General features: G+C 38.8%; 10 protein-coding genes across 19 annotated transcripts; 8 read left to right on the top strand and 2 right to left on the bottom strand.

The window, feature by feature from the left end:
- The first annotated feature begins 7163 nt into the window (after positions 1–7163).
- LOC121510056 (kazal-type serine protease inhibitor domain-containing protein 1-like) lies at positions 7164–17982 on the top strand. The gene is made up of 4 exons (XM_041787943.1): positions 7164–8027; positions 16551–16711; positions 17272–17419; positions 17501–17982. Exons 1-4 carry the CDS (start codon positions 7478–7480, stop codon positions 17584–17586), a joined length of 945 nt encoding a protein of 314 aa, XP_041643877.1. The 5' UTR covers positions 7164–7477; the 3' UTR covers positions 17587–17982.
- A 5717-nt stretch (positions 17983–23699) lies between these two features.
- On the top strand, positions 23700–33911 carry ciz1b (cdkn1a interacting zinc finger protein 1b). Of its 2 annotated transcripts, XM_041786800.1 has the most exons (15): positions 23700–23782; positions 24540–24596; positions 25624–25711; positions 25794–25942; positions 26360–26445; positions 26574–26650; positions 27761–27901; positions 28203–28297; positions 28377–28467; positions 29715–29819; positions 30087–30275; positions 30709–30763; positions 31550–31671; positions 33212–33270; positions 33425–33911. In XM_041786800.1, exons 2-14 carry the CDS (start codon positions 24577–24579, stop codon positions 33239–33241), a joined length of 1248 nt encoding a protein of 415 aa, XP_041642734.1. In that variant the 5' UTR covers positions 23700–23782; positions 24540–24576; the 3' UTR covers positions 33242–33270; positions 33425–33911. The 2 variants fall into 2 exon arrangements, with proteins under 2 accessions (XP_041642734.1, XP_041642733.1); XM_041786799.1 differs by lacking the exon at positions 33212–33270.
- Positions 33912–35045: 1134 nt separating this feature from the next.
- surf4l (surfeit 4, like) lies at positions 35046–45238 on the top strand. Of its 2 annotated transcripts, none has more exons than XM_041787683.1 (6): positions 35046–35220; positions 41548–41734; positions 41831–41907; positions 43072–43115; positions 43285–43474; positions 44131–45238. In XM_041787683.1, the coding sequence occupies exons 1-6, from the start codon at positions 35173–35175 to the stop codon at positions 44395–44397; spliced, it is 813 nt and encodes a 270-aa protein (XP_041643617.1). In that variant the 5' UTR covers positions 35046–35172; the 3' UTR covers positions 44398–45238. The 2 variants fall into 2 exon arrangements, with proteins under 2 accessions (XP_041643617.1, XP_041643618.1); XM_041787684.1 differs by lacking the exon at positions 35046–35220 and adding an exon at positions 36415–36495.
- Positions 45239–99969: 54731 nt separating this feature from the next.
- LOC121509675 (far upstream element-binding protein 3-like) lies at positions 99970–142974 on the top strand. Its single transcript, XM_041787244.1, has 18 exons — positions 99970–100121; positions 117855–117963; positions 122205–122238; positions 122526–122575; positions 125908–125979; positions 126339–126396; positions 126490–126652; positions 126747–126845; positions 129331–129432; positions 129532–129634; positions 131255–131355; positions 131450–131588; positions 135784–135944; positions 136504–136574; positions 136704–136789; positions 139341–139412; positions 139554–139651; positions 139813–142974. The coding sequence occupies exons 1-18, from the start codon at positions 100029–100031 to the stop codon at positions 139819–139821; spliced, it is 1620 nt and encodes a 539-aa protein (XP_041643178.1). The 5' UTR covers positions 99970–100028; the 3' UTR covers positions 139822–142974.
- Positions 142975–157697: 14723 nt separating this feature from the next.
- Positions 157698–163652, top strand: prdm12b (PR domain containing 12b). The gene is made up of 6 exons (XM_041788507.1): positions 157698–157959; positions 159792–159857; positions 160400–160524; positions 161926–162081; positions 162693–162807; positions 163204–163652. The coding sequence occupies exons 1-6, from the start codon at positions 157698–157700 to the stop codon at positions 163650–163652; spliced, it is 1173 nt and encodes a 390-aa protein (XP_041644441.1).
- A 3265-nt stretch (positions 163653–166917) lies between these two features.
- On the top strand, positions 166918–200143 carry c5 (complement component 5). Of its 2 annotated transcripts, none has more exons than XM_041787824.1 (42): positions 166918–167072; positions 169316–169511; positions 169594–169747; positions 170134–170204; positions 170281–170378; positions 171108–171190; positions 171301–171391; positions 171475–171583; positions 171663–171795; positions 171897–172012; positions 172825–173013; positions 173928–174131; positions 174217–174429; positions 175858–176007; positions 176115–176241; positions 176349–176414; positions 180329–180520; positions 181202–181286; positions 182300–182382; positions 183755–183894; positions 184357–184590; positions 185343–185403; positions 185517–185606; positions 187223–187435; positions 187514–187589; positions 188224–188383; positions 188500–188604; positions 188930–189101; positions 189957–190081; positions 191024–191104; positions 192470–192622; positions 192736–192798; positions 192879–192969; positions 193162–193201; positions 194992–195094; positions 196423–196497; positions 197122–197227; positions 197906–197989; positions 198159–198248; positions 198485–198577; positions 199582–199720; positions 199834–200143. In XM_041787824.1, the coding sequence occupies exons 1-42, from the start codon at positions 167005–167007 to the stop codon at positions 199970–199972; spliced, it is 5061 nt and encodes a 1686-aa protein (XP_041643758.1). In that variant the 5' UTR covers positions 166918–167004; the 3' UTR covers positions 199973–200143. The 2 variants fall into 2 exon arrangements, with proteins under 2 accessions (XP_041643758.1, XP_041643759.1); XM_041787825.1 differs by having other exon boundaries at positions 166939–167072; positions 169351–169511.
- Positions 200144–201630: 1487 nt separating this feature from the next.
- On the top strand, positions 201631–203632 carry gatc (glutamyl-tRNA amidotransferase subunit C). Of its 2 annotated transcripts, XM_041787992.1 has the most exons (6): positions 201631–201685; positions 202008–202164; positions 202244–202294; positions 202836–203005; positions 203144–203247; positions 203377–203632. In XM_041787992.1, exons 1-6 carry the CDS (start codon positions 201660–201662, stop codon positions 203436–203438), a joined length of 570 nt encoding a protein of 189 aa, XP_041643926.1. In that variant the 5' UTR covers positions 201631–201659; the 3' UTR covers positions 203439–203632. The 2 variants fall into 2 exon arrangements, with proteins under 2 accessions (XP_041643926.1, XP_041643927.1); XM_041787993.1 differs by lacking the exon at positions 201631–201685 and having other exon boundaries at positions 201854–202164.
- Positions 203633–205573: 1941 nt separating this feature from the next.
- Positions 205574–209459, top strand: isg15 (ISG15 ubiquitin like modifier). The gene is made up of 2 exons (XM_041788401.1): positions 205574–207136; positions 207244–209459. The coding sequence occupies exon 2, from the start codon at positions 207256–207258 to the stop codon at positions 207721–207723; it is 468 nt and encodes a 155-aa protein (XP_041644335.1). The 5' UTR covers positions 205574–207136; positions 207244–207255; the 3' UTR covers positions 207724–209459.
- Positions 209460–209567: 108 nt separating this feature from the next.
- Positions 209568–212873, bottom strand: pxmp2 (peroxisomal membrane protein 2). The gene is made up of 5 exons (XM_041788400.1): positions 212697–212873; positions 212169–212291; positions 211770–211932; positions 210049–210168; positions 209568–209954 (listed from the first exon to the last, which is right to left on the bottom strand). The coding sequence occupies exons 1-5, from the start codon at positions 212804–212806 to the stop codon at positions 209886–209888; spliced, it is 585 nt and encodes a 194-aa protein (XP_041644334.1). The 5' UTR covers positions 212807–212873; the 3' UTR covers positions 209568–209885.
- A 3286-nt stretch (positions 212874–216159) lies between these two features.
- sgsm1a (small G protein signaling modulator 1a) lies at positions 216160–266811 on the bottom strand. Of its 6 annotated transcripts, none has more exons than XM_041787646.1 (26): positions 266732–266811; positions 266578–266621; positions 256863–256938; positions 239612–239774; positions 239181–239333; positions 239016–239083; positions 238235–238380; positions 234078–234215; positions 233400–233524; positions 232789–232856; positions 232522–232685; positions 231961–232096; positions 231728–231877; positions 231037–231166; positions 230525–230589; positions 230228–230373; positions 226755–226883; positions 226490–226672; positions 225999–226070; positions 224587–225786; positions 224374–224498; positions 223593–223675; positions 223339–223448; positions 223125–223221; positions 222512–222679; positions 216160–217820 (listed from the first exon to the last, which is right to left on the bottom strand). In XM_041787646.1, exons 1-26 carry the CDS (start codon positions 266748–266750, stop codon positions 217732–217734), a joined length of 4047 nt encoding a protein of 1348 aa, XP_041643580.1. In that variant the 5' UTR covers positions 266751–266811; the 3' UTR covers positions 216160–217731. The 6 variants fall into 6 exon arrangements, with proteins under 6 accessions (XP_041643580.1, XP_041643582.1, XP_041643585.1 ...); XM_041787648.1 differs by having other exon boundaries at positions 224587–225723; XM_041787651.1 differs by lacking the exon at positions 224587–225786.
- Positions 266812–277903: the final 11092 nt, after the last annotated feature.

The raw sequence follows: 277903 nt of genomic DNA, 5'->3' as shown, positions 1-277903 counted from the left end.
AAAAACAACTGCATTACAATATGGTATTCGGCAATTTGGTTTATCACCATCAGCTGAACACTCTGAATTACTTTTAAAAGTGAGACAGTCAGGAGCAAAGTGGCTCAAGCTTTTGAGTCGTCCTGATTTATACTAACAAGTAGCTCTTCTAATCCCCTTACATTTACGACCACCTTCTATAGAACAATTAACAAACATTAATGCTGCAGAGGACACAGCAGTACTTTGAGCTTCATGTTAGCATCTGCATGCAAAAAGGTTTATAATCCAGATGCAAACCCACGTCACAGCTGAGATGAAAATGTCTCTGGCTCGGAACATTTTTGGAATCGAATATTCCTTACAGATAAAAAAAAAGTCTTACTTGTGTCTGACATCATCACTGATTCTCAAGAGGTCTGATTACTGCAGAACTTGACAGATAAAAAACTGAAAAATTAAAGCAAAATTTGCCCAAAAGAAGTTATCTGACTTTCATAGAAATGCTTCAAGCTATAACATGACCTTCTTCAGCTGGTGGTGTTCCACCTTTAATAATCGAACATTTACTAAATCATGGGTGAAAAAGTGCAATTTTGTAACCCTGGGGTTAATTTCACCTCTTAGAATAAGAAGCACTGATCACTGGAACAGGGCTTCAGATTTATATTTTTAAGCTTTTCCTGTTTTAATCACCAGGGACCAGCTGAGTTTCACTTGAACAGTCAACACCTCCAGGATCTCCAGGACCATGCCTCCATCCCAGCACACATCTGACTTAAAACCATCCGGACTCAAACGGCTCTGTTTCTGGCTCCACCACTACCCCTCACCCCCTCCTCCTCTCTCCTCTCTTCCTCTCCCTGCCAGCTGTGGTGTCTCCCCTCCTCCCCGTGCGTCTCATCGCCTCCCCCTAGTGGTTATTCTGCTGGTCTGCAGTCTGCTGCTGATGGTGGCACTGTTGCTGTGGAACTACCACTGTCTGTTTGTGTCCAACCTCTGCTCCACCTTAGATGTGGAGGGGGAAGCAGGGAGTGGTGGGTCATGACCCTGTTTATGAAGATGTGACAATTTCAGAGTTTTTTGCCTTATATTGTCAGAAAATATTTCCAACTGCTTCTATGGAAAGAAATAGAAATACAATTTTCAATATGTGTCCATGTTTCCACTTTATTCTGTGAAAGTGGACAAGGAAATTCTGAGTTATATCTACTTTAGAAGATCAGTATTTTTAGTTACTCACAATGCCACTCATAAATTAATTACTATAATGTTGTTTTTTTGTTTTGTTTTGTTTTGTTTTTGTTTTTGTTTTTGTTTTTTAATGCAGACTGACAGAATTTCATTACTTCTCCCTGCTTTTTCAACATTCAAAAAGTAGTAAAAAACAGATTTTTGAATATTTTTTGCAATTTTATTAGAAATAAAAAAACTGAAATATCACATTGAAATAAGTAATCAGACGCTTTATTCACTTATTAGTTAAGGCACCTTTGGCAGCAGTTACAGTCACTCCTGTGTCGTCTTGGCTGTGTGCTTAGGGTTGTTGGCGGTTTGGAAGGGAAACCATCAGCCCAGTCTGAGGTCCTGAGCGCTGTGGGACAGGTTTTCATTGAGGATGTCTCTGTACTTTGCTCCATTCAACCCTGCTGTTGAAATACATCCCCACAGCATGATGCTTCCACCACTATGCTGTGTTGTAAAGGCATTGGGCAGGTGATGAGTGGTGCCTGGTTTACTCCGAACAAAATTTTTAGAACTGAGGCCAGACAGTTGAGTCGTGTTTTCACCGGGTATATTTCTAACAGTCTGATAATCTTTTAGGTGTTTATTGCAAACTCTAAGCAGGCTTTCAAGTGTAAGGCCCAGATCGGTGGAGGTTTGCAGTGATTGTTGCCCTTCTGGAACTTTGTCCCATCCCCACACAGAATCTCTGGAGCAACTCAGTCAGAGTGACCATCTGGTTCTTGGTCACCTTTCTTAGGGCCCTTCTTCCCCGATTTCTTGGTTTGGCTGGGTGACCAGCTCTTGGAAGAGTCCTGGTTGTGCCAAACTTCATCTATATGGAGACCACTGTGCTCTTGGAAACCTTTATGCAGCAGAATTTTTTGTAGCCGTCCCCAGATCTGTGCTTTACAACAATCCTACCTCTGAGCTCTGCATGCCCTTTGACCTCATGGCTCGTTTTTTTTTTTTTTTTGCTCTGACATGCATTGAGCTGTGAGGCCTTCTATATAGAGGCGCATGCCTTTCTAAATCACATCCAATCAATTCAATTTACCACAGGTGGACTCTAATCAAGATGTAGAAATTTTATGTAGGGTGGTTTAGCATGGTGAAAGAGATCACACATGAAAAATTAGAGCTAAAATCTAGATACTTCTTGTATACCACTGTATACGAATAAAAAATACACTAGGTACCCAGTGTGATGTCTTACTTAGTTTGAATAGAATGAAGACATTCAGTTTCAGGAAATGAATACTTACATGTTCCTTTAAAGTTTTGGGACTTTCAGAATAAAAGCTCTCTGATTGCTTTGCCTGTCTGTTGATTTGTTGGTTTTCAGATGTAAGATGCAACTTAGCCCATGACAGCATTTTTCAGTGTAATAATGTTGTCCTGCAAAAGTGTAGATAATAATATTATATAGTATTTTTATGAATTTTACACAAAAACACATTTTTCAAGTTTATGGTTACATAAAAATGAAAATGAAAATGACACCCCCAGTTTGGCGCACCTACATACTGTGATGCTCGTTGGTTGCAGGGAGTTAAAATTAGTTAAGAATTAATCTGCCACACACTAAAAATGACTTTACTATGACTCCATTGTGAGCAAACTACAGGTTTTGTCTGTGGCTTCAGACCCCCCACCCCCCACTGTGCAGTCCTGTGGATTTCTGCATGTTTATGGTTCTCTTCAGGCTGTAATTACCTATATGTGCAGACCAAAAGCTGCTGTTAGCCTACACAGGTAAAGACCAGGTTCAACTAAAAACAAGTTTTGACTTGTTTCAAACACAATTTGAAGGAAAACTCTATAATAATAACAGTGTTGAAGTGTGTGACTGTGGCTGACTGTGTCTATAACAGCAGACTGAGGGTAAAATACAGTCCTGCATGCTAAATAACGCAGTGAGCAGACTGAAGTATAACATCAGCAGCCACAAACCCTCCATCATAGCTCTATTTCTGTCTGACAAATGACTGTCACTCTGCCCTACTGCTTTATTTTCAGTGTTTTACTCTGAAGTGGTTAAGCTATAAAAGTGACAAACCAGCATATCTAGACTAGGCCTACAGAAAAACAATCTTAAATCAGTGTGTGTTCAAAGTCTGAGGAGAAAGTGACATGGTTGGATTTAAAGTGTTTATGAGGATCAGAAACCAGGAGCCAAAGAATTTCTGTTTTGATTCTGAAGACTTCAAACATCGTTTCCCAAACCTAAAACATAGATCTGGTCATGCTGGCAGAACAGTAGAGGCCCTAAAAAGGGGTTGCCAAGAGAAAACAGCAGGGGCTTTGGAGAGGGGTTACCAAGGCGTGACAGCAGGGACAGAGGACACACCACAGATACACATTTAGAATTAGTCATATCTTTACCTTTTAAGCTTGTGATTTTTACTTTCTATCTCAGGTATTAGACTTTTAAAACATTATTTTGCCTTTAAATGTCATGTTTTGACCTTTTGTACTAATAAGTTGGACTTCTGATCTCAGACTTTGAGCCTTTAAACTTATTATTTTGACTTTTTTCATCACAGAATGATTTATTATCAGTGTTATTTATATTGTTTTCATATTTCACTAATGGTGAAAATGAGGTTGACAGTTTATGTGTAAATGTTGACCATGTTAGACTCTTAGGTTAGGACTAAATTCCAAATCCACGATTGACTTTCACACTCCTGGCCTAAATATTCCGGCCCTCAGGAAGTCTCATTGGAGCAAATCTGGCCCGGACTAAATATGAGTTTGACATCCCTGGTGTTTACTGTATTAAATTTCTGCTAACAACTTTCCCAACTAGCTCACCAATCACATACAGGACCTTTAAAAATGTATAGATCCCATTAGGTCTTCAATGAACCCTAAAGAGCTTAAAATCTTTCCAAGTACAAATAGGATCTCTCATCAAAACTGAGGAAAAACATTTTATAGATACAGAATAGAGAAACTGAAATGTTGTAGTGTCTGCTATAACTATAGACTGTAGAAAGAATTGGACCAAGCCTGTGTGACGTCAGCCGTCTACTTACAATAGGTGGACTCAAACTGCTTTTGAAGCCAATCTGTCTCCATATTGAAATCACTGTCTCAACTGAACTTCGTATCAACTTAATGCCCCACCCACTAAGCTCGACTTCCTGTCAGCTAGCTGGCTAGCTAGCATTCAGTTGACAGAAATGCTTCTGCCTGTCAAACTATTTGTCATTAAAATGAGATGCAACAATCAGTACGCAGTAAGGTTTTCCCCTCAATATAATCTAAAGGATTGTGGAACAAAAAAGTTCAACCCCCATACAGTGAGAGGACATGAAGACTTTTGCTAATGAGACATGTTTAATTTTTTGAATCAGGCTGTAAAACCAGTTTATTTCTTATGTAAAAAATGACTTTTTAACATGCATTGTGTGCTGGACTTCCGGTGTTCCTGCAGCCAGCCTCAAGTGGACACTCACCATATTGCAATTTTTTGCACTTCCACACTGGCTTCATTTTTCAGGACTGGAGGTTGCCGCTTGGCTATGACATGCCATGCCTAACCATGTCATGCAATACAGTACAATATAAATCATATCAGCCATACCATACTATGCAATGTGATACAATGCAGTAAGATATATATCTATACAAAAAGGTGCAATGTGATTGGATGTGATACAATGCAATTTAAGACATTACAATAAAATATAAAATATAAGAGAATAGGATGCAGTAATATATGCTACGGTACAATACAATATGATAAGATATGATGTGACACAATATGATACAGTACAGTACAGTTCCATACAATATGATACGATGGAATATGATGCCATACCATGCCTTACGATATAATATGATGCAATATGATGCACTGTGATACTATACTAAACAATACCATGCAGTACGGTACAGTATGGTATGGTATGCTGAGATATGATACGATGTAATACAATACAACATGATACTATAGGATAGGATAAGACAGTACGATGCAATAGTATGATACAAAATGATGCAATGGTACAGAAGAATGGGATGCAATGCAATATGATACTATAGGATATTATATGGTACGATGTGATATGATGCAATGGTTCATCACAATGCAATGCAATGAAATATAATACAATACAATACCACACAATATGATATGGCACGGTACGATACAGTATGATACGATATAATATAATATGATACGATATTATAGGATAGCATACAGTACGATGCGATATGACGCAATGGGATGAGGCAATGCAATACAATACCATTAACTTCGATACAATACAGTACAATATTATAGTATGGGATATGTTATAATGCAATATTGCACAATTTGATATTATACAGTATGCTATGATACTATATGAAACAATATGATACATACACTTTGTTGTCTATGTTTGGATGCTGTCTTAGATTCAGATGTTGATTAGTAATTTCAGTGCCACCCAAATAAAAACAAGGACAGAGCCATTTCAGGCACAATCAGAACCCCTCAAAAGGCCTTATGGGCCCTGAGAAACTCTAAAGGAACCAAGAAAAGAACCTTTATAACTTCTACTGTAACACCTGGAACCTTTTCAAGACATCTGAACTATTACCTTGGCTATGTTTGGAGAATCTAATGAGATTAAAATTAAAGGAAGAATGCATCATGAAGAACATATTTTCCTCACTGTTGTGGAACCCAGTGGTCAGAGAGTGCTTCATAAATACCAACCTCTTCACAGATTCATAGTCCTCTTCAGTTTTTCCAGGGACTCAAGCAGTCAAAATCAAGAGTTCATTCAAGCACTATCAAGATCCAACAATATAACAGCACTTTAAATATTCTGTAGATCCTGAAACGTCGTGGACTGGACCCTAAAATGTAAACCAACTCAAGCAAAGAACTTGAGAGAAAGTGAGAGAGACGAAGAGAGAGTGAGAGAGAGAGAACCCGAGAAAATATTCTTGAAATCTGGGGTCATTTTGGACACTAAGACTTCAAAATTCCCAGATCTCTAAAAATTCTTTCTAAACACCTAAACTTCTCCTCTAACCTTCCTAAAAAGAAGCGTGAAACCTCCTGGAGAACCCGGGGAACCTCTCAAGGCTTTAAAACTCGTCTCCTTGTCTAAAAATGAGGATAACAGATGTCAGGTCTTGCGGGGGAAGGGAGCACGAGCCGCACAACTGAAAGCATCAAACCAGCAGCTGGGTAAAACCGTGAGATCTTAAAGACCTCGTTAAGCAAGACAGAACGACACAGGAAATGAGAATCCTCTTCCTTCAAAATAAGAGACAGTATTGTAAAATTTTCATTGGATTTATGGCTGTAGAGACTCTGAGATTAGTGTAGCCTCTCTAGAGTGTATGTTCTTGATCAGATTTATTGTCCTTTTCCTATTACCTTTCTCCGACTGTGCCTCTCTCTCCTCACTCTTCCTGTTATGCCCCTGCCTGCTCTCTCCCTGCTCTATCCTTACTTATTCTGTCTGCACTGGAATTGATTCCTGAACTTTCACATTTTAAGGCCGCAGTCATCCATTTTCCTTTCACCTCTTTATTGACTCTCGCTTTTAAAATGTATTTATTTACTTTTATTTTCGGGTCTTCTGCCCTTTTAATTACTTTACTTTGATTCCTGAGAAAGCCAAATCACTCCCTGCAGGGGGCCCCAGCCAAGATTGTACCTTTGCACGGTCAATTGACAGTCTTGACTACTTGGTCACTGTTCTGCCTGTCTGATACTTTTTTGTTTGTTCGTTTTTTTCTGTTGATTGTGGGGGCTGTTTGAACCGCTATAACAAAGAACTTACCTCCACTATTTTCATTGCATTTAGGCGGATTTATAAAGATTACTAAGTACTTTAAGCAGACTTTATTGATATTTTTAGGGTTTTATTTTGAAGGAGTAAACCGGAAAAGTGCGTTTTGTTGTTACGTTTGCGAGTCTACTTGACTGTGGGGTCTCGTGCCTGACAGAAAAGCAGCGCGAGCAGCTGAACTGTTTAAACCCCAGGCTGTGTGCAGAAACGACGCTGAAACTTTAAACGGAACTCCCATTTTTATGTTTCTTTTTAGCAAATGTTTAATGTGATGTACTGGTGCTCTTTTTACACTATCTCGTCTTCTTGTTTTTCAAGTGTTTCATTCGGACAGGAATGTGACTTTTAACGGGTTTAAACTTGGCTCTTGTTGAGGTTTTTTGTCGCGTTAAGAACCGGACTGACCTGGTATCACCTGCCCGGTCCGGTGAATGTGTTTGGACCCAAAGTGAACCCAAAGTCGGGTTAAAATGTCGGGGATGACAGGACTAATCGCCCTCAGTCTCTGTTTTTACCTCCAAACATGCCGAGCTCTCCCCAGCCAGCTGCCCGACCTCAGTTTCGAGTCACCTGGTCAGTTCCCCCTCACCGACCCTCTGTTGGACTATGACCTGTTGGATGAGGAGCTCGGAGGCGGTGGTGGTCGGGGCGTGACAGAAGGGGCGGAGGGCTGCGGGCTGTGTGACCCGGAGCTGTGCCCGGAGACCCGGGGCTGCCGGGCCGGGCTGGTGCTGGACTCCTGTGGTTGTTGTAAGGAGTGCGGCAACCTGGAGGGACAAGCTTGCGACCCAGGGGACCGCAGCGTCTACTACGGGCTGTGTGGGACCGGACTTCGGTGTCAGGCGGACCCGCAGCCAGAAAGAGGAGAGGAGGGGGATGAAGAGGAGGTTTGTGTGTGTGAGGAGCAGGAGGTGGTGTGTGGCACTGATGGAGTCTCATATATTAACATTTGCCAGTTCAGAGAGGCTGCTTTCTCCAAACCAGGACTCAAGACCAAAGGAAAGGGGCCGTGCAAAACCGGTATGTCACCTGATGGTAGTCTGTGCACCGAATGCTTGTTTGTGTGTCTGGCGTGTCCATCTGCAGGGCTTTATATCCAGATGTGTTTCTAGACATTTATCATCATCATTCATGTTTTAATGTTTATACTGCTTACTCTTGGACCAAAACTGGGGCCATCCAACTCTGTTGGCAGTTTCCCCTAAGGTCCCATTTTGGTCAGCCTAGATGAGTTCAAGAAAGGCCCTCAGTGGCTGGAAAAGCCTCCCCTGGAGCCCATTCAGTGCCCATAAAGATTCTATAACAGTTAAAACCATTTTTCCAATGTTTGTTTTTGGTCATGAGCTGAAACCAAGACCCACATGGGAATGCAGGTGTTACACTAATGCTATACTTTTAGATATTTAGGTGTGTAAAGACCAAAAAAATCGCTCCAGTGGATCATCTTAAGTGTGATTTAGAGTTTTGTAAATGCAGATGAACTGATTGTAAAATTCAGGCCTGACGCTGTTACCAGTCTTTTAAGATTACACATTATTGCAGGTGTTTTTTTCACTGCTTCTTTTGGTGCAAAACTCCCACAATGCCAACATTTTCTCTCATGTTTGACCTCAAAAACTGGTCAGTTTGTCCAACCTCTGACATCTTCTGCTTGGTGTGCCAAATATCAGCAGATCTGATAGACATCGGTTCATGCCCACATCATCTGCCAGTGGCTGATGTTTGACAAAATGGCTGATATTGACCGATAGCGATGATAAACCAATGGATCTTGGCATTCTTAGTGTCAGATCTACATTGTAGCATATGCCTCATGCCTCCTACAGACTGTGGGCACTATGTATGCCAGTATGCAAGAAATAAACCCCATCAGTGTGAGTCATCCATCTACTCTACTAGTGCTGTGGTAAATAATCAAGCAAAGCAACAACAAAGCTGTTGTAATTGTTTATCATTACGTCATTTCTTCCTGCATTCCTATTGGTTGGTTACTCCATACTGTAGGTCGTTGCAGCAGTCACATTGTGAGATCCATCCATCCAACCATTTTCAATACCACTTATCCTGTTGGGGGTCGTGGGGGGGCAGGAGCCTATCCCAGCTGTCATTTGGCGAGAGGGGGGTACACCCTGGACTGGTCGGCAGTCAGTCGCAGGGCTACATTGTGAGATGGTCCTCCTGAATTTATGACACTGTCAGAATTTTATCCCAGGCTGTCTTTGGTGGTAAGACCATGACGACAGCCATCTGTCAACCTGTCTCACAATGTGTCGCATGTCCACTGCTTTAGAGCCACGACCAGAGATATCACCATGATTGGTCATTTTCCATCAGGGGCAGCCCAAAGTCACACATTGTATACCAGGCTTTAGGTTTGTGTAGCCCTGTAACTACACAGAAGCCTAGTTTTATAGTCTGATATACGCCTCTTCAAAAATGTAACTAGGCAACAAAATGATGCAGGCTGGAAGCCCTGTGATTGGTCCACTGGGCAGCAAAGTATGTCCTGCATTTATAAAAAATGTCCTCAACCTTTGCTTCGTCTCATCTGATGGTTCATCACTTTTCTTCTGCGCACTAACTGCTGTTTAATATGATCACTTTCATCAACATACTCAGTGGCACTGTGGCTCAGTGCTAGAGTCGGTCATTTCTCAACTGGACAGACGGGTTTGATCCCCTGCTTCTGCAGCCACATGTCAGTGTGTCCTTGGAGAAGTCACTTCAGCCCAAATATCTCCCACTGCTGCGTCAGTTACATGTGACTGTGTATGAGCGGGGTTTACACTCATGGTTACTTTGCGTGGCAGTAGCAGCCTCTGCCATCAGTGTGTGAATGAGCATGAATGGGTAAGAATGACCTGTTGTGTAAAAGTGCCCTTGAGTAGTCAAATGACTGTAAGTACTGTGAAGTCCAGGAATTAAAATGATAGGGAATTTTTCGATAAAAGCATGACTTTGAGTTAGGACAAAAATTGTGAATACAGATGCACTGTTGGGAAAAAGCTTTTAAGAATGATATGGTTGAAGATGATCACATTAAAGATAGTAATTTTATAGCTAGATTAGATTAACCATTCTGCAAGTTAGCTCTGTAAATCACTTGTCAATTAAAAACCTTAAACAGATGGCTTTATCTGCTCTATAGACTCAAACTGGATTTTTTGGTTCTGACGCCTGAAGATGCCAGGCTAGAGTCCAAGAGAATGCGATGCATATTTCCTTTTGTTTGAGAAAACAAAAGACAGATGGTAGATTTACAGCGAAGAACCAGCCTCATGTGTTTCTCTGCTGGTCCTCCCTCCAGCTGCGACAAACATTCACATTCTCTGCTGCTGCCGAGGAAATGCCTCTTTTCTCTCTTTTACTACTGTCCCTTTGCTGTCTGAGCTTCTCTTTTCATTCAGATCAGCTCAGCCTGGTTACAAAAATGTGTGCTGGGAAGGAAAATGGCAGAATGGAGTATCTCACCTTTTTTCAGAGTACTACTAAACTGAATTTGGAGTGGTAGGAAGTAAATTAGATCTTAAATACAAAATCAGATGACCTACTTTTAAAACAAAGCTTTTCCTTTCTTTTTGTTTCTTTCAAAAACTTTAATATCTGCCTTTTAAAATCTATTTCAACAAAACATATACCACCAAAGGTACAAGCTGATATAATAATAGAATCAAATGTTTAGTATATATGATATGAAAAGGTGGAGGACTTAACAGCTTCCTAAAAGTGAAGTCATACTTCCCTACCAGGGGCTGCAGTATAGGTCAGAAGCTCCTCCATGTTAACAGATGGGTTAAGGGTCAAAATTTACAATCGAAATACACATCTTTTTTTGTGTAATGATAATGTTTTCTGTCATCATAAGTAGCTTTCATCATGCTGATTCATGCCAGAGTGTGCGTGTCTTAATGTTTAGTTTGCATGAATTATTTTCTGCTTAACGCAGGAGTATAACACCATGAATACCAGCTCTGTTGACAAAAAGGGGCTCCTGTGCTACTCTGTGCCTTGGATTAGCCCAGTATAGGAGGAAAGGTAAGAGGAAACACAACAACTAAAAAACACAAGAGCCTTTAAACTTCCAGAAATGTGATTCTGTTTCAACAGACTCCCACAACTCACCAGTGCAGACCCGTGGGCAGCAGTAAGCAACACAGAGACAGTCTCTACCGTACGTACCCTACCACATGGCCATCACAGCCCAAACAGCACTGCTACCTTTAACAGAACCAGGGTCCGTACATGCAAGCTCCAGGTAGCGACAATGCTGATACTCCCTACCCTAACGTGATAGGTCTAGCTGCAATCAAAGCACACAAGAGAAAGACAGAGAAAAGTGTGAAGTGAAAAAGCTTAGCAAGAGGGTAAGGGCCCTGGTTGGGCTAGCACTCAAGCCCACTTTACTGGACATGAGGCTCCAACTCCTTCTACTCCCTCATTTAAATAAGGGTAGAGAGAAAAGAAAATAACAGAGAGAGAGGAATTAAGGAGTTGAGGGGTATTCGTCAAACTTTTTATGCAGATTTTTTTTTCAACAAGTACCTGTCCCCTGTGGACAGAGGGTGAGGAAGTATTTTATTCATTTATAAATTAAACTCTTGTTTAATCAAAACAGATGACAAATTCTCTGCCACCATAAAATGAGTGCTGATGGATGCATGCTGCTCATATCAAAACTGTTCCCTAAAGCAGACTATAAGCATGTTTATTTCTGCTGTAAAATCTGCATTATATCATGGGTGTGTATGGGACTTCTTATGCTTTTGCAGCCAGCCTCAAATGGACACTGAAGGAACTACAGCTAGCCCAACCTTGTCCGTTACCAAACTGTCAGGAAGATTTACAAAACTCCATTTCTGATGTTTCAAATAAGGACTAAAAAATATGTTATTCTCTGAAGCTAAAAAAGAGCTGTTTTCCTCAGCTCATAAAAAGTACATTTAGGTGGTTCATGTATTTGTAGTAAGACTATAAAATAAGAATGACTCTTGGTGGATTGTTCAAGATAAAACTTGCAACTGCTAGGGTTATAATAAGCTCTGTCCTACAAACTTATGGTGGCTAAAGCAGAAGTGATTTTAATCCACAACTATGTCGGTAGAAGGAAAATACAAGTAAATCCTGACAAGGATTGTTTCTGTGCTTTTCCTACTTTACATTCTTATGATAACGCTGCATTCTTTAACAGTGTGCTTTTACTACTGTTGCTACAAATTATGTAAACACTTTTTCCATCACTGCTTAACTGCCTCAGCGCCCTTCACTTTCAGGTGTGTAGTTCAGGTAAACTGGGAGACCAAAGTGCTCACAGTAATTACACAGTGGTAGGTGTAGTCAGGTAACAAAGCAGTATCTGACCCTGAATCAGTTCTAGTCATTTTTCAATAAACAGTGGGAGCTTTAACTCCAGCTGAGAGAAGAAATCTGATCCTCAGGAGGTCTGCAGGCCTGATGGAGGTGATCAGGTCCAACTGAGACCCTCGTGTTCAGACTGAGGACTCCACCCGTCTCTGTGCTCTGTTCTAACAAACAGCCAGTGTCTGATGAGAAACACTCACACACTGTTATTCTCCTCCTCCTCCTCCCTGCTGCTGCAGTTAAACAGTAAACCCTGTTTGACCTCCACCCTCTACATCTGTACTGGCTTGTGTCGCCTTTGTCCACACACAAAAAAAAATCTGTACTTACAGCAAAGATCAGACTATATTCTATATTCTTTAGACTATATTCAGTAGCCATGTCCATGTGGTGGTGTTTGTCAAATGTTGCTGTACTGCTGCATAGAGAATCTGACAAATTATTATAATGTCGCCACTTCCTGTTTGCTTAGAAACTATGACAGCAATTGTGTTGTTTGTATTGCCAAGTCAAGATGCAGCATTTATGCCCGTGTAATGTCTGTCTTTAAATTTAAATGTCCCAGAACCATAATGAGAGGATAAAGAGGTTCCACCGTAGTTTTGCCATCTGATAATGTAAGAGAGATGGAACAGGGCCGAGACTGGACCATAGTAAATGTTAGCAATGACTAAGTTTGTGTCTGAGTCACTCTCCTGCTGTGTCTATGCTTCCTGCAAAGCTCAAATGCAGTCTTAAATAACACACTAGGAAGCCAATATTACACTGTTGTTGATTCAGTTTACCGTAAATCTTCAAATATAAGCCCATCCCAAACAGTCGTTTTTACTAGCCTGGTGTTTCTGCATGTTTTGACAAATAAGAAGGAAACAAACAAGAAAGATGCACTTATGCCAGCTTTTTAAATGTTGAAATTATAATAACATTTTCTGCAGCTCTTAGGTGAAATTTTTACTGTACATCTGCTTAAAACAACTGCAGACGTTCTGATTACACAGCTCCTTAACCCAGCAGAGCACTCATTGGAAAAATGATCATTTTAACAGACATGCTGGATAAGGTACCAGGAAGGATGAAATGATTCCCGAACATCTCTAAATAAGAGTATCTGATTTGATAAATAAACTAGCTGTGTGGTTCTAATTCTAATTTATAATCAGAAGGAGCAAGATGTAACTTAAATAAGGCCTTTTATATGATCAGTACTTGGCTGTTTTAACAGTGTTAACTGCTTTTTAGCTGTTCACATCAACCTGCGGCTTGGTTCATTTTCATCACCATCAGTTCCAGTGTGAAGCTAGCTCTGCTCTGCTTTTTTAGTATGTAGAAAAGGAGGAAACTTTTAAAATGTAGCTGCAGTGTGTAGAGTACAAAGAAATACATGGCAAATTCAAGCACAGTTACTGTTAAAAGCTAGTTTTATTTCTCCTCTCTTCTCCCTCTCACCTTCACATTACTCTGAATTTTGTTCATGAAGCTTCTGTGTTAATGAGGGGTCTCCATCAAGAGTTATAATCAAATCAGATTACAGCTGACTATATATTACTTAACAGGTAATCTCATATATTAACATAATACCAGGTTTTCTCTCAGAGGCAGCCAATGTTTGTCACATGTATTTAAGGGGCTGGCTCATAAATACAGTCATTATAGAAAAACAGAGAGTCGAATCTCAGTTGTGGAATAGTTGAATATTGTTTGATTAAAAAAAACCTTTCTTACAAAGCTCTGAGAGCTTTCACCTTTAAAGCATTTTCTCTCTAAATATTACCACAGCATCGCAGGGATTATATTGAACCTGCGTTGCTTATTTCACTTCTTCCTCAGATAATATCACACACACACACAGATCTTGGAAGTCAAGGTAATTCTTCACTCAAAACTTCTTCTCACCAAATTCCTCAGATTCAGCGGAGAACTGAACAGAGTGCAGTGAGACCTTGAGACTCTGATTTCCTTAGTGATAAAAGAAATATTCAGATATTTGACAAACGTCAAAGAGCACTGTGAAAACAATGAGCCCAAAAAAGCACTGAAATTAACACCTTTACACTGAGGAGTCTTCTGTATGGCGTACCAGCTAGACTAGTTGTTCTCAACTGGTGGATCAGGACCCAAAAGTGGGTCCCAGATCTGTCTCCAGTGGGTCGTGAATGTGTGCTTTGGGAAAAAAAATGTGTGGAAAAAAACAGTCTATAATGTATGGAAGCCCTTCGTGGACAAACATCCATACATTTCAGTTTGCTCAGTTTTCCTGTGGTAATGTGTACGTTTTGGTTCTTTTCGCAGGATTTCAACTTAATTATCTCCTTTTCTTGGATTTCTTGGGTTTCTTGTTTTTCCCAAAATAATGAGGTTATTTCTTGTGAAATTACCAAAAATTCCCTGTGATTTTGGAAAAATGTAAGAAAATATAATGTAAGCATGTATCCTCTTCTGTAGCAATGTGCATTTCTAACATTTTTATGTCTTCTCTCTTTGTTTCGTCATGTTGCATCCAAGTTTCGAATTGCAACATATTTAATTGAATGAACTGAAGGTTTTAGTTTTTAAATTTGGGTCGCAACTTCTCACTTAGAGGTGGTGGTGGGTCCTGATGCCCAACCAGCTGTGAACCACTGAGCTAGAGGATGACCGGATCCTTGTTGAGCGTTTTTTGTTTTGTTTTGTTTTGTTTTTTTAGATCCACAACAGGAAAAGATAAAAGTATTGTGAAGCTTATTTTTGGCAAAGGATTAGATATTTCCTCAGAAAATAGTTCACACTCATGTTAGGGTAGAATCAGGGAAGAGATGTGGTGCGTCGCCCACCGGGGCCAAAAAACTCTTTAAGGCTGATACCAGCCTTAAAGATCTCACAGGAAAGGCAGTAAACAAAGCAGATTCTGACACAACCTTCCGTGACGATACTCTAAATGTCTGAACTGGAAAAAGTCCAGCTTAATGCAGTGAACATGGCTTGTCATTTCTTCAGAGGGAATTAAAGTTGAGGTCAGTTTCCTCCTACAAAGGAACCAGCCTTGTCAGATGCCTAACTGTAGTAAGACAGCCCAGTCTACAAAAGATTTCCTATTTCTGTCAGAAACTGTTTTTCCCTTTTCACTGCCATTTCTGAGCGGTCTCACAACTGCAGCTGACCTGGCGCTGGCTAAAAAAACTGTCACATAACATGTGTTCAACTTCTGTTTTTAAGATGATTTGAAGTTTCCTTGCTCCTTTCATTTCTCTTAATCATTGCTTTTTGATTGAGATGGAACAGAGTACTGGTTAGTGTATAACTTGTGGTCCTACTCGGCTGCTTTAGAGGCTGCGTCCTTGTTTGGATTAGCACAATGAACCCTGGGATATATTAGGCCCAAAAGGCACACCAGATGGATCATTCAGAGCTGGCCCTAGCTTTTTTTCTTGGTGAAATTTTGATTTACAGCAATCTGAATTCTGCAACAGAGTTCAACTTTTCATATTTCACATGGTGGTACATCACAAATGAGTTTTTGTGAAGGGTCCTGATTTGATTATTTTCAAGCTTCTACAACGTGCAAAGGTAAGAGGAGGTAATTATAAGGTCTAAGGTCTCTTTAGGGGGTCTGGGCTGGTTTTTTTTTTTTTTTTAAATCATAAACAGCTCTATTTTTTGCTATTTCATGCACTTTTAACACTTTACCATGAAAGTGATCTCTGAAAATGTGAAATATTTATTTTCAATGTAATTTACAGTCATTTCTTGTTTGAATCTGAATTTTTTGTGCATTTAAAAATCTGTGTCAATCATCATCACTGACTGGCTTCTGTGCAGTTTGCAGTAATATTCAAAGTTAATCAAGAGTTAGAACAGGTTGCAATAAATCAGTTCATAGGTCAAAAACTTCCGGTCCTCCATGATCACATGTCTGATTCATACAGTGGCTTCCTTACTTTAACTCACCTGTAGGCATACAGTAACACCCGGTCAACACAAACTGCATTTTAATAGTTATATGGGAGACCTATATTTTGGTGACGAAGAGCCAAACCAGATTCCCTCCCCATTGTCTGAAAAAAGTTTAAGCCGGTTAAGTCCCAAGATGTCTCTATTCTGAGCCAAACTATCATTTGATAATTGTAGTTAGAGAAACACAATTAAGAGTTTTTAAATATAATGACTGAAATAACAGACTGACTTTTGTCTCATGTATGTGTCTTTCAGTTCCCATCATCAAGGTCCCCCCTCACAGTCAGGTGAACGGGACAGGCAGCAGTCTGGTTTTCCTCTGTGAGGTCTTTGCTTTCCCGATGGCGTTGGTGGAGTGGAGAAAAGAAGGCAATGACGTGATCCTGCCCGGAGACGACCCCCACATCTCTGTTCAGGTGCAGTACATTCAAAGCCCACTGACCCTCCAACAGCTCAAAGCAGAGATGCACTGATTTTGGAAATTAAGGTTGATGCTGATACAATGTTTTGAATAACATTTTTTGCCAATACTGATGTTTTTTTTTTTTTAAGATTAATTTTTGGCCTTTTTGCCTTTATTTGATAGAACAGTGGATAGAGTCGGAAACAGGGGAGAGCCCGGGTTGCCTGCGTATATGGCGTGCGCCTTAACCACTCGACTACTGGCACACCAATACTGATGTTTTTTTAATGACAACACTTCCACTCTACCAACATTGTCTCTCATGTTTGATAATAAGAACAGATCAGAGTTGGCTTTCTTCTGACCCATGAATAACCCCTCATATTCTTCAGCATTTTGGAAAACCAGAAGGACAACCATTGGCTACTGATATCGGTTCATGCCACATTATTTGCAGATGGTTGCTGTTTGCCCACATGGCAGATAACAGCTGGTCCTGATGTTAAACTGATGCCTCAGTCCATCCCTATAGCACAAAGTCATCTCATATCCTTCCCCTGTCTTTATTTACAGTCCCGGGGCGGTCCTCTGAAATTTGAACTCTCCAGTTGGCTGCAGATTGAGGGGGCGGGGCCTGAGGACTCTGGAACCTATCGCTGCATCGCTCGCAACAGTCTGGGATCTGTGTCGGCGTCTGCTGTGCTGGGTGTCCTGGGAGCAGGTGAGGCAGAAAGCATTAAAAAGTCTTCTTTTTTTGTGTTTTTACCCAACCCTTATTAAATATTATTTTTGTTTCTTGTAGAGGAGCTGTCTTCCTACCTGGCCAACAGTGTGTCAGAAATGAAGCAGCTGATGGACGCAACAGATTACGACCAGGACTTTTACTGATCCACATATGATGTCACTTCCTGTGATCAGACGCCATTTGTTTTTTCATCCTCAGTGAGAGATAAAACAGTTGTCGAGTTTGTTGAATTTGGCTGATGCATCATTGAATAACACTTGGGCGGTGCTCCAAACAGACTGTTTTCTAGTTTTTGGTGACATCAGGACAGGTCACACGATCAGGTGCACACTTTTTATTAGGCAGTTTGTTTTTATTGATGTATGTAAGAATTTGACAGAATTGCTCATACTCCCTTCACTGTATCCTCACGTTACTCTGACATCAAACCAATCTGTGACACAGAGTTTCAGCATGTTGAACATGTAGACACCCCAGGTTTGAGACCAAGACTTAAGTCAGTACTGTCTGTGTGAAATAAGCTTTATATTAAAAACAAGAGTTTCAGTAACAAACCTATGTTGGTTTGCTTTTTCTGTGGCATCATGTTGGAACAATACATTTTAAACTATATCAGTACTTATAAGACAACAGCAGTTACTCCAGCAAAATTTCTATCCTCATGTGTTTTTTAAATTACTATGACTGACTGTTAACCGTAATGTATAAAGATGCTTAAATGGGTAAAGTGCCATATTTCATTCCGATATTGCTACACTGGAAAAAAACTGTTGACATTTTTTTAGATCAAGAAGTCTCTAGCGTTATCTTTCCCGGGTAGAGCCCCATCTAACCCCAACAAACACTAACAGCTATAACAGAGGCAGTTTGATAAGTTTTATAAATATACCTGTTGGCATTGCTAGTCCCTACATTATATGGACAAAAGTATTCAGCTGCATGACCTTTACACCAACAGGGATTGTAATTACATTGTATTACTTTAATATGGAGCTGGTCCCTCTTTTGCAGCCTCCACTCTTCTTAAAAGATTTTTGAGTGTTTTTTGTGTGAATTTGTGCCCATTCATTCTGCAGAACATTTATGAGGTCAGGCACTGATGTTGGACATGAAGGCCTGTCTTGCAACCTCCATTCCAGCTCCTCCTAAAGGTACTATTAAGGTTGAGGTCAGGACCATGAAGGCCGGTCAAGTTCTTCCCCACTGAACTCATCAATCCATGTCTTTATGGTCCTTGCTTTGTGCACTGGAGCACAGTCATGTTGGAATAGAAAAGGGCCTTCCTCACACTGTTGCCACAAAGTTGGAAGCATAGCATTGTCAAAAATATCTTGGTATGCTGAAGCATTAAGATTGTCCTTCACTGGAGATAAGGGGCCTAGACCACACCCTGAAAAACAGCTCCATACCATTATCCCTCCTCCACCAAACTTCACAGTTGGCAAAATGCAGTCAGGCAGGTAATGATCTCCCAGCATCCACCAAACCCAGACTCACCTATCTGACTGCCAAACATACAGAAAAGCGAGATTTAGAACACGCTTCCACTGCTCCACAGTCGAGTTTCAGTGTGCCTTACACCACTCCATCTGATGCTTGGCATTAGACTTGGTGATGTGAGGCTTTCATACAGCTGCTTGGCCATGAAAACTCTTGCTGCAGTTTTTTGTTCTTACATTAATTCCAGTGGAAGTTTAGAACCCTTCAGACATGGAATCAGCAGAGCATTGTCGACTTTTATGCACCATGCGCATTAGCAACGGTGGACCTTACTCTGTGATTTTACATGGTCTTCCTCTGAGATGAGTTGTTGATGTTCCTAAATCCCTCTACTTTCTAATAATATCACTTACAGTTGACTGTAGAATATTCAGCAGGGATGACAGTTCTTAAACAGTCTTATTGGAAAGGTGGCATCCATCACAGTGCCTCACTTGAAGTCACTGAGCTCTTCAGAACAAATCATTTTGTATCACAAATGTTTGCAGATAGAGACTGAATGGCTAGGTGCTTGATTTATACACTTTTAGCGACAAGTCTGATTGAAACACCTGAATTCAATAATTAACAGGTGTGACCAAATACTTTTGTCCATATAATGTATCTGACACTTCAAGCTAAGTATTGACAACTAAGGCTAACATCCTCATGAAGATCATGAATAACATGTTTATGCTAATGGAGTGTGATTTTTAACATCCTCATCATCTTGGTTTGGCTTGTAACTTTGACAGCAGCAGCTTTTTGGCAGGTTTCATTGGTACTGCTGAGGCTGAAAGGATTATCATTAGTTCTGCAGACATTTGGCTACAAACAAAAATATTCAGTATTGGAACTGCCTTTACTTTTCTGTGCCTATCACCACCAGCACCTCCATGACAGGACTCTGTGCTGATAAAGATCCTGACCTCACAAAGACCCTCACACTGCTGACTTGAACACAAGCACACAGCCTAAATCACACCAAGAACCATAGAAATATGATCTGAGACCAAGGCGAGCAGACAGCAGGACTTCCTGAGGTGGATTCAGACCACAGAAAGTTCAAACACTCTGAATGGAAACGCAGTGGGACAGACAGAGAGTATTTCATTTCAGCTGCTGGTCTCAGAGGAAACTCAACAAATGTGGTGAATCTATTAACGCACAGAAACAGCAGCTGAGCTCTTAATGCTTCAAAACAGACTGATAAATCATCTGATAGGTTATCTAGACATTTTTACCTCTGTTCTGTGTCAGTCAAGGATGTAAAGACTTAACTGGATTCAAAGCAGTTCATGCTGGTGTGGTGAGAATTTTCTGCCCAAGAATCAGATAAAAACATTGTAACTGTATTTCTGAAGGATTTGAGAGCTTGTTCCCCAGGGCTCTTTTTGATTCTCTAATACTGAAGCAGATTCATGAATGTTTTTTCTGGATGAGGATCAGAGATGAAGACGTCCGTGGGAAGAGGAAGTCACACTGTGTCATCAATATGTATTCATGTTTGTGTGTTCAGTTTGATTGAGGAGAAGAGCCATGTTTGATGCAGACCGAAGACCTCAGGCAATGAACATGAAGCCACAGTCACATTTAATTTTCAGTCGTCCACATTTCAGCCATGTGCTGTTTTGTTATTATCTGGACAAATAGAACTGTCTCTTCGGAGGGAACTTTTCCATCCACAATGAAAAACACATTTTATTGTAAAAATATGATGGAGACTCAAATTAATAACAGATATAGTGAGTGAGAGTGAGAGTGAGAGAGAGAGAGAGTGATCCTTGGTGCCTGGAGACAGAGTTTACTGTACAAACAGTGACAGAGAAGATCAGTGAAGATCTCTTCATCTCAAGAGCAGTTGGGTGGAAATATGTAAACGAGTAGTTTTTTTAGTATACTTGTACTTTTTTGAGTATATTTTGAAATCAGTACTTTTACTTAAGTTAGGTTCAACCAGAATGACTGAACTTTTACTTGAATGAAATACTGTTGACTACACTGTAGCACAACTGAGAGAATGAGTCCTCATCACATCTTAAAACAGCTGCTGGACACAATAAAACTGGAGTATTTATATCTCAGGGTTTGAATTTTAACTCCTAAAGTGTAATTTTAACTCTATTCTGAGTGAAATTGTCTTTAGTGTTGTCTTTAATCTTTGGGGATATATAAGCGTAGTTCCCCACCATGCCCCATGCTCATGAGGCACATTTGCACCACGAGTGAAGTTATCCACTGAGAGACTGTGACTTTAGGTGCTCCTTAAGGATGCATAGTGTGTCAGAATGCATTGTCTTGTTAAAGTGTTGGTACTCTGCTTTGTGCTTACCACAAATCTAATTTCCACAGCTCATTCATATTTAATATTTTACACTTTCGACGGTTACTACATGTAGTGTGGACCTATATAGACACTTATTTCGTGTTAAATCTAACTCCTGAGTTTTTTTTTTTTTTTTTTTTTTACTTTATTATAGAGATGTGACTTTACCTGAACAACCTGGTTGGCGATATATTCTCTTGTTGTTCTTGCCAACAAAGAAAAATCATATTTTACTGTACAACTCCTCAGTAGAAACTCAGAACTTAAAGTAAACTTTAAATCAAATTCTTCTCACTTTTACTTAATAATAATAATAATAATAATAATAATACATTTTATTTATAAAGGCCACAATATTTATCAAGGTCACAATACAATAAAAACAAATACAATAAAAACAACAGATAAAAGCAAATACAGTATAAAATGGGACAAAGTAATTACAGAGAACAGGCTACTTAAGTAGATTTATTGACCAGTACTTTTACTTTCATAGATTTTAACCAGAGTAACTGTACTTACCTTTAGCACAATAGTTGTATGCTTTTTTCCACCTCTGATTGTATGTTTTTCGTGATTATTGCCAGATGTAGGTAAGGACACTATGGAACAGCTAGTTCTAAGTATTCTGATTGTACAAGAGGTGGTGAGTGCTGATAGTAAAGTTTAGTAAGTAAAGTTTATTTATATAGATATAGATACAACATCACTGAAACTCTCCACAGTGTTTATCACACTGAAAATGAACTTAATACAAAGAAGCTAAAGGCACTTTATAGCATTTTCCCCACGACTGAACATGTATGCTCTACAGCCTTGGTTCTCAACTGGTGGGTCAGGACCTAAAGGTGTATTACAGAGCCATTTTGCAGAGGGTGGCAGTTGTGTACCTGTAAAAAAAATATGTGGCAAAAGGTTTATGATGTGCTTTTATTTTGAAGGAAATGTCTTCAACTCTGTTCCGTTACGCTTTTTGTTCCATTTCATGTGCAAACTGACACATTTTTTTATTTGTAAACATTGGTTATGATTGAGAAATCTAAGAAATTTGGGTCTCAGTTTGTCATTGAGGAGGTTGTGGTGGGTCCTGATGCTAAACCAGTTGAGAACCACTAGTCTAGAGGGTGCTTGACCATGTTTTGTCTACTTGGAGCACCTTAGAGCAGTGGTTCTCAACTTCAAATAAAAGCACACCATAGACTTTTTTTCCCATTGGTGTTTTTTTTTTTTTGTTTGTTTGTTTTGTTTTTTTGGAGGTAATCTGTAAACAACAAAATGTCAGTTTTTTTTTTCAAGAATGGACATCAGAGGCAGCATGAACAAAGAAAAGAGATTGGGAACTACTAAGGAAGGGATCTGTCCATCTGTCTTTTTCTTATCTTTAAGTAGGTATTAGCTTTTGCCACTGCAGCTCATATCATGACATTTCTATAATTCATGTTGTCACTTAATTCTTTGTTTCCACGTGTTTTTAGTATTCATTCCACAGTTTCCTAGTTGGTGACAAGTAAAATATGTATGGTTTTGAGGTGAATTTGATGGGTGTCCCTCCACCAGGATGAAAACAGCACTTCCAGAGGCAGACAGTCATTGTACATATAAGTTTCAAGTGAAAATAATAACAAACCCTCTTCCCCTTGTAGGGCCCTTATACTTACCACCCACTGTGCTGTTGGGGCTGTAAAGTCCTGCTGAACCCACACTAGTTAGACTGAAGAGTTTAATGACTTCAAATATTTGTCCACAGTAAATCACACATTTCCTATATGCTGGCCTCTACAGAACAGGGCAGGGTTTAACCCACAAAGCTGCAGCTCCTCCGTCTGCTGAGCCAATCCAGGAAATACCAGCAGCTTCAAATAACTTCCAGACCTCTTCGGCCAATCACAGCTCTGCCCTGGAGCCTGGAAACACACAGTATATTTGGAGCTTATGTCTTTATTTATTTACCTACAGATAAATCCACAGAGAGGATCTGATGCAGATCAGCATCACTGTAAGTGGTCTTTATTTTCATCTGTATTCCTCCCTTTAGTTGTTGGAGTAGTGATTAAAACAACAGATAGGCCAAAACATATGAGTTAGAGTAGAAGCTGGAAAAAGTGATGAGTTTGACAGTTTTTAAAAAAAGTAAAAGCAGCAGGATCTGAAAATAGAGTTAATGCAGAACAACATCACAGTGAAAATATGTCAAATAAAAAGTGCATCTGTCATCTGACTGTGCAGATCAACTAGTCCTTTTCAACGTCAGCCAAGCCATATTTTACCTCAGCACAGACATCCTGGCGGTGAAATTTATAAATCATCACTGAAATATGTCCACTGAATGATGAACTTAATTATAAACGGTGTACGTCCAATGAGCTGTTGAGAATTGTGATGGTTCAGGTTTTCAAAAAGACGCTGCAGTTCCTCAAATGGACATGGTTCTTACTCCAGGCCGCCAGAGGGCGACAGAGCAACTCAGGGTCTGTGTTTACATTTGGCTGAGTATGCTATTAGCGGAGTCAGCTGGAGCACCTTTGAGTGAAAGGGTGAGTTAACTTTACCTTTAATCAGATTGAAGGATGTAAACTAACTACAACATATGCTCTACCAAAACCAAAACTAAAGATAAATCGTAGAGGTCAGGCTTTGGTTAAGTCTGTACAGCTGCTATCCCCTGTTAACGCTAGCCAAACCACGGTGCCAGGCTTCACTCAAATAACTGCGAATTTAAACTTTACCTGCACTTAACTGAGTATAACTGGTAGTTGATCAATACATTTAGATATATGAATGATCTATACATGTCAGGTAATAATTCGGCTGTCTTCATATGTACGAACAATTTATTTCCAAACTTTCATTTATTTTCGTTGCAGTTCACGTTTAAGAATACAATGCTCCTCTGAAGCTTCTCCTGCGCACCAGTGAGATAGACGCTCTGGCTTCCAGCTTTAAAATTGAAGTCGATATTTATAGACAGTTTAAACATTTTTAGAAGGTAGGCTTGAGTATCTGAATCCATTAAGTTCAGAAAAATAAACTTTAAATACTGACATGGCTAAGAAGGAAAAGCCACTAGTGTACTCAATTAGACAGTCTGTGGTCTGTTTCTCAGTCACGCTCTTCAGTGAAAGTTTCAGCTGAAATAATCTAATTTGTAATACTTTAAATTTATTTTTAGGGACTGGAGTTACTTTTTAGGCTCTAGTACCTGTAGCTTTTACTTTAACATCTGATATGGTTTTGTTTCTTTTCTCCAAATCTTAAATAAACTAAGAAAATCATATTCTACCACCTTTACAGGTGTGTTTGATTGCGGCCAACATATCCAGCCTTCATCATGGTCAAACAGCAGCGGAGGTAAGAAGTTGCATGAAGCAGGGACATGTGGCTACAGCTGTTGGGTTATATTACAGTAATAAAATATAAAAAGGTACACTGATCATGACACTGATAGTCAAGGACGTTGGTTCCCAGTCTGGGGTCCTGGACCCCCGGGGGCACCAGAGATTTCAGGAGTGTGCAAGAGTCTGTCTGCTCTGAGGTTATTAAAATTAGGCTCAGGGCTAAATGGAAAAAAGTAATGGTCAAGGAAAGCAAGTGGAAAATCATTATTTTAACTTGTGTTATAAATACAGGTGTTTAAAAACAGAATATTTTCAGTTATTAAATGATGATCTGTTACAGTGTAAACTACCCAGATGTGCATAAGCTTTGACTCTACCAGCTGCATCATTAAAGTGATGTCCACATAGCGAGCTGACCGAGCAGTGAGCTTGGGCTATTGCTAGAGCCTCTTCTGCAGCCACTGCCAATATTTAACAATCCTTGAACACTTTATTAAACGTATGCGCTAAAACTGAGAAATCAGCACTCAAAAATTTTCTTTTAGGCAGATTTATTGAGGCAACGCAGTCATCACAATGGATGCATTTCAACTATGATTCAAAACGTGTCCGTTTTGACAATTGCTTTGCATAAGTAAAACTGCCTGAAAGGACATTTGTTTGAGTGCTGACTTCTCAGCTTTAGTAAGTCTTTTTTTTGTGCACCTTAAGAAGTTTATTGTTTGGAGTGTGCTTCTTTTTTGCCTTCTTTTGTGAAATGTCTGTGCCATCACTGAGAAAATTCTTTGTTCTTTACTCTTCCATCAGTGGGTCACTTTGTTTGTTGCAATATAAAACCTCAACTTGAACCTTTCTCTGTAGACTGGAAATTGTGTCTTTGTTTGAGATGACTTTTAGCAAAAAATGTTTAAAGACTAGATCCAACTGGTACAGCAATGGCTATAAATTTAGAAAAGTTAAAATGACTAACTTTTGATAAGTGCTCCATAAAACCCCTCTTTTAAAAGGTCAAACTATCCCTTTACTGTTTTTCCCTGCAGGTGTCTCACACCTGCTACTATGAGCAATGTGACACAGGTTCGATTCCCTGTTGGCCATGTGCAGAGGAGACAGGCTACAGCTCAGCAGGTAAACTTCATCAACTTCCCATCCTCCTTTTCTGCACATCTAAAAAAACACTGTTTCACTTTTTAAATTTTTAAAAAATCAGGTTTCGGGCAGAAAGTCAGGAAGTTCAGGGACGGGAAGCTCTGACAGTGGGCTGTGCTGTAGCTCTGCCTCCACAGAAGAAGAGAATGGAGAAAAGGGACCAGACAGAAATTCAGGAGAGCTTGAGACAAAGAGGGCGAGACTGGAAAGGTCAGTGACATGATGAGGTGACATATGAATCTTCAGCCACAGCTGACAGAGGCAGCTCTGTGATTGTGTCTGTTTCTAAAGAGTTAACAACAGATCACCACTGATTAATCTAGTATGCAAACAACCCACTGTTACTATTTACTGTCAAAATCAATCAACTAACATCACAGTAGTTAAATTTCACACAGTACTCATCATGCAGAATGATATATATAACACTACTGGACCAGGATTACAGCTGCCTTTATTAGATCTTTAATATTGCCACCGGCCATTTTAATAACTGTGAATATTCTTCTATCACTATCCCATCATCATTTAGCTTCCTAACATTCATTAGAAGTGAAATCAGACTATGAACACACTCAGCAACAAATCTATGAAGATTTCATATTCACAGACTTCGTATTTTTACAGACCTGAGGAGGCTGCAGCTGGGATCAATGAAGAGAAAGCTCCAGTGTTATATGGGGAACCAGGAAGGGAGAGCTGCTACACTAAAGGTAATCGATGATTGTGAACTCAGGATGCAGTCCCTCAGTCCCTCCAAATATGAAGCTAATGAGACTGAAATACATTATATGCTGGAGATTCAAAGGCTTAAAATGTGTTTGATTTTTGTGTTTTATAGATGGTGTTTCACTAAGACTTGCTCATTCAGACCAGCAGGGGTCAGCAGAGCTCAGTGAGGACAGCAGAGCAGCTGAGGTGACAGGACATGCCCAACAACTGGGGGTGTCAAACTCAGTAACAGCAGGGGCCGGATTCTGAATTTAGGTCCAACCTGAGGACCTAATAGGGGCAACATTGAACCATAGACTGTCAACCTCGTTTTAAACAGTACTGAATTATGGAAAAATAAAAAACTTAGCTCAAAAAGGAGTTTGAGATTATAAAAAAGTAAAAATGCTAAGTATATGGGCTAAATATCTGAGATAAAAGGTCAGTTTCTTAGTACAAAAGGTCAAATCATGAAATTTAAAGTCACAATAAGGTTTTTAAAAGGCAAATATATGAGATAGAGGGTAAAACATTACTTTAAATTGAAATCATGAGTTTAAAGGTCAAAATATGAGATAAAATTCAAAATCATGACTTTTAAAGGTCAAAATATGAGATAAAATTCAGAATCATGACTTTAAAAGTCAAAATAATTTGATAGAATTGGAAATCATAGGTTTTTAAAGGTCAAAACAGAATATTTAAGTCAAAATCACGAGTTTTGAAGGTCAAAATATGAGATACAATTCAAAATTATGAGTTTTAAAGGTCAAAATATGAGATTAAATTAAAAATGATGAGTTTTAAAGGTTGAAATATGAGTGTACATTTCAAATTTTTAGTCAAAAATTCAAAGTTAGAAGCTGGATAGGTGAAAACATGATATAAAACTCAAAGTCATTAGTTTAAAAGGCTGAAAAATGACTGAAAAATCAAATTTGTGAATGTAAAAAGTCAAAATATGAGATAATGTAAATATCATAAGTTTAGGACTGAATTGTGTTATGCAAAATTGGACATATGAAATGAAAACACAAATTAATTTTCTCCTCCACATTCCTGACTTTTTATCTATTTATTTTTACTCTTTATCCTTAAAGTTTTATGATTTATCAAGGATATTTTAAATCATAAAAGTCAAGTACCGTAAGTTATACTGCTTGGCTAGTTATAATAAAATTATTATATGATCTGGGTGTAATTGTGCCACAGGCCGGATTTGGCCCCTGGGCCTTGAATTTGACACCCTGCCCCAACACTGTACTGATTTCCATCTTAATCACTTTGTTACCTCACTCATGACTCTGTGTGTATCAGCTGCAGAGTGTCGCATCCCTAAAGGTCACCATCCAGCAGAGCAGTGAGAGCAGAGAGTTTGGTCAGACAGACAGAACGGCTGACAGACTGACAGGTGGACTCCACTGTCACGTGTGCAACATCACCTGTCGCTCTGTGCAGGTGAGAACACACCTGAGGCCTGTCCTGCAAAACAAGTTATGGGTTTTATCCTGTTTTATCCTGGGTTTACAGCGTTAAGTTACCATGGTTATCTACCCCGTTAAGAAGTGAACAGCTAAGTACTAAACTGAACTATTGTTGTACTGAAAATCAGAAGTTACCTTGCTAAGTAGAGATCCAGCTTCATCCATAACCCAGTACAATAAAGTTAAATCACCCTAAATCTGCTGTGGCTTCTTACATGCATGGAAGTGTTTCTGCTCAAGGGTGACGTTATTGAACATGTTTGTGTTTTTCTTAGGTATTTCAGGAACACATGGCAGCATCAGAACACCTGAGGAAAATGAAGGAGATCACTCAATCCATCCGCCTCAACACACACTCACTCCAGGACAGGTAAGCACACACTAAATCATACACATGCAAGCACAATCTGTAAACAAACTCAGTGTGTTGTTCCACCTTTGTCCTTCAGCTGTCGGCCTGACTCACGAAGATGGTGCGACACCTGTCAGACTCACTTCAGAGGGGATGTCATCGTCCACAGGCGGACAAAACAACACAAGGTAGGAAAATCAAAAGTGACAGTAAAGAAGTTCGTGTAAAGCAATGATAAATGGACTTACGTGCTGTGATACAGCAGAAGATAATGTTTTTAATCAAGGCCACATTTCAGGAAACAAATCGCTTTGTACGAGAAATTAAAGATGCGCTACGCTTAACTGTCAAAAAGCTGTAAAGCCAAATGTAATGGCATCCAGGGAAGATGCAGATGTAGAATGAAAACATGCCTAGCTAACAAAATTGGAGATGGTAATGATGAAAGTGTTTTAAGATGTGATTAAGCAGGAAAGCTTAATATGCCAAATACTCACACTGCTTTCACATCATTGTACTGATAGAAGAGTGAGATTATTCCGAGAAACCCAAGTGTATCTTTGAGCCACTAATTTGAACCCACCCAGGAGTGTAAAGTAAGAAATTGCTAAGCCTATAAACAATTCACCCTGTTGGATGTTTTACCCATTTACGGATTTTTAAAATGAGTCGTGGTCAATATAGTTTGGCATTTTTGACCAAAATCGACCAATTTGATAAAAACATGTAATGTAAAACAAGTGACTGCATAAATATTCACCCCCTTCAAGTCAATATTCAGTAGATGCACCTTTGGCTGCAATCATAGCACTGAGTGTGTGTGGATAGGTCTCAATCAGGCTTGCACATCTGGACGCCGCAACGTTACTCCATTCCTCTTTACAAAACTGCTATGCTCTGTCAGGTTGCACAGAGATCAACGTGAAGCCACAAATCAGCTATTGCATTGAGGTCTGAGCTTTGACTCAGCCACTCCAGAATATTCACCTTGTTTTCTTTAAACTATTTCTGTGAAGCTTTCTCTGTATGCTTCAGGTCAGTGTCTTGCTGGAACATAAATACTAAGCCACAGTTCTGTTGCAGGATGAGTAAGATTGTCCTCCAGGATTTTCCTATATTTTGCTACATTCATTTTACCCTCCACCTTTACAAGCCTTCCGGGACCGACAGCTAAGAAGCATCCCCACAGCATGATGCTGCCATCACCGTGCTTCACACTGGTGTGTTTGTGGTGATGTGCAGTGTTTGGTGTTTGCCAAATGTAGCATTTGTCTGATAAAGAGAGAATTTGTCAAAAAAGGGTTTAAAAAAAAGCTTGTTATGAGTAAAACTCAGTCCTGCACCAGAAGAAGAACTTCAAGCAAAATAAAAAAACATGAATGAGCAAGTGTATGAATGACTGAATACCCACCCTCAAACCTTCCCCTCTCTCCAGATGTGTAAGCAGCTGTGTCGTCCCTTCTGTCCGGTGTGCAAATGTCACTTCAGGACTCCCAGGAAGTTTGTGGAGCACATGAAGTCAGCAGAGCACAAACAGAAGGTGAGCTAGGGGTGTCATAATTGATCTATAATCCAACTGTGAAGGGCTGGCATTCCTGAGTGTGACATTGTGCAATTTAATTGTAAATATTCAGGGTTAAAAATATTAATTTTTCCTTTTTACGGATCCAATTTTCAGCATTAACAGTGCATATGTTGTAGTAAATTATAAATGTTTTTAGATATAAGTTTTTAATATTTTTTCCACATATTTTTTCCGTTTTATTTGTGATTGAATGTATCGGCTTTGTTTTCTGTGTCCTTCCAGGTGCAGCCGGAGGAGGCTCAGGAGGAGGAGCTAATCATAGTGGATGCCGTTGGCTGCTTTGAGGGAGAAGAAGAAGAAGACGAAGAGGAGGAGGAAGTGGAGGAGGAGGAAGTGGAAGCAGAAGCAGCTGATGTAGGGGAAGAGGAGGAAGGGGTAGGAAAAGAAAAAGCAAAGGAAGAAGGCTGGGAGGTAAATGCCTTTTATCTGCTGAGTGGTTAAGGGTTGTGTTTGTGTCTGCTTGATAAAAGTATCCTGGAAAGGATACATCCAACCAAGACAAGCGGACAGCTCTGCATGTTGTCCATTTTACCATTTAACTATTCAGTTGTTGAGTCAAAATAACCTCTAAAAAAGGATGGTATTCAAAGTGGTATTGCACAGCTGTAATTTTATCCGTCAAATGTTCTGAAAAGGTCCCTGAACTCAGTTGTTCTCCTTCAAAGAAACAAGCTACGTCTCATCGGGAATAGCTGATGTTATTCATTGAATTTGATGAACTCCTGTGACTTTATTACACCAGCTGTATCCTACCCAAAGAAAACATATGAAACACTCAGAAAGTGTTACAATTTCTGTTGTCAGAACATTTTTAAGGATCTTTATGTGTTCTTTTATGTATCAGGAAGCAGACCCACAGGAAACAGAAGAGGAGGAATATGATCCCCACACTACCTATGGTATGTACCTTTAGTTACAACAGTATGCTCACTGTCACTGCTATATGATGGCCCTTGGCTGCCCCTGTATGGATGTCACTCTGCTCTGAAAGGGTCACTCAGAAACAGACTTAACATACACTTTGCTGAAGCTCTGTACCAGCAGTCAAGAGTGGTCTTAATTCAATATTAATTCAGCGCTAAGGAAAAAAATGTGTCAGTGTTTGATGCTGTGCATTTGCATGGGATAAGCAAAGTCTGTAATGTATTAGAATTTACAGACCTTTTTAAATGAAAACATGGAGTTGCTGCAATGACGAAATGTTGGACCTTGATTTGTATAACTCTAACAGTCTGTCATTCTGCACTCCAGACTTAGTGACAACAGTCTGCAGTTTTTAGCTTACACATTCAAGTCCAGACAGAGCTCTGTTGAGCTGTTGGTGAATGAAGGAAATGTCTGTAAAATTTTAAAATTTGGAAATTAAACCAAGGGGCCTGAGAGGATGCTTTAAGTTTTGTGTTTTCCTTGAAAGCTGACAAACTGTTTAAAACAAAAAGAGGCTCAGATCTACAAAACAAGTCATCCATCAAGATGCAGATTTTGTCTGTTTTGGTTACATCTTCAAAATGTACGTTGCACTTTTCAAAGTTTTTGCTTCACATTTTCTTTTTTATCTACATTCTCTTGATGAACTTTGGCTTTGTAAATGTTGCTTTAAACTTTATTTGGAATTATTTTCTATTTCTATCTAAAAAAAAAAGAAAATAAGTTTTCAAAAATAATGCATCTTTTTATCTCTTCAGGAAGTAGTTTTGTGGTTCCTGTTTCTGGCTTCCTTTGTCGACTTTGCAACAAGTTCTTCTACAGAGAGACAACAGCCCGACACACACACTGCAGGACACACACACACTACCTCAACCTGAAGGTAAAACACAGACTTACCTGGTGCTAACCCTCAACCATCTCAGCTAATAGCTGGGGTCTGTTAGCTGTAAATTATTCATGTCAGCATTAACTAAAGAATTATGACCTTCACAAATCAGGTTATAGCCCACAAACGAATTATTTATAGAGATAAATTATGAATGTTTACAGCCACAGTCAGATGTTACTGTTGTGTAGCTAAATGAAGAAACTATTATCAGCAGGCTGATATCTGCTTTAAAAGAAATGTATGGAGGTTTAAGAGAGATTTATGAAGTATTATTCAAAAATCAGACCCAGAACTTGATAGATTATCTTTAACACTGACATTAATATGGAGATTTGAAATAAAACTTCACTGAAATAAAAGAAAAAGAACTCAAATGACAAGAAATTACACTAAAGGGATAATTAAAGACCCTGTAAAGTGAAATCCAAAATTTTTGTCTTAACACACCCAATATGTTGGATTTGGTTGCTGTAAACATTTGAAAACACTGAAAACACCATCTATATGATATTGATTTTTGGATTGAAGGTTTTTACACACTAAATCTGTTATTTTCAGATGCGTTTTTTTTTTTTCGGATCCTAAATCAAAAAAACGTCAAGCACTCAGCCCTTACACACTGAGTCTGTTGCGTTTTAATTTGCCTTCTCTGCCAAACTTCGTAGAATGTGGCAAATTGTTTCCTACTGTGAGCCTGTGGCTCTGCCACTCCTTTAAAATTCTGCTGGATCCATCCATCCTGACAGAGAGCTTCATACAGCTCCTGCTCATGCGTCATAGTACTGAGCTGTCATGGCTTATATCCACATAACACACTAAACCAAACTACGGTGCTTAATGTGAGGTTTTTGTGTGAGAGGGGGAGAGAGAAAGGGAGGGGTTTGGGGGGGGTGGGCTGGGGTGAGCAAGCAAAAGAGGATAAAGCAACAAGCGTTGATCTGAATCATCGTCATTCACCTAGCTATCTGTTATATTTCCATGGCTGATATCCACATAATAAATGAGCAAACGTTGTTTTTTAAAGCGAGGTTTCAGTGAGAAAGAGAGAGAAGAGGGGTCTGACGGAGGTGAACAAGAAAGGAGGAAGTGACGAACGAAAATTTCTGTGGCAGTGTTCAAACATGATTTGAACAGAATGAGATTGATTTTATTTTTTTTAACGTGCAAAAAATTTGGACGACAAACACAGACTCAGTTAATGTGATGCCATGATTACTTTTATCTCAAAATTACAGACTGTTGTTTTTAAACAGTGCATTGACTGGACAAAATATATTTAGCATGTTTCTTTTGAATTTTGTACATGAACCTGTAATTTTTGAGGTTGCTGGACTAATTTTGTAATATACACTCAATATTGTAATTTGTCTTCCCTGACACCAGTTTTGTCTGGATTGTTAATCTGCAGGGAAGCAACTTCAGATCACTAGTTGTAGAAAAGTAAGGGATTTTCCAGCTATATGAGGTTATGTCTGAGTGAATTGATATCTCAAAATTATTTATCTGTCACTTTATCTGTCACTATCTCAAGGCTGATCACAGAGGAACCAGCACAAAGTAGATTCTAGTCCTTGGTGCTCATCCCTTATGGTGAGGATAGATGGAAAAAATTCCCTATGTGTAATTTAGATGTAAAATTTAACATTTGCACTCCTAACATTATAAGGGATCAACCACTGAAAAACCCTCTCACAGACTGAAGAAAAACTAATGTGTTTTTAATATTTTTATTTTATTTCTTTAGAATCACAGAGCTCAGAGGAAACATGAAGACAAGGACAGATCTGCTCTGACCTGACCTACTCACCTTGTCTCCCACAATGCATCTGTGTATCCAGGATGATGGACCAATAATGTCATCATCCTGCTTGTGTGTTAACATGCACCTAAACTGCAAAGAACTCTAACACATTGAGTCCCTTTACCAAGAGTTTTGATAAAGATCAATAGCTGGGTGAATATGCACCCAGCTTACAGCAGCTAGGTGTTTTCATACTGCTTCATCACTGACATCTAGTGGCTGTTAGTGGAACTGCAGCATATACTCATAAGTCACGGCAGTGGAATTTTGCTGGAGAGATATTTATACAGATAAAGATTTTCATTTTATTTTAGCATGAATCCCAGTAGTGAATTTGACTAACAACATATTTTAACAGAGGAACTACTCAATTGTAAATGACCCTTTATTGTTAATGTTATAAATGTATGTCTTGTTGGACAAATGTGAATGCTGCCTTTGCTTAATCATTTCTTGACTCATGATCAAAACTACAACTACCTTAAGGTTCTATTCTTTAATTTATATATAGAAAATATGATAAAGAAACATACAAAGTAAAAAAGTGAAGTCTTCAACATATCAGTTTGGAGAAATAGAGAACTCTATAAACTCTATATCTGGTGCCCTGAAATGGTTTTTAAAAATTGTTAGATTGTCTGGATCAGCTATTCCCAAACTTGTGCTGAGGGCCAATTTGACACCTGAAAATCTTCTGGGGCCTACCAAAACCCTTTTACAACCATAACATGAGACTCAGGTGGGACGTGTTTCATAAACAGGGAATTTCAGTGCAAATGCTGTGCATGCCAGATACTTTAACATTACTCAGAATGTGTTTGTGAGGTCACATAGTACAATTAATGAGCCTTTGCCATTTTATCAGGGCACCTGCAAAGTCACTTGAATTTTCTTTTTTTATCTTTATCTTTATCTCTGCAAATGTACTTTGTTGCCCAGCAAACTCCTCCCAAGTCACACTAATGTCTCAAAATACAATGATACATTTTTTAATTTGGGAAGTGAGCAGCATAGTAGCATGTTTAATGGAGTGTCACCAGTTAATCCACCACTAAGTAAACCGCAACACCGGTTGTATATCTCTGGGGCCCTTACTTTGAGCACTGCTGTAATAAATCCTGGTCTCACTTCTGCTGATTTATTTATCAATAAAGTGTTTAATATCTGTATAACCATGGGGTCATGGCACGTGTAAAAAAAAAACAACTATAAAAGAATGAAAGACGCTAAAAGAAGATAACTTGAATGACAAAATACCAAAAATGAAAAATATATTTTTTTTTATTTCCTATGTATTTCATGTATTCCTCTTTGTATTTTTTGATGAATGTCTTTTTCTTCATCCTCTGTTTGTTTAAATACCTTATTTCCTTCATATTATTCTGCAGTTGATTTTTTTTTCTCTGCAGTGTCCCTGGTAGAGATAATAGTGGTGGTATCCTGTATTATCTATTAAAAAGACGCATGTACGTAGCATAGACACTCTTAGTCCACGTGGCATGTGTCACCCTATCTGCTCCACAGGGGGCGCTGTGCTGCTCAGCGCAGAGGATTGTGGGTCGGAGGAGGCAACGTCTGAGCATCATCATCGTTACGGACTGACGGCGGGCCGAACCAGGGATACTACTGAAATTTATCCCGAACTACGAGCCTTTTCTCCGCACTGAAGTGCCTTAACAGCGGAGGGAGAAATGGCACACGGAAACTTGATGAGCCAGGCGGAGGACGTGGCCGACCAGGTGAGGTCCTGAGCCGGCTACAGTCTGGGCTGTGACCCGGGCACACAGCTGTCGTCAGGATTTCTTCCGCTGTTCCTGAATTCCACTAAAAAGCCGATAATTTATTAAGTTGAATACAACATACAAGCTTCACTGAATCAGTATTCACTGAAGTCAAATTCGGCATACTAAAAGAGACATTATTTTTGTGAAGTTTGTTGTAGTAAGGATATACTTTTGATAACTTCCACCAAACCACTTACTATTACAATATAGTTTGATGGAGGTATTTTGGGCGTATCTCTAGTCGCTCGTAGAGGTTGTGTTTAAATGAAATAACCAACATCACAATAACTTCCTGGTGGAGTTAACTTTATGTACAAGTGAAGACAGTTCCTAAGTTATACATCTGCATTTAACTGTCTTCTTTAACAATGAAAGATGCATGAGTTTTAATTCTCTCTTTCTACATGGAGTATGTGGCTTCGTTCAGTGCTTTAGAAAAAAGTTGAATTCTTACGGATTTTAGCATTAAAATGAAACAAATCTTAAACCTGATAGTTAAAAACAGTTAAGGCTCGTTTTGACGCCAGTCTCTACGCAAACATCTGGATCATGAAAAAAGGATGGGGGACAACTCAAACATTAGATTTGTGATTATTAAAACCAGTCCTAGTCAGTCACGTGTATGCCGATTAGAAGACTGAACCTTACTTGTGAAACTCAGAGCTTTTCTTGTTTTTGTTCTGTTGTGGTTTTAAGCTAAATCTAAGGAAAAGTAAAATAGATAGATTTCGAAACGGAGTCCGCTATAATATTTTTCTAATCTAGAAGGAACCAAAGTCAGCGAATCCAAACGTGATCTTATATCATAACGACAAAGACAGGACACGTCATGAAATAATGTATTAGGTAATTTCATTAATGGGGTTTTGAACCTCGTCGTAAATCACTTCCTAGTATTGCAACAGGTAGTATTTGTATAACAGCATTGTCTCATACTGCGGAAATGAAGAACATTGAGCAATGCTGCTTTACAAGTAACATCCTTGTTTGATCCATCTTGACTATGATTAATACTCCTGCGAAACAAACTTCAGAGTTTTTCCCGGTTTAATTTAAGGAGCTTCACACCGGAAGTAGCCCGATGAAACTGACTGGCTGCCACATACACAGTCTGATGATGCTGCTGGTAGCCTCCTGCTAGTCTCTTCAGCTCAGACAACCGCACTGAGAGTATGGTATTTTAATACAAAGGGTTTCAACTGGCAGACAAGAAACAACAATTAGATTCCAGTTAAGTTACGTTTAAATCATTTTAAGAAAAAACATTTCTGTGATAATACTTAAGACGTGTTTTACAGTAACATATAAGGCATGATGACATTATCATCACTTGTATGTTGATGTAAAACTTTTTTTTTTTTTTTGCTGTTGGAGGTGCTAGTTTGGATTTGTGTTTTTACTACTGCAGCTTGTGATTATTTTACTTGAGCCCAAATATTCATAGTGCTTGCTGTGTTTAACCAGCATTAAGAACCAGTAAGACAATGAATATTTAAATTATCATAGGACAGCAACAAAATCTTTCATCTCACAAGATAAATCATGAACTTACATTGAAATATTCCCGTTGGTCACAATATTTATTAATCAAGTAGCTAATATACACTATATTACCAAAAATATTCACTCACCCATCCAAATAATTGAAATCAGGTGTTTCAATCACTTCCATGGCCACAGGTGTATAAAATCAAGCACCTAGGCATGCAGACTGTTTCTACAAACATTTGTGAAAAAATGGGTCACTCTCAGGAGCTCAGTGAATTCCAGTATGGTACTGTGATAGGATGCCACCTGTAGGCCGGGGCGATATGGCCTAAAAATCATATCACAGTATTTTTCTTGCCATTGATGATACGGTATTATATCACGGTATTACAAAATTAAAAAGAGATAATGCTTTTTAATCCAAATTCAAGTGTTATTAACCCCCTTCTCCCCTTAAAACAAGCCTTTGATTGCATACTCAATTTATTTCTAAGTATAGGAACACAGAAAAAATGATTTTTTTTTTTTAAGTCTCTCTAGGTTTACTTCTGTCTAACTGCTCTCCAGGTTGTGCATTTCATCTCTAACCTGATGAGATGTGTTAAGCTGCTAATGACTTGAACACGTTTCCTAGTGAATGCGTTCACAATAAAAGCGTTTCAGAAAAATAACAGCCGCAGACTTTTATTTTAAAGAGCTTGACAGAAGTATTGTGTTTAGCATTGAGTTAGCTTAGCTTTGGCTGCCGTTTGGAGAATACGGCTAGTTTACAGCAGGTTTTCTGACCTCATTTAACATCGCAGCCTGAATCTTTGACTCACTGCGGACTTAAAAAAGAAAGTCATAAGTTAAAATAGACTCTTAAACGGTTGTTTATGCCGTTGTCAGAGGAAGAGCTGCAGCACTGGCCTCTGCAACCAGCCAAAGCAGCACTTAGCTTGTGTTAGCCCCAGGCAGACTGACAGAGACAGCACACTGACTTAGTTGCAGTACAGCCGTCAGACTTTGAGAGGAAAATGGACGTGTTTTTTCCTGCTAACTCACACTGAGGCAGATATGATGACGTCAGTAACAAGTTTTGTCGCAATTGGTCAGTAGAGTCCAAATCTCTACCGTATGCCAGATTTATACCATTTATACCGTCTACCGCATATACCACTCACCCCTAGCCACCTGTGGAGCAAGTCCAGTCATAAAATTTCATCACTCCTAAATATTTCACAGTCAGCTGTCAGTGGTATTATAACAAAGTGGAAGTGATTGGGAACGACAGCAACTCAGCCACAAAGTGGTAGGCCATGTAAAATCACAGAGTGGGGTCAGCGGATAGTGTCCAGAGGTCACCAACTTTCTACAGAGTCAGTTACTACTGACCTCCAAACTTCATGTGGCTATCAGATTAGCTCTATAACAGTGCATAGAGAGCTTCATGGAATGGGTTTCCATGGCCGAGCAGCAGCATCCAAGCCGTACATCACCAAGTGCAATGCAAAGCATCGTATGCAATGGTGTAAAGCACACTGCCACTGGACTCTAGAGCAGTCGAGACGCGTTCTCTGGAGTGACAAATCGTGCCTCTCCATCTGGCAATCTGATGGACGAGTCTGGGTTTGGCGGTTGTCAGGAGAGTGGTACTTGTCTGACTGCTAGGTGCCAAGTGTAAAGTTTGGTGGAGGGGGGATTATGGTGTGGGGTTGTTTTTCAGGAGCTGGGCTTGGCCCCTTAGTTCCAGTGAAAAGAACTCTAAATGCTTCAGCATACCAAGAGATTCTGGACAATTCCATGCTCCCAACTTTGTGGGAACAGTTTGGGGATGGCCCCTTCCTGTTCCCACATGACTGTGCACCAGTGCACAAAGCAAAGTCCATAAAGACATGGATGAGAGAGTTTGATGTGGATGAACTTGACTGGCCTGCACAGAGTCCTTACCTTAACCCGATAGAACACCTTTGGGATAAATTGGAGCAGAGACTGAGAGCCAGGCCTTCTTGTCCAACATCAGTGTGTGACCTCACAAATGCGCTTCTGGAAGAATGGTCAAAAATTCCCATAAAAACACTCCTAAACCTTGTGGAAAGCCATCCCAGAAGAGTTGAAGCTGTTACAGCTGCAAAGGGTGGGCTGACTTCATATTAAACCCTATGGATTAAGAATGGGATGTCACTTAAGTTCATATGCGAGTCAAGGCAGGTGAGCGAATACTTTTGGCAATATAGTGTAGCTTAAACAGAGATCCCTGTGCACAGCCTAGGTTATCAGGCGCCAGTCGGTTGCAGAAGCAAAGTAAACCAAAAAGAGAAATAATCTGCCACGTACAGAAATATACTTTATTTTCAGTGGATTAATTCTCTCTTTAGCTAATATACAGTGGCTGTCCAGATGTAATTTGTTCCAAATATTAAAAAAGGCAGTTAATTAGGATGTTTCTGCCTGATGGCATATTTAATAGTTTTGATGCTTTCAGGCATGAACCCATAGTGGATATTTGCTCTTTAGAAAAACAAACTTGTTTAGCTTCACTTTTTTAGGTAAAAATGTGTCTCCAACATCTTTTGAAATTAGTCAGACTGATGTAATATCATTGATTAATTTGAATAGCCTTTAAATTGATATTTCAGTATTTTTGAAGTTGGGTTTATTTATTTATTTCTTTGTTTTATTAGGGATGCACAATATTATCGGCCTGATATCAGTATCAGCAGATATTAGCCAAAAAAGGCAAATATCAAAATTTCTGCCGATATTTTGGCCATGGATATCAGCATATATTAACTATAAATTTTGGCCATATATACTAATAAATTGGTGGAGTTTTAGGCTGGACCAACAGACCGATGTAATTTGAGATTTTTTTTCTGTATATCCTCATTCTTTAAACTTAAGTGTGTGCTAAGAAAAACAGTTTGTTTCTTTTTTCATCCTCAAATCTTAAATTATGATCTAAGGACTAAATTTTTGGTTATGTCAAACATATTTAAATATCAGTATCAATATTGGTATCGACTATCATGAATCTGTAAATATCGGCATATTGGATATTTGCAAAAATTCAATATTGTGCTTCCCTAGTTTTTAGGACTTTTTGCATTCATTAACATATCCACAATATAAATCAATGTAAATATGCCGGATTTAGCAAAATAGCTAAATTTCATCTGATATCCTAGGATAGGTAATTACAATAAAGTTTGGTTGTATAAGCTACTTGGTGATAGTAGTGACATTAACCTCCATTGTTTACAGCGAGTGTTGACCCTTTAAATGGGATGTGCTTGGAGAAGGAAGGCTGTATAGCGTAGCAGATGGGTATAGTTTCTTTACACAATTTAGTGAGTTTAAGGTAAAAATGGGCCAAACAAACAATTTTGGCTCAATTATATGCAATATCAAAAATTTTTGAAGCGTTTTAATTTTCACCCAGAAAGCCCCTGTGTTTGGCACTATTTTGCAGTGTGTGCTTTGGCTACCAGCTCTTCCGCTGTTTGGCTCTATAGGCTTCATCAGAGTAAAGGACAAATTACTAAACTATAAATAGTTATTTCATCTCAGTTTTCCACTTCAACAGCTGACACATTGTTTTCATAAAGTAGCTAAACATATCTTACCAACTGTAGCTTGTTTAATTGTCAGCCATTTGAAGAATAAAGCAACAGCTATTAACTTACCTGGATTACGAATTTCCATTCAGATTCTTCTGGTCAGAGCCAGTTTCTCCACTTTATCTTCAGCAAGGCAGGGAACTCTGGATGGGGAGTGATGCAGACTGCAGGCTTCTGTGGGCCGCTATCCTCAAACAGAAATGTCCTAAAGAAGTGTTGATAAGTCGCACTCATTACAGCAGTAGCACTTGCGGACATGGGCTCACAGTTTCCACACTTAAAACAGCAGGTAAGCCAGGATCTTTCCTGCTAACAAGTCTCCATTAAAGTTTCTCCATCTGTGGAACTTGAAGCCCACAAAGCCAAACAGCTGGCCGGATATGCTGAGGTGGAGGAGCACATAGCTGGTAAAGCTTGCATTGCAAAATAAACAGAGGATTTCTGGGTGAAAAAATGCTTTCGATTATTTTGATAGTTTATAATTGAGCCAGAAATGTTTTTTGGCCCCTTTTTTACCTAAAACTTGCTCAAGTACACGAAGAAACTATACCCATCTGCCACGCTGTTTAGCCTAAATTCTCCAAGTGCCACCTGTTTGAAGGGGCAATGCTCACTGAAATCACTGGAGGCTAATGGCACAACTATTGCCAAAATGCAACCCAACTTCAATCCCCATACATCTGATTGTAACATGATACTGTGCTATCAAGCTAAGGCTAACAGGTGTCAAGTCTTAATGATAACAGACAGGCTAAAATTAGCGAGATTGTTCTTATGCTTAATCTAAGATATTAGTTCTCAGGTCATGGTGTTGAGATTTCAAGCTGTGGCTAAAGCTAGCAAATGTCAGTTCATTGCATAATGCTAAAGCTCAATATAAAATGTTTCAGATCATCATATGCTAACTAGTTTTAGATAACCATTCAAAGGATAACACTAACATGTCCCAGGAAAATGATACAACACTGGCATGTAGTACTTTATATCAGAAAAACTTACTGAAACAGAAGCAAACAGACCTTGAGTCATGATATAAGCCTAGGCTAAAGTTAACAGGTCCCTGATGGTGCTGTGCTTTGATTGTTGGAATTTCATCATAGCAGAACTCATCCATGTAACTGAATAGTCATGAACTAGAACACGGAGCTAAAAGAGGCCTAACAGCTCTTGATAAATTGTCCCTTCTCTGTTGTAGTTCTTGCGGGTCACCAAACACTATCTCCCCCACGTGGCCCGGCTCTGCCTGGTCAGCACCTTCCTGGAGGACGGGGTCCGCATGTGGTTCCAGTGGGGGGAGCAGAGCGAGTACATCGACTCTGTCTGGGGCTGTGGAGCCTTTCTGGCAAACTTCTTCGTCCTACTCAACCTGCTGGTTCAACTGGGTAATAAACAAAGACATAGTTTTATAGAATGATTTATTTTTCAATAATGGAAACTTTTCCTGACATAATGCATTCATCTAAATTGTCTGTCTTCAGGTGGCTGTCTGTTGGTCCTCAGTAGAAACTTTGTTCAGTACGCCTGCTTCGCTCTGTTTGGGATAATCGCTCTGCAGGTAAGCACAAACAAACAAATACAGATGAACACACAGCCATTTAAACTGTTCAGACTCTGTAATTAACTTTTCACAATTTAAAGCAACTCTTTTTCTTGTTAGTTTGATTAAATTTGATTTCTTTAAAGTGTCTTGTAAACACTGAAAATATAACATGGAACAAATAATATGAAGCATGAACAAAGTAGAAGAAGTGAATGTCAGCTCTTGGTTTTAACTGCTTTAATGCTGTCTCTTTAACTACTAACAAGGGTATACAGCAGCTTCCAAAGATGTTTGATTGTGCAGAAGACTATGAGCAAATTATACTTACCAAGGAGTTTGTTTTCTTCATTACAAGACAAGTCTTTTTCAGTACAGCGTGATGTTTGTTTTGTAAATTACGGCCCTAAAACTGTTGATACAGCAGGGAGGGTCTGGGGTATGACTTCATGTCATTAACTAGTTTGGATCATAGACTGTAGAAATATTGGACTAAGCCTGAGTGATGCCAGCCTTTGGTTTTTGAATGAAGCTTGCCTCAAACTGACTTTAGATCAACATAGTAGCAGACGAGTAAGTGGAGCTGAGGCAGGTCTTTAGGCTCCTGACAAACAGCTACAACATGTTGGCTTGTTGCCCTATCAGCCATGCCCCTAATTATGGATAACTCGTATCCTTCTTGAATCTGAAACAGACTCATTATAAAAGAAATGCACCCCGGTGTGTGCTCTCATACAGATATAAACTATTCTGACCATAGAGGTTGCAGTTTTGTTGAGATCTGTGAACCAGGATAGGGATAGAGGATTTCCACCATTTTACTTCTACTTGCAAAACTCTAGTGCTTAAAAAATAAGCTCACAAGCAGATGACTGACATCCCAATAACAACCCCCACTTATTGTTTGCAGATGTGGTTCTAGTGGCACATCAGAAAACAAAGTGTTAGCACTATGTGAGATCAATAGTAAATTTGATAATTAATAAAATTGATAATTAAGTTAATAAAGGGGATGTATTTCATCGCTCACAACTTATATGAATATTGTTATTATTTCCTGTTAGTTCTACCCAGTAGTGCTTTTCTGTGTTTTGTTTCATCTGAACTGCCTAAACACAGAATATTTTATGTGTGCTGCTAAACGTGTATATTATATATGTTTATACTATATTTTTTCTGCAGACGTTGGCTTACAGCATCCTGTGGGACCCAAAGTTCCTCATGAGGTCAGTCTCTGACTTTTGATCATGTCCAGGCTGCATGCATGCAACTTAGTTGTGTTATAGGTTTGATTTTATGGAGATTCACTTTCTAAATTGAAAGAAAAACAGAGAGAAAAAATAAAACCAATAGAAGATACACTATTAATATTCAGACATTTCTTCCTCTCTGCAGGAACATGGCGTTGAGCGGAGGCCTCCTTCTCCTTCTGGCCGAGTGCAGAGGGGAGGCACGCAGTGTGTTCGCAGGCGTTCCTTCTCTCGGTCATCAGAGTTCTCCAAAGAACCTCCTGCAGCTCGGAGGTCGAGTTCTCCTCGTCCTCATGTTCATGACGCTGCTGCACTTTGACCTCAGCCTGATCAGTGTGAGTGTGACACACAAACACTGATGATTAAACATGGACTCCATACTGATGTCCTGGAGAATGAAGTTATGCTCAGCAAAGACTTAATTACAAATTAAGTAATGCTATCTAGATGGTAGCTGGTATCAAGTTCTGTCCTCAACATGTTTGCGCTCTTGAATACCAGAAAAATAGACTAGGGCCAAAATACTAAACCAACTCAAAGCTGCTATTTTTGGAGTTGGAAAGACCCTACTAGTACAAAAAGTCATAGAGTTTCTCCACTAAATCTCCTCAGCTAGCAGCCTTCAATTGAGCTGCAATGGCACCGTAGAATCCCTTTGGCCCAGTGAGTCATGACAGACTGGATCCAATCAAAGTGTTTGTTTTACACTTACAGACTCAGACTCTTATTTTACGTTTCTGGCAGTAGTGTTTAAATATTTGTAGAGATAAACCTTTGGTTCAAAGAATTCTAGGCTTTTTGAAAATGAATCTTTTAAGTTCACATGAACACATAGAGGGGAACATTGTCATCTAATGAAGATTTCATTGACCAGCAGCAGATTTTGAGAACTCAGAGAATCTTTGACTGACTACATATTTATATATTTTTATAACAAGCTTAAGACTGCAGCTCAGCTCCTGATTCTGTCCTGTGCTGCCCTTGTTTCCAGGTCCTTCAGAACCTGGTGGGCACAGCGCTCATTGTGCTTGTGGCGGTGGGCTTTAAGACCAAGCTGGCGGCTCTAACTCTGTCCATCTGGCTGCTCTGCATCAACTTCACCTTCAACGCCTTCTGGAGCATTCCATCAGAAAAGCCCATGCACGACTTCCTCAAATACGACTTCTTCCAGACCACATCGGTGATCGGAGGCCTGCTGCTGGTGGTAGCAATGGGGCCTGGGGGGGTCAGCATGGACGAGAAGAAGAAGGAGTGGTGAGGAAGCCGAGGGGGCGGTGTAGAAAGGAGGAGTTTATTCACAATGAACAAAGAACTAATGCTAAAAGAGGAGAGGAAGAGGAAGAAGAAAAGATGGATCACATATTTAATTTGTCAGAAATGATCAGATATAAGCACATTTAGACACATATATCTACGATTCATTCACTAATAGAGCGGATGCTTTTACTTTATTGGAGCATCAATACTCTAATGGTTATAAACAACACTGCCCTAAAGCAAAAGTGGATGATAGGGTCTAAGTTTACATTTGCCAGCTGATCACAGAAAACTAAATTTTGAACTTTATTCAGGACCAGCTTCTTATTTATGTTCTGAGTGTCTGTCAGAGCTACCTGTAGTGTTACTGTTCGAGTCTGCCCCTTTAAGACAGCTGAACTTAAGGGTGACGCATGCATTTGATGTTGTCTGAGAGGTTTGTTATGTGAAGTTAGTCTCATGTGTCTGAGTCAAACAAAGTGAATGTTCAGCAGAAACAGTAAAACTCGTGTTGGTTCTTCAGTTACGGCAGAAAGTATCAAAAGAAACTCAGGTTCCAGTTCAGTGGATGTGCTGAGGGTTTGCAAATGAGTGAATCAAGTGCACTCGTTTCATGTAAATGTACAGAAGCTGGTTGTTAGAGGAGAAAAACATCAGGATCAGGCATTTGGTACAAATAATTGATTTGGCAAAACTGTATTGATTTGAAACAGCGTTTTTTTTGTGCATGTAAAATAAAAGTCTAAACTAGAAAAGCACTCACAGAGCGAAGACCTGTGCCATTAGCCCTATCTCCCAATAGTGAAGAATCCTTTAAAAATATTCCTGGATCGATGGTGATCCAGATCACTCCCAAAATCTAATTTGCCAATTACTCCCTCCCTGGTGGGGTGGAGACAAAGGCAAAGCATTGGCTTCGCTACATGTGGAAGTCATGGCAGAGGGTGAATATTCCTCTATTCCTCCCAACATTGTGAGTATTCTCGTTACAATTTGCTGTCTTTCTCTCTGTCACGCTCCGACTTGTCTCCTCGACCCAGCACGCGTCGTTCAAACTCTATAAACTCCAAAACTTTGAATAAGTTACTTATGTCTGCTATCTCCTGGTGTAAAGTGGTAACAGTGTGGACCTCTGCCATTAGCTCTAACTCCCAATAGTACCGAATCCTTCAAAAAATTCCTGGATCCAGACAGTGATCCGGATCACTCCCAAAATCAGTTCTTCCTTATGCCATTTCTGACATTTCCTGAAAATTTTCTGCAAATCCATCCATGACTTTTTGAGTTATGTTGCTAACAAACAAACAAACAAACAAACAAACCCACCCAATCACATAACCTCCTTGGCGGAGGTAATAATTAGGTTCTGTACATCTGAATCAGTCAATGGGTACAGGAAGCTCTGTAGCATTATTTTTTAGATTGGCCTGGTGTTCTGGCATAACTTACATTGATCTTCCAGCCTTGTCTCTGCTGAGTACTGTCACAGTCTGCCAGAATCTATGATCAGAACTGTTTCTTTAATAACTTTATATTGTTCTCAGAAGATCATAAAATGCTGAAATTGAACCATCTAAGCATCTAAGCATCTCTCTATAGTTAGTGTTAACTGCTACAGTGTAGATAAAAGCTTATTTATTGTCCTAAAATAAATGCCCTATGGTTCAAAGGTAATATAATTTAGATTTAATTTGTTTTTATTGGATCAAATATTGAAATAATGCCATAAGATCAACACTTTTAAATGAAATTACTTTTATTATCTACATAATACAGTCCTGTTTTTTACAGAAAAAAGATCAGTTTGTATTTTTTTTTTCAAATGTTTTTTTAGTGGGATTGGTATTAATTAGAACCAAAATTCAGGATTATCTTAATGTCATTGAATGTTTGTCTCAGGCTGGAAAAGAGGAATAATTTAATCCAGAATCTCTGTATTGATCTTGTGACACTGCAGAAAAGTAGACTTTTCAGTTGTCATAACATATTTTTTTGCCTGCGCAATACTAATATATACCACCAGTAGCAATTAATGGAAAAAAAATATTTTATTCAAAACATCTGCAGGAACATTTTTGTGGATTTTGGTGCTCTTTGCTTACAAAGCATGGAGTATATAATTCCATTTAAAGCTCTGCTAATACAGATTTGTTCAACTTTAAAGTCCCTGTAAAGTGTAATCAAAGTTGTGTCTAAACACACAAGATATACTGGAATAAAGTTACTGTAAACATGTGATGGAATTTTTTATTTAGACCATTGGAAAGTTGTTCACCTCTTTCCTGGCTTGGTTTAATTTTGATTGACACCCCCCCCCCCCCACACACACACACACACACACACTACAATGATATAAAATGCCATTTCACTTCCTTCTTTGCTACTTTTTTGCTCAATGTGAGGTAAATTTCCCAAATCTATCAGCCACAGTGGCCTACAGGTCAATAAAAGTATTGAGATTTGTGCCAGAAAACAGTAAATTTAATCCCCAACTTCTGTCTCTCTGCTCTGGCAAAGAGCCAGACAGCTGCACTCTGCTCAGAAACATTTTTCTTAAATTTGAGAGGATTGTATTTCTCATGAGTGGGCGTGGCTTCAGCTTATTCAACTGACACACCCACATCATCCTTGAGCAGATTTTACTGCCTCATTTTCATGATTTAAAGCTTGATTTTATAAACTTAGGGATGTTTTTTTTTTCCTGAAATTTGGTCTGGTGGTTCATAACACAGTGGCCTGTTGTACAGCAAAACTAAAATGCATTTTTTTCACTTTATAGGGACTTTAAAAGTCTGTATGTGAATCAAGTTGATCCTTTGCCGTTTTTTGCGAACATAAAAGGGAAAAAAAGTGATTCACTGATCCTGGAGAAAAGAAAGTCATTTTCAAAGTAGAGATCATTCTTATCCAGATTAAACCATTTTCCAAGCTACAGTTCAGGGTCATCATCTGTAAAGGCACTAATTGTCTTAAGTATGACTAAAGGTTGAACTCGCCTGACTTTGGTGCTACAGATTCTGCAGATTTTTCTACATCTAATGCAAACTCAGCTAGCAATCACACACAGCCTTTACTATTTATCTCCATTTATCCTTTCTTCTTCCTCCCCTCAGGCTTCTGAGCCACCATTCAGAGATTCATGAGAGGTGTGTGTTGAATGAATGTTGCTGTCCTTGTGTTTTTGCTGCCAGCTGAGATTTAACACAGAAACTGTTTCTGGTTCTCTGCTCGAGCTGCCTTCCTCACCTCAAATGATTTAGCTGCAATCTCTATCTTTAGATATTATTTTTGGGTCATTGAATATTGTTTTTTAAGACTGTGTAATGCCTGGAACTGTCCAGCAGGTGGAGCTGTTCACCTGCAGCACAAACGGTCTCATCAATGCTGTCTGAAACATGATTTGATATTCACTTATTTTGTTTTCTCAGTGTGAAGAGCAGGGCAGCATTTCTATGTGTGTTTGTGTGTCTTTCATCTGAGTATTGATAAAGTTGTGACAAAGTGAAATATTTTTTATTGTGTTTTTGTAGAAGATGTTGAATAAATGACTCCAGCATTGTGACGCTTTTTGTGTCCTTTTTTATAGATGTGCAGGCTACATTTACTTGACTCCTCCCCTGTGTCTTGATCACATACCAATAGTTACTCTTTCATTTGATCATTTTGTTCAAGTTACAGACAAGCAAACGTGCAGCCCTGGCTTTTTTCCAGTTCAGTTGTTCGTGCTGATCGACACCTCACAGACAAATTCCAGACTGTCTTCATTTCACATCACAGCAGCAGGTGAAAGATATCAGAACCTCCTGCAGAGACAGGCTCAGACTTCAGCTCACCTAAAGAGTGAAAAGAAGAAATCATGAAGCTTCTGTTAGCCTCGACCCTCACAAAGATTGCAGCTGGTGCAATTCTGCAGGACACTCAACACAAAAACACTCCCACAGTGACCGGTGTGTTTGTCCAGCTCCTCTAATAACCTGCAGACTGCAGCCAAGGGCAGCACCTGAACACCACACAGACACACACTCACACTCTATAAAACATACCAATTCCAATTATGACTTATTGATTTCTCCAAAAAGCATCAGCTGTAACTGTCTGACGGTGTGGTTCTGAGTCTGTGTGTGAAGGTCTGGCTGCTGTCTGACCTCTCTTCCTCCTCTGAGTGAATGTTGAACTCTTCCAGCTAAATGCACTTTTGGTTTCCTATCTCTGCTGTCTGACCTTAAATGCTGCTCCACACTAGAGGAAAAACAGGGGTACTTTCATATACTCCAGCATATTTGCTATAATTGAATCACTTATCATCATGACTGCTGCTTTACCTGCTCACATAATGGAGGGATGCTGCAGTAAAACCAGTCTAGACTTCTAAATACAGTCGGTATTTTCTGGATTAGTTGTTTTGAACACCTATCAGGACATGCTGATATAATTTGTGGGTTTGCTGTGCTCCAAAAAATGTAACCTGTGTTACAAAATTATGAAGCTGTTTGTAGGATAAAGCTTGAGGTGTTATTTTTTTCAACTGGTGGAGAAAATGCTGGATTTCAGATATCTGGAATAGAAGAATTCTTTTGTGTATAACTAGAGTGCTCTTACAGACAGGAATAATGATGTTGTGACGATATATGACAGTGAAAGCCCAGTAAACATGGAAATTAATAGGGATACTATTTGATCCAAGAAAAATAAAGTTACGATATTTGAAATGCAGTTGCATGTAGGTAGAATGTCTGTGAATATATGAAATGCTCATTTTGACCATTTTGAAGAATTAAATAATGTGTATCTGTAATATGAATCCACTATTTAGTGGATAAATGGCCAAGTTAAAGTATTTCTAAAATACCTTCAAACAAAATTTTAATACGGTTTGAATGGGAGAAATTCTATGATTTCGATTTCATGTTTAAAAAGTTCAACCACGCACACACACACGTACACACACAAACACACACAAGGCTACAAATAAAGCTTTCACTATCTAGTAATGATTTTCTAGAGATGTAAGTGGGGATGGCCATGAACCTTTGCTTGTGTGGTTTAATTGGTGTTTTATTATTGCTGCTAGAATGTTGAACTTCAGAGAGAACAAACATTGGATTTAGTTACTCCAGCTTCTTTTTGAATATCTATTTTGTGGGGGCTGTTATGCCTCTATTCAGAAAAAACAGTGGGTGGTGACAAAAACACCCCAGTATTGAATTTTTGTGTGTCTAAAATCCCCTCTGTTTCAGCGGTGCTCAGAATGAGTTGTTTATGTGTCTGTGGCTTTAAATGTTAATGAGCTGTCTGACTCCGCCCCTCTCAGGAAATGTGGCTTAATGTATGAGGGCTGAACTTTCTTCCCTGTGGGAAGGGCCAACAGAACCTAGGTGCAGTGCTAATTCCCTGAACGACATCTGAGAATGGCTTGTTTCAGCATATATTTTCTTAACGGTGGAGAAATTGTGAGGGGTGTGTCTGATTCTTGGGGGGACTGTGGACAGGCCAGAGGCACATGTTTTTGCTAGAAAAGCCTGAAAAAGTGTATTTTGCATAATGTGTGACCTTAGGTCACAGGAGAGCTACATCAATTTCCTGATAGGGGCGTGGTCAAGCGTGGAGTCAGACAGCTAATTACCATTTAAAGCCACAGACATGCAAAAATCCAATACTGGAGTGTTTTTTTAACAACACACTTTACAGGCATGTTTTGGGGACCTCTGAGACCAATATATAAACCTGTCTTAAAGGGGTAAAATATGTGACCTTTGAACTTGGGCTACCTCCTTCAGGACAACAACCTCTTTTAAATGGTGCATGCAACATCACTAGGCAAAGGTGGATTCAGCATTTTTGGGGCCCAGGCACCCATGCATGGTGTGCATGTTGTATATTTTGATACTTTGCTTTCATTTGTGCACTGAGTCTTATTTAACATTGTTTTAAAAATGCAGTTTCAGTGTTCAGTGTTATGAACCCCCAGATCAAATTTCAGTCAAATAAAACATCTCAGAGTTTATAAAATTAAGCTTCAGAATCATGAAAAATTAAGCAGTAAAATCTGCTCCAGGATGGTATGGTTGTGTCAGTTGAATGAGCTGGAGCCACGCCCACTCAGGAGAAATACAAAATTAATAAAATGCTAGAATCTGAATTGAGGAAAGCACTCACACCATTAGCCTGCCTCCTGACCTTTCGTTGACCTTATGAGACAAAGTCCGTATTCTGGCTCAAATCGCTGTGTTGATACTTTAAATGATCCATAGACCACTGTGGCTGATGGATTTGGCAAATTTACCTCACAATGAACAAAAACAGCATTTAACTGACTGTTAACTTTCAATAAAGGCAGTAACATCAGCTAACAACAGACTGTACCGAGATGAACTTTTCTGTGATTTTTATAATGTAGTGTCAGAGGGGCGGGGTCATTCCCCACTATGGGCTTGTGACATCACCAGTCCACATATTGGCCCCGCCCAAATTAGACCCAACCAGGGAAGAGGTGAATAACTTTCCAACGGTCTCAATCCAAAATTCAGCCACATGTAGATCTCAGTGTTTTCACATGTTTACAGCAAACGTATTCCAACATATCTCATGTGTTAAGACACAAAATTTAGATTTCACTTTACAGGGTCTTTAACCTTTGAATCCGATGACTTTTCACTGAGTTTTAACCTTTTCTAACTCCACTTTGTCCTCTTATTTATGCATTTGATTGTCATTTACTACTACAAAATAATTACTTTTCAGTAATATTAGACTATTTTCAGTGACTTTATTCAAAATTGTAAACCAGGGATAACTAGACCTTTTGTTGTTTTTTTTCTTGTAACATATATATATATATATATATATTATGCTATATGTATAAATATTAACCCGCTGTGAACAACTTCCCTTACTAACAAACAACTTCACTGATGTTGCTGCGTCTAACATTTTATTTAAAAGCAGTATTCCAATCACAGTGTCGGAGCAAACATTTAAAGATACCAAAAGAATCATCACACCACCTAATTAATATTTAGGTATATAGATTTTAAGTTACAATGCTGGCAAGTAACAGTCAAAATGACCTTAGATAGGGAGCTGCTTTCAATATCAACTTAGAACTGAATATGACATTTTGAATACTACACACAGAAATAAGAAATACTGCATGCTAACACATATATGTTACCACATGTTAAATAGACAGATTAGCAATCTAAGGCTAGAATTAACTAAATACATGTGATAACATCAGAGAGAAAAAGCAGTACACCATGGAAATAAAAATGATGATGATAAATGCTCCTCTGGGTGCTCACTAGATGGCGTTCATGTTGTTTCTCTTTCAGTGACACCTTCACTCAGACTGATCAGTATTTAGATCTCATTGCACATTAAATCTTCTGTGTGAAGGACACCAAAAAAATGAGGGAGAAAAAAGGTTAGGCCGCCATTAAAAAAAAAAAAGGTTTTTCAACATTTGTGTGAACATGTAAGAATAACTCATCATAAACGAAGAACATCAACCATGCTGTAGTCAAAGCTCTTTGATTTGTTTCTTCCTCTTATGAAATGATGCTGTTAAATCTTTAAGATTTACAAGACGCCACTTTGATTCAACTCTTGTGTTTATGTTTGGACTAAAGAACTGGTTAAATAACCAGATATAACGTGCTGAACTCTACATTTTAAATTCTACATGATTTTTCACTTTTTTAGTTTTAAATAAACAGCAGAAATTAATTTTAAATCACAGTTATGATTATTTGATGTCAGTCACATTTTAAACGTGTTTAAACGCTTGGTACAATCATCATTATTATTATTATTATTAGCATTATTATTGTTATTTCTATCATTTTTTTAGCTAATGAAAAAATGATTTAAAAAATGCATTATAAATATGTCACATTGCTGTTTTGATATTTCTCTATAATATTTAGCATTGATTTTTGTTTTGCTGACCTTATTTTCGATTATTTACTGAATTGAATAGAAGGTGTTTAGTCTCAGTCGAAGATGAACCTAACCATTCTGGCTTAAATGAGAAATATTTTTCATACAAGGTATTAAAATATTGACTGTGTTCCTGTTTGATTATTTCATGTTTGTCTGTCTTGTTGCCTCTTTTTCTCCACTGCTGTTAAACTGATGCTTTTCTCTAAAAGCATGTATCCTAGTTGTTTTGTAATCATTGTGTGTTTTGTCTTCAATGTCTGTATTTCTGTGTTTGAAGCTCTGAGAGTTGTTTTAACTGAAGGAGGGAGCTTTACAGATGAAATCACTGTCATCTTTCTAATGTCTACAGAGACCTTAGACCTTAGTGTGTATGTAGTTTTTAAACTAAAATGTGAAACACCGACAAATCCAATAACGTCATCCAGTAGGTGGGAAAACATTGCCTCATGTTTTTCCCCGTTGGATGTTAATGGACAAACAGACGCTGTGATGACTGTGATTGATTTAAATTAAAGTGAAAATATCCTTAAAGAGATTTGAAATTACAGAGAAACAAAGAGTGTGGGAGAGACGGTTCAGGGACAAACCTGCTTTAATTCATCTGAATTATTATGTGTGTGTTTTATAGGAGAAATCAGAGGTTAAAGGTTAAAAGCTTCAGAGCATTTTCAGAATCTACTGTGAGCTTTTCACTCTGATATGTTCCCTGAAGTCTTTCTATTTTCTAGAAACTATACATTAATAAAAGAGTTCATGAGTGATACATGATGAAGATGAGTTTGTGATGTCAGCTCAGTCACTGTGGATTTTCTGTGAATAATGCTGCGTGGTCAGACACAGAGAAGAAAAACAACATATTTTTGTGTTGCTACTTCATTCTTTTAAATTTTTTTCTATTAATTATTGATTATTGTTATTAATGATAAATAATAATTACAATATTTTATTATCATATAATAATTGTCACTATAATATCATAGTAATTATCATGATATTATAAGTATAATATATTATTATATTATTAATATAAAATGTCATAATATAATAATAATACTAATAATAATATATTCTTCTTCTTATTATTATTAATATTATAATATTTTAATTAATTATTAATATTGATTAATTAAACATACAGCTTTAGAAGCACAACTTTCTCAAAGCCATCCATTTGAAATATATTTTATGTTTCTCCAAAACGTAAACATTTATTTACGTACAGCAACTGTCACACCCACAGGTGTTGTGGAAAAGCTGATGAAAGCCTCAGGCTGAAATGTGTTCATTTGCTGCTCTTCTTCAAATGAAAAAAAGTGTCAAACTTTATGACTAGTGCCAATCAGTTTGTTTTTTGCTTCTCAAGCATAAAACAGGATTCCTGAGGATCCTTGAAAATTCTTATAATGGACTTTTGAAATTTAAGGCAAAACAAAAAATCCTTGAAAAGCCTTTATTTCTACTTGTGAGAAGTCTTACATTTTATATGACACTTTGACTAAGACATGTCTTAAGATTTTTACATTTATTTTTGTCAATGTTGCAGCAGTGCTGTAAATATCATTGGTGTAAGCCTACCCTCATTTTGACAGGCCTTCTCTGACAACAAGTGTTATCCTGCTTTTAAATAATAAAACTGGTCATGATCAGCTTAGCACACCTGCTAAAATATGTTCTAATAAATATCACTATACAGTAAACAGACAGAAGAGAATCCTTTACCATCTGGTGTTTCATAAACAATATATTAAATTTAGAAGATTCAGCCCTGATCCAGATACAGACAGACAGACAAACAAAGATAGATAGATTGATAGATAGATAGATAGATAGATAGATAGATAGATAGATAGATAGATAGATAGATAGTCATTTATTGTCATTGCATTGTAAAAACACAATGAAATTACGTTTGGCAGTCTCCTCTGTAGCAACAAACACAGTGGTTAAAAAGCAAGCAGCCTCATGTCGTCCATCCTGCTGGCGAGGGAGTGGGCACCCGAGAGAAAGGTGCTTGGTAGGACACGTTTGTGTGGGGCCACTCTTAGCCTAGCCTTCAGCCCAGCTTGTTTCGTACGTGCTGCCCCATGCTATCTCAGTAGGTAGCATTCAGTAGTCTCCTGTTGGTCAGGCCGTGTTCTGTGGCAGTTACTGGCAGTTGTTAGCTTTTAAGCTAGCCACGAGTTATAGTTGAGACTGAGGTCTTCTTTTTCATCTTTTTTGGGTTTGTCTTGATGGAAATTTCCCATTCTTTCTCTCAAAGGTGTCCTGGACCATCCATCTTCTTTGTTTTTATAGGTTTCAACATATATTGTCAACTTAATCGTGAAAAACACTACAAGTCCAAGATATAACTCAAGAGTGCATCTTTCTTGCTGCAAACTGCTCTTGTTGCCCTAAATCCTATCTGCCCTTCATTTTTGACTGCTTGCATCACAAAAATGGTAATCATTTTCCCAGTGAAGGTCTTAAAAAGTCTTAAATTTGATTTAAAGGTGTGTAGGAATCCTGATAAAAGTAGCCTAGCTTGTGTTTCTACCATAAAGTAAAGAGTGACTCACTACGCTGTTTGATGCTTTAATTAGACTTTTTTTTAGCCAGTATTATAAACATATTTATAACAGGGATGGTTTACTGTTATACTTACCACACAGGAATATGTTTTATGTGTATTTTCATTAAAAAGTGACCCGTGAAGCTGTTTCCAGCAGGTCTGTGGCACCTGAAAAAAAAATTTAAATTTTTTTTTAAAAAGTCAAATGATGATATACAGAAGTCCAAAGCAGATATGCAAACATAAACTATTTTACCCCATTTTTCTGTGGTAACAAGTAAACTTTGGTTATTTTCTTGAGACCATAATTATGTGTTCATCTTTAGAAAAAGAACCAAAACTGATACATAAGCCCCCCCCCCCTTTTTGTCTTTATGTTCAGTCATATTTTTTATTCCATCTGTAATCCAAACTGCAACTTTTGACATTTGTCAACAGTTAATTTTTCCCCCCATAAATCTGGGACATAATTTCCTATTTAGAAGATGGTAGTGAGTCCTGAGGTTAGACAGCTGAGAACCACAAAAGCTCACTTGCATAAAAAAATATCCCATCCAGTATACTTTTTTTTATAAAGACATTGGCTATTCTATAGCAGGCTCTTATGTTCATTCTGCTGTAAATTTGGAGATTTTAACATAAGGTCGCATGGGGTTCGACTTACTGTTGTTGTCAGCCTCAAGTGGCCATTTGAGAAACTGCAGCTTTTTATCCATTTTGCAATGCCATCTGTTTTTCAGTCTGTTCCACCATCTGATATTCATTGACACGCAGCAAATATAACTATGAAGTCTTCATTCTAGCCATTTTGCAGACAGTTGTTGTTTTTATCCTAAATACACACTAAATACTAAATACACTTTTTAATGTTCCTTTTGCCTGCTACATCTTTCATTCTATGGTGTGTATTTTAAATCTGCTGATGAAAGTGGGAGCTCAGAGTGTCTTGTTTTGTACTCAGAGATAATCATGATGCTTCATTAAAGCCTAATCTCTCTCTGATGCTGTTATTGATCTCTGATTGATTCTACACTCTGCTGCTCTGATGAAATAACACAATCTGTGCTCCCACTCATTTCACTGAAATGATCTTAAAGCTGAAGCGAAGCATGGTAGAGACCAGAGACCTGTAGAGGTGCAGTGAGTCATCAAGTAACCTCAACCACCTCTTCAGTAAGAGGAAAAATGTTGGGCAAAATGTCAAAACTTTTATCTTCTAAAAACCCAACTACAGCGCTGTGAAAGAGGTTTTTTTCCTGTTCCTGATTTCGTTTTTTGATTGTTTGTTTTTTGCATATTTGTCACAGTTAAATGTTTCACATCATCTAAAATAGTCAGGAACAGGTGATAAACTAAGTCATTGACATTTATTATTCTGGAAAAGGTTACAATGCCACTTCCAAGGCTTTGGGATTCCAGCAAACCACAGTGAGAGCCATTATCCACAAACAGAGAAAACTTGTAACAGTGTTGAACCTTCCTAGGAGTTGCCGACTGACCAAAATTACTCCAAGAGTGCATCGACGACTCATCCAGGAGGTCACCAAAGAACAAAGAACAACATGTAAAGACCTGCCGGCCTCATTTGACTCAGTCAAGATCATTGTTCATAGTTCAATGATAAAAAAAGACACTGGTCAACAATGACATCAATGGAAGAGTTCCAAGGCCAAAACCACTGCTGACCAAAAGGAACACAAAGACTAGTCTCACATTTGCTTTAAAACAAACAAACAAAACAAAACAATAAAAAAAAACATCTTGATGATCCTCGAGACTTTTGGGAAAACACTGTGTGGACTGACAAGACAAAAGTCAGACTCTTTTGAAGGTGTGCATCCTGATATATCCGTCCTAAAACTAACACAGCATTCCATTAAAACATTATACCTACACAGAGTACTGAGAGAGAACATGACAGAGCAGGAAAACAACTGGACTTTGTTGAAACATGCCCACAAGGAAACTTATTTGGCACAACCGCGGATTGCTCTCTTTCAAGCACATCTTCATGCTCATATTAAACAAGGTTATACAGAAGCTGTGTCAAAAGTTGGTGTTAGAAATCGCACTTTAATAGCTGTTATTTGTCTGCTGTAATTGGAGGTGCTGCGTAAACATGTTTGAATATGTGTCTGTCTCTGTGCAGCCAAACAAGGCTTGTTCCGATACCATTTTTTTTCTTCCCGATATGATTCCAATACCAAGGTGTTAGGTCACTCAGGAAAAGGAGAGATGTACTGTGTGCTCTCGTTGTGTGGTAAACTCCAGGAAAAAGCCAGGTGCTCTTGAAGAGTGAAGCGTCAATTGTCGACAAAAAGGAGAAGCCACCAAGGCTATCTTCAGGGCACACTTGCTCGAGCCAAGGATTAAGTTAAAATGCCTTTAATATCTCAGGGCGCATCTAACAAAAGACCATGATGCCGATGCCCTGGTGAAGACCCTTTGTTGGTCAAAACCAGTCGGCATTCTTGGTGATTTTATTGGCTTTATTAGATATGCCCTGAGATATCAAAGGTATTTAACTTTATATCCTTGACTCGAGCGAGTGTGCCTGAAGATAGCCTTGGTGGCTTCTCTTTTTTTCCAACCAAGGTGTTACTGACGATACTGAGTACTAATCTGATACCAGTATGAACTTTCTGGACTGACTGTGACTAGCAAATTATTTTAGACCTATATCTGATGCAGAACATGGCTCAAAAAAACAGAATTATTCATGCACAGCATCTCTGTGACCCTTAAGCTGCTGATTTTTGAGTTTTACTCCAAAATATTAAAATAAGAATAATACAGGGGGCTGCATCACAGGCTCTCTACACCTCTCTTTTATGCTCTATTCAGGCAGCATGACATGATGATGGAACAGCCTGCCATTGGCTGACAGACCCTCACAAAGGGAAAACAATGTGGCGGTCAGCATCCAAGTTAGCATTCGAGCTAGTGGTAATAAATGACCATAATTTGATTAAAATGGATAAAAAAGATGTTCAATATTGGGTTTACTGGTGTGGATTTAATCATTAAATCATTAAAGTCCCCCACACCAGTTTCAGGTTTGCTGAAAATGCTGCCCACAGGATGCAAAGGCATCAATAGTGTCAATGGGAAGGCACAACGGCTAGCTCCAAGAGGAAAAACAAGTAAGAGGCAATGATTTATGGTTAAAAAGTTATTTAACTTTAGATAAACTGTGTCACTTCTTGGCATGTACAACAGCATTTTAACGATCAAATTCAGAGAAAAACTGTCACGCAGTCACCTTTCTTTGCTGCTGCAGTGGGTCCTTTGGTTCTTCTTTGGTGCTCTAAAAATGGTAGCCCATGCATGCTGTGTTTTTTGACAGTGAAAGGAATTGATTTCTGGTTTATAGTGATAATATCTAGCATGGCTCAACAAAGCAAAATATAAAGCTTTACCAACAGTATCAGTTTGGAGCATAAACTCGCTGATACCAGTACCTGCATTTTAAGCAGTATCAGATGTATTTCCAATTCTGGTATCAAAATTAGAACAACCCAAAGCCAAATGTCATGATGCTTTGTTAAAGTTCCACAATAAAGAGTACTCTCTGAAACTTTGTGAATAAGTCAAAAGGCACTGCTTTAATGCTCCCCTTATTATGTTGTAGGCCAATCTCTGCAAACACGCACTGGCAAGCAGAGATACTGTGCCATTATGCAGTTATCTGGGGAAGAACACCTTTTCATAAAAATTGGCTGTATTGTATTGAGCATCTAATGAGGAAGACGGTAACAGCAGGCATAAATAGCGGAACGATTAGTCTACTGTCTGTGAGAGCTGGTGGAAGTGCTGCAGTTTTTATGAAGCACAAACTTTCCAGAGATCAGGAAAAAATTCCACCTCTGTATGACTTAAAAATAAATGATGTGTAAATGTGGTCAGTAAATACTACTTTGACGTTTCTATTACTAAGCCATAACCAGGAGTTGAATCAGTCTGGGGCTCCCAGCTGCTTTTTCTCTCCATGTGTGGCACTGTTATTCATGATGTTTCCTTCATTCAGGGAGGAAACTTTGCCAAGCTGGTGCTTGAGTAACATATTAATACTGCCATATTAAGTGATGTGAAAGACTCATCACCAGTCATCAAAAATGCTTGCCTGCAGTTGTTGCCTCTAAGGGTGGAACAACCAGTTATTAGGTTAAGAGGGAAGAACTTTTTCACATACGGCCAGGTGGGTTTGGATGGCTTTTCCCTGATCTGAAACATTTAAGTGTGACAAATATGAAAAAAGAAAGGGGTCAAATGCTGTTTTACAGCACTGTATGAGAAGTAGATGGTGAAATACTCAAAAGTAGAGGGATTTTTATTTGTAGCATGCTGGTTTTTTTCTGATATTCATTCTTTTACAGCAGAAAATGATCTGAGTACTTGCTCTGTTAGTGACTTCTGTCGACCTGAATCTATTTCTGCTTCTATTTTTCAAATCTAAAAGGGCAAAGAGAATTTTTCTTTTCAATCTTTCTTTTCTTTCATTCCCCCACTTCTATTCTCTCTCTCCTCCTCCACCTCGTTGACTCCTCTTGACCTCCTACGACTCCTCTATAGAAATGGAGAAAAGAGGAATGTGGAGAGGGTGAAGGACTAGAAAAGGCGAAAAATGTTTTCACTGTGACAGCAGCATGAACAGGTCACACTCCATTAGAGTGTTCAAACAGGAAAACAGATGATATTGGAGGATAAAGGAGCAGTGAATGTGGTGAGCAGTGACTGCTGCTAAGGAAATAAATCAATAATACAGGAAGCCGCTTACTTCATTGCTTACTGTGACCATTCATTTTGTTATTCAGAGCAATAATCTTTCCTTGATAAAACTTACAGGGATACATTTAAAGACTGTTTTTATTCATTATTGTTCTGAATGAGTCATTGAGTCTGTGAACCGAAAGCCATCTTCTAAAAAATCTTCTCTAAGCCTTGATTTTATCAAAACAAATGTATTCTTTAAAAAAAAAATACCATTTGACTCAGTTCAGTTTTACCATTAAATAAATGAGCTTTAGAGACCAAATTCCTTTTTCTTTGAACCAGGCTATAAACATTCTGATATGGGACTTTATGTAGGCTCCTGAGCTTTTGCAGCTAGCCCCAAGTGGTCATCAGTGGAACTGCAGGGCTTTTTTTTTTTTGGCAATTCAGCATTAGCTTAATTTTTCCTTACCACACTTTGCTGCTTGTGGGGGAATGATGCAGGGGGTCAGAGGTCATGGGAAAGTAGTGAGTTGACCTTTGACCACTCGCTGGTGTTCAGGTGAGTTACCTGATGATGGCACAGGTGGGAGGGGTGAGGACTGAGGTCAAAAACTGAAACCCAGGTAAAATAATACACACCTGTGAGTTAGCAGAGTGTGTATCAGATAAGCAGAGCTCTTTATTCATTACTATGTAGCGTAACAGCTAATGTTACTAATAAGGTGAACTCTGTCCAAGTCACTTTTTAACAGCAAGATAAATACACTGTGTATCAGTCATTCCCCTAAAGGCAGGGTGTTATTTTTTATCACAGATCAAGACATTTTTAGGCTGCTGTGGTGGTGAGTTATTGGCCACAGTTAAACCCACCCCAAAGCAGGCCCTGATTTAACATTTTAACTGTTTCAAAGCAGACGAGACTGTAATCTACTGACTGAACATGATGTAGTATTAAAGGAGAATTAAAAACAGCTACTTATTAATTGGGATTATAATTCTGATGTGACAAAAAAACAGGCTTTAATCATACATAAATGCAGTTCAACTATTTCCAGGTCACTGTAGCAGCTACATTTTTAACTAAGTGCTATTTTCCTTTTTTATATTCTTATTCTGATGTCTTTTCGCTGTCTTTTAATAAGCTGAATGTTATAGCTAAGCAAGCGCTTTGAATGACTTAGTGTATAAATGGTACTCAATCAATAAGCTTGCATTGCCCTAACATGTGAACGTCACACTGTGTTGAAGACTTCAAACAAACAATTGAGACTGCAAACTCATTAAGACAAATTTGAGTGAAACAAAAAGAAAAAAAAAAAAACAATGAGAAGTAGGTGCATACCCTTACTGACATATTTCCAGTCAGGCTTTTTTGATCCAGTGGAGTTGCCCTATATTTCTTCCTTCAATACAATCAGAACCTTACACCTTTTCATCACGCTGTACAGAAAACTCTCTCACCCCCTGTTGCTCTTTCTATAAAAACATTTAGCTCTGTTTTTTTTTTTTTTTTTTGGCTATTGTCCAGAAGAACAGAGCTCTGTTTCGTCTCTGATGCTCTCATTGTTTCCGGCTCAATGAGAAGATTAAATATCGACTGCCGCTGACCCCGCACCAGCATGCTCTGCCCTCCTGTAGAGGTAACTACGGCCAAGTTGGAGGTCCTGACCTCAGTCAACAGCTGACTGTGTATATATCTTATTAGGGAATGCCACCTTTGTGAAAATGTGATGAAGATCATTTTTATTCATTAGTCAGACTAGATCTGATACTTGATATGTGCTGATGACATGAATGAGATCCATGTAATATTATCTAATATTCATATGAATCTAAAATTCAATAATAAGTGTCTCTCTATATACACACACCCAACCACACCCACCTCCACACATACCCCCACACACCCCCACGCACACATTATATAATATACAGTATGTACCTCAGGCTCCAGGAGGCCCTTGAAAATAATTTCACCATGGGTACATGTTAAACTTAGGTGTGGTCTCCAATTAGCATCACATGTGTCTTCAAACTTGTAATCAGTCAGTCTGCCTACTACGGTCAGGTAAAATACAACAGCACAGTGAGGAATGGTATATCCTCACCTCACACCCCAGATAGATGGTTTTACATACCCATTACATGGGCTATGTCTTATGTCCATCTGGGCAACAGCCCATTGAAAGTGTTTGGGGAGAGCAGAACCTTTGAAAAAAATCTGGAGGCTGAAGTCCTTACATTTCTTATTTTATATTGACTGATTATGAGCCATTATTCAAAGTTCTGAGAGCTTTGAATAATGACATGGCTCCCCATGTCTCTTTTTTCATGAGCCACTCTGGCCTTCTCCTTCAGCTTCTACGTGTATACATGTGCTGTTTGGCAAAGCGTGATGTGATGACGGACCATTGGTCATTGAAGGCCATGTGACATCTGTTTTTGGAACTAAAGATGGTGGCTAATGCTAAGCTAATAGACGCAATTAAAAAAAATTGATTCAAAGTTTGATAAAAAGAAGTTTGATATCAGAGTTACTGGAGTGGAAAGTCCCCAAAGTTCTAGTCTCACTAGAAAAACTTCCCCAAGAGCTACAAATGCATGGATCACATCAATGGAACAGCAAACAGAGCGCGTCCTGAGGACATAAAAGTATGTGACTACAATTTATGGTTAAAAAGTTACTGAACTTTTAATAACCTGTGCCTCCTCATGTCGTATACGATGATATTGATCCCAGAGAGTTGATAAAGAAATGTTGTCTAGTTCTGATGAAGCTGCTGCTATACTATAGCTGTATCCAAGCCTATAACTATACTGGCTACTATTGTTTACTGGCTTGCACTAAAACTTAACCCCACATACAGTTACAGCCTCGTCCCCTTAAGATGGCACTGATTGGTCAGGCCCGTTCTCAGATTGGGACCATTTTTTTTTCAGATTGGAGGATTGCAAGATGGATCTACCTGATTTCAGACATTGAATCTGGCCAATCCATTGGCTTTGCAAGGTAAGGCATCTCTGCAATGTGTAACCATTTTCAATACAAGCACATGGATACACACCTGGGAGAAGACTGAGGGCTTCTGATGCTAGCAATGCTAACATATTCCACACCCTGCAAACATTTTTGAAATTGTTGCTATGATCCCCCATTTAACTGTGTTTTTCTGATACATCCCACTACATTCAACAATCAACAATACTTAGCTTTTTGGTGCACATCACTTATTTGGCTCTCACTAATGGCAAACTGAACTCACTTGGACAGAGGTCCCCGTTTTTAAGTGGACCAGTCTGGTCAGCACCAGGGTTTCTTTAACTCATGCCAACTCAAAAAAACATCCAGCAAAGTGCACCAGAGTTCATTGCAACAGAACAAAAAACTCAGGTATAAAAGATTTTGCATTTGCTTTTCTGTATTTCTCCTGCAGAACTAGTCAACTGTCAAGCTTATACAATGCTAATAATCAATCTCTGTAGCATTGATTCATAACAAATATTATCTCAAGATAAGCAGGTCTTACAAAAAAAAGCAGGTCTAGGACATTCTCTTGAGTATATTAAAGATTCAGGGTTGATCATCCATGAGTTTAACACTAACCTTACTATGAAACCTTGAGCAGAACCAGACTATCAAGTCTAACATTTCTTAGACAAGTGCAGAAAATATGAACAAATCATCTTTTAGAAGTGCGATGGGAATGAAATGACCATCTGAAAAAGAATGATCAGATCCTGTGTTGATGATGTTATTGTAAGAAAATCTTTGCTGATATTCATGTTTTTTTCCCCTGTGAATGGAAGTGTCTAATCCTGAATTGTGCAAAGGCAGCGCTGGAGATAAAAGCTCGACTGCATTTCTCCACCTGCTGCTGAAGCTCCAACACAAGGCCAGCGGGAGCTGAGACTCTCAATGATGCTTTTAATTTGCTTTATCTGCATTTGAATACCTGTCAGGTACAACACAACATGCATGTGCGTTTGTGTGCATGTTTGTTTGTGTCTAAATGAAGAGCTCAATCATGAGAGAAAGTCATTATAAGTGACAAACAATGATGTCCAAGGCCACAGGTGCTGGCCTTGTGAGGCACGATGGTCCTTTTAGTTCCCACACACGCTCAGGGGCCTGTCCTTCAAAGTCACTTTGCTTCATAAAAGAGAACAAACTGTCAGCCTCTAATGCTAATAGCAAACCTCAATAGAACATCATACATCGCTTAGCCTTCTCTACCGTTCTCTCCTCCTGACTCCCCCTAGCCCTCCCCCTCCCTTAATGCCAGCTTTCTATCTCTAATTGCAGTTGCTGATCTTCTTTCATCTTTTCTTTTTGTTTCTGTTAATAACATCTGAGCACTAAAAGCTTCCAGTATCATCTGCAAACATTCAAGTTCACCTTAAAGTTGTACGTTTACTGTTTTAGTCTCTGTGCAACACTTTCAAATCAGTAATACTGTAAAGGTTTGGTAGAACCAAAATTAAACACTTTTCTCACACATGCAGGGATGTAAATGGACTGAGGTTTATGTTGTCTGAACCAAATCTGACTAAAGGAAGACAGCTGTTTAACTACAGTGTGCAGCATGGAACAATAAAGTAAATGTAATTAAAATGAACAAATTATGGACCAGAATCTGTAGAAAGATAATAGAGGCAGAGAATCCAATGTACATGAAGTCCAGTGTTTTCAGTTTCCACAGTCAGTGATGGTTTGAGATGCCATGTCACCTGCTGCTGTCGATCCACTCTGCTTTATCAAGTCAAGAGTCAACGCTGTCAGCCATCTACCAGGAGATTTTAGAGCACTTCATGCTTCCATCGTCTGAGAAGCTTTATGGAGAGACTGATTTCCTTTTTCAGCAGGACTTGGCACCTGCCCACCATGCAGCCAAAACTACCAGGTTCGCTGACCATGGTGTTACTGTGTTTGATCGGTCAGCCAACTGGTCTGACCTGAACCCCATAGAGAGTGTCTGGAGTATGGTCAAGAGGAGGATGAGAGACACTAGACTCAACATATTGAAACTGGGCAGCAGTACCATGGACTGATTGGCTCCATGTCACATTGCGTAGTAGTAATGTGTGCAAAAAGAGCTCCAACCAGATACTGAGTGCATAAATAAGCAGAATTTTCCTGAAGATCAACATTTCTTTATTATAAATCTTTTTTTGACTGGTGTTTTGTGATATTCTAATATTTTGAGATAATGGATTTTAGATTTTGTGACTTGTAAGCCCTAATCATCACCATTAAAACAAAAAAAGTCTTTAAATATTTCACTTTGTAATAATGAATGTAGATCAGGGATGTCAAAGTCATTTTGGGTCAGGGGCCAGATTTGCTCCATGGAGAAGTTCTGCGGGGCTGGGCTATTTTTTTTAACTATACATATATATATATATATATATATATATATATATATATATATATATATATATAAACACACACACACAAGGGTATATGAGCTACTTTAGACAGCTTCTTGCAAGTAATCTAAACAGGTTAGGCATAAATATGTTGTCCTTGTTTCATATGGCAATTTTCTTTCAGATTTTTAACATTTTAAGACCCACTGATGCTAAATCTACAAGACTGGAATATTCATTATAAATATACATTCAGCATGACCGTTTATGGCTTTAAAACAGGCAACCTGTTCACAAAATCTGATCTGATCCTTATTTCACCTGGCCTGGGATCAGTTGACAGAGTCCAGAGAGGAGATGAGTGAGAGAAAATAGGGTAGAGATGGGATAGAGAGAGAGAGTGAGAAAGAGAGAGAGAGCGAGAAGAGAGAGAGAGAGAGAGAGGAGGATCCTGCAGAGATTTATTCTAGACTGCAGCGCTATTACTGCTCAAACTGCTATAAACCCTCACCTGCTGAGTGAAAACTTGACTTTTGAGCACATGCCTGATTTCGAACAGTAGTTCTTCTGCATGTCCGTTCTCTCTGAATCCCCACGACATCCGTACACGTGTCATGAACGGGGCCATCTCTGTGTGGAAGTCTGATGCCTTTTAGTGCTGCACCAAGACTAAAAATGCCAACCTCTCATGTCATAGGACACCCTGTGTCCAGAATAGGATTAAATGTTCAATTATAAAGAATCTGTTTTATCATTATGAGAGGAATTTTTACCATTTAAGAAGACCTGGAGCTAAATATGCTACAGGATTTATAAACAATGTCCTGTTTAAACGTAAGTGATCAAGACCATAACTGCACTTCTTGTTGACATAAAATTAAATCGTATGTAAGCAAATTTAGTTGATATTAGTTTGGCATCATACATGTTTATAATGAGGGATTAAATCATGGTGGAGATTGAACTGGGGCACTCACCAGAACAGATACGATGTCTGTTTGTAGCTGACGGACAATTACGCAGGGAAAGTATTGGCTATGAGAGCAAGAGAGAGCAGCTTTAATCCCCCACAGGGATAGATGTTTGGTTTTACAATTAAAAAAACCCTCTGACATTCATTAAAGCCAGAGGAAGGAAACAGGAAACTGAAATGCAGACAGGACCGGACTCTATGAGAGAGTGAGGTGCAGCTGTGCACGGTGCTATGTTCCTCATCTTAATCGATAAATAAATGAATAAATAAATAAAAAGACACAATAAATCCTTCTCCTTCAGTCTCAAAAATCTTGCAGTCTGTATCTGCATCTCTTTTGGACAGCGTGTTTGTAGAGCTGAGTTGAAACAGATGTGCTGCTGTGCACTCTGCCGTGCATCTTTTTCATGTTCCTCTCTGCTCTAGGGTACAATGTACCATATTTACTCATTTATTGCATCATATTATGATCTTTCGTTTCTATGTTACAGTTAGATCATGAAAAATGAGTGAAAATTTGTATTTCACACATTTGTATTTCTTGAAAAATGTCCATCTTTTTACCTAAACGTCTTGCGACTGTATGGCACCCGCTGGCAGGCCGTAAGTGGCCCATGGGCCGTAAGTTTGACACCCCTGATCTAGAATATATGGAAGTTTCCCTTCTTGAATTAAATCACTTTTTATGATAGAGATCAGCTGTATATAACTACACCTTCATCTCAGCCAGGATTTCACCCACTTTTTCCTTTTTTTTCCACACAACAACTATAACACACGCCAGGGCAGCTAGTTGATAATCCCCATCATCCTCCATGTTTGTTTCTTCATTTCTTCCTTTTTATCCTGTTTCAAACCATCTCCTTGGGCAAAATTTGAAGCATCCCTTTCATCGTTTCCTTACCTTCCATTTTTTCTTACCTTATTTCTTTTCCTTTTCCACTTTCCTTTTGTCATTTTCTGCAATCAAGCCTCCGTTTTTCATCCTCCTTTCTTCCCTCCTGCTTATTTCTTTAAATACATTAGTGCTCTGATCTCCATCTAAGGCTTTTATTCTGATACCTGATAGGTGTGTGTGGTGTGGTTCTGCATGTGTAATTAGCCTGTAGTTTCTACCCACTGAGTGTCTAACTGCTACATAATGTCAGTGTGTCACTCAGAGAGTGTCAGTGAAGCAGAGAGGAGGAGAGGAGGAAAAAGAGGAAAAGAAGAGTTTCAGGAGGAGGGAGGAGAAGGTAAGTGACAGTCGGATAGATGCTGACATCTAACAGACACATAATAGAGACGATAAACTCCTTTGTCTCTGAGTGTTTAATGATGGCGGGCTGACAGTTCAGTGTCACCTGTGATTTCCTCGCCCATTATCCTGTCTGAGTTTCTTTACATAGACCCCACACATAGACATCGAGGTATTTGGGATTTATTTACCAGGATTCCTTTCATTTGCTCCATCAGCATTCATTTTATTTATCCTACCCTAGGCAAACATCTTCACCTGATGGTACACTTGTACATTTTGTTGATATTGAAGTTTGATATATGATTCATACAGCTGAGATGAACGGCTGAAATATTAGCAGAAATTTTCATATCTGCCAATATCGATGTCATGCACATAACACCTTGAAACCCTAATGACAATTGCAGGAAGTCTGAGAATGGCATTGTTTCTTTGGGACTTTGGAGAAATGAAAGCTTTGGTAGAAATCTGAGACTGTAACTGTGATGTGAGGATTCAGTTGAAGATGAGAGACAGCATCACAAACCAGCGTAAGCTGCATAAGGAGGATGTCAACAGGGTAACAGATCGGACACAGTAAGCTGTGAATTCTGGTTAATAATGTAAATACCAGAGAGAAATGTTGGCTACAAATAATCATATTTACATGAATTTAAATATATAACCAATTATAAACATGGTTATCTGCCTGTGATGCAGCCCTGCTCATGTGATAATCATATGCTGATTAACAAGTCTGTAATTAGTTAGATTAATTTTTGTAATTACTTGACAGCACTACTTAAAAGTCAAGACCCTGATTGGCAAAACCTAAATACAAAACCTTTAATAAAAACCCCTTAAAAAGACTGCTTACAGGAAAAAACCTTGTCCTCCAATCTAATACAGCTAATGTAGCTAAGACTAAAGCTAATGAAGATAATGGCCCTACATTAGCATTATAAGCTAATGTAGCTCTGTCCCTAAAGGTAACAAAGCTACATTAGTTATGTTAGCTAATGCTACGTTTGCTTAAGTTAAGATAGTTACAGTTGCTTTAGCTAGCTACATAACCTACATAGCTAGCATATATAATAGAATAGAATATCTTTATTGTCATTGTACAAGTAAAATTAAATTAAAATAGCTGTTCTTAGGTGCTTCATTCATTCAATCAATCTAGCAAATTAAAGAACATTTAAATAACTAGAACACAACGTTTTCATATTCATCTTCCCTCAGCTGTATTAAGTGTGTTTATTACAGTGGGATAGAAGCTGTTTTTTAGCCTGTTTGTCCCAGATTTAACATTTCTGAACTGTCTGCCTGATGGCAGTAGTTTGTGACCAGGATGTGATGTGTCTTTGAGAACATCCTGGGCTCTTCTGAGGCTGTGCAGTCGCTCCAGTGTGGGGAGAGGGCAGCCGATGATTTTCTGAGCCGACTTGATGACCCTCTGGATGTCCTTCCTCTGGACCACTGGGCTGCTGCTGTACCACACACAAGTACAATGAATAAGTGTGCTCTCAATGGAGCAACTATAAAAGGACACCAGTAGTCTCTCTCTTTTGACCAGCACAGAGGTGTTCATGCCCCAGGTCATGCCCTCCTCAATGTGGACTCCCAGAAGCAGAAGTCCGCCACCCTCTGCACACTGTCCCCGCCAATAAGTGGTGACACGTTAGTTTTCTTCCACCTGTACTACATCTTGGTCAGCACTGGCTACATCTGCTAAAGCTCACATTGCTGAAACTAACGTAGCTACATTTGTTTACTTACTAACGTTTACTGTGTAGCTAGCATAGCTCTGTTAGCCTAAAACTAACTAAGATTAAGCAAGCCACTCTTTGTGTAACTACTTCCAAAATGGATCTATACATAATTTAACCCTGGGTTAGATCTCTGACCTTTGTCTCTGTGTTATTACCTCCGCCAAGGAGGTTATGTGATGGGCAGGGTTTGTTAGTTTGTTTGTTGGTTTGTTTGTTAGTTTGTTTGTTGGTTTGTTAGTTAGTAACATAACTCAAAAAGTTATGGACGGATTTTGATGAAAGTTTCAGGAAATGTCAGAAACGGCATAAGGAAGAACTGATTAGATTTTGGGAGGGATCTGGATCACCGTCTGGATCCAGGAATTTTTTAAAGGATTCTTTACTATTGGGAGATAGGGCTAATGGCGGGGGTCTGAACTCTCTGAATGCTTTTCTAGTTTATGAAATGTTGTTAAGTCTTTCATGTTGGCAGTGCATTTTTATCATGAATGTAACAGCCAGACTTCGTTTCTGAACCCCTTTAAAATGGGAAACATGTTGTACTAGCAAATTACGCCACTTTCATCCTGACAGAGGTTGCATCTCACTGTAGTGGTCTGCAAGAAGGGGCGTCTGAGAGATGCAGTCTGCAGGCAGCTCCTTCTAAATAGGGATATCTGTCCATAAACATAGCAATGAAAAACTAAAACACTTCATCATCAGAGGGAAGACTGTGGGCAGTCGGCACATCCATGCCATTAACAGACCAAATATTACTGAGCACTGGGACAAGGTGCAACTTATGGCGGGAAATCACTCACTTAAGATCGGCCTCACTTAAATGAGTGACATGACTGTATACCTGTGACCACAGCAGCTTCACCTGTAGCCTCATCATACCTGCAGGAGACACACACACACACTCTGCAGGCGCTGACTGCTGGCTGAGATATCAGGCAGCTTGGATGTAGATTAATCATGAAAATAAGAAATGTTGCAGTTTTGAAGTTTGAGGATGTAGAAGGGGCAGCATAACATTTTTTGGGTTATGAGACTGACACGGTATGTCCTGCACGCCGACATTGCCATTTTGAAACAACATTGTCAGGCCCTAGAACAGATCAGTGGCTGGTTTTGCTATGATGCCATTCTTCTGCTTAGTTTTGTAAATTGGAGCCATCCTTAATATTTCACTGGACTGTCTCCAGTACAGCTCCTGTGGCTCCTCAGGTGTTGCCACCTCCTTTTACCAGCCCTGAACACCAACACATGAAAAACTACAAAATTTATTTTGCTTATTTTTTTAAAAATAAGCTGAATTTCTGTACACAGAACTAAAGAGGCCCTTTAGAGAACTTCAAGCACTATTAGATGTCAACTCCTTGTAGTAAACCCTCCATATTAGAGCGATGCTGTGCAGTAATTTTGAGCATGTTCAGTCCACTGTTAAGTGGCAGCAGCAGCAGCAGGTTGATTTCTTTTGCTCCGCTGTATGAAAAATGTGTAATTCACTTTCTCTGAGTGTTTCCTCTAAAACGAGAGCTGTCAGGTTACAACCTGCGGCTCAAATGAAGCACAAAGAATTCATTCACATAGAGAGAGAAAGCAGCAACAAAATGATCCCCCTTCAGGCTGACAAGTACCCCTGTGGTTCTCTCACACGCACAGACTTACATACACAAAGGTAACCTCCCCTCTCAGTGCAGCATTAAAAGGCAGCTGTCATTAAGGCCCTCTGCAGTGTGTAACTGTGTGTGTGAGCTGCCATTAGGCACCCACCGCAGTGCGTCTCGGTCCACTCTGGCCCATGGCATGCTGGGAAAATCTTCAGCTTCCCTGCCGGTCTGAGCCCAGAGCCAGAGAGCTAAATGACAGGGTTGACTCCTCCTGGACGCCCTGCACCGTGAATCCAGCGCTCCCTCCACCTCAACTGCTACCCTGCAATTAACACACTGCTGAGAGGAGAGGGGAGGAAAGGAGTGAGAATTGAAGAGGGTGAGGGAGAGGAGAAGAAATGAGATGTGCTTGGTTTGTATTTAAAGTCTGTCTAATGTCTTCTTGGTGTACAAGTGATGCTTACCTGCTGTCTTACTAAATGTCAGTATAATACATCTGTTCTTGTTACTTGGTGTAACAAACATGTACCTGACATATCAACACGCCCCCAACATGTGCCTGATGTGAGCCTAACCTGTTCACCATCTTGTATGTACCTGGTATGTATCTGACATGTACTCAACAGTTATATCATCATGCACCTACATGCTCCAGGAATTTCACCTAAATATACTCAGAAATTAGCTTATTTGAATGCTTAATGTAAGTGGTGCACCCTCGATGTACTTGGCTGGCATACAAGGCAAATCTGCCTGAAACAAACCCAACCTGTACAATTAACAGATAAGGCAAATGCATAATGTATACATACCTGGGCTGTATCTAGGTTGCACCTTAAATGTTTGTGTGTACCCTGTGGTTTTATCAACTTCTTTCTAACTGGACAGTAGCTATCATGTATCCTACATAAACCTAGGCTTTGAACTCCACCTTACCAGGTAAAGCCCTATGGTTCACCTGGTATGTGCTCTTTACATACCTGACATGTACCCTACCTGTACTTGGTATTTATTCAATGTGCACGCTACATGTACCTGGCATGTAATCAATATTTACCCTTATGTAACCAGTTTGTTTTTATATATCCTTCAGGTATCTGGTATCTGGTCCAGTTTGCCCTCTACATAACTTTGTACATAACCAGGGAGAATCTCACATGCCCTTACCTGACATAAAGAAACATTCCTAAAGTCTATATACAGTACCCGATATAGGTATGTAACTGTCACATACCCAGAATGCATCTGGTGTGTACCTAAAGAGTTCACTGCATGAACTTGATATTTCCCAAATGTGTACCCTACATTTACCTTTAAGTGAACTAATTTTTAAAGAGTGTACAGTGGTAATCATGCAAACCTGTAACCCTTTAAGTTCCTGATATGTCACTAAAGTGGACTCTTTATCAGGGCCGCAATTACTCACACTTATCATGAAAAATGTAGAATTTTCCTACATAAAAGTTACAGAACAGTCTTCTGATAATTGATTTATGGGTGTCTAGGATAGCAGAAAATGAACACAGTAATATTTTTGGATTGGGCAGTAAGCCATTGGTTCCCAACCTGGGGTCCATGACCCCCCAGGGGGCCGCTGAAGACCTTGGGGGCGGGGGGTGCAAGGCTTTGTCTGCTCTGAAGCTGCCAAAATTAAACTTGCAAATTTTGACTAAAACCATGATAAAGCAGTTATTAAGTAGTTTACACGCATGCATACGTCTGTTTTTAGGGTTTTATAAGTGAAACAGTCAAAATCTGTGTTGATTTTTGGCAGCAATGTGTCACTTTTTCTTCTCTCTTGGGTCCCAGGGGGGCCTCCGCTTTTCTCAGGTACATGCAGGGGGTGCTTCCAGGAAAAATGTTTGGGAAAAACTGCAGTAAGATCATGCTTTACTAGCTCCAACTAACTTATTTGTTACATAGGAAGGATTGTCTCGGTCTCAGGCTAAATGTTTTAAATATCTCCAGCATTCTATTTTTAAAAAGTCTAGACTTTATTTGTATATTGGGAGAGGGAAATGGTTAAACTTTTATAAGTAAGCATGGACAAAGTTGTATTCCTGACCCTGGGCCTAGTCCTTTCCTATGTTTCCACTCCTTAGTGTGAGAACTCAGACCATGCGCAACTATCGAACTGTAGTACAAGCGCATAAATCTCAGGTTTTGGTCATGTGTCATAAACGTTTCAGTCACACAGTTAACACTGACATTAGACCACAACTGCTCCAGAGCTGTAGTCAGTCTGAGCAGAGGCAGGGATGAAATGTATCTCCCCATGGGCTGGAAATGTACCATCAGAGGGGGGTATCTGAAGCGGGGGGGGGGGGGGGGGTCCCACCCACAAATTGTACCCTGACATCAGCAGGGTGTGCTTGGAGGTGGGGCTGGCTTGCTTTGGCCCTGCACTAGAGCAGAACCCTTCTCAGCACAGCTTATCATGGCTAAACTGGTAGTGGGAAAGTAAATCAACACGGCTTGGTTTGGCTCAGCAAGGCCAATACCCAATGGAAAACCCCCTATATTGCACCAGGAGTGTACCCAATGTGAATCCACCACTTGCTTGGCTTGCAACCTTTGTACACTGTTAAAAAAACAACTTAGCTGTTTGCCACATTTACAAGATGGTATCATGTTGTTTCTAATTAATTCACTTTTTTAAGGTTGAATGTGATTATATGTTGATTTAGCATAAAATGCAAATTTTTTAATTTATGCATTAATTTATGATGAGTCAGCTTAAAACATGCACATGCATGTGGAAATTTTTTTGTGTGCTTTCTCAAGTAAAAGCTTCTAGTTTTTGTCAAGCTGTGGTAGACACAGCCATGTTTTCTACTAAAATATGATTGGCTGTGGTGATACTCCTCCTCCCTTATGATTTGATGTTATGAATTGTTGAATTCTGTGACATACTGAATTGGTTAGGTTTACTTTAAATTTACTATTTCTATCACGTTCTTTAAGAGTACCTAACATGGGCCTGTTGTGTTGTCTGTGATTTTCATATTTTCCTTTAGGATGTTTTTTCCCTCAAGGGTCATCATCCATTTCTGCCTTCACAGCTCTGATTAATCATTAAAAAATTATCCATTCAAACATGAGTGCTTGTCCACCGATTAGCTGCTAATTGAGCCAAGAGCCGAACACATCCACACCCACTTCTCTACCAGTGTATGTGTGTGCACGCGCCTCAGTAGGGGTCGCTAATGGAGCAGGTAGGCTGTGAATTCATTACTGTGTCATTTATAAAGGGGCCGATTAAGCGACCGAGCCCCACAGGGCAAAATTACTGCTCTCTCTCTCTCTCTCTCTCTCTCAGGCTGTCTATGTTTAGTATTTATATCTGCAGTCAGAATAAGCAGAAATATTCATGTAGACTTATAACACTGAAGCATAGAGAAAAATGAGAAGACAGAGAAAAGCATAAAATACACTGAGGAGCATAGACAATGATAGTTAATAATGTTAGCACTGATTTAGTACTAAAACTTGAAGTGTTTGTTTTTGTCATTTACTATGTGCAGAAAAGAAGACTGACGTCTAACCCTCTTTATTTAAAGACACATTTAATATCTCACACAGTGAGAGTCTATCTGTCTCTGCTGCTGTGTATCATTACCCTCTGCTGGAGGTACAATCTTTATCAGAGCAACACTTCATGAGGCCAGACCACAAAAACAAACTCTGGTCAGACAGGAAGTGGGCTTAGGTGTGAGCCAATGGTATTAGAGCATTATTTAACAGTGTCATGATTATGCAGATAAAATAATCAAGGTGTTGAATCATAAACATTTAAAATTCTGAGACAGCCAGGGGCTGACAGTGTCATTATTAGGGTTAAAGTTTTCATACTCCTGGTCAAAAATTACTTCAATACCACTGAAAGTTGCTCAGTCAAATTATGACAGAGGTTAAAAAACTAGAAGACATCCTTCAACAAATACTTAAGTATTTATTTTTTCATAAATCCAACCATGCATGTCCCATTAACTGTGTTTATAGACCTGAGCCCAATCAATTCAAACTTAACATTTTTTAATAAGTTAGCTTTAAAAATTAAAAATTTAAACTAAAATTCATAGCTGATTATAATGATGGAAATCTTCTCAGATGAGATCTTAATAAGTGAAAAATAAAAGCATGTAACGCCAACATGGCCTACATAAAGGGTTTATTGGTTTTGATAATGGGTTTGAGGGTGATGAGAAGACAAACTGAATGACTGCTAAATGCAAAATGGAGCTTTTTAAGAGTATCAGCCTGTTAACAGAGACTACAGCCCTCCCAGTTATTCACACCCTTTATGGGAAACTGACAGATGGTCTGAAAACCTACTGAAAATTGTATTTGTCCCCTCTTTCTCACTGTTCATCTGCATGGTATCACCAGCCAGTGCTTGTGTGCTTGTTGAGTGGACCAGGCTGGCATTTTTTCTTTTTCTTTACATCTTTTTTTCCTTTATGTTGAGTTCACACCAGACACAAACTATCACCTATTTGCTCATATCTGAATAAGCAAATTAAAGGAAGTTTACTCACTTCATTTTTAAAAAAATTTGCGCTGATAACTTGCTCCACTCACGCATCAAATTGCAAGTGCGCCAGTGCCCAAAAGATGTGAGAGGGGAGGGGCTTCCTCTTCCCACATCCGGCTTTTCAGCCAGTTGTCAACAAACATGGCTGAGCTTGACTACATTGGGAGGATTGCTGCTTTGTATCTGCTTGGTAAGCCCAAAACCATAGTGCTAATGTGGTAGTACATGGCTAAAATCTAATGAAAGACAAATGATTACAATACTTGCCAGGCAATCCGACCTCCTCACTCGCTTTGCTCCAATCAAGCTCCTTTTTGTTTTTGTGTCGTATAGCTTGGGATAGCCACAGACAGACACAACAAGTTTCTCCTTTATTTTCTGGTTGAAAATAGAGGAGAAACTCTATCAAAGGCTGGTCTTTCAGAGATCAACCAGAGGATCTCCATGCTGGGTTGGCCATCGTGGTGTGGATTTGCCTGAGTTCAGATGTTTTGACTCTCCAGACTAAGCAAATGACGCAAATGGCAATTGAATGTGGCATGAGTTTGCCTCATTTACACAATTTGCCCTCTCAAATTGCACTTTTTGCACCTCATATTCACAGCGTTCCAGCAAACGCGTCTGCTGAAGACTTTACATGCAGTTAACTCGTGCAAAAGATTTTTCCTATGTCTGGTGCTGACACAACATAAGAGAGACAGGAAAATAGGGGGACATGGTGGGGCAGGCCACGCACCAAACATGTGCCACTTTTTAACAGCTTTTCTCACTTTTTCTGTCAAAAACATAAAAAGGTTATATAATCCCCACTTGTTAAACAGTTAATGTATGCATAAAATAAGAAAAATAGTTTAATACATATAAATCTTTATCTGGCTGCCCTCTGAACAGCCTAAGAGCATGTAAGACTCTTTCAGTTTCATGCTTTTCCATTTGCTGTCTTATTACAATGACAGCACAGACAGAACAAAAGCATTGGGTTTACAAGAAAAAACATCTTTTCATCAGCAGTAATCAACAGCACAAACTGGATTTATCCATTAAAACAGACAAATGATGTCGCAGAGACAGACAATAAGAGAGAGGCAGTGTGAATGTTGGTGACAGCAGCTGTGAAGGTGTGATGAAGAGGAGAACACATGTAGAAGAGTCTGTTTGTGTTCAGGGTCCTCAACAAAAAGGAAGAGCAACACAATAGAAGAAATTATTTTGAAATCAACTGAGGCTCAGACAAAAGATACGAAACACAAAGAAATGCTCCCAGCTCAGGTGTGTTTGGGTGTTTTTCCTAAAAATACAAATTAAGATGCAAACAAAACAAAGAAGAACAAAACAAACTACGCTGACTTTGAATAGGAAGTCAACTTTTCCTTTTATTTAAACCAAAGCGGCCTAAATAAAGGGTAAGTTAACCTAAAATTTACTTACTTTTCTGACCTTTCCAATCGTTTATTCTGACTCAACAGATTTTTTTTCCTATATAGGATTTATACTGTTGACATGTACGGCTGCTATATTGGCTGGAAATGTCAGTAGTAATGTTCATGAACAAAACCCAAAGAAAATAGGTCTACATATGTTTAATATATCAAAAGATGCTTATATAAACTATTTAAGGAAAGTTTTGCCATGATCTTAGTTGATACATACCAAATTAATTTTGACAACCACAGACCAGACAAAGCCAAAGATATCTGTAATGGGTTGGGCACCAATGCTCTATCCTACAGCCTTTGAAATTACATATCTTTCGAAAAGCTGTTATTTTTTTTTAGAAAAGTAATGGGTGTTATTGTCAGCCAGATCAGGGGTTAACTGAAAGAGCCTTCCTTCATTTAGTTTAAACCAAAGTCACATAGTTAGTGGCTCAATGGTTGTTTTCATGCTGAAAATCAGCTAACACACCGTGACTCTTAATAGATATCAACACAATACACACTCATTAGTCAACACTAACACACACTCCTCCCCTCTAAAGGACACAGCTGGTGGAATACCGCAAACAGATGGACACACACTGTCACACACATACAGCGTCTGTATTGTAGCAGCACAAAGAGCAGCTGGTATTTAGTACCTGCTGTAGTGATGTTAGACACCTCCTGATTAAAGAGTCTCACACTGATGGAGAGGAGGAAGAGGAGAAGGAGAAGAAGTTAGAACAACAGGGAGGAGGAGGAGGTCACTGTGAAGTGTTAATCTATTGACTCTCACACTGACTCACAGAATAGAAGAATAAACACCTGTTTGTCAGAGAGTAAAAAGACGTCAGATTCAATCCAAATATTTCTATTTACATTCTCGATTTACTCTTGAAAAAAAAAATGAAATGCACATGCAGAGAGTTGATCTCCTTTGAGGTTTAAAGTGACTGATTGATATCTTTCTTTCAAATACTGTATGTAAAATAACAATTTTGAAAAAACAGTTAAAAAAATTAACCTCACAAAAAAGATAACTTCACAGCAAATACTTAAGCATCTTAGCTCATATTTTCTACTTAAATCTAATCAATAACTACTTAACTGGTTGGTGAGATTATCTTTATTTCTACGCGAATGATGACTTGCTTTAGCTTTGCTAGCATTAGCTAAAGCTAACAAAGCTACACTGGCTAAATTAACATTACTACGGATGCCAACGTAGCTAAGCTATCCTTAGCAACATGAGCTTTAGCATATGTAGCTAAAGCTAACTTAGCTATGAAATAACAGATATGTAGCTTCTTTAGTTATGTAGCACTGTTAGCTACATAGCCCATTAGCTATGTAGCTACATTAGCGTCATAGCTCTTTTATTCATGTAGCTTACATAGCTAACAAAACTATGTAGTCTACACTGGCTGTGTTGGAATGTTTTCATAGAGGATGAGCTGTTATCCTGTAAGCAGACTATTTACTCCACTTCATTAAATGTTTTATCAGGTTTTGCAGGTCAGATTTTTGACTTTAACTGTGGGTATCTTAACCATTACCTTTACCCTTACTCTAACCCTAAATGGAAGTTTAATCTGGTATTATTTCAAAAGTTTTAGCATGTAGTCTTGTTCTGAGATAGACAGCGTCTCAGATGCACAGTCATGAAAGTGGCTGTCAGAAATGAATGGGCTGCAGCCAGAGTGTCTTGGGATCAGTAGAAGTGGGAGTCATCTGTGTAGCAGAGAAAGATGATGTTGAATTTATGAGAGACAAGACCAAAGTAAATAGATAATGAACAGAACGGGGCCCAGGACAGAACCCTGGAGAGTGCCCTCGGACTGGAAAAAGGGATTTCACTGATTTGAACTGTAATAACTGTGAGTTCATACAGTAGATTAACAACCAATAATTTACATAACAATTTGTTTTTTCGATTCTTTTTCTCCTTCTTTTCCCTTTTTTAAAATCGGTAAAAAAATAAGTGTTTATATTATTTTGCATGACTTATGACTGGCGCTCTTTTTAAACATTTGAAATCAATGTATGTGTTTATGTTTTTTCATATCTGTTAGATTATCACTTATATGCTACTGTCCGCTGACACAGGGACAAAAGGCTTGTTATGCAGATATTTTTATGGTGTTTCAAGGTTTGTACATTTTTTGAAAATATGTTTTCCATCCGTCTATCCATTTATCTATTCACCTATCCTTCTATTGATCCAAGTATCCACCCATTTATCAGTCCATCTATTCGTTCTGACTTCATTCCTCTATTAATCCATCTATCTGTTGAGCCATCCATCCATATATCCCTCCAGACAATTAAAAATGAACACTTATAGTCAACATTTCCATGTTTTGGGGCTTTCCAAGCCTCAAACACCCTGACGGGTGTTTTTACTAATCTGGCTGATTAGACCATGAGAGGTTGAGAATAGGAGCTATGATGAGAATTGATGAGGTATTAAATTCAAATGAAAGCAGGTCAAAAAGTCCTCCTGTAAAACCACAAAATTAACAGGCTAGAGGAGCTGTCAGTCAAAAAACAATCCTGAGAAGAGGTCCATCATGATCTCAATAAATGGTCTCATTGGAGACATCTCTCCCTATGCTCAGACTGACATTTTTAATAGCCCTGCCTCCCACAGTAAGAATCCTGATGTTTATTTGTATCTCATTTTCAGCCTCGCTTACGTCTTTAAGTGACGCTATTGAACTGCCTGACTTTGTCCCTGGCGAGCAAGTGCTAACATTTATTCTGAAAGGTTCTTTTCTTTCCAGGAAGTGGATTTTCTCCTCCATCTGAAACCATTATCGTTATCATTATTATCATTCAAAAGAATCAGTAGGTCAACACGTCTCCAACCAGGTCAGCGGCAGAGAAAAGCTGGCCCATTAGCACACACATGACAGCTGATGTGAGGCGGGTAAAGAGAGAAGTGATCCAGACCTGCTGAGAGCTCGCATGCACAGGCACAGAAATACTCAGATTCAAAACTGCTAATTGAATTTCATGGCCTGTCTTTGTCACCAGCTTGCCACCTTCTGTTACTTTTGTAATGCTGTGTAACTCTGTGTGTGACTGAAAGTGTGTTTATAAGGGGGGTCTCTATGAAATGGCTCTTTTGCAACAAATGGCTCTTTTGAGCGACAGTGTGTGTGAGTGTGTGTAGGTAATAGACAAGCCTATATACTCCTGAACAATGGTGCTCCTCCCCCAGTGGTGGTGGTGGGGCGTTGGAGGATCAAGGTCTTTACAGCCCATGAATTCATTATGGCTGCTTTCTGGCAAGAGGCGCATTGCCTAGTCTTTATTGCGCTGAAATGAGCAATAAAAGAGGCTTAGGGTGATGACGGGGGGGGGGGGGGGTGATGACGGGGGGGGGGGGGTGCCAGGGTGGGCAAGGGGTGACAGGAGTCCAGGGAGTTTGAGGGTGGATTTATGGAGACAAGAGAGAAACTTTTGTGGAGGAGGAGGAGAAGAAGAAAGGAGGAGAGTGTGGAAAATGGAGAGTGACGGGTGGGCTAATCTGGTATCCATCTGCTGCTGCTTGTATTCATGACCCCCCCCCCACACACACACTCCCCAAACAGAACCTTTAAATGACACCACAACATTGGACTAAATGTTTTTGGACAGGGGGCTTTGTCAGCAACACCCTCACAGCACCCAGCCTGCTGCGACACAAAGACCCTGCTCCTCAAAATAGTTAATAATTAGATTAAAACTTCAAATAAATGAAGTGTGTGAGTGAAAGGAGGCTGTATGCTGCCTGTCTGTCTGCCTGCTGCCTGTCTGCCAGTCTGCCTCAGGTCACAGCTGACGGGACACTCAAAAGAGTTTGGATTGTTACATAAACACCCCAAAGCTTGATCGAGTCCCTGATAACGATCTACGGATCTTTAAAGACACAGTTTTCATACCAAGGTAGTCTCTGATACCGATGTCATCAGCTGGACATCATAATCACATATCATATATCACATGTCATGTAAAACTGCCACTAATCTCTAGTTTCCACATACAACGGCTCCGACAGTGAAACATACAGCAGAGCAAGTCTCTCCCTCTCCAGCCAATTGGAGCAGTTCCCGGTCAGTGGGTCACAGAGCTATTACAGAACCAATGACAAGAAAAAGTTAACTTTTGAGGTGAGAAACCACCAAATTTTACATAATATTTGACAACATTTTTTGTAGCAAAGATTAACCATTTTACTTCATAATGTACTCACCCATGTCTAAAGCAATAAAATAATGGAATCATGTAGGAATGAATGGCAAATCAACCCCCCAAAAGGCAAATTAACAGACTGTTGTTGTCAAATCATGAATAACATTACAACACAAAGTTAGCTTTCAAAGTTAGCTTGGTAGATAGCTAACAGGTTTGCTGTCCTACAGCGTGAGCTTCCAGCCTGTAAAAATGTGCTACTGAATCACAGCCAATCACAATGTGTTACATAATTAGAAGGCAGACAGATTTGTCAGCCCGGACTCATCTGGTACCTACACTGGCTATGGAAACAGACCCTAAAGCATGTGTTCTTTCCTCTCCAAGTTTGACTTCTATGACAGCAGCAACATGTGCTGACTTTGTAGATCATCTCTGTCGACCTGTCTGGAGATTTAAAAAGTTGTGTGCTGCATTGCATCGACTCAGTCTGTCTTTATCCCAGCACTACAGCGATTCATCTTCTAATGCTTAAAACAACTGTTTATAGGTGAAGTTTTAACTGATTATCAAAGAAAGAGTCGTTTTGGTCAGGCGCAGCTCTCTAAGATGATGGTAGTTCTCTTTTATGCAAGGCAGCGTATTGTTTGATTTTGAATAACCGTCATGTAGACTCTGAGTATCTGTTCTTGTGCATGAAAAACCACCTCATGCCAGGGCCAAGGGAACAGACCACTCACATTGGACAAAAGAAACTGGATTTTTGATACAGATGATGATACAGATTGCCTATTGTGAATTCACCCCAAGCAACAGAGCAAGGTTTAAGGGGCAGGATGTCCTGAAAGTATCCTGGAATTTTCCAGAAAAGTTCATGTGTGAAAATGTATTTGAAAGGCAGATACTGGTAAACATGGCGGAGCACTTAGCAGCTAAAGAGACCAAGCCTTTCTTGGAGATGTGGTAGAAACCAAATACAGAGTATCCACCTGGTTGATCAGGCTTTTCAGGAAGTGCTGGATGTAAATAGAACAATTGCCTGATCATAAGTGCAGTCCAGTATGCTTTTCTAGGAGACAATTTGCAAGAGCTTTGAGTTCAGTAGGATGTATTTCTGCTCCCTTCATGCAAAATAAAACTGGCATTTTTCAGCTTCAGCTAAGAAATCAATCACATTTGAAACATTTATAGTATAAATAAGTCTAATAGAGATAAACTGATTTGTTTGTCTTATGCATTTGGGAGAATGGACCAAACAGGCTGGACAAAAATAAAATAAAAGCACTAAAAGGACAAAAACTGAAGGGCACAGACAGAGAGGAGGGTGCGGATGCTGTAATGATGTTTTTTTCTTGTTGTTTTGGTGTCAGAAGCTTTGACTTGATCTGAAGTGGAGGAGATTGAAAAAGAGAGCAGACAGATGACAGTTTGTGTTTTCACAGCAGGAGGAAAATACTTTACTGCACTTTAATATCACTTACAGAGATGGTGTGCTGCAGACGGAGTCAATGGTGTGATCTGTGTGAAATCAGGCTGTTTGTATTCAGTTTGACTTCCATGAGATAAACATGACTCCTCTTCACCTCCTCCTCCTCCTCTACTCTTATTCTGCCTCCATCTTCTGCAGTTTTTTTGTTCTCCCACTCACAACATTTATACACAGTAATGATGACAACTTTATCATATTTGGTTAAAATATAGTAATATAACTAAGGTAAAGATACTGACCCTGTTGTCAAACATCGATGTGTTGTATAATGCTGCATTAACTGGTGCGCATCTGCACATCTGTCAGCTAGTAGATTTAACTGTTGGGTCAGAGAGGAAATTTTTCCTGTTTTCTTGTTGTTACAGAATGATTGGAAACTTGAGTAGCAAGAATGAACTGGTATTAAATTATCATTCTTATCTAACATTACTTTTATAAAACATAAGGCCAAAGTTGTCTATTTAAAGGCTCATCAAATCATCGAATGATCACTGATGGTTACAGATCACATCTGTGATGTGAGCCAAATCTGCTTAACATTGCAAAGCAGATGAATTGGCCAGATTCCATGTCTGTCATCAGGCAAATCCATCTTGCAAATATCCAATCTGAAACATTTCTGCCAAGGTTGAAGACAGATCTGACCAATGAGCATCATTTGAGGAGAAGGAGGCAGTAGGTACGGGCGGGGTTTAGTTGTACTGTAAGCCAGTATACACAATACCTGCTGTAGAAATTAGCTTTGATATAACTATATAATAGCTGCAATTTTATCTAATCTGGTACACATTTCGTGATTAACACAAAAGCAAAACGTGACAAGATCTCGTGCCACAATATCTCACATGAGATTTCTCATCAAGATGAAAAATGTTTGTGATGTAAAAGGCTGCACAGAACAGTAGCTCCCATGAAGTAGTCAACTTGAACAGGAACTAACCTGTGCCTCCGACACTCATGTTCATGTGCACAACCCACATACTCAGCTCTGCTGCTCATCCCACAAATGCATGTTCTTTACAAATGTGGCACCATGTAAAAGGGAAACAGGCTTTCCCTGACGTGTTTGAATCATCACTAAACACTGCTGTAACTTGTCTCTGGTCATCAAATCATGTCTGTGATTGTCGCACATCTATCAGCTGTTTGCTGCACGTAACATCAGTCAGAAACATAATGAAGTTAAGTAAGAACCTGTTATATACTGCAGCAGTAATCTTAGCAAAACAAACTCCACCATAGAGCACTCCGTGTGCTCCAAAAGCAGCTGACATAGTTGCTAATAAGCACCATGTTTGTTGTCTGACACAAACATGGAGTAAGCAGAGCGCATGCACACACACACACACACACACTGCTAAATGAATGAGATGTGTTTTATGTCCAACACTGTCAAAGCCCATGAGGAAAAAGGCTCAAGGTTCACTTTATTATCCCTGTGAAGGGTGAGTTGTCTTGCAGTCATCAGTCAAACAAACATCCAGACCAATCCAAAATACAGCATAAAGACACAATGAGTAGAGGCTGGAATAGTGACACGCAGCAGCAGTGTTGTATGAGCAGTTTGCACTTTATGGGGATAATAAAGCGAACCTTGAAAACTAGCTAAAGGAACCCAAAAGCTACACTGAAAAATCATCAGTGCCAATTCTCACTGGTTCCAAGTTAAATTTACATTTCGGAAAGTGTTTATATTTTTACTATCTCGTAGTTTTTTAACACTCAAATTGTTTTCTTACACATTGAAGTGTAATTAAACACATCAATGTGTTATTTCCTTTCACTGTTGGTGTAGAATTGAAGTATTTGTAATTTAATTAATGAAACATTGCTATGCACATTTAATTCTTTAAGAGTGGCACATGTTTTGAACACCAAAGTCAGGCGTCAGTGTACCATAAGTCCCCCCTTGCAACAGATGGGAAGTGTCTAACTCAGTGGAGAAGTTCACTCATGGTGCAGAAGTGTCTAACATCAAAAACAACAATAATCCACAAGAAACAAGACCAACAGAATCCCAGCAGTGATCAATGAAAAACAGGCAACATCTAAACACGTCTGAACACTCTGCCCAAAGACATGCTGGGCAAACCCCACCTACTGATGAATAACACTGGCCATTTCACTCAGAATGGTGTTAAATTACATTTCAACACTCCAGTTTTTGCTGAGTAGCTTACTAAGACAGGTAGAGTGCAGATTTTGCGGTTGGGAAAGAAACTCCTGGTCTGATGGCTTCTGTAGGAAAACTGAGACGATCAGCATGTCAATCTGCACTGCAAAACCATGCTTAATTTAAGTTAGGTAAAAAGTAAAACTGTCAAATAAAATAATTATTGGACTTAGTTATCAGTTAAGTTGTTTATGGCATTTTTTAAAATAATAAATTAACATGTTTTTACCTGCAAGGTAGTGTCAAAAAGATTTAGGTGGCACAGGCATGTGTCAGTTGTCAACTCTTTAAAGGCCACTGTTTATTTGAAAGACAACTTTTAATGTTTTTGCAATAGTGATACCTTGACCATCCCTCCTTTATAAGAGTTATTTTGATCTCAGTGGGAAGTCTTGGTTGAAAAACTGTATGTAAAATGTTTACATTTTTGAATTTTGTGAGATGCATCATTGCATCAGTCAAAGAAAGTGTGCCTTCCATAACTAAAACCAACTTTGAAACATGTTTCTACAGATGCGTCTAAATTTAGATGCTTAAAACAAACAGAGTCAAGTCAGAACACTACTTGGAATTCATGATGATCAATAAATATGGATCAGTATCTTGACGATGACATGGAGCAGAAATAGTTCCCCCTCATAACCATCATTTCGATGCAGTGCTGTATTTCCTGTGTTTGAACATGCAGTATGTTCTGAGCACGCTCAGTGGGCTGAATGAGGAAAGTTTAGCTCCATACATTTAGATGTGCTGGGATGAGAGTGGGCGTGTCTCCTCCGTCTCTGTAATGTGTAATGGATTCAGTCCACAGGAGGTCACAGTAATGAGTTGTCTAAAAGCAGCAGCCGCCAGTAATACACACTCAGACCGCAGAATGTCACCCTTCTGTCTGTGTCGTCTTCATCCGTCTGTTCCTCTGTTGATGGGCACACACTTCTGAGTGCTTCAGGTCATGGGCAGTCTGTCTGGATTTGGTTCTTTTAGTTTGAATTCAGAGAGATCTTCATGCTGTCGAGAAGAAGACGTTTTTTCAGGATTGATTTAAATAAAGCAAGAGAAGAAAGACCAATGACTTCATGCATTTCGTTCACTTTTTGCATGTGAATGTGGAGAGAACATCGAGAGTTTCATGACCTTTTCAGGAAAAAATGAATCTCTTCAATTACTATTCTTGGGTGAATTATACAAATCCTTTTCTTGTTATTCAAATGCCATTTTCTAGTAAATAAAATGGCCAAAAGGAATTTATATCTGACTACTAGTCTGCCTTTTGTGTTAATATTTGTTTTTCTGTCATTAAGGCAGCTACCTATTTTCACAAAATTCTTGGAAGGTAATTAAACAAATGTTCTGTCTTTCATTCTGGGCCAATCAGAGTGACAGGACATTATGAGGAAGTATGCACAGTTTGGAGCTCAACAGGCTGGCACTGCCGTAGTTTAGAAACAGTGGAGCTTGTCCTTGAATAAAACAAATGCAGAGGCTGGTAGGAAGAAGTGCCAAAGCATCTTCATGACAGGAGAAGCTTACTGTGTTGCTCTTTGCTCTTGCAGCTAAACCCCGCCCGATTGCAAACTAGTGCAGAAGCAGGTCAGGAGAAGAGCAAAAACATTTTTTCCATTATGAAAAGCTTTCAGTGCTGATCTTTGCCTTTTATCTAACAAAGAAATGTGGCCCAGTTCTGATAAAACTCTCGCTATGCTACAGCTACATTCGAGCTAACCGCGACACTTGTGGCAGCCACTGCTACCAGCTTCCAGAACCTAATCTCTGCCTGTAGCTACTGCCTCCTTCTCCTCAAATGATGCTGATTGGCCAGGTCTGTTCTCAGACCTGGCACAATTGTTTCAGATTGGAGCTTTGCAAGATGGATTTGTCTGATGACAGACATGGAATCTGACCAAGCCTTCTGCTTTGCAGGGTTACTTCAGCACACTATATTGGTCTAAAATCTCTTCTGGTGAGAAGAGAGGGGCCTGACTGTAAACTCCTCAATTTAAATATGCAGTAACAGCTAAGCGTTTTTCCTTTGCAGTGCAGTTATGAGTGCATTTAATCCTATGTGTATGCATTTTGAGTTAGACAAGGTCTTTTTGGCTCATTCCCACAGCTTATCTGGTACAAAAGCCTTTTCTGAATCAGGCCTTCAGCTTTTATCAACGCACACTGCAGATTAGAAAGTAAGAACAATATAGTGAAGCAGTCAAAATAGAACAGACAAGACAGAGAGCTAGGAGTGGAGGCTGATTAGATCAACCACATATGATAAACTTCTTAAAAATTCACTGTGATTGAGTTTGGAGGACTTGTTTTGGATGTATCACAATCACATTCCTTTTTATTTGGCCGTGTTTCTGTCTTAAGTAAGCAGCAGCAGCTGTAGCTCAGACAGTGTGTCAATGCATCTTATTGCAGAGCTCAGCGGGGGAACGGGGGCACGCTCAGGGGTTAAAGATAAAGCGGAGCGAGTATTAGAGTCAAATGGTCCGTGAACTGAAAGACCCTATGTCTGTGTGTTTGACAGGTTTGTCATCTGATCATGTGTATAAGTTCAGTTTTTCTTGTTTCTACTGAACCAAGCTAGAATGAACAGGGTTGAAGTATAATTCTGCTCATTAATGCTCATATACTGCTGTTCTCACTGAGCTAATATCAGCATGGGAAACCACATTTGTAAACACATAAAGCAAAGAAATGTTTTAACTTTGACACCACACTTAGTAAGAATAATGTCAAAAGTCTGAGAACATCACACCATCCATTTTTCTGACTCACTCAGTATGTTGTAAATGTAAATTTGAATCTTTTGGACCATCACTTTCCATATGAGAGGATCTGAGGTGTCCTTAATACAGACTCTGTGGTCTGTTGGCTGATTAGGAAGGAAGTGCATACACAGTAGTAGGTTTATTCACACTAAGATAAATTCCAGTAATGCCGATTAGGGCAGTTGCCACCTGCTATTACAATAATAAAAGAAGATGAAAAATACCTTTATGCTGCCAGTGGAACATAGACGTAGCTCTTATAGCAACAAAATATGAGTATTCTCACATTAACAAATTTAAATAAAATCTCAGCGTTGTGTGTGTAGCAAAGTGCTGGCACATTCAAACTCTGCTTTTCTGAGTTTATGAGAAAGAATAGCCCCATATGGTCCAACAAACAGGACCCCCATTATTATCAACAGACACACACTCATAGACACACACCCACTGCAGCAGGTCTTAATGCTACTTAAGGCTGTTAGTGTTTCCTGTTGATGTCCAACAACAGGCTCTTCAAAGGCCATCATTTTCCACTCTGCAGAGCTCTTTATACACACAAAAATCAAAACCTAAACACACACACAACACTGACAGACAGACAAGATAGGTGGAGCACTCAGCCTCGAGGAGGAATCACAGGTGGGTTTTAAAAAGAGATTTTAACTCACGGAAAACTCAAATGACATTCCCAAAACAAAGTGTATTATTTCTGTGAACTAACACTAAAAAGACTCATTCATCAACTCATCAACTCAAAGAGGGGAGAAAATGTTAAATGCACCAACAATGAGACACTTGTAAGGGAAAAGAGAAGTCGAATACTCTATCATCTTATGGGGGCAGAAACATAATCCTCTTTCTACTCAAAGTTCCTCTGAAGAAATTTTGGTTTGTTTCAATGTGAAAAATGGAGCACCTCTTAACTTTTTAATATTTGCTGTAGAAAATGTGAGAATTAAAGGCTATGTCTTCAGTGTGATGTTAATTGTGTTATACAGAGGCATAATTACTCATTCTAGTCTGTTGCATTACCAGTTAAAAATCCCCAACACAAGAATATTAATATGATTTGTTTAAAGGTCACATATTTTACCCCTTTAAGACAAGTTTATATTGGTCTCAGAGGTCCCCAAGACATGCCTGTGAAGTTTGTTGTTGAAAAAACCCTCCAGTATTAGATTTTTGTATGTCTAAAAAAAACCCCCTCTGTTTCAGCCCTGCTCAGAACGAGCTGTTTCTGTGTCTATGGTTTTAAATGTTAATGAGCTGTCTGACTCTGCCCCTGACTATGCCCCTCTCAGGAAATGGGTGTGGCTTAATGGGTGTGGCTCCATGCAGGGAGGGTCAACTGAACCTCGGGGCGGTGCCAACTCCCCACGTGACATCATGAGGGGAAAATCTGAGAATAGATTGTTTTAGCACACATTTTCTGAAAGGTGGAGAAAGGGGTGGTGGATTTTTCTGGTACTTGAGGGAATTTTGGACAGGCCAGGGGCACATATTTTTGTTATAAAAGCATGAAAAAGTGATTGTTGCATAACATGTCCCCTTTAATACATGCACCCGAGTTACCGCCAATTTACACGTCATTGTGTGAATTCAATCAAGTCAATCTTTGAGTTTCTTCAGTTCACGCTTGGTTGTTTTACACTTTCATTGATTCTATAAATCAATCATGGTCCATATAATTTGGCTTTTTGACAAAAATAAAACAAAACCTCTTTAATGTCAAAGTGAAAACAAATTTCTACACAATTAAATAAAAATACATAAGGTAAAATAATTGACTCCAAAAATATCTATCCCCCTAAACACAGAACATCGCCACAAACACACAATCCCCACTGTGAGGCATGGTGGTGACAGTGTCATGCTGTGGGGATGCCTCTCACCAGCAGGCCCTGGAAGGTTTGTAAAGATAGAGGGTAAAATGTATGTGGAAAAATACTGAAAAATCCTGGGGGACAAATAATGTTAACTGTGGGAGTCAGAATCTTTCCAGTAAGAAGCACTTGAAAGCATTTTTGTAGTTTAATCAGCAAAATTGTAAATTATAATATTCACATTAAATCATTTCCTTATTTCTTAATTTTTCTTGGTTGATTCTCCAGTACTTTTTTTATATCAACATTTGATCCATATTCAGTTCTAACACACTGGTATGCTGTGAGCCTTGCTGTGAGAAGAGTCCTATATCATTACCTGATTGTGAGGAGATTTACTGAGTCTGCACTGATAATCTGACAGGTCTCTCACAGCAGACTCACACACTGGGCAGAGTATTACTTCCAGTTCAGAGAACTGCTGCTGCAGCACTCTCAGACAGTCCAGTGAGCTGTCTGTAAGCACTATGATTGTTTTTCACCAGATTTTTATGATCAAACTTCAATTAAAATGCCAACAATTATTCTGACCTCTAAATATGTATCCAAATACCACTAAGGGTTGTTTTAGCAAGATTTATGTGGCAGTTATCTATGCTGAGTCCTGAATCTGAGTTTTCAGAGCCATGGACCAGGCCTTCTCTTTAAACCTGGCTTATTGCAATCTTCTAAGGTTGTGTTCAAAGTTACAGATTGAAATTGCCTGAAAAGCATATAACTTTCACAGATTTTTTCAGGGCAGAACCTTCATAAGTAACACAGTTTTTCATCTCAGGAATTGCATTTTATTTGCAAACAAAATGAACCCCAACATAGCGTTAGAAAAGCCACAGAATGGAGCTTTGTTGTAATAGAAATGCAGAATAAAGATTTTCCTAGGTGTCTATTTTCCTATTTAGTTACACACCCATTTACACTGTGGTTAACTGACTTGACTATCTGGTGTATGGCTCTAGCCCCGCCAGTCTTTGTTCCTCTGTGCAGATTAATTTTGTGCTTTGATATGTGGCCTTTTAACTTGGGTTGAGTAGTTATATGTGAGTACAACCCTAAACAGCCTACATACCACTTTATTTCTATTTTCTACTTAAAAAAAAAAAACGCCATACAGCTCTGTTCGTACTACATGCTAATTGCTAATCTTCTCATATTTATGCTCGGCAAAGTGCTGGAGGAAAGCTCTGACAGGATGGCAGCAGCCATTAACTAAAGCTACAGCAGCTTCTAGTGGCAGGAGGCTTCATTACAGTTTAAAAGAGCATTAGACTGGGATTTTAAGCCTGCGTTTATAAAAAATGATAGGCATGTGCAGGGGCGTGGCCCATTATAAATGAACTGTGCCCCAGTATCAGGGGTGGACTGGCCATAGGCCATTCTGGGCATAGGCGATATAGGCGGTTGCCGAGGGTGCCACGCTGAGGGGGGCGCCATCATGAGCCCTGAACATTTTGAATAGTTCCACCAATGTACAAGATCATCAACTCCTGCACTCCTGTAACCTCTGTGCCTCTTGTTCGTGAAATGGTCCAGCCTCACCTCACTGCTCTCTCTGTATCTCCACGCACGCCCCCAGCAAGCACACACTGGGAGCCCAGCAAGACGTTTAGAGAATAAAGTTTGCTTTTTCCTTGTTCTCACAGTGCTGAACGGGCAGGATGTAGAGATAGAATTCTGCATCAGACAGCTAACACTAGTGATGTTACGTGCTGTGCCGATGCTTCGAAGCATGTGTCCAGTAATATAGGAAGTGTTTCCACGAAGCATGTACCGAGGCTTGTATCGTTTCACATGAGTGAAGTCATTGGTGACATCTGAAGCCTCGCTGCCCGGTTGTACCACGTGACTGGTTCGGCAAGTGGTTCAGATCTTTGCACTGAGGTTTGACAGCAATATAAATCCCATGGGTTCCATCCAAAATGTATGGTTATGAGAGGAGATTTCTGGGTAGTTTTGAGTGGTATATTTTGGATAGTTTGATGAGTTAGACAGTAAAACCAATGCCATTTACCAAAAGTGACACAAAACACGAATATTACCCTTACTGCCTTCAATATATATTATATGAAGCCCATGTTTATTATGATAATACATGCATATAATATGGCACAGTCATTGTAAACTCCCTAAAAAATACACTTTATTGATATAAACAAATTATAGTCATACATCTTTTTCATTATTCAAAGTAATTCCCAAACAACTGATACTGACACATAATACGGTGTATCACAGAACACGTGGTAAAGATCACAGCTGCCTGTTTTACACATTTTGACCTGCAGGTGGTTTCGTGTGCACATGAAGCCTCCAGAAATGAACCCTTTTCTGAACTGATTTGCTGGAAAGCTTCAAAGCTTCATGAAGCTTCATCTCACCATCACTAGCTAACATCCTACCTGCCCATTCCTCCTGATTTCCTGACCATAAACACCTGCTTGTGCAGTGTGTGTCATCCCTCTCTCCCACCTGCACCCGCAACATGCGCGTCCAATTCCTCCTAAAGTCTGATCATCCACGTAATACATTGAATGACAGAAACTATGTTCAGTTTAAGAAATTATAATATTGCGTTCACTTAAGCACTGTCCTTGAAAAATAAGATTTTCACTGTTCTAATCAAAGTTTTCGCAATGAATGGAGCATGAAAGAAAACACTCACACCCTCATCAGCCATAATGCTCCAAAAACATCGACTATAACAGCTGGCAGCCTGGACTAATTTAACCCTTGTTATATTAATGAGAGTAACATCAGGGTCAAATTTACAGACTTTATGTACACATCCTTTGTTTTTTAAGGCTGTGTGTCAAATTATTTTCCTGATCATTGTTTGCGAGTGCCAAAAAGTGCAGCGCACTCCAGTCAGCTCCTACAGAGTTTGTTTTTACACTCTATGTCCCTTCCTGTCCTTGTCATAGTCCATAAATTAAACGCTTTATGAAAAGAGGCCAATTTTTATGGATAGAAGGGATTTCCCCTCAAATAACAGAATGTTGACTCAGTATCTCTGTGCAAGTCCTTTCCTGTGCGTCATGAGGCGCATCAGAGCAGTGGAGACGCTCATACTGTATTTCTGCAGCGCTATGAGGAGCGTTAAAGCTTCTGTGTGCATTTCAGGAATTAGACTGTGCCTTGTTTACAAACTTAAACAGTTTTAGTGCAAGAAAAAATTTAATTCAGACCTGACCCCAATGCAGCCCTCTAACTTGGTTCTTTTAGTGGAGCTAACAGGATAATTCTCGTTAAAAACTGCTGCAGGTGCTCTTGAAGTATGTCTGTAATTTATTGTTTCCTAATGTGTTTATAACTCTACGTTTCTGACACTGTGCTGATATGATGAGTAAATCCTGTGTGGCGGATGAGTTTATCTGTCAGAGGTGGAGCCATGGGGGGCTTGCAGGGTCTATGCCCCTAAAGTTTTCTCGAAAGCCCTGAATCTTTAACTTTGGTAAAAGTACGTTATCTCTGATTACTGATGAATGTAAAAAGTACTATCTTGAATTTTGATGAACAGATTGACAGCTCTGATCACAAAAGATGTTGTGATCATTGCTGATCACAACATGGAAATCTCATTCTTGTTGCGAAATTGAAAAAAAACCCAAATCAGATATTTTTTTACTTTGAAAAAATTTAAAAGCACATGCTATAGAATGAATAAAAACCTTACTATTAATATTTCTGCATCTTTTAAAAGGAACACTGCATGATCAGACAAGTTCATCTTGTTGGATAGATATTTGTATCTCTCATATACATATTGAACTAAAAAACTCAAAAGATATCTGCATTTTGAGTCTTTTGAGTTTGTAAATTCACCAAGAAACTGCCAGTTTTGGTCCCGTTTGGTCCGCCCTGGTGCCGTGACGTCACAGTTCCGTGGTGATCCTATGCAGTAACCTGTTTCAGACTGGCAGCCAGTGTTAGGGTGCATCTCAGAAACTTAGCACATCTCACGCACAGAGAATTCTAAAATTAGAGGTCTCTTCTATATTATATTTTCACTACAAGCAGTTATCTGTCTATCTAGACAGGAAAATGATAAATGCAGAGCCATATTTACCTTGTTGTGGCAAATATGTAAGTCCACACAGGTAGGACATGTTTGAAATCTGTTTCTTGATGAACCAGATGAAGGCCACAAGCTAAAATGCGTCTGTTTAATACAGTTGTTCCCGGAACTTCTCTTCTTTATGAGGCTTTCTGTTTTCACACGGTTCAGCTAAAGATAACACAATATGAACGGACTTCCGGTTTGTGCCTTTCACAGTGGACATAGAAATACAAAAAAGAAAAGAAAAAAATAGATCAGGCATTTCCTCCACTGGCCACAAGAGGCTGGCCCCAAAGTAAGTCAGTCAGTGAGTAAGTCAGTCAGTCAGTCAGCCAGCAAGTAAGTCAGCAAGTCAGTAAGTCAGCAAGTCAGTAAGTAAGTCAGTAAGTAGGTCAGTAATTCAGTAAGTCAGCAAGTCAGTCAGTAAGTCGGTAAGTTAGTCAGTAAGTCAGTAAGTCAGTAAGTCAGTAAGTCAGTCAGTAAGTCAGTAAGCCAACCAGCAAGTCGGTTAGTAAGTCAGTAAGTAAGTCAGTAAGTCGGTAAGTCAGTCAGTAAGTCAGCAAGTAAGTCAGTCAGTAAGTCGGTAAGTCAGTCAGTAAGTCAGTAAGTAAGTCAGTAAGTCAGTATGTAAGTCAGTAAGTGAGCGAGTGAGTGAGTGAGTGGGTGTTTGAGTGAGTGAGTGAGTTCGTAAGTGAGTGAATGAGTGAGTGTGTGAGTGAGTGAGTGAGTGTGTGAGTGTGTGAGTGAGTGAGTGAGTGAGTGAGTGAGTGAATGAGTGAGTGTGTGAGTGAGTGAGTGAGTGAGTGTGTGAGTGAGTGAGTGTGTGAGTGAGTGAGTGAGTGTGTGAGTGTGTGAGTGAGTGAGTGTGTGAGTGAGTGAGTGAGTGAGTGTGTGAGTGAGTGAGTGAGTGAGTGTGTGAGTGAGTGAGTGAGTGAGTGAGTGAGTGTGTGTGTGAGTGTGTGAGTGGGTGAGTGTGTGAGTGAGTGAGAGAGTGAGTGAGTGAGTGTGTGAGTGTGTGAGTGAGTGAGTGTGTGAGTGAGTGAGAGAGTGAGTGAGTGTGTCTGTCAGTCTATCAGGTTTTATTTTAGAAGCTCTGCAATGTCCATTTGTCTTATCAGAAACTAAACTGACAGCATACCTTTATACATTTTTGCAGAGTAAATAATATTCAGCAGCATTCCACTAATGCACTGGTTCCCAGCCTGGGGTTCGGTACCTCCTGGGGGGACCACCACAGATTTCAGCAGGAGGGTCTGTCTGCTTTGAAGTTGTCAAAAGTAGATTTACTCCCATTGACTAAAATCAGAATGAAACACTTACGAAAAATGTATGCAAAGTGGGAGAGAAAACTTTCAATGGGGCTTTTCCGTTTGGATTTGAAAAAAAAAAAACTATTACATTTAAAGTTCATTTTTAACAGCACTGTATTACTTTGTGTTTGTGTGGGTCCTGGGGGGCCAGCTCCTTTATGATAAGGAGCCTTTAAAGGAAAAATGGTAGGGAACTGCTGCTCTAATGCATCGCAAACTGGCTTTCCTCATTGCTAGTTTGTGTACTTTTCACTACTGCATATTAAAACAGCCTGACTGAAATAGGTGGCTCTTCATAGCTACATTTGGGGCAGAAAATCATTCAAGAGATATTCTGACAGTCAGGGCTTCACATTAACTTTTTTGCTCACCAGCCATGGTGGCTAATGGTTTTGCAAACTTACTAGCCACTCAGTATTTCCACTAGCCACAATTTTGGTGTTTGGAAATTATGAGCTATATGCTAAATTTGGTACAAAGGGTACGATATGACACACATGCTCTACTTTCCCTCTTCAATATGATCAATATCAGCTCTCCTCTTAATAAAGCACCTCTCCCTGTACACAGCACACTACAGAGATATGTCAAATTTCACTGTTAGAGACAGTCATACAGGGGCAAGACTGTTAGATTTTTATTTTCTTCTATGGATATTAACTTTATGCTATTAATAAAATATTGTTAATTTACTTTATTGTCTAATTTTCACTCTGACACATCTCCACCAGAGAATGTTGGCTGTCAAACTTCTCCTGTCCCCTGCTCTATTCTCATTTAAACTGTAAGGTAGAAATGTCTTCATATGTGTGTCTAAAATTAATTAAAATATCTGTTAAAATAATACATGTCTTACATTTTGTGCATGAAGGTCACGTTTGGAGAACATTAAACAACTGGACTATCTTTTTTTTAATATTAGAAGCAAAAAAAGCAAAAAAGCAAAATCCCTGTTTAGCTGAATTCTGTTTGACTCCTAAGTGAACAGTTACAGACTTTTATCCTTCTGCCTCTGTTTCTCTCTGCCTCAGTGTACTGATTTAAAGTTTCGGAGTTTCTCTCGTCTTTTATATCTGTTAATTATCGATATATGGCAAACCATTATACAAACGTATCAAAGGTTTTAAAAATGTTTAAATTATGCTCATATTTGCAGAGGTTTTATCATTTAAATTGCCCTCAACAAACAAAGAATAGAAATGGAGTATTAATCAAACAATGTTCAGACACACTACACACCCTCGCTCGCATGAGCGACAGAGACACACAGCTGGAGCGCACACACACAAATGGCGCTGACGCGCTGATCCTCCATGGATAGAGAGAAGCTTTAAAGCAGAAGGAGAAAGTTCAGGTCTGAGCTTATCCTCCAACACTCTGAAACATTTTCCCTAAACAGATAGAAGCCTTCAGTCCACATTACCAACACGTCAGTGTGAATGTATATCAGTATATATTTGTCATGCAGCATCAAAGCCCTTGGCGCTGTGTAAAAACACACAAATGGATGAAGAGACCAGCCTTTTCAGTTATTTTGGAGGGAAATTTGAGCAATTGTGGGCCGAACGGCCTCTCTGTAAGCCTAAATCATAACGGCTAACAGACAAGCATGGTCAGAGTGAAGCATTAGTTGTGACACTGATAAATTCAACCCGCCATCAAGGCTAGTTAGAGCCATGCTGCTACCCGCCATGGCCGAAATCCACCCGCATTTGGCTAGTTTGCGGGTGTAAATGTCAAGCTCTGCTGACAGCCGTAGCTGTTCCTTTGACTGAGCAGCAGTCAGTTCACAGTCGTAGAATCCAGTGAATGTAGTGTCAGATTGACAAGGAGGAGTGGAAGAAGCACTTGATGAAGTGAGTTTGAGCTGTGTTTTGTTGTCGGAAGGTCAGTCCACTCTGCACAAGAAGATGGAGGGCCTTTTGTAAACTCAAAAGAGGCATAAAACATGAACTGATGAGTCAGAGATAAAAGCAAACTGTGGTCTTACTTAAATGTTATCCAAATAATCACTCTTTCATCTTATATGCACAGAGCTGGATTCTCAGCAGGAGTCAGGTTTTCTTTCCTTCTTTCCCCACTGAATCAGGGCCATGGTGCTGAGAATCCCCATGTCTGCATTCACTTCACTATTCTTGGTAATGGGGCAGAGTTATACAGTATTTCACTGGTTGTGATGGGCTAGTTTGAGCCAGAAATGCCAACGTCAGAGTTTCTTCTCAGTCCTCCATTGCCTATCGAGATTTGGTTGAGCAGATTTTTAATGTCCTCTCTCATTTTATTCTGATAATAAGTAAATGCCCCAAGCTTCCATCACAAACGGAATCAGTGAATCAGAAGGAGAAACCCATCAGAATTTCAGCTGCTCACAGAAAGTTTTTACCTAAAACCAAGATCACTCAAAGATCAACTTTCAGTTTCTTTGAGCACTATCAGGTAGGCCTGATCACCTGACACCACCTGCCAGGTGTGTGCGTGTTCTAAGACGGGTCATCTTATGTCATTAGAGGTCACAGTGAGATCACAGGGTCACTGCAGGTTATCAGTGTTCCTTGTGTTAAACTAAGAGACTTTCTTCCTTATTGTAGGAGCCGTACTGTTTAATTCATGATCTTTGTTCAAGTTTTCCTTCAAGGAAATGCTTCTGTGGAAAAAACAATTGTAATTCATAAGTAAAAAAATTGATTGTAAATACTCATCAGAAAGCAAACAAAGAGCTCTGATCCACTTGTTGTTTTGAAGATCCCTCTGCAATACTTCTATTTGATGATGTTAGCAGCATTGTTCAAGTGTCAGACAGCAGCCTTGGGACACAGACTCTTTCATGGTTTAGTGTGTGCAGACGTTTCTTTGATTGCATTTCAACCAGAAATTGAGAACTTGATTAGACCCTTTAAAATGTTCCGTGTTTGTCCCTTAATTAAGGTCTTCATAAAGGCGTTATAAAAAGCACATGTCGCAGTGTGGGCTCAGTCACATTGACTGAGACATAAAGGACTGAAATACATTAAAGAACTAATAAAAGTAAAATCACCCTGAAATCCTCATCAGAAATATTTAAAAAATTAAATGCTTGGTTTTTGATCATTTTTAGAATTTAGTTGTAAGGACTTTAGTGATCAAAGTTGTATTCTTTTGGATTGGCCCTTGGTAATATAAATCTGTAGCGGATGTTCAGGATACTGTATGATGTCTGTGGCCTTAGCGGTTGCTCGTCTAATAAAGGTTTGAGAAACCAGGTAATCTAATGCCATTGATTCTACCAGCAGCCTTGATTATGTGTTCTAACTTCTTTTGATCTCCTAAGAAAAGGTTAGAAAACCATGTGCTGATAGCAGGTCCATATTGTCATTTCTCTTTTGCCTCTGTTGTTTATTGAAAGGCCAAGTTGTTGGTTTTTGTGCAATTTTTCCTGTCCTGCAGGCAGATGTTCTAAAGTATTTTTACTCACTTTATCATACACTTTTTCCCCCGTTCTGATAAAGACGTGTCTTTTTTATAGTTTTCCTGTGGATTTACAGTCATTCAAACTTTCTACACTCAGACCACAGGTAAAGATTACTTTCTTTGGGAAAGCCATGCAAAATTTCATGCCCAAATCCATCAGACTCATAAACAACCAATCCAAGTATTTATTTAATTTAATGCTACTCTCTTTAACAACAAATATAAATGAATTGTATATATATATATTTCTAGGTTTGTTTGTTTGTTTTTTGTTTTATTTATTTATTTATTTTTTGTTTTTTACCATTTTTAGCATGACTTATCTGTCTCGCAGTATTATTATGGCTTACAAGCCATAACAAATTAATGTTATTTGAAGTTAAAATGAGGTTTGAAGTTCATCCTTCCATTTGACAAAAATGTCGTTCATTTTAGAGATTCAATTATATGACGACCAAACCACAGTTGGAAATGTATTTTTCCCCTACCTGCCACTTTGATTGGTGGGTTCATAAAATCTACTAGGTACAGACATTTTTACCTGTCCCTTTATTTTAAAAAGAAGCAAAACGAGATGAAGTATGGTATAAAAATCAAGAATAATAGTATTCAAGTTATAGGCTGTTTAATGATTTTTAAAGAGAAATGTTCCAGCTATTAAAGAAAATACTTAGATGTGCTATATCTTGTTTATATTTTGAGGCTCTTTAAGTCCATTGCAGCTTTATAAAAAATTAGGGTATAACTGCACGTAAAACTCAACTGAGAGGTAAGACGATCAGTTTGTTGTTATGAGGTCAAATTCGAAGAGTTATCACAATCATTAAGGTTATGCTGGAAAGTGTGAATGGTTTCTGCCTTTTTAAATCATGTTTTCAACAAGTTTATCCTGTGCCTGACCATGCAAATGTGTGCTTTGTGACGTACAGGACCACTGGGAATTTATGATGCATTTTCTTCCATTATGAGTGTCAGGCTTGTGATTATTAAACATTTTGCACACGATCCCTGCAAGTTCAAGTAATCCAATGAATCAATCCTGACTATTAGATCAATATATTGTATTTTTTAACCTAATCATAGCAAACATTAATGTTGGATGAATGGACAATAAAAATACTTTTTATACTTTCTTAAACACAAAAACGTACAATAGTGCTCAATTTACCTGGTACAGTGTACTGCTTTATTTTATATATATTAGCCAAGCACAGAGGTCACTGAAACAAATACCAGCGAGAACAAAGCAATTTCTTTCTGATATCAGCTGATTAAAACTCTAATAATTTATTTTATTCAAGCTCTTCACCTTCTTCTTCAACTTTACTCTGCTCTCCACCTGTGGAGCTGGTTGAAGCACGTGACAGAACGCGGAAGCGGAAACAGAGCAACAAGATGCCAACAGCTGAGCAGCTACAGAGATCCTGTAAAAACAAGATGTACCACTCTGTAGTTAAAAAATAAAGCGCAAGACGTGCGGTATGCTAACCTTTCACTTGATTTGTAATATAGAAGGATGAACGTACTATCGATGATTATGCTAGAATAATTAAGCGTCTTTTGGAGTTTTCATGATGTAGGCATATGTAGTAGGGCTATGGCTTAACTTTGACATGGTTAATAATATGCAACCCCCTTTAAAGTCGGCATTAATCATATAGTTGTACATTTATATAAACCGATACAAGTAGATTGGGCCAAAATTACAAGTTTTATTTTGGGTTGGCCGTAGAGCTTTTATATCATTATCATTTTGGATGATCTACGGTTGATTGTTTAATACAGGTTTGTCTCTCAGAGTTAACATTATCTTACTAAATTTCCTTTCTTTTTCCCTGTCATTGTAAAAATGTGAGGCCTGGTATGCTACTTTCTTGTTCCATGAGTTATGATCATTTTTAATTACCACAATTGGATATACAATAGCTTTTTAATAGAAACACAGAATTTGATTATGAAACAATTTACTCTTTAAAAGTTAAAGTATTTACCTAAGGACCTTAAGAATGTCCCAATTTTGTTTGTAGTCCGTATAGACGCCGCCTCTTTCCCTTTCTACCTCTGTTTTTTTTTTTTTTTTTACGAAATCGTTGTACTCCCAGACTTCCATTTTCGTTGGGTTCCTGAAAATGCATTCTAAGTGAGACATCTTGCTTCCAAGCACTCTTTGACAGCAGCTTCAGCTCAGCTAGCAGTCCGAGCTAATCCGGCTAACTGCTAACAGCTAACGGTTAGCTAGTGGCGCTATGATGGCGGAGCTGGTGCAGGGACAGGCCTCGATGAACCAGCCGGGGCTGAAGTCAGACGGCCTAGCCGATGTTTTACAGAGGGCCCGGCAGGTAACAACTCCACTGGGGCTCAGCACACATCTGTTCGGGGCCGAACCGGGCCGTTTACTTCGAGCCAAAGCACTTTTATTCGAATTCACCCGTGTTGTGCTGCTGCTATCCTAACTTATGCGCTCGTCAACACACACTCACACACACACTTACACAGAATCACACTAGCATGCTAACTAGCTCGGAAAGCAGTTCGGAGTTGGACTTGTGGCCGGTTTTGCACACTTTATCTGAGCTGACACGGTTCGGAAGTTAGTTTATGGGAAGTTTGTGGAGCTGTCACTCGGAGGGGAGCGCAGTGGGACTAGGGGGGAGTAGGACAGAAGTTTGGCCACACGTGTCACTGAGGCAGACAACCTGTTGGGCTGGAAGGCAGAAACACGGTCAAAAAAACACGAAGGGGGAACACAACTCAACACTTTTTACGTTGCCTTAATGACCCACAAAGTGCCCTTAACGGGCCGGGGAAGAACAGCGAATTGAGTAGGTTCATACTGTGTTAAAGCCTCATCCGCTTTCCAGCAGTTATTATGAGTTGTACCCCCCTCCCCTCCCCTTATAGGCTGCTGTTTACTGTAAGTTGGTTAGAAACTAGGCTGGCGTTATGCAACAGCCTCAGAGCCATATACAGCCGAGTGGAGGTGTGTCTGCCTCCTATACAGAGACAGACAGGTAGTCAGACACACAGACAGCACATTTGTTCACCTCTGACTGTGTTTTAGTGGGAACCAGCAGGGTGTTTGTGTGTGCAGGTTCTTTCTGATAACTTACTAAGTTTGGTACATTCAAGTGTTACAGTTCCTCTGTGACCTCTGACTAAGTTATTTTGTAAGGAAACATTTCTGCTGGCCCTCACAGCCTTGCAGCCTACCTCTGATGAACCAGGTTCTGCAACTCGTTTATTTCTCTATACTCAGAATAGTCAGCTCACAGCAAATGTTTGCTTGGCCTTCACTAACAAACAAATCATACCTTTTCAGAACTAGCATGGCAGGTGTCAGACTACTTCCCTCCCTGTGTCAAAATAATGCAGAGGACAGGGTGTGAGGAAGGAAAAATTGATAAAACAAGTCCATTTGAGGGACGGATATTTGACTTCAAAGGTTTATCAAACACTGAAAGTCTGCATAAAAGTATGCAAAACTGCAACACAGAACATTACAACACTGGGACAGTGTTACTCTGTTGATTATTTTGTATTCCTGACCCCACTTATGATGCAAACAGCAGAATTGTAGCATTAGACATCATGGGCCAGGAACTATTGTTCACACTGCTTTTCCTTTTGACTTCAAGGGGCTGCAAGGTTTGAATGTTTAACCATGCCTTTATTTACAGTTCGGATATGGTGGCAGGATGTGGTTAGCCTAGCTTAGCATGTGGACTAAAAGCAAAGGAAAATGGCTAACAGAGACCTGTTTAAACTTCAAATGCATCTCTGAAACTATGCTAACTATTTGAGGGACTTCATGTTTTGATTGGCATAAATAAGACACATAAACAGGCCTTATTGACAAACTGCTTTGAAGAGGTAATGTTTCATGAAAAACAATTTTATAAGTAGATTTTTACATTCAAGTTTTCCTATTAGAGGTTTGGAACAAAATGTCTTTAGTTCTTATAGACATATTCGTTGCTGATCCAACAGGGTAAAATTGTTAATTTTGCACTTACCAGCCCTCAGATATGCTAATTTAAGAAATACACATGATTTCAAATTATATTTAGCTGCATTTTTTATTATAAAATTACATGCACAAATAGATGAGTTAAAGATTGTCAACTTTTATTTCAGTCATTTAGTGTTTGGTTTTAACTGCAGAATGTTAAATCATTATTATAAACTTTGCACTTTACAAACACTTATTCAGACAATTAAAAACTACATTAAACACAGATGTTTTATTGGATTTTATTTGTAAAGGGACCTTGTGCCGTATCAAACATAAAAGTTGCCAATTGTTGCATTGTACCAGAGTTTGCTTATAGCTAAATTACAGTCCCATAGCTGGTCATAATTGAATTGGTTGGCTTTTAGAATAAATGTTGGTTTCCCTCAAAATGTATTCATTTTGAAAAAATTTGAGATCTGTAAGTGTATTTTAGAGTCTTTTTAAGATATCAAATTTATTGTTTATGTAGGAGTACTGTGATGCCGTTGCATAGTTGTTAGTAAGCAGGATTTAAAGGCCGTATGTGGACATGTAGAGATAAAGAACTCTGGCTAAAGAGTTTTTTTACTTGTGCAAAATCATGACGTGTCCGTCTGTGAAGGGCTACAGATTGGCTCATTTAAACGCAGGATGGGAGGTTCAATGATGTCTCAGCAGAGCGCCTACAAACACTTCTCTACTTCAGCATATGGCTTTTCATATGTATTAGCTTAAAGTAGGTACTTCGGAGGAGTATATAGCTGGAGCCTCATCTGATTGGCAAATTCATCCAGGGCTAAATCTGATTGGTCAAATGATGTATGCTGATTAAGTATTAGTATTGAAACTGTACCAACACATCCAATACCTGCTGGATTTAATTACAACCCAGATATTAATATTTCATTTCTGCCACCCCAGATGAAAGGCAAGAAATACAGTGCTTAACAAATTTATTAGACCACCACCCAAAGTAAGGTTTATGCCAAATCTTTCCTAAATTAACAGCATTGGTAATTACCAAAATCATTTTTTATGTTTCTGCAATGGTTAATACACCAATATGTAGAAGCTCCTTAACCGAAATACTTTTAATGCTAAAATATTATTGTTATCCATGAATTTTCCAATTTACTGATTTACAAAAAACTGAAAAAATAGTAAAGCACATTATTAGTTCTTGATTAACATGTCAAATTATAGTTATTTACTTGCATTCCTGAACAGAAAAATTTGTTTTAGGGGTTCAGTGTTATGCTTGATTCATTTCTGACTTCTCAGAGAAGCCCAGCCCAGCTCAAATTTGGGTATAAAAAGGTGAATTCCATTTGAAATCCCTCATTCCTGTTCAAAATGGTAAAACGTGGAGAGCTCACTGAAAATGAAAGAGTCCGCATTAAAGCACTTCATGATGTTGGATGGTCTCTGAGACAAATATGACAGGTGGTCTAATAAATTTGTTAAGCACTGTACATATGTGTGATCCATGTTGTTAAGTAGAGGTGTCTTCAACTAAGGATTTTCATAGTCAAATCTGATTTGTCAGATTTTGCCTTTAGTCGACTAATAGTCGAACAGCGTTTCCGCTAGACTTTTTTGTCCCCGGTCAAAATGACCGGCAGTCCTCAAGAATTCTGGCCATTTAGAACAACTACTGGACATTTGCTTAAACATTATTTTGCTGCATTAACAGCAGCAAAATGCATAAATCTGATATTCTGAAATGACTGCACAAAGACTTTCTCTTATTTTTCTTTGTGTAAGTGGTTTGAAGTATCAAAATGAAGGCTGCGCGCTTTTCCTTACACACGCAGTCAGTTACACAATATACGCCCACGTTAAACTCATGAACAACAACAGTTAGCTTCACATTAGCACCGTTAGCTTGTTAGCACTTTGGTCGCTATCATAACTTTGCAGCTTATGACAGCCAAATACCATCCTCCACAGCTCTGTTTTACTGGACACTGCGTTAGAACTTTACATTTCAATCGAAAAATGAGTCTTAGAGTCAGTCGTCTAATATCAGTCCCCATGATGATATAACTGTAACCTCTGCTAAAGCTGGAAATCCAACCATCCTGGTTTATTTGGACTAGTCCCGAAAAGACAAAAGCTCCACAGCAGATAGTCCGGTCCAGTCTTCCTCTCATTAACAGCTTATCCAAGACTACTTCTGCTGATTAGCCAGGACATCCCGAGCATTAACAATCAGCTACGTTGAAGAGAGACAGAGCCTTCGTTATCAGCTCTAAGTGGTCTATGCTATTCTGCACGATGTGATTCTGTGTTGACTACAATCCAACTTTATATGAGGATTGGTCATAGGTAGTTTATCGAAGTTGGCTACAACTCTGCTCGGTGTAGGCCTCTCTCTCTCTGCTGCTGCATCGGTGTTTACGACGCTCAGGTATATAGTTCCCTTTGTTTCAGCCTCTTCATTACTCGCAGCAATGACATACTCAAAATCCCTCCATACCGCTGATGATATTAAGCCTTTGGTTAACCAGGAAAACCTCACTTAGATTAAAATTCTGCTTCACAAGAAAGTTCTGGTCAGACTTTCCCTGCACAGTCCCCAGCAGTACTGAGCACGTGCAGAGAGATAGATTTGCTTTGACGTCATGGTGCATACCTAATTAGAGTGAATCCCATTTCTACCCCTTAACCCTTCCCCTTAGCCCTTCCCCTTCGTGTACCCCTTCCCCTTCCCCCTTGAAACAGAGTGGTAAGGGAAGGGGTAAAAACCTTTCCTTAACAAACAAGACGCCACTTGATTGCAGTTCATCATCACACATTGCTGATAAACAGCTGCGTCATCAGAGGTGACTATAAAGCTTCGACCATTTCGTTCATACTGCGTTGATCTTCTCCACTTATTTATAGAATAAATAACCCTCGTTTACACGTGTAGACACCAAAAATACAATAAACTTTAATCCTCAGTGGCTAAAGATTGAATATATGAGAAAATACAACTGTTATATTTTCTATAATCATTATGCTGAAAATATTTTTCCATTTATGTGCCTCCTTTGTAGTCTGTTGTACCATTTCGCAACTGAACGCAGTGCATGGAGGGGAAATTCATCATACCCCTTGGTTTCCAGTGTGGTCCTGAAAAATCTTCGTTTCAAGGGCTACGTAGCCCTTGGCCCTTAGCCCTACCCCTCGATTCAAAAGAGAACTGGGACACCACTTCACCTGACATGAACGTGCAAAACAGAGGGGTAGGGCTAAGATTAGGGCTAAGGGGTAGAAATGGGATTCACCCTTAGCCTTGTGCTTTCCATCTGAGGAGATAAACAACCCCAGCACTGCAGGACAGTAGATGTAGTAAGATTAGGCAACTTGTAGTTTATATTAACGCATTCTCGCAATATATCTTATAGGTTACACAAAATATATAATATGCAAGTATTCAGTATTTACTTTTCTGGTCGTTTGCATGTTTTCTGCTGGATATTTTGACTGTTTATATTTTTATCTGCCGGACTTCCCCTCTTTTTACCGGCCAATGACCGGCAAATGCCGGCTAATGGAAACTCAGGCTTAGCAGCCGTGGGCACCCCCATGTAGTCAGAATGGTATGATCTTGGTTACATAACAACATTCGACTATGAGGTTCATAGTCAAATCAGACTCTTCTGAATCAAATCGTTGAATCGCCGACTATTCTGGGTCACCCCGAGTGTTAAGTTACACTGGTTTCCTCTTCTTATCCCATGTTTGACTGGCATCTCTTAAAGATATAACTGCAAATTATTTAAGATACCAAGATAGCTTTTATTCTCCCACTGACTTTAACCAGAGGTTACGCTGAAGTTTTTTGTTGTCTGTCATTTTGACGAAAAGGTCGTAAAAATTCCGTCATGCCATTTTACAATCCGTCGTTATAATTTTCTCTTTAATATTTGTAATATAATGTAAATCAATATGACTTAATTAGTAGCGTTTAATTAATGAAGCACCCTATCCCATCTTATATTTAAAGAACAATCTTTGAAGTTATGCATTTTAATGGCATTGAGCGAAAGATGAACACAGGAGCACAGCCTTTACTACTTGTCATTTTTACGCAGTGATGTGGAGCACAATCCCAGTCTTCAAGCAAGCAACTATGAACTGTGCCACTTAAGATATCACATACAGTTTTAAGGATATTTTTAATGTCAAGATGTTGTAGTTTGATGACCATAGCTGATAACAAGTTGTTAAAAGGCTTCACTGTGGAGCCGTGCGCATTTTTGTCTGCTCCGCAAGATGCGTACTTCGAAAAAATGTCAGATCTTGCACTCTGATTCAGGTGCGTTTGTATTTGGCAAATTGTAGCAAACTGTTTTGTACTGCGAGCCTGTGTCTCTGTCAAATCCCGCTGGATCCATCCATCCTGACAGAGAGCTTCATACAGCACACACTCATGCATCATAGCACTGAGACAAGTTGGGGAGATGGAGAGCAACTTTTTAATTCTGTCTCTGTTATGACCTGTGAGTAAGCTACAAACATATGCCTTTATCTGTTATATTTCTATGACTGATATCACATAATACACAGGCAAACTACAGTGTTTAAAGTGAGGTTTCGGTGCAAAGGAGGGAGAGAGATGGGGAGTGGTTGGATGGGGGTGAGTGAGCAAGAGAGAATAAAGCTACAGGCGCTGATCTGAATCATCATTCACCCATATCTCTGTGATATTTCCATGGTTGATATCCACATAATAAATTAGCAGACTTTGGTGTTTAAAGTGAGGTTTTGGTGCGAGAGAGGGGAGGGTCAGGCGATGATGAGCAAGCGAGATGGAAGCAGCAGTAACTGTTTTGAATCATCATTCACCCATTTAAATGACTTGGACTGATGTGAAATTTTGCAGACACGATTAGAACAACATGAAACAGACTCATTGTACAAAGGCCTTAACACTCTGCATGCTGACCTGTATCCCTCTGTGATGTACTGAGACACCTTCAGTAGCCTCTCAGTGAGCTGTCAGCATGGAGACTGATACGCTTTCAGGGTTGCCAGGTACACGGTTTGAACATGGAATTGGGCTACTTTTAATGTACTGCCTCGGGTAGATTTTTTTTTTGTCAGAGGTTTGAGCAGACCCATTTCTATGTGTTGTACATGAGTATTTAATTTCTATAGCAGAACAAACTACTCTATTTACACTCAAGTACAACTAAAAACCAGCAGAGAGGCAAAAAAAACATTGAACATGGCACACAGACAAACACACCACCCACAGAGAAGCAGAATGTCTGCTGGCAAGCAAGCAATGTGGCAGAGATTTTACTGTATTATTATGATTTTCAGCATTGAGCTTGCTTTTGGGCTAGTTTTTATCGGCCATTGGGCTTGTTTTGTCACACAGACCTGGCAACCCTGCATGCTTTCACTAATCTACGGTGTCGAGGTCAGTAAGAGAGCCCTCTGGCTACAAGATTTTTTAACAGATTAAATAACCTCCTTGATAGTCCATTTGTGCAAAATGGAAAAGGCCTATGCATCTGTCTCTATGGTTGTGCTAAAATACAGGCTCATCCTCATCATTTTAATCTGTAAAAATGACGGACAGCCTTCAAAATTCTCCGGCATCCTTCAAAAAAATCCGTCAATGACAGAAAATATTTGGTTTACGCAGCCTCTGCTTTCAACAGACTTTTTCTCTGAAAAGTATTGATTCAGGCACGGTTTAGTCACTGGCACAGTATAAAAAGTGTTTATTTAGCACCGGTATCTGAAAAAAACAAACGATACCCAACACTAATGCTTATTGAATGTATGGTTTATGTATGTAAAATATGCGTTTTTTTTTAATTAATTAATTTCCTCTCAGGCCTCTAATGCAATGAATACACCACACATTTTCATATTGCAGTGATTGCATTTAACTGTTCAGCCCCAGTGTTAACTATGGTTGTCTTTTATTTTGGCTGTTGGAGTTTAGTTTAATTGGTGGTTGATCTATTTTAGATTTAAAGTGTTCAGTCTTGGCCAGTGGAGGCACTAGCTACTGTTTAGCAGCCATTATTTAGCACTGCCGTAATTGCTTTTAGAATACACATATATTTTCTAACTACTTTGTGGCCTTTAAATGCCCTTTTCTCGTAGCTCTGAACGTTTGTAACTCTGATATTGTTGATACTTAATGATATTCTCAGCCTTCTTAGCATGTATGTTAACTACCAGCAGGCCAGACATGATGTAAAAGATTGACCCAAAAGTGGCACATCAGACTCTGCTATATGATGTATCAGTTGTTCACTGTATCATCTATGGTTGTGTACCAGTCACAGGACATTAGTGCCTCCACCACTTGATCAAACTGACTTTTCCAGAAAAATGTTCTGCTGTATTGCTGCTGCATCAGCTCACCTTCATGCAGACAATTTACAGGGGGGTTAGTAGTGGTGTAACGATTCATCGATGTATATCGATATATCGATTGGTTGATTGATGATCCAATCAGATCAATGGAAGGTCAAAACATCGATCTAAATGGATGCTTCAAGCTATGCTGTTATTTTGAAATTCCCCCCGCACGCCCGTTGACAGTTTCCACCCCAGGCAGCGTCCTTAACAAGCTAGCCGCAAGCTAACTAAGTAGCAGCTGGGGCTTAAAGTTTCGCGGCTGAGGGAAAGAGGATATCCTCTCCTCTCTGCTGTGTGGATATATTTCAGACAGACGCTACTGCAGGACGGAGCTCTCCCCTTAGTTTGCCGACTACATCTACGTTTTTATCTGTATATAACCATAGATAAAAGCACTCCACCCGTTATGGCTGAGGAAGTGAGTGCTGTCTGTAGCAGACTGCAGATACACAGAGAGGAAAAAGTCCACTGCTGCTTACCTCCTTTGATAAACTTATTTTACATCGCCGTCATACGTTAGATTATAGTGAAAATATAAGCTGTCCAAATGTTTTAACACAAATGTGTATAGTTGTGTTCCTAATTTAAAGGTAATCAGAGGTAATCAGGTCTTTGTTGTTTTTGTTAAAGACATATTTTTATTAAATACAGAGACCTGTAGACCAATAATTTAATTGCAGAAACTGTTTTTTTTTCTATAACTGTGTGAAATTTTTGCACAAAATCGCCTGATATCGATCCTGGGCACCATATCGAATCGAATCAAAATCATATCTTGGCAGATTTTGTGATATCGGAAAAATCGTATTGTTGTCCAAAATATCAAAATCGTATTGTATCGGGATGAAACTGGTGATTTACACCCCTAGGGGTTAGTCAAGTCAAAGGGAAAAAAATCAGCTGTTTTTACTCGCACATGCAGGTTATTCAGACAATTTCAGGATGTTTTGTGGATGTTTGAATTGGACTGTTACAAGATGGATGATTGATGGTTTGGATAATTACTCAAGTGTTTAGAAGCCATGAACCTGAACACATGATGACAAGGAGTTTGTTGCAGACGTTGCTTAGAGAGTAACAGTTTGAGTAAAGATAAGGCTGTTCTGTCCAGCATATGCCTGGGAGGAAGGTCTGAATAACAAAATTACAAACAAACAAATGTATGACAAGATGCTGAAATCTTTAGTAGTGGTAAGGGCAGAAACTTTGTCCACACCTTTGTGCATAGTCAGATTCAGATTTTGAGCTCTTTTTTGTTTCAGACATAGGGCTGGACCATTATGGCAAAATCATAATAACCGTTAATTAAACTTTTTCCTCAATTTTGGTTAATGAAAGGTTATTCCACCTCCAACTCAGTTTGTGCTGTAAATATCAAATTTTAAAACAAATAACTGAAATTTTGCATAATTTTAAGTCTAATGCATCAATCTTGTGTACTTCCAGAACAAAATTATGTGGCTTAATCTATAAAATGCTGTTGTCTTTAAACGGTTTGTGCCCTCATAGTAATTAAACCAGAGTGGGGCTGATTCCAGTTTGACTGGCCATTTTCAAATGGATTTTTCTGGTCTGAACCACTGATAAAAATTAAAGATAAAACAGATTTTCATTCCTTGAAAACTGTCACTGAGATTAGTTACTGATATTGACATGAGCTACAATTACGCTAAGCTTCAAAAAGGATAATAAACCAAAAACTACCACAGACCATCTTTTTTTTTTTCTTTCTAAAAACTAACGTTTATCTGAAAAGGTCAAAAAAATGATCAGTCCATTTAGCGATCATATTACTTGTTTCAATGATAAAGGTAGTAGTAATTTTCATCTATTATTGAAAAACCTCCATCACCGAGGGTTGATTATTCTAATCATAGAATAATTTATGCTATCTGCTTTATTGGTGTTTTCCACAAAATTAAACCATCAAACTCGTTTTGCCTCCTCCCTCCCTCCTTTCTTCATTTTTTTATATTAAATCACCTTTAAACGTACATCCATTTAAAACAGCTGATCTGCGCGAGGAAGTTTGATGTTTACTAATTCACGATCAGAACCATCGCGGTAACTTGACGGACTTTCTTCATACATTCACAAACTAAACAACAGCAGAAGTTTAACAGGAGAGGATGCATTTACAGGAGACACCCGATGAGAAAGTCTCTGTGCAGAGAGAGATGCAGAACGAGTGACCACTGCTCACTTTTTGATTGATCACGGATGGCACTGATCTCCATAACTAGATATCTTTGGGGTTAATTTACTAATGTGTGATGCCCAGATAAGATTATGTTTGGTCAACACTGTATGCGTATTACCTCGATCATATGTATCATACAAACATCGGCCTGATGTGCAGAGAGAGAAACGCACAAAGCGAGCCCCCCCCCCTCGCTGCCCTGCAGTTTGAGTTTTACTCCGTAGCCCTTCTGTGTAGTATTGGATGGGGCGGTGTCACGTGACTGCCTCTCACGTTGTGTGCTTCTGTGGTGCATTAATAGAGAGATTTACAAGGGGACAAAACCGAAATAACCAACACAGCAGGTTTGTGTTGGTTATTGGCTCTAAGTGTCGGTTTCAGTTATTTTTCAAGCACTATTCAGACATAAGACTGCTGTGTAAAAAAAAAAAATATGAATCAGTAATTTATCCTTTTTGTTGATTTTTTTCCTCCAGCGTGACTTAAATCTGATTTGTTATGACTGTGTGAACAGCAGAAGTTGCATTGAATCTGATCTTTTCAAATCAGATTAGGTTTACTTTATATGTGGATCCACACTGGGTACAAGTTGAAACTTCAGTGTGACCTCGGTGTGATTAGATAGGTTTGAATGCTTGTGAAGTTGACATAACTAGTCACAGTTGGCAGGACGAGAGGGAGTGGTGGCTGACATGACAAACTGTGTTCAACACACCCAGCTTTTAGTATGTGGTAAGTCTGACAGTATAAGATGTAATATAGCAGCTGCAGCTTTGACAGTATGCAGAGCTGTATGAGGCTTATAAAATAAATATGAAAGTCAAAAAACTAAAAGCAGCAGAAGCGTTCAGTGCTTTGGTTAGCCTCTGCTAACTGTCAAACATTGAGAATATTATTCACTATACATATGTTAATATGGGACAAAGTGTTTGTCTCTCTCTCTCTGTTTTCATTTGCACATTGTCCTGAACGTAGCCTGCTCTGGAGCGGGTCAGGTGTTCAGTATAAGTTGACATTGCTATCTACTCAAATAGGAAGTGAACCACCTTTGTGGTTCTACCTAAAGGATGGCACTTAGGTTTTCTGCAGAGGTTTGTAGATCATCTCGCTTTACACCGTGCTGTGGGTGATGTCGTTGTTGTAGATGCATTACAAACAGATATACGTGGACTTTATAGATGTTTCTATGATATTATCTGCCCACGAGCAAGTGTTTGTCAACAGGGATGATATTGAGTGATACATATGTTACAGTGATTAATCAGTGTATGCCCACTTTTTGCTCATTTTGGTGCCAGAATAACTTACAAGCACAAGTAGACCATTAAACCAATGGTCTGAGTCATGTTTTCAGAGTGAGTCAGCAGAGTAAACTGGTGTGAACAGTCGAGGAATGATTCAAATTGCAGGTTTGTCTGTTTGAGTGTTTGGTTTGTCTTTTGGGTAGAGATTTTCTCAGGTCATTCTGCTGCACCTCAGGATGTACAAGATCCCATCATTGTGTCCGTTTGTCATCTGATATGCCGATATTTACAAATGAATTTTAGCCAATACTGATATTGATAATGAATGGAGTTGTCCCAATTCCTATACCAGTATCTGAAATACATCTGATTAGGGCTGGGCGATATGGCCTAAAATTGCACCCGATATACATATTTTTGCCATATCCCGATACATGATATATATCGCGACATTTTGAAATGGCCTCTCAGCAGCTGTATAATGTTTAATTCAGCCCCAAATGACACTAGTTTGGTGATAAAAATAGACTGTTCTATAGGATTTTAAATAAAATTTATTGCAGAAAGTAAAAATCAATATAAAGTCAAATTTATCAGTTCCATTTTGAAAAGGACTTCATTCAGTCTTTTACTAAAAAATTAAAAAAACATAAATCATGAAATATTTGAATATATGAAATATATGAATATTTTACAGTGTATGGAAACTCCTGAAATGTTTTTTATGTTATGTTTACTATTACTGACTATAAAATGATTATTTTTCTCTTTAAGAGTGAAGCAAACCTACACAAAACTCACCAATCCTGCTTGCAGTAAATGGCCAAAACCCCCACAGCTGTGATTATATTAGTCCGTTATCTGTGCCGATGAACGCTGGACATGAGAGCGTCTTTAGACCTTATTCAAGAAACTGTCCTGTGTGATCATGGGGGAAAAAGCTTGTCTGGAGACGGGAACATTTTAACTACTTGTTGGCAGTGTTTTGAACTGTAAGGCTGAGATAAGTCTCCGTTGTTGTGGAGATGTGGATCACATTTGTCCGTTGCTGGGCCGTCTTCTCTCTGACCTGTACGACACTGGCAGGGAGTTTTCAGAAAAATGCTTGCGCCCAGGCAAATCTTGTATTCTGGGTTAAGTGTCTTTTCATCAACACTGGGCTCATGTCTTTAGCGACGTATTGTGATACTGGCGCCGTTATCTCAGCGTAATCTTGCGGCGTATTTTAACGAATACCGCATGAGTTCCACTCCTTCCTTTCCAAAGTTGAACGACTGCTCAACGCTGCAGATCCAGCGCTGTTTCTGTCTCTAAAGTCAGCTAACTCCCCGCAAACTAGCCACGCTGCTCTGTTTACCTTCCTCTTCCTTGCTTCTTGCCGCTGATGCGCATGTGCAGAGGAGTTTTCTGGATTGGTGCAGGAGAGAGAGTGAGCTCGCTGCTGTGAGAGATGCATTCAGGGACAATGGGAGAAGCGAACTGCAGATGACTGCACCAGAAGCTCAGCATAATATCGATATTAACAGAAATCAGCTTGGCAAATTTCATGAGGAAGTTTGTGCAGTTTAAATCAGAATCGATGGGCCTACCTCAGCTGAAGGTTTTGTTTTTTCATCCTCATTCCTTCAACCTTAGAGTGTGTTCTTAGGACTGAAGTTTTAGGTCTGAATTACATCTAGTTAAATTTGTTTTGCACTTGAGAAGATTGTGGTTTTGTTGTGTCATTTTAAGACCTTTGTCAGGATTTTCTCATGGAAACACCATGAAAACCTGCTGGTTGAGTTGGAGACTTAATTTCAACATGCCAATTCTAGTACAGTTAAGATTTAGTGTTTTTACAATGAAAAAGTTGTGTACATATTGGTAGCTATCTGCACCAATAACGGTATCAGTATCACTATTGACTAACATGAGTTTGGAAATACCAGCATATTGGATATCTGAAAAGTGCATCCCTACTATTGTATCCTATTTTTCATCTTCATAATCAAGTAATTGCTGTTCCCCAAATCCCTAAATACCAATGCATCTGCATTAGAGATATTAATTAGACTAGTGGACAGTAGGCTTGGGCAGTATCCACTTTCTAACACCGTCATACCATCCCCAAATTTTACTGGGGTATACGGTATTACCGCCACCCAGACACGTCAGCAGAGCGACAGCGTGCACCTCTACATTGCTTTATTTATTCTTTTATCAAAATGCTTCAATTAAAAAAAAGGATTGGGTTGACATCATTAACAGAAATTCTTTTATCACCTCTGAAGCATCTTTACACAGACACAGTGGTACTACAGTTGCAATGGACACAGACTCTCAAGGCATTTTTTTTTACAGACTTGCACTTTTTTAAGCAGTACTGTCTACATGACAGTGACTAAAGCAATGGCAGGGCTATTTATTAATACCCCGGCATATGATATCACTCATTTCTAGCTGGAAGTGACTTTAAGTTGAAGTCTTTGTTTTCACATCTTACAGGCAAGAAGAGATAAGGTAGAATGAACTCATCCTTCGTCTCTTTTTTTCTCTCTCTCCCTCGCTCTCTTTCTCTCAGTGTCTCTGTGCGTAATACCTTAAATATATGACATCTTTACCCTATTGTATGAGGAAAAATTAAAATTAAAATCCTCAACTGTTATAATTACAGCATCTATGAGTGTGAAGCAATGTCCCGTGTGTTTCTAAACAGATAAAGATCTGCCTTAATTATTTATATTCGCGTTGTGCAGCGCGGGAGAACTCTGTTGCCACGAGTTTAAAACTCTGGTATAGCTCTGAGCGCCTTCATCATTTGCCAAATTGAAATGAAATCATAAGCAGGATTTCATTTATCATGTTAAAGCATCTTCACATACTGGCAGTGGTGCTGCTGGTGGAGAGAGACACATGTTTTCAAGGCATTTGTTTAAAAACCTGCACTCATCACATGGTCCCGTCTTAATGACGGTAATTGAGACAATACCGTGGCTATTTTTAAATACCCCTGTATATGGTATTGCCGTATTACAGCCCATTCCTAGTGCACAGTACAGTTATGTGATATAGTGCAAGAAAGAAAACCAGCATAGAACAGTGACAAAAAAGTTGTTTGTTACAGGAAATAAACAAAAAAGAGTGACAGTAAGATTCAGGAAAGACAATCAGAGTGCAGAAAATAATCTCAGCAGGGTGCTATAAAGCACCTCAGTGTAGTATGGAAAGGCAAGGGATCAGCTTTTTAATAGCTTTATCTAAGCTTTCGCTGATCGATTAAAAGCTGCTAAGATTCATCTTATATTGGTAGGGAGGATCTGATCAAGACGTTTATTTTGTTCTTCTCTTAAAAGGAACCCTGCATGATCAGACAAGTTCATGTTGTTGGATAGGTATTTGTATTTCTTGTATGTATATTGAACTAAAAAACTCACTCGATATCTGCATTTTGAGTACATTTGAGTTTATAAACTCACCAGGATAAAGAGGAAAGAGAAACGTATATTTGGGGAATGTTCCAGGGGATCACTAAAGCGTGGCACAACTTGTGCCTCACTTCACAAACACTCATCCCACCCCCCAAACAATACAAAGCATGTTAAAGCAGCTGCACAAAACACCAGTAAACATCCCGTAGCTCAACATGGGGCAGTACAGTGCGACATAGTGTTGCACCTTCCAGAAAAGTCATCCGTGCTACACGTTATTTTACCTCACCACACCGGAGAGTCACGGAGAGAGAGAGGTATGTCTGTGCGCGAGGCACACAGCTGAAGTTACAACTAGAAGACCTGCTCGGCCCTTGAAGGCTTTAATCTTGAGTCTGATGGACTTGAGATTTTACGAAGTAGTGAACCAACCTATATGAAACTGGTATGAAAGCTGTTATAGCAGCAAAAGCTGCAAGCAGAAAAAATGTCTGAAAAAGTTTACTGCATAGCAACGGCGAGGAGCCCTGTGACATTGTGACATCACACTACCAGCGCGGACCAAATCATGGCGTCCCCTGGTGAGTTTCTGAGCACAAATTAACCAAAATACAGATATCGAGTGAGTTTTTAGTTCAGTATACATTTGAGAGATACAAATATCTATCCAACAAGGTGAACTTGTCTGATCATGCAGGGTTCCTTTTAAAGGTGACAGAAATAATGTACAGCATGTTCACTGTAATACAATGTGGAGGAACTTTTGTGTGCAAACAGTCTTATTAGAGTTGTATTAGGAAGGAGGAAAACTGATGGCTGCTTCAGTTCATTCAGATTTTTCACAAATTCTTCTCAAACATCAACAACACGACTTAACATTGACCAGTGAAGTTTTGATAAATCAGAGGGAAGGCAGTTTAATCACTTCATTTTATTTCATTAGGTTCAAATGGCTGATTTTTCATTCAAGAACACAGAATAATGGTTTCTACTTGTTTATAAAAAATATATAAAGTAGTATAAAATAATATTGAGGCCTTTTCAGCCGTCACTAAGAGGGGTGTTGACTATGGTAACTTAGACAAAGTACAGTGTTAAAGGAACACTTACAGAGTACCGTCCAGAACTGCCCTCTTTGTAAAGTGTCTTCACATAACTTAGGTTATGAATTATGGATACAAACATTGATTGATTGCTTGATTGATTGATTAGCTTTGAAATTAAGAACTGGCTTATTTTGTTCTGTCTGTTGCTCTCTCAAAGACAGTGATGGCTTTTTAGGATTTGTCAGAGGACATGGTGTTCTTGATATGGGATTTGTCCACCTCAACTCAGGCAGGACTTGTTTCAGACCACTGGCCTTAACTAAAGACTTGTTCGCCGTAAGCTGAGACTTTGTGGTCATTGCAAAGGACTTTGAGGGCACACTCACACTAGGAAATCCTACCATGCCTGGGCACTTTTAAGCCTAAAGTCCAGTACATTTGACCAGTGCTAGTATGCTCTTCTGCGCTTGGTCGTGGCACGCTTCCCCGGCCTTGGCACGAAAGGACAAGGTGGGCAAAAGCATGGCATGAATGCAAATGAAGAAGCACCAGCTTGGAAATATGACATAACATGACATGGACCTGCCATTTACGCAAGAGATTATTTGGAAAATAATGATTTGCATTATTTACAAATTTAAATATATCTAATACACATTTTTTGCCCTTTTTTTACTATTTGTAATTAAAGTAAAGGAAAAGGTTAGTATAATGCAATAAATTATTTGAATGAGGCACATTGAACAAGTAACATCATACAAAGGGTGCACGGGGTTATTATTGCTCTCGTCATGGTAAAAACGTATTTATGGTAAAAAGTATAAAAAGTATGTATTTAGAACTTAACAATTAATTTCAGTCCAGACATAGGCTGTCCTATGCCATAAGAGACGTGTTTGGTGTGGGAGCAGCACCAAAGGGCTCCAAAATCATGCACAGAGATGGCCCTGTTCATGGCGCATGTAGGATGTCAGTGGGATTTATAGTATACTGACAGGCACAAGAGCGACTGTAGGATTCGTAAGAGTTCAAAAGTTGGGGTTTCATTCAGCAGGGGAAGGGCTCTGAACTTTATGAGCTGATCAGGCTCCAGATTAGGCGCTCTGTTGAGGAATAAATCTCCTCTCCTCATTGGACTCTGTGTTAACGCACTGATCCCAGGTCAGGTAAAATACCCCGGTGTCAAATCAGATATATAAATGGGTTGCTTTTTTACAGCCTTAAATAAAAACAACTTAATATATATCTATGGTGAGTCTTTAAGACTTAGAAATTCATCATCAGTGGATGCTCCATGTGATGTTGCGAGGCGTGACGTATCTGTGCTCAGGCCTAGATGTGTCGGGCTGTGTGGGTGCAGGCCAGAAGGGGGACTGGGAAGGGGGGTCAAATGCCTTTAGCACTGTACGAGTACAGATTGCCTCATGTTAGTGCACCCTGACACTTCTCTTCACCATAGACTCTTCACCATAGACTCTTCACCTAGACAACAACACTTCAGTGTTGTTGTCTAGGAAATCTTTTTGATCAGCTTTTTCTCTGACAGTTGATTTCAGATTTGCCCTTCTCAATTGAAGAGCTTTTTTGCCATCAATCAAGATTTTATTTAGGACTTCTTTATGGTTTGAAACTTGTCTTAACTTGAAACTTAAACCATGATGTGGTCTAACTTGCAGGTCTTGACACTAACTTCTAATCTCTTCTGATATGGACTGTGATTTAAGATTAATCGGGCTACTTATTGATCAAGAAACTAGTCTGCTATCATGTCATATATTACAGCTGTTTCTCTGTTTGTTTTTTGGTCAGATGGTGGGAAAGATGGGTGGAGAGGCCATGTCCCACCTCAACAGCTCCTCAGGAAGTGTTGAGCCTTCATTGTACTACCCCGGCCAGAAACGACCAGGAGAGGATGGAGGTGAGGAGGACAATATAAGAATAATGCAAATCAATGTACACTTTCACAGTAAAGACACTCATTATTTCCTATGGTTATTTTACATTTCAAACTAGCTTTGCGAGTTAATGGAAACATGAATTTTCTGATGACATTCGCTCTGCCTCCTAAAGAACAAAAATGTATTATTTAGGCACAAAGCAGAAACTATTTTAAACAAGAAAGAAATTACTTGAACATTGAATACAGGCTGTATCCTATCAATATGCAGTGCTGAAATTGTTCTTTTGGCCTTTGTTTAGTCAGACCGCAAAAAGAAAAACATCCCGAATGTAGAACCTTCTGCCAGATATCAGCCCTTTATCTTTAACCTGAGCTCTACCCTTGCACCTCATCAGGATTCTGCTGTCTGAAAATAACAATTACTCTAGATAAAAAAGCTTTTTTTCCCTTCAGCAAGGGCCACAGCCCTTATCATATTATAATCTTTTTTACCCACCTGAACCCTTTCACTCCTCCGTGTTCTCTCTATAACCATTGCCCTGTACTGAAACCCTTCACCCTACCTGCAACAATTAACCCTTCCGAGAGCTTTTCACCCAGGTAACACTCTGAACTTCATCTACAACTAAAGCCTGATTTATGTTGCTACATCAGAGATATACTGTAACATTCACCGTAGGTCCACAAAGCCCTGAACCCTATGCAGAGGCTTATGCATGTAGCCAACATGCTCTGTCTAAAATGTGGCACACATCAGCACAGGACAGACTGCAAACCCTGTGATTGGTCTGCTGGGTAGCACTGTGTACTTGCTGGTCCCTTGACTTATTTCTTACAGGCATATTGTACTCTAGACTACGCATTCCCAAAGGCTCGCGGGAGATTTTTTGGGGAGACCAAATAAGTCAGAACATGTTTCCTACAGTATTTAATGCAGCATTTCTGTCTGCAGCACACCTTATAGCCACACGTTGGGCTGTAAGGTGTGCTGTTCAAGTAGGGCTGGGCAATTAATCGCAAATTAGATTAAATCACAATATATGGGGAAAAAATTGCAATTTGATTATTTTTGCAAATCGCTCAGCCCTATGCTTAAGTCACAGTTTTTGATGCTTGGTTAATAAAAAAAAAGAAATGCATTGTTCAAGAACAGGTACACTGAAAGCCCAAGGGGTTGAACATGTGAAGAAAGTCTATGACAGAGGTGAAGTGGTCTTTTCCAAGCTTGTGAAACAGAAAGCACCAGGTCAGGACCAGACTGAGTCTGGAATTAACGTTAAGCAAGCTACCACCAGTCATCGGCTCAACCTACTAGCTGGTGCAGAAGGCAGACTTTATAAGCACTAATGTACAGAAAACAAAGTTGTTAAGTCGCAATGGCTTTTTTGGGCAACACTGCTCTAGACTGACATAAATGGCTACAGATAAAGATACACTTTATCTAAACTACTTGCAAGAATTTGAAAATATTCAACCTGCATTTCTTCATCCATGGCACTCTCAGTGGCTGAACAAGTGCAAAAAATGCCCCATCCTCTGCATCATCTGATTCAGCTGCTGTATTCTCCATTTCCTCTGATGCTTCCTCTCTTTTCCTCTTTGCAACAACTGCAGTATAATCAAATGCTCAAAATTTATCAGCACCATATTCAACTTAATATGCTCTATTTCGCGTTCAATAATTTTTTTCATACACAAACGAGCAGAAAATAAGGCGGCGGTCCTGGAACTGCCATTTATGTGGAGCAGAGGTGTCTTTGACTAAGGATTTTCAGTCAAATCTGATTTGTCAGATTTTGCCTTTAGTCGACTAATAGTCGAACAGTGTTTCTGCTAGACTTTTTTGTCCCCTTTCAAAATGACCAGCAGTCCTGAAGAATTCTGGCCATGTAGAACAACTACTGGACATTTGTTTAAACATTATTTTGCTGCATTAACAGCAGCAAAACGCATAAATCTCTCTCTTATTTTTCTTTGTGTAAGTGGTTTAAAGTATCAAAATGAAGGCTGCGCGCTTTTCCCTCCACACGCAGTCAGTAACACAATACACGCCCACGTCAAACTCATAAACAACAGTTAACTTCACATTAGCACCGTTAGCCTGTTAGCACTTCGACCGCTATCATAACTTTGCAGCTTACAACAGCCAAATACCATCCTCCACCGACAACAACGAAACATCCAAACATAACTCCCCAGTGCTCTATTAACTGGACACTGCGTTAGAACTCTACATTTCAAACAAAAAATGAGTCTTACTGTCAGTCGTCTAATATCAGTCCCCATGATGATATAACTGCAACCTCTGCTAAAGCTGGAAATCCAACCATCCTGGTTTATTTGGACTAGTCCCAAACAGACAAAAGCTCCACAGCAGATAGTCCAGTCCAGTCCTCCCCTCATTAATGGCTTATCCAAGACTACTTCTGCTGATTAGCCAGGACATCCCGAGCATTAACAACCAGCTACGTTGAAGAGAGACAGAGCCTTCGTTATCAGCTCCAAGTGGTCCATGCTGTTCTGCGCGATGTGATTCTATGTTAACTACAATCCAACTTTATATGAGGATTGGTCATAGGTAGTTTATCGAAGTCCACTACAACTCTGCTCGGCGTAGGCCTCTCTCTCTCTGCTGCTGCATCGGTGTTTACGACGCTCAGCTATACAGTTCCCTTTGTTTCAGCCTCTTCATTACTCGCAGCAATGACGTACTCAAAATCCCTCCATACCGCTGATGATATTAAGCCTTTGGTTAACCAGGAAAACCTCACTTAGATTAAAATTCTGCTTTACAAGAAAGTTCTGGTCAGACTTTCCCTGCACAGTCCCCAGCAGTACTGAGCATGCGCGGAGAGACAGATTTGCTTTGACGTCATCGTGCATACATAATTAGCCATGTGCTTGCCGTCTGAAGAGATAAACAACCCCAGCACCGCAGGACAGTAGATGTAGTGAGATTTGGCAACTTTTAGTTTATATTAACGCATTCTTGCAACGTATCTTCTAGGTTACACAAAATATAATATGCGAGTATTCAGTATTTACTTATCTGGTTATTGGCATGTTTTCTGCCGGATATTTTGACCAGTTATATTTTTATCTGCCGGACTTCTGCCCTTTTTACCGGCCAATGACCGGCAAATGCCGGCTAACAGAAACCCAGGCTTTGCAGCCATGGGCACCCCCATGGAGTCAGAATGGTACGATCTTGGTTACATAACAACATTCAACTATGAGGTTCATAGTTGAATCAGACTCCTCCGAATCAAATTGTCGAATCGCAGACTATTCTGGATCACCCCTGATGTGGAGTATCGCATAGCAACACAGATGTGCCAATGGATGAATATGTAGTGCTCCCCATGTTGTAGGGCACTCCACAGATGCATTAAATAGTTTTTATTACTTAGAACCTTGAAATCTGAACATGTTTCACTCCTTGGTAACTTTTCAGTGTGATCTAGAAACTTCTACCTGAGCTGGACCACCTACCCTAATGATGACAATTAACAAGAGCCAACACCTATAAGCAAAACTATAACCTTTTCACTTCTGCTTGACTCTTTGACTTTGCTTATAACATTGCCTTGACCGAAACCCTATACTTTTTTGAAACCTTAACAATAGCAGAACCTTTCTCTGTATCTAGATCTTTCAAGACTCACATAACCAAGAACCTTTCGGCTCCTGCATTACTCTTCCAATAGACTCAGAATCTTGTATGTGACTGTAAAATATCTATATATAGAAGAAAAACGTAAGATGAATACTCACATTCGACCCTCTATAAACTGACTGTGATAGCTTTTTACCTGAGGTTTATTCCTTCTCCTGACCAAAATCTTGTTGGGGGCCTAAAATTGCTTAAAAGATTGAATCTAATTAATAACCTAAAATAATTGAATCTAATTAAGAACCAGTCTCATCTTAAGGCTTTTGTTTGAAACCTGCTTTTTCCTCACCAGACCTTGAGCTTTCCAAATTGAGTAATTCATTATAAGATCTGTCTGCTGAGCTAGAATGTTTTTTCACCTGCCCAGAAACAACCCACCATACCAGAAACCTTTCACCTGAGCAAGAGTGTATCATTTTTAATGATTGTGTCAACGAGTCAAGAACTTCTTTCAGCAATTCTTCTTTTGTGTTTCAAGAACATTATTTTTCATCCATAATCACTGCCAGTGTTGTCCACAGCTCCATCATGTTACTTACACTAGACCAGACAGTGTTCATGTCTAATCTCTACCTCTTTCTCTCAGTAGGTAACCAGCTAGCAGCCATGGGGCATCAAAGGTACGACCAGCAGTTCATATTGATTAAACACACACTCATACACACACAGAGCACAGCGGCACATATAATGACGTGTGTTCAGCATCATAGTCTTGTTTGCAAATAGACATGAGTGTGTGGGGGCTGTGGTGTAACAGCAGATAAATGTTTATAGATTTGTCCTCCTACAGTCATAATCATAAACATAATAACTTATTGACACATGCACACATATATAAAACACTCTTAGTTTGGCTGTGGGTTTATTGTGTGAACAGGATGTTAATGTGAATTTGTGTGTGTTACAGCAGGGTAATCACAGAGGATTACAAGGTCCCTGACAGAATGGTGGGCTTCAGTAAGTATGACACCCAACCCTTCAGTCCCTCCTGCTGAGAAGTTGTGTAAAGACTCCTTTGTTGAACCAACATTTTGTTTTTACACATTTCTATTTATCTTTAAAAATATATCTATAATTTCTTTAGTGTCAGTTCTGCTCCTTATCCAGAAACTTCAATGAACATATTCAGTTGGATGTAAAACAGAGGCTCTTACTCTTGACCAGAGCTAGAAATCCTCCGTGTTGGCTAAAGTTTAATTTTACCTAACCATGATTTTTTTTTTAACCTTTGAGTGTTCGACTGTGGAGTATTCAAGCCAGGAATCCCTGTTAGATTCTATATTATGCCATTTTACACCAGAAACAAACACTTACAGCCTGGTTGAAAGATAAAGGTTCTGGTCTGATAAGCTCTCTTTGCAAGAGGGGTGAAGTTGTACATGGCTCATCTATTTTGTTATTATGAAGCATAATACTTCTGAATATCTTTGCATATATTTTGGCCTGGCCATGTTGACTGATAGTTGGGTATGTAGCAGTCATTTGTCAGATGGCTTAAGGTTGCCTCAACTCTCTGATTGTAAGCTAGCTTTTCCTAAATAACAACCGCCAGCATTGGACTTTCATCATGTTTCTTTAGAAACCAATGGATGACCTCACTAACCTTTCATTCGTTTTTTATGCAGTCTGTAGTTTATACATAAGAGTCCTTTTAACTGGCTAAATCCATTTTCATATGACGTACAGTGCCTATAAAAAGTATTCACCTCCTTAGATGTTTTATCCTTTAATTAATTTTATAAATAAATCATGGTCAAAATGATTTGGCTTTTTTGATGAAAGAAAATACAAAAAAACGCTCTAATGTCAAAGTGCAAACAGGTGAAGTCTGGAGTAAAGTCAGTTAAATAGGAATATGTGTTGTAAGATTAGTGACCTCATAAATATTCACCCTTCAAGTCGGTATTTGGTAGATGCACCTTTGGTTGCAATCACAGCACTGAGTCTGTGTGGATAGGTCTCAGTCAGGCTTGCACATCTGAAATTTTGCTCCATTCTTCTTTCCAAAACTGCTCAGGCTCTGTTACGTTGCACGGGTATCCAGCATGAACAGCCCTTTTTAGTTCAGCCACACATTCTCTATTGTATTGAGGTCTGGGCTTTGACACTGCCACTCCAGAACATTCACCTTGTTGTCTTAATACCATTTCCATGTAGCCTTCGCTGCATGCTTCAGTTCATTATCTTGATGGATAATGATTCTCCCAAGCCATAGTTCTTTTGTAGACTGAATACGAAAATCCTCCAGGATTTTACTGTTTTGTTGCATTCATTTTACCCTCTACCTTTACAAGTCTTCCAGGGCAGACTGCCGAGAAGCATCCCCATGGCTTAATGCTGCCACCACCGTGCTTCACAGTGGGGATAGTGTGTTTGTGGTGATGTGCGGTGTTTGGTTTCCACCAAACATAGCATCTTGTCTGATTTCCAAAAGCACCATTTTGGTGTCATTAGACCAAAGAACTTAATTCTACTTGACTATGGAGTCTCCAACATGTTTTCTCTTTGCCACTTTCCCATAAAGCTTTGAAGAACCCAGGTAACAGTTGTTGTATGAGTATCTCCCATCTCAGCTGCTGAAGCTAGTAACTCCTTCAGAGTAGTCATAGGTGTCTTGTAGGGCTGGGTATTGCTAAGAACCTCACGATTCAATTCGATTCCAATTCTTTAGGTTGCGATTCAATTCGATATCGATTCGATATTGATTTAAATACTTTGATGTTGATTCAGTAAGCAGTAGAAATACACAAATGACCTGTTGACAATTTTTTATAATTATTTTTGTGAACATATGTGGTAGGTCACCTCAAATTTTTTAGCAATAAAAAATCTGAAAATAAAAATTTGCACAATAATAACTTATTGTGCATAAGGAGTACAAAAGTAAAAAAACATGCCACTTCTGTATAAACACTGAAAAAGTAAAGTGCATGTAAACTTCAAAGGGATACTTCAACATTTTGGCAAATTTGCCCATTGCCCTTATTCCTTTAGTCTCGGTAATAGGTTTGTTACCTTTAGTTGTCAGTGCAAGTTGTTTCTAGATCGGCGCTGCCGAGTTTGGACCTGCTGTGCCAACTCAATGTACGCAGACGGTATTCCGGCTTTCCCTCATCAAACTCATCAAATACACAATCCAACAACTCCAAAACTCTCACGTGAACAAGTTGTGACCTGCACATTCATGACGCTATGAAATAATAATGGAACAATACGATAAGGAGATGTTTTAAAGATAAATGCAAAGCCAGAACTACAATCCAGACATGGTTGCTGCACTGTGTCACTCCGGCCAGTGGTTTACTCAAGAAATAGTTCCGAGCATTTGCTTCATGTGTCGTAATGTTACAAAATTATACGTTATTATTTCATAGCGTGGTGAATGTGTAGGTCACAACTTGTCCACATGAGTGTTTTGGAGGAACTCGGCTGTGGCGATCTAGAAACAGCTTGCACCGACAACTAAAGGTAACAAACCTATTACCAAGACTATAGGAATTATGGCAATGGGTGAATTTGCCAAAATGTTGAAGTATCCCTTTAATAATATTTCTTTCTTCTTGGAAATTGTGATAAACCTCACATAACATGGTTATGGTTGTTTGTTTTTTGGTCGAGTGCGGCCTCCGTCCATACAACGCGAATCACACGCACAGTGACCCCACTGGCCAGGAGGTGAATCTATTCAGAGGATTTGCTGACTCGATATTGAATTGAGGGGGGAAATATTGCGATGCATTGATTAATCAATATTTTTACCCACCCCTAGTGCCTTGGTGGCCTCTCTCACGAGTCTCCTTCTTGTACGGTCTCTCAGTTTCTGAGGACGGCCTGATCTAGGCAGATTTGAACACACACCATAATTCATTCATTTCTTGATGATGGGTTTAGCTCAGCTGTGGGGGATGTTCAGTGCCTTGGAAATTTCTTTTGTATCCACGACCTGATATATGCTGACGAACTGGAAATCTTTAGGAGTTTTATGTATTGGTTAAAATACCATTACACTGTCTGCCTGGCCTGTAGGCTTTATAGCTCACTGAAGATACAACAACATGCGTCCTTTTACCTCACCCATAAATAGTAACCTCAGCCTAAATTTTTCATTTAGTCCAGACCAGTTAACTCATCAGCTGATCTGAACTCTTACACTGATCCAGAATCTGAGACCATTCAAACTTGAACAACTCTTTTTTCCATTACATTAAAAAAACAACCAACCAATGTTACGACTACAACCTTTTTGTCTTTCCTAGATGTTGTATTAAAAGTGTTCTTCTCTCTTACAGTTATCGGTAGAGGAGGTGAACAGATCACCAGGATCCAGTTGGAATCTGGCTGTAAAATCCAGATAGCTGCTGGTAAGGATATTGATTTTTTATGCTATTCTTAACAGGGCTTTCTTGAGTACAAATTCAAATTTTAAACTGTGTTTTTTTTTTTGTCAAATTGGAGGTGTGAATCATTGAGAGCCTGCATGTGAAGACTTTATGCATAGTTTTGACTCACTGCTTTTTATCTCATAGTTATTTCAAATGGTTAAATCAGAGTTCTGAAGTTTCTCGGTTCTGAAGTTGGAAGCTTTACAGAAGCAACAGGCTTGGTGCCTTTTGAGGAAAAATAAAGCAAAAAATGTAAACATTTACATAGACAGTTGAAATCTTTGTGTTTAACTGAACTGCAGTACATAAATATCACTGTTGTGTATCTGCTTGCACAGACAGTGGAGGTCTAATGGAGCGGCCTTGTTCCTTGACTGGAACTCCAGAGAGCATCGAGTGAGTTTCCAAATGTCCACCACTCACTAAAATGAAAAAAGCCACCTTCACATCTCCTTCTGTTTCTCACTTCCTTTTTGTGTGGGTTTTCAGGCAGGCAAAGAGGCTGCTGGTTCAGATAGTGGACCGCTGCAGAAATGGTCCTGGTTTCCATGGCGACGGGGAAGGTGGGCCCTCAGTGCAGGAGATGCTGATCCCGGCGAGTAAGGTGGGGCTGGTGATTGGCCGAGGAGGCGACACCATCAAGCAGTTGCAGGTAAGATCAGTGCACTTACTGCTGGGTCATGAGAGTACAAACCACTGAGGTGGCTACCAGTTCATCTCTTACCTATGCTGTGTTTTTGTGTCAGGAGCGTGCTGGGGTGAAGATGATGATGATCCAGGACGGTCCAATGCCAACAGGAGCTGACAAACCTCTCCGCATCTCTGGAGATCCATACAAAGTGCAGGTAAAAACACATTTAGGCCCTCGAACCCTTAATTGCCTGGTGAAACTTTATATAATGTGCATCAGCAGAAATATTTGTTCATAAAGAAAGCACATTTTCACTGACAAAAGTTTGACCCCAAGATCATTCATGTTTACCGTGGTTAGTGAAACACTAATCTGGGTAGTTATTGCACTTCCAGTATATCAGAGACAACAAAAACAGTTTTGAAAACATCTCCAAGAGGGCTACTTAATAATCGCTTCAATTCAAGCCCACTTCAGTCCAGTTTTCACTTCATTACCTGTCAGCTTAGTCACATTGGCAGCCAAGGTTTGTGCCATTATTTATCAGATGCACTCCAACATGAGCTTTACCAGAAGTAAAGCGTAATTTTTAACTGTTAGGTCTGTACTGTTATAAGCAGTCGTACTTTATCTTTACTCTGAATAACTAAGTTGGTATGAACCCTCTATCAGACATTTTAGTGGGATTTTAATCCAGTAAACAGGGCCGTTGCAGCCCCATAAACAACTGTTTTCTTTTTGTGACTTTACAGGAAAAGAATGCTCACTGTGTAAGAAAAGCTTTATCAGTCAAAGTTCAAAGCTCAGTTCGAGTACCTCTACCAGAAAACATGACAAATGACAAGAAGACCCCAGGCTCCTAACCTGCACCTATGGTTATTCCATCTAAAACCAAGTCTGAAAATATCAACAAGCTGATTAGAACAACAAACAAAAGCATGACAGCTGATATCTACCTTAAGATGTGGTTTATACATCTCACTTTTAATAATTAACCTTTTACAAAGGGTAGACCGTATCCCATATAATGGTGAGACCAGTGTACTAACCAATACAGCCTCCACTATCACACATTGCATGTGACTTTGCAACTGATAATACGCCCCCATTTAAGCCTTGTTTCCATCAAGGGGTCCGATTTGATTCAGTATGGTTTGGTACGCTAAACCCCAAAATAGTTTGCGTTTCCACAGACACCCGTGCCCTCAGTTGGTGGGCGGGCTGTAAAAGCTATGCATGTGAAGTCACAGACAGTGCGAGTCTGCTGGTTCAGTCTCAGAGTTGTAGGAGAGAATGAGTGACAGAAATCTGTAAGGAATACGCATTAAAGCATTAAACAGTTTTATTTCAGCTGAAAGTGCTTTAAAAAAAAACTAATTATGTTAACCGCTGTCAGTACAGATCCTCAGCTGATGGAATACGTGTACAGAAATGTTTAGAGTCGTAACTGTAGTTAATACGTGAATATATTTATTCTAGAACGGTTTATACAACAAAATATGAAAGTTTAGAGCTGTATTGTGAGAATTCGCCACATTAAAAATAAGGTAAAAGTTCAGCTGGTGTTAAAATCAAACTAGATTATGTCAGAAATCCTGGGTGCTCTGATCTCATTTAAAATGGGCTGCAGCCCAAAGTTTAACGAGTACGTTCAACAACCACAGAGCTATCTTTTTACAATTTACCTAAAGTAAGAAGTAGATGAATAACTAATTACAGTACAGAGAATGAACTGATCTTAGGCTTCGTATTCACAAAATTTCCGCATTAGTTTAGTTTCACATCCATCATGGACAGACCAAGCTGCTGTGAGCCTCCTGCCTCTGCTTTGTGTTCTTAAGATCAGGTCAAGATAAATGTCAGGAAACTTGATTTGTGGCCAGATATCAATTTCCACAGACTAGGAAACAGTGTGGATCTCTGTGGAGTCCAAATATACCTGGTTAATGCAGACATTAGTCCTTTTTTCTCCCGTTTTCGCTGCTCCTCACAGAGACTTCCGTGTTTTGAAGCCTGGAGGCAAGCAGCTGTGTGCTGACGTGACGTCAGTGCAAACCCCTATTGTTGTGTGTGTAGCTCCACCTTTTTGGGACGGATATGTAAGATTGGTACCCCTGTGGAAGGGTGCTGAAAAGTGGGATGGTGTGGGTCGGTTTCTTGTGACCCTTTCCAACTTTTGCTCTGTGGAAACACAAAAACAAGCGTGCCGTTCTGCACCGAACAGAGCCAGACTGCTTGGTGGAAATGACCTATTAGTGTATCTGGCATGCACTTACGGCTCAAACGTGCCGAAATATATTGCAATGCAAACTTGGCTGTCAATGCCACTTTAACCAGGATTTTCCTCCTTAGGTCATGATCCTGCTGTAGTAAAACGCTGTGGTGTACGGTTAAGTTAATAAAGTTTGTGGAGCATTGATTTTAACAAAATGACAAAATTCAAGAAGGCAAGTGACCAGTGCAGAAACGCGGCACAACTCTGGGCAATTGGGTCACAGTCTTTGCTGCAGCACTTAACTGTCAATGTTACCGTAGACTGAGTCCTCAACTTTGTACTGGTAACTAGCGCGGGTAAAAACCCCACAAATTGAAAACAGACTGTTTTGTGCTAACTGCGTCTTATATCATGACTCAACTTTGAATCTGGACATTCCAAATGTAAATATTCACAACTTCTTATGCCTCTTCTCGTCCTGCAGGCGGCAAGAGAGTTGGTGTTGGAGGTGATCAGGGAGAAGGATGGAGACTTCAGGTCAGGGCGCAATGACTTCAGCGCTCGACTTGGAGGAACCAATTTGGATGTATGACAAACACTATTAGCGTTTTTGCATTTGTCACGAAAACACTGTCCATTAAGTCTTGTTTTAAGAGACATTTATAAGTAGTCTGTCCCTCTGCAGGTTCCAGTTCCCCGGTTTGCTGTGGGAATTGTGATTGGCAGGAATGGAGAAATGATAAAGAAGATCCAAAATGACGCTGGGGTCCGAATCCAGTTTAAAGCAGGTCTCTCTATACCACTGAATCCACATCATGCAGATTTGTTTACAGTAGTGAAATCCCTTTATTTCGTATTGAATTTATGATTTAACCCCTGTGCACCTTGTAATTTTGGCTTTTTGATGCATATTAGCCCAACTCTACTCTATTTGTAATTCTGTCTCTCTTTATCTTTTCTAATAAAAGGTGAAAAGCCAAAAAATAACTTAAACAGATGATAACCTCTGGTCTAATAACACGAAAAGACATCATTTGGATTAATTCAGTTAAAAAGTTGGGTGTTTTAACTAAAACAATCAAATGAAATAGTTATCTTTTAGCTTATGCTTTGATACAGTGCTAATTTTGTTGACTGAAACTATAACTAAAAATGTTCGTCGACAGCCTTTTTTTTCCAGGACAAAAACTAGACTAAGACTAACAAAAATAGATCTATGATAACTAAAACTGACAAAAACTAAGTTTAGTTTTATCAAGATGACTAAAACTAGACTAAAATGTAATGTAGTTTTTATCGGACATTCAGAATCCGGGATATTTCTCCACTGTGGTTAAATCTGTCAAAAAACAATGCATCAGTAGCTTTTCTGCCTCTCAGCTATAGAAAGCAGGGACCCCAGGTTTAGCAGAGTGCCTAGAACCTACTACCATGATTTGGTATGAGATTTAGGCAAGAAAATAAATGCTTGGACTAAAAGTGAAGACTAAAATGTTGAGACTTTTTATAGACCAAACTAGGCTAAAATGTTTTTGAGTTTTGTCGACTAAAACTATAAAGGGTAGAAATGACTAAAACGTGACTAAAACAACAAAAAAAAATCATCTAAAGACTACGACTGAAATTAAAAATAGCTGCCAAAATTAACACTGCTTTGATAATAAAGTGATCATAGACTAATACAAAACAGCCTGGCAGCAACCCAGCCCACCCAAGCCTGTGCATGTTCACTCCAAGATGGCCAGCCAAACCCAGCCCTGGCTACAGACCTGTTCAGATCACTCTCAGACACCGGCAGAGAATCTTCTCTCTAAACTCTGTTAGTTACACTGATGAGTTTTTTTCTATGTTAAACAGACTTATGACTGTAGTACATATCTTAGATTTTACTGACAGTCCACAGGAGTTCAGAGGGTTACACGAGCAGACTTCATGATAAAGAAAGGTTGACATCACATCTCTAATGACCTTCTTGGTTGCTTCTGCTGCTGGATAAAATGAGAGCATACCTATTTTTCTCTATGTTGAATCAACACCATGTTCTATTGTCATTTATTGTTTTAATGTATTAAGTGAAATGAGACTCCATAGTTTATGGTGATAATCAAAGGCAGACAACAATGGGACTTCTTGCTTTATTACCCATCTATGCTCTTCTGCATCAAAGTTTAGCACATGAACACCTAGTCCAGTTTGGGTTCTGTTAAGGTGCACTCATGCAAGAGTGACTTTATCTCTCACTACTTCTGTAGATGTGCTTGGCTGACTTCAAGCTGATTTAGTACGACTCTAGTTGAACTAGCATTTTTACATGCATCATAAAAGTTGGACTAAAACAGTTACTCATATTTATTTATTTAGGATTAATCCAGATTACAGAATCTTAACCCATCTATTGACCTCTGCAGATGATGGTATCAGCCCAGAACGTGTTGCCATGGTTATGGGTCAGCCAGACCGCTGTCAGCATGCTGTCCACCTCATCAATGAGCTCATTCAGACCGCGCAGGTAACAAACACACACACTTAGACACACAAACATTGATAGCGAATTGACACTGAACTCTACTCACTGTATATGTGGGTTTTTTTTTTTTTTGCAGGAGCGTGACGGTTTCGGCTCAGCCATGCGTGGTGGGAGGGTCAGAGGGCGTAGTGACTGGACTATGGGCTCACCTGGTCCTCTACAGGAAGTGACCTACACCATCCCAGCTGACAAGTGTGGCCTGGTAATCGGCAAAGGTATGAGTGAGATCTGTTTCTGACTGATAATTTAATCGTTTGTTTGTTTATTGATTTAATTATAGATTTATTTATTTAATGGGCTTATTTACATGTGTGTGTGTTTTGTACTATCATATGGATATTGTTCAAATGAAGCTCATTTTACACAACAAATGTTGTTTAATTGTGTTTTTTTGGTTGTTTTGTAAAATATTCCATGTTAGCATATACGGCAGCTAACCTGACGTGCCAGCTAGACTGTTTTGGTTACGGAAAACTTTGAAAAAATCTCAGAAGGCAATTGGACAAACATTCTGTCTGTCACATTTAGTACAGGCCAATCAGAGCGACCAAAAGGAAGTCGTTGGCATGGAATAAACACAACAACGTGAGTTTTACAGGCAGCCGCTATCACTCATTATCAGTAGGGATGAGGATCGAAATCCGGTACCGACTGGTTGTCGCTACCAACACATTTGATACCAACTAGACCGAATTCTAACGCAGATATTGATACTTCATTTCAAAACCCTGCTAACCCAGGGTATCCCCTTTCCAGCCCAAATGTAAGGCAGGAAGCACGTAATGGATTTTGTGATTTATGTGTCAAGTCACACCATCTTCCTTTCTTATCCTGTATTTGACTGTCATCTTATAAACATATTTACAATATGAAGACAGCTTTTATTCTCCTGCTGACTTTCAACACACTTTTTTCTCTCAAAAGTATCAATTCATCCACCGTTTAGGCACTGGCACCAAATAATAAGTATCAACATAACACCAGTATCAGAAAAAACCCAAACGATACCCAACCCTAGTTATCATGGGAGCCAGTTATTGAATCAAACTTGTGCTGAAGGCTGTCAGGAGAAGAGCAAAGACATTTTTAACACCAGCACCAGCTTTCAGTGCAGCTCTGTACGCTTCTTTTGATAAAGAAGTGGTCCATTTCTAATAAAAACTGCTGCTGTAGCTACAGCTTGTCACTGGTTTCCATTGTTTACTGGCTTGTGGTACAACCGAACCCTTCTTGTAGCTACCGCCTTCTTCTCTTCAAATGACGCTGATTGGTCCGCTCATTCTCAGACTGAGCACAAACATTTCAGATTGATGCGGACAGGTGTGGAATCAGTCGGTCCTTCAGCTTTGCCAGGTTATGTGGCAGCTGCCTGATAAACAAATCTGATAACAAACAACATTTAATTGGAGGGTTTGCAATGTGAGCATCAGGTGGTAAAAGGTTGTGTTGCAGTTTTAAAGAGTCTGTGTTGTGATGGTGTGAACAGAAAAATCTGCACATAAAATCACCTGTAACACAAAAGGTTTCACATTCACCAACTGAAAATGCATTAGAGCTCATTTAATGTAGAAGGGTGAAGAACCTCAATGTATTACAGTACATTACAGACACTGCAGGGTACAGCAAAGAAATGCAAACGCTAACAGTAGAGTAGACTGTGGCAAATTGTAGCACAGTACTTTGAAGAAACAGTTAAAACACTGAAATAAATTAATAGTACCATAGTGCAGAAATTTAACAGAGTGTAGCAGAATCTATGTACATTAAATCAAAGCAGTGAAGTTCAGTATGGAAGCAAAGAAGATTGCAACTAAAAAACAAAGCAAAGTAAAGCACAGTAAAACATCAGTCTGGGAACAAAGCAGCAAAATGTATTAATGACTGCAGTAGAGTAAGGTGAAAAACTGAGAGTTCAACAAAAAGTGCAGAGGAGTGCTATACTGAAACACAGTGAAGAAACGCAGCTGAAAGAGTATATTAATGACTGAAGGAGTGTCACTGACGAACGGAGTTAAGATTAGCAGAGAATTGAAGAACAGAAAGTAAAAAGAAGATGACATGTACTAATCCCTCAAGGGGAAATTAAATTTAACACCTCGTTTTCAAACCTGCTGTACACTCAGGCTGAAATACATGCACATGTACTAACAGGATCATATGGACATGCACTAACAGAAAAGTAAGGGTCTGCACATGCAGAACTTACATTCAATAAAGCAGTAAAGTGTGGTACAAAAATGCTGCTGGCCACATTTCAGTTTAATTGTTAAAAGCAGCGCAGCAAAGTATGAAAATACAAGACTTTGTAGCAAAGGAGTCTAGCAAAGTATTCAAATGAAGAGAAAGCAATGATGTGATTTAGCAACAACAGTAGGGTACTGAAGGAAATGATAAACATCAGATTGACTTTATTCTCTAAAATCATCATGTGTCAACATCTTAACTTAAGATTTTCAAATATCAGAAAAAAAAAAACATAAAATTTAGAACATTTGAAGTCTAGCATTTATTTTTTCCTGCTACTTTTTATTGCCAGTTTGACGGTCATCAATATTTCTGTGCAGCTGAGATATCCTGTGTGTTCATTTATGCCAAAATGGTTTGAAAAAAAAAGTAAGAACTGAGGATAAAATGTTTTTATTGGGTCTTCATTTTGACTCTTTGTAATGTCAGCCCTTTTGTTTGAAGCTTGAGTCCCAAAAGAAGCAAATACGGTGAACAGCACTAAAGTAAAGACTGAGGATGATGGCTCCAGCAGTGCCCTTTATTATTCTCTATTTAAAACCTCTTAAAGACAGCAACCATTCACCAGCCTGGGTGTGTGTGCGTGAGAGTGCGTCTGTGAGTGTGTATGTGGGGGTCAAGAGGGTTGAGCAGCAGCTTCCAAAATAAAATCAGCAGAAAAGAAATGTCAAGTACCCGATGTTTAGGCACCATATGGTGTGTTTGTGTCTGTGAATGCATGTCTGGTGGTCTATTGTTTGTTGGAACTTTCTATTGGACAATACTGACTTGATGAATGTCCTACTGTCAGCTCACATGCTGAAATGGACTGTTCATATCAGTGTCTGAAACAAATGGTTTTTAATTTGAAAAAAAAAGTAAATGTAGTCGGTGAAAATACAATAGAGTACATTTTAGATAAAAGTGTTATTTTACTACAAACATTAGAGTGTTATATATTGTTCTGTTAGATAACATTTTACAATACAGCAGCGTTTGTAGTTACTAGCATAAGATTTGATAACATTTACATTTGTACTATTATTAGAATATTTGAAAACAAAAAATGTCATTATCATACAAATATTTCAATCTAAAATAAGGTGTGCAGTCCTTTCTTTGATATTTAAATAAATCACATCACTCTTACACAAAAACCTGCCAAGACCAAAGAAAACACAATAAACAAATGCATTTCATTCTCCTTGAGGTAAGAAAATGTCAGATATTAGATATTTTACAGTCTTGATTTAAATGAATATAATGCTTCAATGCAACTGAGACAAAAATATTTGACTCTAAAACACAGACGGCTGATTAGATTTGATTTTAAGCACAGTTTGTGTTGGATAAAGCCCGAACAAATGGATATTTATTCAAAGATTTATTCACTCCCTCCCCTTCCTTTCACCTCATAAAAGGTCCATTAATGGCCTCCTCATTTGGATAACAAAGAGTTAATGACCTCAGGATATTCTGCTGACCTGCAGCAGCGGAGGAGAGGAATATTTGTACGAGATCCACACTCTTGAGCTTTTTTCACCCGTGAATTCCTGATATCTTTCTAGATAATTTCAGACCATTCAGGACTTGGATTGTTCAGAATTGCCTGCCCTTCACAGCGTGAAGTTGTCAGTGTCACATGCTTTCTGACAACTGGAATGACTCTGGAAATACTCAGGAACACCTGCATACATTTTCCTCTCAGCATTTATGCAGTTCTTTAACAATATTAACATAAGAGTGGGAGATAAATGGAGTAGTATAAAGCTGAAAAAATCTGTTTTGTATTAACTGTGTTGTACGCTAGGATTGTTCCAGACTGATATACTGTGTTGTGTTCACTCATACATTCATCCTGACTGAATGCAGAATTCTTACTGTGGATCTGGCAGAAAAAAAGTAAAGTTAAAATCAGGTTGTACAGATGTTTTAGTTCATGTTCACACAAGCGCTCCTCACAGACAATGTTGGGAGATCTTTAGGATTGGTGATGACCGTGTCCAGACCCTGACAGACCAATATTACGCCGTCGAGGATGCAATGTGTACATTCAAAGGCTCAGTTGTGGCAGTACTTTGTGACAGCACTGTTGAGTGAAATTGGTTAAAAAGAAAGTTAACACAATTTTAAATGCAGTGTGTAAAAATCTGAGCCATGTTTTAAGATAAAAAAATGTATTTGTAGGTGGAGAAACCATCAAGAGTATTAACCAACAGTCTGGAGCTCACGTTGAACTGCAGAGAAACCCTCCCCCCTCCACCGATCCCAACACCCGAGTCTTCACCATCAGAGGCACTGCCCAGCAGATGGAACTGGCCCGCCAGCTCATAGATGACAAGATTGGGGTATGCAGACCAAATGTATATAGAAAACAAACCGGGGTTATTCTCTCTACAGACTAATCTAAAATATCATTACACTGTCTCAAAAAATTATTGGCAGATCTTTTATTGTCATCGATGTTTTCCAAATTAAGAAGCTTACCTTCAAACAACAGAACATTTGCACAGAGATTCATAAATGGTTTACCTGATCAAAAGACAGATACTCACTGTAATTAAATAAGTAGTGATCACCAAACTCCCCTTAAGAAACAGCAAGGACAAATTTAAACCACCACAAGTTTAAGTCATTATGCTGAGATAATTTTATTTTCTGTTAGCTGTGATGAAAAGACTTTTTTCCCAAAAACGTTATTGATGCTTCAACCTACAGAGTCCTACTTTTTTGATCTGATTACCTTTGTGATGTACTCTGCTAAGTTGAATCTGAACAATGTTTAATGATTAAGAATATTGTTATGTAAAATGAAGTCATGAAATGGTACATACAGAATTGTCTTTTTAAATGTCAGAACTGAATGAAACAAATTAAATTCTGCTTTCTCTGTCCTCTCCTGTGTAGGGTTCAGGTATTATGAGTAACGGAGGTTTTGGCTTCAGTCCTTTCACCCAGGGCCCTGCTACACACCAGAAGTAAGTCACATAAACATTAAAATGTTCTTTCCACTCTTTCATTGATACTTTAGACATGTCTAATATTCTTTATGTCATGTTTTGACTCCTGTTGTGAGAAATGTATTCATAAAACATTTTTGTGTTCAGCTGTGGTAGCGGGCAAACCTTCCTGACTGGTGTTTGGGGGAACACCTACCAGACCAGTTGGCAAAACCCTGGACAACAAGACCCCGGTAACACACATTTAACATACATTTCACCCACATGCACATTTGCACAAATTGGAGCCAACGGCTGTCACTGTTAGCATGAGTTGTCAGGTCTTGCAGAAACGGATAAACAAAATGAAACATCCTTCTTAATCCATCGTCTGATGAACTGCAATACTTAAAGGTGGGACAAACAAAGTGGGAAAATGGACTTTATCTCTTCTTCAAAGGTCAACAAAAGGTCAAAAGGCAGTGCTTTCCTCAATTCAGATTGTATTTTTGCATTTTTTTTGAGAGGAATGTATTTCTCCTGAGTGGGCGTGGCTTCAGCTCATTCAACAGACACGCCCACACCACCCTGGAGCAGATTTTACTGCCTCATTTTTCATGATTTTTCAGCTTAATTTTATAAACTTAGAGATGTTTTATTTGACTGAAATTTGACCTGGGGGTTCATAACAAAACCACCTGTCATACAAAGAAGTGTCTACAGTGTCTTTAATAAAAAAAAAAAAAAAAAAAAAAAAAAAGAAAAACTATATACTTGGATGATCTTTTAACGCAAGTAGCATACTTTCAGGGACACATGGTTTGGGTCGAGGGGCAGGGGGGGCGCTGATCTGGCTCCAGGGCCTCAAATTGAATAGTCTGTGTTTAGAGTGTTAATTGTGTAATTTATCTTATCCCTGTAGTAGCACTGTTCATATGGCCCTCAGTAGATATGTAAGAGAGTGCAGCTTTCCTTGTGTCCACTTCAAAAATATGACCCCCCCCCCAATAAAATAATATTTTTATCAAGGGGAATTTAACCTTGCTAAATTACCTCGATTTTGTATTTATAAGTCTTTTATTGTTGTGTGTACCTCAGCATCATTGCAAATGAGGATTCTTTCTCTATGTTTCAGAAGATTTAAATAAATAAATACATTAATGAAATATACCCCAACCTTTTTTCAGTAGAAGTTGTGTAGAACCTGAAGAAAACTTTTTCAATTTTCTAAAAAGTTGTGTGAAAGTGTTTGTTACTCAACTAGTGGATTGTAACAAATAACCATTGTCAATTTTCTAATTCTCATTTTGGCAAGGTTTTCATAGTTTAAATGACTTCCACCATACACATGGAATTTAACAGGGTTGTTACAATACCAGAATTTTAAACTTTGCTATCAAACTATTAAACTCTAGATAGCAAGCAGTAAATTTTATCAAGACCTACTGTGATGCGACACCAAGTCCTGCCACCCTATATTGGGTAATTTCTTGTTTTCAGTTAACAGAAAGTATAGCAATACCAACTCCTGCACACTGTCAAAATTGGCAAACGTCTTGGCATACTTGCATAGGTCTGCCTGTGATTTTGAGTAGATTTCTCCTCTCCAAAGCAGCTTTCTTACTGAAGAGAATTTTTAAGTTTGAATAATTTTCTGTATTACTAATCTTTGAATAATACATATTTCAATACAGAAATATTTTTCCCAACTTTAAACAATAAATTCTCATCTCCTTTACCTCTGCCCTAAAGAAAAAACCTGATACTTAGACCACAGTATTCTTGTCCGGTTTATTAAATTGATCCTGTTAGAAATATCCCATCCTTCACACATCCTCTAGTCTTCAATATAAGCTTTTTCATTCACATTCACATTAAAGAGGTAGGGAACACTTTAACATTTTTTTTCATCTGCACACTGAGGTAATGTACTGAAGTATAACAAAACACATTAGTGTTGGTTTTATAGCTGAAATTTGCACCAAACTGATAAAAATCTGGATTTTACGGCTTTTAATTAGCTCAAACAGACATCTGCCTTGAAAAATCTTTTCTGAAAAGGTGTGGCTTGTGTGACGTAGAAACTGACCATCGGAGGTTTCTACGTCACAAACTCTATCTAAAAGATAGAGCGTTACCACCTCTAGCTGACTTTACCATTCAGAGACCACTCCCATCCTTTCTTGCACTGCTTCGGCTCTGAGAACTCTGTATTAACGGCGCTGCTGGAGCTAACAACCCAAACAGGTAGTGCTCAGAACCATCACAGTCCACCACCACACTATAGCCTGCGTCAGGAGACTCTACAGGCAAAAACTCCTCCACTTTAAAAGATCGCTATGAGGCAGCAGTGTTATGGGACTCTTGTCTGTGTCTCTCTCTGACAAGGAGACATCACTGTCACTCCCGCCTCAACTGGAAAACTCCATCCTTTTCCCTTCCCTCTTCTCAGAACCAAACCGCTCACTTCCTGTGCATTTTTGAATTACGGAGGTGGGCAGAGTTAGCTCTGAGCCGGGGGTTCACTTACACTTTAAGGTACAAAGTTAAACAGAAGTAACAGCTATGTTTTGTGTCAGGCTGTGATATTTAGAAAAATCAATAAGGCAAATAGATTTAAGTTGTTTGTTTACCTTGCAGTTCTACCAGTAAGCCCATTAAAAAACATACTGACTAAATCCATGTAGCTGAAATGAATGTAACACTAATAAAATAAGGATGAACTTTCTGTGTGATGCTCATGTGGCAGAGATAATCCAGTTCAGTGAGTTAAGTATGAAGTCTTTTTGTTTTTGTGTGTTTTAGGTCAGCAGAACCAGCCTCAGAGCTTGATGACAGACTACAGTAAGGCCTGGGAGGACTACTACAAGAAACAGAGTAATTTTTTATTACTGACTGCTTTTTCACATTTAGTGTAATCAAATGTAAAATAAAAGGAATCACAAAGACTCGAGAACTTAACAAAACTGTATTAAATCTGTACTAGAGCTGTGGTTGTGTTCTCATGTGTTTCTGTAGGTCAGTCGTCTCAGCAGAGTTCGGTGCCAGACTACACTGCAGTGTTAGCAGAATACTACAGACAGCAGCCCTACCTGTGGAACCCTGCCCAGATACAGGTAAGACACAGAGCAGTAACAAAGCAGATCAAGAACCTGCTCTGGTCTTGAAATCAAAATGTTCCTGAGACAGGTTTTCTGTTCGACCAGGAACCATCAGAGAGGCACTGCTATTTCCTGTTATTAAACTCTGCAAATGATGGAATTTCCTGTGTCTTTAGGATCACTAGAGGCTCCCCCCTCACTGGTGAAGGCCTCGGATGGTCGTCGAAGGCAACCGAATCGGGGTTTCCTTGCAACGCTCTGCCGCTTCCTCCTTCCTTTTGTAGAGAAAACTAAGGATTAACTGAAAAATCACGAACTCTTTTCTTTCTGTTTTTTAACCTTACAAAGTCGATATTTTGTCAGGCAGATTTTTTTGGACTAGCCTTCGGTCTCTCCACCGTGTAGACCTGGTTTTTCTTTTTTTTTTTTTTTTTTTTTTATCAAACTTGAACTTAAAGATGTATCAGTGTGGCTTTGAACAAAAAAATCAAGTTTAATCTATATTTTGTCTAGTTTTATTTTCCAATAAGAAAACGGTGTAAGGCTTAGCAGTCTTGAGTAAGAAAATCAGATATTATTATTATTATTTTGTTTATGATAATGTTTTAAAGCATGCGTCAGATTGTGTGTGTTGACTCTCAGTTATTTTTTTTTTATTTTTGGCATAGAAATATTTTAATAGCATCAGATGGAAATTTAATGTTTTACCGTCAGAGACAAAACTGTTTTTTGTACTAAATTTGTGCTCGCTGGGTCTGTTTGTTCTCGATCTAATTTTACCTGTTAAGTCGCCATCTTGGAGGTGCAATGATGCGTTTATTGTTTTCTTTTGGTTTGATGATAGTTCTTATTCCTGTATCTCTTTAGTGATTCTTTAGTTTTTATGATGTAATGATGAATAAATGCCGATTTATATTGCGTTGTCTAAAGCCAGATCTCTCTGTGGTCAAACACTTTGTGTCCTCCACAGGGTTAAACCTCCAGACGACACCATGTTTCCCTGCCTCAACTTTCATTACAAAAGGGGGAAATTTACTATTTTCTTACAGAATGAAACTTTATTATTATTGTTGTTGTATCTTAGTTCTGCATTTCTATTTTGCCGATTTGTTAATAGAAGAAGTGTTAGGAACTGAACAATGAAGTTATCGATTCTATAAGCAATGTGTTAGCTTGAACAAGCGCATTGGCTAAATGCGCAAGTGAGCTAAACGTGTGTTAGTAAAAAGATGTGTGTTACCTCAACTGTGTGTTAGCTGAATGAATGTGGTTGACTTGATTCTGTTAGCTGTCTTGTATTAGCTGAATGTACAAATTGATTGAAAGACATGTTGTCTGTTTGTTGAAGCCGTTTGTGTTAGCGCTGAAATATGGCTATTACTGAACATGCACATTGGCAGTTTTTGTCAGCTGATTGGGTGTGGGGGGCTGAACTGTTTGTTGTCTACTGTGTGCGAGCAGAATGTGTGGGTCTGCCGGGCTAAATTTTTTTTGCTAGGCTAACTTTAAATGTGCCGCATTCACAACACATAGTTTAGACAGGAAGTTTGATGAATGAGAAAGCAAACAGCCTCTAAATTGTAAATATTGTGAGTTTCTTACAGCTTAGGTATTCCCCTTTTTAAGAAAGAAGCTAGATTATCCAGAAAATCTTCAGTAGCATTAGTATCAAGTTAAACTGTGTTTATAATCCATTTTGTAAACTGAAAAAAGACGCACACTGTGAATTCTACATTTACTTGTGCTTATGAACTGCCATTAAAATTAGAAGAAACACCTGAAGTAGGCTTCATACCTGTTCAGTAAAACTAACAAAGTCAGCAGCATGTAGCCAATGTGACAAAATCATCCCAAACCCTCCCGTTATGGTTTGAAGCATTAGCCGATTAGCATTTGCTGGTGGTGAGAGTGTATGAGCTTTACTTTGTACATTAGCAAAACGGCACATTTTAGCTAAAGTTGCAGACTATGCTTACACCATACTGTTGATTCATTAGCTATACTTTGGGTTGTATGTACATGTTAGTTTGTGTGCGGTGTGTGTGTTTTGTGTCTGCTAAGGCTGGGTTATGGCTCTCCAACTTGTCATTTCTGAAAGTTTGTGTGGCAATTTTATAAATGTATGAATAATATTTTTGCTTTACCTTTTCAAACCACCTTCCAGACAGGAATTTAGATGTATGAATAAGCTTGTTGGACACATTGCTAGATTTTTACAATTTGTAAGTTAGCCTTCTGATAGCCGTCATGGGAAATGTTTGTGTGGCAGATATTTAATTCCAGCTAAGCGAAAGGTTCGTTAGCATTGTGCGTTATGTCTGGTGTGCGTTTCTGTGCGTTAGCTGAACTTTGTTGTGTGTGTCGGACCACAGAGAGGTTTGTCTTGTCGAGGGAGATCTGGCTGTTGTTGAGTTGAATATTGAATCAGTGGTTCTGTTTCTTGTATATGTGACGATGATGATGACGATAATAATAATTAATGACGACGATAATAATGAGTTCTCCTGTACAGGGGCCTATTTAAATCTGTTCATCCAGATATGAATATTCAGTTTGTCGATAAGATAATATGGTTTGTGTAAATTTCCACTCTCTGGCAGGTGCTCTCCAGTTAAAAATGTACTTTGTTATCCTGTTAAATTTGAGATTGTTTAATTCACGTTGTGTCTAACCGATTTACAAAGAGAAGTATGTGTTATATATAGTCTCAAGACTGCTAGGCTAACTGTCTCTATCTCTTCTCCTTGTCTTTCTGTCTGTCTGGACGGCGTCACGTTAAAAAGTTGATTGGATTTGAATTCTTCAACGCGTCTGTAATCGGACCATGTGATTACAGCTGAGTGTTATCGTCACAGGCGTGTTGAACAGTCCTGCAGCTGGTTAGCGTGGCGGCTCCGAGGCAAGGAGAGCTGTAGTCAATGGGGGTTTTACATCCCAAATAATAATTGAAAAACACAGGAGTGGACAGTGTTCTGGTGTCCTGCCCCAGTTCAAGGCTCGTTGCTGGCTAGAACCTGCACTGGGTCTTACCCGGATCACCCCAATATCCCAGAACCAGGACTGGACACGACATCACCCATCCACTCCAGTTTAGATCTTCCTAGTCCTAAGCCCTTGTCCTGAAGGGGTGATGGGAAGCTTTTTGGTTTCATGGTTTCTGTTGTTTTTCTAATGGGCAGATGTCCTAACTGTAACCTGCAGATTTTTCTATTAGATTGTATTGACAGATAGAGTTGTGTATGAACCCGAGCCACGAGACTGTCGATGGCCAAGAAAGAGGCAGATGGATGATTATGATGTTTAACATGAGGGCTAATAAACAGGCTCATTCTTTCTGACTGACTGTGTTTTTATCTCCGTGTACAAAATCTTTTTTTTACTGTTTTCATTACAGCAAGCCAGAAGAAAATATTCAGTTTAAAAAAATAATAATTATTTCATTAAGTTAGGATCCAAAAAAATCTAAAATATCTGGCCAATATTTTAACCAAATTAGGGATTTTTTTCTGTTTTTTTAATAGCTGATTTTAAAGCACTTTATGAGCACAAGTTGAACCTGAAATCTCACCAAGTTCACCTTCAAATTTCCGACCAGTGCTTTTTTTTTAATGACAATTTGAACATCTAAAGTCACATGGAAATTGGGTGAATGGAACAGTCTGATACACTCAAACATGCAAAAATATCTGAACTGAGAACTAAAGCCTGCAATGTGAATGCAACAAAACTGATCATGTTTTGATCAAAGTGCAATGTTTTACATGTTTATTGGTAATGGTATATGATTTGCTTAAGTAAGGCTCTGATTTCGATTTACTCTGGGCTCTGAGCCATAACTTCTGCAAAATATTAGGGTCAACAACCACCAACAAAGAAATAGTTCAGTAAATAACCAAAAATAAATCAGAATGCTGAGAAAAAAGTCAGAATTCTGAGGTAAAAGTCTTCTAATTTTAATCACAGAATTAGGACTTTTTTGTCAGAATTAGCACTTTTTTGTCACAAATTTAAAAAAAAATTGTATCTCAATTTTTGCCTGTGATGTATCTGCATACCCCTCAGAAAGTAGGTAGTTGCACCCCTGGTCGTGGCACCACCCACTGGTTAAAAATTTCTGTCCCTTACTTGCTTGTGAGGAAGTTGGCAACCCTACCCACAACATATTACTTACATTGCCCCATAGCCACCATTCTAGAAAAAGGTTGCTTGCTTTGCTATTCTGGCTAATCTTTAGCCAAATGATTCACATGGTTTTATATACTGGTAAATGCTGAATATAATACACCATTTTAGACCTGGATAAATTTGCTTCGATACAAAGCTTATGAAAAGCATGAAAAACGCACCTTAAATGCAAGAATACCAAGATTTTTTTTCTTTTTTTTTTGTCCTGTAAAAAGTACTAACCACTTATGCCATGTGCTTCGCCTCATCAGAGGCAGAGAGAAACTCTTAAGTGCTTCCTAAATTTAGGGTCACATTACATCAGTTTTTTTACTGTTGACCAGACACGGGCTGGGTCATCTTACCCCATTCTCCCCTACCCTTTTAACCAAAATGCATGATTTGAGTTTTACCCTGATTTATTGATACTGCCATCTTTAACTGCTTCTGAGCTTACAGTTCGTAACTTACGAATTTGGACCCTCAAAGAACTTAAAATGATGTGAAGTTTATGCTAACCACAGTGGCTAGCTTTGCCTATAAAAAGCTTCCTCTGATGCTAACGTATTCATCAAGCTAACATCAACAAAAGAAACAGAGCAGGCACCACCAGCATGTAAGTACAGTTTCTTTTAAAGTATGCAGTGAAGCCTAAATGTGCGATTAACATGTCACTGGGGTGCTGGGGTAAACACAGACATATTTTTGATACAATTTACAAAGCACTATTATATTTTTTACTCCTCTTAAGTTAGAGTGCTAACAAAGAAAAAGTTGTCTTAATCGATTCAGCTGGTGATCTAGCTCTGTCACCTCACTCTGAGTTTTACAGTCACAGAATGTCAGAGAATATAACTTTAATCTCACAAGCACCTTAGCCCTGTTTAATGGCAAAGTCCTACACTGCCTTTACTATTTAACTGCAACTACATGTACCTCATGTAAATCTTCCAACAATCTTGTATATATACAGTGCTTCACAAATTAATTAGACCATCTGTCATATTTGTCTCAAACACCATCCAGCATCATGAAGTGTTTTAATGCGGGCTCTTTCATTTTCACTGAGCTCTCCACGTTTTACCATTTTGAACAGGAATGAGAAATTTCAAACTGAATTCACCCAAATTTGAGCCGGCTCACTGGGCTTCTCTGAGAAGTCAGAAATGAATCAAGCATAACATTCAACCACTAAAACTCATTTTTCTGTTCAGGAATGCAAGTAAATAACTATAATTTGACATATTAATCAAGAAATATTGATGTGCTTTACTATTTTTTCTGTTTTTTTTGTAAATCAGTAAATTGAAAAATTCATGGATAACAATAATAATTATATTTTAGCATTAAAAATATCATTTGGGTTAAAGAGCTTCTACATATGGATGTATAAATCATTGCAGAAACATAAAAAATATTTTGGTAATTACCAATGCTGTTAATTTAGGGCAGCTGTGGCATAAACCTTACTTTGGTTAGGATTAGGGTGGTATAATAAATTTGTTAAGCACTGTATTTCTGATGATGTCTGTTAAGCATTTTTTGCATGCCTTTCAACCACACCATTAATGTACACAGGTTTGTATACACTAGAAAAAATACCTACAAGGGCTTGTACACATTTAAATCAAAGTGAAATTCCTTGTTGCATAGCTAAGTATTTTTGACAAGTAAAGCTGATCCTGATTCTGAACCTCTGTTACCCTCATTCAGGTCAGACGTCATTGAGCTGAGGAGTCATTTAATGGTGATTAGGTGAGTCAAACTGGCAGGAAAGTCTTTAGTCTCTTTTTAAAATTGAAATATTCAATTTTATAACCACCATTGAACATACCATAATGACATTCTGGAAGACAAGAAACTGTAGGCCTACATGTTTTACAGGGAATTCATAACTCTAAGTGATGTGCCTACAAAAGTTTTTTTTTTTTTTTTTTTTTTTTTTTTATACATTTTCCTGCAGTAGGCTAAATGTCAAAGTCAATGCAATACATTTATTTACAAATGCAGAAATCTAAGGTGGCCCTGGAGGTCAAGAATGAAATATTTAACCCTCTGCGAAACAGCTGCCATGAAATATTTCAGCATAAAAAAGTAACACCATAAAAGTAATAAGTCACCTGCAGCTAAATATTACACCCGCTGCAAATTATTATAGTGGCTGTGAATTATTTCATAACAGCTTTAATATTTTGCTTCTTTTATTGCACAGAGGGTGAAATATTTAGTAGTTTACCTGCAGGCCCACAGTAAAAAACATTTATTTTGATTAACAGAAACTTAAAAGTAAACATGATATCCGTGGCTGTGTTTGATGAAACACTCAGGGTCAGTTTTGCTCTGAGCTGCCGTCACAGCAAGTCTTTATGTCCTGACATGAAAAGTGGGATTTATTATTTATTCATGTTCCCAGAGCGGAGACAGATGGTCTGTTAGCGTGATGTCATCTGTCATTAAGACATTACTGTAATCACACTCTCACACTCACCTACTGACCTGCAGGGATGAATGAAGCAGCACTGAGGGAGGAACACAGGGATCGAAGAAATAAAATGTTTTTATAGCTGTTTTATCCTTTTAAAGATTGCAAAGTTTTTGTGACAGCAAACAGCACACTGAACCAAGCTGAAAGTCAAAAATGAAAAACACATCTATTGTCAAAATTTCTCAAATTTACACCCTGGTAAAAGAAACTGACCAATAAACAAGTAGTCTCTTGATATTATTTAAGCACATGAAAAATTATAATTTTAGCCCTTAAAATATGTTGAAATTCTTATTAGTCTTTTTCCTGTTGTTTTATTCATGTTTATGTGCTCTGATTCTCTTCCTAGTAATGCCGCTGTTTTAGAGTTGGATTTGAAAAGGAACTTAAACTATCAAGTTTAGTCTGTGAAATGTAAAGAATCATCATACAGAAAATTGTCTAGCCCAAGTCCTTAGTGTTTCACTGATTTCTCCTGCTGACAGCCTTAGAAAAGCACAGTTTCTGTCAGATTTGAAGTTGAGCTGGCCAAAACTTCTGCTCTTAAAACTTTAAACTCAGGTTGTTTGGTCCATTAGATCCACAATAATTCACGCACAAAGCATCAGAATCCAAATCAACATTTCAGAGCCGATGAAGAGATGATAAGGCATTGTAGCTGTGTGAAAAACTTTTCTATTTCAAGCAAGATGCTCTCTCTGTCCTGGAAATAATGCTCAAATGATCTGATTTGTACTCATTCACGGAAATTGTAAAAAGTCTGTTTTTGATAGCTTACACATGGAATAAATAGGGGTGGGTAGATAAGGAAAGGGTTCACTTATGAGAAGGGCATTTGCCCAAAGAATGTGTTAAACACGCTGAACTAATTGTTATAAATGCCACCCAGAACTTCTTGTTCCAGGTGGGATTTTAGCTCCTGAAGCACCTTGCCTCTTGTGTTAATCTGCTGTTTACTGTGGATACAAAAGGATACTTTTATGAGCCGGAGTACACAGTGGAACAACTTCTGCAGATGGAGACCTGGTGGTGTAAGAGTGGAAACCGTAAGCCCATGCCCACGAGAGCTATTGCTGTCACGAGTATGCCTTCAAGACCCCTCTTAAGGACATTTCTGCGCATCACTCCATCCAGAGTTCCCTGCCTTACTGAACTCTGGTGTTTTATGGACCTTTTTCAACTTTACAAAGATAAGCTGGAGAAACAGACCAGAAATTTGTCATCCAAGTAAGTTTATGGCTTCTTCTAATGGCTGATAACTAGACTACTAGTTTACTTTATGGATAAAATGAATCAGCTGTTCAAACTGAGCTGAAATAACTAGTTTATAGCTGATCAGATCAAAGAGGTGGAAGAGCACGTAGCTGGTAGTCGAAGCTCACATTGCAAAATAAACTAGAAAAGCATTCATAGAGCATGGACCTCCGCCATTAGCCCTATCTCCCAGTAGTGAAGAATCCTTTAAAAAATACTTGGATCAATCCCCATGTGCCCCCCCACCATGGCATTCGCCGATTACTCCCACCCTGGTGGGGTGGAAACACGGTGAGGCAAAGCATTGGTTTCGCGACTTGTGGTCAATCACAGCAGAAGCATTGCCTGCAGGTGCCAACAGATGCACTGACAGTCTCACTGATGGTCTCACTGGACAACTGGAAGTCATGGCAGAGGGTGAATATTCCTCTAGTCCTCCCAGCATTGTGAGTATTCTCGCTACAATTCGCTGTCTTTCTCTCTGTTACGCTCTAACTCGTCTCCTCGACTTGGCATGCGTCTTTCAAACTCTATGAATTCCAAAACTTTGAATAGAAACACACCCAAAGTGCTGCTGGGACTGAAGTTACTCATGTCCACCATCTCCTGGTGTAAAGTAGTCCTCTGCCATTAGTCCTATCTCCCAATAGTACAGAATCCTTAAAAACATTTTGGCCCATTTTAACATAAGTCTCGTTAAATTATTCAGTGAAATTGCACCCATCTGCTGTGCTGTATAGTCTAGCTTCTAATGGGCAATGCTTACTGAACTCATTAGAGGGAATGTCCCTTTTCAAAAATACCAAAATGTCCCTTTAACATGAGTTTTTCCATCTTCTTAGTAAGTAGCAGGGACACAGGCTTTGTCTGCTCTGAGGTTGTCAGAATTAGGTTTGCATATATTAACTAAAATCAAAGTAACACACTTAGTAGAGGGTTCATCAAAAGGTCTTTGGTAGTGACAAATGTGTATGGGCCTGTTCTGTTGGGATTTTAACACTGAAAACAAAGTTGATGCAAATCTTTGACAGTAATGCATTATTTTCTTTTTGTATTGGACCTGGAGGGGCTCACCATTTTTTTACAATACAAGAAGGAGATGCTCCAAATGAAAAGGCTGGGAACCACTGGTGTAGAAATCTAAAAGAAAAGTAAGTTACTCCTCACTTGATTTTTTTTATTCGTAGTTTTTTTTTTTTTATATGTCAGTTAAAATTAACATTCAGATTAACATAGCTGTTGGATATGGATATACCTTGCTAACCAACCCAAGGGCATATCCAGGTAGAGGCCAGGGGCGGCCACCCTAGAAGTCTGATTGGCCAGCCCATAACTAAATTATGATTGGCTTTGTGCTTTGTTGTTACTTTAATAGATTTTTCGGGCTGTGCTGCAGGCTGCTCAATGCTCTCTTTGCATGGAATGTCTGCTCTTGTCAGTGCTTGAAACTGTGAGCTCTGACATCTTTTAAGTCTTTAAAATGAAACATCTGTCTACTAGGGCTGGGCAATTAATCACAAATTAGATTAAATCGCAATTTACAAATCACAGAAGTAGCAATATTTAACTTGAAATGTGTCAAAATAGCAGTTTAGTACATTATTTTTTGCTGCAGGAGGAGACATTTTATGCACATTATGCAAACATTCAAGTGTCAATTTTTTCTAGAATGGTTTACAAAAAATCTCCTTTTCATGTTTTATGCATGTTTTTCTTGATCAAAACAAGTAACATAAAAATGATAATCCCCTTCAATAAAGCAGTTGTGAACAAATTTGCATTATAAGCAAAAATAATTGCAATCACATTATTTTTTTTAATTGTTCTACCCTAGCTCACATCTCCAGCCACGATCAGCTGACAGCCAGATAATAATGAATTATTGCGTACCAGCTCCCACAGCCAATTGCAACTCCTTCTCTCAAAACATTTAGATATAATGTATTCCTCACTAATCCCCACTTGCATTTATGCTGAAACGCCACACTGCTGCTGGCAGAGCCTCACCTTCCCCACCCCAGCTGCCTCCTTTATAGCTAAAAGCTTGTTACACCCTCGTATTCAGATTCATGCTACTATAGATTATTTCCTTCTGAAATGATTTCATTTTTTTCAATATACATTGTCATTGGTTTAAATATAGGATAATTTATTGCTTGGATATTTTAATAAAATACATAAGATGAGGAACCCAGAAAGTATCACATATTAGATCACAATCCCAATATTTGGAAAAAAAATGCATTTATATTGTTTTTGCAATTTTTCGTTCAGCCCTACTGTGTACTACTTTTAAAGGTAAAAATGTTTATATTAAAACAGGAAAGATACCTGTGTACTACTTGAATGCAGGATGTATAATTGTATATATCTAAGGTAAAATCAGACAGGTGAAATAAATTTCAGTGTTGTATCTGTGCACTTTTACTTCAGACCACAAGTCATTGCTACACTTGGACCTCTGTAACTCCTAAAATAGATTAACTCTACTCAATAAATTAAAAAACAACAACACAGATTTAAAATTAAAGCTCATAGACCAATGGCATCATAGTTACATCCACTTTTCACTGTCAGTATTTTTTGAAACTGCAGCATTAATCCACTAGTCATAGTTTTTACTTTTTTTACAGGAGACTCGGGTAGCTGAAGATAATTAAAGTCAAAACAAGAAATCCTAAAATTTCATTACCCTCATTAGTATAACACTTATTTTGACCAAATCACAAATTATAATGAAAGCATAGGGACAAAAAAGGAAGGGTGAAGGACTTTTATTGTGAAGGGGAGAGGGGATAAAATGTTGAAGATGGAGATGATGGAGCGATAATGATTGATGGAGGAATCAGACAGGAAATAACGAGAACTAAAGACTCCACTGTTACTGGCACTGTGTGTGTGCGTGTGTGTGCATATGTGTGTGTTTTTGTGTGGTTTTGTTGCAGTGTAGTGTGTCAGTGGTCATAAAGTACAGGAAAGAGCTCGGTAAGTACAGATGAACTGTGTGCATCGACCTGATTAAACATTAAAGTAATGGTGATCTGGATCGAGTCCAAATGTTTCCCATGATGCTCAGGGACCAACAGGAGCAATAAACTGCCCGTCTCAGCTGACCGCACTGCACGGCAAAAAGTATGTGGATAGCCGAGCACAGAGTAACGTGTGGTAGTGATACTGTGTTCAACAGCACTCTCTGTGTGTTCCTCCATGTTTAGATGCTGCACCGCTGGAGAGATGTTCTGATATTTTTGTGCTGTATCCCCTCAGACTGGACTTAAGTTTCACAAGACACCAAGTTCCCCTCCAACACATGGTATGATACAATTATTATTTATACATTTTCAACACCAACACACAATGCACTCATGCTATAGTGGTGCCCATAGCTTTGATTGTAATATGGACCTGCTGGCTAAGAAGAAAAGGAACACAAACCCCCCAAAACCAGCTAGCTCATGTTAGCAGCATCTCATGCTCCCTTCCTGTGTCCACCAGAAAAACACAGAGTTTTGTTATCATACAGTGGCTAAACTTTGTATTTCTTACCAAGCTGCAGCTTTTGGTGTTGAAAAAAGTGGATGCTACAGTATAGCTCTTGTTTTAATCAGAACTTGAACGCATTTATTCATTAAAACAAGAGCAGTGAGCCACACTGAAAGCTTGGCATGGAAGAGAAGATGTTTTTGCACATCTCCTGACCAGCTTTGGCATGAATTTTATCAACCAACCAGGTCCGCAGGTCAAAAACTACAGCAGCGCTAGCCTGTCGAGCTCAGGTTACAGCTGAAGCTGGGCATGTCTACTACCTCATTCTGTCTTGTCGCTCTGATTTGCCCGTAATGAGTGTGACAGACAGAATGTTGGTCCAATCACCTGAGATTTTTATTTCAAAGTCCTGCACTTCCCAAATACTACATAGGGGAGGTTTGCCATATGAATGTGAATATATCTACGCATTGGAAAACATATATTTGAACCAGTCTCTCTGGCTTGTCAGGCTAATTTAATCACTCATTTGTGATTATATAAAAGCTAAGAGTTATTGGTAGGCACCTAGCAGGTAGCCGAATCTTGCATTGTAAACCAGAATCAAACACAGAGGCTTTCTGGGTGAAAAATTGAACACTTCAAAACATTATCTATACTGCGTACAGTTGAGCCAGCATTGTTTTTTGGCCCATTTTTACCCTAAACTTGTTTAGTCACACAGAGAAACTATACCCATCTGCTACACAGTAGATTCTCCAAGTGTGTCCTGTTTGGAGGGCTTTAAGCAACTTTTTCACACCAATTATTGGCCCACAGTCCTTCTAGTTACACTGATAAAAGGATCTAAACTTGACATATCCTTTTTAAAGATAAACACGACTTTCTTTTATAGTGACAGTACCAGATCATGTTTTCCCATACATCAGTAAAAAAAACACACTGAGCTTTTGCACAAACACACAAATAATAATCGAAATAAAATGGTTATTTTCTACATTTTTGTGCTTCTGATTTTTCCTGATTATTTAAATATACCTTCGATTAACGCTGAACTTTAGGTTTAACAGAATAAATGTGACTGTAAGGTACTTTTCTTCAAGTAAAGGCCTCTGAGTACTTCCCTCATCACTGATCAGCTGTAGTCTCCAGCTCCTCAGACATTTAATGAAGCTGTCAGTCAGACTCAGAGCTGATTGGTTATCCCAAGAGAACAGATCGTTAACATTAGTCAAAGTTTATCTGAAGGTTTAACTAACATTTATGGGTGATAAACTAACAACATAATGCTTGTTTCATGTTTTAATGTCACATAAACATGTGCTGCCTTTGCTAAATGTCTAACCAAGAATAAATATTTTAGTATACATCCTGATATTATTGTAGACGCTTTAACGAACCTCTGGTGATGATGATGATGAAGAGTGGTGAGAAAACTGCGACAAGCTGCTGAAAAAAAAAGAGAACCCCTGAACAACAAGAGGGAGCGTTTGATTTTGATCCCAGAGCAGCTGACAGCTTGTCTCCTCTCAGCCGCTGATGATCATTAAAAGGCTTTTTAAAGGAGGATTATTAACGTCTGTCCGGCCGGCATGAATACTGATGAGGCTGCAGCACAGCGCTAATCACGTTAACGGAACAATATTAGTGCGCCATTTGGGCTCATTCCCACCACCTCCTCCTCCTCCCTTACTGCTTTTCTTCTCCTTTCACCTCCCTCCATCCTCAGCTCACCCGCAGGACTCTCTCTCCTCCTTTCTTTCCGTCTGTCTCCTCCTCTCCTCGCTCCTCTCTCCTCTTGTCCTCTTGTATTTACGCGTGCCAGTCACCTGCCGCTCCCTCCGCCTCCTGACTTCCCGTCGTCTTTTCGGGGCTAAAGTGGTTTCTTATTGGCCGTATGAAGCGAGTATAAAGGCGAAGAGGACACCGGGACACACTCACTCAGGAGCTTTTTGTTGTAAAAAGCTCATTAAAGCGTGTCCTCCTTCAATAAAGACGCGCCTCTCCATTAATAAACTCCCGCTCGGCCCGCGTGCGTAGCGGCTGCAGCCAAACTCTCCTCCACTCTTCCAAAAGAAAGAAAGACACAGAAAAAAAAAAAAGAAAATCCAGCGTTCATTGAGTCAAATCAATTGAAAAACATTTGCAAATCTGCTATTATTCCAGGATTTTCTCTCCTTTTCTTCTCTCCTGTCTCTCGGGACAAAAGCGCGCAGCCTCCGTGTTTGACACGGAGCCGTTACGCACGGTGCTCCAGGGGGCGCGACGGGGAATAGCCGGGGTTGAACCCCGGGGGAAAGAGCGGAGAGCCGGCCAAGAGACGCACAGAGCCGCTGGAAACTTAAATGGGGCGCTGAAAGACAAAAAAAGCGATATTTTACATTCCTTATGTGTTAGAAAACGAGAAATAGGAGGGAGAGGTTTCTTTTTTTCTTCTAACGTTTGTCATACAGGGCTTGACTTTATTTTATAGTCTCATTTAAACTTTTATTTTACTTCATATATGTGGTTAAAAAGTTTGAAAGTGAATAGAGTCTAAAATATGGCATATAAAACATTCAAAGACTGAAACACATTCATGTGATATCAAATAAAATAATTCTACTGGTTAATTTTACATGACATTTTTTAGCTGAAAAATCCACTTTTACATGTTTCTGGATAAAGCAGGATAAAGTCTGTTTTTTTACATCAGTCTAACATCAACAGGTTGAATTAGTTTGAAACTGCAGCCTTCAAATCCTCAAAACCACTCCAACCATGAAATCCCCCTTAAAGGTAACACCGCTTTGGTCTATTTTGTATAAAACCAGCCTTTATGATAGACAGGCTCTAAAACATATAAGGCTTAAAAGAACAGTCCATTTTGCATATATGGACAGATTGGATGCTTCTTATTTCCCCCCAAAAAACGTAAATCAATGGCAAACAATTTTAATATATTCAAACAGCATTCCCCAGAGAGCTGATAGATATCAGAAATTATTTTTCATTCAAAAAAACAAGGGGGAGCACCCTGTACCTAAATAGACACAATAATTTATATAAAGAGATAAAAAGTGTAACGATAAAATGCATGCATATGTGTAGGCTATTTACATGCTTTAGAGCTGTTATAATGTCATATAGTCCAGTCTCAGCCATGTGATCATTTTTCTCTCCACTTCTTAACAATAGCCACATTTTTTTTGTCAGATTTGAGTGAAATCAAACTGCAAAAAATGTAAATCTGATTTTATTTTATTTTGTAGTCATTTATTTTTAAGTTCACTTCATTTTGTGTTAAAAACATTTTTAAAAAGTCATTGTTTTCTATTTAAAATCAAATTAAATTCAATCTAATGTTTCAACTGAAAGGCTGCTGACAATGGGGACTGCATGTGTGTGTGTGTGTGTGTGTGTGTGTGTGTGTGTGTGTGTGTGTGTCGTGCTCATGAGTGTCAACAATAAATGTTTAAAAGCTCATAAATACAGATCAGAGTGAAGGAGAGAATAATGATCGTGTGGAGAGACGACGGGAGGGGAGGAGGAGACGGAGGGTGCATGGAGGGATGAAGAAAGCAGCTGTTGTCTTGGTAATCTCTCCTCTAATCTGTTTTCCTGCTCTGTCACTCACACTACTGCACTCCTCCTCCTCCTCCTGCTGCTGCTCCTCTCAGCTCACATTCCACCAATGCAGACCTGAATTTTAACTCTTTTTAATATTGTACAAAAACAGACCAACAACCTCTGCTACACTGCAGCAAAACACTTTGAGAAGTTCTCCACTTAAAGTTAAAAACCTCAGCTTTTTTCAGTAAATATCCAGCAGCCGTATGGACAGTTAAATGGACCTGTGAGTGTTTGCTAATGTCTGATGGTTTATCAGGTTTTTCTTCAGTAGATTAATGAAACTATGCTGACCTCACAGATGACATGAGTAAAAGGCAAAGAAGACTCTTAATGCTTAATCTTTGTAGAAGGAAAAAATATAGTTTTGAAGGAAAACATCAGCTTATTTATGCAAGTGTCTGGTCATAACACATTTACTTTCATCCATCCTTGTAAAATTAATTTACTTAAACTTTTCAAGCTTTTACACCATTAAAGGTAATTTTAAGGCTTCTATGCTTGACTGTTTTCACATTTCTAAAGTTATCCTTACATCTCAAACTTGATTTGTACTTTTTACTGAAATTCATTGATCTCACAGCTTTAGAACGATGCGATGCAATATGATACCATATGCTACAGTATGTAATGACATGACGCAGTAAACCCTATTGTTCCTTATGGGAAATCTGTCCTGGTGCTGCATGCATTAAGCTGCCTCTGAAATATAATCAACATAATTAAAAGCAAGCAATCCACATGTAAACATACACATTAATGAAAAATACAACCAGAGTCTATATTGCACATTAGTCATCCTGCAAAGGACTCACATATAAATAAACATCATCAGTAAAATGAAGTTTTAACCCATTTCCTTTGCACTTTTTTATCTGTGGAGTGCCCAGACTGGCTAAAGAACAATTTTCCAACTTTGGAAGTGCACCTTCATCACCAACATGTTTCAAACTGATCGTGTGACCTGCCTCACCTGTTGGACACCTGACTTAAATTTGTCGTTTTGGAGGGTGGTCTTAAACTCACCAACCAACCATTATTCTCCTCCAGGTCCAATCAGGGGCTCAATTCAGAGACACTTAAGACCAGCAGTTCTCAGCTGGTCTAGCTTTGGGTACCACCACATGTTCCATATTAAAAATGGTGACCCAATTCTGATGAATTTGTCAATCATTCAGATTTGTTTAAACATAGATGATGCTGTTTGAACCCCATGTAGAGTATGACAGAACAAAGACACTGGGGGAAATAAAACAAAAAAGAATAAAGAATGCTTGAAAGGGAAGATTGATGAAAGTTTCTGGGAAAAGTCCTGGAAGTTTCATTCCTTGTGAAATTTTCTTAAAATTAGGAGGACAAGTCTCAGAGAAGATTGGAAAAAGTTCAGGGGAAATGCACAAAGAAAACTCCCTCAAAAATATTTAAGAAAAGTTATTAACCTTTTAGGGAAAATTAAAAAAAAATCCAATCAGTTTGGGTAAGTTTACAATAAAAATTATTTGATAATTTAGGGTTGAAAAGACTAATTATATCCTTTGCTGTCAAAAGCTTTAAAAATAGGACAAAAGCTCTTCAAAGACCCTTAGACAAAATCGCGACCACTGAAAACAGCTCCGCGACCTATTTTTGGGTCCTGACCCACCAGTTGAGAACCACTGCTTAAGACCATACCTGTCACAGTGGCTCATTACAAAGACACTGACACTGACAAAAACCCTTCACATGGACATCATACTGTTGATGGATGTTACATTTATTATCTTGTTTATTTTGTCATGTTAGTCCATATCCTCTCTTAAGTTTTGATTATTACTCAATTTAGTCTTGTACGTGTATTTGGTGGTTTGTAAGTGCAATATGTTGTTTTCTTTTTGCTGTAGGAAGCCCTTAATGTGGCAGTGAAATGGTAGCACTGAGATTTGAATGTCAAGAAAATGGAGCGAAGGAAACACTTTAAAGCTCCAATGCAGAACTTTTTGTTATGTTGCTTTTGGCACCCCCTGTGGACAAAGTATAAATCTCACGTCTTTGCTGTTCTTTCATCCTTTCAAAGATAAAATTAAATGTCTCAGATGAGCTCATAATTAGTCTTTGAGGTTATAAAAAGGCTGCTTTGGCATGTTAATTGTTGACACCTACCCCACAGCAGTGATTTCAGTCTGATGAAATAAAATGACTATATAGATTTTAGACTATATAGATTTATAATTATCAGTCCTTTTCTTGATGGTCTCTGTTGTTTTTGGAGGCCAAAAAAAGGTATCAGTATTAGTTTCAGTTTGCTTTGGAACAGGTACAAATATCCTCACAGGAGCTTTAAGCTGAGCACCAAAATCCTGCTCTGAGATGGTTTTATGGTTTACCATTCATCTAGTCTGTACTAGCCTACATCTGATTATTTTGATTTTTTTGCAGGTTATACAGAAAGCCACAAACCTAATTATAGTCTGCCCAATAATAACTTCAAGTCATGATGCTTTAAACATAAATATAATTTCTTCTGTGCTTTTTAAAGAGAATTTCTACTTCTGGTTGATTCCTGACCCACACTAGAATATTTGCTCTCATTCTCTTTATGAGTTTTCAGAGAAAATCAGGAACGAAAGGAAAGAATCCTTAACAACGAACCACGCAGAGCGGGGTCTGTATCTGCTCCGAGGTCTGTTTTTGTTTTCTCATTAAGTCCTAATTGAGTGTCTCTACGGTGTCACGAGCCCGAGCTAAACGGAGCCAACAGCGCGTGCAGCACGCTCACACTGCTCCTCCTCTCTTTATAGAGATGTAGGAGGAGGTGATCACAGAGTCTATATAGACCCCTTTCGCCCTCTCTCGGCTTTATTTGAGCTCCTCTGAACTTCTGTTAACACTCTATCCTTTATTAAAACTTTATTTAAACATTAGCTAGAGAAATCAGTCTGTAGCCACATTAAGCTCAGATTGTTTTATTAACTTTTTAAAAAGAACAACAAGTGGAGACAGCAAGAAGCCTTCATTTTAGGACCATTTTAGGATTTAGGATCTTCAGGTTCCCTTTACCCCGGCTCTCCTCCCTCCGGCCCCGCCATGGGCTCCGTGCTGCCCGGCTCGTCTTTGGGCCTGAAGCCGGGCTTTAAGCCGCAGCAGCAGCCGCTCTCTCTGGCGGACATCATCACCTCGGACATCCTGCACAGCTTCCTGTACGGTCGCTGGAGGCACGTGCTGGGCGAGCAGCACCATCACCACGCGCCCCACCAGCATCACCTGCAGCACGAGGACCGCACCGCTCCGAGCGCGAGCCCCAAGACTGCGTTCACTGCAGAGGTCCTCGCGCAGTCCTTCTCCGGAGGTGAGTGACGCAGTTTAGAAACGAACTCTTTGATCTTTCCGTTTGTTCATAACTTCAAGAAGTTACCAAAGAGTTCAAAGGCTCATTTCATTTAAACATATTAAGTATAGCCTAGTTTTATTTCATATTAGTTTTAAACTTTACCACTTTTAAGGTTTAAAATTGTATTTTTCTTATCTCAGGAGTATCTGAATAACTTGAACAAACTTAAACTGAATGTAGAGATCATCTTTAAATCTTAATCAACTCCAACATTTAATTTCTAGTAAAATATTTAGAGCATTATACATAATTTTCACGACAAATGTGGGCAGGCCTATATTCTTAAATGCTGCTATTTTTTCATTACGCTATTTGGGTTTGAGTTATGTTGAATTACGAGATCAGTATAAATTATCCTATTTTCCTCTCCATCAAGACACTTTCGGGGTTCCCTTTGAGCGAGAAACTTTAAATTTTCACCATTTATTTAGTGAAGATATTAGCCTGCGTATTTTATGCTTTAGCAAGGAAACAATTATTTAACGTGCGGCATTTAACTTTCTAATTTAACTAATTCAAGCCGATTATTTTGCGTCATTGTAAAAATGTCTCTCAGATAACTTTAAAATGGGTTAAAGAGGGTCATGCAGCTAATTTACACATAAAAGTAAATTGTGCATTTATTGGGTTGGAGTCGGCCTCATCAGTAACTGATCAAACAGCCTTTCCGTCATCGTGACGCTGAGGGCCAGATTCTTCCCACCTGCGCGCGCGGCCCAAACCTCGCGCAGTCGTTCCATTTCCCCAATTAAAACCAAACTCAAGATGGTTATTCCTTGAAAATGTTTATCTCGCGGCTGTGGAAAATTTACGCCATATCTGCTTTTTATTCGGAGCTTAAATACAATCGAAATTTCACGCCTTTTAAAAAAAGTTTCTCCCTTCCTTAACTTTATTTTAATGTGAAATTCGTTTCCGCTTTGGGTAAATTTCGTTTGAAACAATTTCTGAGAGTCAGTACGAGCTCGAACCCACCGCTCCTCTGATCCTCCCGCTTCATTTTAAACGGATTATTTCTGCTGGAATTTAAATCCGGTTTTCTGCGTCGTGTGAACACAATCCGCTGCACGTTTCTCCGCATGGCATTTATGAGTTTTTTCTTTTCTTCTTCTGTGGTTTTTAATACGGATCATCTTGCAGCACTTTTATCTCCATTGAAATCTCCTTTCTCCTAAATGTCACGAGCTGTTTCACGCTTTATCGTGAGCGTGAAACACCTTCTGACATCGCTCACTTTGTACTTTATTTGAAACCTTTATTGCGTTTTCTCCTCTGTGTTTGTCTAGTCTGCAGTGTAGTCTTTCATGCTGGGTGGGGATTTTCTTCCGGATAGCCTTAAATGATTCTCCGTCTAAACTTTGAGTTTCTTAAATTTAAAAAAAAAGAACATCATGAATGAAGATTTCTATTCGTTGACTCAGACGACAGCAGGAGGGAGATGTGCGGACATAAAGCGTCCATTCAAGGAGAATAGAGAGCATTTAACCTCTTTCTCTTTATCAAGGCTGTATTTTCTGCTCATTTTTGTTAAATTCACTGTGTATGAGAGCCTTCCACACTGAAGCATCCTGATTATCCTGTAATTTTTCAATAACCCAGAAAAGTGGGCTGAAATATTCCTATCCAGCTTTTATGACGCTGTATTAAAATACCACATACTCAAACTGGATTCAATATGCACTCCTATTTTTCTAATGTAAGAGGTTTTGATCACCAAATTGTTTTTTTAGACAGAAAAATGATGAGAATTTTTCAACAAGTAGAAACTAACCAACTTATTTTGTGTTTAGAGGTGCAGAAGTTGTCCAGTTTGGTTTTACCCAGCGAGGTGATCATCGCCCAGAGTTCAGTACCAGGTAAACTCTCCTTATTTATTTTGATTGAAATGTGGTTGTGTGTTTTATAATGTCTATTTTCATCACTGAGCAAGCTTGAATTAATTATTAATTATTAAACTTATTTTTTAAGTATAATAAAGCGCAGTAGGTTTTATTTGGTGTTTACTGTAAAAACAAAAAAAAAAATGAAAGAAAAAAGAAATGTGAATGTTTAGCACAATCTCAGCCTTTAATAATCAGGTTTGGAGGTTCACTGATAAGCTTGTCCGATCTAAGGTAAAACTGATCTGGCCTGGATTCAGCTGACATTACCCACCATTTTCTCCTCCAACACAATATTGAACTGAAGAAGACAGAGATGAACACTGAACTTTTGAATCAAACCTGGAATAAAGTTAATTCATGTCATATGCAGCCTATTGCAGTGTGTGTGATCTTAACTGTGCTTTTGATTCTCCCTTTTCCCAGCTTGTGTATTGTGCACTTACTTGAGCAGCATGTGGTAGCGATGCCCCTGCAGGACTCATATTCTGTGTCTTAATTGCTCTGTTGTGTTGCAGGTGAAGGTTTGGGGATTTTCTCTAAAACATGGATCAAAGCAGGAACAGAGATGGGACCATTCACCGGGCGCCTCATCTCTCCTGAACACATCGATCTCTACAAGAACAACAACCTCATGTGGGAGGTAAACAGAGTTTAATGTGATTTACAATCACCACATTTAAATTAACATGCTCTAATCCAGGATCAATATCTCTAACTTCAAGCCAAAAAAGAATCGCCAAAGTGGGGTTCAGGACCCTTAGGGGTCGCAAGGCTCTAAAGAGGGGTCCTGAGATGCTTGCCAAAAATACAAAAGACATTTGAAATGTTACAAAGTGGTATGTTTTACCCAATATTGTAGAAATATCCTTTAAATGCATTCAGCTTACTAGCTAGCCTACTGTTAGCTGTGTAGCTTCAAAGCTACCTAGACTAACCAACAACTTGCAGAATCATTACTTGTTAGCCACCTGACTAGCAGAATTACTGAGAGCTTTAACTAGTTCAAAATACTTAATAGCCAGTTAGCTTGCTCTATTTTATAACTTAAAGCTTGTAAACTAATTAAATGGTAAAGTGCTAATTAGCATGCTATACTAACGTGACCACCTAGCTAACTGTCTGATTGCCAGATGGCTACAGACTTTGTTGCCAACCAACTGAAATTCATAATTTTCTCCTGTGTGCACATTAGAAGTTACCCAGCTAGATAGCTAATGAAAAAGTAACTTCTGTCACTGACAGTTTACTAGATTTTTTTCCTGAAAATGTATTAGCCAGTCCTAACTAATAACTAACTAACTAGCATATTAGGTAATACATTAGCTGACTACTCTGGTAGAGGACATTTCAAGGTATATGCTGTAAACCAGAGCTTCAATGAACTAGCTTATTAATCATTCTGTTTATTAATTAGGCAGTCTCTAGGCTGGCTAGCAGCTGGGCCAGAATGAAACTAAATGTAGCTACAATGGTGTCAGTGCTTTTGCTACTTATTTGACACTTACAAATAAGATAGTCAGGTCGCCTACTTGTTTGGTCACTGAGGTAAATTCAAGTAGTAGTAGTAGTAGTAGTAGTAGTAGTAGTAATAGTAATAGTAGTAATAGTAGTAGTAGTAATAGTAGTAATAGTAGTAGTAGTAATAGTAGTAATAGTAGTAGTAGTAATAGTAGTAATAGTAAGTCACATGAGATTTGATAATTATCTTGAGTTCTGGTCAACTGACCAGCTAACAGGTAGACTCATGTCCTCTACTTAACTAAATCAATGAAACTTTAAATTGTAGTGCTATCCAGATTTATACTAGCTACAGGATCAAACAACTGATTGACTGATTGAGTTCCTAACAAACAACAAAAACTAAACCAGTAACTTCTGAACTACTTTGTAACTTCATCTTATATTATTTCTTAGTTCTGACATGCTCACTGTGTCATTATTGCTCTTTGCTTGTAGTTATTGTTTGTTTATTAACTACCCATGGACTGAAATTGAATGCTTGATACGATGTATGATATGATTTGTTTTGTTCCCCCCTCAGGTGTTTAATGAGGATGGCACAGTCAGGTACTTCATCGATGCCAGTCAGGAGGATCAGAGGAGCTGGATGACATACATAAAGTGTGCAAGGAATGAGCAGGAGCAGAACCTGGAGGTGGTTCAGATTGGCAGCAGCATCTTCTACAAGGCTGTAGAGGTCAGTGACTGTATAATATCTATTTGCAGAGACAGCATTTATTATATCATCCCCGCTTCCACGGTTTTAACTTTGTACATGCTACATTTTCCATTTTAAAATTAAGTTGGAAAAAAAATAGAAAAGATGGTTATCAACAGTTGAGTAACCAGGCCACAGACCGATATTCCTGCTCGACAGGCCTTTCAGAGGATGAACATCAGATTTATGTTCTTTTGTGTTACTGAATTATCATCAGCATTTTCAAGAAATTATTTCAGCATGCTAAATTTGGCCAATTTATTTAAAAAATTACAATGATGATGTATGCATTTGGTCAAAAAGGGAATAGTAAGAGATCATCAGCGCTCCAGCAGCCAAAAAATACGAAAAGTTGAGGTGTTTGCTGCCCTCTGCTGGTGGAAGGATCCACCATTCAAAATGCAGCTTTACTCTTCTTCTGTCTACCTGCATTAAACCTAAACTCAACTGAAATAGAAATTACTCTCTGGGATGTTCATACAGAGAGTTCATTTTCCAAATATTTCTGATGTGTGTAATGCTTGTTTATGTAGTTGATAAAAAGAAGTTTATCTGAGACAACTGATTCACATTCACATTGTTCTCCTCAGACGATCCCCCCAGATCAGGAGCTGCTGGTCTGGTACGGAAACTCCCACAACACCTTTCTAGGAATTCCTGGAATACCTGGAGGAGATGAAGAACAGACAAAGAAGAGTAAAAGCGGTAATTAATATCAGTTATTGATGTGTAATTTTAGTTCTTGACAAGTTCTTAAATCATGAAAAGGGCAAAAGGAAAAGACGAATCATTTATTTTCCAAATGAAAAAAATACAGAATTAAAACGTAAAAAACTGGTTTAAGAATTTTTATTTTCAGGTTTTAATTCCAGCTTCAGTGTTGGAACTATGACAATATAAAAAAGAAAAAAAAAGCTGTAGTGTTAGAGTTGAAAAATGAATGCTTATTTAAAAAAAGTTGAAGATCCAAGGTCACAACTTGTAATTAAATGTGAGATTTATTACTTTACATCAAGTTCAAGTTTTCTATCAAAGTTCTCCAACAATTATGGATGACCTTTAGTACACTGTGACATATTTTTCTCCTCATCCTCCTCCCAGATGAGTTCCACCCCTGTGAAAGCTCCTCCTCCACCACCTCTTCCTCTTCCTCTAGTTTGGGTCGTATGCGCTGCGTGATCTGCCACCGTGGATTCAATTCCCGCAGCAACCTGCGCTCCCACATGCGCATCCACACACTGGACAAACCGTTCGTCTGCCGATTCTGCAACCGCCGCTTCAGCCAGTCGTCCACACTGAGGAACCACGTGAGGCTGCACACCGGCGAGCGTCCTTACAAGTGCCACGTCTGCCAGTCGGCGTACTCACAGCTGGCTGGGCTAAGGGCGCACCAGAAGAGCGCCCGGCACCGGCCTGCTGCAGAAGTAGAGGCTGCAGGAGGGAGTGTGGTGGTCCACTCGGCCCACTCTCCTCCTCCTCACCCACCACAGCTAACAGCCATGCCTCACCCTGCATCACTGGTTCACCATATCCCAACCATGGTGCTGTGAGACAGACAGATGCTTAAAACACTGACAAGACAGGCACTTCTTTTAATTTATCTAATATAGGTTTTAAAAAGAAGTAGCTCCCATCATGGAGGAGCACATCATATGGTCTGCTAATCACAGGTAGTGGGAAACATCTGTGCTTTCATACTTAATGCATGCACTCACAAACGTATTTAACGAAAACACACTGGTAATCATTAAACATTTAACTGTTGCATGATGGGACATTTTAGTCTGTGACTCCATCTTATTTAAAACAAGTCGACTATCTTTGAGGTGATGTTGTCCATTGATTTGCATGCTGATTGCTCTTTGTAAAAGGCTCTAATGTGTGTGGTTCAAACTAGGAGCCGCTACACTTGTGGGCAGTTATGAGGCTCCTACAGAGTAAGCTCCTGAGGTTCATGCTATCTCATGATTCTGACAGATTAGCCTACATGATGCTGAATGATGTGGGCTCCAAATGACACTTCTGTTCTGATAGCGTGATAATACAGTAGCAGCCATACCATGCACACACAGTAGCATTAACATCTGTAGCATATGTATAAAGCTGCATGGACCACAGGTCTGGAGAGAGATATTTTGCACAGCATTAGCTCTGTTTGAGCCTGTTAGCAGGAGAGATCAAATTTACTGATGGAACAGTAAATAGGGTTAAACAACCCTCACCACATTTCTGTTTAAAAGGCTCATTGCTAACTAAAAGCAGAGCCTAATGTTCAAGATTTTTAATGTTATTATTGATACCAATTTGTGTCTGTTGTGCTTGAACTGTACGTTGAAACCCAAATTGGGTCTTTGACAGGTTACTTTTATGTCTGTTGTAAAATAGAATAATTTTAAAGTTTTGTCAATGTTTTCACCAGTTTTTGTGTAAAAAAATATTGCTAAATAATCAAAGTTATGAGAGTAGAACAGAAAAACGGATGAGTCCCTTTAGCTGGCAGATGTTTGTCAGCCTTTATGTAAATAAGTTTCAAACTGTTAAAGAAAAGAATGTGAATATAAACGTAAAATATGCCCAGAATTTAATCCAACCGTCACTTTATCTCTGTAAAATGTATGTACAAGGTCATATATGATACATGTATCAGTTTATGAAGTATGTTGACTTTAATAAAGGACATTGTATTTGAGCCTATGTTCTCTTAATAAAGTATTACTATACACTCTGCTCGTGCTCACCCAACACTATCATTTACAAACTGTACAAAATTAAAACTTTAGGAGCAAGTTCACAAGTCCTTTTATTTCATGCTGAATTCTACTGCATCTCATGCACCCAGGCTATCTAAATAACATAAATAGGTGTTAAAAACCAACATAATGATCACTTAAAATAGAGGGCACTGATATAAAGTGAACCAGCTAATAGGAGATAAAATTTACCCTGATACAGATACACATTAATCAAGTTTACTTCATTTTAGTGGAAGATTTACTCAGAATCCTGACCTTATTTTGAAAAGTTTGAGTTTTGACTTTAAACCAGTCATTCTGACTTTCAGCTCAGAATTCAGAGCTTTAGTCCTCAGAAATGTCTGCCCTAACTTCATGTTCAGACCTTTAACATCCTCATGAAAAAGCAAGTCTTTTTAGACTTTCTATTCCTTCTTAAAATACTGTTTTTATAGGCAGAATTTTACACTTATTGTCAGAATTTTGAAAAAAAAGTCTTTTTTTCACTTTGAATGTGACAAGCTTAAGCTTGGGTTAACTTTGCTTTAGGGAAGAATTAAGCAGAAGCATTGCTTGTCAACAGGAAAGGCACGTGCTTGAAGACCCTGGCTGGTAAGGAGGCCCCACAAGGTCGACTAATTTTGAACCACAGCGGGGCCTCAAAATGTTGAAAGTTTGCAAGTTTGCGATGACTGCAGGGAACAACTCACTCTCCTAACACTGCTAAACAGTTTATGCATTAGCCATCCATACATTTTTTCTACTGCTTGTTCTGTTTGGGGTCACGGGGAGCTGCAGCCATTCCCAGCTGGTACTATAATAGGAGAGAAGCAGGGTTACACCCTGGGGTTGGGATTAACGGAGATGCTAAATGTCCAGTGTTGAAGAGTTTGTAAAAACACGGTCTGCGCACAAAGCTTACATCCAGGATGTTTATAATTTGGTCATTTATTTATACATATCAAATTTTTCACTCATTTATTTTCATGTAATCATATTTTTCACGGTGTTAAGAGCATCAATGTACAAGAAATGCATGATGCAGATCTTGTAAAGGCAATTGTGTTTAATGACCATGATCCCAATACCAATCAGAAGTATTGTGATTTTGATTTTTGCCATAATCAGTCAGCTCTAATTCCTACTATAAACTCACACTCAGGATTCTTATTTCATTATATTGTCCATTTTTAAATACCACCATCTTTTAAGTTCAAACACTACTAGAATAGCACAACCAGAACATTTCACACCAGCAGCCATCATGGCTGTTAAAATGCCTAAAACACACTTTTATTTTGATCTATTTAAATCTATTTAACCAGGAAAGCCTCATCAAGATCAAGAATCTCATTTACAAGAGAGTCCTGGTCAAGATGGGCAGCAGCACCATTAGCAGAATTGCATACATGACACATAGCAGTTACAAACACAGATCACCCAATCCTGAGTCAGAAAGCACAAATTCAACAGTCAAAACATCTACAACCTGATGCATCATCCTCCAACACCTTAATTCTACTTTTACAAGAAATAAAACGTAGGCTGGATTGATGCACAGTGAAAATTACATTTGCCAGAACTTAAAAAAACAAGTTTCCAGATTTGACATGCATAATCTTTTGGCTTGCCTAAACCAATTTTTTCAGTATATTTGTTTTGTTTTTTAATAATCCTCTGGTGCCCCCCTGAGGATAAAGTTAGATTTCTTGCTTTACTTCTGTTCCTCCCTGATGTTGATTTTGCTTTGCTTTTGCTTTTGGCTGGAAAGAGCTTGGCACCCCCTAGGCGTCTCTACCTGAACCTCACACTCTGGCCAATAATCTGTTCTGACTTGAATGTGACTCATTTTTATGTTTGTGTTTTTACAGCAAATTGCAAATAATACAACCAAAACCCCAAATGAGAACTTTCTGATGTGATGACTAACAAGGTGATAACAGGAGACCTCAGAGTCCAAACTGTTAGGTAAGATTAGAAAACACAAGCTAAGTAAACTCACCTTTGGGACGCACACTCACACAAACATACACAGTGGAAATTCCCGCTCCTGTTGTCTGATGAGTCAGATGTATTTGCCAACACTTGAGTTTATCAATAACTAATAAAATGTAACGTTCTGTCACTGTCAGTCAGTATTCAGAGTTTATGTGCATTTGCTTCTTACAGGATGAAGGTATGTGCCCTCCTGATGTGTGTCTTCCCCCTTTATTGGGGGACACAGGCCGACCCCAGATCGTAAGTCAACTTTGCATCTTTTCTCTTGCAGATAGTCCTGTTAACAACGTACTCTAACTCATATGCTGCTCTTACCGAAACCTAATGCTAATCTGAATCTCAATTCAGTTATGTCTGCATTCTTTTGATTTACATAGAGATTAAATCGCTGCACAATCAGATCATTTTGGTTTTATTGGCCAGCTTTTAAGACAGATATCAGATGGAGTTTAATTTTAATTTCAACTGAATTAGACTTTTAAAATCCAGCATCCCACTCAACTTTTTCCATTATATTCCTGGGTTTATGTTATGCTGTGTTTTTTTCATAGTAATTTATGCACTCAAAATAGAAAGTAACCTAAAGAGGAATGCCAGTTGTGACAGTCATGCTTAATGCTAACTGTAGTATGCCAACATGCTCAAACTGCAAATACTGTTTTTTACAGGTATAATGTTTGCGCATTTGTTTTGCAATAGTAGCATGCTCTAATTAGCAGTTAGCATGAAGTTTGGTTCTTGCTTATGGGCTTTCATTTAGCCCTGTAGGTAAACTTAGCACTATAAGAAGGGAAATTTTTGTGTGGTAGAGTATTTCTTTGTTTTAACAATGCTTCTTTGCAATAAGAATATACTGTTGAAAAGCATCTTTATTTTCCTTTTAAATTGTGCCACATTTGTAAGGAAAATGTGTTTGTGGGATGAGCAGCAAAGCTGAGTATGTGGCTTGTGCCCTTGAAAAATTTGTCAGATTTTCTCTGCCAATACCAAACAGCTTATTTTGCTGTTCCTATTGACTCTTGTTTTGAGCTTCTGGTACCCTCAGGTGCCTGATTGCCATCATTGGGGTAAATCTCAATGCAGAGAGATGTTGAAATGAGATTCTGCAACCAGTGGTAATCCCATATCTCCACAGTCTGGGACTGAACTCTATCCTCCAAGATGATAACACTTGGTTTTTCCACATGCTACTGAGGCTCCTGTTTGTTAAATGAATAAATTGTTATATTGCCAATATGTCTTGTTTCTTCAGACTTCAAATCCACCAAACAACACCAAACAGGAGTCGATGGCAGAATCAGCTGTTTAGCAATGGTAGAAAAGATTTGGCAGATTTTCATGGGTGCAACCCATATACTCAGCTCTGCTGCTCATCCCACAAATGCATGTTTCTTACCAATGTGGCACCATGCAAAATCGAAATAAACAGACTTTCCAGTGGTACAGATTTATTGCCAAGGAGCATTTTTACAATAAAGAAATAATCTACCAAACACATATTTATAAATGACCATTAACATAGGAGCTGGACACATTCAAATGTTCACCTTGACGATGACGCTAGATGAAAAATCACAACTCATTCAACTTTTGTTGAAATATTCGGTAAGTGGGGGTGGAAGATCATCCCTTTCTTGTTAATAGTCTAAATAATGTCATTGTAAAATGTTCTGCCATGAAAAAAGACATGACATCATGCTATTTGACCAACCTTTGAACTAAGACTCAGATGAGCTTTTTTAAGTTTCTGGTACCTTAATCTTTTTCTTTATTGTAAATATGCTTTGTTTTGTGGTGATCTTTGTTTTTACAAGCTGTTAGTTGAAAATTGTTAGAAAAGCATGCAAACGTGAAACAAGAACAAAAATGCATGGGTATTTTGATGGAGACATATGCCTTCGGAACATTAAACATACAATTAAATGGCTCCTATTTTCAGTGTGGGAATTTAAACAAAATATTTGTATTCATTGGATTAATTTCCAAAAATAATGGTCAGATAGAGATTTTAAAATTGTGGATTTGTGATTTTACAGGTAACAGAATCAGCTTGATGACTTAGTATTGATTTGCTTATGAAGATAGGCCTAAATAAAAAAGAAGTCTAAACATTTCCGCAAGAAAAAAATCAGAATTAATATTTTGACACATAAGAGCACAAACTTTGGCCAAAAGATCCAGGGTTGGGACATGTCCAAAATAAGTAATTTACCAGCTGTTTCTGGTAACTGTAAAAGCTGGTAACCATTCCAATATTCTTTTTGAGTCTTTTATGGAATAATTTTAGGGATTAAACTATGGGCTGTTATTAAAGACACTTATTTGATCTTATCTTATTTTGAAGGTAGGTATCAGATTTTTACCTGTTTAAGGTGATATCATGACTACAGGAAACACAATTTGAGATGTTTTTACTGCTCCTGTTAAGGGACACAGGTATGGAGTGTTATTCCAGTTTGATCACAAAACTTGTTCTCCTTTAGGTATCTGATCACAGCTCCTCTCTCACTGCGTCTAGACGCTACAGAGACGGTGCTGCTGCAGTTGTTTGGTTTCACACAGGAGGTTAGGGTCTACGTTTACTTGAAGACCTCTATGGCTCCAGAACAAGTGGTTCTAGCTCAAGAAGTAGTGACCCTCAACAACCAAAACAACCACCAGGCTGCTGCCAGAGTCCGGGTCAGTCTTCATACACAAAGTGAAACAGAAAGTTATAACATTTTATCCTATGAGGTTATTTTAAACATGTTTCCTTCCACAGCTGCACCCAAGTCAGATAGATAAGACTGTGAATCATGTGATTCTCCACGTCCAGTCATCAGCGATCAACCAGCACCTGTCCATCCCTGTCAGCCGCACAAATGGCTTCCTGTTCATCCAGACTGACAAACCGCTCTACACACCACACCAGAGTGGTGAGAACAAGCCCACAACTACATATAACACATCCTCACTGTCCCAAAAGCATCACACACCCTAAATTAACAGGCATGCTCAGGTACTCTTCACATCCCATCAGGATTAGTCATTCAGGCTCAGGTATACAATGATTATTAATAAGCTATTTTATAACATTTGTGCCTCACTGACAAGATTAGAAACTCTAAACAATGACAGAGACAAACAGCCAAAATAATCTATCTTCAGTCCATTCTCCTTTATTTCGAGTCTTTTGTAATGTCAAATTTTCTACCTCTTTTGTTTGTGCTGTTTCTAGCCTTGAGACATGTGTCTCCTATGACAACTTAAAAGTTCAAACGTGATTTTGCATGTTCATATTTGTGTGTGTATGTGTGTGCAGTCAAGGTGCGGGCATTTTCTCTGAACCAGGAGTTAAGACCGGCTAATCGCAGCGTCTTCCTGACCTTTAAGGTGAGTGCTATACTTCTGCATTACCGCCAGGGTGCAGCAGGTCGAAGAATTAATGTATGTCCTCTTTCCTCCACAGGATCCAGATCAGACCACAGTAGATATTGTGGAGATCTTTGATATCAATAATGGAATCCCATCCATGCAGAACCCCTTCAAGATCCCTATCAAACCAAAGTAAGGCCCTTTGATAATAAGGTTTCATTCAACAGTTTAAATGTTGTCAGTAAATCAGTTGGTATTGCAGGTTATTTATTTTGTTAGAAAGACAACTGCAGAGTGGGTGTTATTTACTTTGGACTGTAAGGCTGTCAGAAGTGTCCTTCAATAGCACTGGCTGTTTAAAGTGTTGTAAAGGTTATTCCACTGGCTGAAATGATGCTGAAGAGGGATTCAGCTATATAAACCTTTCTTTCTTGTGTTGTTTCTTAATTCAAGGCTCTTTATATTGATGTTTTGGTTTGCCTGTATTCTTTTTGTGTTTTGGGTAATGTATTATTCCAGACAGCTTTTAATATGGTTGAGGCTTGAGCTTGTTTAGCCCTTCTATTTGTGTCTAACTTTTCAAAGTGTTTTTAAACCACAGTTTGCATTTAGCCATTGACACACTGATGATAAAGGCTGCTGTTTAGAGTGGCCATCAGTATTCATACAGTACAATTTTGATGTTATTGAGCAGATGGCTTAGTCTAAAGCGACGTACATACTACATCAACATACATTCGCACTTCACTGATGCAGCAGGTTGTGGGGTAAAGTGTTTTGTCCACAGACACATTGGTATTTGAAAGTGGCAGCTGGGGATCCAACCTGCAACTTTCTGGTTGCAAGACAACCGACTCTACCTACTGAGCCGCAGTTGCCCCTAAGAATGATATTTTTTCATAATGTGTTTTGTGATTTTAGGACCGGGATCTGGACCATCGAAGCCTCTTACTCCGAGGATTTCACCACAATAGCCAGAACAGACTTTGAAGTGAAGGAATATGGTAACTTGATCAGATTATGAGACAGTCATGTAAACTGTTCGTTTTATAATGGTGTCATGCCCATTATAGTAATGAAGTCTGAAATTTGTAATGTCACCTGTTTTTATCAGTTCTTCCCAGTTTCTCCATCCTCATTAATCCTGAAGTAAACTACATTAGCTATGCACAATTCACCACCTTTGACTTCAAGGTGTCTGCAAGGTGAATGAATACGCTTGGATCAGAATAAAAGAGTCTTTAATGCATATCCAGCTGTGAATTAAATGGCTGTGGGTCTTTCTTAGGTATCTGCATGGAGCTCCGGTGGCTAGTGGCGAGGCCTTTCTGCGTTACGGCTACGTTAGTGGGAAGAATGATCCTGTTATTATTCCAAGCTCTATTTCCAGAGAGAGAGTAAGGAACTAAGATTAACTGATAACATGTAAGAGACATAAAACACAGCTCAGAGATGTTCAACTTTTTTCTTCTTCAGCTGTCCTTGACAGGTGAGGTTGATGTGACGGTCAACATGGAGAGGGTCCTTTCCAAACACAGTGGACCAAAAGACCTGGACAGTATGGTGGGAAAATACCTGTACATTGCTGTCCTGGTGCACGAGGATACAGGTACACAAATGCTAATGCTAACCATAAACCTAACCCATGTGGTTAACATGAGATATATGAGCATAGTAAAGTTAACTTGTCCTCTTGTCTCTGTCCCTCAGGTGGTATCACTCAGGAGGCAGAGTTTGCTGTGGTGAAGTTTGTTAAATCTCCTTACAGACTGAGTCTGGTGTCCACACCCCCATTCATCAAACCTGGACTTCCTTACAACATTCAGGTGTGTCACAAACAATGGAAGGTGTAAAAACCATTTCATACAAATTAGATAGCAAAATGGCTGCCAGCCTTGAGATTTTACTTTGCAGTTTGCTAAAACCATCTTCGGGCCAACTTGTAGCTTGACAGCATCGATGCATCATATCGTTGTGTCTAAAAATACTCACGTTCCTTTGCACCACACTGTATTCCCTTGGTCTCTCTTCTTTAAGTGTCAACAAGTGTGAACATGTAGGCCTTGAGCTAGCTAGCCTCAGTGTTTACTCATTACTTTCAGGAAAATAAAACTTAGTAGAAACACTGAAGAGAATCTCTTGTTCTGTTGTCTGTATAAACTTTATGTTTGTCCTCTTAAATTCTTTCTATGTCAGTTTATCTTATTATTTTTGTGTAAAAAACTGTATGTGTGCACTGGGCACACTGAAGAGAAATAAATGTTGCAGCTGGAATGATAAGATAAAAAGGACCATGTCTTAAGGATCTATTGTTAAAAAGATAAGCATGTGAATATGGCATTTTTATGTTGTGTTTGTTGTGTTCAAATAAAAATTAAGTTAAAAAAATATCTCTGTTACATAAGAAATACAGTATATTTCTTTATTTATTTTACTTTTGCTGCAGTCATTTTAAACCCAACAATCCATGACTGAGCTAAAAAAAAAATCAGCAGGTTCCTGTGTGCATTGGTCTGGGATGCTAGCTGTTATACTAGCTCATTCTACATCACCACACTGTTACATTTGTGATAGATTCACTGAGAGTTCTGGTGAACTTGAACTTTGATCACTCATTTTATGATTTTTTTTCATGCAGGTGTTGGTAAAGGATCACCTGGACAAACCTGTGAACCATGTTCAAGTCCGTCTGGTGGAGCGACAATTGTTCAGACAGGGTAGAGGGATTGAGGAGCTCCCCTGCCCTGACAGCGCTCACAGTCACTCAGATGGCCTTGCTGTCTTCATCTGCAACACGCCGAGCGGAGCAAACAGAGCCGTGCTAAGGGTGAGTTCGCTAACAAAGACCATCCTCGTCAGATATTAGTTTGAATAGTTTAATATGGAAATGATGAAATGGCAGAGAAATGGAGGAATGAGGTTAAGGGTCAACGAGCAAAGGGATGAGATTGAGGGTCAAGGGAAAAGGATGAAGGTAGAGGGTCGAAGGGAAGAGAATTAAGGTCGAGGGATGAGGGGATAAAAGGTTGAAGTTTTGAGGAACCAAGCGGATGACTGTAGAGATGATGTGGGCTATCTTGAGCTGAGCTGAAGGTTTGGGACTTTCGTTAGTAGTGAAGGTTTATCTAACACAGATGATCGAATGGCTTAAGCTGGTAATGGCGTAGCCGAAGGGAGTTTGAGAACTTGAGACCTGGACGGAGGTGTCTGATGACTTGCTGGTATCTGCAGCTGTTGGTACAACATCCAGGAACCATAGGGCCAGAGATTCTGGGTGGGGGGACATCTCTTTGTCACTCTCAGTAAGGAGTCCCCAGTGGAGGGATGTGAAAGCAGAGTCAGAGGCATATGATTGAGTGAGGCGTGCAATTATACACTGGGCAGTGGAAATGGGATAAGGCAGAGGCGTGGTCTTTGTTCCTGAATTTAGTTTTTTAAAGCAAAAACTAAATAAAGAGGCAGAGGAGGATAATGTGGTGTTTTATTTTTATTTTTTTTACTTTTGTCATCTCTTTTTTTTCTGCAAGTGTAGTTCTTCTATTTTGTGTATATGTGGTTAACTTCTTTATGTTTAAATGTTGTTGTTTAACCTGATGTTTCTGTGTTGTCTGAGATGATGAAGATAGATAGATAGATAGATAGATAGAATTTTACATTTTGTTTATTTACATCAATGTTTTTAATATTGATCGAATGTTTTAATTTTCTGTTAATTGTTTATGCTCACTTTTGTTGACACAGTTTGAGACTGCAGACCCCTCTCTCCCAGCAGCCAGCCAGGCCAGTCTGACACTGGAGGCAGCGGCCTATCACTCCCCAAACAGCCGTTACCTTTACATCGACCCACCACTGCCTGGCCGTGGCCTGGAGGTGGGACAATTTGCAAACATCAAGGTGTACTCAGCCGCGCCCTCCTACATCCCCCTCAGAGCCCTCAGCTACCTGGTCAGAAACAGAGCTGGTGATGCACATTACCGAAACTTATCCTGTTTCCATGGTTTGATAACATCACACTTGCATTTTCCCTCAGGCGCTATCTAAAGGTAAAGTGGTGACGTTTGGCACTAAGGAGGTCGTCTCCAGCAGGGACAACAAACAGACACTGAGTTTCCAGGTGACATCCTCCATGGTCCCGTCTATCAGGCTGCTGGTCTACTACATCCTGTTTGGAGAGGGGACGTCTGAGCTGGTGGCCGACTCCGTCTGGCTGGATGTCAAAAGCAAGTGTGTCAACGGACTCCAGGTAAAACAACAGAATTTCCCAAGTGACAATAAAACCCCACAAATCTATTTAGCTTAGAATAAAAGGTCATACTTTATGATATAAAGTAAGTGATTGAGGAAGTAAAACGTGATTTATATCACACTTTTAAACGCTCGGTTCAAAGTGCTCCACAAGCACAGAAATGAAAAAATACTGACAACCTTTTAATCAGAAAAAATGCATACAGAGAAAAGTCACAACATCAACAGAGATGTAAATACTGAAACAGCTTAACACACAAGACAACGACTGAAACTTACATGAAAGCTTGTCTGCACAGCGAAGGTTTCAGATGCTTCCTGAAACAGTTTACAGATTCAGCAGATTTGATGGTCACATATGCGAAATACACTTTCTCAGGCTTTTCTAACAAAAATATGTGTCCCTGGCCTGTCGTTCTCAGATTTTCCCCTCATGATGTCATGTTGGGAGTTAGCCCCACCCCCAGGTTCGGTTGGCCCTTCGCGCTTGGAAGAAAGTTCAGCCCTCCTTTCCTGATCCTCCTCTCAGCTGGCAGCTGAGAGGAGGATCAGGAGAGCCACAACCTTTAAGCCACATCCATTTCCTAAGAGGGGCGTGGTCAGGGGTGATCATTAACATTTAAAGCCACAGACATAGAAACAGCTCGTTCTGAACAGGGCTGAAACAGAGGGGTTTTTAGACATGCAAAAATCCAATACTGGAGTGTTTTTTCAGCAACAAACTTCACAGGTGTGTTTTGGGGACCTCTGAGACCACTATAAACCTGTCTTAAAGGGGTAAAATATGTGACCTTTAAATGATTGGTGGAGCTGTCTCCATGGGCTGGGTGCTTATACAACAACGGCACAATCACCTGTGGTCAAGGCCACACAGAGCTTTCTATGTTATGAGCAGGACCTTTTTATGGTGGATTCTTCATTTTAAAGAAAGTCAGTTGAGGGATGCAAGAATGAAGGAGATTGTGAGCTTGATGGCTGATTCTTAGTGTCAGACACTAAGAAAATCAATTTCAGCAAGCTCTAACAGTGGCTGTACTTCAGGGGCCACTTAGGGCTTATGTAGTCTGACAACTAATGCTAGCTGAACCAGTCATAATGCAATAACTTGAAATCTTTCTGTACCTATTAGTTTTGCATGCAAATATGTAAACAATATGAGTCATTTTTAAATACGTCATTGTTCCCCCGTTGAAAGGGATCTCCTTGTAGATATCTGATATTTGTCCTGCCTAAGATTACTCCTTTCAAAATAAGACTTAAAATAAATGAATAGATGCATAATACATGATCAGGCTATATCTTGCTTTCATAACATTTACATGCTCCATTTAAATCAATTCAATCCTTTTGTAAAAATCATTATATTATTAGTAGGTGTATCTGCATGTACACTGTGTAATATCTGTATGGGTATGTGTGGGTTCAGACTGATCTTTCATTTAGACGGCGGGACCACAAACCAAAGGGGCAACTACAGCTAGAAATCGAGACCAATCAGGATGGTCTGGTGGCTCTGTCTGCGCTGGACTCTGCCCTCTTCACGCTACGACCCAACTTCAGAGACCCTGTCTCCATGGTAATTTCCATGTGTTAACTATTCCTCTATTAGTTAAAAAATATGTCTGTAAAGTTTTCTTATACTGCAATAAAAGGATTAGTAATTGGAAGTACGGTGGCGTACAGGTTCTGCGTCACATAGAGGAGAGTGACCAGGGCTGTGGAGGAGGCGGGGGCATCGACAGCGCAGACGTCTTCAGATTGGCCGGCCTCACCTTCATCACTAATGCCAATGCTAGACCATCATCCAACAGTATGTTAATCCTTCGTTAATAATCAATGGATGTTCATACTCTGACAGTTTTGAAGAGATAAAAAGTATTTCAGTTGGTGAACCTTAGCATGTTTGTCTGTGTGCAGATGCAGCGTGCACAGCAGCAGTGAGACCAAAGCGAGCTCTGACTGATGAGGAGAAGATAGAGAAAGGTATGGGCCCCACCCGTCAGCCATTTCTTTTGGGTTAAGGTTCATCTAGAATTTTCTTCCTGTTTCTTTTTTTTAAATTTCAGTCGCACAGGCTAATCTTTATAAAGATGCAAAACAAGTCCACCCTGTTCCTTAATGTCACATTTCACTTTAAACAAGTTGAGGTTAAAACCTTGTATATGGCTGACTGCGACTATCTAGGATGCCTGTTGAAATGCCTGACTCATTTGTGTGTTCTGGCAGAGTGATTGGTTTTTGGGGTGTATAATTGTGCTGTCCCTTATGTCTTTGGGTTGAGAATTGAAGGATCCCAAAAGTTTAAAACATAAGGCCCTGTCGACAGTAAACAGCTATCCTGACAGATAGACTGTTTCATATATCCATTGTATGAATATGTTTTGCATTCATATGGGAAAGCTCCCATAGAAAGTGTTTAGAAAGGGCAGGAGTTTTAAAAAAAAATCTCCAAAGGAGACTGGAGGAACGTTCTGTCCGTCACATTCATGGTGGGCAATCCAATCAACAAATGATGTTGTGTGCATGTGCTATCTTGTGCTGACAGGCTACCGCTGCCATAGATTGTTAATGGCGGAGCTTCTCTGTGAATCTAATTAATGTCAAACAAGCTTTCGGCGTTCCTCTTTGCTCTTGTTCTAAAAAGAAATGTAGTCCTGTTCTGATTAAACTGCTGCTTTCCTACAGCTGCATCCGAGCTAATTGACAGCTCTAAAAGTTTTATACTTAATTTTTTCTCCTGAGCCCAGTTTTTTTTTTTAAGTGAACTCCTGCTAACATACTCATATTTAGGAGCCTGCATGTTATTACCCATCCTTCTCTCTTTTGTTCCAGTAATTTAAACACAAACTTGACTGGATCAGTATTATCCAGATGTATATACAGTGCTTAACAAATTTATTAGACCACCACCCAAAGTAAGGTTCATGCCACAGCTGCCCTGAATTAACACCATTAGTAATTACCAAAATCATTTTTTTATGTTTCTGCAATGGTTAATACACCAATATGTATAAGCTCTTTAACCCAAATGATATTTTTAATGCTAAAATATAATTATTATTGTTATCCATGAATTTTCCAATTTACTGATTTGCAAAAAAATGGAAAAAATAGTAAAGCACATTATTATTTCTTGATTAATATGTCAAATTATAGTTATTTACTTGCATTCCTGAATAGAAAAATGAGTTTTAGTGGTTGAATGTTATGCTTGATTTATTTCTGACTTCTCAGAGAAGTCCAGTGAGCCGGCTCAAATTTGGGTATATAAAGGTGAATTCAGTTTGAAATTCCTCATTCTTGTTCAAAATGGTAAAATGTGGAGAGCTCACTGAAAATGAAAGAGTCCGCATTAAAGCACTTCATAATGCTGGATGGTCTCTGAGACAAATAGGGAAAGACATAAAGTGTTCTCACTGTGTGGTCAAGTATGCTTTGGATTCAATTGCCGAGACTGGTACTTACAAAATGCGCCAAGGAAGAGGCAGGAAACCAAAGTTAACTGAAGCAGATGTCAGATACCTCAAGATCTGAAGTACTAGAGACAGAAGGAAGACCACTGCTGATCTTCAGGCAGAGATGAATGCTTCTAGATCAGAGTCTGAGAAAGCCTCCAGAATGACCATAAGCAGATAACTGATGGAGCAAGGCTTAAAGGGAAGAATAGCTGCTAAGAAGCCATTATTGAGGCCTGCAAACATCCAGAAACACCTCAGATTTGTCAGGGAGCACAAACACTGGACTGTTGATGACTGGAAGAGGGTACTCTGGACGGACGAGTCTAAGTTTGAACTCTTCTGTCAGCATCATCGTGTTTATGTCTGCAGAAAAGCTGGAAAACATTTTGATGCCAGATGCATTGCACCCACAGTGAAACACGGTGGAGATTCCATTATGGTATGGGGTTCCATTTGTGGATATGGCGTCGGCATATTAGTGAAAATGGATGGTATCATGAACAAGAACGTCTACCACAACATCTTTGTGCATCATGGAATCCTTTCTGGACTGAATCTGATTGGTCGTAGGTTCATATACCAACAAGACAATGACCCCGAGCATACTTCAAAGCTGAGCAGAGACTATTTGAGCAACAAAAAGGAATCTGGAGTACTGGAACTGATGGACTGGCCAAGTCAAAGTCTGGATTTGAATCCTATTGAACAAATCTGGTATTTAGTAGATTCAAAGATTGATTGCACAAAAGTTTCATCTAAAGCAAGTCTGTGGGAACAGCTAGAAACTATTTGGAACTCAGTAACAAAAGAGACTGTGGAAAAACAATGCCAGCAAGAATGCAAGCTGTTATCAAGGCCAAAGGAGGCCATACAAAATATGAAGTTTTTTGGTTATTATGTGTGAAAAAGGACTATTTAGTTGTTTCAGTTTGTTATTTGCCAAATAAGTAACAATACCATTTTTAGTTCTAAACAAGTTTTTGAAAAATTTCTAAAATATTTATGTTTTCTCGTTTTTATGACAGGTGGTCTAATAAATTTGTTAAGCACTGTATGTGTAAAAATGACCAAATCTGGATCACCAACATTGTGCTGGTTTTCTCATGAAAATCATTTGATTTCTTAAAATCTCTACAAACAACCAAAATATTCATATTGTCAATGGATACAGAGTAAAATAAAAAGCTTTCAATTCAATTCAGTTCAACTTTATTTATATAGCTCATTTAAAACAACCACGGCTGACCAAAGTGCTTACAGTATAAGAGCAAAACATGAAACAAGAATACCTCACTATTAAATAGTAAAATGGATCAAAATAGAACGTTACACAGTAATGATAAAAGTAACAGTAACATCTAAAATCTGTTGGAATAAAATAATCTCATCCTGAGTTGAAAGCCAATGAGAAGAGATGAGTTTTTAACAATGATTTAAAATGTTCTGGAGTTTGATCAGATCTTACATGAAAGGGTAAGCTATTCCACCGTTTTGGGGCAGCTACAGCAAAAGCTCCATCTCCCCTTGTTTTTAGCCTTGTTTTAGCCGCATCCATGAGCAGCTGATTGGCAGACCCCAGGGCTCTGGCTGGGGTGTGATCATGAAGAAGTTCAAATAAATATGATGGTGCCAGACCACGAAGAGCTTTATAAGCTAATAGAAGAATCTTAAATTCAATCCTGTAGTAGACAGGAAGCCAATGCAGAGAGAGTAACACTGAGGTAATGTGGTCCCTCTTCTTTTTGCCTGTTAGGAGGTGAGCAGCCACGTTTTGGACCAGCTGCAATCGCTGGACTGAGGAGTGGTTGAAACCCACATATAAAGAGTCACAATAGTCTAATCTTGATGAAATAAAAGCATGTATCAGCCTTTCTAGGTCTTTGAGAGGGAGATATGACTTTACTTTGGCAATTAGCCTGAGTTGAAGTCTTATTACTGTCTTATTGTCATTCAAATTTAGAAAGTTCAAGGTCATCCATGTTTTAACATCTTTAAGACAGTCAGATAAGGGCTGTAGGCTCCCCTTATTTTTAAATTTAAGAACATTGTCAGCAAAGCAAAGCTTGCATGTTTGTCTTTCAGTGACTCTAATGATACACTCCAAAGTCCCACTAAGGTCCAAACTGCAACATTTTGCATTGAATGTGTTTGAGTGATTGAAAATACTCCTAAATTTGGGTTGTGATTTCTCATGAAGGCAGTACTGGTGTGTCCTGAGGTCAGACCAGTTGAGAGCCACTGATTTAAGACAATGACCTTGCATTTCTTGTGCATGAATTTTATGGTTGTTTATGTGAAATAGTGTGATACAGAAATTAAAGTCAGTTTTTGTTCCTAGTTTTTGCTGCAGACACATTTTTTCTGCTTTTTTTACCTTCACATTCATGTAAATAACAGTTGGCAGCAGGCAGATAACAGTCTGTGTTGTTGTATGTTCAGCACAGAGTTTCGGCCCTCTGAAGGCGTGCTGTGAGCATGGGATGAGGTACATCCCAAAGAGTTTGACCTGCCAACAGTTTGCTGAGCAGACGATTCGGAAACACCTTCGCTGCAGACAGGTCTTCAAATCCTGCTGTGATTTCATCCAACAGAACCTGGACCAGGACCAGAACCTAATCTTGGGACGCAACGGTCAGTCTTGACTCATCAAAGCACACACAATTGATAACTTTATGATTTTGTAGCAGAGGTTGTCTACATACAGAAACATGTTAATCAATCTCAGAATCAGCCCTTCATGTGCTCGAAAGGTTTTACCCTGGCCTGCAGGAGCAACACTAACTACTTTAAAAGGACGTGTTGTATTTTAAGGGAAACTCATGTCACTGTACTTGGATGGTAGCTAACAGCTACAGCCTAATATCTAGCTATAACTCACAAATGATCAATACATTTCCTCCCCAAATCTATAGTCACTAATGGTGATTAGTGTCCTATTGATGACTGTCTTCAGTATAGTCAGTAGTCAGTATTTACTGATCTGCCATAACACTGTATCAAATGATGCCAAATTTGTCAGCTTAGCACCCGTACCAAAATTTTTCCATCTGTTGATTTTGGGCCCTATTGTGTATTTTCGTTGTTTTGCCCTCTCTTGGAAGAAGGAGAACAATTACTGACTTTGCATCCTCTCTTCCTTTAAAACTCTGAAGTGTGCTGACTTAAAATGTCCTAAATGATGAGTCAAATGACTAAGGAGCATAGAAAGAATAAGGCCCTCAGTAATGTCGGGTTTATCCTGTCAAAATGGATCTTATATATAGAAAAATGTAGATTGATTGAAGTTGATTTTACATGCATTTGTGTGCACAGAAATGGGTGCCAACTTTGACCTGGCTCCTTCTCTGGTGAGGAGCTATTTCCCAGAGAGCTGGATGTGGGAGGTGCAGCCTGCCAGGTGAATGAAACACACATCTGAATGTCTTTCCATCTTTTTGGACCCAAGTATAAATAGCAAAACCAGCTGAGTACTCAGGTACTTGACAGTTTGTTGAACAATGTTGAGATTGTTACATCACAAGAGTGTTTCCCTTTTTAAAGAAACTTTTCTTTGTGTTGATTTTTGTATCCCCTGTGGACAGAAAGTGGGTGTCTGGTGTTATAAGGATCTTGATCTTATATCCATATTTTGAGTGCAGAAGAGACGCACCTTGTTTTTATCGCTGTTGCTTATTCACTTTTTAGACATGACTGCAGGATTGGTAGATGAGATTGGTGATGCGTCCATTTACAACTCTTTAAGTTTCATGAATCAGAGTTATCTCAGGATGATTTACAAAAAGAGCAGGCCTAGTACTCTTTATGTTGTTGTTCTGCAACCAAGAAAATGAGATAAAGGGAGGAATGGATAGAGAGAGACAGTCAGGAAGTCGACAAAAACAACAGATGATACTAAATCAATGTGTAATGCAAGTGGAAATGAAGTGGTGACATGATTTAACACTGCAGTAAGAACAATTATAATTTAATACAATATGCAGTATTAATGATGTAAGATGATGGTGGAACTTCGTTAACTTTATTTCACCTACAACTACACACTGAGTTGATTAAGTTACACTTCAGAACAGTCTTTGTAATGTTTGTCTTGAAACCAACAAAGATGTATTAAGACCTTTATTAATTCTAAGGATGTTATGTTGTTAGAAGGAGCTTGGTGAAAAGAAACTGATACAAACAATGTCAACTGAACATTTTTCTAACTGAAAATAAATTAATTCCAATTCTGTAAAATCTTTTAAAGCAAAGGTAAAGCATCCATGTCCAGCAAACAAGAGCTGTACTCATTTTGGCTTGTTAAGTTTAAATTACAACCTAGTACTGTTCCATTAAGTTTAGGCTTTTTAAGGTTTTATTTTCATATTTTGGTTAATAAAGAGACTTCTTTTTGATTTATTTGGTTTATTTTAGCCCGGGCACTTTGTCTATTACAAGAGCTCTTCCAGACACTCTAACCACCTGGGAGATCAGGGCCATCGGCATGTTCAAGAATGGTGAGAAAACCTTTCTGTAAAGTTTGATCCATTCCTTCTTTCTTTATTTCTTCTGCACATTGTTTAATCAGTTTGAATTAACCTTAAAGTGTTGAAATGGTTACATTTCTAGTTAGGTATTAAAAAGCTCTGATTTTTACCAAATTGAGTTTTAATTTTTATTATACTGACTTTGAAAAAAATGTGGTTCCTTACATACCCACTGTTTTTGTTTACTGAGAAGTTTGAGGTTCATTGTGTATTTATTTACTTTGCTGTAGACACCAATGACTTTATTGGGCTGATTTTTAAAATCTGGTCAAATTTTGATGTTGATTCACTGGGAAAATATACCTTAACCTCAGTGAGGTAGTTAAGTAAAACAGAAACTATAAGGTACTAAAACTGGAATTCATTATGGCTGTCTACTTTTACAGTTTATATTTTATATACAAAAAAGCAATGTACTGTTATTTGTAAAGATAATGTTTGTTAAACAGTGATTTAACAAAATCAAGTGACTCTTAACCTGATCCATCAGGAATTTTCTAATTAACACAATTAAAAGATAAGTAACAGAGCTGGGAAGGGTTCTGTTTTCGGAGTGGGTTTGTGCGACAAACTTGGCTGTAAGTATATTAGCCACATGAGGAGCCAGTTAGCATGTCTCCTTTAGGAAGACACTGGCATGAGGGACAAGCACAGTAGTTAGGCCATACACCGCTGAATATGGAGACTTCTTTATCTTATATTTAAGCGTATTCTAAGAAAAGCTGACAAAACAATTTTCAAAGGAAGTGTGCACTATTATAGAGAAAATTCTAAGTGCTATGTGTTTCTCTTGGCAGGGCACTTTGTTCTAGCACTATTTCATAACCACAACATCTAGTTGTTAGCTTGCTGAGTGAGGTTTGAATTTGATCTCCTTGAATAGCTCTTTCTCATGGCCAGAAGGGGCTGACTGCACTGTTTGTTAAAGGAATTCTAATAGTAAAGAAGTATACAAGGAAATCAACGGATATCTGATATAAATTAATTTTTACAACTCATTTTCCAAATGGGTTTGTTGTATCTAGTTTTGAGTATTCTTATATTAAGCATTATGTTTGATAAAAAAACACTTTTTGATTTAGAGAGACACAGGAAATAAAGCAGGCTAGGTGTGGTTACCTGTGACTGAAAAGGTGCTACAAGATCTGTGAAACAGGATAGAGGCATATGTGTACATCTGTGCATCTGTCCTCTTCGCCTAGTGTTCTAACTTTTAGCTCAAAATAAAAACAAAAACAAAAGAACAACAAGATGACAACAGCCAAAGTGTCAACCTGGAGGCTGGAGTTTACTTCTTGTACATTTCATTTGAATCTTATTTAATGGTGTGTGTGTCCTCCAGGTATGTGTGTTGCAGAGCCCGCTCACGTGCCGGTCAGTCTTCCACTCAGCGTGGATGTCCCGCTGCCTTACCAGGTGGTCAGAGGAGAACAAGTGGAGCTGAAAGGCTCGGTGTACAACCGGCAGCCTGAAAACATCGAGGTATGAATAACAGACCCATAAGAAGATCTATGATGTGAGATGTCCCCCGCCTCCTCCTTGTTCACAGATATGACCTGGATCTAACTATAATATCCAAATACAAATAAACCAATTTTTTTTTTTTTTTAAGTCATATGATTCTGTATAAAATGTTGCTATGCCTTGATTGACAGCTCTCTTGACAAATAAGGTTTCTTCAAGATAAGTAGTTGAGCAAAGGCTTCATCGCGGAGGGTATTTTAGCTTCACTTTTGTACAGTTGGAGGAAGTGAAGACAAGCCATACATTTTTATATAGAAAAATGTATGACATTTTTTTGGCTGATGATAACAGCCATGAATTATATTTCCCATCATTCTCTGCCAGTCTCTTTTTGCCTAAGCCCACTTCTGGCTGTGTAGAAAATAATGACTGTTGGATTTTTTGTTGAGTGACAGTGTTGATGCTTTCTTTAATTCTCAGTACTGTGTGACGCTGACAGCTGGCCCTGCGCTGTGCCTCCTGCAGTCCCAGCCAGCTTCTGGAGGGGCGGGGCTACACTCAACGGCCTGCACCTGGAGCCGCCTCTCTGCAGGGGACATCAGGACAGTGGTCTTCACTGTGCTGGGCCTGGAGCCAGGAGAGCACACCCTGACCTTCACCCTGAAGACACGTGGAGGACCAAGAGACATCGTGGAGAAGAAGCTTCGAGTGGTGGTGAGTGCAAGGATGGATGGAGAGAAGACTGTAGATTCAAACACGGACACGTAGTTATAAAACTAGTTTTAAACTATACATACTATACATGATAAATAATTTCATTCAGGAGCACTTGTCATACATCGAACCATTTTATTGCAGAATGGGTACTACTTTTTATGCATCTTTGCTTGTTGTTTCCTGTCATCTCCGTATCATCGGATCTGCAATACAAAGGATTTTAAGGCAAAAATAAAACTCATCCACTTGGTAATGCGATTAGCTATCTATATGTGTATGCCAGCATGTTAGCTGTATGATGTCATGGTTTGCCATAGTGCTTTGTTCCTCTTATTTTATTAAATGTCTCTAGAATTTTAGATCAATATGATATAGTATTTTAATGTCATGTATTTCCTTACAGAGCAGTATATTGTATACCCTTGTTTGACCTTGTTTTTTTCAATGTTTTTCTTTCAAAAGTAATTTCTTGTCTTGTTAAAGTTTTATTTCACACTTTAACAAAACACTTCAGTGATTTTTTCAAATTCAAATTGACCAAATTTTTTATCTTTACTGCTCACCTCAGTTGTGGAAATTATCTGTAAATGGCTAAATTGGTACTTACTGGGACCTCACTAAATAATTCAGTTTAATAATAAGTTTCATAAGTGTTTGTAGAGACACTGAAAGGGATTGCAGGGAGGTTTGAAATATTTTGCAACCATAAACAAGGAAAATTCACTTATCATGTTGGCCATGTTTTTCAGCCTGAAGGTCTAAAGAAAGAGCAGTTTTCTGGCGGGAGACTGGACCCACAGGGACTTTACGGTAGTCTACTGATACAATTAATTGACATTAATTAACTGAACTTTGAGTGCTGTGATGAGTGTAAGGCTGCTCTGCTCTTGAAGACCACTCACTCTGCTCTGCTGCTTTCTTAGGTTCAGAGAAAAGGGTTGTGGAGCTGAAGAACAGGGTGCCAGAAAATGTAGTTCCCAAAACAGCCGTAGAGAGGCTACTGACCATCAATGGTAAGAGTTCCAAATTAAATTTGAGTTAGCTTAGGCATAGCTCAAGTTAAAGAGACAGAGAAATACAGTACTGTGAAAAAGTATTTACCTCCTTTCTGATTCCTGTTTTGTTTTGTTTTTTTGCATATTTATCACACTCAAATGCTTTGGATCATCAAACCAATTTTTATTATCTCACAAAGACAACCCAAGTAGATACAAAATTCAGTTTCTAAATGATGGTTTTATTTATTAAAGGGAAAAAAATCCAAACCTATCTGGCCCTGTGTGAAAAAGTAATTGCCCCCCTGAACCTAATAACTGGTTGTGCCACCCTTGGCAGCAATAACTGAAATCAAGCGGTTTTGCTAACTGGTGATGAGTCTTTCAAATCACTGTGGAGTCATTTTGGCCCACTCTTCTTTGCAAAATTGTCCAGATGTTGACTTAGGCACTCCAAAACCTTAATTTTGTGTGTTTTGAAGCCATTCAGAGGTGGACTTGCTGGTATTTTTCAGGTGTTGTCCTGCTGCATAATCCAGGAGCGCTTGAGCTTGAAGGCACGAACTGATGGCCAGATGTTCGCCTTCAGGATTTTCTGGTAGACAGCAGAATTAATTGTTCGATCAGTCACAGCAAGTTGTCCAGGTCCTGATGTAGCAAAGCAGCCCCAGACCATTGCACTCTCACCACCATGTTTGACTGTTGGCATGATGTTCTTTTTTATCAAATGCTGTGTTATTTTTACACCAGATGTAACGGGCCCCATCTCTTCCAGAAAGTTCAACTTTTGCCTCATCAGTCCACAGAATATTTCTCCAAAAGTCTTGGGGATCATCAAGATGTCTCTTGGTAAATGTGAGATAAGCATTTGTGTTCTTTTTTGTCAGCAGTGGTTTTGGCCTTGGAACTCTCCCATGATGCCACTTTTTCCATCTTTGTCTTTCTTATGGTTGAGTCATGAACTCTGACCTTAACTGAGGCCAGTGAGGCCTACAGGTCTTTGGATGTTGTTCTGGGTTCTTTTTGTGACCTCCTGGATGAGTTGTAGTCACACTCTTGGAGTTATTTTTTGTTGGCCAACCACTCCTGGGAAGGTTCCCCACTATTCTCCATTTATGGATAATGGCTCTGACCGTGGTTCGCTGGAGACCCAAAGCCTTGGAAATGGCTTTGTAACCTTTTCCAGACTGATAGATTTCAGCCACTTTGTATCTCATTTGTTCTTGAATTTCTTTGGATCGTGGCATGATGCTTTGCTCTTTGAGATCTTGTAGCCTACTACACTTTGTCTAACAGCTTCGATTTAAGTGATTTCTTGATTCAACAAATCTGGCGGTAATCAGGCCTGGTTGTGGCCAGTGAAATTAAATTCAACTTTCCAAGAACTGTGGTTAATCGCAGTTAACTATTTTTACCCTTAATAAATAAAATCATCATTTACAAACTGTATTTTTGGGTTGTCTTTGTGAGATATTAAAATTTAAGTGTGATAAATATGTAACAAAAAAATCCATTTGTTTCTTTCTTTTGTTCTTTCTTTCTTTTTTTAGGAGAGGAGAACACAAAACATTTTCTTGGTTTTAAAACCAGTGCTGTCAGTGTCTAAATTCACTTTTGTTTGTGTTATGGACCAGGTGAAGTTCTCGGCGACATCATAACAGTGGTACACAGTCCCGAAGGTCTTCGACAGCTTGTCAACCTGCCAGCAGGCTCAGCAGAGGCAGAGCTCGGTGGACTTCTCACCCTGATTCAGGTATATCAGTACCTGGAGACAACAAGGACCTGGGACATCTTGGGAGCAGACATCCAGAAGAACTCTGCAGATCTCAGGCACAGGATCAAAGAGGGTGAGGAGACGAGGAGGACTCAGTTTACCTAAGGAAAGAAATTTATTGGTCATTGATTCTGTGTTTATGTTTGTGTAGGACTGGTCAGTATCAGTTCATTCAGAGGTGGAGATTCCAGTTACAGCGTGTGGAGGAAGAGAGAGCCCAGCACCTGGTCAGAAAACACACACAAAAGTTAAAAACTTACTTTGGCAAATTAGTTCCACTTCTTTGGCGCCATCTAGTGGTACACTTGATTGACAGGCAGCTGCACCCTGACACCGGAGAGTGGTCCACTGAGTGTGTGTTTTAATCTTTTTTGTCTTCGTGAGCATTTCTTTGTGTTATTTTTTTCCTTTATTTATTTTTAGATGGGCGAGTTTCTGCTGCATGAGCTGCCGCTTCTTTATTTCTGTTCTTAATATCAAAAAATAGGATCATTTTCCATTGTATGAGCAGAAGGAGATAAAACTGATTTTTAGTGTTCATTCATCTAGCTTTGTTTGTTTTACTAGAGAAGATTCTTTACTACTTTAAAATAGGTATTTAATAAACAAGTTTTGTTTTGTTTTTTGCGATTTTGACTTAACTCTTCTCCAAAAGCACCACTGTCAGTTTTTTAAACTCCCTCTTAAGACAGGCAAAGATACCTGTGGGTATGAGCTGAAAGAATGATGGAGTTCCTTTATTTCAGTATGAACTTTACAGAATACTCTGCTCTTTAGAGAATCATCTCATTTATAGAGATGAGCTGAGAAGTTCTTAGTAAAGCTCTGTTCAGAAATCTAAAATCCCTTTCTGTGTCTCAGGCTTACAGCTCTGGTGGTGAAGACTCTGTCCATGATGGACCCGCTGGTTCCAGTGGAACATCAGTCTCTGTCAGACTCCGTGTCATGGTTGATCCGCAGCACGCAGCAGTCGGATGGATCCTTTACTGACACATCCTCCTTCAGGCCCAACAAAATCCTGGTCTGCAGTGCTCCAACTCCTCCTTTTCTACTTCTTCTTCTTTGTCAATCAATCTTTCATCTTAATCTTAAATCTTAGGGTTAGTCTAACATTTTTTATGTTCTGATTGGCTGCAGGCTGAAGGGACCAATGCTGTTGACCAGTCAGTGTATCTGACTTCCTTTGTGTTGATTGCACTGAGCAAAGTGACGAGGATCCAAGACCCGATTCTGCAGCTACGAGTGAGAACACACCTTCTCCTCTTCCTCACCTTCTCACCTCCTCTTCCTGCCGTCATCTCAATACTTTCATGAAAAAAACAATCTCCTCTTTCTTCCCACTTAATTAATCTTATCTTCTTTCTCATTCCACCTCCTGCTTTTACTTTTTCTCCTGTCGACCCTTCCCCTCATCTCTTTCTGCTGTTTCTCCTCTTTCCCTCATCTTCCACTGCTGCTCTCTTTCACTGTGCACATTTCCCTCTTTAATCTTCACCCTGTTGTTGGTAATCATAATTCTAAAGTTTTAATTGATTTTCTCCTTCTTTCCCCTCTCCTTTCCTTTCAGTTCCACGATGATAGCATGAGATCTGCTGCCAACTACATTTCTCAGCATGCCCCAGGAGTAAGGAGTGTTTATGTGCGTGCAGTGGCCACTTATGCACTGACCCTTCATGACCCCAACAGCATGTCAGCATCCACCCTGCTCAGCAGCTTGGAGAACCTGGCCCGACAGAAAGGTACACTAGTTTTATATACAGTGAGATCTAAATATAATCTTCTGTACCAGTCATGGTAAAATCTATTTAACTGTAAGCTTTAGAAATATGTGTATCCTGTTTTACAAATAATCAGTCCCACAGCACTGCTGCCTCAGAGCGATCTTTTGAGGTAGAGGATTTTTCCTCTCCAGAGTCCCCTGAAGCAGGCTATAGTGCGGTGGTGGACCGTGGTGGTCCTGAGCACAACCTGTTCGGGCTGTTGGTTCCTGCACTGGCGTTACTAAAGCTGGAGCTCTTGGAGCCGAGGCGGTGCAGGCGCAGGAGAGGATCAGGGTAGTCTCTGAATGGTAAAGTTGGTTAGAGGTGATAACGTTCTACCTGTTATATAGAGTTTGTCATCACGTAAGTTGCGACTTTTCAGAAAAGATTTATCAAAGCAGATGTCTGAGCTAATTAAAAGCCATATAATACAGATTTTTATCATTTTGGTGCAAATGTCAGAAATAACACCAGCACTGATGTGTTTTATCATAGTTCAGTCAGATACTTCAGTGTACAGATGAAAAAAATGATAAAGTGTTCAATACCTCTTTAATGATCTTTAAAAGATACCCAATAATCAAATAATCAAGCCTAAAGTGAGGCTATTGCATTCAGTTACAGTTGTTTTTTTAACTTTTCCAAATCATTTATGACAAACTGATGTAACTTGATTGACTGTAGCTTGAAAAGAGTGCACGAAGTCAGACCGGATTTTCCCTGATATTTAACAGAAAATCAACCTGAAGCCTTGGACAGAGGATACTGTCTTTGACCTTAGAAATAAAAGTAAAAGTGTGTGTGTGTTTTTTTTTTTCTTTTGTGTGTGTGCAGGTAACCCCGCTGAGCTGAGGTACTGGCAGGAGCCCAGTGTGACAGCTGACTGGCTGAAACCTGACCAATCAAGCAGTCTTACAGTGGAGACCACAGCGTATGTCCTGCTGACTGTGCTGCTCAAGGTGCTGTTGTGTCCTCTTTAGGATTCTTCATTTATTCTATTTTCAACTTTGATTGATTGTTTGTACATCCAGCGCTAGGTGCAGAGCAATACTAGAGCAGTCATAGTAAAAACAGAGACAAGGGACTCTCAGAGCATTATACACAAGAGCTACCCTTTTCTACTTTTAACACAGGAACTAAGATTTTGTGAGTAAACTTTCACACGTGTCAATTTGATTTGTTACAATTTTAGTTTTGTGTATAGGTGAAAAAATTAGTATTGTGGTAAAGGATCTGAATACTTCTTGCAACACTGCCGCAGTTTTTTGTAATTATTTTTCAGCAGCCAAAAAGAAAATAATGCAATGACTGAAACATGTTTTGTTGTAATTGTACTTTTAAATGCATTACTATAAAACACTGTGGTGACACTTTGCAATAACTACACACTTTAAGCATGAATAAAGCATTAGTAAAGCATTTGCAAAAACGTAACTTACAATAAATAAAGCATAAACAGTTATAAGTGATATAATCAAAGTTATAAACTGAGCTATAAAATGCATTATTGGTCCATTAGTGTTTATTAAGCAAAGCTTAGGTCATCATCTACAAAGGATTATTTATTAATATATATGCCATTTATAAACACAGTTATAAATGCTTTATTGCTCACCATACCCTTTTATCAATGCATCAATTAAGCATTATTGGTGAGAAAATTTGAGGTCTATCGCCTCTGTTAGTCCGTCCAGTGATCCCAATGAGTCGAAACCATCACTTCACACGGTTTAATATGGGGGTTGTTAATAAGAGCTCAGGAAGATTTCAGGGTGACTATAAACTTTCATGAGTGCATTTCAGAAAACGGCTGATTTTAGTGGTGATGAGAAACTGTTAGGTGATTTATAAGTGCAAAGGGATTGATTGGCTGAAATAACTTGTGTTGTTTTATATAAAAGGGGAGAATTCCATATGCCAACCCCATCCTGACCTGGCTGACCCAAGATCAGCACTACGGAGAGGGCTTCTTCTCTGTACAGGTACACTCACAAATACGCACACACCCTCACTCACATAGAAACACACACAGGTACTTTTTGGCACTTCAAGATGTGACATTTACGCTCCTCTCATCTTCAGTATAGATGTCACAGAGCAATGAAAGAGTCAAAGTGATCCCACCTCTATGCTGGCATCAGGGGCTGGCATCTGCCTCAATATTCAATTCAAGTTTAATTCAATACATTTTATTGGCATGGAAAGCATATTTTGCATTGCCAACGGAATGTACAAAAACAACACAAAATTATATACAATAACAGAGATATAAAAGTTAAATATTTAATAAAAACAAACAGATTAAGGCTCATTTATGCTCTACTTTTGAACCACGTACGAAAACGGATGGAAATTCTGTTTGTACTCTGCGTTTATTTTGTCCATTTTTCATCTGTTCTCTCAAAGCTTACGGATACATATCAAACGTTGCAATACCCCCTCCAATCGTGGGGGAGTGTTGAGCCATGCAGCCAACAGTTCAACCCGGAGTAGCACACAGAAGAAAGAGGAAACATCTGAAAGAACTTGATCAAATTTTTTGAGGATATAGAAACAAATAATGAGTGAGTTAGAAAATACAAAGTAATCAATGATGTTAGCACAGCTGAGCAGAGGATGGACTGTTCTTTCTTCACTCTGTGGGACCGATGGTCGGTTTCTACATAACAAACTCTTTATAAAAGAAAGAACGTTACCACCTCTAGCTCACTTTACCATCAGAGACCACATCCATCCTCTTCTGCACCTCAGTGCTTCGGCTCCAAGAGCTCTGGCCTTAGTAACACCAGTACTGGAGCCAACAGCCTGAACAGGTAATGCTCAGGACCACCACGGTCCACCACCACTCCACAGCCTGCTTCAGGGAACTCTGGAGAGGAAAAATCCTCCACCTCAAAAGATCGCTCTGAGGCAGCAGTGAGGGACTCTGTGTCACTTTCTGGAAATGGGAGTGACTATCACTCCCACTTCATCTAGAAAACCCCATCCCTTAAAAAAATAAATAAATAAAAGTCCTTTTCCTCTCCCTCCTCTCAGTGCCAAACTGCTCACTTTCTGCGCATCTTTTGAAATCCTGAAGTGGGCAGAGTTAGCTCTGAGCTGGGGGTTCACTTACACTTTAAGGGCAATGACGGTTTTAAAGTTCAAAACGCATAGATCTATTTTCATGCGTGCATAGACCATAATGAGCCTTTACAGTGTTGTAAATTCATACTTATGTGCATCAGAAATCTTTATTGAACTTTACAAATTACAAATTGAAATGAAAAATACATTTATAAAATAGAAGATAAAAATACATAATTACAAAAGTAGAAACTCGCTCTCTCTGCCTGTCTGTCTCTTAGGACACAGTCATGACTCTAGAGGCAGTCACCGAATACAGCAGAATTGTTCCTCGAGCCGTCCTCAGTCAGGACATCAACATTCGTTTTGGCAGGACTGGAGAGCTAAAGAGAGTCCAGCTCACCCAGAGCCGTCCTGTAGCCACGCCCATTCAGGTGAGAGAAACAGGTGCTTTGGGACTGAGCCTCAGACAGATATGGAGGAGGGAAACAGATCTGGTTGCTACTCTGCTCTTACTTAACTTATACCTGATTGTTTTACCTTCCAGGTGACGAAGGATGATGTCATCACAGTGTCAACAGGATATGGGAGAGGCGTGTCGAATGTGAAGGTGGGTGTGGTTTAGTCCTACAGCAGGTTTACAGTCTATGGTTTAAATTCAACATACCTTAAAGTTTTCTGTGCTTTCAGCTGAAGACAGTTTACTATGAGACCACAGCATCCTCAGAGAAATGTAACTTTGACCTTACGATAGAAGTGGCTGGCCCAGGCAGCACCAACAGTAAGCGTTCAAACGGAACTTCATTGTCACAGCACTTTGTGAACAGTGAAAGTCTTATCCTTTGAATGAGTATTCATTGCAACACAACTTACATCATTACGACACTAACTTTTTTTTTGTAAAATAACTATTCATCTGTCTCTCCGTCTACATGTCTTCCCAGTAATGTAAATTTCTTCTTTTCCTCCTTAGATCCCAGCTCAAGTTCCACTAATCTGGTTGCCTGTGCAAAGTGAGAAAAATGACCCCAAACAAGCTGTATATTTTTTTAAAATGCTATACCTTTTAAAAACCCTTTAAACAATTCCTGCCACCAAGGGGCTCTCAATCAAAAGGATAACAAAAGATGACAAGAAGAGATGCAGTGCTCAGCCAAGCCCAGCTCTATTGCTTACATCTTGTTGAGGCCAACTTTTGAGGGACAACTTTTCAGCAAGGACCCAATGGGGGCTTATTATTATTTTATACATTTTGCTTGAGTTCTCACTATGTGAGTGTGAAGCAAAACTCACAAAATTTGGTATGTGCATCAAGCCTGGTGAAAAATTTTATATAAATCTGAGAAATGGGCATGACCAATTGGCTCAAAAGTGCCCCTTTGCAGTCTGGGGGAGTTAAAATTCTGTAGGCTTATCCAGCTGCTCAAGAGGCACAAAAATGTTTCTTATAGTCACGGTGAATTCCCAGTATTAACTCTGCCACTTTGGCTCAAACGTTGAAAATCTGTCTATTTTGGTCATATCTAGGGCTCCTTCTAGGATTTATTTTGAGTTGAGGACTCTGTTAAAAAGACAATGCCACTCCAAAGGTGGTAGACTTGTGCCTCGTTTCCACATACATATGGTTATGGAGGTAAGTCATGGGAAGTCCATTCATTTCCATGGAAATTTTCGTGATGTCCAACGTGCCTGTGAAACTCCCCCCCTCCGTGATATATTTGACCATAATGTGCCTCTTATATGTTTAAAAATTTTACTTTTGCCGTAGATTTCAGAGAGACCAAGATGCTAACTGGATTACCAGAATACAACAAGTCATATTTATCAGCTGATATGCAGTCAGATTAATCACTTTGATATTAAATATATCATAATTTATCAGTCGTTGTAAGATTGTTTTGGCATGTTAACATATGAATGAACATGAAACTTTTTCACGATTTCTTGAAATGCAATAAAAAACTGTCAGAAGTTGTCCTCCTGATTAATGCTGCACAAAGCAGTGTGGGATTGCTCACAGCAAGTCCCAGGGAGGCCACTTTTGACAGCTTTTCTCCCTCATTATGTACAATTCATCCATCAAATGAAAGCAGTGCTTGACTGTTTACTAAGTATACCTTTTGGAGTGTATTTTTCTTTGAACAAAGTCCGGATTTCAGAAAGTAACAGAGGTGGCCAGTGCCTCTCTACATTTCTTGTAAATTTGTCATGGGACAGCAACAGGATATGGGGTGGGGGGTGAGGTGCATTAAGCAGGAGTTGGGCGATAGAACATGCAGTACAAAACATGAATGAGATACAGCAACAGAGCGGCAGGTTCTAGTCGCAGTTATTTGGCAGTATTTGATACAATATCCAGCATTACATGGCAAAAATAAACATTTTTTTTAATCTTTAAATTTACTGTGTTGCTTTAAACATGAAGTACTTGTATTAAAACTGAGTACCCTTTGAAAAAATATTAATCAAATTAAGTAAACACTTCTGTAAATACTGAAATGTCATCATTTAAGGAAACACTGAGAAAATTTTAAAGTTTAAACAAAACTCTGGGAACAAAATATCAAGATTTTTTTTAAATATCAGATTTCAGTCTTTAAAGCCTCTTAAATTGTATTACCTATTGCCATAATCCTCCACATTAAAAACCTGCACAGGGGCCATGACTAGAACTGATAACTGAACAACACAGTCACATCATGTTATTAAAGACAATCATAACATTTTAAAATAAACGTAGGAAATTTCAAAATGTTGTATATCTGATATGAGCTTGTGTTTATGCGCTGTGTGTGTGTTACAGGTATAAACCGCCTCCTAATGAGGTGTTCACTGAGTCTACTCTGACAGTGATGAAGATTCAGCTGCCAACAGGTGTGGAGGCCTACCTGGAGGACCTGAGACCGGTAAAATAAAACATTGTTTTTTATTAAGAACTCAATTATGACTTTAATCCACAAGCTTCAAAGCATCAGATTTGTTTGGAGCAACAAGAAGCCCGTACCCTTTCTCTCATTAATGCATGAAAAATTTGCCAAATTTTCTCTGCCATGGACTCACATGGACCATATCCAGATCAGTGATACCTAACCCCCTAAAATACACTAGATACATCCGTCTGCGCTCCAGCATGGCAACAGAGCAGAAAGGTTTTAGTTTAAGTCATTGAGAGAGCTTCCACCACCTCCGCTGCACTGCATCTCTGCTCCGTCAGAGCTCCTACAGTCCAGGGCCCTCTGCAGCAGACACCCAGGAGGACTTCTATTTCTGCCGGATGCCAGAGACCTTCGTATAATTTCAGCATGGAGCAGATCGAACAGGGCAGGAAGTATCATCGAAACCAAATTAAAATATCAGAAAAATTTTCAGAAAAAAATACTCTGGTTTGTCACCAGTCAAATACTGGACAGTATTTCCTTTCACTATATCAACAAAAATACATAATGGGGCTTGCAGAGCCCAGCAGGTCAGAGAAGCAAAAAGAAGTGCATTTATTTATAAAGGGTTACTGACCCAAGGTAGGAGCACAGAAATCTACGTGTAAGAACAAAGGACATTCAGAACAATAGCTTCATGTGAGTTTGTTTTATAGCACTTCAGAAGTTTCTACTCTCACGGTCAGGAGTGATTCTGTAACAACCGCGAAACTCTTCAGCCTCACAGGTCTAGAAGTCCAGCGGTGCTGCTCTGTGCTGCACTGCGAACGCAGTCAGTGGGTGTTGATGGAAGGCGGGGCATGCAGTCAAACTACAGCGTAGACGCGCTGAAGCAGAGACGTGTCTAGTGTATTTCAGGGGTAAATGACCACTGCGTCAAGGCCCATGCTCACAGGTGCTGACAATCAGGTGCTAATCAGACACCTGATTGTCAGCTCCTGGGGGTACCAGAAGCTCAAAGTAGCAACAGCAGAATATGATGTTCGGTAATGGCAGAGAAGATTTGGCAAATTTTCCATGGGAGCAACCCACATACTCAGCTCTGCTGCTCATCCCACAAATGCATGTTCCTTACAAATATGGCGCCATTTAAAAGGAAATAAACAGACTCTCCAACAGTATAAGATTTATTGCTAAGAGGCATTGCTACAACAAAGAAATAATCTACCAAACACAATTTCCTTCATTTTTGTGCCAAGTTTAGATGAATGTTGTCTGACCTTGCGTCATTTTTTACCTCTGTGGTACATTTAGGTGGTATTTATGTGTTCATGTTGTACAAAACTGTTGTTTTGCAGTTCAGAGATGCAGATGAGCCGGTCATCTCACACTATGAGCTCCAAGGAAACACCGTGGTCATTCAGATTGAAGCTGTGAGTAACAAATGTACAAGAAAACAACCATTATACCACTTCTTACCCAGAAATCTACCAGCTTAATGCAAAAAGGATCTATATTCTCTTCTTCTGTGGCTTCTTCCTTTTTGATTTTGACCTTTTTTGGTTAAAGTAGAGTTCATGCCACAGTTGTTAGAGAAGAGTTTTCTTCTTAGTTAAGGAGAATCAAAACTTCTCTGAGCTGACTGTCACATACAAATGCACAACAAATTTAGGAACGCTTCTTTTTTTAATCTACAAAATAATGAAACATTTACATTAGAGACAGAATAAGATACACTTTATTTCTCTCTCACTGGTTTTCCAAACTGCTTTAAGTTTTTCATGTACTAGTTAAAGGCAGTAATACTGTTTATAAAATAACACAACAAGGAGAAGTAATTTTTCAGTGACAATTTTTTCCCTATCGCTTTGTGTTGTGATACGATTTTGATTGCTTGCTCCCTTTTGATAATGTCACTTTTTGGTCTGAGGTTCCTTGTGATAACTCTGTTCTGTCTCTAACCTCTGTGTTTGAACTTCCTCCGTTCATTTTTGTAACCCGTGATCACTGGTTTTGGCCACCATGCTCCCTGTGATAACTTCCTGTCTGGTTGCTAGGTACCCTCAGACATCTTCTTGTGCGTTGGTTTCCGAACCAGGATCGGGTTCACAGTGTTGGGCGTCAGTGAGTCGTGGTTTAGCGTCTATGAGCCTCAAGATAAAGGTAAAAAGAGGTCAAGACCTGGTATTTATGCTGGGATTTGTAGTCTTTAAAGAGCAACTTCATCAGTCTGTCAGTGGGATGAATTAAAACTGTCTTTGAATTCAACTCTGACATTTTTTCATTAGCGATGCACGATAGTAACAGTCTGATATCAGTATCGGCAGATATGAACATGAACATTTCTACCGATATATTGGCTGTAGACAGTCTAATCTAGGTGTTTACTTAGATAACTGATTTAACTGGGAAATCCAAGCTCCTAATTTGTGTTCTTGTTTGCAGCAAAGGCTGTATATTTTAAGTTAACTCGGGGTGTTTGGCATTGATCAGAAGATCATGTTTTTATTCTATGTGGCCGTTATGGAGAGCATAATCAGGAATGGGATATCAGCCTGGTGCAATAATCTCTTTGTTCAGTTAAAATTTAAACAAGCTCAAAGAAAATATCTGTCAGGTATCATATAGTTAACTACTTTAATGATAATATAAGTAAGGAAAGCCAAGTTTGAGTCATAATAAGAAGTCATAGTGGCAGTACTCTGTCCCACTATGTAAAGTTTCTTTGAAACTGTTGACCTTTTCCACAGATCTGTCTGATTTACGTCTGACTCTAAAGAAGAGAAACTGTTGGATTGTTACCTTCAATAAAGATGAATTAACACATCTTTTGTTTTTCAGGCAGTATGTGTGTCAAACCTTTCACCTACCAGCAGCAGAAGCTGCAGCGCCTCTGTGTGGCAGAACAGTGTCAGTGTATGACAGGTAACCTCTGCTTGTTTGTTGACTGAAGCCCTCCTCAATCATGATCTGCTGCTTGTTGCCAGATGAGGTTTAAATGTAGCTGTTCAGCATATATTTGATGGGTTATTGGTGGTTATTTGTGTTATTAAATTCAACCATACACTAACCTTCTGTTTTTGTTATCATTTAGCTGCTTGTGCTGCCTACAGAGCAAAGATTGATGCCACTCTGACAGTAGCCAAACGACTAGAGGAAACCTGCCGGCCTCATATCAAATATGGTGAGCATGTGTTTAATGATGAGTGCTATTAACAACTTCATCAACAAAACCTTCAGCTGAACCGAAACCTTTTGAAATGATGGTGCACAAAACAACCAACCAAAGAGAAGTTCTGATAGTACTCTTTCTTTAAGGAAAGAGAAAACGTGCAGAAGCGACTGTGTGTTTGTTAATCACACACCGTATTTCATGTTTATTTGTCTTTTTTTGCTGGTTTTTTCTCTCTGTCATTGCAGCCTACAGGGTTACTGTGAGATCTGCAGCAGCAGAAGGAGACTTTATGACCTACTCAGCCAATGTGAATGAAGTCCTGAAGAGCACAGATAAAGGTGGAAAACATTTTAATCTGATGTACACAAATACATTTAAAACAGTGTCATCCTGTCAGTGTATTTCTTATAGACTGGTTGTTTGGTTTGGCATTGTCACCAGTTTTTCATGAATGCTTATATGTTACACTATGCTATGGAAGTACAAGATTCAAGGTATACATTATGTTTTAAATTACTTCAGTAATTTTGAGGCTGGGCCTTGTTTTATTTGACTAAAAGCTTTCACAGTTGCACCAGTAAATGCCTCAGCCAGCAGCCACGAAACAAGTCAAGATAATCTTTGAAAATGCATCCAATCCAAGTTCACCAGAAGTGTTCCTTTTTGCCACTGAAAAGCGTGCTGTTAATTAACTTGCTTGAAGACATAACAGAAATAGTCTTACAGAGAAAGACACTTACTGCCGAGAGTAAGATGCTTCATTTAAGCATAGACCCTTCTTTACAGGTAAAAGGCCACTTTTAAGCCACTACCTTAGTTGCTGAGGTTATTTGATGGTGTTGAATCATGACCTATTAAAAGTCTCATAAATCTTGATTCAGTGATTGAGACTAACTGTATTCAGCATGTTAAAATTATTGTTTTTAATGATGTCTGCTGGTTTTAGGGGAACACTTTCCCCATTGCCCGTTTTTTAAAAATATGACAGTGTGTGTTAATAAAAAAGGTTTATATTTGCAACAAAGAAAGACATCCTTTTTGTGATGGTTTTTCAACAGTTTTAAAATTAAGCTAAACCTCACACTCTTCAAGTTGATGTACTACTCTGATAATCTCTCTTTACCCCTATAGTAACATTCCTGCCATTGCAGAATGTTTCTTTACTGCAAGCTGAAGAAATGAACAGAAAAAAATTGTGCCAAGTAGTTGTTAAGGTCAAAGATTTTAAAACACCAGAAGGCCCTTTAGAAAATGTTACCTTGATAATTATCAGGTCATGCTGCCCTGTTTTTCTGGTGCATCACTTTTGGTTTCATGACCTTCTTTTTTTGGTCTGTTGTAGATTTTGAAGCGCTGAGTTCAGGGACGGAGGTAGACCTGATTATAAAGGTCACCTGTGGTGCTGTTGATATCCAGAAAAACAAACAGTACCTCGTGATGGGAGCCAGTGGATCAGAGGTCATGTTGGATCAAGGCTTCAAGTCAGTGTCTCTGCACCACTCTCTCACTGTAGTTCCTCCTCTCTGTCCACTTTGATGCGAGTCTGACCCACTTCTTCTCTGGCCTGTTGTATTTTGTTTTATACTTGCTGCAGGTATCGTCTCGCTCTGGACACAGATGCACTGGTGGAGCTCTGGCCAACAGAGTGCAGTTCTCCTGAGTGTTCGGACTACATTGCCAACCTGGAGGAGTACGCTCTGGAACTGCAGTTAACAAGCTGTACAGACTTATAGCTCAGAGTTAGATTCAGTACTGAGAAGGACTCTATGAAGACTTATGAAAAGGAATAAGAAGGAGAAAAGATTAAACCTGTGAAGTATATTTAGTTCAGGAAATGTTAGCTCAAATGTATTTAATTGTCCTTTTCCAAAGTATGCTATGCCAATAAAATGGTTTGACTGTGATGTCTCTGTTGTTTTATCCCATCAGAACACCCTTCATTCAGATCAATAAATCCAGGAAGATGGCATAAAGAAGCATTTTCTGTTATGTTAGTATGAAATAAATTAAAACTGATCCAAATCAATGTAACATCATTACTGAGGGGGAAACTTTAGGAAAAGTTTACTGCTGTTCACTGGTTTGACTCTACTTTGAATCTGTAGTTCTCCTTATTTCAGATGATTTCATACTTTGTAAATCCCTGTTTATCTGCTTTAATAGTTACTTTTTATATGTTCAATAAAAAAAATCACCTTCTAAAGTAGGGCACTTTGTTTAATAGTTATACAGTATGCTCCCAAGACATACCAGTTTTTATGAGTAAAATTTCTAAAAATATCAAATGTACATGAAAATTTCCAAAAGAATACCCTGAATTTTTCAGAAAACTACAAAAAATTGAAAAAAGAAAATGACAGTTAAAATTTTGGGCATGTAGCTCAGCTAGTGGAGCAGGCAGCTGCATGAGAGGGCAGAGGCTATAGTCCTCGAGGCACTGGTCATGAGCTTGATTCCCAGACTTGGTGCATGTTCGGTTCATGTATTCACCTGCTCTCTTTCCCATATTTCCTGTCTCTGTCAGTTATCCTATGAAAATAAAGGCAAAATGCCTAAAGCATAATCTTTAAAAAATCCCAAAGTTCCTGGAATTTTCCATTAAGGTTTCCCAAAAAAGCCTGAAAATTCAAAATAAATTTCCTAAAGAATGTCTCAAAAAATCCCCATGAACTCTGAAGCTTTCTTAAAATTTCTCTCAGAAACTCCCAACATTCAATTCTTTAAACACTCCAAACATTTGTGGAAAAAAATCCTAAGAGTTTATGAAAATTAGAAAACAAAATTGTGAGACTTTTTAAGGTCCAGAAACTACCATAAAGTCCTGAAAATTTCTGGAAAATCCAGAAAAAAATCAATCAAAGCTTTTTGATCATTCCTTAAAACTTCTGCTGTTAATATATATATATCCTTATATTTTCTGGGGAAATTCCTGAAACTGATTAAAATCCTAAACTTTCCAAAACACCCAATTTTAACAACATGATTTAAAAACATTGTAACAATTCAGTTAACAATAATTTGTTTAACAGAACCTTTGCATGAAAGGCCACTCAAAGAAAAATCAAGCTCAGACATGAAAGGCTTTCATAAGGTCATAAAATTTAAAAGGGGTTAAAGACAAATAACCATAAATGCTGTCTATATTCATTGCAACTCAATTGAAGTTGATCTCTGTTAAGAGTTTTTTTTTTTTTTTTTACATAAATTGTTGTGGCATTCTTGATTAAAAAATGAAGTGGGTCCATTCAGACCTGGAACTCTAGCTGAGTAAAAAATAAATACACATATGAACCACACGAGGGTTAAAAGGAACAGGCCTCATACGCAGAAAATGCATGAGCTCCTTTATAAAGACATGGTGTTGCTCCACCGATACAGTAGGTGGCAGACGGCATCTTTACCGTTGGTTGGTGGTCCGCGATGGAAAAAAGAAGAAGAAGGACGAGGTACAAGCATACTAAAAAGAAGCTATTTTGAAACTCGACAGTAAATGTAATGCTTTTTACCTGACAAAGTATATCCTGAGGAACGTGAAATGTTTTAAACAACAATGTTCTACATCAACCAAACCACTCTGTCTGCTATGAAGAACACGAGCGAAGCAGGAAGTAGGTGGAGGAAAACATCCTGTCTGAGCTAGCTACGGCAAGCCGCTAGTGACTTTACATGTGCTTCATCAGTTAGCGACGATTTAGAGTATGTTAAAACCTGTAATTCTGTTTACAACGTGGCTTGTTAACCAATTGTGCTGAAAATGTCATTATTTAGCCTCTCTGCCAAACGAACGGGCTTCGGCGTGTCGTCGAAAATTAGCTGGCTGTCGTCAAACTTAGCAAACAATAATAACTCAGCTTTCAGTCACAAGCGAAGAACCTACATCACAGAAGTAAAGCGACATTTGAGCTCCAAACCACACAACGCCAAGGTGATTTTTTATAATCTATATTACAGTTTGATTCTTTGGTAAAAGCTCAGTTTTGTTAATCGGATGTCACTTCACATAGGTACCAAAGACTGCAACATGGGATCCAGTGAGAGAGGACCAACTTCCTCCGGTAATATTAACAGAATGGAAGTCAACATAATTCAGTTTCTGCATCGTGTGACAAGCGGGTCTCCCAGTGCTTAGATGTGCCTCTTGGATTTAAATATTTGGTTGAAGCTCATCTTAATTGCAATTCAGCTTTTACTGAAACACCAGCTCAATCCCCTCTTGTAACCTGAAACAGCATTTGTGTACTGTAATATTCTTTCGTCCATTTGCCAATTAAAAAAAGTTTTCTAATTAATTAGCAACGAGTTTTGGCTGTAGTCTAAGGCTTGCTTTTTACTACTGTGAGAGTTAAATTTTGTTGAATTCGACAGATGAGGTGGCTATTTGCGTTCCCTTGATTTGCACATTTTTAACTTGTTAAGTAGAGCAGTATTAACTCAAAAATAATCTTTCCAGACAAAAGTTTTCATGAAAAAAAAACAGCAATGACATAAAAAAACATTTCAATTCAAATCAGTGAGGATGACTAAAGGTCAAAGATGACTGGGCATGAGTTATGGCAGTGCAGATGATTTTATGACTTATTTACATATTTTCAACAGCCCTCCCTAATCCCTGCGGACCTGGTTGATAAACTGGAGCGACTGGCCTTGGTTGATTTCCGCACCAAACAGGGACTAGAATGTTTGGAGAAAGCGATACGATTCGCTGATCAGCTTCATTTAGTCGACACGACCGGGGTTGAACCAATGGATTCAGTATTGGAAGACAGGTGTGTACAGTTATACTAAAACAGGGGTCCTTGTTTGCACATTTTCATCACTGTTGAAATTAAATTACGAAGCATGTGATATACAGCTTTTGTTAAGTAGACTGTAAGCATATAAGATGTCTATTCATCCACGTTAAGGGCCTTACACCTGAGGGACGATGCAGTGACAGATGGGGACAGTGCAGAAGAACTGCTTCAGCTTTCCAAAAACACAGTTGAAGAATATTTTGTGGCACCACCAGGTAAGGAAGAAACATCAATATGTTTTAAAATGTGTGTTCAGTTTATGCTAAGCTGCACAGTATTTAATTAATAAAAGGAAAGAATATTATGTTGTACTGGTTAAACTAATATATCTCATGTCCCCACAGGGAATATTCCTCTACCTACGAGGGAGGAGAGGACTGCCTTGCTCAAACACTCAGAGTTCTGATGTTCATTCATTTATCTTTTATATTTATTCATCACTTTTTATTCAAGATGTAATTTGAAATAAAAAAAAGACACTTGTGTCCTAATGCAATGATAGGGACTCAGTTAAGAGACTGCTAATCTCAAGTACTGATGAGCTACATAACCTATTATATACATGTACATCTTAAAAAATTAAAATATAAAAAAGTTCAATTTTTTTTGTCACTCATTTCAGAAAGTTAAAACCATATATTATATAGACTCAACACACATGGAGTGAAATATTTCAAGCCTTTAGTTCTTGAAATATTGATGATTATGCCTTACAGATAATGAAAACCCAAAATTCAGTGTCTCAGAAAATTAGAATATTACATAAGATCAATTTAAAAAAGGATATTTTAAACAGAAATGTCAGGCTTCTGAAAAGTGTGGTTATTTCTATGGACTCAGTACTTGGTTGGGCCTCCTTTTGCATGAATTACTGCATCAATGCAGCGTGGCATGGAGGCGATCAGCCTGTGGCACTACTCAGGTGTAATGGAAGCCCAGGTTGCTTGACAGTGGCCTCCAGGTCATCTGCATTGTTGGGTTTGGTGTCTCTCATCTTCCTCTTGACAATACCTCATAGATTCTCTATGGGGTTAGGCCAGGCCAGTTTGCTGGTCAATCAATCACAGAAACACCATGGTCACTGAACCAGCTTTTGGTACCTTTGGCAGTGTGGGCAGGTGCCAAGTCCTGCTGAAATGAAATCAGCATCTCCATAAAGCTTGTCAGCAGAAGGAAGCATGAAGTGCTTTAAAATTTCCTGGGAGATGGCTGCGTTGACTGTGGACTTAAGAAAACACAGTGGACCAGCACCAGCAGATGCCATGGCAGCCCAAATCATCGCTGTGGAAACTTCACACTGGACTTCAAGCAACGTGGATTCTGTGTCTCTCCACTCTTCTCCAGACTCTGGGACCTTGATTTCCAAATGATATGCAAAATTTACTTTCATCTGAAAACAGGACTTTGAACCGCTGTGCAACAGTCCAGTTCTTTTTCTCCACAGCCCAGGTAAGACACTTCTGACGTTGTCTCTGGTTCATGAGTGGATTGACACGAGGAATGCGACATTTGTAGCCCATGTCTAGGATTCGTTTTGGATTAGGATTTGCTTGACAATCCTTTCAAGGCTGTGGTTATCCGTTATGCTGGTGCACCTTTTCCTACCACATGTTTTCCTTCCACTCAACTTTCTATGAATATGCTTGGATACAGCACTCTGTGAACAACCAGCTTCTTTAGCAATTACCTTTTGTGGCTTACCCTCCTTGTGGAGGGTGTCAGTGACTGTCCTCTGGACATCTGTCCAGTCTGTAGTCTTCCCCATGCTTGGGTAGTCTACTGACCCAGACTGAGAGACCATTTAAATGCCTAGGAAACCTTTGCAGATGTTTTAAGTTAATTAGCTGAATTGGGTTTGACACCATGACTTTCCAATATTTAACTTTCTCACAATATTAAAATTTTCTGACACTGAATTTTGGGTTTTCATTTCTGTAAGCCATAGTCATCAACATTTCAAGAAATAAGGGCTTGAAATATTTCACCATGTGTAATGAGCAAGGTTATAACAGTTTTGGATTTTTCATTAGTTTATGATTTTTTTTCGTTTTCACTTTTTTGTGTTCAATTTCAGTTTAGTTTTTATTAGTTTTGACTGCTGGTTTGTCAGTTTAGTTTTTATTTTGCAAAAATGCTTTGTTTTAGTTTTTAATAGTTTTAGTTTTTTACTGATAGATGTCAGGGCTGAGTAAGCATCATACATTTTAAAAAACATATTAAAACAGGATACTCTTCACTCATTTTATTTATTTAATGATGATGTTTGAATACAACTCCAGACATAAAATTACCTCTATGTAAAGTCTTAACCAATCAGATCAGGCAATTTTACACTCCCAGACTCTGGTGTAGGTGCCAGTCAATATGGTTGTATCAAAGACTACAACTAATGATATTTTGTCTCCATTTTTATTTTATTTAGTTAGTTTTGTAAGCGCACTATACAGTTTTAGTTAGTTTTCGTTTTTTTGGTAAAGTTTTTATTTAGTTTCAGTTTACTAAATTGATATTTGAATTTTAGTTTTAGTTAGTTAGTTTTAGTTAACTATAACAACCTTGGTAAAGAGTCTATATAATATATGGGTTTCACCTTCTAAAATGAGTGACAAAAAATATTGAACTTTTTCCATGATATTGTAATTTTTTGAGATGTACCTGTAAGCCTTAGTAGCCACAGCATCACCCCTTTCAACAAACTCGTACATGCACATGTACATGTACATGCAAGCTCCAGTCAGTGACAGCACAGTTACTATAAACTCTACCACTAGTGATGTTTCGCTTGTGAATGAGCCAATATCAATTGTTTTTAGGGTTGATTTAATAGCTATAGGGATATAAAGAAAACGGATACCCTTAAAAACATATGTTTTCTGAATTCAATAGTCTTTTGGGGCCGGATGAGAAGCCTGATATGTCCTCCGGGCCGCCAGTTAATGATCACTGATGTAGACTGATGGGCAGCAAGAGCCTGGATATATCACTGGTGTTTTTAAGTGGAGACCTACTTACACTGGTGTGTCCACTTCGTCCCATGACACCTTGGAGATGTCGTACAGCAAAGACACTAATTGCTTTTACTGAAATTACCATAATTGAGTAGCTTTTTGTGTACTCGTACTGTTCTTAGTGTAAATGTTCTTTTACTTGAGCACAATAATCTTGTACTTTTTGTATCTTGTACTTACCTGATAAACCTGGTTGGAGATCTATTCTCATGTTATTATTGCCAATAAGGAAAGATCATATTTTACTGTAGAACACCTCAGCATCTCAGTGCTTCAAGTAAACTTTAAATTAGATGCTTTTAACTTTTACTTGAGTAGATTTATAAGCCTGTACTTTTACTTCTACATCAGTAAATGTTAACCAGAGTTGCTGTACTTTTACTTGAGTAGAGTAGTTCTCTACTTTTTCCACCTCTGACTTGCACTTTTACTTCTATTTGCTCCCTACCAACTTTACCAACACCAGGCAGACCTTTATTAGCCATAAAATAGAAGTTGCTGATTGTGCACACAGTGTTTTTATCCCGTAGTTTCGGTTTCATTTCACTTAAAATGTGAGTGATCTGTTTTAGCAACCTGTGGAATGAGGGGCTTCATTACAGTTGCAAACTTATTTGTTGTTTACATGTTGTTCCTTATATGAGCTGCTTTCACACCAACTTTAATAGTACTAAATGTATTCTATCTTTTTAATTTATAATGAGTGATATTACTTATTTGACTTTACATCAGCCTGTAAGTCCATGTGGTAATTCCCTTAAAATCCTGCAGTCAGACATTCAGTTTTTGTTGAACTCGTCAAGTGTTAAAACACGTGTTACTTCCTGCAGTTGTTATGATGTAAGTTCATTGGCTGCATAGTTATGAAGATGCAGTGTCACGTAAGGAGAGGGAAATAGAAACTTATAAAGTCAGAGAAGAGAAAACGAATGTGAGGAGTAGGAGGAGGGGGGCGGGGCTATCAGCTGCTGCAGTTTATAAACAGAGCAGCGCTCAAACCTCTGTCCCAGCTGCTGATCTGCACCGACTACACACCTGTTATCATCTCAACACTTCTAGAAGTTTCCCTGAGGAGTTTAATACGCTAAAACTAAAGGTAAGAAGCTCAACTCCGGAATAGGAGCCACTTTTTTCATTGATGTTTTCTTTTTGTAATTGTTCATGTATGAATACTGATGTTTGTTCATTTGAATTTCACTGTAGGCTTTTTGAGTCATGGAGATAACAATCGTAATGCTGGGTGAGTCCCACAGCCTCACGGTGACCCCTGGCGCCACTGTGGGCTCCCTGAAGATCATGATCCAGGACAGACTCGGAGTCTCCGTGGCCAGGCAGAGGCTGGTCTACGATAACGGACACAGGACTGCCCTCACCGATGATTCCAGGACCGTCAGCTCTTACGGCCTGCAGCAGGGCTCCCGGGTGTCTCTGCTGGTCACCCAGGAGCCGCCGACTTTCCAGGTGTTCCTAAAAAACGAGAAGGGAAAGACGAACACCTATGACATCTCATCGGAGGAGACAGTGAACGACTTCAAGAAGAAGGTGGAGCAGTGGGAGGGCGTCGCAGCGAGTCAGCAGAGGTTGGTTTTCCAGGGCAGAGAGATGACAAGCGGGAGACTGACGGACTATAAGGTGACAGAGCACAGCACCATCGAGCTGATGCTCCGCCTGAGAGGAGGCTGAACACACCCCTGCTCCGTTTAGCTTTAATTCATAAACTGTTTAGATTATTATTTATCATTTGAGTTTCAATGTTGTAGCACAGAGACACAGTAGCAAATACAAATCAAACAAGAAGTGTTGATGGATCTGTAATAGCTCATTTAAGTGACAGTAACAATCAGTGCTGTTGCCTTCATGGTTTTCTCACAGATTTTATTTTAGATAATGCATTCCTCACCCCCTGTGTCATTTATTTAAAACCTGTTTTTTTTTCTTAATTTTGCAAATATGTTGATGGCAAAGTATCATGTTAATGTTGTATTTTCACAAATACATGTTATTTTGTTAATCTGACAATAAAAAGGTACAATTTCCATGTGTCCTTATGTTTCATGCAGGAAGTAATGCTCAAAACTGGAAAAAGTACCAGACTATTATACTCAAGTAAAAGTTTTACTTTGGTGAAGGCCGCCCCTGAGGGGGAATAAAGGGGAGAGCTTTTGGGGTCCCATTTCATAGTTAAGCTGTGATAACCATATTTCATGTTTTGACTTGATAATAACTACACTTGTCAAAGCAGCTATTTAAAAAAAAATAAAACATTTTAGCCGTTCTTCAGAATGTAATCTCCCCGTTTTTAAGCGTTTTTTTAAAACTAAACCCTTTGGAAAGTAACAACAGACTTCAAGGCCTATCCATAATGTGCACAAATGTCAGGGAACCAGAAAATTAAGACAACAAAGGGAAAAATATTAAATAATTGTGACAAAAATGGTTTAAAAGTAGCAACGAAAATAAAAAAAAAATTGGCTTAAAAAGTGAGGATGGGTTACAAGTGGTCGATATTATTTGAAATGACAAAAAATGGGAATAAAAGGTGTGAAAAGGGATTACAAGTGGCAAAAATGGGTTATCAGAAGTTAAATGTGCAGAAAACAATCAGTGAAGAGGTAAAAAGAAGGCCAAAGGGGTTGAATGTGGCAAACAATGGGTGAAAAGATTTTTTAAATAGCAAAAATGGGTTAAAAGTGGCAAAAATTGGTAAAAGAGGTAACAGTGACAAATTGACTAAAGGTAGCAATTAAAAGTAGCAGAAATGGCACAAACAAATCATTTCTATTCTTGGCCCCATTCTTTTTTCATTATACAGTATATGCTGCCACCTGTATAGCCTAGCACAATTTATCTTTCGTTTTTATGTGGGTGATTTGCAAATTGATCTGCCAAAGAAGCCAAAAGGAAGTTTTGCCCAAAATTCTTTGCTCAAATGCATTTCTGATATCAAGCAGTTGTTAGGCCAAGTTTTTGTACTGATCTATAAGTCTACTGAAGTAAAAGTAAAAAGTAGATTATTCAAAGTTTACCGAAGCACTGAGTGGCTTCTTTTGATAGCCCAAAGGGATTTCACAGGGGGATAAGGTCTTTCCTTAATGTGATATAACTACAAGATAATATAAATAATATCAGGTTGTTCATTATAAGGTGTCACCTAAAGTAAATGCAACAGCTGATTTGGGATTAAATGTGTTGACATTTTCTCCTTATGAGCTACTGACCATCACTACTACTAATTACTTTCCATTTTCTTGCTGTTGGCAGACAGCTTGGCCCTCCTTGTTTTGGCTTTTAGTGTTTATGTTTTAACTCAGTACTTGATGTTTTTTAAAATGTAATGAGGCACAATACTTCCCCCAAAATATACTTAAGTAAAAGTGGTGATTTTTAAAAGTACTCAAAAGTATACCAAAAAGCTACTCGATTACAGTAATTTATGTTAATGTCGTTAGTAACTTTTCACCTGTTGTAATGTTGAACTACATAAAAAGCAAACTTAACAATAAAAGATAAAAAATATTGATAGAAAATAGACTTAATTATTTAATTTCAAGTTACATTTTTACAAATTTATCCAGTGCTGTGTAAAAATACATCCTTTTTAATAACTACATGTACTTTTTTCTGGTATATCAAAGGCAGTTAGGTGTTAAGAACATTATAGCAGCATGTTTACTGAGCTCATTCCTGCTGTTAGGTTTTTGTTGGCAGACGATTATCAGAGCTACTGAGTATTGCTGACATGATAAAGAACAGGTGCAAAGTGGTTCAGTAGACAAACAAATCATATTAAAGCCACTGTGAAGAAGCTGATTCTTCAAGGTCAATCTTCTGCAAGTCGGGACGCTTCACTTCCTCACAGATGCTAGGTAGGCGTACCAAAATAAGGCAACCATGTTGGCAAACAGCACCCTAAACTGAAAGCACAAACAGACACAGAGACATATTATCAGTGGTGTCAATATGTGAATCATCATCCATTCAGTGTCAGGGTGCCGTTAAAATGCTTACCTGTACAGGTACGAAGTTGATGTTGATGAACTGGAAGGGAGTCCACACTTTCCAGTTCATCTTTAAAGCTGTCCAGTAACTCGCTCTCATCTTCTTTTCAAAGTCTCCCCAGCCTTTTGCCTAAAACAACACTGCACTTATTATACATTCATTTAATCCCATACATGTGTTTAATGATGAACACAAACAAGTAAGACAGAGGACTTAATACTAAAATAGGAAGAAAAATATTAAATTATTTTGACAGAGGGGTAGCCCACCAATTAACAAATTAGTAACTGGTCAAAGGGAATCTAAAAAAACAGCAATAACAACAAAATCAGCAGTTAAACTGGATTCATGGAGAGTAATGTGTCACACAGGTAAACTCAGTTCATACCAAAAACTCGCAGAGTAACAAACTATTTTAAAACTTCACAGGGGGCAGACGCAGCTATGTAAACTGAGATGTTTCAGATTGAATTGCATGAAAATGTGTGCAGTGAGCCAGCTTAAAGGTCAGATCCCTTTACTTGGCACCAGAATAAGATTTTGTTAAACTAATTAAACTAATTATTTCCATATTTTACTAATCCTTCCAGGTCCACACTTCCAGTCAAATGACCAAATAAACTGCCACCCACCTCTAGTAGCCACTGTAGTTGTCCTAGCACAATCTAATCTGATGTAAACAAGGGTGAATTGATAGCACCGACAGCACTTTTTAGATCTAGAAAAAAGATTAGTCATCCATAGCTTTGCAAACTTTATTCACATATAACCAAAGCACTGAGTGTTGATTTTCAGCTCAGGAATTTGGATGTTAACCTGTAAAGAGCATCAAAGGCAGGCGGTGCTAGCACTGCTAATATTACTCATATTATGTAAACCAACTTTGCTTCATTACAGTGTGAAGTTGTTGTACCGTTGCATTGGTTTACAGGATGTGTTTATGTTTTTATGCCTTTAATCAGAGAAGAGGGCAGTGGAGAGGGTCGGGGATAGTCAGGAAAGGAACCACAGGCCATACTTTAAACCAGGCGGCCCACACACTTGGGATGCAACCTAACCGCTTGGCCATCTGTGCCCTGACATAATGAGTTTAGATAAGTTGGTTGAATGCAGTTAAAAATTGAGTTTTATCGGATGAGAAAATATTCACCTAGAAACATCCCTAGAATCCCTCTGACTGCCAGTGATTCAGTTTGTCAGATGGCATCAGCTGGTTTTAGAACACATCGTCACGTATTTCAACAGCCAATCAATAACACAAACACCAGGGAGGAAGTGAGCTGGTCACGCCAGCACTTGACAAAAGGAAGGATATTTGAAGCCTCAAGCTCACAGCATAAACTGGTACAAGTCCCCTGGTGTTTTGGTGAAGCATCCACTGAAGACCCAAAAGTCTGGATCAGCTCACTTTTTTGTTTTGCTTTTTTGACAAAAGCAAAACTGCAACTGAAGCAAGTAACTTACGATTACTGTACTCATTCAAACGGTTCATTGCCCTGACCACAGAGATATAAACACGTAAGTGGACAGTAAAGCCTGAGTCGTCTCCCATAGTTGCAGTGGTGGAGTGACAAGTTTTCAGAACGTTGCAGACACAAGTTTTAACTTCTCTTGTTGCAAATCTTTGGTCTGAAGTGGGCTTAAGGTATAATGGTACAAGTTGCATTGTGGGAAGTATGGGACCTTTTGTTTTTACCTTTCAGGGAAAGAGATTTTCTGTGATGACCCACCTCGAGAATGTTCATGACAAAGTAGAAGAGGAGAAGAAAGCCCGGGGCAAATATAAGCCGGTCCAGAAGCAATCGTTTGACTATGCAGAGTGGATCAGTGGTGGGCATCCACAACTCCATCAGCTGATAAAAGTAATGGCTCACTGGTCCTGTAATAAACAACCTGCAACAGACAACAGAGGCATGACTGCAGGAAAACAGTTCAAATACCCGGAAGTATATTTAATATTCACTGGGGGCACTGTATACTCTGTTTATGGTTTGCATTCATTGATGGTACTAAATCTAAAGCATTAAAGCTCAGTTTCACACTGTTGAGAGCACACTGATATGTTTACTTTTACTAGAAGAGCCATGAAATGCCCACCACCTTAAATCTGTTTCTGTTCTCAAACTCACCCATAGATGGCATATCGTGCAGCTCCAGCTGTGTCTATCTCATTGACCAGGGCTCCATTTTTGGCCTTTTTTCTTGCTTCCAAAACCTGAGACAGAAGATTTCCTAATGCTGAGAGGATGCCACTGAAAAATATCCAAAAACACAAACAGCTGTTTATAATTTGAAGCAGGTTAATAAATGAGAGGGCAGTTAAATAAAGAGTTATAAAGTCATAGGGGAGGGTCTGTGTGCAGATGCTGATTGGTTAAAGCCACAGTGGAGGGCAGAGTGTGGTCAGTGCAAACAAAGATGCACTTTGATTTCAACATTTAAGTAAGAAAAGCTATCAAATGTCGACATGACTGCGGCTTCTTTCTATCAGCAGTGACTTTATAAACTTTACTGCAATGGTTTGACTCTGACAGTTCTTAAATAAACGACTTCTCATTTCTAAAAAGACATCTGGCAGTGGAAACACGACGCAACAGAGAGGCAGGCTTCAGGATCTGAACAAACAAACCAAAGAGTGAACAAGCAGAGTTACAGACCTGGTTATAGACTTGGTGAGGATGGGGTATTTCTTCAGGAGAAACAGATACTGCTGTAGTAAACGGAAATGTATGGACGCATCCCGGACCTGCACGCTCTGCACAGACATTATCACTGCTGTAACAGTGCCAACATTACCACAACACGACTGAAGTTCAAGAGGAACTCCTCCGAAGTCTTCCTGTCGACGTACTTGCGTCATGTCTGGAGACACGCCTTCACGCTGACATCATGAATTTAAGATTAACGAATTTAACTGAATCTCATAGCTGACCTACTTTTGCTCAACGATGGATAGACATTGACTGAGAAATATATATTTAAATAAGGTCAAAAATAATGGCTTATATTATATGTTTGAGAGACATACATCTAGTGGGGCAGCTGAACTAGAACTTCCTTAACAATTGTTCACTTTGTGATATAAGCATGAAATCTGGTACAGCTATAGCCTAAGGCATTCCCAAAAGATGTGGATATGGAGGCATCAAGAGTTTTCAACATGGCGCCCATGGCAGCCATTTTTCAAAATAACCGTTTTCTCATCAGTTTTCTTATCAGGAATGTTTTTTTTAACTGATATTAAGGACCTAATTAGTTTAATTTAGCTACCATACCATTGGAGAGGGTGGAGGTTTGGTAAGAAATTGGCGGGGCTTAGATCAGAAATGGGTGTGGCTTAAACAGGGGTTGTTTTATTTTTGCAATTTCATATGACACAGAAATTGAAAAGATGGAATAAAAAAACTGAGTTTGAGGTTGTTTTTTAATCCTGAAATTGATACAGTTTGAACAAAAGTTGCTATATTTTGTTTATTAGAAAATTAGAGACACCTCAGAATTTAGCTTCAGATCAATTCTTTTGATCTCAAGAGTAAGAGAACATTTCAAATTTACACTACGTTTTATATGAACTTGAAACTTGAAATAAGTTTAAGATCAGTGTTTTTTCATACAAGACTGAAAGAATGATTTACATTTTACACAAAGTTTTATATAAACTTGAAACTTGAATTGAGTTTCCTATCGATATTTTTGATCACAAGAGAAAAGAAATATTTACAATTTACACAAAGTTTTACATAAACTTGAACTTGAAATAACCTTCAGTGAATCGATGAAAACATTTTTGGGGGGGGTATTTTTCTGGGAGAGTGAGGGGAGTGAGGTGTTTTTTAAAGCGATGTATAAAATGGGGTTAAAAAATGAAAAGAGAGGGAAAGCACTTCTGTCTTCTGTCACAGCAGTCTATTCAACATTCTTCACAGAAACAAAGGGATGTGCAGTTTGTTTCAGCTTTTTAGCACTTGCACTGCCTCACACAACTCTTCTTACAAAAATTGACCTACACCTAGCCCGATCGTTCATCCACTGCCATTTAATTCCCATGCAATTTGTACACCATCCAACTACAGTGTTTAACAAATTTATTAGACCATTACCCAAAGTAAAGTTTATGCCACAGCTGCCCTAAATTAACAGCATTGGTAAAAACTGGTAAAAGCAAAATCATTTTTATGTTTCTGCAATGGTTAATACACCAATATGTAGAAGCTCTTTAAGCCAAATGATATTTTTAATGCTTAAATATCTTTATTATTGTTATCCATGAATTTTCAAATGTACTGATTTACAAAAAAAAAAAAAAAATGAAAAAATGGTAAAGCACATTATTATTTCTTGATTAATATGTCAAATTATAATTATTTACTTGCCAAATGATATTTTTAATGCTAAAATATAATTATTATTGTTATCCATGCATTTTTAAATTCACTGATTTACAACAAAACTGAAAAAATAGTAAAGCACATCATTATTTCTTGATTAATATGTCAAATTATAATTATTTACTTGCATTCCTGAACAGAAAAATGAGTTTTAGTGGTTGAATATTGTGTTTGATTAATTTCTGACTTCTCAGAGAAGCCCAGTGAGCCAGCTCAAATTTGGGTATAAAAAATTGAATTCAGTTTGAAATTCCTCATTCCTGTTCAAAATGGCAAAACGTGGAGAGCTCACTGAAAATGAAAGAGTCTGCATTAAAGCACTTCATGATGCTAGATGGTCTCTGAGACAGGTGGTCTAATAAATTTGTTAAGCACTGTAACTACATGAAGTCACGTAAAGCCCTGTTACCCTTGGCTTGGCTCTTCCGTGCTGGCACATCCTGTCAATTCAGGTGCAGCTATCTAACTACATCTAAATCTGCCTAATATCAACTCGACGTTCGACTAACATTAGATAGCATTTAGGAAACTAAACTACGCTACCACTAAAAGGAGTAGACTGATACTGAAAAGAGAAATAATGATGTTAATGGCTAATGTATGTAGCTGATACTGAACCCCATGCTGAGTTTCACAGCAGTGGTTTCACCACTGCTGTGCCCTGGCTGTGCTTCCACATCCACTCTATTACATTGTCTGTAACAGATGACTACTTTCACAATAATTAGTCTTCATTTTTTATTCTTCATCATCCTTTATTATCATCCCTGATAAGAAAATTGATGAGAAAATGGTTATCATTGTTAGCCGTTTTGAAAAATGGTTTCCATGGGCACCATGTTGAAAATTCAGGATGCATCCATATCCTGTTTTCTTTGGAATGCCTTTAGCTATAACTGTATCAAATTTCATGCTTGTATCACAAAGTGAACAATTGTGGTTATCTCCTCCACTAATCTCTTTCTCAAACAAGTGTATGTAAAAGTTCATTTCTTTACCTTTGATTTATTTCAGAAAGTTAAATTTCCACATATTCTAGATTTATCTTGTACAAAGTAAAATATTTCAAGACCTTTTCTTGTTTTAATCTTGATGATTATGGCCTACAGTTCACAGTATCTAAAATCAACTACCTCAGAACATTAGAATATTGTGGAAAAGTCAATTTTGCAAAGGTTCCCTGTGCCGTTATTCTCTCATTCTGGTTCAGGTCACACAACTGCAATTGTGGAGAAGACTGCTGACATGACTACTGTCCAGAGGACAATTCATGACCCCTCCAGGAGGACAATAATCCATATAAGGTTATGGCTGAAAGGGCAGGCTGGTCTCAGAGGCTGTATCAAAGCAAATACATGGAAAATTAAAGACATGTAAGGCAGACTTTACCATGATGCCCTTGGGTATAAATGTTTAAGATTTGTTTAAGTGTTCAGGGTAGTTTAGATTTTGCCTGTTGTACAGAGATCACTGTGCCATGAGTGAAGTTGTGAGCACTTCCTGAAAATGATGCAAAAATTTTTTTTTTTTTTTTTTTTTTTTTTTTTAAGTAGATCTGGCTGGATATTTTTAGCAGTCCAGGAGTATTTGAAATCAATACTTGACTAGAGTTTTATCTTACCTCTCCACTACTTCACTTAACCATTTTAAAAGTAGTTATGTCAAATGTGAAACTATTTGGTAGCCACTAAAATTATCATTTGATAATACAAAAAAAGCACAGTACAAAATGCTGGGAAAATAATGATGATTCCATTTTATTTTTTATTAAGAAAACATATACCATTTAATATATACTGTATATAGATGTATGAACTCCAAGTGTAGAATTTGATTGTTTTACAATACACATGATCAACTGGCCACAAAATAAAAAAATATTAGCTTAACAAATAAAGCAGCATCTGAATGAAAAAAGTGAATACATGTATAAATAAATAAATAATTTGGCAAATAAATGTTACAATAAATAAAATGTTTGTTTTTTCAGACAGCAGTTACAAAGAAACACCGATATTTAGGGCCAATCTAACCACAATCAAGAAGCAACACCTGAAGACGAACATACTCAAGTTGTAGGCAGATGAAAGTTTGAGACTAAGATCAACTTGAGTGCTAATTTAAGGGGCTAAAAATATATGAACTGTATGTCCTCATGAGTCAAAAATCTGCCTTACAACATAAAGTCATGCACAATTCATTCTAAACAGCCTTTGCCTTTCATTTTCATCTCCCTGTTTCATCCCTCTCAAGCTTCAAGTATCTGAGTGCGATGTGGAAGCCTTCATCATCTGTTCTCTCTTTTCATAATCATGCTCGAGCTGAAAATAACATTTAATGCAACAACCAGCTTCCAGACGTTACAAGACGAGAACCAAGGAGAGTAAACTACACAATTTTACAAAATATACAGTGAGTCACAACATAAAGAAAAAACTCAGGCTTGTTTTTTTAATATGAATGTCTACTCACACATCCATAAGTCACATAAATATAAGGATATGATTTCACACGTTCAAACATAATATAATCTGCATAAGTTTAACACATTTTTCTCTCAGTACAGTACAAGTCACACATAACAAATAAGACATAATATTTGGCTGAGAAGGCAGTTCTAGGACATTAAAACACTGTTTGATGCTAAATCACTGACATGATAATAAAAGCTAAATCCTTATTCTTATATTAATGTGGGTTTAAATACCAGAGGTTATATAATGGACAACATGCCAGTAAAATTAATCAGATCTTGGGGTGTTATTAAAGGAAATAAAACTTCTGACATTCAGTCTTTTATCGGGGGACATTATAAGGGCTGAACCCTGCTGATAAAATTCAGTTTTATCCTTTAAACTCTGACTATCAAAATAAGTATTACAAACAACCATCATTTATTTCTCTCATAAATATAGTCTCTGCTTGAGTTTGCTGTGAATTTTTTGGTTTAAAATGTGCCACTAAAAACCAGACTCATCTCAAAATAGTAAGTGCACTCAGATTTCAATGGACACTTGAGGGATTCCAGACAAAAATACCTAAAATTAAACTAATATTCTTTTAGATAGATTTGTTTTTCACGTGAACATACTGAGAAATATGAAGCACAATATTCTCACACAGCTGTTAACAACACAAACATCATTGTGGATACAGTTATAAGGCTCATAGCAGCAAACAGTGATTGTAAAGGCCTTGTGTCATGTCTGTGTGTGTTTGTGTGCGTGCTTCTATTTGTGTTACTTAAATGCTGCTACAGCTGTTCATCGACATTTGGAAGGAAAAAGAGGACGAACGGAGCCAATCACTTGTTCTCTATCAGCAGCTGCACCTTGCACACCAGATCTCTGGCCTGGGTCAGAATCTGCTTGATGTTGTGGTGTTCGGCCATTTCTGGAAGAAAAAGACAAACGTCACGTTACTTTTCGAATATAAACACACATGGAGCCCCTTTTAATCAAATGTTTGCTGAGTTAACCTAGCAAAGCTGATGGATTGGTCAGATTCAATGTCTGTCATCAGGCAGATCCCTCTCGCAAAGCTCTGATCTGAAACATTTGTGCCCAGTCTTAAAACTGGCAGATCATCCAGTGTCATTTAAAGAGAATAAGGTAGTAACTATGGACGTAAGCAGACTTTATTTATTTACTTATATAGCACGTTCAAAACAGCTTTCAGCTGACCAAAGTGCTTCCCACTTACAGCATAATAAGAAACAACCAAACAATACAGGAGATCATAGAAAAGACACAATAAAATGGCACAGAGTACACATTCACTGAGAGGAAAATGTAGCTCAGAATGGAGAAGTTTATAAGCAGTATCAAAAACCAAGGAAAACAGGTGGATTTTGAGCTTGGTCTTGAATGAATGCAAATGGATTGCACCTCTAATTTGAGGAGGCAGACGTGGACCTGCCACTGTAAAAGCACGGTCACCTCTGAGTTTGCGTTTGACTCTAGGGACAACCAGGAGAGACTGCTCAGAGGATCTGAGGGACCGGGTATATCAGATTAAAAGGTCCAATAAATAGGAGGGGGCTAAACCATGGAGAGATTTAAAATCCAGCAATAAAATTTTCAAATGTATTCTAAAATCAACTGGGAGCCAGTGAAGGGAGACGAGTACAGGGGTGATGTGCTGCTGTTTGTGTGTACTTGTTAAAATCTGGCTGCAGCGTTTTGCACATATTGCAGGCAAGACAAAGCGGACTGACTGACCCCAAAATAGAGGAAGTTACAGTAGTCAAGCTGAGACGTTATAAAAGTGTAGATAAGTTTTTCAGTGTCTGTAAAAGATAAAAATGGTTTCACTTTTGCTAAGGAACGTAATTGATAAAAGCAGCCTCTCACTACAGAATTTATGTGTTTGTCAAATTTAAAAGCAGTCAAAAATCACGCCAAGATTTTTGGTGGTTTAGTTGTGCTGAAAGCCAGTAAAAAGTGGCAGCTGGTGATGCAATTAGCTCAGATGTAGCTATAACATCAGTCTTCATCAGAACTGGACAACATTTCTTTATCAAAAGAAGTTCAGAGAGGTAGACCAAAAGCTTTTCTTGGTGGAAAAGATGTGTTTCCTCTTATCTTGACTGTCTTCGGCATGATTTTGATTCAACAACAGGCTCCACTGGCAGAGAACAATGATAATGGCTACCTGTTGAGCTCACACTAGGCAGTTGACTTACCATGGCTGTGCATGTTCACTATTGGCCTGTAATGAATGTGATGGACAGAACTTTCTTCAAAGGTTCTGCCCTTCACACACAGACTATGGGCAGCTGCTTAGATGGATGTGAAATAAATCCCATGCAATGATAAATGAAATAGTCTATCTGGCGTGTCAGGTTATAGTTGACTTACAGTCATTTTCAACTTACCAGAAGCTGCAATTTGCCATGAATGAAAGTAGTGCTCAGGAAATGTATCACTGTACTATAAAACAGTGACCAGGGGTGCTGGAAGCCTAGTGGCTGGGTCAGTTTGCCCTATGTGCAGAGGCTGTTGTCCTCAAAGGAAGGAGCCGGTTCAAATCTACAAATCATTCCCTACTCCTCTTCTCCCCACTTTCCAGCTCTGTGCACGGTCTCTCTAATAAAAGCATAAATGCCTAAAAATAAGTCTAAAATATCATAAAAAAATCAACTGGTTTCAAACATTTGAATCTCTCAAACAATCTGTATTGTGACTAGCATTTATTCACGTCAACTTCTGTTCCCTTGTTGCAAACATAACCAAAATATTTAGAGCCACTTCCTTTGTCATGCATGAAAAATCTTCAAATCATTTAATTTCTTTTCTATAATTTGCAGTTTTCTTGTCTTGTCGACACTCCAAAGCTGAGGTCCCAACAAAAGATAATTTAATATGTAGAATTAGAGGCACTTTTAATATGAGGAGAAGATTATGCATAGAGATTTAACCTAACCCTACATTACAATTTTAATTTAAAACAAATCAATCTAACAAAACCAGTGGATGCAATACTCCTTTTTTTAACCAGCAGAGGGCGCTATCACCTTTCAAGATCTATTGTTCATTGTCAATGCTGAAGAAGCATTTTGAAGATTGGAAAAGTGGAAAATACAAAAACAGCACACAAATATCACAAGAGGCTGATGAATGACACATTCAGCATTATGTGGCATGTAAAATGGTTCTACACTGCAGAGCTGGAGATACCAAATCCTAGTAATAAAATGTACTTGGAAGGAACACTGCTCATCTTAACGAGGGCAAAAGCCACAAAGATTACAATGTGGGAAGCTGATTTAAAGATTTGGGCTGATTACTAATATGTTTCAGCAAGCTATAATGACCCAACTCCTCAAAAATGTAAAAATATTCACATTTGGTGACAAATTTGAGAAAATTCAGTCTTTAAAAAGTATCGGTGCTTCAGTGAAAGGAACAAAGCCTGCAACTCTGTTTACTGATTAAGGTTTTCTCTGTTTGGGCTTTAGATGTTTTCATTTGATGTAGGGATCTGTTTCAAATTGTTTATGTTTTGAGAAAGGTTACAAAAAGGTATTTTTGTAAGATATTATCAGTTCCTTTTTTTAACTAGACAGCAGATAAGAGTAGAAAATGGTGAACAGTAACAGCCGTTTCAGATTGGGTGTGCCACAGCAGGATTTTCACTTCAGCATATTAACGAGTCAGGGCTGTAAGTCTGTCTGCTTGAGTGCTGCGTCTCACTCTCTGAGAGTAATCATCGTTATCATCATCGTTTACCTAGACCTAGAAAATTGTTATGGTTTCCCTAGTTTACAATGATTTTGAGTTACAAAATAAACAATTAAAACTATTGAAGCAAACAAAAAGAAAACTTTACTCAGAGAAAAAGATCCCACTGAAGTGAAATTATTTGATTTAATCGACTCAAACTGTCTCAGAGAAATGAAAGGTTAACTTAAGAGTGTGTTGTAAAAGATTCCACGTATGGAGCACAAAGTCAAAAGTGGAATTTCCAAATTCAAAGTAAACCCGCGGGACTTGAAGCATTAGACATTCAGTACGGCGAGTTTTGTAATGCCCAGCACAGCAAAGACTTTACAAAAGATGGTGCACGTCCAATAAGGGATAGATAAAAAGCTACACCTCTGTGCCAGAGACCGTTAACCAACTTTGTCATATGGACCACAATAATGAGTGTATTAAGCATTTCCAGTAATAAATCTAAGGGCAAAGTGATAAACTGAGTCAAGGGACTTGAGAGTGGAAGCAGCAGCATGTCTTCAGTAGACAGTATTGCCATAGTCTAGCACTACCATAAAGACTGCCTCTATAACATTGTTTTCAAATTAAAAGAGAAGTTAGAACCGTTTCCAAGTTTCTGTACTAGATACCCAGTTTCTGATGAAGTTTGCTGAAAGGGTAATCGACATGGCATTTAAATGTAATTGTTTCATCCAGCCAAATTCTGAAATATTTATAAATTGATACTCTCGCAATTTTAGTACCATCTAGAGTTGACAGTCAAGAGTCTGGGCAGAAAACATAATGGTTTTCTTTTCTGCAACAAAAAAACATGGGCTTAAGGCCCACAGGAGTATTTTGAAGGGTATTAAAAGAAAGTTGTAATTTTTCAACAACAAGCAATAGAGAATCAACAAAATAATAAAAAGTCATATCATGTGCATAGAGATGGATATAAGTGTAAGTGTCATTAATAAGGGAGACAATATTGTTGATATTAATTGTAACCAAGGCATGGCCCAGAACAGACCCCTGTGTAACATCTTTCGTAATGGCAAAAACTCAGACTGCATATTACCAGCCTTTACACACAGTAAACTATCACAACAGTAATTCTGGAACCATAAACAAGCCATGGAGTCTACGCCAACACTACTGAGTGTCTAAATGAGAAGACCAAGGTTAACCATGTTAAAAGCTTTTGACAGATCAATTAAAACAGCAGCACTATACTTCTTCCTGTCTATGATACAATATCATAAAAAACTACTGTAACAGTAGAGATGGTTTTATGCATGGGTCTAAAACCGAACTAGAATTTGTCACTGAATAAATTAACATCACGGGTACACTTCTGGTTTGTGCCTTTCAAACTAAAAACCTGCTTTGAAATTTCTGTGGAGAAATTCACCTCGTTTAGACAGAATGCTTTTATTCAGAATCTTTCATGACTCAGGCGATACTATGAAGCAAGTCACTTGCAGGGGGATTTACTGAGGTAAAACTTAAAAAGAGGCCAGGGCTGTGACAGATGCAATCGACATACAGCACACACATACCTAGAATGAAGGGCCTGTTTCACATGCCTCAGCTGTCACGCAGCAAGCTCGCAACCAGTCTGAAACAGCCATGAGTGACCAATGACATACAGGAAAGGAGACGTAGGTCGGACTTAAGCACAAGGTGCCTGCTTGGAGGACTAAAGCCTCTGTTCATGGGATGCTAACAAATTGTCAGGACATTGGTGCTTTTGTCTCATGTTTTTATATAAATTAGGAAAGTGTAAAAAGAGACAACCTAGTTTTGTGAACCCAGTATCATGATACGGATTGTTTCCTGGGATGAATGTATGATTTCATCCTTATTTGTGTATAAATAGGGATGCTTTACCATTGAAGAACTTAATTATGTCAGTGAAGTCCATGTTGTTCTCCAGGATGATGTCCCTGTAGATCTCCACCAGTGCCAAAGCAATGAAGAGGACAAAGTGACTGGAGGAGACGTTCTTTGCCGCCCAGATTGTTTCCCACACTGCAAATACGTCGTCATAGACCAGCTCTGAAAGACAGGACACACAAAGGAACAGGAGAGAAAGTACGTCAGTGTCTGGAGACGCGGATGGGAGCTGCAGGAAGCCGCATTATCAGCAAAGAGAGATAAGAGTGGGAGCAGGTGTTTGTTGGGGTGTGAGAGAGACTAAGCTGAGATACAGTGGTGAGAAAATTCACAGAACACAAAAGCCGTAGCTGGTTCTTCAAGTATAAAGCAGAATTATTACAAGTCTTTTCATGCACTCACAGTCTGTGTCAATTATTCTGTAAGTAACTTGCAGAGCAGTTTTCCAGAAATAATGCTGATTTCTAAATCCTTACCAAGCCTCAATAACTGCCTTTCTTGTTAAGAAACAGGTTTGGCATTTCATCTAAAAACAGGGTTCAAAGAGGAGTGAATCTCTCACTCCTCTAATTGGCACCAACACTTTGACACTGAGCCTTTACTCTACCTCGCTTGAAGTCGAGGAGGAACCAGCGGTAGCAGAAGTAGAAGTGGGTGTAGTCTCCATTCTGGTGCATTAGCTCAAACAGCTCAGAATCCAAGATCTTTATAGAGAAAGTATCACAGAAGATTCAGGGGGAGATATAATGAGACTGCTGGCGTTTGTGGGTTGTGCATGGATTTAGTTGTATCTAACAGCTACTTTATTTGGGATGTTTCACCTGGATTAAGGAGCGCATGTTGGCAAAGTGAGTGTCCATGGCCCCTCCATGTGGAAAGTTCTGATTCATTCGCTTCATGAGCTCTGTGAAGCAGCTGAAGGCTAGAGCCTCTGAGTGGAGCAAACACAGAGAGGAAGCAGGAGTGAGAAAGTGAGTGGGCAAACTGTCCTCTGTTGTTTCACAAATAACTGTATAAAAAATACACCAAATGTCAGAGTGGAGGGGAAAAAAGACATGATTCAGAGTTGACTCACCATCATCCAGAATGACTAGAAGAGGAGCGAGCAGATCACACATGCCTTGCACGTAACCGATGTCAAGGTGCCTCCAGATGTAGCTGAAAATATGCAACCGAGATATGTGAACTTGATTGTTTTCTACCTGCACATCTGAGTCACACTGCTGTCAAGGTTATTTGACTTTTTTCTTCAACACTAAGAATACACTTTTTAAAAACAGGATTCAGTATTTCAAAATAAACCGCAATTCGAAAACTTCAGTGATTCACAGTCTCAGGTGTGAAAAAGTATTTGTTTTAGGTTATAGGAAGTCCTGGTGGTGAAGTAAAGAGGGGCAGAGTTTTGTAAGAAATCTATACATTTTTCACATTTAACAAATCCTGTTAAGCGATCAACATCAGCTTGGTTAGTCCCTCAACCTTTCTTAAAACTTTTAACATGTGCCATATACAGACTGATGTTTTAAATTGGTAGTTAGTTTTCTGAAGCAGCTAAGAACTGTAGTTTATATAAAATGATGCTCAACATGCCTTTAGTAGGAATTAAGTATACTGTAGCTATGAAATGACACACATTTAAAAGTGCATATTGGAGGGATGCAAAACACTACAGCAGCAGGCATTTTAATATAAAGAAAAACAAAATTTTAAAAAGCTGCTATATGAACTGCTTCAAAAGGACATTTGATGTCACAACCGTTAAATCTATTCTGCCCCTTTGAAAGCCTAATCAGTCATTTCTATAAACATCTATTCAGCAGCATTTCACACTTTTGAACCCTCTGGCAGCAAATCACCTGCACATGATGTTGCGCAGTTTCTCCAGGTTTGCAGGAGTAAAGTACCAGTAGTTTCTGTCACAGCGCTGAACATCCTTATCAATGCGGTGCAGATTTAATGTGTACAGGTCCAAAAGCTCTTGCTGAAACAGAAAAACAATAAATCAATAATACCACGACTGCATTCATTTGAAAGTAAATCAATTTGAACTTGAGAATATGCGTGCATACAGAGAAGGTGCACTCAGCAGATCCTTGATGCGTTGCTTCATTCTTGGTGATTTCTGACCCGGCCAGAGAGTCAAACTGAGGGTAGAGACTCTCCATCTCTGGCTCCTCTGACAGGATGGACTCCGTGCCCTCTGGACTGGGCTTCTCCTGCTGCTCCTGGCGATCCGTGTTTGGGGCCGAGTCCTCAGAAAGAGGACAATGTCCCTTCCTGCTCCAAGGCACCATGGAAACTTTGGCTGTGGGGATCTCCTCCATCTCTATGGCCGAGGGAGACTCATCAGATTCAGTCATGACCTGAGCCTCGTCTATCTGGGAGCTGAGGTAAGCTTCCCTTGCCCTGGATACACTGGTGTCTGCTGGGAAAATGAGGCTCTTTTCAACTTCAGAGGCTTCTACAGACGTACTTTCTTTGCATTCCACCACAGAAACCTCTTGTGATTTGCTTGTATTTGATTGGTCCATTTCCTTTGTTATTTCCACAATGGTTTCTGCGCTTTTCTTTGATGTTTCCTCTGCATATTTTTCCTGCTCACTGAGTTCTCCAACTATTTCTGCTGCAGCTGCTGATACCATCAAAGTGTTCTCATTGGACTGTCCTTTTTGTGCTTCCTCTGACTCTAAAGATTTAACTCCTTTGAAGTCTTTTTCTTCTTCTGTTTTAATTACCTCACACTCCTCACTAATTTGTTGTGTTTTGAGAGGTGGTCTTGTCTCTTTGTTGGCCTCTACAAGCCCTTCTTCAAAGGGTTGGATCACATTCTCACCTGTCACCTCACTGCTGGTATTTTCTGCTGTTTCAGTCGCATCAGCTCCTTTCTCCTCCCTCTCCTCCTGTTTGTCCTTCCCTTTACCTTTACCCCTGCTGTCCATTTCCTCTGTCAGACTTTCACTTTCTACCCCTCCAGGTTTGACAGTTGCAGATCTCTGGCTCAGATCAGGTGCAGCGCTGTCCTCTGTGCTGAGGGAGCCGTCTGACAGCCCTGAGGTGACAGAGAAGTTCCGGGAGGAGGGATGTCCAGAGTCAGGAGAGCTGGTCCCGTTCTGCAGAGCCCCGTTTGGCATCTTTGGCACCTGTTTGGCCTCCTCGCTCTTGGGCTCCATCTCAATCTGGTCCACCTCCTCTACGGACTCAAACACCTGAAAGAACAAGCCAAAGGGAAGCAGGCTACTCCAGGGGAAGGGATGGGAGGATGTGAAGAACTAGCAGGAGAAAGTGCAGGGGCGAGGAGTAATGGTTCAAAAGGTTAAGATCACGGGTGTTACTTTAGCAACGTAGTGAGAGATGTGTTAGAAAAGATCATGTGGTGATTTTAAGAAACCATATCAAAAGGGATGCCTGGCTTGAACAAAAGACTATCATTAGATACATGGCAAGGATATTTTTAGTCTGTAACAGAGAGAGGATTTGATACCTGTGTGCTGCTGCTGGAGTCACTCTGGAGGCGAGCCAGACTCTGCCGGTCTGAACTCTGGGAGGACTGTGACTGAATAATAAAAGCATTTAGGTCAAAATGTTACTATATTAAATCTATTTTCAATATATATACTTATTGCTTTGTGGGCACACACTGTGCTTATATTAAATTGGAATTCTGGTGCTTCTGCACTTCAGTAGAGTTGCAATCAAAGTTTATGCATCAAGCCCACAAGATTTTAAAATCAGTAATTCACAAAAAAGGGAAAATAATGTAAAGGTAGTGTGGATTGTAATTAATTAGAACAGCCCCTATCTTGAAAAATGAGCATTATTTAAAAAAAAACAATTTATTAAACTTTAAATACTGTGATTTTTTCCTGCAAAAAATACTGATTAAGAAACAAAATAACAGCATATCAGATTACAGTGATGAAACATTTCTGTGCACAAAGTTTCTACAGGTATAAGAAGACTTTCCTGCCTCACCTCACTGCTGACAGTTGAGTCATGGTGGACCATCTTTTGACTGGTGCTATCCATGCTTGCTCCAGAGGAGCACTTTGCTAATGCTGCAGCATGCTGCTCCTTCTCTCGCTGCTTGATGATCTCCTCACAGCTAAGCCACTCCTGCATGGTCTGCTGGTAGCACACGCGGACTTGCTCATCCACCTGCACAGAGACATCCAGGGTCTGTTATCTGAATGTAAAGTACTCTTAAAGTAAAAAGTCACAATCATGAAAATTGACAAACCTCCTTCCTCTCCTCCTCCAACATCCCAAACTGATAATGACCCAGCAGAAAAGGCCACACCTCTTTACGCAGCGAGGCTTCAACACCACCAAAGTAGACCAGGCGAAGCAGCTCCTTCTCTTCATACGCCTAAAGACATCAGAAATGTTGTCTGTCAACTCAGTATCAGTATTTCCCCCCATGATTTTAACAGAGAAAACATCTTTGGAGCATCAAAAAGCATGGCAGCCTGTCACCACTTCTACTGTGTCAGTGCAAGTCATGATTAAAACATCTTAGAGAGTGGCAGATGTTGGAAACTGTAGGCACGACTGACTCTCCCAGCTGTCATTCTACATTTATGTGCTCATTACTTACAATCAACCTCACAGGAAGATAACTGAAAGTTGCCTTCAGATATTGTTTAAGTCCTAATCAGACATATTAGTCTGGATGATGCTCATCCAGTAAACTACTCATGTGAATGTATTAGATGGGTTAATGCGCTCTCCTCTATGTAGGTCTCAGTTTGATACATGCTGTTGTGGGTTTCATAGTGTAACTAAAAAAAATAATTAATAAGTGGAGTAATGATTTAGATAAAGATCTGCTCACTGTGAGGAGCATTTCAAAGCTCTTGAAATTTATTAAATCAGTCCTTTATTTCCATATCAGTAATTTTGTGGGGTTTTGTTCTAAATGAGCATTTGGATGAAGTACAAAGGTGAATGGTTTCACGTCAATCATCAATCTCTCAACAACTATACTATTAAAGAGAGTTTGATTGGTTGTCAAAAGCTTCTCACTCATTTAATCCTGGTGAACGCAGCCCCAACTCAGACTCATGAGAACTTGCTATCACTGTGTGATAGCTGCCCAGGCTTAATTTACACATTTGGCTCAGTTATACTATAAACACATGTAGGTGATGAAGACGTGCCAAGTGACTAGAGGGCTGAGTGTGAAGCAGACACTGTTGTGTCTCTGTTTACTCTGAGCATCTTATAGCACAGTCATTGCTATTTAAACTAAAAACACAACCTGTGAAAAAAAGGACAGTATTGAAGATAGTAATGAAAATTACAGATGCTCTGGCCCACAGTTGATTCATGCTATTTGGTGTTATTTGGATTTCAACATCAAACAGCTAAGTTTGGGTAGTCTGATGACCTGCACTCTGAATGAAGGTGAGACATTGCCGATGCATTATCCTGTATGTTGCAGACCTTTATTTTAGATAAATGTATTTCAGCATTAAAAAGTAGCATACAGTTTGCAAACATAAAAATGAAACTGTCGATTTTAAACTTTAGGATGATGGAGTTTGATATTTATAGAAATGTCATTTGTTAGAGGTATAAACAAACAGTCTGGCTTTACTTCTCCACCTCAACATCTATGTCCCCAGTAACCCTTTGCCTCCAAAATGTAAAAATGCACAGGTCTGAATTTCAAGTTTTACTGTTTGGTTTGCTTTTTTTAAAATCACATACTTGGCTTGGGAAGCAGCATATGCTGAATTCAGGCCCTGCTTTGGCCATGGTTGATAGATGTATCTAAAATTGAAGCAAAATTTTGCTCTTGCATTGTCAACATTATCAACAAGATTTTAAAGAAGATGAGATATATCATTTGATTTGTCACTTGGGTTATCAGTGGACCTGACAGTAACTTTTATTTCATTTTTTCTATTATCAATCTACACTCATCACCCTGTGTGACAAAGTGAAAACAGAATAAAAAAAACGTTGAAAAAGTAAAAAAAAAAAAAAACTAAACTAACTAAAATATCACATTGACATAGGTATTCAGAGCCTTTGCAAAAACACTTTAAATTTAGCTCAGGTTCCTCTCATTTCTCTGGATCTTTGCTGAGATGTTTCTATACCCTGACTGGAGTCCACCTGTGGTAAAATAAATTGATTGCATATCATCTGGAAAGGCACACACCTCTTTATAGAAGTCCTCATAGCTGTCAATGCACATCAGAGCAAAAACCCAAACCATGTGGTCAAAGGAACTGACCACAGGTGACCAACTGACCAAAGGAACCTCCATGACTCTCAAATGGAAGAAGTTTGGCACAGTCAAGACTCTTCCAAGAACTGGTTGCTGGGCCAAATGAGGGATTGTGGGAGAAGAGAACCCAATGGTCACTCTGAGTTCTAGAGGTCCTGTGTGTATGCTTTTTGCACTAAGAAGAGGCGTCCAACTAGCCACTCTGCCATAAGCCAATATCTGATATCCATCGTCAGCTGTGAGGCCTTCTATAGAGAGGTGTGTGCCTAGAGCTGGGCAATTAATCTAAAAATAATCAAAAACGACATTTAGAGCCTCTAACTGACATAAACCTGCCTTGTCAATTGCTTCCATTTTTTCCCTTGTTATTCTCTATCCACTGATGCACCACCCCCTTAAAAACAAACTGCTGGCTGTGTAGTCACGTGATAGGCAGGCAGGTGTCAGGCATGTAGCCTGCTGGAAACCCAAGAGAAGAAGTACTAGTCATGTGACAGCATCCCATCCAGTCCACTAGAACTCAAACACGGAGTCGACTGCAACGTAAGCGCCAAAGTTATTTTCTACTTTTTATACAATGGTATAAAAATAATTCTTTTGTTAGCAAGGAATATAGCTGTGTATTTTCTACTTTTCTTGGAAAATTTGACTTTTGACATAAAACATTCTTATTTCAGCTGATGTGTGTTTTGGTTTAAATTGTTTCAATAAATAACCATAAATTTTTGATCTGTGCATGTTCCTTTCAGTTATCATTTCTAAAATTACACAAATATTAACAATAAAAACAGAGTCGGAGGTTGGGGGTGGAATAATCATTCATTAATCATAATCGAGGTCAAAAGTCCAATTAATCGTGATTTTGATTTTTGCCATAATCGCCCAATTATATGAATAATTGAATGAATGATTTTAAAAATGTCTTTTTTCAACTGCAGTATCAGCTGCAACATAACAGTGATAAAAGCATTTTCAATCATGCAGCACCCCTCAGCAGAAATATACCTAAGTAGTAAACAGGTTCAGATATAATAGCAAACATTCAAAAAGTTCAGAAGTTAATTTCTGTATCTTTGCATCTTGTTGGGCAAAACATACAAAATCTACATGCTAGGAATCATCAAACAATTATCCCATCAAATTATTCTGTTAAAAACAACAGTTATGAGGAAAGAATTGTAAGCAGCATAAAACAAGTAAATTTGTTTCTCAATCATCAGAACAGGCTCTCTATGGCTGCAGGTAAAAAACTGGTGATGTGGACTCTGAGACTGACAGAACCATTGGTTCATGCACACTTTTCTGAGACTAATGGTGGAAGCCACATAATTAGCAGTGGATGAATATGGATGAGACGAATCAGTGACGGACTGAAGGGAAAGCCCTGGAGCGTGCGTGTATGTGTGGTAAGCATGCTGTCAACAGTCACACATGTGATGTTTGTGTTGCAGTACTGAGAGACAAGTGATGCTTACTGTGCAGTCCTGGAGGAACGTCTGCCACACGTCTGTTGTGAGCCCTTTGCAGGCATCGCGAGGCACGTCGGGGGCCACAATGGTGTGATTGACCAGAGCGGAGAGGTGTGTACGCACAGTGGACAGGTGACGACAGTATGCCAGCCCTGGTAGACAACACAGTTAATCACTCAGTGCCTCTGCAGATGCTAGTGATCATCAGAGTGAAGATAACATGTACTACTTCCAGATACGTTAATAGTAAAGTGAAGACATATGAATGTTTGCTTTTTGTGTACACAATAAGAAACCACATACAGCCATAGAACGCCCGAGAGATGATCTGATACTTCATATTGTCGCAGAGCAGCTTCAGAGGAGTCCTGCAGGAGGAAACGCATCTATATTAATTTCCTTTTATTAAGAAGTCATTCAAGTAAACCTCTGGTGAATTATGTTATTCAGAATTTTCTGAATGTATGAAATAGTGTTGAATGTAGAGATTATAGCAGTGCTGTGGCTAGCCTTTTATCATCAAATGTTAACCCACTGTGCTGCTGTATGGAATTAATTAGCCCAGTGGTATGCCTTTTGAACCATTTCCCTGCCTTGCTTATCATCTCATTTTCTCGACACATTCTCATTACAGCAAGCTGAATGTCACATAATCCTCTCCCGGGTAACTGAGAGGTTAATTTTTCTGTGTTTAGAATTTATGGTTGGCACAACTGGATGTCAGGTGATTCTTCTGTGTCTCTGCAGGCTTCAGCTGTTGTTCCTGTCACGACTTAACGCAGTTTAGTCGAGCTTGAAAATCGTTAATCACCCACCTCTCATGGTTGCACCCCTTGGGTGTTGATCCATCTGAGAAGCTGCCCTGAGAACAAGAGGAACACGAAGCCTTCCTGAGAGTTGGGTGCCACATCGTAGCTCCCTGATCCATCAAGTCTGGAGGAGTCACTGCAACAGTTGTGCACACAAACACAGACAAGCATCGTCACTAACAAAGCATTACACTACTCAGGCTCTCAGGAATAATTTCATTCATACTTGGATTAAATTAACCAAACAGAAGGATTTCACATAATCAAAATGATGAAGATCACATTTCATTTGCTGAAAGCACTTCAGAGAACAATTTATGTTTGATTCTTGTTGAAGCAAAGGCAAAGCATACAAGCAAAGCACTCATGTTGGCATTAATGCATCATTTGATAGCATGAAGCTGTCCACTTAAATTACATTTTTATAGAGAGGAAGATGAACCAGAGCAGGAGATTCTCTCAGACAAGGAGTTGCATATGATCAGTCAGTCATCCACCCATTGGCTGTTAAAAGGTTACAGCAATGTAATGTGGTAAAAAGTCGTGACACAAGGGTGCACAGGGTGGGAGGGGCTTTAATGATGCGAAACATCAATAAAGTTAGCCAAAGGCACAGGCCGGGCCAGGAGGATATTAGATGCTGTGAATTTAAGCAAGGCATGCTGACAGACAGACAAATGAGGTGTGACAGTGTTACAGCTGCTTCCTGTGAGTGAGGGGGATTCGTCAGGACAGGTGCAGGACCTCTTGGGTACAACCACGTTCCCTGTTTGGATGCGGGACTGTCCACTCATATGAGGGAAAAGGGAGGAAGTCAGATGAGTGTAATGCGGATGGGTGACAGTTACTGGAACAAACAATGAGGAGCATTTACAAACAGAAGCAACCCATGTTTTTCATATTCATTAGATTCTCTGGAGGGGATCTCACCAAACTCTGACTGGCTGTTTGGAAACAGGATGCGGAAGACGTAGTCTGTGGCCTCGTCCTCCTCCTTATCTGAGACCGAGTCTGAGGATACAGATCCCTGAGGGACTCTCTTCTTTAGTTTAGGAAACACCTTTCCCTGTGATGAGAATATTGCTAGTATTAAAACAGATCTGGCAAAAAAAAATCCTCACTCATCAAAGCACAGCCCAGCCTTCCACGTGGTTTAGAGATGAGTGTCTGCATGCTTAAGAGGGTGAACACGCGTGGGTGGTTTAGCTGCAGATACAATGCTATTCACAGCCTTACAACACATCCATTCATTAAAGTAGGCACTTACTGTGCAGAGCTGCAGAGAAAACATTAAGCCACGCATTCATCAGCATCACTGACTTCACAATTACAACCAGGCAGCACATCTGCATCAGTGCAACAAATGAGCTTTTTTATCGATTTATTGATCAGATTTAGCTAATTTTTTCCTCAAAGATGCATCATGAGGATCAAGTATGATCTGGATCTGAAGCAAGGAAGTGACCCCAGAGAAAGCCCATTGTTGCTGACCTTTCCCCTCTGAGACCAGAGCGGAGGATCAAGCTGGCCGTGAGGAAGCAAGCCATTCTCCAGGCAGGAGAGGAACTGAAGCAGGTGGCCTCCCCTGGGGAAGCGAAGTGGAGGTCTTTGGATTCCATCCTGACTGACCAGCACCACCGTCCCTCCACTGTCCACTACAGGAGACATACAGGAGATCATTTCTTTTTGTAATTAATCATAATGAGAGTAGAAAAATAAATCAAGTTTAAACAACAGTAGATGTTTGCATAGACCCACCTTGCTGATGACAGTGCAAGTAAACTATCTCCTCAAGAGGAATTGTCATAGCATAGTCCCAGTAGACACTAAAACAGGAAATCAGACAGTCAGTAAAACAACCAGCTGGCTTACTTTTAACATAACAGGTGCATCAAACACCAAGAGTGAACAACAAATCCTTAAGGAGCATTTACAAATTATGTGTGAGAGTCAAACTCTCAAAGATAATTAATTTAATGACTGGGAGAGAAAATAGTCACAAGCCTGCACACACAGTAGCAGCTAATGCAAAAATCAATTTTTGGTTAGAGGATCTATACAAAAGCACAGGAACATAACACGGTTTGCTAGTTTGAGAGATGCCTGCCAGTGACTCCCATCAATAAACCATCTGCTGTTGTGCTGAAAAATAAACCACACTAGATCAGCTGCACACTGAGCCACACACAGCATTCACAACATTTATCTAGCTACACCTGACTGTTAACACAAACCGCGAAAAGATGCAATACATAAATAATGCAGAATGTTTACTAGTTATTATTATATTGGTTCAAGAAGAATTAGCAGCTTTTTAGGTGCATAATCAGCATAAATTGCATTTCATTTTGAGCTGAGTCATTCTTCACCTGCGCTCATAGTCCAAGTCCCCAACTGAGCCGTTCATTAGCTGATTCGGTGTCCACTTCAGGGTCATGATGTCAGCGTTCTGGTGTAGAGAAAGATAGCCTGGGACAGCTTCCATGTCATCCCTCTGAAAAGGGAGTGGAAGGATGTTTTTTAAATTGAAGCAAGAAAACAACAGTTTTCATAAGCCTAGATAGGACTGATGTATTAGTGGAGAAGGCATATACATGCCCAGAGAGTCTTTACATTCATCTCATGTCCTTGTTTATTCTATCAGAGTAATTTTTAGTGTTTAAGGCTGGGAGAATATTTTAAAGGTATTTCATCATACAGTTCTTGCAGCATACACAGAAAAAATAATTAAAACATGAATCATTTGCTGAGAGGAGTTTAAAGAACTCTAATGCAGCTTTCTCAGATGAATAGCATGAAAACACAAATACTGAGTAGCCTTTAAGTCAGGGCTTTAATTTTCAAAAACAAATTCCTCTGTTTAAAATGATTCTACTTGGGTGTTACATTAGTTTTAAGTGTCAGAAAGAAGAAAAGACCATTATCACAAAGGTTCTTTCTTTAGAGTGTTGAGCAAACTTGGTCATAAGCTGCAAAACTTTCAAACTTTTAAAACTAGAGTGTCATATTAATATTCAAGAGTGGAAAAAAATGAATCAGTCAGTTACCGGTTGTACAAGCACATTGTTTTTGCCAAACAGCAGGGTCACCCTGTTGTTTTGATGCAGGGACTCCACGTATTCACGAGCTGATGGTGAAGGGGAAGGGCGCTCATCCATGCTGCTGCTGGAGTGCCGCTTCTGGATCTGCACAAATATGTCAAATCGGATAACAAACATTGTAAACCGGTGCTAAACTCATGACTGTCTTTGCATAACAGATTACAGCCTACCTGTCAGAGTACACTTCTTCAAATGACTAATATAGCATTCACTCATGTGCACCAATGCATCTCTCCTTTATCCTGATCAAAAGGATGACTCTACTCTTGCATACTTACACACAAAACAACACAACAGTTGAAGTTTTGTTGTGTTTTAAGTCAAGTTATATTGGTTCACTAATAACCTGAAGACTCAGTATGGGTGAATGTCTCAGATACACTCTGTTCTTTTCCTGGGACGTGCTGTGCTTCATTACACCCAGTCATCTTAGTGGGTTCACAGTGGTCTGACAGGCAGCAACTCGTTGACATGGTTCGTCTTTGTGCTCAATTCAAAGTCGTTGCTTAGATCTGATTGTTTTTGTCTGTTCCCCTTTTCTTTTTTGAAATGTGGTCTTTAAAGCTGCTGTAAGCGATTCATTTTTATTATCATATGCCCACAAAAACAACACAACCCATCAGGGTCTTGTTATTAAAGCCATCTAACAGAATAACACACTTCTGCAATGCCTCCTCGCGCTACACTCCCACTTGGGGAAAACCAGCAAGGGACGATGCTCCAGCCAATGAGGAGGCTAGCACTTGCAGCCAATCAAGGCTCAGGTCAGAGGCCGTTCCTACTGGCCGCTGTAGTAGGTGCGCTTCCACCTCTCAGCTCAGTGAGAAGTTGATACAATGGCCGAGTTACCAGCAGTGTTCGTCCTATGTAGAATTTGTTCATGCTGAGATGAAGTGTTTTCTTGCCTTTAACATGGCCATTGATTTCAGTGGAAAAGCAGAGTAAAATCATTCCACGAGAGCTGTGCCACCGTCAGTATTCGATTCTTTCTGTGAGAAAGAGGGGCAGAGCTACGGAGCTCAAACAAAGAAAAGAACGGGGGGGGGTGTAGAGTTGATTCTACACGGTTCTCATTGAGTGTTACATACTTGAGCTTTAACAGACTCCAGTGTGTCAGCTGGACACAGTCCAGTGCAAAAAATCACAATATTATCGGCCTGATATTGGTATCGGCAGATATCAACATCCCTGATAATATTTACTACCTCTTTTTGGATATATATACAGTCATGGACGAAGGTATTGGCATCCCTGAAATTCTTCCAGAAAATACATAATTTCTCCTAGAAATTGTTGCAATTACAAATGTTTTTGGTATACATGTGTTTATTTCCTTTATATGCATTGGCACAACACAAAAAGTAGAAGAAAAAAGCCAAAATTGACATAATTTTACATAACACTCAAAATATGGGCCAGATAAAATTGTTGGCACCCTCAACTTAATATTTGGTTGCACACCCTTGGGAAAAAATAACTGAAACCAATGGCTTCCTATAACCATCAACAATCTTCTTACACCTCTCAACTGGAATTTTGGGCCACTCTTCTTTTGCAAACTGCTCCAGGTCTCTCAGATTTGAAGGGTGCCTTCTTGCAACAGCAATTTTGAGATCTTTCCATACGTGTTCAATGGGATTTAAATCCAGACTCATTGCTGGCCACTTCAGAACTCTCCAGCACTTTGTCTCCAACCATTTCTTGTTGCTTTTTGAGGTATGTTTTGTCCTGGTGGAACACCCATGACCTCTGAGACAGACCCAGCTTTCTGACACTAGGCCCTATATTGTGGCCCAAAATCTTTTGATAGTCTCCAGATTTCATGATTCCTTGCACACAGTCATGGCACCCAGTGCCAGAGGCAGCAAAACATCCCCAAAACATCTTTGAACCTCCACCATGTTTGACTGTAGGTGTTTTTGTCTTTGTAGGCCTCATTCTGTTTTCTGTTAACAGTAGAATGACGTGCTTTTCCAAAAAGCTCTACCTTAGTCTCATCTGTCCACAAAATGTTCTCCCAGAAGGATTGAGGCTTACTCAGGTACATTTTTGCAAACTCATTCACATGACGACGATGGTCTGACCTGACACTTTTCCACCCTGAGTCTGCAGGACAGCCTGAATTTGTGTGGAGGTTGACTGAGGATGTTTATCCACCATTCCAACTATCCTGTGTTGCATTCTTTTGTCACATTTTCTCTTCCGTCCACATCCAGGGAGATTAGCCACAGTTCCATGGGTTATAAACTTCTTGATTATATGACGCACAGTGGACAAAGGAATTTCAAGATCTCTGGAGATGGTCTTGTAACCTTGAGATTGTTCATATTTTTCCACAATTTTGCTTCTTAAGTCCTCAGACAGTTCTGGGCTCTTCTTTCTCTTCTCCATGCTTGGTGTGACTCACACAGGCACACAACACAAAGGTTGAGTTAACTTTTATACATTCTAACTGGCTTAAGGTGTGATTTTTATATTGTCAGCACCTGTTAATTGCCACAGGTGAGTTTAAATGAGCATCACATACTTGAAATATAATGATTTACCCACAGTTTTAACAGGGTGCCAACAATTTTGTCCGACCCATCTCTTGAGTTTTGCGTAAAATTCTGACAATTTTGGCTTTTTTCTTCTGTTTTTTTTGTGTGTTGTTCTAATGCACATAAAGGAAATAAACCTGTGTACCAAAAACATTGGCAATTGCAACAATTTCTGGGAGAAATGGTGTATTTTCTGGAAAAATTCCAGGGGTGCCAATACCTTCGTCCATGACTGTGTACCAACTGTAAATTTTGGCCATATATACTAATACATTTTTGGAGGTTTAGGACTAGAGTTTTATGTCTGAAATACTTATTGAAATATCTGTATTGGCTGAAATGAATCTCTAAATATTGGTATATCAGATACAGACAAAAATCCAATATAGTGCTTCCCTACAGCAAAGGTGTCACATGCAGCACTAAAACCCATCTACAACTACTGCAGAAGAACAAAGTTCCATCCTCCACGGTTATCACAGTAATTTAAGGGTAAACCTTTATTGTTTCATTACAACAAAGCTGGTTCATTGGTAGATCACCATGGTAACTTATGCTGAATACCTGACCTGCTCTCCAAAAGGTTACAGCATGTTTGGCATAATGTTCAAAATAAGAAATTGTTCTGTATTATCCTCTGCCTACAGACCAATCAGATCTTTTGATCAAAGAGGTCTGTGAGCTGATCAAGAGAGAAGAGGAGGAGAACAACATACATTCTGCCAAAATACATACACTACTTCACACTCATCATCCTACAACAGATACTAAGAGTGTGAGGAGAAATTAGGCATACAAACTGTTTTCATATTAGTTTTTATGCTCCTCTGTTACCGCAGGAGTACCAGCTGAATTTTAATATCCGTAACATCCAGACACACCTAATATGAGAAATTAATCAATTTAAGGTGAGAAATTTGAGTTTTTGTGTCCAGTTATATTGTGCAATAAGCATTTCAGTGAGCACTGACACTAAATGTTTTTCAGTCAATTCTGAAGTTGAGGATGTGTTCTTATTTTTGTTTATGTGTCAAATTTAAAATATTTTCTAACATTACAGTTTGCTCAGAGATATAAAAATATGACCCGCTGACTGCTAACTTGTCCATGATTGTGATTAGCATGAGGCTGTTGACAATGGTTTGTCATGTAAGCTCCCTTCTCCCTCCCTCCCGTCCTGCCAGTGATGTGATGTCACACTGCACAAATTCAAACTGTATCCGATCAACCCAGATCTGATTTGACAGATCGTATTCCATGCAACTTGTGCTATTTACACTGTCGTAAAATTTGATTTGAGTCACATCAAAGCCAATATGTCAGATACAGTTCACTTTTATCTGTAGTATAAACACAGCCTTAAGCTTGGCACACACTGCAAGATAATTGTGCTGATCTTGGGTAAGATTCCCCTTTCTGACCTAGTCATCAAAGGCCTGATTATCCAGTGGTTCTAAAGATTTTCTTGCCAGATTTTCATGTGCTGTGTTAAGAGGTAAAATAAGAAAAGACTAGTACTAATTCTACTTGATGATCTCCTGTATCGCCAGTCTTAACACTTACACACAGTGCAGGTCTCTTAGTTGGAGAATCCTGTCTGCAGTGGCCTCCATGGATTCGATGTCTTTGTACCAACTCATCAGCAGACGGGTCTGTCCAGAAATGGTCAGCTGTCTTCATCTTTGTGTACTCCAAAGCACAAGGCCCCACTAAACCGGTAAAGATTAACAGTTACATCAGTTACATACAACAACTATCAAATCTGATAAACATTAAGGCAATAAAGAACTTCTGACTGTAAAGTTAAAATCCTGACCCTCTCTGACTAGGAACGGGAATTCATGTGAGATTTTTCCACACACAATGTTTCACTGAACCCTTTTTACTTACTTAATGATGCAGTCACAGTCCCAAAATTCACAAACAAAAAGCAAGGATAAGAAAACAGAATGTTAAAAATTAGTTTTATTTTGAAAAATAGGATTTTTACTGCTCTTCTGCCCAAAATTATGCCTTAAATCCAATTCCAAGCTGTGGTGCTCCAGTCTGGGGTCTATTAAGGAAAAATTGTCAGTGCATATTGTTGGAAGGCCAGTGAGGGGTCATGTCCCCTCTGCTGCAGGACAGACTTGTTCATCCACTCCATTCACAACTCCCACCTGGCTAAGAGCATTAGTCAGTGCTGCCACAAAGTCTCTCTGAAGGGTCCATTTTTCCGATATACAATTCCAACTTCCAAATAACAAGTGTCATTCTGCTCTTCTTGTTTACCTTAATCCACCTTAATCTAGACAAGACAAACCAATGTCGCATTACAACATGAGGCTTTGCACATGTATTTTACCTAACAAAGAGGCGAGGATGGGTCCATCCACAGGGTCCATTAACACAGCCTCTTTCTCGTAGAATTTACTGGGAGAAAAAAAAAAAAAGAAAGCAGGCTTTCAAGGAGACATCTTTTTACACAAACAGTAAAAAAAAAGAAAAACACCAGTCTATTCAAACACACCTGCTATTCTCCACCAGGTAGAGGACAATCTTGTCCAGCACTTTCTCAAACAGAGCCGTCCTGATCCACAGGTTTCTGACTCCCTGGGGGGTGAGGCTGGGCAGACGGGGCATTTTGCGAAGGCTGTCTTGACTTTGCAAGCTTTGACTCCGTCTGTAGATGGAAAGAGAACAGGTTTGAATAATAACTAAAAAAGCAGAATATTTGTGGTCAGTTCAATCTAGTAAAAATGCATCTACATAAAGGTAATGCCATGAGTAATTCATGAGTCATAAAAGCTCATAAAATCAATTATGTAGAAGCTTTTACGAAACCCTTCAAGTAAGCAGACAGCTGTTTGTTGTCTTTGCTTTCCCTCACAAAGGGCTTTGATAACCACTTCGAAGCCTGAAGTGATGTTAAGAGATGGACTGTGATGTGTTTATTCTCACTTTGTCTCGATGATCTGCTCGAGCTCCTGGGCCTTTCTACACAGCTCCTCAGCCGGGGCGAAGCTCTTCCCCACCTTCATGAAGAGAGCTGCTATTTTGTTGCTGCGCAGAAAACCTGCTGCTCTTCGTTTCAGCCCGTGCAAAACACATGCCTCCACGGCAGCTGTGTGGACACAAATACACAGAGATGCAATGAAAACTGTACCATTTACTTTTGTGAATTGAACTTAAAACCTTATGATACTGCTGCACCACAAAGGCACATAATAATAATAATTAGCTTAAGTGTTAAGAGAAAAAAAACTGATAATCACAGATTTGTAGGCATAATGATGAATAAATTTCCGATATTTTACCAGGGTTACAAATCTAGAGGGGAAAGATAAAAACAGTGAACTTGTTGTTCTGCAATTTTGCTGCTGCTGTGGGAGAAAATGTTATTTTTTGTGCCATGGAAACACTTTTCTTAGCTTCACAGATAAAACCGGAGTTACTGGCACAAATTTACACAAACAGCAGAGATGAAACAACACCAGCATTTGTCAGCATTTATCACGTGTTAAATTCAAGTCCAATATTTGTTCTTCTTTACCTCTTCTTTAGTGTTCAAAAACTACTAAAAAAATACAAAATTTGCACTTTTTTCTGAATCAAGTTACTGAAAGAGATTAAAGTGCTCAAAAAACCATCACACTTGGCATTAAATGTTATTTAATTAACTGCTTTGAATTTCACAATTACATTTTGTCAATCAATCAATCAATCAATCAATCAATCAATCAATCAATCAATCATCTCTAGTTTCATAATGCTAGATCATTTTAATCATATAATTTATAGACATCTTACATTAATACACCGAGAGAAAAACACCTGGAAACATGTGGCAAAGTAACAGTGTCAAGGAAAAATTTCACAGGTATACCTCAGAAAATCAGAATATCATGTAAAAGTTCAGTTTTTCCTGTGATCTAATTCAAAAAGTTATTTTTTATAAACTCTAGATTCATCTTATGAATCATGAATCATTTCACAAAGAGAGATATTCTAAGATTTTTTAGTTTTAACCTTGATGATTGCAGCTTACAGCTCACAAAAATCTGCTATCTCAAAGTTTTAGAAAAAGGAAAAGCAAATTGAAAAAGTCTAATTTGCAAAGGTTTGCAGAGCCTTCATTCTCTAACCCTGGTTCAGTACACAAAACTGGGGTGGGACGAGATCTCGTGGCACAAGATCAGAACACCACAAGATTTCTCGTCGCGGAAAAATCAATCTCGTGAGATCAATATTGCGCAGACACTTGGAGCAGCAGCTCTCCTTACAGAAAACCAAACCAAACTGGAAGTTATAAAAGATCACAAAGATGCCCTGGACACTTTAAAACAGTTGATGAGAGCTAATCTGGGACCCATTAATATGACCGCTCCAACCCCCACCCCCTCCTCCACCTGGGGCCACACGTGATCCGCCAATGCATAATAAGTTCATCATAACGGTGTGAAATGATGAAATAGTGCTGGTGAAAACCTGTGGCATCTCCATGAGGAGAATACAGCGTTTATCCAGTTCGTGTATGAGGGCAGACTTGCTCAAAGTGCCGCTATTTGTGACTTTGTAACTTTGAGTCGCTGCTTCGTCATGTCTCCTCATCTCACCGTCTGTCAGTCACACATCCAACAGCTGATGGCTGCACGTGTCAATCAGAAGCTTAACACGAGCGACTGGCGGTTTACTGCAACAGTAATCTTAGCTAAACTAACTCTGTGTGAGCGCCATAGAGTCCACTGTTAGCTCCAAAAAGCAAAGTGCTAGTTCTAGCTCCAGGTAAACGCGACACACACTCACTCACCAACGCACACACATTATCACACACGCTTCTGTGCGTCATGTCCAACGCTGTCAAAGCTCATATGATAAAAAAAAGACCACAAAACGATGAAGTAATCTGTTTATCTAAATTACAGCAAATGTGTTATTGACAGAAAGATTTCTTTTCAGTGTTTTAAATTTGGATGTCCTTAAAGAGGATGAGAAATAGTTTGAGTTTACTGATGCAGCTCTTTATATTTCAGTCTGTAGTAAACAGTGCTTAAAGTACTTTGAAAATAATCTAAATGCTTTTATTATATATAATTAAATTTAATATTAAAATAGTTATTGTAATTGTAGCAATGAGTGCATAGTGTGGTTACTTAAAGATTTTGTAGACTATTAAAATGAAAGGTTTGGGAGTCTATCAGGATATAAGCTCAACATATCAAAAACACAGGTCATTACCCGACACTGTACAGTCTCAGAGGGGTTAAGAAAAAGGTATAAACTCAATTGGGAAGCAGAATCTCTGAAATATCTAGGAATAATCTTAACAAAGGACCTCACCAAATTAACTAGCGCCAATTATGAACAATTATTTTCAAAAATCAAAGCAGACATTCATAGATGGAATCTCATCCCATTCCTTAACTTAAGTTCAAGAATAAACATAATTAAAATGAATATTCTCTCCCGCTTGTTATATATTTTCAGAACTCTTCCAGTGGAAGTGAATGAAGATTATTTTAAGGAATGGGACAAATGGATTTCCCGATTTATTTGGTAGGGGAAAAGGCCGCGAATTAGATATAATATTCTACAGTTGGAGAAGGAAAGAGGAGGTATGGCACTCCCATGCTTAAGGAAATACTTTTTAGCCTCGCTACTAATTCCTTTACTATATTGGTGTGACTCAAATTACGAGGCCAAATCTAAAGAATTGGAATTTAATCTAAATGTCAGTTTTCCTCTGCAGGCTGCAATTGCGGACAGAGGTCTGTCAAAACAACTAGAAGAGTTAAAGAACCCATGGATAAATCTAACATTAAAAATATGGCAGAAAGTAGTTAAATATAGTGAAATTCATAATATGCTAAAATTTTTCAGATGGTGCGCATACAATTCAGACTTCCCTCCGAATAGAAAGGACAAAAAATTTGAATCTTGGACAAAAAAAGGTCTCACAACATATCTGTCATTCACAGAGAAAAACACACTACACAGTTTTTAATACCTACAAAACAAACACGGCCTGGAGAAAAAAAGATTTTTTCAGATATCTTCAGATGAGGAATTATTTTAGCCAGAAGTGTAAACTCACAGATTTAACAACGGCAGAATCTGAGTTTTTCAAAATTCTGAAGGCAGCCAGTGAGTCAATAACACGTAAATCCATATCTAAATTATACAATGCTCTTTTTTATGCAAAGAATGAAAACACTATATATATCAAAGAAAAATGGGAAAAAGAGGCAAAATTAAATCTGTCAGAGGAAGCGTGGGGAGAAATTTGGAACTTCCAATGGTCCTCTACCAATTCAATGATTTGGAGGGAGCATTGTACGAAACATGTTATAAGATATTTTAAGACTCCACTCCAAGAAAAATATAAAAATATTAACATGTCCTGCTGGAGACAATGTGGTTCGAGGGAGGCAAATCACTTTCATGTTTTTTGGGGATGCCCCACATTAACTTCTTACTGGAAGGAAATACATAAAACATTGATTCTTGTGTTTAAAACTCACCTACCTATGAACTTTGAGACTTTGTACTTTGGTCGAACTCAACTAATGAATAGAAGGAAAGATGTAAAGGTACTACAGGCTCTTCTAGTAGCCAGTAAAAAGTCAATTACCAGAAGGTGGTTGAATCCTTCACCTCCCACATTGGAGGAATGGTTTGGAATCGTTTTTGAGATATATAAAATGGAAAAGCTAACCTATTGTTTAAGAATTCAGAAAGTTGAATTCAATCAAATTTGGGCTAAATGGATTGATTTTATTACCCTGACACGCATGGACTTTAGTAAACACACCTGAATCTGTACAACTTCCATCTCTCTGAATGTATATTATGTAAGCCACCTTGGTTCTTTTGTTTTTTATGTTCCTTTGTTTCAAAAAGTGAGAAATGAATGTTGTAAACAATGCTGAGTTGATTATACTTTTGTACGAAACATTTTCCTAATAAAAAGTTAATTAAAAAAAAATAAAATGAAAGGTTTGATTTGAAGGGCATTAAAATGTAGTGTGAGTCAAAGTTAGACAAGACATACTCTTTGGAAGAATTGATAGCCTATTCAATACTTAGTTCAAACATTTTTGAACAGACCTGAATGTACTGCAATTTTGACTTTCAGCTGTATAAAGGACATATTATCCACCCATGTAATTTTTTTTCCAAAATTAAAAAAGTGTAAAATCTCTTTGTGTCTTGTGGGCCCAAATCTTGTCTCGTCTCGTCTCGTGAGATAAGTGTTTCCTCACAACCCTACACCCTCCACAAGGAGTGTAAGCCACAGAAGGTCATCTATGAAAGGGCGAGCTGTTCTCAGAGGCTGTATCAAGGCATATTCATGGAAAGTTGACTGGAAGGGAAAAGTGTGGTAAAAAAAGGTGCAGAAGCAACAGAGATGAGCTCATCCTTCAGAGGATTGTTAAACAAGGCAGATTTATGAACTAAAGAAAGAAAATCTCAGTGGAAATTTCAAGGAGAAGATGAGAGACACCTGACACAGGCTGAAGGCTGCTACCAGTGCAACCTGGGCTTCAAAACATCCCAGCAGTACCACGGACTGATTGGCTCCATGCCACGATGCAGTAATCTGATCAAAACAAGCTCCAATCAAGTACTTAGTACATAAATGAGCATAATTTTTTAGGAGTAAACATTTATGTATTACAAGTCCCTTTTTCTTCTTCTTCTTCTTTTTTTTTTAACAAATGTTTCATGGTATTTTAATATTTTGAGATTGTTGATTCTAATTTTTGTGAGCTGCAAGTTGTAATCATGAACATTAAAACAAAAAATGTCTTGAAATATTTCACTTTGAATGATATAGTTTTTTTATTTTATCATATTTAAAATTATTACATAATACTTGATTACATGTTACTAAGTCTCAAAAAAAAGCACAGCCAGAAGTTTTACTCATGTCACCTTTATATCATTTATTATATCTGATTTATACAATTGGTGTCATGAGATTGCTGGTGTTAAATTAACTGGTGACACTGAGTTAAACATTCTACTGCGCCGCTGACTTCCAGATTTTAAGAATTTAACAGTGTCTTCAGAGCCAGTAATGCTACTTGGAAAGATTTTGCTGGGCCTCAAAGTATATTCACAGAGACAGATATAAGAAAATAAAATATGTGGCTTTCCAGATTCCTAAAGAAAAACAGAATAAAAGGCAGTGGCTCATTAATTATAATTTGGGGGCCCCAAAACATTTTCTAGGGAATAATAGTGTATCTGAAAGCAAAGCATTTGCACTATATTCCTTGTTTATGAAACTAAAATATCCCTGGTGTCGAACCAAAACCTTGTATTTCCATTTTCCATGAAATTCTTTTTCATAAATCAGTGCTACTGGTCAAACTTTAAATCTGTCAGTGGGTTTTAACAAATTTTAAACCAATAAAAAGTGTAAAAAAGATAACAACTATGACCATTCACTACTAAATCATGTGAAAAACACAATTTTTTCACCATCCGTTTTAATCATGAAGGCAAAACAAAACAGATGAAGTAAGATTTATCATCATCTACAGTTCCTCACAGAGCCTATCTACTGTATAGAGACTCTGTTGGTTCATGAAGTGCATAATATTCATGCACAACTGTTAAATATGAAATAAAGCTTAAGGAAACTGATGCCCTATGTGTTTCTCTGCATATCTTCTAGATGTTTATATAAGAGAGAATATGACATAATACTCAAGTGGTGTTTTGCTTATCAGGATAATTTTATGCCACCCTTGGGGTAACAGCTTTAAAATGTTATGCATGTTTATTCTTAGTGCATAACAGCACTTTTGCTTTCACAAACTTGTTTTTGATAAATTCAGTGAGCTTTACTGGACACTCAGGGCAATGACAAGATAACACGCTTTTACAATCACTCAGCTGTGCAGAAAATCAGACACCCCTCATCCCTCTAAGGCCTACGTGGCAGCGCCTGGAGCTGTGTTGACATTTGAGTCCTCCTTTCTGGACTAATCCTGTGGCTCTGCTCACATGGGGTCTAGAGGAAGGCTGAGGTTGCCATGGAAACCCCTGTTGATGGAGCGATAGAGCTCTGGGAGAGATGAACAGAGGGATGGAGGGGTGGGAACAACTCATAAGCATTGCAATCTCTCTCTCTCCATCATCCTCAATCCTTCAAACACGGCCTCCCCCCTGAATCTCTCTCCTGTTGCTCGGTTAATCTGTCACCTTCTCTGTCAGTGCTGTTAACAGGGTTTAACTCCAGCATGGGCAATAAAGCCATAATCACAGCCTTCATTACTCACTTTTTCAATTTGAATTTAAATACGTCCTCATTATCTGCTCTGCATCTTCATTTCTGCATTTCCCTCCTTATCTTGCTATCTGCATACTATTATAAAAGCAAAAAGTTAGCCTAATGTCAGAACAAAGCGTCACATTAAAAGGTCTCCAAATATAGTCCATCCTCCTCACTCCTTCGTCATGTCTGCCAAACAGTCTCAAGTGGAAAAAGGGCAAAGAAGGTGACTCCCAAACCTTCACACGTTTGGAAAGCTCTTGAATATCAGCCAAGTGATGAAAAAAAATAGGGTAAGCGTACCCATTAAGCCCAGGCACCATTTAAGCCCACTTGCAACTTTGAAGTCAATTAAAAAAAAAAAAAGGGGGCTGTTTAATTTGATACATTATTTTGTCCAATCACACAATTTCTTAATTATGTGTCAGTTTTTGTTTGGCACCAATCACATTTGTCGATATTGAATAAGGCCTGCATACATTTGTGTGAAGTTTCAAGGAGGCTCAGATGAAGTCTTTGGTGTTTTGGAACCCCTCAGAAAGAACCTCTTTTCAACTATTTTCAGCCACTGACTTGTTAAGTACATTCATATTATGTTATTTGAGCGATTATTGATTTGGTATTTGTGTTTAAACAAGTAGTTTTTTGTCATTTCTTACTATTAAGTTTTATGCGAAAAGATGAGTCAACACATGTAGTCCTACTGATAAATACACCGCTTAAGGATTAAAAAAATTATAAGTACACAAACTAAGTGTTTTCTGATTCATTTTACATAAATCTTCAAATTAAGACACAAAAAAGTGTTTGGGTGGGTGAAATATTTTCCAAAAAATGGCTTTTTTCCAAGGTGGGCTTAAATGGTACAGTGACCCAAAAAACAGCCAGTGTAAGCTAACTTTGAACAAGAATTCCTTGGTAATTCAGAAAGTTTGGCAAAAGAGGGATAACTGTGATGGCAAGTACAGTGTATTTAGGCTACAGGCATTTCTTTACACATTTGTTTCGTTTTGGTGAGAACATTATCTTTATTTCCCTGGTAGTCACTGTAAAACCATTTAAGCCCAGTGTGTTCCATTTAAGCCCAGTAGGAAATAATGAAACTTTGAGGTTTGATAGCTTTTCACTGTGTGTTGGATGTTGTTATACCTCACTAACTTCATTAACACGAGTACATAATAGATCACCCACTGCCCAGAAGAATTTTTATGTCAGTTAATTTTGCATAGTAATCTGTTTACAGTGAGAGAAATACCAACAAACAGGAAGAATTACAGCAACTCTCCTAAAATCATCATTGTTACAAGCCAAACATTAAATCCAAGTTCAATTAGCCTAGACATTGCTGATGCACTGTAATGTAATTTAATACTTTTAAAAACAAATACATTTTTTTTATTTTGTCAATACTGAATCAAATTTTGTCAATATTAAATAAAATGTTAAATGAAATGTTAGTTAAATACTGAAGTCAATGAAAATTAGTTTTAGGCCTACTTAGTCATGTTTGTTGTGGTCCATTTTTAAAAGCCAAACATTAAATCCAAGTTCAAAAAACCAATTGTGTTTAACATGTATAGCATGTTACTGAATTAATATGTGTTTACTACCTAAAAAATATAACAACTTTTATATTTCAGTCAATAAATGTGGTTGTGGGCTTATTTGGAACACAGATGGGCTTAAATGGTACTTAGGTACCAATTAAGCCCATGCCAGACTTTTGACTTTATTCATAAAATTTCTTTAATTTGTTCTTTAAAATATGCATTAGTAAATAATTATACTTTCAAATGAGAGATTAATCTTTCATTTTAAAAAATGATCATGTTTATAAACCATCTTAGTATCTATGAAAAATATGTGAACTTAGATTTTGGTGGGCTTAATGGGTACACTTACCCATCTCCACTGTGCCTCAGTTTCTGTAGCTACAGACTCTTCTCAAATGAACATAAGCATCACTGGCACTGTTACTGTTGTAACACTGCCTGATTGCCTCACACATGGGAAATTTTTTATCTTTGTAGTAGGGGTGCACCGATCGATTGGCCAAAATCGGTATCTGCGCCGATTTCCGTAATTTTAGGAGATCGGCGATCAGTCGATCCTTGTAAATAAGATCAGTGGATAAGATCGGTTTCATATGCCTCTACCTAGTAAAATGTGAAAAATGAAAGACTAAAGGAATGATATAATTTAGTAGTTTGGACAGCAATGCTTTAAACTTTTCATTTATATTTGAGAGAACTACCTCATGTGCAGTTAAAACAACAAGTTAATATTGTTTCAGGGGTATTGTTCAATGTTTTTCAATAAAATAAGATTGGAACACTGAAGGTGTATGCTGTCAGTTATAAAAAAATCGGTATCGGCAGGTCAGGCTTTTTAAAGATCGTGATCGGCCAGAGAATTGCAATCAGTGCACCCCTACTTTGTAGAGTACAAATCAAGAGATATGCACAAAGAAGCACAAACTGTCAGCTTTAAGAAATATGGAATATTAACTGTCAAAAAATATGATAGAACAAGAGCATACAGTAGGTAGGATCAGTCCTTTCTGCAGTCCATTCGGGTAAAAACAGCTAATAAACTAAATTGCCTCTAATCTTCCTGTGTCTGTGGTAACTGAGTGCATTAAGACTCTTGGACAGTGACACACAGCTAGCCAGCTATTTATTCAGGGCAGCCAAATTCACAAACATGAGGCCTTAATATAGATGCAGGCTGAGGGCTGCAATTTACATGTGAAAAAAAGCCAATTTTAGACAACGCTCATGGCTCTTGTGCCTGTGGAGTGGGATGTTCTCATTTGACATTTCATAAGCATGATTCATGTGCTGATTGCGAAAATCATTTCTCAAATAATAGAAACAAAAACAGCAATTAGCCACTGACAAAGAAAGAAAGGCTTTAATGCCATCACCTTCTTACAACAACTTAATTTTCTTTTGTGTTGTTGAAAGAGTTTATAACATTTAAATAAGGTCAAAAGTCATTTTGTTGCACAAGAAACATGTTCAAAATGTAATCTTTGTTTCAGTACAGGGACATGTTTGTCTATAAATAAATAGTTTACAATCTGTTTTGGAAAATGAAAAAGTCATTCATCAAGGCTTTTCAACTTGCTCATTACTACTAAGAAAACCCTCACACAAACATAAAATGATCAAGCTCACTAAAGAAAAATTAATTTAACCATCTAAATTATAATTGGTGAAAAGTTTTGGTGGATTTCACGACCACAAAATCCCTGCAGGGGTTTTGAGGGCATCTTAGGTCTATGCCCAAAATAGATGGAGCAAACTGTAGGCCTAAATCTTCAGGGAGATGTTCAGGATAGACTGGACTGGACTAACTCCATATGGAGTATGCAAGACAGGCACATGAATCTGTATCCATCATTGAGGGAAGACTGAAGAGAAGTCTCTCTTGTGTCTTTCTTTGAGAAGACTCAAGGGAAGACTGTTATGGTGTCCTAAAGTCTGAGACTTCAGGGCACCATAACAGTGTTAGGTACAAAAAGCAGATAAATAATAATTAAATGTCCAATTCAAGGATACTTCTGGACATATTGTTTTATGTTTTACCTTTGCTAAATTTCATATTTTTTATCTATGTTCTATATGTTTGTTATTTTTCATCAGTATCTTTCTTTTAATGTTCCCTGTGTTAAACCTGCTTTGTTTTAAACTTGTTTTCTTTAAATAAGCCTTGTCTTGTCTGAATAGCTAATAAATGTTAAGTCTTTACTTGTTTTGAACCCAAAAAATGTGTAACCACAATACAATAAGAAAAAAAAAAATTGCAACAATCAAAAATGTTTTGTTTGATATCTGTGAACAACAACAGTAAAGATGTGCATGTTTGATTTCAACAGATTTAAATTTTTTACTTGCTACCCTCTTAAACTAAGGGTTATGAAGTTTCTGTTTGGATATAGACCTGCTTTTATAGCTACCATATGAAAGATTTTTACATGAACCCAACCACTGAAAAAATTACTTATTGATTGAAAAGGCAGTAAGGGAACAGTAAAATGGTAAATGTTGAATATCAGGAGTAGATGACTTTTGACTTGTCTACTAGGCTGTCTGAGAGATAAAGTAAAATGAGCCATTAAGGAGCACAGTGACGCTACTTTACATCAGGGAGCAGGGAGAAACCGACTCTCCCATGAAAGTCCAGCTGCAGATCATTCATCTCTCACGGCCACCCTAACAGACCGTTCATCTGAGCTGCCATTTATTTCAGAACAGAAATACATGTCATAACTTAAGAAATAAAATTGGATTAAACTTCGGTTGTATGGTTAGGGTTAGGATTAAGGTCACTTTTAGGATACCAAAACTTGACCTGCAAAACCTGATTATAAAAACATTTGATAAAGCCAAGTAAATGGTCAGCTTACAGGAAAGAAGCTTGTCCTCCATGAAAACATTCTAACACAGCAAGCATAGCTTACATAGTTCCATTAGTTACGTAGATAACATAGCTACATAGCTAAGATAGCTAAAGCTAAGCTCACAGAGCAGCTACGTAAGCTGGGTAACTACATTCTTTACGTAGCTATGTTAGCTTAAGCTTTGTTTGCTTAAACTTGCGTTTCTAAGGCTAACTTTCCTACATTAGCTCATGTAGTAACGTTAACTACGCAGCTAGTGTAGCTATGTCAGCTTTAGCTATGTTTGCTGAAGCTCACATTGCTAAAGCTAACTTTCATACATTAGCTTATGTAATAATGTTAACTACATAGCTGGTGTAGTTATGTTGGTTTTAGCTATGTTTGCTAACTCTCCCGTTGCTAAAGCTAACTTTCCTACATTAGCTGATGTAGTAACGTTAACTACAATGAAATGCGTCGTACAGGCAAGATAGGGCACTTCTTTACTTAAACAGACAGTGTCTTAGATGAACAGTCAGTGAGAGTGGTTGTCAGAGATAAATGGTCTGTAGTCAGACTGATCAATTACATGGCTTAGGCACCGAATGTTGGAAGGGACTATTAGGCATGAAATAAAGCACAATTTTAAAAAACACTAATTGTGGACCTTGATTAATCACAATTAATACTATTAACCTTGACAGCCTTAGTTACTAGCATTAATATTAAATTACGATTTTGTAAATATGCAGGCAATCTAACTCTTGTTAAGTTAATGTACCACTGTTCCCGATGCTAGAGTGAGCTTCATCAAATTTTCTAAGCAAGCACCTTAGCCTTGTTTAACGGCAAAGTCCTACACTGCCTTTACTATTTAACTGCAACTACATGTACCTCATGTAAATCTTCCAACAATCTTGCATATATACAGTGCTTAACAAATTTATTAGACCACCTGTCATATTTGTCTCAGAGACCATCCAGCATGATGAAGTGCTTTAATGCGGACTCTTTCATTTTCAGTGAGCTCTCCACGTTTACTATTTTGAACAGGAATGAGGAATTTCAAACTGAATTCACCTTTTTATACCCAAATTTGAGCCGGCTCACTGGGCTTCTCTGAGAAGTCAGAAATTAATCAAGCATAACACTGAACCACTAAAACTCATTTTTTTGTTCAGGAATGCAAGTAAATAACTATAATTTGACATACTAATAAAGAAATAATGATGTGCTTTACTATTTTTTCAGTTTTGTTGTAAATCAGTGAATTTAAAAATGCATGGATAACAATAATAATTATATTTTAGCATTAAAAATATCATTTGGGTTAAAGAGCTTCTACATAGTGGTGTATTAACCATTGCAGAAACATAAAAAATGATTTTGGTAATTACCAATGCTGTTAATTTAGGGCAGCTGTGGCATACACCTTACTTTGGCTGGTGGTCTAATAAATTTGTTAAGCACTGTATTTCATTTATGACTTTTTTTATGACAAAAAAATTCAAGAGCAACATTTTCCTGACCATTTCTAAAATTAGAAGCTCAGATTTAAATTTGAGGGCAAATTAACTGAAAACCGTATGCATGTTACTATTTTCACCCTGAGGTTAAATCTTTGATGACTTCATGATAAACTTCATGATTGCAGTGGCTTGATGGTGCTTTTTTAAGTCATTATTAAATTATGTGATATGTTTGCTGCTATTTAACCACTGAAAAAGCTAATTATAACACACAGTATGTTTGCATCTATCATCACTTCAACGGAGAACAAAGCAAGGACTAAAACACTCAGGGGGAAGCTTTATTAAGGAAACTCAGAATCATAAATAAAATTGAAAGAATAAGTGACACACTCTGACTCTCTGTTCTGTTAAAGAAGACACATTCCAAAAATCAGTGAGCTAAGCTTACAATTTCTCTATTATCTGGATGTCTGCTTACAACTATTTGCACTTGGGTTCAATTTTCCTACTTGCACTTCTTAAAACAGAACATATACTCTCATACTGAAACTGCAGTGGTTTTAGCTTTGTTTTGCTACTTTTCATCTGAAGTCAACTGGTCTTTTGACACACTCTCTCTACAGGGTCTACTTCAACCAGCCTGAGCAGATTATCAAAGTAGCCATGATGGTGGGGGCTAATTGCTCCCTGGTGAGCTGGCCAAGCTCCTCTCCCATCCTCCACCCTCATCGCTGAAGAGAGCACAGCTGAAAGAGGACGTGCAATAACAAGAGCTATAAGGATCACAGGCGGGGTCGGGAGGAAAAGGAAGCTGGACCACCACAATACAGAGAGATGAAGAAAATATCCCTGGGCTGCTAAGTGCCCACAGAGATGTATTACATTTACAGATGCCTTAAAGTGACTAGCATCTATTAAATAGGATAAATAATAGGATGACCAAGTGGATTATATCCACACCATAGGCCAAGGTAACTGATGAGAATATTTCATCACCCACAGAGACCCACAATATTCACATTCAGAAAAAAATCAATCACAATGCGATAAAAAAAAATCATTCTGCGTATGAGAAACTATTTTCATAACCCGTCAAGGGGAATAAAATTATAAGATGAGGTTTGCAGTAAGCAGATTTCACAGTGTGATGGTGTATAACATTGACTTATGCTGGCTTATTAAGTTTTCAAGCTGTGCAGCAAATTCCTTTCACACAAGGAAACCCAAATCAGTTTTTCTTTCATTATGAAGCAATAATCTACCAAGAAATGTCTTTTTGTGCTACTCATAATTGTAGAATAAATGAGGCCTTGTTTGGACTTTGCCTGTTTTTTAAATATTAAGAATCACTTACTCACTTCGCAAGTGGCTCACTTTGACTGTAATGTTTGTTCTGAGCAGCTGTTCAAACAGAGTCTTTTACTCCTGCAGCTTTTAACTTTCCTTTCTGTTAGTTAAAATAATGGCATCTCCCACTGCTACACTACATCTGTTCATTGTAAGTGTGGCTTTTCATTTTCACTGCAAAGCAAGAAAACCAATGCAGACAAGAAGTTTCTCCAGATTTTACACACCGTATGATGAAGACTCTTTTGTAACTGTCCCCTTTTCTATCTTGCTGGCAGAGATGACTGTCAGCTCATAAAGTTGTGAAATTTTCTTAAAGTTGGGATTAAAGTAATTCACACTGAAATCCTCAAATATATCTTGCAGCACCAGACTGAGCCAGACATCTGATGAGTGTGATCTCCTGCATGTGGAGAGGGTGTTTCTAACAATAATTGCTCTTCCCACTGTTAAGTGTTGTTTGGAGGAAAACACAGTAACATTAGCTAATGTAATAAATATAGGTGTCCTCTATGTCTTTATAACTTTACACAACACTTGTACAAAAGTTCTGTTGATGATGTAGCTCTTGTCATCCACGTACTGACAGCTTGTTTTTAACGTGGCTGCTAGTCTCAACTTCCTTCCATTAAAGAGGTTAGAGAGGTATACGTCCTTACCGTTGGAAAAAGGTTCCTCTCATACGGAAACTAATCTAATAACAAAGCGCAACAACTATTATTGTATCCGCTCAAATGTCTTAAGATTGGAGGAACCACATAATTTATAGTGCTAGTATGAAGGCATCTCATCTGTTACCACTTATTAAAAGAAAGAATTTCTGCCATTCTGGCATGAAGAAGCTCCCTTAATTATGCTGTTTATGTATGCATGTTTTTCTTCTGTTTGTTTGTTCTGTATACTGCAACAAGTAACAGGGGAAGATTTCCCTGTAGACATGGAGAACTGGCAATTTAAGTAGATCATCTAACTTTGAATTGGACTAAATTATTTGTGAGTTATCTTCTATTTTTGGCAGCTGCCTGGTGGTAATGTGTGAACGAGAAATCAGTAATTATGAAGTGGCTTCTACTAAAATTAAAGTTATGAGCTGCTACGTTTATTATTTTTCCTTTGACAAAAACAGTTTTTGAGGGGGTTTTTGACAGGCGAACTGGTGCAGCATCGGCAGTATTACTGGACTGATTTGGCTAAGAGGGAGCTGAGCCAGAAGGCAAAGCTCTCAATTTACCAGTCCAGCTTTGTTCTTACCCTCAGCTATGGCAATGAGCTATGGGTAATGACTGAAAGAAAGAGACTGTGGGTTCAAGAGGCTGAAATGAGATTCCAAAGGAGGGTGGCTGGGCTCAGCCTTAGAGATGGGATGAGGAGCTCGGACATCCAGAGGGATCTTGAAATAGAGCCACTGCTCCTTCCCCTTGAAAGTAGCCAGTTGAGGTGGTTCGGGCATCTAATCAAGACGCCTCCTGGTCGCCTCCCTGTGGAGGTCTTCCTGGCCTGGGAAAGCCTAAGAATCTTCTAGGAAGAGCTGGAAAATGTTGCTGGGGAGAGAGATGTCTGGATTGACTTGCATTGCCTGCTGCCACTGCAACCTGTCGCCGGATAAGCGGAAGAAAATGGATGAATGGACAAAAACTGTTCTTACACATCTAATAAAGTGTAGAAAGGCTATAATAGTCCTATGATTGCTTGAATTTCTCTTTGGGTGTAACTTTGGTTTTGTTTCGACTTTGATATTTTAATTTTCAGTCATTTGTTTCAAAATTCGATTATTCAATATGTGTAAGATAAAATTATAAAATGTTTCTCCTGCTGAGAAACAAATGATCTCATATTAACAAAACTTTTCCATGTTAACTTAGTTCTCATCCATCAATGATGAACCAGGCTGATGTGTGCCTGAAGGCTCTGCTGTGTTTACTTGAAACAAAGTTCATTATAAATGTCAGGAATGTTGAGATATGACCACATATCAATGTCAACGGTCCGCAGTGTCTTTAGGAAACGATACGGATCTCTGTCCAGTCCAAATATCCCTAATTTAAACGGATATTAGTCTGTTTTTCTCCTGTTTTCATCTGTTCCCTATGGAGCAGACAGCTGTTTAGCCACACAACCTGGCTGAGCAGCGCGCTGAAAGTGACAATGCATACCCTCTACACATCAGTGTGTAGGAGCCAACGAGTGCTAGTTAATAAATAGGAACCAACCCTTGTCCAGGCAGGTGTTTGCCCAGAAGGTAAACAGTCTTTGTTGAAGAAGCCAGTGTGGGTGAAGTTTTTGTTTGTGTTGGTGAAATGTTAGGGTTCCAGTTGTCTTCTATCGACACATTGAAGTTTGGGACCAATAATGGACTAGAGGTTGAAATGCAGGCTTTGATTCAGACTCTCTTCATCAGACATGGTTAAGTTTGTCAGCACCTCAATTAGTAAAGCCCAGGTGTAGCACCTTGGGGGCTTCAAGCATTGGCCTAGCCTATAGATGGTGCATCAGTGGAGCTTTGTGTTGCGAGGATAAATCAGGCAGGAATAGTTATGGTTAAAAAAAGTTTGAAATATTGAGTGCAGCCAGATCTGTGATGTACCTGTGGCATTGCTACCTGCTATAAGTATTTTTTCAAGGTACTGAACAATGACTCTATAAACTTGCTTAAGTTTGCATTTTCAAGACTTACTTTGGATATATTGTTTGCATTGTACATTACAAAGAAAGACCCATGGGGAGGGGGAGAGTTAAAGATTTAGGAAGTAACATATTTTTGCAGGTCTGTTATTTTGCCCTATTTCCTGTTGATCATACCAGTGTTACTGATAGTTTAATTTATTCAATCATAACACAACTCCAAACATTTTGCACAGTATATACATTTCAAATCAACTCAATAGTCACATGTTGAGTAATGACTGAAAAGGCATAGGCAGAAGCAAACTGCTTATAAAAGCCTATCCTACATAATCAACTATTTACGCTACTAACTTCCAGAAATGCAAAGAAACAACAGATAATCAGTCACACTTACAAGCTTCAAAGATAACAAACCATCTTCCTGAAAACCAAAAGAGAATTACATGTTTTAAATTTACATTCGCATAATTCCAGAATTTAACTCCAACAATAGACACACATCTCCTTCTCATACTTTTTTTTTTTAGCATTTTGTACAATAATTTTACAAACACCTCTGAATTAAAAAGAATCTCTGTACTGAGTCAAATAGAGCGTTTTTGACCTTGCTCTGAACATCATTTGCATTATTTCATAATAAAACAAATCATAAAATTTCATAACACGAGAATATAGAAAAAGTGGATCCGTGAGCATAATAATCAGCCTTACTGATGATACGTACAGCTCGTTTATGTATTTTTACTATTGAATTCATGGTTGTTTAAAAGGTAGATCCCCACAATTCCACACAACAAGTTATATAGGGAACAATTAGTGAGTAATAGATTAAATGCAAAGCCTTTAATGCAAAGAATTTAATACATTTCTGGATTTATACCGGATTGCAACTGACTTTGTATTACTGATACATGATGATGTATACCTGCACACTCTATATAAAAGAGAAATTTAAATATTTTAATTTAAAAAAATACCTAGGTTCAAAACTATAAAATTTTAACTTGGGAAAAAAAACAGTCTATTACTAGAACTTTTTTCAGTGCTGAATTGAACCTGATGAGGTTATAAAAGCTCTGTGAATCATTGTTGATTACTCACCACAAAAGGACACAATATGGCTGCTGTCTTCGTGAACAAATTTCCTGGTGACGGCTTCCTCCATGATCTGCTTCACCTGTCAATGACACGTCAGATACTGGATGAGTCATTCATTAACGTGCCACTACTAGCACACACAATTACACACACATAGTCTGTGAGGGGCCTTTTATTTACAGAGTTTGCCTGAATGTTAAAAATATCTCAGTAGAATAATGAGAAGGAAAGATAAAAGTCACTGTTTCTGAGTATGAAAACGGTAAATGATGGTTAGAGAGCGCAGTCTGGGAGAGAAGGTGAGATCTAAAAGTTAAGAGGAAAGGAAACACTGAGTGGGAAGAGTGCATGTTAAGTTGGTGGATGAGTCACCAGCTCTCATCCCAAGGACCTCCATGGGGAGTTGGAAGCGGTACACTTGTGGATATGGGGGGAGAAAAAGGGAGAGGGAAGGCTTTCAACCATCAAAGACCCACCTATCTGAACATTTTGTCATCCTCAGTGGGAGTGATTGATTCTGTTGCGTCAGAGTCTGATGACATGCTTTAATGAAGAATAAACTTTTTTTAAAAACAATTGGTAGAAGGTCAGGCACACGTGCTAACAGGGGAACTGGCTTGGTTTTGTCATCGCTGTGATATCTCTGTGCTTATGACTGATAGATCAGTGCCATCAGTAGATATTGAGATGTCCACCTGTGTGAGAACCACTCTGCGATCTGCACAGGGAATATCATCCTCAGGACACAGCCAAACAGATCACCACAATTTCCTGCTGTAATGAGTGTGTCCACATGAGCACATTACACTGCCAAGTCTATCTACTCTACACACACAAATACCCCCCCCCCCCCCCCCCCCACACACACTGTTCCAATCCCCCGGTGGTATGAAAATATCTTTTCTCTCCAAACGGTTGAGTTGGCATGAGGTAAACTATTTTAGTTTTTATGGTTTGATCCTTACTACTTGTTCATAAAATTTTCTGCAAGACAGGATTCCTTCTTCATGTTAGATTCTCTGCTATAGTTCAATGTTATGAATCAATAGCTTCCTGTTTATCCTGTTTGCTGTAAGCAGCTGGTTTCTCGTGCTTTTCTTTCTTTGCTGTAATAAACAGCTGATCTGATATCAAATGTTTTAATAAGAATTGTCAATATAAAAATATTTTTCCAACTTAAGAGTCGATTTTGTAGGGTGACTTAATTTAAAATTAACAGACTGAATTTCTTAAGGTCATGATTAATGTTTGGAAAATGATGATTTCAAAGTCATTGGCACTGCTTTCAGAGAAAAGCAAAACCGGGAAACTTAAGAAGGGATAACTCAACTAAAAGTTCCCAAAACTGAAAAAAGAAGCAGTGTGTAGGTTTAAATTGTTTCTCTTATACTAGTTTAACTGTCTTAGATCAGATTGTGAAAATGTAGAAGAGTTGAGTATTTCCATTCATCTTCTTCTGCTTATCTGAGGCTGGGCTGCAGTGGCTGCAGGTGAAGTAAGTCAACCCAGACATCCCTCTTCCTAGAAACGGTTTCCAGTTCCTCCTGAGGGATTCTATGGCACTCCCAGGTCAGATGGGGTACAAAATCCCTCCAGCCAGTCCTGGTCTGCCCCAGGGTCTCCCAGTTGGATGCACCCAGAAGACCTCCATAGGAGGGAACCACGAGGCATCCTGATCAGATGCCTGATCCACCACAACTGGCTTCTTTCAAGTCAAAGAAGCAGCAGCTCTACTTCGAGATCCCTACGGTTGTCCAAGCTCCTCACCCTATCTCTAAGGCTGAGCCAAGCCACCCTCCTTTGGAATCTCATTTCAACTTCTTGTTCCTGTGGTTTCATTCTTTCGGTCATTAAAACACACGAAGAAGAAAAATGGGCTCCATGCTCCCACTGCACTTTTCTCCTGCTCCTCATCTCCGCGCTCTGGATGTGAAAGCAGAGAGTTTTGAAGATATTACCACTGCTAAAACATTTAAAAGACTATGCACGGACCGGCAGAAGTAAATAAAAAAACAAAACAAAACAAAACAAAACAAACAAACAAACAAAACAAAACAGACAACATATGTGTTTCTAAGCCCTCCGCTCTGACTCTGTTGTAACATCCAATCCTGTGTTTACATGAGCTAGTCTGGTGTCCTTCACAGACATAGATGAGTCAGGATTTTGCACAAGTATTCCCTGCACTGGCTTTTGATTGAAAGCGGTGTGGCAGCACTCTTTCCAAATCATAAAAATGATACATTGCTCTAAAAAGCACGTATTTTAATTTGCATATTTTATGTTGTGTTTATTCTTAATTTTTCATGTCATATATTGGTTGGTTTCTGTTTTGTTTTTCATTTTATTTTTTTTCCTCTTTTTTGCCTAATGTCTAATATATCACAGGCTGTACCAACTATCACTGATAGGTCTTAATAACACCAGATGGAACAAAGTATTGATTGACTGACTAATTCAAATGCATATTTTAAACATGTTTTTTTTTCTTTTGCAAGTGTAAGCTGCACTAAAAGAAAAAAAAATAAGTGAGGGACATCTAGAATTATTAATCTGGGACTTTTCTTTTCTTAATCAATGAACCGAACCTGTATTGAACCGTGACCGAAAAAAACAAGGTACGAACCCAGCCATGAGCTCTGTGAACTGTTACACCCCTACTAAAGAAACTAATAAAAATCTAAATTAAATGCTATCAATGCTTTAAAACAGACATGCATCAAAAAAGTCCTTGGCATCCAATATTCTGTCATCTTCTTGGGTTTTAACAGGGATGCTGGATATTACCGGATACTGGTATCAGCAGATATTAGCTTAAAGGATAATTATTGGTATAGGCAGATATGAACCATTCTGCCGATAACTGCAACCTAAACATGGGCTGTGAAGTCAGCCCTATGTACTGATACATTTGTGGAGTTTTAGGAAGGACCAGTAGACCTTTGTCAGCTTAAGTCTTTTCGTTTTTCATCCTCATTCCCCTCCTGCAGTGGTTCCCAAACTTTTCACAGCCCGTACCCCTTCAGACATTTGACCTCCAGCCATGTACCCCCTACTCTCTCACACTTATAGCAGCTAGAAAAAGAAATTTGTCTGTAAGCCTGCCACCACCCCCACCTCTCACAGTTAGCATGCATAACATATAAGTAAAATCTCTTAAAGTAAATTATTTCTTACAGAACAGATTTATTTACCATTTTCAGTGAGCAACACCAGTTCACTTTTGAAAAAAGAAATTTACATTTCTAGAACATATCCATTTTTGGCGGTTAGCCGGGCGACTGGCTTGAGTGACAGCAACTCTACACAGACACACCCACAGGTGTCAATCAATCAACGAGAGTCTAGCACATGTATTTAATTTGACAGTGCACTTCCTTTAACACAAAAGGGTAGCCTATATATGTGATTTTTGATGCACTGATTTTTGTGTCAGCTGTCTCTAAGCATAAACATTAACGTTCACAACACAAAAACCCGCTTTTTCAGTTGAACTTATTATTTATGAAACTGTACTTGTCCCCCCATTTAGTATTCAGTGGTAGATATTAATCTGTTATTCCATCAGAGCAAGTCTGCAGAAACAAAACTTGTCAGACTTGCCTTGTTTTCTTTTTCTGGTGTAAAGACCTTGTTTGAGCTTCTTTTCTACATGATTTTTTGACTCTATCATCCTGTCGCTAGGCCACATCCTGATCCCGCAGTGGTTTTTTTCACTGCCTGCTCCCACCCGCAGCAAAGTTCAAACCGCGAGATTTGCGTTGGGTCCCACAGGACCTGGCAGGACCCAATCCCAATGCAGTCCTCTACCTCAGACTGTAGGCCTATGTTAATTTATACGCCAGTTTAAAAATGTAATCAGGCTGTTTTCAAATCACGTTTTTATTTTTATTTTTCGCGTACCCCCTACGTCACTTTGTATACCCCTGGGGGTACGAGTACCCCAGTTTGATAATCACTGCTCTACTGTTAATGAGTTTTATGGAGTGAAGTCTGACTCTTGGTTCATCCTTGAACTGGGTTTTTAAAGACTAGAGTTGTAGGTCTGAATTAAGTTGTAAGTGTAGATACTTCTATCCCTACAATGAATTAGGAAAAATCGGCATATGGGACATCTCTATTTTTCTTGGACACTGTCTATGTTGTGTGGATACCAAGTGTTGCAAACATATCTGTTGACTTTAAATGGTGCCCTTTCTTTTGCTAAAAAAAATGATTCAAGATCTGTAGCTTCTCTCCTGTTCCTCATCCGTTTCATTGTTAAAACTTTTCTGTCGAAGTGAGGTACTGAAAATACTGATAACCCTATTGTGAGATTGATACGATGTGTGTGCTCTGGAAACGTGAGAATAACAAAGCTGGTTTTAAATGGGGCTGAGAGAAGGCCTTGAAAGGATTATCAAGACAAAAATACCTGAAAAAAGCATCTTTGTCTATTCAGTTGATTAAAACTCCATGGAGCTAGAGACTTTAAAAGAAGACATACCATACCTTACATAAAAAAAGAAGAAAGCCTCCAACATTTCACACATTTGCATCATCTTACACTATGGTACATGTGGCGCGAATCTGTTTTTTAGCCTAAAAATGAGAGAAAAACCTCACAAATCGAAGTTCATGCAAATCCAGCAACCCTTGACAAGTTGATTTCCTTTCAGATAAAGCAGAAATATTGATGGAAAAACAATGAACTATAGAGATTTCAGATTACACTGCATGACAAAACTTGTTTTCCATCATGGTGCTCAGTCAAATTTTCCCAGTACTGATTGCCCCCTTGCTGTTAATACAAGATGAGAAACAAAATAAATGACTAATCTCTCACTTGTAAAGAGGCTGCAAAAGTTTTCAAAACAATTGGGACACAAAGCATGCACGGAGCCGTGCCACCAATGAAAACATTTATGAAAACATTTACTAATTAGGCGCAGTCATCAGGCACAGTTTGGCCTGTTTGCTTCAGTAGCACTGTTGTCTTCAGCATCAACAGACATGATTCATGCTGCCAACACAACACAGACTGTGGCAGCCTGATGGGATGCACATTCACTCTGCTCTTGATCACACTTGTACATAAGCCACTCAAACACACACACAAAACACAAGGGACTTGTATGAACCGGTTTTTCTTTCTGAGTGCACCTGACATACAGAAACCTGATTGATTTTCTAACCTGAAGACACCACTCTTCGTGTTTTTACTCATCTCTCATCTAGGCGACTGATCAGGCCTTCAAGGAATTTAATACGGTGAAGTGTGTAAGCACAGACAACCTGCAGGTTTCTATGGAGACTGCACGTGTTGCACGGTGGATCACATCCGCCTAAGGAGGTGCGTCAACAACATCCATTTATCTCTGAAATGAACAAAAAGGACCGAAGCCCCCAAACTACAGTAATTAATGAGAATACTAATCTATCTTTGTCACATCACTTTATAATACCCAACAAAATACTCTGGAAAATCTAACCCAAAATGTACCACTGAGGAAAGCTGTAACATCAATAAGACACAGCAGGATTGTTTCAATGAGAACACACACATAAAAAACATGCATGAAGTGTTATGTCATTGAATGGCTCCATTATAAGAGCCTGACAAATCTGCTCTAACAAACTACTCTCGCTTGAAGGCATCAGCCCAAGTGATAAAAGATCTTCAGAGTATTCCAATTAACTCCTACAACAGCAGAGCCAGAGAGAAAGCCCAATCCATTAACCTCCTCCCTTCATTATTCATCATCTGTGTAGGCACTGATGAATGAAGGGAGTAGTACATGACAGAGAAAAAAGGCATACAGAAATTCATTTATGAGATATTATGGCAACAATGTTCAAATGAAGACTTAACACCTTCAAAAAAAGTTTCAAAAATACTGAAATCAATCAGAACTGAACCAATTTTATGTCACCACATGGTCTTCATGCAATGTTTATGAAGCATTTCTAGTATAAAAGCATCTCCCAGCATATCAAGGTAATCTTAACCACTCCATACCACAATCTGATAATAAATACATTTAGCAAAGCAGGGCCAAAAGCTGCATTACAGTCTCAATGTAATAAATCTTCAAGTGTTTATGAGAATATTATTGTTTTTATCCCTTATAGATTGTTCCTGCAGTGTGAATCAGCCCTTTCATATGTTAGTTTTCACAAGCAGGAATCAGAGCTTCTCTTTTAAGAATAAAATTCAGAGTGAGTCTGATAGATTATATTGCACCGTGCAAAGTGAAACCTTAGCCTAAGTAAGCAGTTATCCCAAAAAAGGCAAAACAGGAAGGTACAGATCCCTGCAGCCAGGTTTTTTACTGTTTTTCTACCTCCCTCTCTCTCCTTTAGCAAACACAGGTGTGTATTTGTGTTTGTGTGCACATGTGATGTATGAAAAGACAAAAGGGAGGAGCATTATTCAGAGGCCTGATCAGAGCAAGATAAAGGGACAGAGACAGACTTTGAGGGGCTCTGTATCAAAGCAAAGGAAAATTAGAGATCTCATTCAAACCAATTTGATGCCAGAAGGTAATTCTGCTGCTACAGATGTCTGATGTTTTCTGGATAATGGCCCTCATCCAGGTAGATATGAGCAGACTGGTCGCAAATAACCAGCTGGACATGGAGAGCGTGAGAACAGACAGTGTAGGGGTGCCATATGTTAGAACCAGCACTGATTTATTGTTGGCTTACATAAAAAAGAAGTCAGTATAAACATCGTTTTTCTTTAGAAAATATCCTCATCAGTGAACAGCCAACAAATGAATCAAACTATCTGTTACCTCCTGTGTCTATTTTCCACAGGTGCCATCTGTGGATTAAATGAGCCATCATGCTGTGCTGCTGGTTCATTCACAGACTCCATTAGGCGGCACTGAGGAAGAGCGACAGTGAATGAATCTCATCGAGGCTGTATCAGCACACAGGAGGCAGGTTTAATCATGGGAAGGGTCTGGTCTATGCTGATAAGACTGCAAATAGGACTCAGAGGAAAACACATCAGGCCAAAGCCTCAATGTTTCTCCTTTCACAAGATCCAGGATGTGATTTGTATCTCTGTTTGTTTGTTAGGAATAAAGTTGTGTAATTCATGAGACAATCTAGTATGAATCTAATGAATTAAATCTATCACATGTTTAAAAAGGGAGGTTTAAAAGTTCTATGGTGAGACAGGAAAAGGAAATCAATAATCTCTTCTCCATTAAACCAAGATGGCTCTCTTTCAGATTAGTTTTGATACCAATTACTTAAGTCCACAGTAGTAGAGGAGTTAAGGAAATATTCAGAACTTGCTGAGGTTACAGTTATTTGCTGTAGGTGGTCAGATGGTTATTAAGATTTTTGTGATACTGAGACCATGAAAAAAGGAAAATATAAACCTCTACAATCAACACCATGGAGTAAAATTGCTGCAGGACAATTGGAGACACAATAAAGAGTCATTTTGCTGATAAAAAAATGTGTTAGGCATGAATTAGGAATTTTTGGCTAGAATCTATCTAAAAGCAGTGACACAGTTATTGTTTATTTGCTTATAAAGTAAAACTAATCACACTCTTATTACTTGAAATTAAGCATTAATCCATCATACTTAATGTTTCTCAAGCAGAGTGTACTTTATATAGCTAACAAAAAATTGCATGATCAAAAAATGAAGTAAAATGAACAATTAAGTGGGGGTTGACCAATTATAGGCCTGGCCGATTAGTGATACTGATCATTGGTATCAATTTGATTAATGACAAAAACAATTAACCAAAGAGTTTTCTACTTTTGCTCCACTGCAAGGCGTTCCTTCCTCTGTTTTTTTTTTTTTTTTTTTTTTAACTCTCCACAGTCTCAGTGTCCTGCATACAACACTATCTGATTGGCTAGATGTCACATGAGTATTAGCCAATCAACACTTAATCCTGGGTGCCACTTAGTGAGCATATGGCATCACTTCCTGTTTTCCTGCTGCTACTGTGTTGCTCTGTGCGTTTCTCATGTATGCACTCTTTGGTTAAAACATTTTATCCATTATTGGTAAAATAAAATCCCAATACTTATAATTGGGAAAATACCAAAAATCGGTCTCAGTAATCAGCCAGGCCGATTATCAGTCAGCCCCATTCTAAATAACCATGGTTAAAAAAAAAAAAAAAAAAAGAAGTAGTTATTGACCAAAGAATTACTGATTGCCATCAAATTTACAATAGCATAATTTACAACAACACTAAATTACAAGGGAATTTGTCTTCAATGTTTTCTGTTTCCTTTTGTAGGATTAACTGTTGGGTATCTTGGCTTGTATCAAGCTAACACTAACCTAATGGGAAAAAGGTAACAGACTACTATAAACTAGGAAACTACAACTATGACCTATATTACTGAAATGTCTGTAAATCAAACTGCAATCAAAAATACTAAAATTGCCTAAAGAACGCTGTGTGGGTTTAACTACTTTACACACAACTATGTAGCCCACTGAATAACAAAAAGGTCAAAAATTAGCCTAGCATGACGAACGTACCACAGTTTAAGGCAGTTTACTTGATTCCCCATCAACAATACTAACAAAAAGAATAATATATTTCATCATTGATGATTTTTCTAAGTGAAACAGGTACTTACCTGCATTATTAAGTATTTCTGGTATATATGTTTTGACGACTACTACGCTTATTTTACTCTTTAAGCTACTAAACTTTGGGCTAATTGCTACAGATCACTGCGGTGGTCACCTGGTTTCTTTTTCATAGCTTCTGATTGGATGGGGCGAGGTTATGGATCATAGCAACTGAATGAAGTAGCCAATCAAATCTGCAATTTGCATTAGCGATTTATAGGAGGGTTTCACAAAAACGAAGTGACCCTCTCTGCATAGCAGGTGCAAAATCCTGTGGTCTCAGGACAGTTACAAATCTAATGGTGGTCTATGTTTACTATATTTTACTGTAAAATCCATAATGCAGAACTTAGTCTTTAGATCAGGTAGGGGATGTGGGGCTAGAATAGGACTCTGAGCAGGGGGCCTTAACATTTTGACATTTGAAGGGGAAAACGTTCAAATGATTTTATGATGACTCCTTTCTTCATGCTTGCATTTCCAATAGGGTATGTGGGGCAGTCCTCTGTGTTTGGAAGTGTATCCTATGTCCCATTTCATGTCTGTTGAGTCGTCTGTTACGACTACAGCAACCTCCAATGATGATGACTGAATGTAAAGTGCCGAAAACCAGCTGAACAAACCACTTGAGCTGCTTCCATATTTGTTTCCACTCAACGCCAATTCACTCATCACTTGCACCCCACACAAAATACACAGAGTTTTGTTTCATAAAAAAATGGCAGAAGGCTGATGACTTGCTCTGCTATAAACACCACTTAGACTACAGACAGTCTGTTTCCTCCGCTTTGTTTCTCTACCTCTATAATCAAAGAGCTACGGCACGACCAACACGAAAAGAAGCTCTACTTATATGAAAGAAAAACTATCAACGCCTACTTTTGCAAACTTACGGTATCACAGAGTTTAACGCAGTGTTTTCTTATTGGTACAGATGTGCATCAAATCAATTTACTTTACGTATCATCATCAGATAGAGACTTAACAGTGAGTAGCCCACAGTCGGAGATGTGAGGCAACGTTTATTCACAGGTTCAACTCCACAGTTTTATATTGCCATAATGTTTGTTTTTCCTACTCGATAAGTGCCGAGCTTGGAAAAGGAAAAACACCCACCTCCTTTTTGACGGTGCGCAGCAGCCTCTGACGGGTCTCTGCCTCTAAAACACAAGACAAGCAGACCAAACAGCATGTTTCACACTCTATCCCAGAACAGTATATTCTCAGAAATATTTATATCCATATGTTAAATTTTTTTTTCTGCTCCCACCTGCCATGTTTGTTGCCATGGATCCTGTCTCCAGTCTGCAAGCGGTGACCCTCCCATCAACTGAGTGCTGCTCGTGCACAGCGACGAATCTCACGACTCCTCCTCCTCTCACACGCCTCTTAAAGACACACACACCGTGTGTCTATTGGACGAGCAAAGCTTCAATACAGGTGACTTATTATGAGTGTAAGGCTTTTTCAGCTAAGCATTATGATCCACGTGTAAATTACAGTTATTCTATTCACGCGACCTATTCATTTAAATAAGAGCAGTAGCTTTATTTTTAGGGAAACGATTAATTGATCTCCTGTTTTAACTTTGGCTTTCTGGTATAAAATGTGATGTGACTCAGTGAATATCAATCTTACTCTGAAACGATAACAAATTCACGTAAGAAACTAAAATCTTGGCTGTTGTTTTTTAAACTCCCATCATGATCATTTAAACATGTGTTTTTACGCCATCTTGCGGTGAAAATAACAATACACGGAGGCTAAATCTTAAGCCTCTCTTTGGAAAAATTGTCATCTACTGTATTTCATCCTTTCTCAAGAAGGGTGCCGTGGCACCCTGGGGTGTCTTTTGACATTATCAGTGGTACCTATAAAATGCGTTATAGGATACCAAGAATTGTCATGAATATGTCATGATCATTAGCTATCTCTGCACAAATAATCAAAATTGTCTCACATGCTCTTGAACTCACATCATTTTTTCAGTTTGGGCAGGTGTTCACCTGAGTGAAACACATGAAAGTGTGAAAGACCACAATGCAGCTCATCCAAGGCATTTAAATAAACCTAGCATGAATAGTAAAATTTGTTTTTGGTGGATTATTTCTTTGTTGAAACAAAGCTTGTTGGCAATAAATGTTATATACTTGGAAATCCTGTTTATTTCTGTTTTAAATAGTGCCACATTTGTAAGGAACATGCATTTGTGGAATGAGCAGCAGAGCTTAGTATGTGAGTTACATCCATGAAAAATTTGCCAAATCTTTACTGGGAATGCCAAACACCTTATTCTGCCTTTACAACCGAGTCTTGTTTTGAGTTTCTGGTGCCTCCTTCAAAGAGATATTAAGATGAAATTCTGCAGCCAGTGATAATCCTGCATCTCCACAATCTGGGAACGAACTCTATCCTTCCAGATAGCAACGCTCGCTCCCAGAGACCAGGATTTATCACAGAAAATTCCCAGAGTGAAAAATTTTCCCATCATGCATTGTGTGTTTAGATTTATTTTAGATGTTTTAGATGTATTTAGATGTGGCCTGTTGTACAGTTATCATTGCTGGAATTCATTTGCTCATGTTTCAAGTAGGTATAGCTGCAGTCGCGTAGTATTGGCATGTTTCTGGTGGACTACTGTTGTTTTTGATGTTAGACACATGTGCACCCTGAGTGACACTGTCCATTGAGTCATAGAGTTCTCATATGTGGTATGAATGATATATAGCCTAACATTTTGAACTTTCTGGGGTAGGGGGCACTGACTTCAGCTCAAACTGTCCAGGGATAGTTGACAGGTAGAAGTGGCATGGTAGAGCTTCATCTGGACATCAATCTTCTTGAAGAGCTTTGTAATGTAAATTAAATGCATGAAAATATGTAATACTATAAAGTCTTAACCATTAGCACTAAGAAAGAGTTCACCTGAGTTAAATTAAAGATGGGAGTTAATTTAACTCTTAGTGAGAGTAGTATTTCAACTCCTGTAAGAGTTTATTTTAACTCCTGTAAGAATTAAAAATCAACTCCCAGAAAAGAGTTACTTTAACTCGGCTCTAGAGTTTATTCGACGGTCTCACATGTACACTCAGATTGAGTTGATTTTAACTCACACAGAGTTTTTTCCAGTGACCTGAATTTGCTGTGATCTGAGACTCCAGGATTTGGGAGCAGAGAGGATGGAATGGCCTGCCAGCCGTCATGACCTCAACCCCATTAAACACTTGTGGGCTCTGTTTGGGCATGTTGTTCATACCAGAGTGACCAACACAACCAAATTAGCTGACTTTTGTCAAATGCTGGTTGAGGAATGGGATGCCATCTTACAGCAGTGTGTGAACAGGCTGGTGACAAGCATGAGGAGGAGGTGCCAGGCTGTTGTGGCTGTGTATGGTTCTTCCACACGCAAAAAAAAAAACCTTGAATTGAGTCCAATTTAAAATAAAAACAGGGTCAGATTTGTACCTAATGTAAGGAATGTGTACAAAAACTACGTGAAATGTAAATTTTTACATAATGCTTTGTGTAGCATCGTATAATACCACTAATATTTATAACACCACCCTGACCCACATAGAACAAAAAAAGATTTATGCCAGGCTACTTTTCATTGACTTCCGCTTGGCATTTAAAAAAAATCAAGCAGACTGTATTGAAACTTAACAGCCTCGGCCTCCCACATTCCACCTGCCTCTGGATTAAGGACTTCCTCAGCGACCGACCACGGAGAGTCAGAGTAGGACCCCACGTCTCCAGGGCACTCAGCCTCAACACCAGCTCCCCACAAGGATGTGTACTTAGCCCCCTGCTTTACACTCTCTATACACATGACTGCATCCCCACCCACCTAAGCAACTCCATCATGAAGTACGCAGACGACGTGACAGTGGGAGATAAATCTGCATACAGGGATGAGGTCAAAAAACTGTCATTATGGTGCAGCATCAACAACCTGGTCCTCAACACAACTAAGACTAAAGAAATAATAGTGAACTTCAGGAGAAACAGATCTGACCCTCAGCCCATACACATTAATGGGGACTGTGTGGAGAGGGTCTCAGACTTCAAGTTCCTGGGAATGCACCTGAATGATGACCTAACCTGGAAAACCAACACCATAGTGCTGATCAATAAGGAACAGCAGCAACTCCACTTCCTGAGGGTCCTGAAGAGCAACACCCTGCCCAAGGAGCTGCTGGTGTCCTTCTACAGACGCTCCATTGAAAGTGTGCTGGCATACTGCATCCCAGTGTGGTTCTCCAGCTGCACTGCTCAGGAGAAGACAGCTCTCCAGAGGGTCATCAACACAGCACAGAAAATCACAGGCTGTGCTCTCTTCTCCTTAGAGGAGCTGTTCAGGTCCTGCTGCCACAGGAAGGCCCTGGGCATCCTGAAGGACTCATCCCACCCAGCACATCACCTGTTCCAACTGCTACCCTCAGGAAGACGGCTCATGACAATAAGAACAAAAACTAACAGACTTAAAAACAGCACATATCCCAGAGCAGTTTCAATATTAAATGAGAAACTGCTCAAGCACTAAATGGTACTGCAAAAAAAAAAAAAAAATTGTTATACATTGTACAATGCCAATAAAAATTATTCTGATTCTGATTCTGATGATTTACCCACCTCTGGGGATGGTGGGGGTCCCTGTCTCTGGCGTTGTTATTTTGGGGGTCACAGGCTGAAAAGTTTGGGCACCTCTGATCTATTTGGTCAAATGGTGGAAAAGTTATTAAACTAATGGGTACAATCCAGTGAAATACAATTAAGCGTCTATGTCATGCCAGAAGTAATTTGCACTGTTTGTTGATTTTGAGATAGTGTGATTTCTTGCTTAACGTGATTCAGGGCAAAATGCCAGAGCTAAGAACCTCAAAGCCTTGAGAAAATCAGGTTAAATGTCTGAGTCTACACTAATATTGATGTTTTTAAAAGACAGAAAGTTTGTTTTAACAAACAGCCTTGAAATTACATTTTTTATTATTTTCTATAGATAACTATTAATGCTGAAACAAGAAACAAGTCAATCATCTCCAGGGTCTTCAAGATTAAAATGCTTAAATGAGCCAAAACTCAAAGGATGACTGTCTTTTAAATGCATAAGTCTTCTTCCATCCATCCATTATTTATACTCCCTATCCTGTTTGGAGTTGCAGGGAGGTGACCCCAGCTGTCACGGGGTGGGAGGTGGGGTACACCCTGGTCTGACTGGGGCTGTCATATAGACAACTAGCAAAGCACACGCTCACACCTAGTGACAATTTAGAATCTCTAATAAGCCAAAGAAGCATATCTTTGGACTGTGGGAAAAAGCCAGAGTACATTAAATGAACCTATGTTTGCACAGGGAGAACTCCACACAGAAAGGCTCTGTCTGACCGTAATTCAAACCAGGAACCTCAATGCTGTGACGAAACAGCACTAACGACTGCCCACCATGTGGCCATAGCCCTGCTTATTTCTGAGGCTTTAAATCAGCCATATCTCATGGTGTCCAGGAGATGGCGACTCTGTCATTCTTTAATGCCACACCATTTTATTTTCTTTCCCAATTTTTTTCTTTTGCTTTGATTTAAAAATTCTAGCACAGTTACAAGCTGTGTTTTAGCCAAGTGTGGATCGAATCAGAGAAGGAACAGCAGGGGCTGGAAGAAACAGTGCAGTGGAGTGTGGACATTTTTTTGGGTCTGAAGTCCAGCTCCGCCTGCAGGACTAAGCTGTCAGGTAGATAAGGGGGTGAAAGGATGGAGGGATAACACAGGATGACAGACTGAGAGGAGCAGGATGGGATCCCCATACCCCACAGCTTTTCACTCATGGTTTTATAACCAACAAAACCCTCTCATTTTGACGGATTTTCATCAGTATGATTGCTTGCTCCTGTGATAATCATGTGTTGAGACTAGTAAACATGACTTACTAGAGTCATCGAGCATTCAATCATGATGATAAAGATATTGATCTTATATAAGTAGGCAACAATTTATGTGACCTACTGCTTTAATGACAGTATGGTGGTCTCATTTGTCTCTGTTTTTCTCACAAACATGGTCCGGAGCCCAGGAATCCCTTGCTGGAATGACTCACACCTTACAGTGGCTTTAGATAATATGAGGTAGTAGCATGTTAGTTAAATGCCACACCAGGACTTCTGCATGAGTAAACAGCACACCAGAGCTCCTCTCAAGCTTGCAGCTTTGCTTACTTGTCAATGGAAAAAATACTTTTATTTGATTGTATTCTTTATTGGTTTAGTACTTAGAGGAAAAAAATAAGACATTAGAGCCAATGTGTGATAAATCTACATGAGCGTCAACAGTAAAAGCTGTTCGAATTCAAACCAAAGACTCAATGTAAGAAACAACAATGCTGTGTCATATCCCTGTATGTTGCCCGTCAGCAGAGTTTGCGGGGAGGGCCAACATGCACATGTCCATGTGTGATTAGAGCCGACGTGCTCAAATAGGCACCCAGGCATGCGATACAGGCTGCTGTCAGTCTGATGTTCTTCTGCCCATGTGTGTCGATGCACATTGACAGATTGTATGTTAGAGAAGGCCAATGCTGTTTGGTTTGTTGTGGCGTTTGGCCCTCAGGGGCCCCCGCACCTTGGCTGAGCAACCACAGCCTCTTCCCCGACAGCTGATTGTTTTCTCCTCCTATGCTCTGGCAAAGACAGGACATGTTGAATCTGAAGAAGTCTATCTATCTATCTATCTATCTATCTATCTATCTATCTATCTATCTATCTATCTATCTATCTATCTATCTATCTATCTATCTATCTATCTATCTATCTATCTATCTATCTATCTATCTATCTATCTATCTATCTATCTATCTATCTATCCACAAACTCATTTCCTCCAGGTAATGCACCAGAAGTTGCCTGACACCACTCCAGACAGCTTGGCTTCCTCTTGGCTTTTAAGTGACAATTCATGATGGTACTGGGTATCTCTTGTCCCATCTCTGTGTCGTATCCATTTCCAGGGGTAACTTCATTTGAGGCACTCTCTCTCCGCTGGCTGAACCTGCGTGACCACTGCTCTCTGAATATCCAGTTAGCAACCTTTTCAAAGGCCTCAGTGCTAAAAGCGGTGAATTTGATTATAAAGTCTTTTTATTAGGTTTTTCCTAATGAGTGCAGTTTTCCTGCTGTGATTTTCTTCTGCTGTCTTCACCAAACTATATTAACATGGGATCAGTAAGCCAAGATGATTCAAGATGCTATTTATAGTTTCCCATATCAAAAAGTTTGTGGTTCAAATAGACCCTCCCGTGTATTGTTTTGAACTCTTTTTTTAATCTTTGTCTAATCTATGAAAGTGCTGTAATATAAGTAAATATAACATTCATAATTTAAGCTGAAAACATAACTGAAACACTCTTTTTAAAGGTGTAAAGGGAGTAACCTGGCACATCCATCTGGAAAACCACTCATAGACAGTGATTGGGAAAGGACAGAGCCGTTGAAAAAAAAACTCAGAGGGGGATTGGATGAATGTTCAGTCTGTCACATCTTTACAGGCCAACAGAGAAACAAAACACGTGACGTAGCCGCTACTGAGGTGCGCCCCTACCGAAGGAGTAATCTCCATACAGAGCTGCATAATGTGAACCATGGTGACAGTAGACATGTCAGTACACAATTTCTGTCATTTTTGAAAAGAAAACGACTCAATGCAGTTCTTTTTCTTCTTGAAATGTCATCAAGTACTGATAAAACTGGCGTTTTAGCAGTATCTATGCTTATGTCTTTAGCCATAATTGCACCGGCCTCTTGTTGCTGCTTGCTTATGTCATGACTCTGTTGCGCCCGAAAGTACTGCCCCTGGAAGCTGATTGGTCCTGTCACTTTCTAACCGGGCCCAAGCAGTTCAGACGGGAGCTTTGCAAGATGGATTCGCCAGTGAGAAACATGGAAACTGGTGCACCATAAAGACTAAAGAACACTCCAAGTAACTCAGAGAAAAGGTTACTGAAAAATATAAGTCAGGGGATGGATACAAAAAAACAAGGCACTGCACATCCCCTAGAGTTCAGTTAAATCCATCATCAAGAAATGGGAAGAATATGGCACATGTAAATCTGGCCAAATTAGGCTGTCCTCCTCACACACTGAGTGGAAAGAGACAAGTAAGAGAGGCCACCAAGACTTTGAATCCCAGCAGGGGCTTGTCTGTGTGGCAATGGCATATTCTGCCTTTTAAGCCTTGTTTTTGAACTATTGTGTGACACATGACATTACACAGAAAGTACTGCAAGGCTGAAAGTTAGAGAACCCTTTCACTGTGCCACTTTACTGGTCTGGCTTATTCACAATGAAAAAGTAGTTACTTTTGAACAGCCAAGTAGTTCCTTAAGAGCTTTCTTGTCTGGCTACAAAATACAGTGTATTAAAGACTTTCTAATCCCATGTGAGCATACTCACCTTTGAAAATCATGCTGTTTCTCCTGGTTTTGACAGGTGTCTAGGGGCTATCAGGCTTTTGCAGTCTGATTTATCAAGCTACTGAACGACCTACCTGCTGAATTCTAAAGCATATGATTTTTTTTTTTCAATTTTTTTCTAAAACTATAAACATTTAGAGCCAGGCTGAAAATTGGAATAGTGTGAATGATGAGTTAAAATTAGACATGCAAGTTGTTGATCTGAAGAAGACGAGTCTGATCAACAACTCCAAGCAACTCTGTATTAAAGTACATGTATTTGAACAACGTCACTACAGTCCTTGTTGGTGTAATGGTCAAGCAGTTGAATACTTTTGTCCTTTTAGAGTATAAACATCACTGAGAAATCAATATTTACTTAATTGAACACATATGGTGCGCCATAAGATTGTAGTCATGCCTCTGTGCTAGCGATGGCTGAGGCCATTGGCTGTTGGATTTCCTGTCATACATAAATACATGCGTCAGTCCATTTCTGCATTCTTGTGAATGCAATATCTCAAGAATGCTTTGAGAGATTTTTTATAAACATTTCACAAATGTCCACTCTGACTCAAAGAAGAACTGATGCAAATTTGGAGGTCAAAGGTCAAGGTCAAAGGGCCCATGTTGATCCTTAGTTTATGAATACAATATTTCAAGAATGCTTTGAGTGATTTCCCTCCAACTTTGCAGAAATGTTCACTGTTTTGGAGGTACTAGGGCAAGGTCACTGAGTCTCATCATCAGCCCTTGTCTTACATTACTATAACATTTTTACAAACCACACTAGCACAGAAAACACCACAGCCTTTCTTCTTGACTCACAGCAGTACTTTCAATGCCTGACAACTGGATACCTAGTGTAGGCATGTACATTGATAAAAATTTTCAACTAGATCTACTAAAAAAAATTTTGGCAACTTTTTGCATTATTTATTTATGTTGAACAAGCAAGATTTTTTTTTTTGTTTTAACTACTTACTTATTGTTTACATGAAAAAAAAGTCCAAGTAAAGTGAACTTGATTTTATTATGTAGATCAACCAAAACTAGTCTTTGTATAACTTATTTGATTTTTTCAATGTAGTAAATGAAATTTGCAAGTATATCCAACTTTATTTTATTATGTAGATCAAACAAAGCTAGTCTTTGTATTAACTAGAAATGCTCTCGTTGCCCATTAGCCCAATCCCCCAATAGTGAATATTTCTTTATCAATTCCTTGATCCATCCCCATGTGACCCCCACCATGGCATTCATTGATTACTCCCTCCCCGGTGGGACGGAACCATGATGAAGTAAAGCACTGGCATCACAGTAGGTGGATTATTATATAGCATAGCCTGCCGGTGCCAAAAGATGCACTGACAGTCTCACCCAAGGTGTCACCGGACAACTGGAAGTCATGGCAGGAGGTGAATATTCCTCTATTCCTCCCAGCATTGTGAGTATTCTCGCTACAATTCGCTGTCTTTCTCTCTCGACTCATCTCCTGGACCGGGCATGCGTCTTTCACACTCTATAAACTCCAAAACTTTGAATAGAAAGACACCAAAAATGCTGCTGGGATTGAAGTTACTCGGGTCCGCCATCTCCTGGTATAAAGTGGTAATAGCGCAGACCTCCGCCATTAGCCCGATCTCCCAATAGAACAGAATCATTTAAAAAATTCCTGGATCCAGATGGTGATCCAGATCAGTCCCAAAATCTAATCAGTTCTCCCTTATGCCATTTCTGCCATTTCCTGAAAATTTCATCAAAATCCATCCATGACTTTTTGAGTTATGTTGTCAACAAACAAACAACAAACAAACTAGCAAACCCACCTAATCATATAACCCCCTTGGCAGAGGTAATGATTACTTATTTTTTTCAATGTGGAGTGTTGTATGCACACAGTGGAGACTAATGGGCCCATTACCCGAATCACAGACACAGGCCAGGTAAATTGTATTAATTCTGTTTTCCTTTGAAATGTCTTGGCATCAGGGAAGAGGTAGTAGTACATTTCAAGCTATATAGTGATATGCTAACCCTTGTAGTTATACCAACTATTAAAAGTTATCACTTCATGTAGTACTTGATTACAGTCACATACAGACAGAGTAGTCTGCAGCATTAACCCCCTCACTCATGGTGTCATACTTGGAAAAACATTTTCCCTAAAAACATGAACCAATAAACAAAACATACATAATTATAACTGTGCAATGAAACATGAACATTACAGAACAGTAGATGAGCCAATTCTTTTGCACAAAACAATTCTAGAAGTCCCTGCTCCAGGCGACTGCTTCCTGGATCACCACAATATGATTATGATTTACTTAATTTAATGCTTTAGGTTAAGAGATGACCTTTTTAATCATATGAAAATGAACAAATAGTAATTATTCAGAAAATAAGATGTTTTTGACACAGCATTTATATATTCAGCAATTTAATGAACTCTAATAAAACACTCAGTAACAAAAAAAAAAAAAAAAAAAAAGCCAAAATGCAGAAGAAGACAATAACTAACTGTTGATAACATTTCAGCACCCTTATTGTTTTCTGTTCGATGGATGATAAAGGATTTAGCTCAACTTGTTCCACACATGATGTTTCATCTCAAGATGACTGCTCCTCAACTTTGTCAAGGAGGGGGGAGGGACACACCTTTTACCATATCCATGTAACGGACACTCATGTTAGTTTTTCTGAGTGCAGCAGCACAACTTTTAGGTCACTGATTCTGCAGGTATAGGTGTACTGATACCATGCACCAGTGTGGAACACCAGTTCTCAATGTAACGCACTCTCTGATTGGCCAATAGCACCCATGCTGTATGAATCATAGCCTGCTATTGGCCAAACATTATAGTAGGCAGCAGCGTTTGCCTGAAAAAATAACAAACTTTAGGTTACGATAGTAAAAGAATGTGCAAGTATTTTGAGTGACAACAAACAGAATGTGATTAATAGTAAAATAATCTTATAATTTGTGAAATCTGGCTCCTCCCTCGGTGCAGATCATTATTTTCAAAAACTAAAGCAGATAGGCGGCCTTGGCCCACCTCTGTTGGTGTTTTTAAATACCTGAAAGAAACACACTAAAGATAACAAGATTGTTTTTTTTTTTTTTTTTTTGTGTGTGTGGATGAATTTAAAAAGACTGGCTCACATTACTTAAATTATTTGTGTTTCGAAAAAAATCACAATGTTTTGTATTTTGAACAAATATGTTTGACTTCAATACTAGATATATTTGTGTGAAGCTACTAACTTGATTTTTTTATTGTTGATTTCACAGATTCAATTAAGTTAAATTTACTTCTCCTCAGATTTTTTTTTTTCAGTGTAACTAGGCGGTAGCTCTAAACTCTCAACAATATCTTTGGGGGCAGCATGAGGAAGTAGCAAAGGGTAGCTAACCAAATAAACTTAAATATTGAATCTCTTAATGAATAGAGCTCAGAATCTTATGGAAATTAAGCTAGATGCTTTATTTTAAATTCAAAAGGTAAAGAATCTCTTATCATACTTCCACCAAAGATAGTTTCAGCTACAATAGGGTTCACAGTGAGCTGTTAAGTCTTGATTCCTTATAACTCTCAGTTCTGTTTAAATGCATTTCAAGTCTAAGTACCTTTTGTAAATCTATTTATCCTCTGCAGTTTCCCTTAGTTCTATTGCATATTTTAATTTTCGGACATTCAAGCTAGATCTACTACAGAGACTATTGGTGACTTAAGGTGATTAGTTCATATAATCAGACTAGAAAAGCACTCAGGGAGCGCAGACCTCTGCCATTAGCCTGATCTCTCAATAGTGAAGAATCCTTTAAAATCATTCCTGGATCCAGATGGTGATCCGGATCACTCCCAAAATCTAATTCGCTGATTACTCCCTCCACGATGGGGTGGAGACGCAGTGAGGCAAAGCATTGGCTTCGCTACTTGTGGACTGTCATGGTGGAAGCACCCATGGTCTCACTGGATGACTGAAAGTCATGGCAGAG

The sequence above is a fragment of the Cheilinus undulatus genome, linkage group 5 (genome assembly GCF_018320785.1).
Source record: "Cheilinus undulatus linkage group 5, ASM1832078v1, whole genome shotgun sequence".
In the NCBI taxonomy this organism is placed as follows: Eukaryota; Metazoa; Chordata; class Actinopteri; order Labriformes; family Labridae; genus Cheilinus; species Cheilinus undulatus.
This window is presented reverse-complemented; position numbering and strand designations above follow the sequence as displayed.

Excerpts from the sequence above, each read along its gene's own strand:
- LOC121510056 (XM_041787943.1), top strand. The coding sequence starts at position 7,478 with ATGTCGGGGATGACAGGACTAATCGCCCTCAGTCTCTGTTTTTACCTC. Across the intron at positions 16,712-17,271 it reads ACCCCCACATCTCTGTTCAG|TCCCGGGGCGGTCCTCTGAA; the intron begins GTGCAGTACATT and ends CTTTATTTACAG. Across the intron at positions 17,420-17,500 it reads GCTGGGTGTCCTGGGAGCAG|AGGAGCTGTCTTCCTACCTG; the intron begins GTGAGGCAGAAA and ends TGTTTCTTGTAG.
- ciz1b (XM_041786799.1), top strand. The coding sequence starts at position 24,577 with ATGGTCAAACAGCAGCGGAG. Across the intron at positions 25,943-26,359 it reads AAGAGGGCGAGACTGGAAAG|ACCTGAGGAGGCTGCAGCTG; the intron begins GTCAGTGACATG and ends GTATTTTTACAG. Across the intron at positions 26,651-27,760 it reads AGGACAGCAGAGCAGCTGAG|CTGCAGAGTGTCGCATCCCT; the intron begins GTGACAGGACAT and ends TGTGTGTATCAG.
- surf4l (XM_041787683.1), top strand. The coding sequence starts at position 35,173 with ATGGCACACGGAAACTTGATGAGCCAGGCGGAGGACGTGGCCGACCAG. Across the intron at positions 35,221-41,547 it reads CGGAGGACGTGGCCGACCAG|TTCTTGCGGGTCACCAAACA; the intron begins GTGAGGTCCTGA and ends TCTCTGTTGTAG. Across the intron at positions 43,475-44,130 it reads TTGACCTCAGCCTGATCAGT|GTCCTTCAGAACCTGGTGGG; the intron begins GTGAGTGTGACA and ends CCTTGTTTCCAG.
- LOC121509675 (XM_041787244.1), top strand. The coding sequence starts at position 100,029 with ATGATGGCGGAGCTGGTGCAGGGACAGGCCTCGATGAACCAGCCGGGG. Across the intron at positions 126,846-129,330 it reads GAGATCCATACAAAGTGCAG|GCGGCAAGAGAGTTGGTGTT; the intron begins GTAAAAACACAT and ends CTCGTCCTGCAG. Across the intron at positions 129,433-129,531 it reads TTGGAGGAACCAATTTGGAT|GTTCCAGTTCCCCGGTTTGC; the intron begins GTATGACAAACA and ends GTCCCTCTGCAG.
- prdm12b (XM_041788507.1), top strand. The coding sequence starts at position 157,698 with ATGGGCTCCGTGCTGCCCGGCTCGTCTTTGGGCCTGAAGCCGGGCTTT. Across the intron at positions 159,858-160,399 it reads CGCCCAGAGTTCAGTACCAG|GTGAAGGTTTGGGGATTTTC; the intron begins GTAAACTCTCCT and ends GTTGTGTTGCAG. Across the intron at positions 162,808-163,203 it reads GACAAAGAAGAGTAAAAGCG|ATGAGTTCCACCCCTGTGAA; the intron begins GTAATTAATATC and ends TCCTCCTCCCAG.
- c5 (XM_041787824.1), top strand. The coding sequence starts at position 167,005 with ATGAAGGTATGTGCCCTCCTGATGTGTGTCTTCCCCCTTTATTGGGGG. Across the intron at positions 174,430-175,857 it reads AGTGTGTCAACGGACTCCAG|ACTGATCTTTCATTTAGACG; the intron begins GTAAAACAACAG and ends GTGTGGGTTCAG. Across the intron at positions 196,498-197,121 it reads TGGTCATTCAGATTGAAGCT|GTACCCTCAGACATCTTCTT; the intron begins GTGAGTAACAAA and ends TCTGGTTGCTAG.
- gatc (XM_041787992.1), top strand. The coding sequence starts at position 201,660 with ATGGAAAAAAGAAGAAGAAGGACGAG. Across the intron at positions 203,006-203,143 it reads GATTCAGTATTGGAAGACAG|GGCCTTACACCTGAGGGACG; the intron begins GTGTGTACAGTT and ends ATCCACGTTAAG. Across the intron at positions 203,248-203,376 it reads ATATTTTGTGGCACCACCAG|GGAATATTCCTCTACCTACG; the intron begins GTAAGGAAGAAA and ends ATGTCCCCACAG.
- isg15 (XM_041788401.1), top strand. The coding sequence starts at position 207,256 with ATGGAGATAACAATCGTAATGCTGGGTGAGTCCCACAGCCTCACGGTG.
- pxmp2 (XM_041788400.1), bottom strand. The coding sequence starts at position 212,806 with ATGTCTGTGCAGAGCGTGCAGGTCCGGGATGCGTCCATACATTTCCGT. Across the intron at positions 211,933-212,168 it reads GCACGATATGCCATCTATGG|GTTGTTTATTACAGGACCAG; the intron begins GTGAGTTTGAGA and ends TGTCTGTTGCAG. Across the intron at positions 210,169-211,769 it reads TTGTCATGAACATTCTCGAG|GCAAAAGGCTGGGGAGACTT; the intron begins GTGGGTCATCAC and ends GTGTTGTTTTAG.
- sgsm1a (XM_041787646.1), bottom strand. Across the intron at positions 230,590-231,036 it reads AAGGGGTGCAACCATGAGAG|GACTCCTCTGAAGCTGCTCT; the intron begins GTGGGTGATTAA and ends TTCCTCCTGCAG. Across the intron at positions 225,787-225,998 it reads ACTCCAGCAGCAGCACACAG|TTCTTCACATCCTCCCATCC; the intron begins GTATCAAATCCT and ends TTCTCCTGCTAG.